Source organism: Ictalurus punctatus, chromosome 26, assembly GCF_001660625.3.
Source record: "Ictalurus punctatus breed USDA103 chromosome 26, Coco_2.0, whole genome shotgun sequence".
NCBI lineage: Eukaryota > Metazoa > Chordata > Actinopteri > Siluriformes > Ictaluridae > Ictalurus > Ictalurus punctatus.
In genome coordinates this window covers 1,614,740-1,903,097 of record NC_030441.2, presented here as the reverse complement: position 1 = coordinate 1,903,097, position 288,358 = coordinate 1,614,740, and the positions used below count along the sequence as shown (strand labels likewise).

The window sequence follows — 288,358 nt, the reverse complement described above, 5'->3', positions numbered from 1 at the left end:
ATCTCCTCGTGGTAGAGCTTCACAGGAAAGATGTGGTTAACTGGAATACCCAGCAGCTTACTACACTCTTGCATCTGAAAAAAATGACCAAATAGACAATTTATTATAGTGATAAGTAATATTAAAATTGTGTGAGGTCTGTCAAACGTATTGCAGTCAAATGTTCACACAGAAGATGGCCTTGATAAGTGAAACAAGCATATGAATAATTTTTTTGCTAATTAACCGGTTGTTAAATTAAAGTGTACTGCACCCTCGAATGATTCACGCTTGTGCTATAAAGATAAATAGCTTTATTTTTATTTTTCATTTTAATATTTAATTCAGAATGTACTGACTAGCATGTTTGCCTCACACCTCCAGGGTCAGGGGTTCCATTCCCACCGCTGCCCTGTGTGTGCACAGTATGCATGTCCTCCCCGTGCTGTGAGGGTTTCCTCCAGGTACTCCGGTTTCCTCCCCCCTTCCAAAGACATGCATAGCAGGCTGATTAGCATGTCCAAGGTGTCCATAGTGTATGAACGTGTGTGTGGGATTGTGCCCTGCAATGGATTGGCACCCTTTCCTTTCCCTTACACTTTGGGACTGTTGCTACTCTACCATGAATTGGACGCCTAGTCAAAATGACACCAAGAGCACATCGAAGATTGTTGATTCAGGATAAGAGGTAATCCTTTGCTATTGGCCGGGCATGCACTGCAATTTAAGCCGGTGAAGCCGAGGATCTAGAATCTCAATCCTGGCTGTATGTCAGGGATGCTTGTCTAAGTGAGTTATCACTGAGAGTGCATGTATTATTATTATCCACTTCCTCTTGAAAGGAATTTTTGTCTCACAGACCAAGAGCTTCTCTCAGGAGGCTTCTTTCTTCAACTCGATGTCTGGCAATGTAAACACGCTTGATGACTTACATGAAACGAGTCACTTATGTGCGCTGAGCTCTCCGGCTCGGGGGAAATCCCTGACATTATTGAATGTAAAGAGTCCACCACAAAAGTCTCTGTATTTTGCTACTCTGTAAGTTGTTACTCTAGAAATAGTGAAGAATTAGATTGAGTCTCATTAATATAAACCGGTGGTTTATCTTGTGTCTGGAACTACTGTCAGAGTTCCTGTTATAAAAGATTCATTAATACCTTCTGACCAATCGAGCATTCAGTACCACTGTGGGGTAAATAATATTAACATTAAATTGTAGATACTGGATTGTTGCCAGTGGAACATCTCATAGCAGATGTTTCAATTGTAAATACATTGTTTTATTAAATAAAAGTATATTTGTAGTATTTGTGCTGGTGACATGTAAAAAAAAAAAAGAAGATTTTTGTTTGTCCCCTCAGTGATGAGTAGCAACCAGCTCCACCTGTGACTATCCTGAAGGGCTTGAAGGGCCTCTTACATGTTAATCAAATGTTTAGTCTTGAGTTCTCCTTGTTTAGTGCTGTATTGAGGATAAGCCGGTAATTTTGTAAACACTCTCGAGTTTATCCCTCAGGTTTCCCGTCTCTCTGAAGCTTTCTCGCTGTGTCAGATCAAACATCTTGGACCTTGTCTCTTGGGGTTCCTCTGGTTTTCTCCAGTTCCTTGCTTTAAAAAAAAACAACTTGTTTACTTATTTCCTTTGTAAGTCGGTCCTCTCTGACCTTTTATTTTCAGTTTACTCCTTGTGAGCGTTTGGCTAGGCCCACTCCATGGTCTGTTTGTGCAGGGTTGGTAGTTCACTGCGCTGCATGTTGGTCTCTCCATCCTCCAGCCTCAGGTTCAAGTCCAGTGTGGCGTAACCCTTTGTTTCCGCCTTTTTAGAGGTGTTCTGCCTTAAGTTTATTTCCCGAGGCCTAGCCCTAATTACTGAGAGAGTAGTTAGTCAGTGTTCCTTGGTAGTTAATGAAAGAGGATTCGTTCTTTGGATGTTTTAGTCCTGCATATTTATGTATGAACTATGAAACAGTATTTTATACTTGTATATTGTATTACTTGTGTTTGTGTTATTTGTATCTGTCAAAACAGGTTTAGTGTAATGGTATAAATCTTAAAAAAGAAGTAGGACCAAACGTCATTATAATTATTAATTTAATGGAATATAAATAGTCCAGAGTGCAGTAGGAATGTGACAGCGACAGAAACACAAACCAGTTATGATTACAGTAGAAGAAATGAGCTTTACTTTAATAATGTACTTTAGACACAATTTCATGCTTTTTCACTGTCATAAATACTCTGCACTGGTGTAGGGGTGGAAAAGAACAACAACAACAACAACAACAAAAAAGCCTTCACTCAGAGTTCTCACTAGGGTTTTGGTCTTCCAGAGCATCGTTGGCGAGATTCACGATCTGATCGAGCGCCTTGAGGATCAGAAAATCCACGTCATCTTTCGTATCCACCTCCTCGTGGTAGTTCTTCACAGGGAAGATGTTGCTCAGTGGAATACCCAGCAGATTACTACACACCTGCATCTGAAAATATTTATTTAAAAAAAAAAACAACAACAATGAATCTAACAATTTATTTAACTGATAAATTATCAAATCTGCCACAATTATAACAAATCACTAGTTGCAGAACGTAACTTTATTTAACTCCTTAAACAGATGCACTGACAAACTTTTTGCTGTTTATAGTTGACAACAACATCTAATAATATTTAATAATTAGATCTACTTCAGTTTTTGGGGTTTGTTACTTTCCAGAAGTTCACTAGACTCGTTATCAGAACCTACTGTGAAGCGGAGAAACAGTGCTGCTGTGAGATCAATCTGGGATCCATTTCATTTTAATGCCTTTATGACTTCCAGGAAGATTTACTTTTCCTTTGTGCTGTGTGAAAGTAAATATTCTAATATGGTGATATTGAACACTATTTGATTATAAAAAGAGCCCAATAAATAGAACTGCCTTCTATTCATATTAGTATTTATATTCATTGAGAACATATCTGTTCAATCCCAATATTGTAATCAGTTACAATCCTAATATACACCATTTTATTACACAATTACCTTTTCTTTGATCTTCTTGCTGGTGTAGACCTTCATTAGGTCCTGTTTAACCAGAGGGCAGATTTCATCCACTTTTGTCAAGATGACAACTTGAGGCAAATCTGTACAATAGGATGAACAGTTTATTATCTACAATAAGACTAAAACAGGAATTCTAATATGATATGAAGATGATTTTCCTATAACAGCACGTCCTGCAGTGTTTAATTCTTATCACAGTCATTTATCACTGATTACAATTTTTATTAATTAAAGTTTTAACTTTAATTAATAAATTAACAGTTTCTCTTACGAGTCTCTCTTTATTTTCTCCCCTGATGTTAAGATAAAAATCACAGCTTGTCGTGTTACTGAGAAACCACTAATCATAATCTCCTCTGTCCTGAAGATCAGAAAACTCTGTTGCAGCTTTACCTCTGACTGTTACAAAGTGTTGAAACTGGAGACTCCTTCCATAGAACAAATAAAAGTCCCTGTGTGAGTTGTTACTATAGAAACTATTAGAATGAACGGATTAATCTAAACTTGTGATTTGCTTTGCAGTCAGAACTACAGTCAGGGCTGCTGTTATAGAAAAACAATCAACACCTTTGGACCAAATCACACACAATGGTATGTTATTGGGGAATAATTGTGCCAATATATATATAAAAAAAACAATTCGAGATGCTTCTAAACTATAATAACAGTACTTACTATACTCTGAAGCCACCTCACGAATCTCTTTCATCTTTTGAATAAGCTTTTGGTCCATGAGTGACACTTTGTTTGCAGATAGAACGTTGACCAGGCAGAAGGTTTGATCAGAAACTTTGGTATTTGTTTTGTAGTTGGAGTCATTCTCAGATGCGGGATTAACAGGATTAAACTGCAAATTGGTGAAAGAATAAATATTACAGATGTTTTACTGTGCAAAAATCAGTGTAGGTTACTACAGAGCTACAGCTGTACTATAAAGACTGACTACATGAACAGTATTCTAACGTCATATATATTAACATTATATACCGTAACAATGCTAAAAATAACTGTTTTGTGTCATATTGTGAGAGTAAAATGTTCCCCTCACTTTATATCCTTCCTCAAGAAACCCCTTTAAGGCTGAGATGATGTCCTTTACATGTGCGCCTTGTCCATCAGCAGGTTCAAGTCCCATGATGTCATTGAACACAAAAGGTAAACGGGAGCCGTCCTTCCCCTTGATATGATGGGTTTTGTACTGTAAAAAAAAGACACAGATTGTATATGATTCTGACTCAGGATCAAATTCCATATTAAACACAATATTGAACTGTACAGTGCTGTGCCTCGGTAAGAGCTGAGGTCCACACACTAAGGCTTTCAGGGTGTTTAAAAAAAAAACATTTTAAAGGCATGTCATTGGACCACTCCAATGTTCAGCTGAAGCGAGCCATAGACCGACTTTTTCAAGAGGACCAGGGATGTATCTCTGAACCAGTCCTGAGCTTGAAAACTTTTGTCTGGAAGTGTGAAAATGATCTTAGTTTAAATCAAACTGGTTTATCTGTCTGCATTAAGAAATCAAACCAGTGAATATGTTGAAGTTGTACTTACAATTTTTGTGAAACTGGTTCCAGATGTTGCATCAACAAGAGCCCTACTGGTGATCCGCTCTTGGAAAGCATTATTGACTGAATTTATAAAGCTGGACTTTCCTGCTCCAACTTCACCAACGATCAGAAGCCTGACAAACTTAACATCAGAACTGCAGAGCTTAAAGTTCCTCAGTTCCTCTCTTAAACTGTCTTTGTCCCTATCAAAAACACAAAACATCACAGAAGGATCGTACCATCCTGCCACTTAATTTCCTGGCAGTTAGTGACTGAAGAAGAACTTTAATTAAGAAGAAGTCAATAATCGTCAATAATAAAAGAAAATCAGAATATGTCACACTGATACAGTAAGTGAGCAGAAATGGACAGTTTTGTCAAAATCTAACAGGATTTGAGGCTGAAATATGAACATTTCTTTATGGAAGTTAATACAACTCACCCACGCATTATCCTCCATGGCTTATCAAATTCTTAAAAACAAACCAAAAAATAATGTTACCCTGGTTACAGTTTTGCATTTATATGTGAAATACAGTTAACATGTAAGTTTCCAAGTCAATGAACATGCGGTGTGTTCAATATATTTCCATGTTTAAAAAAAATGGACCTCATTGCTAGACACATACACTTTTGTCTTTATACAAGGATTTTTACAACAGAGACACTGCAACAAGTTTACTCCTGTTTTTACATTTGTTGTTGTTGTTGTTGTTGTTGTTGTTATAAATGGATAGTTTTTCATCCCAGAAATTAAAAATAATCAGTGTTAAACTTGTTCCAAATAATGTTCATTTTATGCTGTGCTCCATGATTTTAGTCGAGTCACATCACGTACTCGTGCGTTACACATTCTCACTCCTAGATTAACTCCCATAACTGGGAAAATAAATTCATTAATAACTAGGCTAAATCGGGAGTAAATAATAAACAGTATCAGTATGTAATATTAAGGTTGACATATTGATCATCATCCGATAAATATTATAAGACTAAGACTCACCTGGAGGCGGTGGAGGTGGTGAAGGTGTTGGAGGTCGTGGAGATATTTGAGGTGGTGAAGGTGTTCGAGGTCGTGGACGTGTTTGAGGTCGTTGAGGTTTAGATGCAGACTCTCCCATTTTATTCAGTTCACTGAATCCAGATGAACAATGCTGATAAGAAAAGTAGATTTTGTCATGTAAGAAAAGGTTTTTAATGTTCCAGCAAAAAAATTATAAATAGATAAATAAATTTTTAAAAAGTTTATATACGTGTGTGTGTGTGTAGTCATACAAATAACTCCAAATTCAATGCTACAGAGTTTAATTTTGCTTGTTAATTAAGATTTGTAAAGATGTACTCACAGCTTCTGACTGAGTCGACTGTTAGAGCAGCTTCCCCAGTCCCCACTTTTATACCTTCAGTTTTTGAACCCTATTCTACTTTCACTTTCTGTCCAGACACACACAGACACACACAGACACACACACACACACAGACACACACACACACAGACACACACACACAGACACACACACACACACACACTCACCCACCCACCCCTTTCTTGAAAGAGCATGATTTACTGTAAACTGAAACTGAAAGTTGTTCACATCATTTGTTTTTCACCGTTATTTTTACACCCTTAAACATGATCTTACTCTTTACAGGAAGTCAGGTGATTTCCGGGTGCACGCCCTGTGAGTTTACATCAGCTGCTGTTGTGCAGTTTTGTAGTAGTGGTCTTATATTAATGTCTTATATTAATGAAGCGTTTTAACACCTCAGGTACAGTTTATTTATATAATACAGAAATTAATAATCATGCAAATAATGACAACGGCCTCAAAAGTAAACAATCTGTTGTTTCATTCAGACAGCTCTAATACAATATTACATATTTGTAGATGTTATGTTTTGTGCTGCAAAAGGTTATTAAAATGCACTTAAATCTGTAATTAATGGCGACAGTACGAAAAGCAAGGCACCATTTAAAACCACAGACCAAAGAACTTGGCTAACATGATAATTCTGCTGATTTTCAAATCTGATTTATAAACAGCTGATCTGCTGGACTGAAGGACTGAGACTGACATGTGAGACATCCTGGTCAGAGTCTTACATTTACGGTGTATTAACTCTGAAAGGGAGTGAAATCTTTGTCTTATTCTAACTGTAACTAAAGTAACATAACATAATCAAATATATTCCATAAAGACAGAATATTACATTACTCTTATTTTAGCAATGCATACTTGGTACCCTTCTCCATTTAGGAAGAACTGTAATCCTAATGTGTTTTTAATGCTTTGTAAAGCACTCTGTGTTGCACTAATGCCACTGGGGCGTTTGGGATCTGAGACCTTACTCAGATTTTTCACCAGAGGTCAGAGATGTTTTTTTTCTCAGTGCATCGCAGGCGACGCTCACGATCTGATTCAGTGCTTTGAGAATCAGAGCATCCATGTCATCGTCTGTGTCCATCTCCTCATGGTAGTTTTTAACAGGGAAGATGTGGTTCACTGGGATACCCAGCAGATTCCTGCACGTCTCCATCTACAAAAATACAAACGTATAACGTCTGATGCTGAAGACCATAAATAGTATGAAAGAAATAAAACACAAGGGAAAAATGTAAAAGTCTCTGTATTTTGTTACTCTGTAAGTTGTTACTATAGAAATAGTGAATAATTAGAATGACTCTCATTAATATAAACCGGTGTTTTATCTTGTGTCTGGAACTACTGTCAGAGTTCCTGTTATAAAAGATTCATTAATACCCCTTTTTCTTAGTGAATTTGCAGACTTTGTCTCAAACCTGGTTTGTCTCAAACCTGGTTGTGTAGATAAAGCATTAATCGTTGGAGACTTTAATATTCATTTTGATAACCTGGAAGACCCTCTAAGAATAGCGGTTGTGTCCATCTTAGATTCAGTAGGGATTAATCAGAACATAATCGGGCCTACTCATAATGGTGGTCACACTCTTGACCTCATACTAACATACGGACTAAGTATAGAAAATATTATCATTTTTCCGCAGTCTGAAGTTGTCTCAGACCATTATCTTATCTCATTCATAATACGTATTGATCATAATATTTCCACCTCGTCTCGCTACCGCGTAAAACGTACCTACACTTCAGCTACTGCACCGAGCTTCATAAATAACCTCGCAGAAACATCAATTAGATTTGGATCACCGTCAGATCACACAGAACTCGATCAGGCGACTGAAAGCTTGGAGTCAACACTCCGCTACAAGCTAGATAGAGTGGCTCCACTCAAAAGGAAAATAATTAGAGAAAAAAAATTAGCACCCTGGTATAACGATCAAACGCGAACCTTAAAACAGACAACTCGACAATTAGAACGTAAATTGCGTCAAACCAAACTGGTGATATTTCAAACAGCATGGAAGGAGAGCCTACTGAAATATAGGAAATCTCTTGGCGATGCTAGAAAAATCTATTTCTCCACCTTAATAGGAGACAACAAAAATAATTCTAGATTCCTTTTCAACACAGTAGCAAAATTAACTAGGAATAAAACCACTACAGAGAGAAACACTCAATCATTACATAGCAGTGAAGATTTCATGAAATTTTTCAATGATAAGGTTGAAAATATTAGACGTGAAATACAGGCCATTAAATTAAAACTGGACAGTACTGTAACAAACCCATTACATGACAATGTAGCAATATCAGATCAATGTTTAGAGTGTTTTGATCCGCTTAGAGAGACCGAACTAGCTATATTAATCTCTTCAGCCAATTCATCAACTTGCATACTAGATCCCGTACCTACATGTTTGTTTAAACAGATTGGTCCAGGAGTAATTTAACCACTTCTAAATATAATCAATTCTTCCCTAAGCACTGGCTATGTACCTAAATCACTTAAATTAGCAGTTATTAAACCCTTGATTAAAAAACCTAATCTTGACCCGTCTCAATTGTCCAACTATAGACCAATATCAAATCTCCCCTTCATCTCTAAGATTTTAGAAAAGGTTGTAGCAAAGCAGTTATGCTCGTACTTAGATAGGAATAACATTCATGAAATGTATCAGTCAGGATTTAGACCTCATCATAGCACAGAGACAGCGTTAGTTAAAGTAGTAAATGACCTTCTACTGACTTACGATCAGGGTTGTGTCTCGCTGCTTGTGTTACTCGACCTTAGTGCAGCTTTTGATACTATAGATCACACTATTCTACTTGATAGATTAGAAAATGTAGTTGGTATTAAGGGAACAGTCCTCTCCTGGCTCAGGTCTTATCTGACCGATCGTTATCAGTTCGTAGATGTAAATGGAGAATTCTCCATGCGTACTGAGGTTACTTTTGGAGTTCCACAGGGTTCTGTTTTAGGCCCACTGCTCTTTACTTTATATATGCTACCCCTAGGTCAAATTATTCGTAAACATAGAATTAGCTTCCACTGTTATGCTGATGATACACAGCTCTATGTTTCAGCGAAGCCAGAGGACAGACAGAAGCTTAGTAAAGTTGAGGATTGTGTAAAGGACATTAGACATTGGATGTTAATTAACTTCCTTCTACTTAATTCTGATAAAACAGAAATACTTTTATTAGGATCACGTGTAGCTAGAAGTATTCTTTCTGATCACATGGTTACTCTGGATGGTCTTTCTGTTTCATCATGTGCAGCAGTTAAAGACCTTGGAGTGATTATTGACTCCAGCCTATCATTTGATGTTCATGTAGATAATATTACTAGGATAGCCTTCTTTCATCTCAGAAATATTTCTAAAATAAGAAACATATTGTCACTACATGATGCGGAAATACTAGTTCATGCATTCGTCACCTCTAGATTAGATTACTGTAATGCCATACTGTCTGGATGTTCCAGTAGGAATATAAATAAGCTCCAATTAGTCCAGAATGCAGCTGCTAGAGTCCTAACTAGAACTAGAAGATACGACCATATCACACCGATATTATCAATACTGCATTGGCTCCCAGAAAAATCTCGCATTAATTATAAAATACTTTTATTAACCTATAAAGCACTAAATGGTCTCGCGCCACAATATCTAAGCGACCTTTTGGTTTTATATGATCCGCCACGCCTACTTAGATCAAAAGATGCAGGCTATCTGACGGTACCTCGAATAGTGAAGGCTACAGCAGGGGGAAGAGCTTTCTCTTATAGAGCCCCACAGTTATGGAACAGTCTTCCTATTAGTGTTCGGGACTCAGACACAGTCTCAGTGTTTAAGTCTAAGCTTAAAACATATTTGTTTACTCAAGCCTACCCTGACTAGATTCTGTTCTACTACTTCCCAGTCATAATTATCTTTTTTCTCCCTCTCTCCTTTCGCCGAGCCCCACACGAATTTATGGAGATACTAGAGATCCAGATCCTTTCTGCCTCTGGATGGAGCTCAAATCTTCTTTAATTCCAGACTGCTGGGACTACGGCTGCTCCTAACGCCATACAGACTTCATATAAATCCATAATGAACTTTTTCACACTATCTGTTGTTACCCAGATGAGGACGGGTTCCTTCTGAGTCGGGTTCCTCTCAAGGTTTCTTCCTCTTAAAACATCTTAGGGAGTTTTTCCTTGCCACCGTCGCCACTCAGTGGCTTGCTCAGTTGGGATAAATTCGCACCTTTAATATCTGTATACCATGTTGATATTTCTGTAAAGCTGCTTTGAGACAATGTCTATTGTAAAAAGCGCTATACAAATAAAATTGAATTGAATTGAATTGAATTGAACCTTCTGACCAATCGAGCATTCAGTACCACTGTGGGGTAAATAATATTAACATTAAATTGGAGATACTGAATTGTTGCCCGTGGAACATAGCATATCTCATAGCAGAAGTTTAAATTGTAAATACATTTTTAAAAAATTAAAGAGTAGTGCTGGTGACGTTAAAAAAAAAAAAAAAAAATAAATTGTTTGTTCTCCTCAGTGATTAGTGGCAACATTAATCAAACGTTTAGTCTTGGAGTTCTCCTCCTTGTTGAGTGCTGTATTGAGGCTAAGCCGCTGTGTCAGACCAAACCTCTTGGACCTTGTCATTTGGGGTTCCTCTGACTTTCTCCAGTTCCGTGTGTCACGTTACCTTGCGAGGAGACAAGCACGGGCAGGGCAGCAGCAGGGAGATGCGGAAATCATCGTGTGAGAAGTCCGTGACGACTTACAATGTCCAGCTCGAACTCGAGCGCAGGCGTGGACGGGAAGTGTAGTTCTCGTCGGCGCTGCAGCCGCGAATTCACCGTGGCATAACACCTTGCTTAGAAAAAACAAAAACAAAAAAAGCCTTCAGTTTACTTATGTTGGCTCAAATTTAGCCTATTACCCAAAAACATTTAAAATTCAACTTAGAAGCCAATACTCACATCTACCTCTGAGCCCAGTTGGAGATAGAAAGAATACACCAGCCGTGAGTGAGAAGAAGCAAGGGTCCAGCTTTATTGTTCCATTCCACCACACGAGATCCACACCGATGAGAATTCTCAGAAGTGATCCAACACCTGGAGCTCAAGCTCCAGTATTTATACATTAGGTTCGGAAGTGGAGAGAGACAAAACAATTTAGAGAGACCTTGGTCTCACTCTTATCTCGCGGGGTCAGCTTGACTCAGCTACCCTTATAAATGGCTCCTCATGGTTTTCTCTTAAAATTAAGGCCTTCCTTGCGAGCCAAGAACCCTCACCATTTGAGTCATGAGTAGGTTTACATTTTCCTGTATTTCTAGTTTATAATTTATTTTCATATTTGCACTATATTTCTTATTTTATATATATTTATACTACTTGAAAAGCGGTTTACTGTACTTCCAACTTCGTAATATCATTACAGTTCTACTGTCCTGCATATCCTACTATTCTGTTTTTTTTTAAAGAGTTTCTCTATTACTATAAGATATAATTAAAGTTATTCATGTGTGTGTATGAGGAACAGAGAGTGTGTGCGTATGTTGTGTCTACTTGCCCGCCCTTGACTGTACGAGTGTGTGTGTGTGTGTTTTAGCACTCCTCAGCTCAGCTCGTATACCTCTTTTTGGCTTTTTTTGACTACTACTGCTCTTAAAGATCTTTAAAGTGTAATTCCAATCCGTCAATGTCCGCCTAATCCCGCTTCTATGTGTCTAGGTGCCCGTTTTTTCTTCTTCTCCCTTTTGCTGGATGCTAGGTCTCCCTTATGTTTATTTTATGACATTTTTTATCCACAACACTTATTTCCTTTCTAAGTCGGTCCTCTTATTTTTCAGTCCTTTTATTTCAGTTTAGTCCTCTTGAGCGTTTGGCTAGGCCCACTCCATGGTCTGTTTGTGCAGGGTTGGTAGTTCACTGTGCTGCATGTTGGTCTCTCAATCCTCCAGCCTCAGGTTCAAGTCCAGTGTGGTGTAACGCTTTGCTTCCCCCTCTTTGGAGGTGTTCTTCTTTAAGTTTATTTCCCAAGGCCTAGCCCTAATTACTGAGAGAGTAGTTAGTCAGTGTTCCTTGGTAGTTAATGAAAGAGGATTCGTTCTTTGGATGTTTTAGTCCTGCACATTTATGTATGAACTATGAAACAGTATTGTACATTACTCGTGTTTGTGTTATTTGTATCTGTCAAAACATGTTTTGTGTAATGGTATAAATCTTAAAAAATAAGTAGGACCAAACGTCATTATAATTATTAATTTAATGGAATATAAAAAGTCCAGAGTGCAGTAGGAACATGACAACGACAGAAACACAAACCAGTTATGATTACAGTAGAAGAAATTAGCTTTACTTTAATAATGTACTTTAGACACAACTTCATGTTTTTTCACTGTCCTAAATACTCTGCACTGGTGTAGGGGTGGAAAAGAACAACAACAACAACAAAAAAGCCTTCACTCAGAGTTCTCACTAGGGTTTTGGTCTTCCAGAGCATCGTTGGCGAGATTCACAATCTGATCGAGCGCCTTGAGGATCAGAACATCCACGTCATCGTTCGTATCCACCTCCTCGTGGTAGTTCTTCACAGGGAAGATGTTGCTCAGTGGAATACCCAGCAGATTACTACACACCTGCATCTGAAAATATTTATTAAAAAAAAAAAAAACAACAACAATGAATCAAACAATTTATTTAACTGATAAATGATCAAATCTACCACAATTATAACAAATCACAAGTTGCAGAACGTAACTTTATTTAACTCCTTAAACAGATGCATTGACAAGCTTTTTGCTGTTTATAGTTGACGGCAACATCTAATAGGATTTAATAATTAGATTTACTTCAGTTTTTGGGGTTTGTTACTTTCCAGAAGTTCACTAGACTCGTTATCAGAACCTACTGCGAAGCGGAGAAACAGTGCTGCTGTGAGATCAATCTGGTATCCATTTCATTTTAATGCCTTTATGACTTCCAGGAAGATTTACTTTTACTTTGTGCTGTGTGAAAGTAAATATTCTAATATGGTGATATTGAACACTATTTGATTAAAAAAAGAGCCAAATAAACAGAACTGCCTTCTATTCATATCAGTATTTAGATTCATTGAGAACATATCTGTTCAATCCCAATATTGTAATCAGTTACAATCCTAATATACACCATTTAATTAGACAATTACCTTTTCTTTGATCTTCTTGCTGGTGTAGACCTTTCTTAGGTCCAGTTTAACCAGTGGACAGGCTTCATCCACTTTTGTCATGATGATAACTTGAGGCAAATCTGTACAATAGGATGAACAGTTTATTATCTACAATAAGACTAAAACAGGAATTCTAATATGATATGAAGATGATTTTCCTATAACAGCACGTCCTGCAGTGTTTAATTCTTATCACAGTCATTTATCACTGATTACAATTTTTATTAATTAAAGTTTTAACTTTAATTAATTAATTAACAGTTTCTCTTACGAGTCTCTCTCTTTATTTTCTCCCCTCATGTTAATAAGATAAAAACCACAGCTTGTCGTGTTCCTGAGAAACCACTTATCATAATCTCCTCTGTCCTTAAGATCAGAAAACTCTGTTGCAGCTTTAACTCTGACTGTTACAAAGTGTTGAAACTGGAGACTCCTTCCATAGAACAAATAAAAGTCCCTGTGTGAGTTGTTACTATAGAAACTATTAGAATGAACGGATTAATCTAAACTTGTGATTTGCTTTGCAGTCAGAACTACAGTCAGGGCTGCTGTTATAGAAAAACAATCAACACCTTCGGACCAAATCACACACAGTGGTATGTTATTGGGGAATAATTGTGCCACTATAAAAAACAATTCGAGATGATTCTAAACTATAATAACAGGACTTACTATACTCTGAAGCCACCTCACGGATCTCTTTCATCTTTTGAATAAGCTTTTGGTTCATGAGTGACACTCTGTTTGCAGGTATAATGTTGAGCAGGCAGAAGGTTTGATCAGAAACTTTGGGATTTGTTCTGTAGTTGTAGTCCTTCTCAGACACGGGATTAGCAGGATTAAACTACAAATTGGTGAAAGAATAAATATTACAGATGTTTTACTGTGCAAAAATCAGTGTAGGTTACTACAGAACTACAGCTGTACTATAAAGACTGACTACATGAACAGTATTCTAACGTCATATATATTAACATTATATACCGTAACAATGCTAGAAATAACTGTTTTGTGTCATATTGTGAGAGTAAAATGTTCTACTCACTTTATATCCTTCCTCAAGAAACCCCTGAGAGAAAAGGCTGAGATGATGTCCTTTACATGTGCGCCTTGTTCATCGGCAGATTCAAGTCCCATGACGTCACTGAACACAAAAGGTAAACGGGAGCCGTCCTTCCCCTTGATATGATGGGTTTTGTACTGTAAGAAAAAGACACAGATTGTATATGATTCTGACTCAGGATCAAATTCCATATTAAACACAATATTGAACTGTACAGTGCTGTGCCTCGTTAAGAGCTGAGGTCCACACACTAAGGCTTTCAGGGTGTTTAAAAAAACATTTTAAAGGCATGTCATTGGACCACTCCAATGTTCGGCTGAAGCGAGCCATAGACCGACTTTTTCAAGAGGACCAGGGATTGTATCTCTGAACCAGTCCTGAGCTTGAAAACTTTTGTCTGGAAGTGTGAAAATGATCTTAGTTTAAATCAAACTGGTTTATCTGTCTGCATTAAGAAATCAGACCAGTGAATATGTTGAGAAGTTGTACTTACAATTTTTGTGAAACTGGTTCCAGATCTTCCATCAACAAGAGTCCCACTGGTGATTTGCTCTTGGAAAGCGTTATTTACTGCATTAATGAAGCTGGACTTTCCTGCTCCAACTTCACCAACAACCAGAATCCTGACAAACTTTACGTCAGAACTGCAGAGCTTAAAGTTCCTCAGTTTTTCCTCCAAGAAGCATTTGCACCTATCAAAAACACAAAAAACGTCACAGAAGGATCGTACCATCCTGCCACTTAACTTCCTGGCAGTTAGTGACTGAAGAAGAACTTTAATTAAGAAGAAGTCAATAATCGTCAATAATAAAAGAAAATCAGAATATGTCACACTGATACAGTAAGTGAGCAGAAATGGACAGTTTTGTCAAAATCTAACAGGTTTTGAGGCTGAAATATGAACATTTCTTTATGGAAGTTAATACAACTCACCCCCAAGGCATTATCCTCCATGTCTTATCAAATTCTTAAAAACAAACAAAAAAATAATGTCACCCTGGTTACAGTTTTGCATTTATATGTGAAATACAGTTAACATGTAAGTTTCTAAGTCAATAAACATGCAGAGTGTTCAATATATTTCCATGTTTTAAAAAAATGGACCTCATTGCTAGACACATACACTTTTGTCTTTATACAAGGATTTTTATAACAGAGACACTGCAACAAGTTTACTCCTGTTTTTACATTTGTTGTTGTTGTTGTTGTTGTTGTTGTTGTTGTTGTTGTTGTTGTTGTTATAAATGGATAGTTTTTCATCCCAGAAATTAAAAATAATCAGTGTTAAACCTGTTCCAAATAATGTTCATTTTATGCTGTGCTCCATGATTTTAGTCGAGTCACATCACGTACTCGTGCGTTACACATTCTCACTCCTAGATTAACTCCCATAATTGGGAAAATAAATTCATTAATAACTAGGCTAAATCAGGAGTAAATAAAAAACAGTATCAGTATGTAATATTAAGGTTAACATATTGATCATCATCCGATAAATATTATAAGACTAAGACTCACCTGGAGGCGGTGGAGGTGTTTGAGATCATTGAGGTGTAGATGCAGACCCTCCCATTTTATTCAGTTCACTGAATTCAGATGAACAATGCTGATGAGAAAAGTAGATTTTGTCATGTAAGAAAAGGTTTTTAATGTTCCAGCAAAAAAAATATAAATAAATAAATAAATTTTTAAAAAGTTATCAATTTTCTTTACACCCTTAAACATGATCTTACTCTTTACACAAAGTCAGGTGATTTCCGGGTGCACGCCCTGTGAGTTTACATCATCTGCTGTTGTGCAGTTTTGTAGTAGTGGTCTTATATTAATGTCTTATATTAATGTAGAGTTTTAACACCTCAGGTACAGTTTATTTATATAATACAGAAATTAATAATCATGCAAATAATGACAACGGCCTCAAAAGTAAACAATCTGTTGTTTCATTCAGACATCTCTAATACAATATTACATATTTTTAGATGTTCTGTTTTGTGCTGCAAAAGGTTATTAAAATGCACTTAAATCTGTAATTAATGGCGACAGTACGAAAAGCAAGGCACCATTTAAAACCACAGACCAAAGAACTTGGCTAACATGCTAATTCTGCTGATTTTCAAATCTGATTTCCCAACAGCTGATCTGCTGGACTGAAGGACTGAGGCTGACATGTGACACATCCTGGTCAGAGTCTTACATTTACGGTGTATTAACTCTGAAAGGGAGTGAAATCTTTGTCTTATTCTAACTGTAACTAAAGTAACATAACATAATCGAATATATTCCATAAAGACAGAATATTACATTACTCTTATTTTAGCGATGCATACTTGGTACCCTTCTCCATTTAGGAAGAACTGTAATCCTAATATGTGTTCTTCTGTTCAAGGTTCGTCTGTCCAAGATCCTAAAACAAAGCCTGTTTGAGCTGCCTCAAACTGCTTCTTATCGGTACACAGATTTATGTCATGCTCTGCGTTTCATATCTATAGTAGTGCTTTAGTACAAGCGCTTCAGAGCGCTCTCATTATTCTCTCCTGCTTTATTCTATCCTGTATTAACCATCTTTCTGTAATAAACCTTTTTACCTTCAGAGGACGAGTCTGCGAGTGTTGTCTAATGTTCACGACAATTTGGCGTCTCCTGGCTGGGCTGCGTGAGTCTTTAAGCTTTTCTGGACAACAAGCAAACCGGAGGACGTTCGTGGAAAAGTTTCACCCTGAAGTAAGTGTTAACACACAGGCAATTTGCCCTTTAGTGCAGAGTGAAAGACCAATGAAGCCTTACCACTGACCTGTAGGAATCTTCAAGAATTTAGAATTAGAATTTTATGAAGTCATCGTGTATTGCTCTCTATGGAAGGGAGTCAATGATATAAGAAATGTGTGTATTACATTGAGAGAAGTATTACATGGAGCAATTTCTTATAAGAACTTCCAGGAACTTCGCCTCTGCGACGGCAGCGATATTGATGTTTCTTAGATCACAGCTTCAAAACTAAGATATATAACAACAGAGATCTCACAAAAGTGAGTACACCCCTCACATTTTTGTAAATATTTGATGATATCTTTTAATGTGACAACACTGAAGAAATGACACGTTGCTACAATGTAAAGTAGTGAGTGTACAGCTTGTGTAACAGTCTAAATTTGCTGTCCCCTCAAAATAACTCAACACACAGCCATTAATGTCTAAACCGCTGGCAACAAAAGTGAATACACCCCTAAGTAAAAATGTCCAATTTGGGCCCAGTTAGCCATTTTCCCTCCCTGGTGTCATGTGACTTGTTAGTGTTACAAGGTCTCAGGTGTGAATGGGGAGCAGGTGTGTTAAATTTTGTCATCGCTCTCTCACTCCCTCATACTGGTCACTGGATTATCATCAAGTGGCATGCCCCATTGACTCATTCCATCATGTCAGCGGTACATGATACATTTGGCAAATTTTATAAAATCCCTAGTGTTGAATTGACACCCAAAGTGTTTGAGTCCAATGGACTCATATAAACACTGTAGGGTGTGAATTCAACACTGTGGGTGTTTAATCAACATTGGTGATTTTGCTGTGCATATAGCCTTCTAGCTCCATTGTAGTCAGTTTGCTCTTTGAGCAGAATTAGCAGCCTTTGGACTGTGGATAGTTCTATGAGAGAGATAAAAGTAGTAGATGCAGAGTGTTTCTTTTTTGTCTATATTGCTCATTTCGTTCAGTGCTTTAATGTCTATAAAACCTGCAAAGATGTTAGGTATGAGATTTGTATTGTGAACTACACCGGATTTTAGTTACTATTGTTATACTTCAAGTTAGTCATTTCTCCTGGTTTAAAAGGCTGTATTCTACTGCAGAAAATCTAACGAGCAACGTCATTTTAAAATGATTGTCAACTTAAAAACTTGTGTTCAGAATTATAGTAATTAAGTACACAACGCTTAAAATCCTGTTAAATAATGTGGAAAAATGTCATATTTTTGGTTGGATGTGTACAGAAATTCATTATTAACCCTCTTAATTCCCGCAGTATTATGTCCCACAACCCTATATTACCCATAGAAACAGCATGCCAACCCTGAGCTCCCGGGCCAAAATTGGCCCCAAAATCAACATTTTAATTTTAACATTTTTAGGCCTTGAAACAACTTATAATAATGTATTTATTTTTATTTTTTATTTTATTTATTATTATATTACATTGAAATTGAAGCAGTTCAGTGTTTTTACTCCACTTGGAGCACAATTCTTAACTAGAGAAATTACGAAAAATGCTCGCTAAAACACTTATACTCATTTAGAAGAACCATACGAGCATTTTTAGTTAACTTCTACTATTACACCATAAGTTTATCAACTACATTCACGCTTATTCAACGTAATCTTCAGCATAATGATGTCATCAACCTTCCGGGTCCACAAATAATAATTAAATAAGTAAGTAATCAAGGCAGAGTAATGCCGGTATACCGGCCTTACGGGGATAACGTTTACACTGTAAAGCCGCTATATCGGTCTTACGGGTATTTGGCATAGATGACCAAGCCGCTATATCGTCCTTACCGGAATAGGTCAAAGACTGGCAAGTTGGGTTTTCGGCCTTACGGGGTTAGTGGGTAAATCATTTGCTAATTTTTCATCAGCCTTATATATATATATATATATATATATATATATATATATATATATATATATATATATATATATATATATATATATAATGAGTGTCGTATTTTTGGGTGGATGGTTGATTTATTTGTTGTCGTATTCTCATAATTACAGAAATGTAATGAGAATAATATCATGTGCACACCACTGTAGCAGCTCTTATTGTTTTTGTGCAGCTCTTTCCAGCAGATGTCGCTGGCCCCGCCCACTGACTACAAATCGCGTTGACTGCAAATCGAAACTGAAACTAAAATAAAGAATGAACGCTGTGTCTGAAACCGCTCACTAGCTCCCCATCTTCCTCCCTAGCTCCCTATCTCCCTATCACTGCCCAGATCTCCATGCGACCTTGACCCGTTCCTTTATCATTTCCAGCCAAATCTCATCTACCCATTATGTCACTATGAAGGTTTTTATGAAGGGAAAAAAATAAAATAAAAGCATTTGTCAAAACGTATTTGTTTCCTTGTGTCCACCAGCACATAACAAGGTTACTCCTATGACAGCACAATCTCTACACATATAGTGTAGAATTAAACACTTTATACATGCCTCAACATCACCTTATTCTACCAGAACAAAGCACAATGTTACTGCAGATTGAATCTGAGTGTTATTTTTAACCGTTATCAGCATCCTTTCACTTTCTCTTTACTTGAAGTCAGGGGATTTCCAGGACCACAAGTCTGCTGTTTGCACAGTGGCTTAGTAATGCTCTTGTATGAATGCAGAGAACTGCAAAACCTCAGGTATAGTTTAGTTGTAAAATATATAAATATAGCATTTTTATATCATATTTCACACAAATATACAGAAAATTTCTTTATAATAGACACTATTTAGTTTGATTCAGTTCTATCTAATATTACAAATTTGATTTGTGCTGCAAAAGGTTCACTGAGAATGGTTCATCAAGGTCTCTGAGAATGGCTGTATACAAGTTCCAAGATGCAAATCTCAATTTTATACATTTTATGTTACCTAATTTATTTCTGGCAAGCCAGTTAGGTTCTACAATATGTTCACAACAGAGTTCATTTTAAATCAATCGATTAGAAGCTCTAATTCACTATTTCACAATTCCAGTGGGTCAAAACCCAAGCGACTCCGCTAAGAAAAAACGATCGTGAACCTCCATAAGTCTGGTTCGTCGTTAGGAGCAAAACTACAGGTACAACAAACATCTGTCCAAACAACTGTATGCATTCAGGAAAGAGGCACACATCCCAAGGGTGAACAAACTTTGGTCCAAAATTGAACCAATCCCTAAGACAACAAATGAACTGCTGAAGGACTTGGAGGCATCAGGTACCAAATATATGTGCATCCATCAAGTTAGGGGTAGTTCATGGAAGAGGTGGGTCTTTAGCCCTTTTTGAAGATAGTGATGGATCCTGCGGTCCGTATTGAGGTTGGAAGGTCATTCCATATAATTATGGAATTTATAACATTCTGACTATATTGTCTGTTTACAGTAATGGCACCTTTACTATCATTTTTAAACTACAATGACTTTTACAATAGATTTTAATGACTACATATTGGTGCTGGTGGTATAATACTGCAAACACACACACACACACATACACACACACAGCCACACAGACACACTCACACAGAGACACACACACACACACATATACACACACACACACAGAACAGCTGTTATAGTTGTATGTTTATTAATGCAATAATTCCCATTCACTGAAGAATAAAGACAAAATATATAAATTACATAATTAAATACTGCTAAACTGGACAAGGTGTCACATGTAACATGTAACAGGACATAACAGGAGGCATTACCTTGATCAGACACATTGCTTTTCTCTACTGTGGATGATTTACATGGATAAAATGATGAACAAGTGAGCTGAAGCATAGCAGATGAGTAGCATTAATTTACTAATTAAATGAGCTATAAATTCGTCTACATCACATGCACACATTACACTTTTATAACCTTGAGTTAGTCTCTTGTGACCGCATTACGTGGTGTGCATAAGTAACTGTCATAGCATGTGCTGGATCCAGTGCTATTTTATACGCTGCTGAATGATGAGTGTGCAGAATGAACAGAATAATGAATAAGTGCCATAAAACAAAAACCTGCAACACCACTAAGGGTCTGGAATTAACAGATTATTGTAACATTAGTTGGTCACTGATGCTCCTAGTCACACGAGTTACATAAAGTACTCAGTAAAGACCAAGAAGACCAAGTAAAGAAGACCAAGGACAAAAGGATTATATTTTATCATTTAAGCCTTGAGGTCTGTAGCGAAACTCTGCCCATAGGCACAACGTGAAAACTGCGTAATGATGATCTTACAACGTTGTGGATTAAACCGTTACCGCCCAAGGGGATTCGACATTTTAAAAACCCACTTACGTAATAAAGCAGGAAGTATTACATGACCAACCTTTTCCTTAATTTTCTTGCTGAAGTAGACTTTTCTCAAGTTTTCCTTAACCAGTGGACAGCACTCATCAATATGTGTCAAGATCAGCACTTGAGGGATATCTGCCATGCAGAGAGAATGATTTTCTTACAGCTACCAAGGATTAATGCTGAATATTATATTCTTGATTATACAAACCAATGAGGAGACATTGGGCGACTCCTGCATGTTTTTATTTTGCTTGGTCACATATGCTCATACAAACTTTAAAGTAAATTTCATTAGGTTTTCCCCTTCACTTTGATTTTTACCTTAAAAACAGATCTTATATTTACATTAGATTTATCTTTACGTCTTGTTTATGAAAAACTATTCTTTGCTTGCCTCATGTAAAAGACAATGGATAGCCATGATTAATAGTAAAGCTGAGAGTTTTACTCGTGTTACTCACCAAGGTCACTGACCTGTTCCCTGACATCCTTAATGCTTTTGATGACAGAATCATACATGACAGGGAGGGTTTGTGCTGACACAACGCTCACCAGACAGTGAACTTTATCATTCAGAGTGGGGGCGTTAATGTACCGTGGATCACCATCTCATAAAGGACACAGGATTAAACTGAAAAATACACAATTATTTTTTATTACACAATATTCTTTGACAGTCATGAATATTGTGTAATAAAAAAATTAATGTAATTCATTTATTAATATATTATCCATAACATTTTAAACTAAAGTAGTTATACATGAACATGATAAACTGATGACAAATTTAGTTCTGAAAACTAAACTGAATAGTCTATAACTGAAAACCGAATTTACTCGTTTCGTATAACTCGTGCTTGTACTCCATGCTGCTCCGGCTCTGTCCGTTACACGGTGCTGAAAGACACTGTTAGCTGAGTTGATGAAGCTGGACCAAAAGACCAACTAATGGTGCAGACAAGGACTATTTATACCCATGAGTGCTCATTAACCAAAACATGAATCAGGTGCAGGTGGTCATGTGACAACTAGTGCAGTGGCTGATGGGAAGTGGAGTCCAGAGTTTCCCGATACGTGACAGAACCCTCCCCCAAGGGCGCTACTCCCGGAGCGCCCAAAATTATATGTCCTCCATCTGGTGGTCCTGGCCCCCTGGAGAACATGTCCCCCGCAAAACCAGGAGGCCAGGAGGCTGAGATATTTCCTCGGCAGAGCATGAAGGCGGCGCGACGTCCCCAGCTGAACTGGAAGGCCGAGAGAAGTCCCCCGTGCGGCCAGGGAGAGGAGCGTGGGTCTCCTCGAAGCAGAAGGGGGGAACGCTAGTTGCCATGGAGCAAGCGGGCTGAGCGGCGTCCGCAGCTGAACGGGGCGGCTGAGCGGCGTCCGCAGCTGAACGGGGCGGCTGAGCGGCGTCCGCAGCTGAACGGGGCGGCTGAGCGGCGTCCGCAGCTGAACGGGGCGGCTGAGCGGCGTCCGCAGCTGAACGGGGCGGCTGAGCGGCGTCCGCAGCTGAACGGGGCGGCTGAGCGGCGTCCGCAGCTGAACGGGGCGGCTGAGCGGCGTCCGCAGCTGAACGGGGCGGCTGAGCGGCGTCCGCAGCTGAACGGGGCGGCTGAGCGGCGTCCGCAGCTGAACGGGGCGGCTGAGCGGCGTCCGCAGCTGAACGGGGCGGCTGAGCGGCGTCCGCAGCTGAACGGGGCGGCTGAGCGGCGTCCGCAGCTGAACGGGGCGGCTGAGCGGCGTCCGCAGCTGAACGGGGCGGCTGAGCGGCGTCCGCAGCTGAACGGGGCGGCGGGACAGCCTCCTCGGCTGTGCAGGGCAGCGGGACAGCCTCCTCGGCTGTGCAGGGCAGCGGGACAGCCTCCTCGGCCTGTCCCTCCGAGGTCGCCATGTTGACCTCAGGTGAGAGCTCCACAGCTGAGACCTCCCCGTAGGCCTCAGGCTGGAGCTCTGCTGTCCTCATTGCCCCCCCAAAAAAATTTCTGGGCCAGCCTTCACCTCTGGACTGTGCAACAAGGTGTGCCTCCCCTGCAGTGGAAAGCCCCAGATGCTCAGGTTACTTTGCTGGCTGTGTCGCAAGGCAGACTGTGGCGTGAGCGGAGCTTGGCGGTGCGTGTCTGCGGACTGTGGCGTGAGCGGAGCTTGGCGGTGCGTGTCGGCGGACTGTGGCGTGAGCGGAGCTTGGCGGTGCGTGTCGGCGGACTGTGGCGTGAGCGGAGCTTGGCGGTGCGTGTCGGCGGACTGTGGCGTGAGCGCAGCTTGGCGGTGCGTGTCGGCGGACTGTGGCGTGAGCGCAGCTTGGCGGTGCGTGTCGGCGGACTGTGGCGTGAGCGGAGCTTGGCGGTGCGTGTCGGCAGACTGTTGGCGCAACATGGCAAAGTACTCCACTAACATTGGTGGCATCCTTACGCCCCAGATATCCATCTTGGCGCTCTGCTGCTCCTGATTGTAGGTCTTTCGTTCTGTCACAGATCGGAGTTGAGCCAGAAGCAGAAGCAGATGCAGATAAAGACATTTATTTAAAGAAACATACACACTATGACAACCTTGAAACACACTGTGGCACCCAACAAACATCGAGACATGAACAACAGGAGTCTAAGACAACGAAAGACCAACTAATGGTGCGGACAAGGACTATTTATACCCATGAGTGCTCATTAACCAAAACATGAATCAGGTGCAGGTGGTCATGTGACAACTAGTGCAGTGCAGTGGCTGATGGGAAGTGGAGTCCAGAGTTTCCCGATACGTGACAGAAACGGGAAGTGAACGAACCAAAACAAAATCATGTGACCACTTAGAAGCTGCGCCGCAGTGCCCTGTAACATTTTTTGTAACAGATGTAAGCAACAAATGAAATGAGATCAGAACTTTTTCTCACCTTCGTTGTGAAACTGCAACATATGAAAATCAAGTGACATACAGAAATGTTTTAAGAGAAAAAAGTAAAACAAATATATAACCCCAATTCCAAAAAAAACTTGGGACACTGTGTAAAGTGTAAATAAAAACAGAAAACTATTACACCACGGCCAGCAGAGGGCGCTGTGCCACGACTCTGGACTGGTCACATGACTGTTTTGTTTTCGTTCGCTTTCTGCCTGAGTTCTAGTATCTGTTTTGAGGTTGTGCCTGATTTAACCCAGGTGTATTTGGTTTAGATTAATTATGTTGGGTATTTAAATCCCTCGGGCCTGTGCGCACGTTGCGCGATATTATTTGTAGGTAGAATACCTGTGTGAGAAGGATCAGTCTGAACGGTGTAGCAGCTCTGTTTAGCATGCTAAGCGGTCTTTGTTTTCTGCCTCGACTCTAGTCCCATGTTTTCTCGTTAACTCTGGATAGACGGCGTTCCCTTGTTTGTTTGTTTGAGTCATTGTTTTTTAATAAAGAGAGTGCTCCTGCACTTATTTCGTGTCTCTCCCTCTGTTTCGTAACAAAAACAATGATTTGCAAATCTCATAAACCCATATTTTATTCACAATAGAACATAGAAAATATATCAACTGTTTAAACTGAGCAAATGTACCATTTTAAGGGGAAATGAGGTCATTTTGAGTTTGGTGGCCGCAAAACATCTCAAAAACGTTGGGACGGGGCAACAAAAGGCTGGGAAAAAATGTTACTAACAAGAAACAGCTGGTGGTTAATTGGGATCAGGTCAGTGAGATGATTGGGTATAAAAAGAGCATCTTAGAGAGGCGGAGTCTTTCAGAAGCAAAGATGTGATGGAATCTGGACGGAAGCAGATGTTGCTCTAAAACTTGTATATACTTTTCAGAACTGTTGGTGCCTTTCCAGATGTGCAAGCTGCCCATTCCATAGGCACTACTGTACTGAATTAAATTAAAGTGGGAAATAAGAATAGTTGAGACATTTAGGAAATAACCAAAACAAAACACGTGTCAAAAGTAAACAAAATCACTGACAACCCGGAAGCGTGCGCTGACGGGCTTCTGGCTGCTGAGCACACTGCCTGCTCCGGCGCCAGATAATATAATGCCATATAATATGCCCTAGCTTCTCTGCTTTCTCCTTAACATTCCTGTGAACGAGCACTTGTGCATATATAGTCACAGTTTGCACTGCACTCCTTGTCTTATGTTTGTCGTTCTTTGCTGTTCTCTTTGTTGCTGTGTTTAGGTCTTTGGTTCATGTGTATTCTTTGACTTAGTGTTTAGCCACAAGGTCATAGTGTCTTTTCTGTGCTGTTTTGGTCTTTATTAAAACCTTATTATCTGCACTTGCATCCGCCTCTGCCTTGAAATCGTGACAGAAAGCAATACCTCAACATGGACGCAGCAGAATTATTCAGGGTCTAAGAGGATCTGTATGAAAAGGAAAAGCTGAGGTGGGAGAAGGAGGGAAAATTCTCCTTCATTAATAACAATAGGGAATAGCTCGACGTGATGTACTCTGTCATGGGGTATATCAAAGGGGAGCCTTCCAACCAGGCTGGAACCATCTCCCATCCTCCCCTCCCCCACTGTGGATCTAGTCCAGCCCACCGTGTCGATGGAGAACGTCATTCAGCCTCCCTGTTCGTCTGAGGATGCTGCTCAGTTGGTGTGTTGTTTTGGTCTTTATTAAAACCTTTTTATCTGCGCTTGAATCTGTCTTTGCCTCCATTGCGTGACATTCAGGCGCTTATAAAATGTGCCCATTCCAGTCATGGGTGTGTCTATAGCTTTATGGGAGAAAGAAACTTGAAATAAAGAATCTTGAAATTCCTGCTCATGAAAAGGCAGTAACTGAAATGTCACTGGATGACCCGTGACTGGGCAGATTCAGTGGCGGTATTGTTGTAAGAAAAGGCGTCTGGTATCGGCCACCCAGTACTTTTCTAAAAACTTTGTAAAAGCTCAGCTAAATTTCAGCACTATAGAAAATGAAACCTTAGCATTACTTTTTGCTTTGCAGCACTTTGAGGTGGAAGTCCTTTACCTGTAATAGTTTTTACTGACCATAACCCAACGGTTGATGTGATGGTCTCTGGTGGTCCAGGGATTCAACATACAGTATCTGACAAAAGTGAGTACACCCCTCACATTTTTGTAAATATTTGATTATATATTTTAATGTGACGACACTGAAGAAATGACACTTTGCTACAATGTAAAGTAGTGAGTGTACAGCTTGTGTAACAGTGTAAATTTGCTGTCCCCTCAAAATAACTCAACACACAGCCATTAATGTCTAAACCGCTGACAACAAAAGTGAGTACACCCCTAAGTGAAAATGTCCATATAAAGTGCGTAAGATGAACGCATAAATAAATAAATAAATAAATGCGCTTTGTGTCCATAATTCATAAAGTTTATTTATCGTACTTCCACATACTCTCAATATGCTTTACATGGAAGAGGATCTCCAAGGATCATTTCACTAGGGTCAAACACATTAGCCAGTTGAGCATGTACACAAAATAACTCGAATAATTACATAGACTTTTGTTAGTTTTTTTGTTTGTTTGTTTTTTACAGGATATAAGGTTTAACTCTCTAAATGTCCACCTTCAGCAGAATTAATCAAACATGATAAAGGATTGTCATAAAACTAAAAGTTACCAACATGGAGAGTTGATAGAAATATTGCTCTGCAATTATGTAACATATACACTAAATAATGTTCTTTTGGCCACTATTGTCTTGACTGCAAGCTCTCTCCAATGGGCCAATGCATATGCGAAACATAAAATCATAAAAACATCATCTCATTTTGCATCTTAAACACACACACCCAACCCCGAAAACACACACACCCCAAACACACAGAGGGCTGTATTCAGAGTGTTGAAATTGCTCATTCAGAGAGAATCGCAGGCTACTTGGAAGTTACGCAAGAGTTATGCACATGGAGAGGAGCCTAAAACACAGGTTTGCGATTGTTTCCCGCATGAGGACACATTTCATGAACTTTCATTGTGCACACAATGAATTGTCGGCACACAATATAAAAATAAAATGCTAAATAATAGCATGCACTGGATCAAGTGCTATTCTATAAGCTGCTGAAACAAGAGTGCAGAGTTTTTTTTTTAATTTATAGGTTTAAAGGTGGTGGTCTAGATGCAATTGAAAAACCCCGTCTCTGCTCAAGAAAAGCCTGGCAACCTCAAAGGCATTAACAACACACAGGGGATTCGATTAATCTGAATGGCACACAGAGAGCAAGTCATAACTCGACTCTGAATAGGAGTAACTTTCCCTGCATGAATTCTGGACTCTGAATACGGCCCGTAATTCTTGTTCACATTAAATGGGACTGGAGGGGCTCTTGTTGCATTCCAAATCCTACGCTGTAATCTATATGTCACATTTACACTACATCACGCAGCATTTATAAATGATAAATTATAGTTTACACCACTCTATTGGCTGAAAATCGGGATTCGTCGACGAAGTACACAAACACGCACGAACAACTACGGTGACAACATAAGGGTCACAATATTTCAGCTTTTTTTTCTTGCTTTAAATATGGATTCAAAGGGGAACCCATTAAATAGCTTGTCCTACTTTTGTTTTTGTTTTTCTTATAGCTAGCTAGCAATGTTCCTCGACTTTTAGCGTATTCCTTAACATATCAATCAGGGTTTTTTTTTTCCCTCCAAAATTTTGTCCCGTGTTCCCCTTTGAAAACCTCGTAGCTGGGTATCCAACTCAACATTAAAGCACAAAAATGGTGATTCCAATTATTATTGAAAAATGAATACACAAATGTCAATCGCCAGTGAAGGAAAGCCCAAACATAGTACACACATAGAAACACACACACACACACACACACACACACACACACACACACACACACACACACACACACACACACACACACACTCTGACACATTGCTAGCATTTCTTGACCTTAACAATGTTTAAATAGTTTGTTAGCATTTAATTGTGCTTATCTCTGGAAGCAGCATGAGAACAGTCCGTACATCCTGGCTGCAAAACCTTCACCAAACGTCGATGTTTCAGGGATTTAACGTTTTAAACCCAAGATCTCTGCCTTCCAGTAGGTCCTTTTTAAAAAAAAAATCCTTGATAAGATCAACAAATCAGTGTTTATTTGTTTATTCATTGAAGCGTGGCTTTAAACAGATCAGGCGCTCAGATGAAGACGATGCTGTGCTTTTCTGTTTACGATTTATTTTGTGCTTTTTTTTTCTTTTTTCTTTTTTAATCCAGCATGGCATCCAACTGGTCAGCGAGGTCATCGAACATGCTTCCAATATCATCAAGAATGTTGACTGTGCTTTTAAAACATAAGGTGGGATTTGAAAATATTTATTCATTTTAATTAGTATCAACTAATATTTATTAATTGTAATATTTAATGATGAATTAAAAAATACTTGTCTTCGGTCATGATCCTTTCCTCTACAACCTCCAGTGCTGCAGCTAAGGAGTCACTGGTCTCGTCCAGCCTTAGCTGGTTTATTTCTTCTTCTCCATGAATTCTGCCTTCATCCGTTCCGCTGACATTTGGCGCCCTCTGTCGAATTTCATCTGCAGTTACAACGCCATCTTCTGTTGGATGTCTCCTTCGATCTGCATCTGTCTGGCCACACCCACTTTCCTCCGCCTCATCAGCACCTGCTCTGATCCCTCTGTGAGCTTTGTGACCTCGCTGGAAGTTCCCATCTCTTGCCCCTTAATCACTGCTATCTCTTTCCTTTGTCTCTTTTGCTCGTCATCCTCGTTGTGTTTTTCCACCTCTTGTGGCTCTGCCTCAAAAGGGCTGGGAATGTCCACTGACAGCCCTGCCATGGAAGACCTCGGGGGTTTGACTGGGGCAGATCCGCACCCAGGGGTAGAAGGAGTTTGGGGGGTTTGGGGGCTCTGAGCAGGAGATGTCAAAGGTCGTGGGGACAAAGTGTGAGATTCTGCTGGTTTGGGGATCGGGGTTGATGGACTGAGTATAGGATGATCCACTTGCTCGGGGAGAATGGTAGAGGAGTGTGGGTGTGCGTTTAGGTCACTGGGTGGGGTAAGTGTGTGTGTTGGTAAGGGCTTCATTTTGATTGGTTTAGGAAGTGTAGGAGGAGGGCTTGGCTTTGGAGACACAGGCAGTGGAACTCTTTTGCCCTCCACTAAAGAGACAAAACCATCAGAGAAAAAATTATGAATATATACATAAGGTATATAATCTAATTCGAAAGAATCATAAACCCGACAAAATATTTTAAAAACTAGGAATGAAAAAAATTCACATAATGAGACGTAATTTCTGCTCTTTCAGCATGTCTTTAAGGCTGGTTTAGCAATTTCTCAGGCATTATTATCCATGTTAATTTAGCAATACCTGTGCTGTGTTGGTTCTCCGGTCCTGGAAGTGGGACTCTCCTGGTTGGGGTGGGAGGCTCAGGCTTCCTGAGGCCCAGAGATGGTTTGGGGGAAACTGGAGGCTTCAGCGCTCGCCGGAAATACATACATAAGGCTGGTGAAAAAAAAAGTAAATGATTAATAATGAATTTCCGTACACATCCAACCAATAATTTCCACATTATTTAACAGGAATTTAAGTGTCGTGTCCTTAATTACCATAATTCTGAACACAAGTTCTTAAGTTGGCAATCATTTTAGATTTTCTCCAGTAGAATACAGCCTATTAAACCAGGAGAAATGACTAACTTGAAGTTGTAGAACAATAACTAAAATCTGGTGTAATTTACAATACAAATCTCATACCTAAGATCTCTGCAGGATTTATAGACACAAAAGCACTGAATGAAATGAGCAATATAGACAAAAAAGAAACACTCTGCGTCTACTACTTTTATCTCTCTCATAGAACTATCCACAGTCCAAAGGCTGCTAATTCTGCTCAAAGAGCAAACTGACTACAATGGAGCTAGAAGGCTATATGCGTGAATGATAAATGATTTAAAAAAAAAGTATCAATACATGAAATTCGATTACACAATGTAGTTGACGTTTACACGAATAAGCAGAAATGTAATCATGCTTTTCTTTCCTATACAATATCATACCTTCTGTATCTGCATGTAAGTGTTTATTTTAAATTGAGACACAATACCTAGGGAATCGGTCATCAATTTCTTCTGAAGACATCTGTGGAAGAATAACCTTAACATAAGCTTCATTTCTTAACTGAAAGTGAACTTAATCATAGATTTAATCTAAATAGGTGATGTACTTTTATTTTGCTTACTCCTGCACTGCCTGACCTTTGAACTTTTAATATGTTTGATTTTCTTTTCAACTAGTGTGCCGGTGGAGTGCATGGTGAAAATCCATGTTCCTACATTCATATGTTATGTCAGATGCCAGACTCTCCTAGGTTGAAGGCACTTCATAAAAAAATAATAAAATGAATATAAAAAAACCTGAATATGAACATGAAACAAGACAGATCCAAATAAACAATAAAGTTCCAATGAACAGTAAAGCTACACGTTCTCTTCCTCTAACTTGTTCAGTACTTGTAATACAGATTAAATACGTGTGAGCAGAAGATGTAAACTATGGATCTGGTCCAATGTTATTTGGGAACAAAGAGCAAGCTGAATTTTCTCAACATAAATGTTGTGTGTATTTTGTTATCAGATTGTCTAGACGTACATCAAACGTCTGATGAACTCTCTGTTCCTCAGTAATTAGTGGCAACGAGCGCCACCTGTGACTGTCTTATTTAAGGGCTTCTTACAGGTTGCTCGAGCAGTTAGTCTTGAGTTCTTCTTGTTTAGTGCTGTATTGACGCTAAGCCGGTAATATTGTAAACACTCTGGAGTTTATCGCTGTAGTTTCCCTAGTTCTCTCAAATTTTCTCGCTGTGTCAGACCAAACCTCTTGGACCTTGTCTCTTGGGGTTCCACCGGTTTTCTCCAGTTCCTTGCTTTAAAAAACAAAGTTTACTTACTTCAGTTTACTTATTTCCTTTGTAAGTCGGTCCTCTCTGACCTTATTTTTTTCAGTTTACTCCTCTTGAGCGTTTGGCTAGGCCCACTCCAAGGTCTGTTTGTGCAGGGTTGGTAGTTCACTGTGCTGCATGTTGGTCTCTCCAGCCTCAGGTTCAAGCCCAGTGTGGTGTAACGCTTTGCTTCCCCCTCTTTGTGGTGAGGTGTTCTTCCTTAAGTTTATTTCCCGAGGCCTAGCCCTAATTACTGAGAGAGTAGTTAGTCAGTGTTCCTTGGTAGTTAATGAAAGAGGTTTCGTTCTTTGGATGTTTTAGTCCTGCATATTTATGTATGAACTATGAAACAGTATTGTACATTACTCGTGTTTGTGTTATTTGTATTTGTCAAAAACATGTTTAGTGTAAAGGTAAAAATCTTAAAAAATAAGTAGGTCCAAACGTCATAATTAGTAATTTAATGGAATATAAAAAGTCGAGAGTGCAGTAGGAACATGACAGCGACAGAAACACAAACCAGTTATGATTACAGTAGACGAAATTAGCTTTACTTTAATAATGAACTTTAGACACAATTTCATGCTTTTTCACCGTCATAAATACTCTGCACTGGTGTAGGGGTGGAAAAGAACAAAAAAAAGCCTTCACTCAGATTTCTCACTAGGTTTTTGGTCTTCCAGAGCATCATTGGTGAGATTCACGATCTGATCGAGCGCCTTGAGGATCAGAACATCCACGTCATCGTTCGTATCCACCTCCATTTGGTAGTTCTTCACAGGGAAGATGTCGCTCAGTGGAATACCCAGCTGATTACTACACTCCTGCATCTGAAAATATTTATTTTAAAAAAAACAACAACAATGAATCTAACAATTTATTTAACTGATAAATTATCAGATCTACCACAATTATAACAAATCACAAGTTGCAGAACGGAACTTTATTTAACTCCTTAACCAGATGCACTGACAAACTTTTTGCTGTTTATAGTTGACAGAAACATCTAATAATATTTAATAATTAGATTTACTTCAGTTTTTGGGGTTTGTTACTTTCCAGAAGTTCACTAGACTCGTTATCAGAACCTACTGTGAAGCAGAGAAACAGTGCTGCTGTGAGATCAATCTGGGATCCATTTCATTTTAATGCCTTTATGACTTCCAGGAAGATTTACTTATACTTTGTGCTGTGTGAAAGTAAATATTCTAATATGGTGATATTGAGCTCTATTTGATTAAAAAAAGAGCCAAATAAATAGAAGTGCCTTCTATTCATATCAGTATTTACATTCATTGAGAACATATCTGTTCAATCCCAATATTGTAATCAGTTACAATCCAAATATACACCATTTTATTACACAATTACCTTTTCTTTGATCTTCTTGCTGGTGTAGATCTTTCTTAGGTCACCTTTAACCAGAGGGCAGGCTTCATCCACTTTTGTCATGATGATAACTTGAGGCAAATCTGTACAATAGGATGAACAGTTTATTATCTACAATAAGACTAAAACAGGAATTCTAATATGATATGAAGATGATTTTCCTATAACAGCACGTCCTGCAGTGTTTAATTCTTATCACAGTCATTTATCACTGATTACAATTTTTATTTATTAAAGTTTTATTAATTAGATGCATTCAGTGTTGTGGAACATCCATGATAGAAGTTATCTTCTGTTATCGCTTCTGCTCTAGCAGCTATAAACAGTTTATCTTACGAGCCTCTCTCTTTATTTTCTCCCCTGATGTTAATAAGATAAAAACCACAGCTTGTCGTGTTACTGAGAAACCACTAATCATAATCTCCTCTGTCCTGAAGATCAGAAAACTCTGTTGCAGCTTTACCTCTGACTGTTACAAAGTGTTGAAACTGGAGACTCCTTCCATAGAACAAATAAAAGTCCCTGTGTGAGTTGTTACTATAGAAACTATTAGAATGAACGGATTAATCTAAACTTGTGATTTGCTTTGCAGTCAGAATTACAGTCAGGGCTGCTGTTATAGAAAAACAATCAACACCTTCGGACCAAATCAAACACTATGGTATGTTTTTGGGGAATAATTGTGCCAATATATAAAAAACATTTCGAGATGATTCTAAACTATAATAACAGGACTTACTATACTCTGAAGCCACCACACGGATCTCTTTCATCTTTTGAATAAGCTTTTGGTACATGAGTGACACTCTGTTTGCAGGTATAATGTTGACCAGGCAGAAGGGTTTATCAGAAGTTTTGGGGTTTTTGTTGTATTTGGAGTCATTCTCAGACGCGGGAGTAGCAGGATTAAACTGCAAATTGGTGAAAGAATAAATATTACAGATGTTTTACTGTGCAAAAATCAGTGTAGGTTACTACAGAGCTACAGCTGTACTATAAAGACTGACTACATGAACAGTATTCTAACGTCATATATTTTAACATTATATACCGTAACAATGCTAAAAATAACTGTTTTGTCTCATACTGTGAGAGTAAAATGTTCCCCTCACTTTATATCTTTCCTCAAGAAACCCCTTTAAGGCTGTGATGATGTCCTTTACATGTGCTCCTTGTCCATCGGCAGGTTCAAGTAGCATGACGTCACTGAACACAAAAGGTAAACGGGTGATGACCTTCCCCTTGATATAATGGGTTTTGTACTGTAAAAAGACACAAATTGTATATGATTCTGACTCAGGATCAAATTCCATATTAAACACAATATTGAACTGTACATTGAATTGGTATTTAAAGGCATGTCATTGGAATACTCCAATATTCGGCTGAAGGGAGCCATAGGCCGACTTTTTCAAGAGGACCAGGGATTGTATCTCTGAGACCAGTCCTGAGCTTGAAAACTTTTGTCTGGAAGTGTGAAAATGACCTTAGTTTAAATCAAACTGTTTTATCTGTCTGCATTAAGAAATCAAACCAGTGAATATGTTGAAGTTGTACTTACATTTTTTTGTGAAACTGGTTCCAGATGTTGTATCAACAAGAGCCCCACTGGTGATTCGCTTTTGGAAAGCATTATTGACTGAATTTATAAATCTGGACTTTCCTGCTCCAACTTGACCAATGATCAGAAGCCTGACAAACTTAACATCAGAACTGCAGAGCTTAAAGTTCTTCAGTTTCTCTTCTAAACTGTCTTTGTTCCTATCAAAAACGCTCTCTGAATGCGGCCTCTGCAGGTTCCATCTCATTGTCAGTCGGACTTTGGAACTGTCAATCTGCTGTCAACAAGGCAGATTTCATTTCTGCATTTGCAAACCACTCCAATCTCAGCGTGCTGGCTCTGACTGAGACCTGGATCCATGCTGAGAAAACTGCCACACCCGCTGCCCTGGGCTCCAACTTCCACTTCTCCCATACCTCACGCCCCAACAGACGAGGGGGTGGTACAGGTTTGCTTCTCTCCAAAACATGGAAATTTACCTGCCTTTCTCCCTCTTGCTCATACACGTCCTTTGAATTTCATGCTGTTACAGTCACTGACCCTGCCAAAATGCACTTTCTTGTTGTTTACCGTCCTCCAGGTCAACTGGGGAAGTTCATCGATGAATTTGACACGCTACTGTCCACCATCCCAGATGATGGAACTCCTCTTCTGGTCCTTGGTGATTTCAACATTCATCTAGACAAGCCACATGCAGCTGACTTTCTTGCTCTCCTTCCCACATTCGACCTCAAGCAGTTCACCCCACCAGCACCCCACAAAGCCGGTAAACAGCTTGACCTCATCCTCACACGTAATTGCACCACACATAATCTTCTCATTACTCCTCTCCACACCTCTGACCATTTCGTTATCCAGTTCTCTATTTCTCTCCCCTCACCACCATCAATGTCTCCTCCCTCTATCTCTTTTCGTCGCAATCTTTGCTCCCTTTCCCCTTCACATTTCTACTCCGTTGTCACAACCTTACTTCCCTCCGAAAGCCACCTTTCCTCACTTGACTTAAACACCACAACCGACATGCTATATTCCACTCTAACATCTTCTCTTGACAGCATATGCCCCCTAACCTCCAGACCTGCTCGCACATCACCCTCTAGTCCTTGGCTCTCAGAAGCTCTGCGTAACAACCGGGCCAAACTAAGAGCATCTGAAAGGAAATGGCGCAAATCAAACAACCCAATTGACTTAACCAATTACCAGACACTTCTCTCTTCTTTTTCCAATAGCATCTCCATTGCTAAAGCCACATTCTACCAAGAGAAGATTCTTAGTTCTCCCAACACCCACATTCTTTTCAAAACCTTTTCCTCTCTACTTTGTCCCCCTCCTCCCCCTTCCCTTACTTCTCTCACTGCAGATGACTTTGCCACTTTCTTTACCAACAAGGTTACATCAATCAGGAACCTGTTCTCAGCCCCAGACATGCATAGACTGACTCCTCCTCCGGGTAACTCCCAACTGACTTCCTTCTCTCCCCTCTCAGAGACTGATGTCTCTAAACTCCTCCTCTCTAGCCATCCCACAACCTGTCCTCTTGACCCTATCCCTTCTCACCTTCTTCAGTCCATCTCTCCCACACTATTACCTGCACTCACACACATCTTTAACACATCGCTCTCTACTGGCACATACCCTACCTCATTTAAGCAAGCCCGGGTTACCCCACTGCTTAAAAAAACATCACTCAACCCTGCTATAGTTGACAACTACAGACCGGTTTCCCTACTCCCTTTTCTTTCGAAAACACTTGAAAGAGCCGTTTTTAATCAACTCTCAAATTTTCTCACACAGAACAACCTCCTGGACACCAAGCAGTCTGGTTTCAAGAGCAACCACTCCACAGAGACTGCTCTACTTTCTGTCACTGAAGCCTTACGACTAGCAAGAGCAACCTCTAGATCATCTGTCCTCATCCTACTTGACCTCTCTGCTGCTTTTGACACTGTGAACCATCAGATCCTCCTGTCGACTCTCTCCAGCCTGGGCATCACTGGAACGGTTCTGCGCTGTCTGGAATCCTATCTCTGTGACAGATCCTTCAAGGTATCATGGAGGGGAGGTATTTCTGAAACTCAGCAACTCACAACTGGCGTGCCACAGGGGTCAGTTCTGGGTCCACTCCTCTTTTCTATCTACACTACATCTCTAGGGCAGGTGATTGAGTCTCATGGCTTCTCATATCATTGCTATGCTGATGACACCCAGCTCCATTTGTCCTTCCAGCCTGACGATCCATCTCTGCTTGCCTTTCGGACATCTCAGTCTGGATGAAGGAAAACCATCTTAAGCTTAACCTGGCAAAATCTGAGCTTCTTGTGATCCCAGCCTGTCCCTCAATCAACCACAACCTCACTGTACAGCTCGGCTCACTCACACTCATGCCAACCAGGACGGCCAGGAACCTTGGGGTGATTCTTGATGACGGCTTGGCCTTTATAGACCATATCTCAGCAACTGCAAGGTCCTGAAGGTTCATCCTTTACAACATCAAGAAAATCCGACCCTACATCACCGAACAAGCTGCACAGATACTAGTCCAGGCTCTTGTTATCTCTAAACTGGACTGCTGCAACTCAGTGCTTTCAGGCCTCCCAGCCAGCTCCATCAAACCCCTTGAGATGATTCAGAATGCTGCAGCACCTCGTCTTCAAAAAGTCCAAGAGAACCCATGTGACACCCCTCTTCATCTCCCTCCACTGGCTTCCTGTAGCTGCCCGCATCAAGTTCACGGCCTTGATGCTCACCTGCAAGACCTTGTCAGGAACAGCACCCTCCTACCTCAACTCTCTCCTGAAGGCCTACGTTCCCTCTAGCAACCTGCGATCGATTAGCGACCGACGTTTAGCAGTTCCAACTCAGCGTGGCGCAAGGTCCCTTTCCAGAACCTTCACACTAACTGTTCCTCAGTGGTGGAATGCACTTCCAATCTCAATCCGGACCGCAGAATCTCTCACCAATATATTTCCATGTTTTAAAAAAATGGACCTGATTGCTAGACACATACACTTTTGTCTTTATACAAGGATTTTTTACAACAGAGTAAGATAATATTGTGATTAAGGTGTTTACATGAGTCACTTTTAGAATACTCCTGTCATGTTCCTGTTTTACATGTTATAGAACATAGATCGATTAACGGCACACGTCATTACGTCCCCGCGCCACGCGGTCCGACGTTCCTTCCAGAATTTAACGTATCAACATACAGTTCGTCTTCGTTATGGGACCGTATACCATTTTGGGTGTTTTTAATTAAAATTTTTACTAATGCTTCAAGTGCAGTTAATTATTTGTCATGCTGTACGTGCAAATAGACGACTGCTTGAAAGAGTGGGCTGCGTCCCAAACCACGTACTTACCAACTATATAGTAGCCGAGATACATGTATTTCACGTACTATAGGCCTGTAGTAAGTAAGTATGCGGTTTGGGACGTAGCCGTGCTCTGTTGTTTGATGTAAAACAGTTGAGCGCTGCCGTGCGTATGTGTCCTGTCGCACAATGCGGTGAAAACTCTCACACGATGTTAATAGTGTGATTAAGGTGTGTACATGTCTGTAACACACGCCGATAATGCGACTACAACAGGAATACTCCACATGTCTTAATTCCATTTGTGTTACTTCGAGTATGACCTTAATCAGATTAAAGTAATTAAAAATTGCTGTTTACATGCTAGTTTCTTAATCAGAGTATCGTCTTAATCGGGTTAATATCGGATTATTGTTGTCCATGTAAACATACTGAATGAGGCGATGGAACTTTCATGAAATATTGTTTATAAAATGTGAACAAGTCAGTATTAGAACTCCTCCATATATTACCATCAAATTAACTCGCCCCTTAGTTGGTTTAATCAACATTTTATTGGCTACCAGCTGCTATAAGAAACCATGGTCACACTAACGTACTTCTGTTTTCCTCTGAAAGCAGCTAGCCAACTGGTTAGCACGTTATTCATTTTCAGTTTAAACCTACAGCACCTGTTTCGTATTATCACCTGAGGAGTCCACCATCTGGACTTTGTCAGCATAAAATTTACAGCAGCCTAAACTAAGTGTTTACGTATTTACAAATTCAATCATTTATCTCTCAAACGCAGATCAGACAATTTGAGAAATTGTCTGTGAAATATCGCAGTTAATTTCTTTTGGTGTGTGTAAATATGATCAAGAAGCGGTTTAAAATGAAAGACAGAGAAGCGCACATGTGGGCAAACAATCGCCATTAGTGACTGAACACAGTAGATTTTCTTTTCTCTTATTTAATGTTAAACCATTCTCTTTTAACCTCACTTTATCCATCCAGCCATCCATTTTCTATACGTCTTAAGCTACTGGGTCATGGGGAACCTGGAGCCTATCCCTGGATGGGGTGCCAATCCATTACAGGGCACGATCACATTCACACCTACGGACATGTCAATACAGCCTACAATGCATGTCTTTGGGCTGGGAGATTAAACCCCAGCCTGGAGGGTTTCCCATTCTCCAGTATCTGGAGGAAACCCTCACAGCACAGGGAGAACATGGAAACGCTGCACACACAGGGCCGTGGCGGATATCGAACCCCCGACCCTGTAGGCATGAAACGAAACATGCTCTGGATTTTGTCCTTTTCAGCTGCTTTGATGTTGTTATAGAAAGGCATGAGTCAAAATAACTTTTACTCCCTCTGAGATCTCTATTATTGCCATTTGCTCGTCATTTTAACTGTGAGCTTGGCCTTTTATGGAGTTTTGTAGGCGTTACCAAATGCAAATTGGCGAGTAGGAAGAAAACCAGTGTTTCTGAAAGTGAAACATTGACTCGTCATGGGGCTTAAGCTTACCGTATCGTACAAGCCTATATGCCACAATGTACTGGGATGCCGGAATTCCTGTCCTTCTGGATTGATCATTCATCTACATCACTACTCCATCTCTTTAAATGGTGCGCAGATGTAACCTTAAAGGTTACAACTGGCTGTGATTTTTCCTTCAACAAAAGAAACAATAACTTCTAAATCCTCACATGTCCCTTTATTTAACACAGGAATGTCATATATACCATTTTTTCATAGTAATATTATCTCATAGTATTATTCATAAAATTTTACTCGTCAGAATATAGACAGAATATTTGTATTTCTTTTTCAGACAATGGCCTTAAAACGCCAGTGAAGTTTGCAGAACAAACAAGACGACCAAGATTTCTTTGAAAAGCTCATGATTGGTCAGTCTGGGCCTGCCCCTATACCCTATATAAGAAATATGAGACCACGAGAAAGCGAAACTATTTAGCAAATGTGAGCATACTCTATGCAGATTTGATATCGTCGCAACCAGCTATAGTTAAACACAACGCTCAAGAGCAGCACAACCATCCAAGGTAATTGAGTCTTTTTATTTTTTCCACAATGTCAATACTGAACGAAAGGAACATATAATTATACATATAATTCACAAGTACACTTTCTGAGTAAAAGGTTGCTAAAATCTTGAACAATGTATTCTCAGTAGATGTGATTTACTTCAAACGGTCACATATTGATTGTTTTTCTTTTTCTTTCTTCTATGTAACCTTCCCATTACACAGAAATGGGAAATCAACAATCCACTCCATCTCCTTCCTCACAAGGTGAGTTTTATCTTTCAAATAAGATTGAGTTTTTAATTGTTTTTTTTTTGTGATGAAGAATTTGAGTTCAAAAATAAAACTAAACACTAACATGGGGGATATGAGAGCAGAATGAAGTAGATCAATGTTTCACAAAACTGGTCCCGGAGCATGTTTCTGAAATCATACGTAACTTTGTAAGCTTTTCTCAACTGATCAAATTATGCTAACCATTTTTTTATTTTCTGTACAATTTTGACATTTAGTGCACTGGTACACAGTTTGGGATGTAGCCAGTTACAGGAAATAAACTGACTGTTATTTCTGGTTTTCTGGTTCAAGATCTGTTTTTGCCAGTTCCTGAACCAACCGGTAAGACTCGCCAGGTGTGTTGTGCTGTGATGAGAAACAGATTGGCAGAAGGGTTCATATTTAGCAATATACTTTTTTTTTTTTTTTTTTTACAACATATCATTTATATACAATATATTGCAATATAGTTATCACAAGGGCTGGGAAATCATTGTAGAAATCATAGAGCGTCATGCCTTTGTAGGTTATGAGCAGAGAAACCACCAAAAATTGCAGAAAGGGCGGTTGTACTTTAGGACCAGGATTGAGAAACACTGAAGTGCTTTTCTCCCCTTTTTTGTGTGTAATAATTTAATAATAAATTAAATAATAAGAAAAAAATGAGTATATACTGTAAGCTATATAACTGGTCATAATGGTTTTTTTTTGTATGTTTTATGTGGGGTAATAATGAGTCATGAAGCTAATAATAATAAAACATATCTCCGTATTATTATTATTAGTAATATTTTTCCTCGCATATTTGTATTCCCAAACGTTGCACCCAGTGCCCCTGAATTAGGCTTGGGATACGATCCGGTGCAGAATGAATGTTTTTATTTATAACTCACCTTTCATTTAAATGTAAATCCAGTGCTTTAAAATATCATATTTAAAACAAAGGGTAAGCTCCATATTGTTTTAGCCAGGAGGATGAGGATACTGATCAAATCTATGATTCTGTGATCAAAAAAATATCTAACATTTATTACTGTTCTTGCTTTAAGTGCTCCCGGAGCCTTGGAGAAAAATGGACTGGTAAGAATCTGTGTTCAATTCATTTCATTACATAAGCAATTACTTGGCCAGCCTATTATGTAAATATATATTTGAATGACTTTAGTCTTCTTACAAAACTCTTTCTGCTGACAGTGAAAAAGATGATATACTGAGAAAAGTGAAAGAATTCAAGCCCAGCACCGAGGTCCTCAGAATTATGCTGTATGGACCGACTGGCGTTGGGAAATCATCCTTCATCAACTCAGTCCAGAGGGTCCTCTCAGGCCAGAACGCCATGATTGCTCTGGAAAACTCCACACTTACAGGAAAAAGCTTTACAAAAAAAGTAAGTAACAACCAATCACTAGGTACAGAGATGTACACATGATACTAATATTTATAATAACCGTTGAATTAAGAATAATAGTTTGTTTCATTGTGGACACTGAAAAATGGCCAAGTCACTAGAATAAATAAGTTCCATCATTTCCACAGCTGCAAAACAGGGTTAAATTATTAAAAGTACATCCTATAAATGTCCTTCCACTTCAGCAGAGCTGATTCTGCTGAACAGATGGTTCTCCTGAGTCTCCCTCAACAGATCTTTCCTAGTCTGCATCATGTTCAGCCTTGTCCTCCATTTTAGACACCTCCTCTCCCACTCCTTCATGTCCGGTTATGTCTGGGCACATTTTTTCTTCATCAGTGTCCTAATCAGTATGTAAACAAAATCCGCAAAGGATTGTATTCAGAGCTGGGGACTTGAGTCTAAAAGGTGAACTACACCAGAGGTTGCCAGATTCTGTTGAGTAGAGATCTATCTATCTATCTAGTACACCTCCTTTAAACACAAGCTCTTGCTTTCAAGCAAAACATAAAATAAAATCAGAGATAATGTGAAAACCTTGTGGTTTTCATTGTTTTTTCGGTTGCTATAACTCATTATTATGTTCTCATTATTCCTCATTATTATGTTCTCATTATTAAGTTCTCATTATTCTTGAGCATGCATTAACTTAATATGAATTTGTCATTGTATATAGGTATAATGCTGACACGTGTTTGCAGTAGGTTAGAATTTCACACACCTGCATCCTGCTCCTCACTCCTATAGTAATTGTTATGGCAATTAAAGGTTAAAGACGATTTGCCTAACCATGTTTAAACGTAATTTAGATGAACATACACAAGCTGAAGAAGGGCCGGGGTGAGCCTTATCCTCTGGAGATCGTTGACATCATGGGGATTGAATCGACAGATGGAGGAATAAAACATGAAGACATCATCAAGGCATTTTTGGGACACATTTCAGATGAGTACATCGTAAGTACCTATAGAGTACTGTGCAAAGAAATGCTGTAAAGATGACTTAAAAAATAAGTAAATGAAATCTTTCTACTGCTCGCCTTGTGCCCGATGCTCCCTGGGATTGAATCCAGGATCCCCGCGACCCTGAGAAAGGAGTAAGCGGTAGAAGATGGATGGATGGATGGATCTTTCTACTGAGCACAACGTGCAAAATCTCGCTTGTGGTTAAACTGGTTTTAATTTAATCTTTATAATTCAAAATTAACTTTTTTTTCATGTTGTAGTTTAATCCTGGGGCAGCCATAACCGATCACGACCCAAAATACAAAAAGAACCCAACTTTGCGTGATAAGGTTCACTGTCTGGTGTGCATTCTGTCTGCGGACTCTGTTTCAAGAATGGACGACAAGGTCTTTGATGAATTGAGGCTCGTTCGAGAGAGTGCTAGCCTGTTGGGTAAAATATATGATTCATTTTGCTTTGTTTTTTTTTCTGCTCTAGCTTTGTCCCGAACCCGTTACTGATTATTATTTTAACCCATATGTGTTACTAAAGCCAGCTGGAAATCTGTGTAGGATAGTGGTCAACAGATATGGGTTTTTCATGGGCAATGGTGCCAATAAGACATTGATAGCCCCCAGATAAAATAGAACATTATAACAATTAAAAACACCATATATATATATATATATATATATATATATATATATATATATATATATATATATATATATATATATATATATATATATAATTGTGTATATATATATATTTACATGATCAAATACAATATCCCATATCATAAAATGAAAGAACACATTAAACTTAAAAAAATAAAAACTGTTTAGAGAACATACATGAAACAAGTTAGTTCCTATTTTCACTTACATCATGGGAGTCTTTTTCAATTAAATCGAGAGGAAAAATGTGAGGTTTTTCATGCTACCAAAAAATCTTAAATGTCAAATTTCTACCTACAACTTTATCTCTGGCTGTTGCAAAGTACTGAAACTGGACACTCCTTCCATAAACGTCGACTAAACATCTGTAATGTTGCCACTCTAAGGAGCGAAGTTTGGTAGCAACATTCTCCTCGGAGGCAGAAGGGGAGCGACTTCCATCACAAGGCCAGAGGGGGGAGCGACGTTCTCCACAAAGCAAGAGAGGGTTGAGGCATCCTCTGAATAGCAAGAGATAATAGTAGTAATACATTTTAAATGAATAAATAATTAATCATGATAATTTAATAAGTAATAATAATAATTGCTTACATTTATATAGCACTTTTCTAGGCACTCCAAGCGTTTTACATAGTATGCAGGAATCTTCTCAGTAATCACCAGTGTGTAGCATCCACCTGGATGATGCAACGGCAGGCATAGTGTGCCAGAACGCCCACCACACACCAGCTATTAGTGGAGAGGAGAGTGATGTAGCCAATTCAGGGATGGAGATTAGTAGGGGGCCATGATAGATAAGGGCCAGTGGGGGAATGTGGGATTTTTAATGACCACAGAGAGTCAGGACCTCGGTTTAACGTCTCCTCCGTCATTATACTGGGGCATTAGGCCCCACAAAGACCATCTGGCTCTGGGACTAAAGTACACTGCTAAGCAGAGAGGAGGAGCGATGTCCGCAGTGAGCAGGGAAGCAGAGAGATGTCCTCAGTGGAGTAGGAAAGAGGAATGACATCCGAAGTGGAGTAAGGCATAGTGACGTCCGAGGCGGTGCAGGGAGATGGAGTGACATCCATAGCAAGACTGTGTTCTGTAGTGGTGTTTACTGCGGGACAGGGAGGCAGAGCGACGTCCTCAGCGGAGCAATGTCCTGTAACAGCCCTTAAATAAGGTGGAGGCAGTTGTCAGTAAATACAGAGAAGCAGCTCTCTGTCCCGCTCCGGTGGAGGGCTAGGGCTGGTGTGGCCTGACCCTTACATTCTCCTTACAGGAAACTTCACCATATCAACAATTCCACAAATGTATCAATCCATTTATAAGTGGCTGTGAATTAGCACTTATTATTGAGACAATAACATTTTACAGTAACAATATGTCACTGTCTTTACCTATTTATAGTTACGTTTAATACTGTGGACCCTCTACAAATGAAGTTAGGTTATAGAAAAAAAAAACACTTGTTTCCTCGCCAGAGTCTGTTTTCCCAACTACAATTATCTTGGTAAGTGTTCAGGGTTTAGCTAGAGCAGAAAATAAAGGAAACCAAGCATGAACATTGTTTGAGTATTCAAGAATTTAATTCCGATTTTGTAGGAATCCCTCAAGTCATCGTCATGACCAAGGTGGATAAAGCCTGTGAGACGGTTAGCCAGGATTTAAATAAAATATACTACAGCAAGAAGATCAAAGAGAAGGTAATTAGTGTGTGTGTGTGTCTGTGTGTGTGTGTGTGTGTGTGTGTGTGTGTGTGTGTGTGTGTGTGTGTGTGTGTGTGTGTCTTAACATGTTTTAGCACAAGCAATAGACCCCCATTTACAGCAACATTTCACACTTTGAACCCTTTGCCAGGTCCCCACAAGGTTCATGTTAGATTTAAGTGGTCATGACTTTATCTCATTCCCATATCTTAATGATCTCATTCCCATTGCTTACTAAATCATGTCTCCAGCAGTCTTCTGTATTTCTCCATATAATGCATGCTGATCTTTATTTCCTCAGGTGGATAAATGCAATGTTAACGTGGGCATCCCATTAAACGCCATTAAACGTGAGATGTCCACAAAACAAGTTATCATTTACATTATAGCAGTTGTAAACACTTGTTCCCATATTGGCCTCTCTTTTAATCTAAATAAATAACACATTTAAAATGGGTTTGTTGTATAAATATGTAACTACCAGTGATACTGTATCTTGATAATTTAATATATGTAAACCTTTTTTTCAGAATCACGAACACGCAGATATGTGGAAATGCTGACAAGATCAAGCACAATAAAGTTGAAATGTACAGCACATCTAGTCGAGGTATACGGAACATATATAGATAGGATATATAGATAGTATATATAGATATATAGATAAGATGATAGGATACTGAATACTGGTCATAATAAGGTATTTGGACACTTAAGATTAACCTGGTTGACACAGTTAATCCATAGTTAATTTAATGAACTACTGCACACATTGTGGTTACCCTGCCAGGGGACCTGAATGAAATTGAAGGTAACTGACTACATATAGCCACTATAAATAACATTGGGACCAGCAGGTTAAAAGGAATTGCAAAAATGACTAAGAAGAAGAAAGTAAGTTTTGCGAAAGTTTCTAGCATCATCTGTGTGCACAAAGAAAGCCTCTCTATTTGGCAGATAAGGAAAACTTGTAAAGACAAAACAAAACAAAACAAAAAAAACCTAGCACTAACCCAAGGACTTGTGTAAAAAAGTAAGAAAGCTAGCATTTCATTTGAAAAAGAACACACACAAGACAGCAGTCCCTGGAGAACTGATTCATCTGATTATTTTCAGATGAATCAAAATCCAATACAAGTGACTTCCTGACTTTCTGTTGAGGCACAACCACACACAACCACACACACACACACACACACACCCGCACCCCCCCCCCCCCCCCCCCCCACACACACACACAAAGGATAAAATGATCATAAACATGATCTTGATTTTCTTAGTCTGTGTTAAAACATTTAAATAGCTAATTTAGCTAGTATGCTAATAAAATTACATTGATAAATGACGTTAGCTACCACTTTGTAGCCTAATCAATTAGATTTACGGGCAACCACAACATGGTACTAGACAGCATATTGGACCCTTCACTTGCTAAGAAGGCTAGATAAAAAAAAAAAAAAGATTTGTTCACACTTGATGTTTATACTAGTTGTTTAATTTGCGCAAGCTAAATATGAGCAAATAGCTGTTTGTACACACACAGTTTGAGGAGCACTGAGGTCTTTGTGGTCAGTACTGCTAGTAATGTGGTTAAGGATGTAAGTTAGCTATGAATAGCCTAGCCACAGGTCCGGTTAATTAGGAAGCAGTGAGATTGCATACCTTAGCTAAAATACGGTGCGAGTCCCCTCTCATTGTGGATACAGATTAAAGACGTGTAATAATGATGATACTTAATCACTTATATGAGCAGTTCCTGAAATTATCTTAAACATGTACTGGTTTCCCTAGCATGTTACCACGTTACATTATGGGATATTTATTATAAGCAAAAAGAACAATTACAGCAGTTTGTCCCAGATCGGTTTGAGGTTTGGTTTTTCAGGGCATCAATAGCAAGGCTCACAATCTGTTCAAGTGCCTTGAGGATCAGGACATCTATGTCATCATTCGTGTCCATCTCCTTGTGGTAGAGCTTCACAGGAAAGATGTGGTTAACTGGAATACCTAGCAGCTTACTACACTCTTGCATCTGAAAAAAATGACCAAATAGACAATTTATTATAGTGATAAGTAATATTAAAATTGTGTGATGGCTGTCAAAGGTATTGTAGTCAAATGTTCACACAGAAGATGGCCTTGATAAGCGAAACAAGCATATGAATCATTTTTTTGCTAATTAACCGGTTGTTAAATTAAAGTGTACTGCACCCTCGAATGATTCACGCTTGTGCTATAAAGATAAATAGCTTTATTTTTATTTTTCATTTTAATATTTAATTCAGAATGTACTGACTAGCATGTTCGCCTCACACCTCCAGGGTCAGGGGTTCCATTCCCACTGCTGCCCTGTGTGTGCACAGTTTGCATGTTCTCCCCGTGCTGTGAGGGTTGCTCCAGGTACTCCGGTTTCCTCCCCCCTTCCAAAGACATGCATAGCAGGCTGATTAGCATGTCCAAGGTGTCCATAGTGTATGAACGTGTGTGTGGGATTGTGCCCTGCAATGGATTGGCACCTTTTCCTTTCCCTTACACTTTGGGACTGTTGCTACTCTACCATGAATTGGACGCCCAGTCAAAATGACACCAAGAGCACATCGAAGATTGTTGATTCAGGATAAGAGGTAATCCTTTGCTATTGGCCGGGCATGCACTGCAATTTAAGCCGGTGAATCGTGTGTCCACCTCTTCCATTGATCAAGGTCTTCCTCAAAAGAATTGACATCGACCTTGTCAGGCCATTATAATGCAGGAGGGCATCGCTTTCTGTTACTTCAAGCGGGTTAAGCAAATTGTGTCACCTACACTTTGTACAAATTATTAGAGATGCTCGGATTTGGGATAAGTGGTTGGCATTCAGAGAGGTCCCACAAGCCTCGATGGGGTACTTCCCATTTGAAAGACTATATATCCGCAAGCCTCACAATGTCATACGTCATTCAGACATGACCTTCACAGAGTAAAAATGACATTCAAGACACTCCTTATCTGACAGCTAAACTCCACACATTGGGTCAAATAACACAGGAGAATTTGCTACAGGATCTAGAACCTCAATCCTGGCTGTATATCAGGGATGCTTGACTACGTGAGTTATCACTGAGAGTGCATGTATTATTATTATCCACTTCCTCTTGAAAGGAATTTTTGTCTCACAGACCAAGAGCTTCTCTCAGGAGGCTTCTTTCTTCAACTCGATGTCTGGCAAAGTAAACACACTTGATGACTTACATGAAACGAGTCACTTATGTGCGCTGAGCTCTCCAGCTGGAGGGAAATCCCTGACATTACTGAATGTGAAGAGTCCACCACAAAAGTCTCTGTATTTTTGTTACTCTGTAAGTTGTTACTCTAGAAATAGTGAAGAATTAGAATGAGTCTCATTAATATAAACCTGTGGTTTATCTTGTGTCTGTAACTACTGTCAGAGTTCCTGTTATAAAAGATTCATTAATACCTTCTGACAAGCAACCAGCTCCACCTGAAGGGCTTGAAGGGCTTCTTACATGTTAATCAAATGTTTAGTCTTGAGTTCTCCTTGTTGAGTGCTGTATTGAGGATAAGCCGGTAATTTTGTAAACACTCTCGAGTTTATCTCTCAGGTTTCCCGTCTCTCTGAAGCTTTCTCGCTGTGTCATACCAAACCTCTTGGACCTTGTCTCTTGGGGTTCCTCTGGTTTTCTCCAGTTCCTTGCTTTAAAAAAAAATTTGATTACTTATTTCCTTTGTAAGTCGGTCCTCTCTGACCTTATTTTTTTCAGTTTACTCCTCGTGAGCGTTTGGCTAGGCCCACTCCATGGTCTGTTTGTGCAGGGTTGGTAGTTCACTGCGCTGCATGTTGGTCTCTCCATCCTCCAGCCTCAGGTTCAAGTCCAGTGTGGCGTAACCCTTTGTTTCCCCCTCTTTGGAGGTGTTCTGCCTTAAGTTTATTTCCCGAGGCCTAGCCGTAATTACTGAGAGAGTAGTTAGTCAGTGTTCCTTGGTAGTTAATGAAAGAGGATTAGTTCTTTGGATGTTTTAGTCCTGCATATTTATGTATGAACTATGAAACAGTATTGTACATTACTCGTGTTTGTGTTATTTGTATCTGTCAAAACATGTTTAGTGTAATGGTATAAATCTTAAAAAATAAGTAGGACCAAACATCATTATATTTATTAATTTAATGGAATATAAAAAGTCCAGAGTGCAGTAGGAACGTGACAGCGACAGAAACACAAACCAGTTATGATTACAGTAGAAGAAATTAGCTCCATGTTTTTTCACTGTCCTAAATACTCTGCACTGGTGTAGGGGTGGAAAAGAACAAAAAAACCCTTCACTCAGAGTTCTCACTAGGGTTTTGGTTTTCCAGAGCATCGTTGGCGAGATTCACGATCTGATCGAGCGCCTTGAGGATCAGAACATCCATGTCATCATTCGTATCCACCTCCTCGTGGTAGTTCTTCACAGGGAAGATGTGGCTCAGTGGAATACCCAGCAGATTACTACACTCCTGCATCTGAAAGTATATAGAAAAAACAATGAATCAAACAATTTATTTAACCAATAAATTGTAATAATCTACCACAATTATAACAAATCGCAAGTTGCAGAACGGAACTTTATTTAACTCCTTAAACAGATGCACTGACAAGCTTTTTGCTGTTTATAGTTGACAGCAACATCTAATAATATTTAATAATTAGATTTACTTCAGTTTTGGGGGTTTGTTACTTTCCAGAAGTTCACTAGACTCGTTATCAGAACCTACTGCGAAGCGGAGAAACAGTGCTGCTGTGAGATCAAACTGGGATCCATTTCATTTTAATGCCTTTATGACTTCCAGGAAGATTTACTTTTACTTTGTGTTGTGTGAAAGTAAATATTCTAATATGGTGATATTGAGCTCTATTTGATTAAAAAAAGAGCCAAATAAATAGAAGTGCCTTTTATTCATATCAGTATTTATATTCATTGAGAACATATCTGTTCAATCCCAATATTGTAATCCGTTACAATCCTAATATACACCATTTTATTACACAATTACCTTTTCTTTGATCTTCTTGCTGGTGTAGACCTTTCTTAGGTCATCTTTAACCAGAGGGCAGGTTTCATCCACTTTTGTCAAGATGATAACTTGAGGTAAATCTGTACAATAAGATGAACAGTTTATTATCTACAATAAGACTAAAACAGGAATTCTAATATGATATGAAGATGGTTTTCCTATAACAGCACGTCCTGCAGTGTTTAATTCTTATCACAGTCATTTATCACTGATTACAATTTTTATTAGTTAAAGTTTTAACTTTAATTAATGAATTAACAGTTTCTCTTACGAGTTTCTCTCTTTATTTTCTCCCCTGATGTTAAGTTAAAAACCACAGCTTGTCGTGTTACTGAGAAACCACTAATCATAATCTCCTCTGTCCTGAAGATCAGAAAACTCTGTTGCAGCTTTACCTCTGACTGTTACAAAGTGTTGAAACTGGAGACTCCTTCCATAGAACAAATAAAAGTCCCTGTGTGAGTTGTTACTATAGAAACTATTAGAATGAACGGATTAATCTAAACTTGTGATTTGCTTTGCAGTCAGAACTACAGTCAGGGCTGCTGTTATAGAAAAACAATCAACACCTTCGGAGCAAATCAAACACAGTGGTATGTTTTTGGGGAATAATTGTGCCAATATTAAAAAAAACATATTGAGATGATTCTAAACTATAATAACAGGACTTACTATACTCTGTAGCCACCTCACGGATCCGTTTCATCTTTTGAATAAGCTTTTGGTCCATGAGTGACACTTTGTTTGCAGCTAGAACGTTGACCAGGCAGAAGGTTTGATCAGAAACTTTGGGATTTGTTTTGTAGTTGGAGTCCTTCTCAGACACGGGAGTAGCAGGATTAAACTGCAAATTGGTGAAAGAATAAATATTACAGATGTTTTACTGTGCAAAAATCAGTGTAGGTTACTACAGAACTCCAGCTGTACTATAAAGACTGACTACATGAACAGTATTCTAACGTCATATATATTAACATTATATACCGTAACAATGCTAAAAATAACTGTTTTGTCTCATACTGTGAGAGTAAAATGTTCCCCTCACTTTATATCCTTCCTCAAGAAACCCCTTTAAGGCTGTGATGATGTCCTGTACATGTGCGCCTTGTCCATCGGCAGATTCAAGTCCCATGATGTCATTGAACACAAAAGGTAAATGGGAGCCATCCTTCCCCTTGATATGATGGGTTTTGTACTGTAAGAAAAAGACACAGATTGTATATGATTCTGACTCAGGATCAAATTCCACATTAAACACAATATTGAACTGTACAGTGCTGTGCCTCGTTAAGAGCTGAGGTCCACACACTAAGGCTTTTAGGGTGTTTTAAAGAAAATTTTTAAAGGCATGTCATTGGACCACTCCAATGTTCGGCTGAAGCGAGCCATAGACCGACTCTTTCAAGAGGACCAGGGATTGTATCTCTGAATCAGTCCTGAGCTTGAAAACTTTTGTCTGGAAGTGTGAAAATGATCTTAGTTTAAATCAAACTGCTTTGTCTGCATTAAGAAATCAAACCAGTGAATATGTTGAGAAGTCGTACTTACAATTTTTGTGAAACTGGTTCCAGATGTTGCATCAACAAGAGCCCCACTGGTGATTCGCTCTTGGAAAACATTATTGACTGAATTTATAAAGCTGGACTTTCCTGCTCCAACTTCACCAACGATCAGAAGCCTGACAAACTTAACATCAGAACTGCAGAGCTTAAAGTTCCTCAGTTTCTCTCTTAAACTGTCTTTGTTCCTATCAAAAACACAAAACGTCACAGAAGGATCGTACCATCCTGCCACTTAATTTCCTGGCAGTTAGTGACTGAAGAAGAACTTTAATTAAGAAGTCAATAATCGTCAATAATAAAAGAAAATCAGAATATGTCACACTGATACAGTAAGTGAGCAGAAATGGACAGTTTTGTGAAAATCTAACAGGATTTGAGGCTGAAATATGAACATTTCTTTATGGAAGTTAATACAACTCACCCCCAAGGCATTATCCTCCATGGCTTATCAAATTCTTAAAAACAAAGAAAAAAATAATGTCACCCTGGTTACAGTTTTGCATTTATATGTGGAATATAGATAACCTGTAAGTTTCTAAGTCAATGAACATGCAGAGTATTCAATATATTTCCATGTTTTTAAAAAAATGGACCTGATTGCTAGACACGTACTGTCACGATTCCCCCTTGAAGCAGCGTGCTCGAAGCGCGAATGCGCGAGCACCTGCTTTTCCGCTGTGACCGTAGGGACATCGGGACACGTGGGTTTTGTTTATGTCTGTCATGTCTCCTCCCTGTTCCGTCATTTGCTGGGAAGTCATGTGTGTCCGGATTACCCTCAGCTGTTAGCAGTTGCGAGGGTAATCATGTCCGCATATATACCGCGCGCTTCCCAGCACACAATGCGGAAGATTAAATAAGTAAGTAAGAAAGAAGTTAGAAATACGAAGTGAATGTTTAGCGGTAGTGTAATTCGTGTCATAGTCAGTTCGTGCTGGATATCCGCTTCCAGTTACTCGTCTTAGTTCGTGTCTTGTTTTGTGTAATGACCTAGATTCCTGCCTCGCCCAGTGTATGTCTGTTTGCCAATCGCCTGACCTCTTGCCTGTTTATGAATTACGTCTTGGATCACGTTTTGGATTTGTCTGCCTGTCAGTCTCTTTAAATAAACAACACTGTTATCCTGCACTTGTATCAGCTGTATCTCTGCTTCGTCACGATGTGTGACACGTACACTTTTGTCTTTATACAAGGATTTTTACAACAGAGACACTGCAACAAGTTTACTCCTGTTTTTACATTTGTTGTTGTTGTTGTTGTTGTTATAAATGGATAGTTTTTCATCCCAGAAATTCTAATCTATCTAGAAAGCATGAGAAACGCATCAGTGTTAAACCTGTTCCAAATAATGTTCATTTTATGCTGTGCTCCATGATTTTAGTCGAGTCACATCACGTACTCGTGCATTACACATTCTCACTCCTAGATTAACTCCCATAATTGGGAAAATAAATTCATTAATAACTAGGCTAAATTGGGAGTAAATAATAAACAGTATCAGTATGTAATATTAAGGTTAACATATTGATCATCATCCGATAAATATTATAAGACTAAGACTCACCTGGAGGCGGTGGAGGTGTTTGAGGTTGTTGAGGTGTAAACAACCGACTAAATTCATTCCATACATTAAACATATCCATGAATCCAGATGAACAATGCTGATGAGAAAAGTAGATTTTGTAATGTAAGAAAAGGTTTTTATTGTTCCAGCAAAAAATTAATAAATAAATAAAATAATAATAAAAAAGTTTTATATACATAGAAAATGTGTGTGTGTGTAGTCATACAAATAAAAATAACTCCAAATTCAATGCTACAGAGTTTAATTTTGCTTGTTAATTAAGATTTGTAAAGATGTACTCACAGCTTCTGACTGCGTCGACTATTAGAGCAGCTTCCCAGGTCCCCACTTTTATACCTTGTTTTTGAACCCTATTCTACTTTCACTTTCTGTCCAGACACACACACACACACACACACACACACACACACACACACACACACACACACACACACACCTTTCTTGAAAGAGCATGATTTACTGTAAACTGAAACTGAAAGTTGTTCACATCGTTTGTTTTTCACCGTTATTTTTACACCCTTAAACATGATCTTACTCTTTACAGGAAGTCAGGTCATTTCCGGGTGCACGCCTTGTGTGTTTACATCAGCTGCTGTTGTGCAGTTTTGTAGTAGTGGTCTTATATTAATGTCTTATATTAATGAAGCGTTTTAACACCTCAGGTACAGTTTATTTAAATAATACAGAAATTAATAATCATGCAAATAATGACAACGGCCTCAAAATAAACAATCTGTTGTTTCATTCAGACATCTCTAATACAATATTACATATTTGTAGATGTTCTGTTTTGTGCTGCAAAAGGTTATTAAAATGCACTTAAATCTGTAATTAATGGTGACAGCACGAAAAGCAAGGCACGATTTCAAACCACAGACCAAAGAACTTGGCTAACATGCTAATTCTGCTGATTTTCAAATCTGATTTCCCAACAGCTGATCTGCTGGACTGAAGGACTGAGGAGTGAGACATCCTGGTCAGAGTCTTACATTTACGGTGTATTAACTCTGAAAGGGAGTGAAATCTTTGTCTTATTCAAACTGTAACTAAAGTAACATAACATAATCGAATATATTCCATAAAGACAGAATATTACATTACTCTTATTTTAGCGATGCATACTTAGTACCCTTCTCCATTTAGGAATAACTGTAATCCTAATGTGTTTTTAATGCTTTGTAAAGCACTCTGTGTTGCTCTAATGCACTGAGGCGTTTGGGATCTGAGAACTTACTCAGATTTTTCACCAGAGGTCAGAGATGTCTTTTTTTTTTCTCTCAGTGCATCGCAGGCGACGCTCACGATCTGATTCAGTGCTTTGAGAATCAGAGCATCCATGTCATCGTCTGTGTCCATCTCCTCATTGTAGTTTTTAACAGGGAAGATGTGGTTCACTGGAATACCCAGCAGATTCCTGCACGTCTCCATCTAGAAAAATACAAACATATAACGTCTGATGCTGACGACCATAAATATTAGGAAAGAAATAAAACACAAGGGAAAAATGTAAAAGTCTCTGTATTTTTGTTACTCTGTAAGTGGTTACTCTAGAAATAGTGAAGAATTAGATTGAGACTCATTAATATAAACCTGTGTTTTATCTTGTGGCTGGAACTACTGTTAGAGTTCCTGTTATAAAAGATTCATTAATTCCTTCTGACCAATCGAGCATTCAGTACCACTGTGGGGTAAATAATATTAACATTAAATTGTAGATACTGGATTGTTGCCCGTGGAACCTAGCATATCTCATAGCAGAAGTTTAAATTGTAAATACATTTAAAAAAATTTAAAGACATTTGCAGTGCTGGTGACGTTAAAAAAAAAAAAAAGTTTGTTCTCCAGTGATTAGTGGCAACGTTAATCAAACGTTTAGTCTTGAAGTTCTCCTTGTTATGTGCTGAACTGAGGCTAAGCCGCTGTGTCAGACCAAACCTTTTGGACTTTTGTCATTTGGGGCTCCTCTGATTTTCTCCAGTTCCTTGTGACACGTTACCTTGTGAGGAGACAAGCGCGGGCAGGGCAGCAGCAGGGAGACGCGGAAATCATCGGCGTGAGAAGTCCGTGACGACTTACAATGTCCAGTCCACATAGCGTAAACAATCGGAAAGGGGTAATCCAGAGAATCGTGGTCAGGTACGAGAAAGGAATCCGTGAACCTGGGAAATCCAAAACGTAAACAAAGACTTGGTAGAATGGCAGCACTGAAGATACTGAGCGTTTACTTCGCACTGAGCTGTCGTTAACGAGGTCTTATATAACCTTGGGCGAAGCACAGGTGTTTGCAGTCAGTACTCTGGCAAACTCGAGCGCAGGCGTGGACAGGAAGTGTAGTTCTCTTCGGTGCTGTAGCCGCAAGTTCGCCATGGCGCAACAGAGCCTCCCCCAAAGGGATTCCTCCGAGGTCTTCCTCTCCTCCGGGGTCCCAGTCACTCTGGGTGAGCAAAATGAAAGTCCTCGCGCAATTGTGCATCCAGAATGTCCCGGGATGTGATCCAGCACTGCTCCTCTGGGCCGTAACCCTCCCAGTCTATCAGATACTCAAGTCCTCCTCTCCTACATCTGGAGTCCAAGATCTCGTGGACACGGTAGGCTGGGCGGCCCTCAATCTCTAGTGGTTCCGGTGGCGAGTCCTCTGGAACCACTGTGGCCAAGGGACCCGGCGTCACCGGCTTGAGGAGAGAGACATGGAATGACGGGGCGATGCGGCTGTGCTTTGGTAGGTCCAAGCGGTACGTGACCTTGTTAATCTGCTTCAGGATCTGAAAGGGGCCGATATACTTGGGTCTCAGTTTCCTACTCGAAAGTGGCAACTTCAGGTCTCTCGTGGAAAGCCTATCCCCGGATTGATAGTTGGGATGACTCCCGCAGCGCCTGTCTGCCTTTTGTTTGGCGATGTGGGAGGCCTGCATCAACTGTTGATGGGTGCGTTCCCAGACCTGCTCACTCTGGCGGAACCACTCATCTACTGCTGGTGAGTCAGTAGTGGAGGCGTTCCAGGGATACAAAGGCGGCTGATAACCCAAGACACACTGGAAAGGGGTGAGCTGGGTGGTGGAATGTCGTAGGGAGTTTTGTGCATATTCCGCCCACGGGAGGAAGTGACTCCAGTCCTCTGGTTTGGTGGCGCAAAATGTTCGAAGTAACCATATGACTTCCTGATTAGCCCATTCTGCCTGTCTGTTGGCCTGGGTGTGAGAACCGGACGTGAGGTTAACGGTCACTCCCATTTTCTCTATAAAACTGGCCCATATTCGAGATGTGAATTGCGGCCCCCTGTCACTCACAATCTCCTCCGGGATGCCAAAGTAGCGGAAAACATATTGGAACAGTAATTCGGCTGTGGCAAAGGCCGATGGAAGCTCAGGAAGCGGAATCAGGCGTAGCGATTGGGAAAACCAATCCACGACCACCAGTATCACCATGTTACCTTGAGACTCCGGCAGATCTGTGATGAAGTCTAGAGCCAGATGTGACCATGAGCATACGGGTATGGGAAGCGGTACCAGCTTTCTGGCCGATAGGGCCCGCGGCACCTTCGACTGAGCACAGGTGGAACATGTGGACACAATAAGTGCGATGAGCTCCCGGATGCCCTGTTGCAATTGTCGTATGGGCCAAGTTCCAAACGATAGCATGTGGGCACAAATTGTCTCCCAGGAGGACAGACTGTCAGGACTCGTTATTTGGGGAAGCGAGCTAAGGCCTGATCTAGAACCCACTCTATGCTGCCAACAACACTGGAGGGGGGCATGATATACTCTTCATGGTTTGCTCGACATTCAGGAGAGTGGATTTGGGACAGAGCATCAGCCTTCGAGTTCTTTGTTCCCGGCCTGTATGATAGAGTGAACTGGAACCGGGAAAAGAACAGAGACCAGCGTGCTTGGCGGGGCATGAGCCGCTTGGCGGTTCTCAGGTACTCTAGATTTTTATGGTCAGTGTAAATCATGAACGGATGGTCGGCCCCCTCCAGCCAGTGTCTCCACTCCTCTAGGGCCAACTTGACGGCCAGGAGCTCACGGTTCCCCACATCATAATTTCATTCAGCGGGCAACAGTTTACGTGAGAAGAATGCCACGGGGTGCAACTTGGGTCTGTCCCCAAACCTCTGAGTCAGTACGGCCCCCACCCCGTCGCGTCAACCTCCACGACGAACGGTCTCGAGGGATCTGGAGTCCCGGATGAATCGCTGATAAAAGTTTGCGAAGCCAAGGAAGCGTTGCAATTCCTTGATGGTTCGGGGAGTGGGCCACTCCACCACCGCCTGAACCTTGCGTTTGTCCATGGCGACCCCTTCCGGACTAATGACATACCCCAAGAAAGAAATGGTGCGCTGGTGGAACTCGCACTTCTCAGCCTTTACATATAGCTGATACTGCAGCAGGTGGTGCAACACCTGTCGGACATGCCTGGTGTGTTCTTCATAGGATGTCGAACACACTAAGATGTCATCGATGTAGGCGACGACGCACTGCCCAAGCATGTCCCTCAGGATGTCATTGATCAGGTTCTGGAAGACAGAGGGAGCGTTAGCGAGCCCATACGGCATGACCAGGAACTCATAGTACCCTGAGGTGGTGCTAAAGGCCGTCTTCCACTCATCTCCCTCCCTGATGCGGATCAGACTGTAAGCACTGCGTAAGTCTAACTTCGTAAAAAAGGTCACAGACCTTAGCTGTTCCAGGGCCGTGGGTACTAGAGGCAGAGGATAACAGTACTTCACTGTTACCTGGTTGAGACCCCGATAATCAATGCATGGTTGAAGACCCCTCCTTTCTTCTGAACAAAAAAGAATCCGGCGGACACGGGAGACGTGGACGGCTGAATATACAACTGTTGGAGAGCCTCCTGAATATATTCCTCCATGGCCTGGTGTTCATCTTGGAGAGTGGGTACATGCGGACCCACGGTGGGCTAGCTCCAGGGAAGAGGTCTATGGCGCAGTCGTAGGGCCTGTGTGGTGGTAAGCCGCTTGCCCTTTCATTGCTAAACACCTCACTGAGTTCACGATATTCTAGCGGGACTGTGACAGGGACATGAGACAGGGGACTCTCCACCGTCGTGGTGGCCATGGGGACTGTAGGGCCAGTCAAGCAGTGTTGTAGACAGTATGGGGACCACTTGGTGACCTGTTTGTCCGCCCACAATAGCTGAGGATTGTGACATTCGAGCAAGGGCAGGCTGAGAATAATGGGGTACCTAGTGGAAATGGTGACGTACAGGACGAGAGTCTCGTGGTGAAGGGCACTAATTTGTAGGTTGATCGGAGCGGTTCAGTGTGATATGACCCCGCCCCCTATTGGGGACCCGTCGATCGATCGAACCTCCCGAGGTTGGAGTAGGGGCCTTATTGGGAGGCCGAGAGTCTATACCGTTCTCTCATCTAAGTTCTCAGCTGCTCCGGAGTCAATGAGCGCTGCAAGGAAAACAGACTGGACAGAATGTCTGATCACCACAGGTAAGACAAAGACATGAGAGTTAAAAAAATGGACTGGACTCCCCCGAGGGGTTGACAAGGTTGGCTGGCTGTGCTCCTCTCGTTTTCCCGTGGCCTCCTATGTGGACACTGGCGAACGACGTGGGTGTTCTCACCGCAGTGGAAGCACCGCGACTATCTTCATCGTCTCTCTCTCTTTCTCGTGGATTCGGGTGCGACCAAGCTGCATGGGTTCCTCTGATGGGGCTGGCTCGGATGGAACAGTGCTCCACCGAGCGGGACGGTTCGTACGGCGTACACGATCCAGCCTCACTGCCAGGTCGATGATATCATCAAGGGTCAGCTGTTCACCCCGGCACGCCAACTCCCGAACCAGCTCAGGATTGAGCCCCTGACGGAACACGGTTTTCAACGCCAGCTCATTCCATCCGCTTCTTGTAGCGATGGTACGGAACTCCAATGCGTAGTCTACCATGTCATGTGAGCCCTGCATGATCGCCAGGAGTTCCTGGCCAGTCTCCCAGCCGTCAGGGGAATGGTCAAAGGCATGTCAGAAACGGGAGAAGAGGTCCACTAGCGATGGTCTTTGCCCGCCCCCTCATTCCCACTCTGCCGTAGCCCATTCCAGGGCGCGTCCTGTGAGTAGCTCCATGAAATGGGTGAGCTTGCGTGCTTCCGGCATCTCCGGGTGGCTCTCAAAGAACATTTGGCACTGCAGTATGAAGCCCTTGCATCACCCCGGCGCACCAGCGTAGTGCTCCGGTGTGGGTCATGGTGGACAGTGTAACACTGGACGTTAGCAGCCTAGGCGCTCCAATCTCTGGGTCAGTTCTACTATCTGATCCTGCTGTGCATTTATCGCGCAGTTTTGCTAGGTGCGTTGCCAGTCTGAGTTACCCACTGCCTCCATAGACGGCGAATAATCTGTCACATTACCTTGCGAGGAGACAAGCGTGGGCAGGGCAGCAGCAGAGAATTGCAGAAATCGTCGCCGTGTTCAGTCAACGTAGCGTAAACAATCTGAAAGCGGTAATCCAGAGAATCGTGGTCAGGTACGAGAAAGGAATCCGTGAACCAGGGAAATCCAAAATGTAAACAAAGGCTTGGTAGAACGGTAGCGTTGAAGATACTGAGCGTTTACTTCACACCGAGCTGTCGTTAACGAGGTCTTATATAACCTTGGGCGAAGCGCAGGTGTTCGCACTCAGTACTCTGGCGAACTCGAGCGCAGGCGTGGACGGGAAGTGTAGTTCTCGTCGGCGATGTAGCCGCGAATTCGCCGTGGCATAACACCTTGCTTAGAAAAAAGAAAACCAAAAAAAGGCTTCAGTTTACATATTTCCAGCCTCAGGTTCAAGCCCAGTGTGGCGTAACCCTTTGTTTCCCCCTCTTTGGAGGTGTTCTTCCTTAAGTTTATTTCCCGAGGCCTAGCCCTAATTACTGAGAGAGTAGTTAGTCAGAGTTCCTTGGTAGTTAATGAAAGAGGATTCGTTCTTTGGATGTTTTAGTCCTGCATATTTATGTATGAACTATGAAACAGTATTGTACATTAATCGTGTTTGTGTTATTTGTATCTGTCAAAACATGTTTAGTGTAATGGTATAAATCTTAAAAAATAAGTAGGGCCAAACATCATTATATTTATTAACTTAATGGAATATAAAAAGTCCAGAGTGCAGTAGGAACGTGACAGCGACAGAAACACAAACCATTTATGATTACAGTAGAATAAATTAGCTTTACATTAATAATTTACTTTAGACACAATTTCATGCTTTTTCACTGTCACAAATACTCTGCACTAGTGTAGGGGTGGAAAAGAACAAAAAAAAGCCTTCACTTGGATTTCTCACTAGGGTTTTGGTCTTCCAGGGCATCGTTGGCGAGATTCACGATCTGATCGAGCGCCTTGAGGATCAGAACATCCATGTCATCATTCGTATCCACCTCCTCGTGGTAGTTCTTCACAGGGAAGATGTTGCTCAATGGAATACCCAGCAGATTACTACACTCCTGCATCTGAAAATATTTATAAAAAAAAGCAACAATGAATCAAACAATTCATTTAACTGATAAATTATCAAATCTACCACAATTATAACAAATCACAAGTTGCAGAACAGAACTTTATTTAACTCAAACAGATGCACTGACAAGCTTTTTGCTGTTTATAGCTGACAGCAACATCTAATAATATTTAATTATTAGATTTACTTCAGTTTTTGGGGTTTGTTACTTTCCAGAAGTTCACTAGACTCGTTATCAGAACCTACTGCGAAGCGGAGAAACAGTGCTGCTGTGAGATCAATCTGGGATCCATTTCATTTTAATGTCTTTATGACTTCCAGGAAGATTTACTTTTACTTTGTGCTGTGTGAAAGTAAATATTCTAATATGCTGATATTGACCTCTATTTGATTAAAAAAAGAGCCAAATAAACAGAAGTGCCTTCTATTCATATCAGTATTTACATTCATTGAGAACATATCTGTTCAATGCTAATATTGTAATCAGTTACAATCCTAATATACACCATTTTATTACACAATTACCTTTTCTTTGATCTTTTTGCTGGTGTAGACCTTTCTTAGGTCATCTTTAACCAGAGGGCAGGTTTCATCCACTTTTGTCAAGATGATAACTTGAGGTAAATCTGTACAATAGAATGAACAGTTTATTATCTACAATAAGACTAAAACAGGAATTCTAATATGATATGAAGATGATTTTCCTATAACAGCACGTCCTGCAGTGTTTAATTCTTATCACAGTCATTTATCACTGATTACAATTTTTATTAATTAAAGTTTTAACTTTAATTAATTAATTAACAGTTTCTCTTACGAGCCTCTCTATTTATTTTCTCCCCTGATGTTAATAAGATAAAAACTACAGCTTGTCGTGTTCCTGAGAAACCACTAATCATAATCTCCTCTGTCCTGAAGATCAGAAAACTCTGTTGCAGCTTTACCTCTGACTGTTACAAAGTGTTGAAACTGGAGACTCCTTCCATAGAACAAATAAAAGTCCCTGTGTGAGTTGTTACTCTAGAAACTATTAGAATGAACGGATTAATCTAAACTTGTGATTTGTTTTGCAGTCAGAACTACAGTCAGGGCTGCTGTTATAGAAAAACAGTCAACACCTTCGGACCAAATCACACACAGTGGTATGTTTTTGGGGAATAATTGTGCCAATATAAAAAAACATTTCAAGATGATTCTAAACTATAATAACAGGACTTACTATACTCTGATGCCACCTCACGGATCCGTTTCATCTTTTGAATAAGCTTTTGGTCCATGAGTGACACTTTGGTTGCAGGTATAATGTTGACCAGGCAGAAGGTTTGATCAGAAACTTTGGGATTTGTTTTGTAGTTGGAGTCATTCTCAGACGCGGGAGTAACAGGATTAAACTGCAAATTGGTGAAAGAATAAATATTACAGATGTTTTACTGTGCAAAAATCAGTGTAGGTTACTACAGAACTACAGCTGTACTATAAAGACTGACTACATGAACAGTATTCTAACGTCATATATATTAACATTATATACTGTAACAATGCTAAAAATAACGGTTTTGTCTCATATTGTGAGAGTAAAATGTTCCCCTCACTTTATATCCTTCCTCAAGAAACCCCTTTAAGGCTGTGATGATGTCCTGTACATGTGCGCCGTAGATATCGCCAGGTTCAAGTCCCATGACGTCATTGAACACAAAAGGTAAACGGGAGCCGTCCTTCCCCTTGATATGATGGGTTTTGTACTGTAAGAAAAAGACACAGATTGTATATGATTCTGACTCAGGATCAAATTCCATATTAAACACAATATTGAACTGTACAGTGCTGTGCCTCGTTAAGAGCTGAGGTCCACACACTAAGGCTTTCAGGGTGTTTAAAATTTTTTTTTCAAAGACATGTCATTGGACCACTCCAATGTTCGGCTGAAGCGAGCCATAGACCGACTTTTTCAAGAGGACCAGGGATTGTATCTCTGAACCAGTCCTGAGCTTGAAAACTTTTGTCTGGAAGTGTGAAAATGACCTTAGTTTAAATCAAACTGCTTTGTCTGCATTAAGAAATCAGACCAGTGACCAGATCTTGAGAAGTCGTACTTACAATTTTTGTGAAAGTGGTTCCAGTTGGTGCATCAACAAGAGCCCCACTGGTGATTCGCTCTTGGAAAGCATTATTGACTGAATTTATAAAGCTGGACTTTCCTGCTCCAACTTCACCAACGATCAGAAGCTTGACAAACTTTACGTCAGAACTGCAGAGCTTAAAGTTCCTCAGTTTCTCTCTTAAATTGTCTTTGTTCCTATCAAAAACACAAAACGTCACACAAGGATCGTACCATCCTGCCACTTAATTTCCTGGCAGTTAGTGACTGAAGAAGAACTTTTAATTAAGAAGAAGTCAATAATCGTCAATAATAAAAGAAAATCAGAATATGTCACACTGATACAGTAAGTGAGCAGAAATGGACAGTTTTGTCAAAATCTAACAGGATTTGAGACTGAAATATGAACATTTCTTTATGGAAGTTAATACAACTCACCCCCAAGGCATTATCCTCCATGGCTTATCAAATTCTTAAAAACAAATAAAAAAATAATGTCACCCTAGTTACAGTTTTGCATTTATATGTGAAATACAGTTTACATGTAAGTTTCTAAGTCAATGAACATGCAGAGTATTCAATATATTTCCATGTTTAAAAAAAAAATGGACCTGATTGCTAGACACATACACTTTTGTCTTTATACAAGGATTTTTACAACAGAGACACTGCAACAAGTTTACTCCTGTTTTTACATTTGTTGTTGTTGTTGTTGTTATAAATGGATAGTTTTTCATCCCAGAAATTCTAATCTATCTAGAAAGCATGAGAAACGCATCAGTGTTAAACCTGTTCCAAATAATGTTCATTTTATGCTGTGTTCCATGATTTTAGTCGAGTCACATCACGTACTCGTGCATTACACATTCTCACTCCTAGATTAACTCCCATAACTGGGAAAATAAATTCATTAATAACTAGGCTAAATCGGGAGTAAATAATAAACAGTATCAGTATGTAATATTAAGGTTAACATATTGATCATCATCCGATAAATATTATAAGACTAAGACTCACCTGGAGGCGGTGGAGGTGTTTGAGGTTGTTGAGGTGTAGACTCAGACCCTCCCATTTTATTCAGTTCAATGAATCCAGATGAACAATGCTGATGAGAAAAGTAGATTTTGCAATGTAAGAAAAGGTTTTTAATGTTCCAGCAAAAAATAAATAAATAAATAAAATAATAATAAAAAAGTTTATATATATACAACTTTCAGTTTACAGTAAATCATGCTCTTTCAAGAAAGGTGTGTGTGTGCATCTGTGTGTGTGTGTGTGTGTGTGTGTGTGTGTGTGTGTGTGTGTGTGTGTAGTCATACAAATAAAAATAACTCCAAGTTTAATTTTGCTTGTTAATTAAGATTTGTAAAGATGTACTCACAGCTTCTGACTGGGTCGACTGTTAGAGCAGCTTCCTCAGTCCCCACTCTTATACCTTGTTTTTGAACCCTATTCCACTTTCACTTTCTGTCCAGACACACACACACACACACACATACACACACACACACACAGATGCACACACACACCTTTCTTGAAAGAGCATGATTTACTGTAAACTGAAACTGAAAGTTGTTCACATCGTTTGTTTTTCACCGTTATTTTTACACCCTTAAACATGATCTTACTCTTTACAGGAAGTCAGGTCATTTCCGGGTGCACTTTGTGTGTGTTTACATCAGCTGCTGTTGTGCAGTTTTGTAGTAGTGGGCTTATATTAATGTCTTATATTACTGAAGCGTTTTAATACCTCAGGTACAGTTTATTTAAATAATACAGAAATTAATAATCATGCAAATAATGACAACGGCCTCAAAAGTAAACAATCTGTTGTTTCATTCAGACATCTCTAATACAATATTACATATTTGTAGATGTTATGTTTTGTGCTGCAAAAGGTTATTAAAATGCACTTAAATCTGTAATTAATGGCGACAGCACGAAAAGCAAGGCACGATTTCAAACCACAGACCAAAGAACTTGGCTAACATGCTAATTCTGCTGATTTTCAAATCTGATTTATAAACAGCTGATCTACTGGACTGAAGGACTGAGGACTGAGACTGACATGTGAGACATCCTGGTCAGAGTCTTACATTTACGGTGTATTAACTCTGAAAGGGAGTGAAATCTTTGTCTTATTCTAACTGTAACTAAAGTAACATAACATAATCGAATATTGCATATGCATATGTAGGGGAGCCTACAAAGTCTATTCGGTAAAGACTTTTATTTTGATATTGCGATGACGTGTACACCGCCATTTTGTGCGAAGAGAGGCGGGGTGAGAGGGAATTAGAGCAGCGGCGGGAGTTGAGCAGATGAGTGAACTTCGGGAATATTACAGAAGTACAAAAAGTTCAGTTTAGACCCCTGACGTGTTCCAGAGACACAGTACGTTGTTTCTAAAAATCAGTTTGTCTTTAACGAGTCTGTTCTAGAAGGCGATGAAACGGGTTTTCCTTCGTGTTTGTGTGTGTGGAGCGGGGAAATAGGCCGGTTACCGCTTATAGAGTTATTAGCTGGTGGAGTCGAATACTCCCGTGTTTTCTTTGTTTCACATAAAGTTTTGTTTTGGTTGTTCAAACGAACTCAAAACATAACGGATGCCATTACTTATGGTGTGAGAAGAGTTGGCTGACTTATCGGATAGGGTCGTGTATTGTCCGTTTTCTCCACTGGATCTCCGTTAGCCGGGATTGCGGCCTCGCTGGATCAAGCTTCAGTCTTGAGCGTGAGCACGATCGCTAAGGGTCATTGGGTGGAGAGACATTACTCTGCCCTCTGCTGGACATTCAGCGCCTCATCCAAGTTATGAGTGCTGATGGACATTATGCTTCCCATCTTCAACTGAACACTGGTAAGCAAGTGTCGTGTTTTCTTCCTAAGGGATAAAGACCAAACTATACTGACCTTGTTATCTATACACACACTTCAGGTGGCTGCTGTGCTACAGAACAAATCCTGAAGCTCACCTCATCTTGAGCATCACTGTGTTGCAACACGATGGATACCAACATACAACCACAAGTTGTAGAGAGACTAAAAGCATTGGGTTAGGGGACTAGGATCCTGTTGCTCACTCAGTCTTCCTTAGTTAAGTTTTGAATAATTCCCCTACAAGGTGGTTGTACATAGCCTTCCACCACACATACTTGGTACCCTTCTCCATTTAGAAATAACTGTAATCCTAATGTGTTTTTAATGCTTTGTAAAGCACTCTGTGTTGCACTAATGCCACTGAGGCGTTTGGGATCTGAGTCCTTACTCAGATTTTTTGCCAGAGGTCAGAGATGTTTTTTTTCTCAGTGCATCGCAGGCGACGCTCACGATCTGATCCAGTGCTTTGAGAATCAGAGCATCCATGTCATCGTCTGTGTCCATCTCCTCATGGTAGTTTTTAACAGGGAAGATGTGGTTCACTGGAATACCCAGCAGATTCCTGCACGTCTCCATCTACAAAAATACAAACGTATAATGACTGATGCTGATGGCCAGTGAGGGCTTTCTATGATTATTTCACTTTTTTTCTGTGATCAGTTCTTGGCTAGTAGCCCTGGGAGGACTATCTGACTGGGAGGATGAAATGTCAGGACATCGGATTTAACAAAACCCTGTCTATTTCCACACTGTCTACAGCAACATGATAAAGAAAACTGGTCCCGAGGCCCCAAAATATATTAATTCATTGTAACACAAACGCCAACAAAAAAGTCTCTCTCTTCTTATTTTGCTACTCTGTAAGTTGTTACTATAGAAATAGTGAAGAATTAGAATGACTCTCATTAATATAAACCTGTGGTTTATCTTGTGGCTGGAACTACTGTCAGAGTTCCTGTTATAAAAGATTCATTAATACCGTCTGACCAATCGAGCATTGAGTACCACTGTGGTGTAAATAATATTAACATTAAATTGTAGATACTGGATTGTTGCCAGTGGAACATCTCATAGCAGATGTCCATCCATCCATCTTCTACCGCTTACTCCTTTTCAGGGTCGCAGGGGAACCTGGAGCATATCCCAGGGAGCATCAGGCACAAGGCGGGGTACACCCGGGACAGGGTGCCAGTCCATCTCAGGGCACAATCATATACACATTCACACACCCATTCATACACTACGGACACTGTAGACACGCCAATCGGCCTACCATGCATGTCTTTGGACTGGGGGAGGAAACCGGAGTACCCGGAGGAAACCCCCACAGCACGGGGAGAACATGCAAACTCCACACACACAGGGCCCCGGCTCATAGCAGATGTTTCAATTGTAAATACATTGTTTTATTAAATAAAAGTATATTTGTAGAATTTGTGCTGGTGACATGTAAAAAAAACTAACAACCAATTTTTCTTTGTCCCCTCAGTGATGAGTAGCAACCAGCTCCACCTGTGACTGTACTGAAAGGCTTGAAGGGCTTCTTACATGCTAAACGGTGTCAAGCAGGGTTGTGTCCTGGGGCCGACCCTGTTCAGCCTCATGTTCTCCGCAATGCTGGTTGACGCCTTTGGAGACGGTGATGCTGGGATAGGCATCAAGTACCGCACAGATGGTAATCTGTACAACCTCAGTGTGCTCCAAGTGAAAACCAAGGTTTCGACAGACATCATCAGGGACTTCCTCTTTGCTGATGACCGTGCCCTTAACAATAGCACAGAAACGGACATGCAACGCAGCGTTAACAGGTTTTCTAGTGTCTGCACAAACTTCCTTCTCACCATCAACACCAAGAAGACTGAGGTCATGCTTCAGCCAGCCCAGGGAAGCCTTATACAGAGTCCAACATCACTGTCAATGGTCAGAGACTGAAAACAGTGACCAAGTTCACCTCGGCAGCACGTTGTCACAAAATGCCACAATAGATGACGAAGTTAACGTCCGCATTGCGAGAGCCAGCTCAGCTTTCGGGAGATTGTATGCCAAGGTTTGGAACCGAAGAGGCATCAGCATCCAGACCGAGCTGAAAGTGTACAGGGCAGTTGTGCTCCCCACACTGCTGTATGCATGCGAAACGTAGACAGTGTACCAACGTCATGCCAGGAAACTGAACCATTTTCACACCACCAGTCTCAGGAAAATCCTTGGCATCAAGTGGCAGAACAAAGTCCCAGACACTGTGGTTCTCAATCAAGCAGGCCTCCTAAGCATCTTCACCATCTTGATGATGACCCAGCTACGCTGGGCAGGACGTGTGATACGCATGATAGACCAACGTCTACCAAAGAGACTCCTCTATGTCAAGGTCAGCGTTGCCAAGAAGGCTAAAAGAAACGCTTCAAAGATACCCTTAAAGCCTCACTGAAAGCATTTAACATCAATCCTGCCTCCTGGGAACAGACTGCATTGGATCGTGACACCTGGCGCTCCTCCATCCACAAGAGGTCTTTGCTGTGTGAGATAAATTGGAAAGCTGCAGCCGAACGAAAGAGGCAAGCCAGAAAAACCCGTGCCAGCAACCTTCCCAGAGACGTCCACCCCATCCCCTGTCCAACCTGCCTTAGGACTTTACGTGCAAAGATTGGCCTGACCAGCCATCTACGCATGCTTCATCTCTGATGACAAAATGGTCTTCGTCGCCACGACGGACAACTAAGAAGAACTAGGAAGTTCTCCTTGTTGAGTGCTGTATTGAGGATAAGCCAGTAATTTTGTAAACACTCTCGAGTTTATCTCTGAGGTTTCCCGTCTCTCTGCAGCTTTCTCGCTGTGTCAGATCAAACCTCTTGGACCTTGTCTCTTTGGGTTCCTCTGGTTTTCTCCAGTTCCTTGCTTTAAAAAAAAACTTGTTTACTTATTTCCTTTGTAAGTCGGTCCTCTCTGACCTTTTATTTTTCAGTTTACTCCTCGTGAGCGTTTGGCTAGGTCCACTCCATGGTCTGTTTGTGCAGGGTTGGTAGTTCACTGCGCTGCATGTTGGTCTCTCAATCCTCCAGCCTCAGGTTCAAGTCCAGTGTGGCGTAACCCTTTGTTTCCCCCTCTTTGGAGGTGTTCTTCCTTAAGTTTATTTCCCGAGGCCTAGCCCTAATTACTGAGAGAGTAGTTAGTCAGTGTTCCTTGGTAGTTAATGAAAGAGGATTCCTTCTTTGGATGTTTTAGTCCTGCATATTTATGTATGAACTATGAAACAGTATTGTACATTACTCGTGTTTGTGTTATTTGTATCTGTCAAAACATGTCTAGTGTAATGGTATAAATCTTAAAAAATAAGTAGGACCAAACATCATTATATTTATTAATTTAATGGAATATAAAAAGTCCAGAGTGCAGTAGGAACGTGACAGCGACAGAAACACAAACCAGTTATGATTACAGTAGAATAAATTAGCTTTACTTTAATAATGTACTTTAGACACAATTTCATGTCTTTTCACTGTCCTAAATACTCTGCACTGGTGTAGGGGTGGAAAAGAACAACAACAAAAAAAAAGTCTTCACTCAGAGTTCTCACTAGGGTTTTGGTTTTCCAGAGCATCGTTGGCGAGATTCACGATCTGATCGAGCGCCTTGAGGATCAGAACATCCATGTCATTGTTTGAACTTGAGTTCGTGCATGGCCAGGAAGTGTAGTTCTTGTCGGCCATGTTTGTATTTGGCACTGCATTCTGGGAATTGCAGTTGCGAGTTCACCACAATGTGACACTAATATACACCATTTAATTACACAATTACCTTTTCTCTGATCTTCTTGCTGGTGTAGACCTTTCTTAGGTCCTCTTTAACCAGTTTGCAGGCTTCGTCCTCTTTTGTCAAGATGATTACGTGAGGCAAATCTGTACAATAGGATGAATACCTGCAGTGATTAATTCTTATCACAGTCATTTATCACTGATTACAATTTTTATTAAATAAGTTTTATTAATTAGATGCATTCAGTGTTGTGGAACATCCACGATAGAAGTTATCTTCTGTTATTGCTTCTGCTCTCGCAGCTATAAACAGTTTCTCTTACGAGTCTCTCTTTATTTTCTCCCCTGATGTTAAGATAAAAATCACAGCTTGTCGTGTTACTGAGAAACCACTAATCATAATCTCCTCTGTCCTGAAGATCAGAAAACTCTGTTGTAGCTTTACCTCTGACTATAATAACAGGACTTACTATACTCTGAAGCCACCTCACGGATCCGTTTCATCTTTTGAATAAGCTTTTGGTCCATGAGTGACACTTTGTTTGCAGGTATAATGTTGACCAGGCAGAAGGTTTGATCAGAAGTTTTGGGGTTTTTGTTGTAGTTGAAGTCATTCTCAGACGTGGGAGTAGTAGGATTAAACTGCAAATTGGTGAAAGAATAAATATTACAGATGTTTTACTGTGCAAAAATCAGTGTAGGTTACTACAGAGCTACAGCTGTACTATAAAGACTGACTACATGAACAGTATTCTAACGTCATATATATTAACATTATATACCGTAACAATGCTAAAAATAACTGTTTTGTGTCATATTGGGAGAGTAAAATGTTCCCCTCACTTTATATCAGGGGTGTCCAAACTTTTTTTAGTGAGGGCCAAATACAGAAAAATAAACAAAGGGCCGGGCCACACACTAGAGGTGGAATATTGACACATGAATACGAACAAACAGTTTAGGGTTTAAAATTTAAAATGAATAAAGAACTGTTCATTATTAAAGTAAAAAGTGTGGCATGAATTAAATACAATGTCAGTTGTGTGTGTTTGCAAAGAGTCAGGTTAATAACTGGAACTGCACTGCACGTGCAGTGGAACGAACAGGCCTGTAGGTGGCACAGGGTTCGTAACAGTGTGTCTATTTCTAACTCACCTATAATGTGAAAAACATTGCACTCAGTGGGAGCAGTGACGCTGTCCTTTGGATTGAAGGATGGCTGAAATGTCAGGAGAAAGTTTGGTGGTTGAGACATGAAGGACTTCACAGAGATGGCTATCAGCCATTCTGGTTCTCAATCTGCTTTTGTTCTGATTTAACAGAGAAAATGCTTGTTCACAGATGTATGTTAAGCCGAACAGGCTCATCATTCTTTTTGTGTGGCGTCTCATCAGAGGAAACTTGGCACTATCCAAACTCTGATAGAAGTCAAGGGGGGAGAGAAGCTGATGTTGACTCTTCAGAGAATCATCGCATTGCATTTCAATCAGTTCTAACTGCAGACTCTCTTCCACTTCTTCTGCATCCACCAGGAAGGGGGTCGAGAACAGCTTGATTTGTTTTTCAATGACAGAAAAATCTTGGAAACGCATGTTGAATTCTGTCACGAGAGATGCACAGACACATTTCCCCTTTTTATCAGAAAGGTCGGCCTTTGGAAAAGCAGACTTGATTTCAGACAGCACAGGGAAGTGTGCAGCATTAAAGCTTCGTAGTTGCGTCTCAAACAGGCGGAGCTTTACACAGAGGGCTTTCATGTGCGCATACAGGTGTGGCACCAGCTGTTGTTTGCCTTGTAGGTTCTTGTTCAGTGTATTCAGATGATGAGTAAGATCAACTAAAGATGCCAGGTTGGCTAGCCACAGAGGGTCACTCGGTTCATGAAGAGGTCGGCCCTTTTCTTTCATAAACCGATCGATTTCTGATCTCATCGAATAAAACCGCTGCGGCACATAGCCGCGGCTCAGCCAGCGCACCTCAGAGTGGTAGAGTACATCCCCGTATTCAGCATCCACTTCAGAAAGGAACGCTTGAAATTCTCTGTGGTACAGACCTCTAGCTCGAATTATGTTGACAGTTTTTACAACAGTGTTCATCACATCGCCCAGCTGGACAGTCTTGGCACACAGTGCTTCTTGGTGGATTATACAGTGCATCCTAAAAGCCTCACCTCCGCTCTCTTTTACCTTGGCGCACACCATCGATGCCATTCCTTTACGATCGCACGTCATGGCCGGAGCTCCATCCGTTGTTACTCCACAGAGCTTGTCCCATTTAAGCTGCATCTTTTCAACTGCCTCTGACACAGCTTCAAAAATATCTCTACCCGTCATTGTGCCTTTTAGGCTTATATCAAGCAGCTCCTCAGTACAACAAAAATTATCATCAACAGCTGTGCAGTGTCTGTAGCATCTGTGCTCTCATCGCATGCTATCGAGTAAAAATCAAAAGCACAAGCTTTGTCTCTCAGCTGAAGTTTCCAGTTAGCTGACAAGTCCTCGATTCTTCGCACCACTGTATTTCTGGATAAGCTCACGTTGTTGAAATCCTGCACTTTCTCCGGGCACATTATTTCTGTGACTTTGATGAGGCACTGCTTTATGAAACCACCGTCTGAGAACGGTTTGCTGTGCTGGGCAATAAGTTTAGCGACTTCATAGCTTGCTGTTGTGGCGTTTTCCTGTATTTTTTTTGGCACGGAAAAAAAACTTGTTGAGCTTGCAGGCTAGCTGCCATTTGCTTGACTTTCTGTGTTCGTTCGGCACCGGTGTACGATGTGTAGCTCTGATGTTTGGTTTCATAGTGCCGACGGACATTATAGTCTTTCATCACAGCAACATCTTCATCGCGGTAAAAGTTTTTCTTTGCTTAATTTTGTTTCGTAGCGGTAACGGTTGAGAAGCACCGTTTCCGTGGCTGGCTCCATCTAGTGTTGAAACTGAGAAGTGCAACAGAGTCGAGCTCAAGCTTCTAGAGTGGGCCATATTCAATTATATTTTCAGAATTTGCCGCGGGCCAATAAAAACTGGACCGCGGGCCGTAGTTTGGACACCCCTGCTTTATATCCTTCCTCAAGAAACCCCTTTAAGGCTGTGATAATGTCCTTTACATGTGTGCCTTGACTATCATCAGTATTAATGTTTATTTTATGCTGTGCTCCATAATTTTTGTCGAGTCACATCACGTACTCATTCGTTACACATTCTCACTCCTAGATTAACTCCCATAATTGGGAAAATAAATTCATTAATAACTAGGCTAAATCGGGAGTAAATAATAAACAGTCTCAGTATGTAATATTAAGGTTAACATATCATCATTAAATATTATAAGACTAAGACTCCTGGAGGTGGTGATGGAGATGGTGGAGGAGAAATATATGGAGGAATTTTAGTCTCAGGCCCTCCCATTTTATTCAGTTCAATGAATCCAGTTGAACAATGCTGAAGGGAAAAGTAGATTTTGACTGTTAGTTACAGTAAAAAAAAAGAAGCTATAAATAAGAATAATATATTAGAGATGCACCGATACTAAATTTCTCAGCCGATACCGATAAGCGATTATTCAGAGTGATATCGGCCGATACCCATAGTTCTGCCATCTGTTCCTTCTTTTAAATTGATAATAATTAATTTAAAAGAATTCTGAAGGAATTGCAAATAAAAACCTTATTCTGTCCATTTCAGCAAGTTGTTTCACGGTAACTGGTCTCATGAACAGAAAACACATTACTCGCATTAACAGGAACTCAATTCTGAAGATTAAAGTAAGATTTCTTCACTTATTGAATGTTATTAATTCATTAACATTGATTATGAGATATACTACTTTACAAATATATTTTTATGTACAATATATATATACTTTTTTTGCCAACTCGTCTTCATTTAAATCTTTCAACGTGTACTGGCCTTTTAATTCAGGGGGGCGGCAATCGACTCGACACTGAAACTTCTCCGTCGTAAAATTTACTTCTGTTATTAGTGCAGAGATGACAGACATTGCAGAGTTTACAAACTGCAGTTTTGTCATCATTCCACACAAGAGACGACATCTTTACACACAGCACGAAATCCATGTGTTTTCCTGCCCTCTTTTGATTGACAGGATATAATCGGCCCTGATCATCAGATGTTTTTAAACTAATATATATATGTGTGTGTGTGTGTGTGTGTGTGTGTGTGTGTGTGTGTGTGTGTGTGTGTGTGTGTGTGTGTGTGTGTATGTTACAACCCACTATCTTTGGAATGGGAAGTTTTTTGTGTGCTGTGCCATATTTTGTGTGCAGGTCGAACTCCCTCCCAGAGTTTCCAGCCTGCCCTAGGCTGCCTTTCTCCTGCCTCCCAGGATGACAACCATATTTAAAGAGGAAAAGGAGTGAGAATGGTGTGGGATGTTGGAGGTGGTTACATGTGTTGGTGTTTAGAGATTGTGTTTGATTGTGATGCTTTATGCTATATTCTGACTGCTGTTCTGGTTTTTGACTTTGAGTTTGGTTGTCCCTGTACCCTTTTTGTTCATTCTATCCACCATTGTATACATGTTCACTTGGTTCACCGGCAATAGGGGTGTGGCTGCCATTTCTTTTGGGAGAGGGTCCTTTTGTCTGTTTTTTTTTTGCTAGGTAGTTAGGGAAGCATCCTTGTATTTTATTTATTTTCCTTTAAGGTAAGATTGCTACCTAACAATAGAATTCTTTTTTTCTATTATTTTGGCCTTGGCCCACCCTGAAGTTACGCCTGGTTTGGTTCCTTGTACAGTAATATGTATATAATTTTGTGTGTTACGATATACCACTACTTTTTAACACAAACCTGGGTGTGTTGTTATTCCTGGCTTCCCTTATTTAAAGGTCAAATTCCATTGAATCCCGAGCTGGTTACTCTGTGCAGTCTAACCTAGACTGAGCCGTAACAGTGTAGTCATACAAATAAAAATAATTCCAATTTCAGAATTTCATTTTGTTTGTTAATTCACAGATTTGTAAAGATGTACTCACAGCTTCTGACTGGGTCGACTGTTAGAGCAGCTTCCCCAGTTCTCACTTTTATACCTTCAGTTTTTGAACTCTAGCACACTTTCTGTTTCTGACACACACACACACGGACATGTAGCCTCTCATTTGACCCCAATTCCAATTCAAATGGAAAGTAAAAGCATTTTACAAACACAGAAGGCCGTAGATAATCATCTAGCTATCATTGGATAATATTAATGATCAACTTTGTTAAAAAATTATACAACAAGATTATTGAGCCCTGTAAGGTAATGTGCTGGGTGACTTCATGTGAATTGGGACAATCCTGATAAGTGAAGATCAAAACTGATGTGATAAGAGGAACTGTGTGATATAAATAATATCAGTTAATTTCATGTGACATCATATAAGGGACCCTGTCCAGGGTGTACCCCGCCTTGTGCCCGATGCTCCCTGGGATAGGCTCCAGGTTTCCCCGTGACCCTGAAAAGGATAAAGCGGTATAGAAGATGGATGGATCGATCATATAAGGGCATCAGTTGGTCAGTAGTGGCTCAACGGTTACTGATTAGAAGGTTGATGGTTCAAGCCCTTGCATGCTGCCATTGTTGGGTCCTTGAGTTGAGCAAGGCCCTCGACCCTCTTTGCTCCAGGGTTGCTGTATCATGGCTGACCCTGCACTCTGACCCCGACTTCATAACGAGCGAGGATATGCCAAGAAAATAATTTCACCGTATGTACAAATTGTCATTTCAGCGTATTTGTAATGTGACAAATAAAGACATCTTTTTTCTCTTTTTTTCTTTCTTTAATGGATTGTGGTCAGCATCAAACAGGAAGTGTGTCTCCAAAAATCTTGAGGTAAAAAAAAAAAAGTCACGTACAGCTTTACACGGTCATGATTAATATACAGTACTGATATATTTATGATGTGTATATACACAAAAATGCCTTTCAGTCAGTTTTGACACTATAACAAAACTCTGAACAGATTTTCTCTAACAAAAGAGGAAACGATGCCACGGTGTAATTTCATAGCTGTATTAGTTTTGTATCGGTGTGCAAATATTCATATCTGTATTTGTAATTTAGCTTTTATTTTTATTCATTATTTGATTCTGAGAGTTAACTGTGTCCAAAATTGAACAAAGTCACAATTTCAGTTTCGACTCTTCACTATATTCAACTCTGAATGCGACTCTAAACGTGTATGAAGTTCTAGGTAGATGTACAGATCCACAGTTTGATAATATTGGATCATTACCTGTTTGATCCCTTTCTCTCTGCATGACACACACACACACACACACACACACACACACACACACACACACACACACACATGTTTGTTACCTGATAAGACTCCTCCTTGAAAGAACATGATTTACTGTAAACTAAAAGTGAAAGTAATTTAGACCAGCATTAACATTTCAAACATTATCTTTCCAGCGTTAAACTCTTAAACATTAACTTTAACAAAAAACATTAACAAAAAAAACTTAGCTAACATGCTAATTTATCTGATTTTAAAATCAGCTAGACTGAAGGTCTGAGGACCGAGTAGGCGTGACCGAGACTGACGTGTGAGACATCCTGGTAATTTTGCAGATTGTTGCTCAACATATTCAGATTGACACTTTTGCTCAACATACTGTATTCTGTTTCCTGACTTTTCAGTCACACTATAAATAGAAGAACTTGCCAGAAAGTTCCGACAAGTTATATTCTGCAAATTGTTAGTTGATTTATGAATGGAAAGGAAGCCCAATTCTGATTTAAATACAAATATGAATGTAATATTTGGAGCACAAAACAATTACAGATAAAGACGGTGGCTTTGCATTCTAGAAACCATTTGGATCTTCAACCTCTTGCATCTACATGTCTTTCTCTATCAAAAACACACAAATATTTTCTCTTTAGCTCCCAGGAGCACCCATAATAGCTCCATAATTGTGCACTGTTACATCAGCCTCTGTTGGACAGTAGTTTTAATAGTAGAGCTTCACCTCAGGTCTATTTTATTTCTATAAATTTTTATATTATATTTCACATAAGTCCTGCTGGTTGGGGCCCTGTGTGTGCGGAGTTTACATGTTCTCCCCGTGCTGCGGGGGTTTCCTCCGGGTACTCTAGTTTCCTCCCCAGTCCAAAGAGATGTATGGTAGGCTGATTGGCGTGTCCAGAGTGTCCGTAGTGTATGAATGGCTGTGTGAGTGTGTATGTGATTGTGCCCTGCGATGCACTGGCACCCTGTCCAGGATGTACCCCGCCTTGTGCCCAATGCTTCCTGGGATATGCTCCAGGTTCCCTGTGATCCTGAAAACTAGTAAGCGGTAGAAGATGGATGGATGGATGGATATTTCACGTAATCATTAAATGTATTCACAAATACACAACATGTCATTTGATTCACATAAACACATCTAATATAAGACATTTTAATATGTTTTGCTGCAGCAGGTAATCAAGGTCAGTCAGCATGATAAGTTCTTGGTATCACTTAGCAGCTATTAACAGTCAATACCTTTTTTTATGTTAGTAAGACAAAAATAAAGCACATTATCATGTTACCCATGTCACTGTCTTCATATCAGTCTTCTGTCAAAATCACACTGACTGTTAAAAATTGCTGACCCTGGAGATTCCTTATTTAAAGGAAACTTTGTCATGTGAACATTTTAATATCTTTAACAACTGAGGTGTAAAGTACCAAAACTCTATACAAGACCAGAGTCAGGTAACTTGCCTCTGGTAGGATATCTTTGCACCTTGCCTGAGGGGTGTTTTCACCGGAAGCAGTACGCCATCCGGGTATTTCTTTCCTACTGTTTGTTACTATAGAAAAGGTGAATTATTAAAATGAGCATATTAATATGAAGCTGTGATTTATCTACTAATGCTACTGTAAGAGCTCCTGGTATAGAAAATGAATTAATACCTTCTGACCAATCAGAAACAAGCATTCAGTACCACTGTGGTGTAAATACTATTAACATTAAATTCTACAAACTGAATTGTTAATCATGGTACATCTCGTAGTATTTTTTAAAATTGCAAATAGTTGTTATATATATATATATATATATATATATATATATATATATATATATATATATATATATATATATATATAAAGTTTATTTGCTGTATTTTTGCAAGAGAAATGTGAAATAAATCAGTAATTAATACTTGGCTAATTGTAAACTACTCAAATAACGAAAGGGATAGGTTGCCATGGTCCTGGCCCACCAACAGAGGGAAACAGAGAGCTGCTCCTCAGTGATTAGTGAAAACCAGCTCCACCTGTGACGCCCCTATTTAAGGGCTTCTTATAGGTTGCGTGAACATTATATAAAATCTCTCGGGTTTCTCGTCTCTCAAACTTTCTTGCTGTATCAGTCCAAACCTTGTCTCTTGGGGTTCCTCTGGTTTTCTTCAGTTCCTTGCTTTAAAAAAAAACTTGTTTACTTATTTCCTTTGTAAGTCGGTCCTCTCTGACCTTTTATTTTCAGTTTACTCCTCTTGAGCGTTTGGCTAGGCCCACTCCATGGTCTGTTTGTGCAGGGTTGGTAGTTCACTGCGCTGCATGTAGGTCTCTCAATCCTCCAGCCTCAGGTTCAAGCCCAGTGTGGCGTAACCCTTTGTTTCCCCCTCTTTGGAGGTGTTCTTTCTTAAATTTATTTCCCGAGGCCTAGCCCTAATTACTGAGAGAGTAGTTAGTCAGAGTTCCTTGGTAGTTAATGAAAGAATATTCGTTCTTTGGATGTTTTAGTCCTGCATATTTATGTATGAACTATGAAACAGTATTGTACATTACTTGTGTTTGTGTTATTTGTATTTGTCAAAACATGTTTAGTGTAATGGTATAAATCTTAAAAAAGAAGTAGGACCAAACATCATTATATTTATTAATTTAATGGAATATAAAAAGTCCAGAGTGCGGTAGGAACGTGACAGCGACAGAAACACAAACCAGTTATGATTACAGTAGAATAAATTAGCTTTACTTTAATAATGTACTTTAGACACAATTTCATGTTTTTTCACGGTCATAAATACTCTGCACTGGTGTAGGGGTGGAAAAGAACAACAAGAACAACAAAATCAGCCTTCACTCAGATTTCTCACTAGGGTTTTGGTCTTCCAGGGCATCGTTGGTGAGATTCACGATCTGATCGAGTGCCTTGAGGATCAGAACATCCATGTCATTGTTCGTATCCACCTCCTCTTGATAGTTCTTCACAGGGAAGATGTTGCTCAGTGGAATACCCAGCAGATCACTACACTCCTGCATCTGAAAATATTTATAAAAACCAACAAAAATGAATAATTCATTTAATTGATAAATTATCAAATCTACAACAATTATAACAAATCGCAAGTTGCAGAACGGAACTTTATTTAACTCCTTAAACAGATGCACTGACAAGCTTTTTGCTGTTTATAGTTGACGGCAACATCTAATAATATTTAATAATTAGATTTACTTCAGTTTTGGGGGTTTGTTACTTTCCAGAAGTTCACTAGACTCGTTATCAGAACCTACTGCGAAGCGGAGAAACAGTGCTGCTGTGAGATCAATCTGGGATCCATTTAATTTTAATGCCTTTATGACTTCCAGGAAGATTTACTTTTACTTTGTGCTGTGTGAAAGTAAATATTCTTATATGGTGATATTGAACACTATTTGATTAAAAAAAGAGCCAAATAAATAGAAGTGCCTTCTATTCATATCAGTATTTACATTCATTGAGAACATATATGTTCAATCCCAATATTGTAATCAGTTACAATCCTAATATACACCATTTTATTACACTATTACCTTTTCTTTGATCTTCTTGCTGGTGTAGACCTTTCTTAGGTCATCTTTAACCAGAGGGCAGGTTTCATCCACTTTTGTCATAATGATTACTTGAGGCAAATCTGTACAATAGGATGAACAGTTTATTATCTACAATAAGACTAAAACAGGAATTCTAATATGATATGAAGATGATTTTCTTATAACAGCACGTTCTGCAGTGTTTAATTCTTATTACAGTCATTTATCACTGATTCCAATTTTTATTAAAGTTTAAACTTTAATTCAGACTTTTGAATATATCTCCCTTTTTTAAATGAATAATTACATCTTTACATTATATTACATTAGGAATTGTGTGTGTGTGTGTGTGTGTGTGTGGTTGTCTGAGAGTGAGAAAGAGAAAATTATGTATTTATCTATTTTTTACACCAAATTGTTGAGGCCCCCTGGGCGCCCCCTGGCGGCCCACACTTTAATAACCACTGCTCTATACCACTCACTTCACTATGCATTGATTTCATACACCCACAGGGTGGTGATGGCACCGTAGTGCTTGGGTCCATCATTGCTGCTTGCAGCTATATTATTTTCTTATTATTACACATACTTATTTGGTTTCATATGCAGTGTGCACTTAAAGGAATATTCCTGGTTCAATACAAGTTTAGCACAATCAACAGCAGAGAGAAGATAGTTTGTATATATTGTAACCGTAGTTTTGACAGGTATAGGTCAAAGGTCAAAAAGATACACATTCTAACTCTCTATATCTAGATCAAAGGTCATGATCATAAAAATATGAATAGTTATGTTAAATCTGGATCACATCCATTCGTGACCATATATGGTGCTGCCATGTGTGTTTTTCCGCCCCACACGTTGCGCACACCTGGTACATCTTTTCACATAGAATATGAAACTCTCTGTGGTAGGACATAAGAATATATATAGTTTTGTTAAATCTGGTTCACATCCAAATCGTGACCATACCTGGTACGACCATTTGTCCCCCCCCCCCCCCCCCCCCCCCCCCCCAACCCCACACACACACAGACAAAAGTTGCATACTCATGATTTTCCTCTTCACATAGAATATGAAGCTCTCTGTGGTAGGTCATAAGAATATATATAGTTTTGTTAAATCTGGTTCACATCCAAATCGTGACCATACCTGGTACGGCCATGTGTATCCCACATCCAAACAAAAATATGACGCACACAAACGCACTTTATTTTCACATTATTTAAAAGGAATTTAAGTGTTATGTACTAAATTACCATAATTATGAGCACAAGTTGTTAAGTTGACAATCATTTTTAAAATTACGTTTCTCCATTTAGATTGTCTGCAGTAGAATGCAGTCTTTTAATCCAGGAAAAATGACTGCCTTTAAGTTTTATAACAATAGTAAGTAAAATCCAGCGTGATTTACATTACAAATCTCATACGTAACATCTCTGCAGGATTTATAGACGGTAAAGCACTGAATGAAATGAACAATATAGACAAAAAATAAACACTCTGTGTCTACTACTTTTATCTCTCATCGAACTATCCACAGTCCAAAGGCTGTGGAGCTAGAAGGCTACGCGTGCGAATGACAAAAGATTTTTAAAAATAAAATAAAAAATGTATCAATACATGAAATTAGATTACACAATGTAGTTGAGGTTTACATGAATAAGCAGAAATGTAATCATGCTTATCTTTCCTATAGCACAATTGAAAAGCCCTCTCTAGATGAACAGATTTGTCAAATGAAACTTTTTCCTTCTTTTCCACTGCTACGGTAAACTAAAGAGTGGATATTCAAATTACACTGCTAAATATGACTAGCGTTAGCTACGTGTAGTACTGCAAAATAGTCCATCAAATGTATTAGCCGGTGTAGCCTATACACGAGTCCACTATCGGTCATATCGCAACTGAGAACATGCCCCAAATTCATTGCTTTAGTAGAATTTAATGGTAAGTGAAATGATAATCACATTGTAATGTCCTTAGTATTTGTTCAGTCTACAGGTCCTCTAACACTCTGTTAAATGAATAAATGTAAATGTACTACAACATAAATCTTGTTTTAAATCAATTAACGCAGAAATTACACACAATATTAAGTTGATGTAATTATCAACATTATTATGTCAACACCACTCATCAAAATAATGTGTACAACTTTAAATATTTAATTAATTCAATAAATTAGAATTTTTATCTTGCAACCACACATTAAATTTAGATTGTGGGGGTTTGTTTTGTATAGCTCCGCTGTTAGAAAATACACGATGGTTGAATGTAAACATAAATGAGCAGAATGTAAGCTTGTGAAATAAATTCAACTTTATTGATTGCACTTTTTGAGAAAATGACATGACTTTGAATAAAACTTTACTGAAATAAATACTCTAAAACATTGATATACCCAAAGAAGTGTAAAAAAGAAAAAATAATAAAAAAAAACTTTTTACATACCTTCTAAATAGGTCCCTTTAGGAGGTAAACGTTTTAAAGACGGTGTTTTATAAGAAACGCGCGTATTACAGGCCTTCTAAACCTAACCCTTTAGGATGTAAAATGCTGCTTAAAAGAATCGAGAGTTTTGTTTAAACTAGAAGACACAATTTCTGGGGAATGTCTTGTAGGCCTATACACAGTGTCCTACACATCTGAGGTGTGTGTGTGTATGTGGGTGTGGGGGGGGTGTGCGTGCGTGTGTGTGGGTGTGTTAGAGAGAGAGAGAGAGAGAGAGAGAGAGAGAGAGAGAGAGAGAGAGAGAGAGAGAGAGAGAGTCGAGTGTTTCCTGGGGGTTTGCTGACCAGACTGCTTACAGTGTGTTTATGTTAATGAATCAAGGGACGAGTCGTGTGTTTCATGGTTTAACGATCCCTACCAATGTGTACATTTGTGGTTTAAGTGAATCTTTGTTTCTGAAATTACTTCTGTGGTAAATATCAGTTTGTGTAACTAATCTATCAGAAAATACTAGACCTGGTAGAGAGAAGATAGTTTGTATATATTGTAACCCTAGTTTTGACAGGTATAGGTCAAAGGTCAAAAAGATACACATTCTAACTCTCTATATCTAGATCAAAGGTCATGATCATAAAAATATGAATAGTTATGTTAAATCTGGATCACATCCATTCGTGACCATATATGGTGCTGCCATGTGTGTTTTTCCGCCCCACACGTTGCGCACACCTGGTACATCTTTTCACATAGAATATGAAACTCTCTGTGGTAGGACATAAAAATATATATAGTTTTGTTAAATCTGGTTCACATCCAAATCGTGACCATACCTGGTACGACCATTTGTTCCCCCCACCCCACCCCACCCCAACCCCTCCCCAACCCCTCCCCACAGAGACAAAAGTTGCATACTCATGTTTTTCCTCTTCACATAGAATATGAAGCTCTCTGTGGTAGGTCATAAGAATATATATAGTTTTGTTAAATCTGGTTCACATCCAAATCGTGACCATACCTGGTACGACCATTTGTTCCCCCCACCCCACCCCACCCCAACCCCTCCCCAACCCCTCCCCACAGAGACAAAAGTTGCATACTCATGATTTTCCTCTTCACATAGAATATGAAGCTCTCTGTGGTAGGTCATAAGAATATATATAGTTTTGTTAAATCTGGTTCACATCCAAATCGTGACCATACCTGGTACGACCATGTGTATCACACATCCAAACAAAAATATGACGCACACAAACGCACTTTATTTTCACATTATTTAAAAGGAATTTAAGTGTTATGTACTAAATTACCATAATTATGAGCACAAGTCGTTAAGTTGACAATCATTTTTAAAATTACGTTTCTCCATTTAGATTGTCTGCAGTAGAATGCAGTCTTTTAATCCAGGAAAAATGACTGCCTTTAAGTTTTATAACAATAGTAAGTAAAATCCAGCGTGATTTACATTACAAATCTCATACGTAACATCTCTGCAGGATTTATAGACGGTAAAGCACTGAATGAAATGAACAATATAGACAAAAAATAAACACTCTGTGTCTACTACTTTTATCTCTCATAGAACTATCCACAGTCCAAAGGCTGTGGAGCTAGAAGGCTACGCGTGCGAATGACAAAAGATTTTTTAAAATAAAATAAAAAATGTATCAATACATGAAATTAGATTACACAATGTAGTTGAGGTTTACATGAATAAGCAGAAATGTAATCATGCTTATCTTTCCTATAGCACAATTGAAAAGCCCTCTCTAGATGAACAGATTTGTCAAATGAAACTTTTTCCTTCTTTTCCACTGCTACGGTAAACTAAAGAGTGGATATTCAAATGACACTGCTAAATATGACTAGCATTAGCTACGTGTACTAGTGCAAAATAGTCCATCAAATGTATTAGCCGGTGTAGCCTATACACGAGTCCACTATCGGTCATATCGCAACTGAGAACATGCCCCAAATTCATTGCTTTAGTAGAATTTAATGGTAAGTGAAATGATAATCACATTGTAATGACCTTAGTATTTGTTCAGTCTACAGGTCCTCTAACACTCTGTTAAATGAATAAATGTAAATGTACTACAACGTAAATTTTGTTTTAAATCAATTAACCCAGAAATTACACACAATATTAAGTTGATGTAATTATCAACATTATTATGTCAACACCACTCATCAAAATAATGTGTACAACTTTAAATATTTAATTAATTCAATAAATTAGAATTTTTATCTTGCAACCACACATTAAATTTAGATTGTGGGGGTTTGTTTTGTATCGCTCTGCTGTTAGAAAATACACGATGGTTGAATGTGAACATAAATGAGCAGAATGTAAGCTTGTGAAATAAATTCAACTTTATTGATTGCACTTTTTGAGAAAATGACATGACTTTGAATAAAACTTTACTGAAATAAATACTCTAAAACATTGATATACCCGAAGAAATGTAAAAAAGAAAAAATAATTTAAAAAAACTTTTTACATACCTTCTAAATAGGTCCCTTTAGGAGGTAAACGTTTTAAAGACGGTGTTTTATAAGAAACGCGCGTATTACAGGCCTTCTAAACCTAACCCTTTAGGATGTAAAATGCTGCTTAAAAGAATCGAGAGTTTTGTTTAAACTAGAAGACACAATTTCCGGGGAATGTCTTGTAGGCCTATACACAGTGTCCTACACATCTGAGGTGTGTGTGTGTATGTGGGTGTGGGAGGGGTGTGCGTGCGTGTGTGTGGGTGTGTTAGAGAGAGAGAGAGAGAGAGAGAGAGAGAGAGAGAGAGAGAGAGAAAGTCGAGTGTTTCCTGGGGGTTTGCTGACCAGACTGCTTACAGTGTGTTTATGTTAATGAATCAAGGGACGAGTCGTGTGTTTCAGGGTTTAACGATCCCTACCAATGTGTACATTTGTGGTTTAAGTGAATCTTTGTTTCTGAAATTACTTCTGTGGTAATTATCAGTTTGTGTAACTAATCTATCAGAAAATACTAGACCTGGTGACTGAATGTGGTAGATGTATTAGAATTTTGGACATGTTATGCATGTGTAGCTCCCTATGTGTATGTTCTATGTGTAATCCTTCTGTCAAGAAATGAGCAGACTGAGGTTTGTGAAATAATTGAACTGTTTATTGGCTACGTTGATGAGAAAAACACTGTGATGTGTAAAACATTTCTACAGTCCTTCAAGGCTGTATGATGTCGTTGTTCTCTTTTACTGAAAGAAAGGTCAAAACCATCGGTGTTATTCGTTGTGGAGACTGAAGTGACAATATGTCTGAAGAAAATGAAAATATGTATTACATATCCTACCTGCTAACCAGGTTATTTTAAGGGTGAAAAAACCTTTTTTTAAAGACGGTGTTTTAAAAGAGTCGTGCATTTTGTTTAAACTATAAACGAGATTTCAGAAAATGGTCCGCCAACGAGGATACTTACACAGAACTATCGCTAAATACATAAGCTTTCGTCTATGCTTTGACACCCCATGTCCCAGCAGTACATTTATGACCTCTGGTGACCATGTGGGTGTGCGGGGTGGGTGTGAGAGAGAGAGACACAGGTGTTCTTTCGGGGGTTTTGCTGACCAGAATTCTTACAAATGTGTTTGTTAACGAATTAAAGGGAGTCGTGTGTCTCAGTGTTAAAATAATGGTTAAGACGTCGTAGTTAAAACACAGAAGAAACTCTGCAACAATCTGTTACAATGTCTGCTCCGAGAAATCCTAATACCCTTAGAAGATTGCTGTGTATTCACCAACAAGAGGACCTGTTGAAATGAGAGAGGACCTGACTTTTGCTCCAAAAATTTTTTATTTTTTTAAAAACCAAGAGGTTAGTTTGACAATTTATTAATGAAGGTAACGTAAATACGTTGTTGTTTAACCCTGAGCAGGGCGTCAACAGCTCCAAAGATCCTGTCTTAAGTCGGAGGGTTTAGTTAGGAGGTAGAAAAACATTTAAAGACGACGTTTTAAAAGAAACAAGTGTTTCATCCTTAATGGTAAAAAAGAAAAATGGTTGTACTCCAATATGAAATAAAACGGCGGAGACACACTGAGTACATTTCTGTTCCACAGTCTATAAGGACCCCCAAACTTCATGTAGTGTGGAAAAATATATACACCCTCCGTGACTACGTTACTTAAGGTTTAAACATTTTATTTTGTGATGGCAGCAAGACAAAACGGTTGTGCATTTGGTATGTGGTGATTTTAGAATTAGGCCCCAAATGTCAAATATGTTTGTGTATGGTTTCGTCAGGCAAAGATCACAATGGTATGGAAAGAGTATACAAGAGTAATTGGGGTGATCTAATGCTTAGGACTTGAACAGTACTTCAGCTCTGGAACGTCCCACCATGGCGTTCAGAGAGGCGTTATCTAAGGTACACGTATATATAATATAGATCAGATCACCAGTCTGTCTTTACCCACTCCTGATCTGGGGGGGTGGGTGGGATGGGGATAACAGTTCAGGCATATTTCCAACAGAACAGAATATTAGACATTTAGTGTAAACTAGGGTAAAAAAAAAAATAAAATCTCCGAAAAATTTCAGTGAAAATAGTGATCCATATTTAATGTAACTGTTTAAACACTGCTGTAATGGCGATGTAAAGAGAGAGAGATACCCATTTACTAATTCATAGAACCCCTTTCCACCTTTTCAAGTTTGTTATACATTTTTCTTTTCAAGCATCGTGTTCAGACATTGCAAATCATCAGTCTGAAGGTTAAGGGTTACTTAGATTTTTGCTTCTTCAGCATCAAAAAAAAAGTTTAAACATTAATCTTATTATTAAACTCAGAAACAATATAACTGTCTGGTTGTGATCATAATAAAAGGCAACGTGAAAGGTGACTTAATTCCCAATGAGATTTCTCTATGTTCTCTATGACCTTTCTACAGTATATGCCATCATTTCCAGCCATCATTACAGCACGGGAGAGGAAATGTCGTTTATCAGATGTGCAATGTACGTCTAGACAGTCTGATAACAAACTACACACACAACATTTATGTTGAGAGAATTCAGATTGATCTTTGTTCCCAAATAACATTGGATCAGATCCATAGTTTACAGCATCTGTCCCACGCGTATTTAATCTGTATTACGAGTACTGAACAAGTTAGAGGAGGAGAAAATGTAGATTTACTGTTCATTGGAACTTTATTGTTTATTTAGATCTGTCTTGATTCATTTTCATATTAGAATCATGAAGTAAATCATGTGGGCACTTGACTTCCTCTATCTTCCTCTTTCTTGTCCCATGTGTGTATATTTCTTTTTTAAAAAATTAACTTGATGCATAGAGTGAAACCATTTATCAAATGTGGGCATGTCTTATGCAGACTTTAAAAAGCCCAAAGTCACTGACTGTAGCTATATACAAGTCTATAGACCAGTACTACCGTCCAAGGTAAGGGGGCCTTTTAACTTTTTCATAGTGCCAATACGGAATGAACAATTATACATATAATTCACAAGTACACTTTTGGAGGTTTGCTTAAATCTTCGAATTCTAAAGAAAGATTTCTCCTGATAGCACCAAAGGAATTCAATTTTTCTTTTCATTCCATGCAAAAGTCTCAATCGTTTATGTAGAGTGCTGAAAACAAACAAACAAATATGAAAATATAATAAATATATGCTATAAATGGATTTATTGATTGCGTTTTGTATATCTCACAATATGTACCATATAAATTCCACAGAAATGGGAAATAATCAACCTGCTCACCCTCCGCGTCGGTTCTCACCGGGTGAGTTTTATCTTTAATTTTATTCTGCATACTATATTTATATTATAGATATTATCACTTTTCTATCACTGATACAATACGGTTAAACAAAGTGGACAATTTACCTTAGAGTCAACAACAGCAACAAATAATATCTAAAACCTCAACAACAACAACACAGTTGTAAGTATAGAGATCAATTTATCATGCTGTTATCAGCAAATTAATAGATATTTATTTATGCATGCATTTAAGAACTCAAGAGGCCTTGGAGACCAGTAGCGTGGAGGTAAGAATCTATCTTTCTGTGCATTCTTTAAATATAAATTTATCACAACTTGAAACACCCCATTTGACAAATTCATTTGATTCAATGCACTTGATTACTTGGTCCACTATCATGTAAAATATATTGCATTGTTGCGTTTACATTCAGTATAATAGTCACTAGCTCACTTCAAGTCAGGTGTATGAAAATACTACTATTCTTTGTTCCTCTTAATTAAAAAAAAGTGCAATGCTTGGGTTAATATAACTCATTATTTGTCTTGTTAAATTCAAGAAAAAAAGAAGAGGGGCCACTTGAGGGAACAGCTTTTTATGGCTGATATAAAACAAGTGGAACTAACTTGTCTCACTGATGTTTTACGACATTAGATCGAAATATAAACTGCTAAAAAAAAAAATATGCCGTGTTGTTCTGTAATAACTGAAAATGAACTATTGTCAAATTTCTGTGGTTTAAGAGGAATTAAACACTTCAGGACATTCTGTCAGAGGAAAATAATTAACTCTGGCTGGTAAGAGTAACTCGACTTTGTGTCAGTCTGCATGAAACCAGCCCATTGGCTGTATTGAACAAATTGCAGCACAGCCTCAAGGGTTATTCCTTACATACATATTAATGAAATGCTTGTCAAGTTATTACAACTGCATAGTGTTATATTGTTTAATGCTATTTTATTATTTTAAAAAAAAGTATGACTGTATATTCACAGTGAAAACGATGAAATACTACACGATGTGAAAGAATTCAAACCCAGCTCGGAGGTCCTCAGAATTGTGTTGTATGGACCGACTGGCGCTGGGAAATCATCCTTCATCAACTCAGTCCAGAGAATTCTCTTAGGCCGTAATGCCATGAGTGCTCTGGAAAACTCCACGTTTACAGGAGCAAGCTTCACAAAAAAAGTAAGGAACAATCAATTGCGAGGTACAGAGATGTACACAAGATACCATGGACACTGAAAAACACAAATGCAAATACAGTAACTCTACGATTCCACTAGAGTATAGTTTAATACAAGGAAATGGTTTTCTCTTTGAGTCTGGCTTCGTTTTCAATTGAAGAGGAACCTTGGTATTCATAAGATAGGGTTGTAAACTTATATTGTATTTCATCCCTTCTTATCCTGTTTCACCCCGTGGATAACATTGTACCAGTGGGTCATGAAATGCCGACTCACCCTCAGACTGACTGAAGGTTGTTCAGATATACTCAGCACTCACTCCAATGGGAGTTCTCAGGTAGCAGCAGTACAGACCTCCAAGAACGTCTAGTTTATGAGAATGTAATATTTCATGTGGAATGGGCCGTCATGATCAGAGTTATTGTCTTCTACAGCATAGTGATGACCTGCCATGCTACACTCAGATTAGACAGATATTGTGCCTAATGAATAATTAGCTCTGTGCTGCAGTGCGGCTCGTAAAGTGTGTACTGGACATGATAGGGAATGTTCTACAGGTTGATCCTTGGAGCACATTGAAGTCAACCACCAGGTTCTTAGTTTTGAGACATCTAACTTTAAGTAGGATCTTTGAAGTTCTGTCATCTGGTCACCCTGCAACTATCCTGGCATTACTGCATGCTTTCTCGTTCCATTTGTTAAGGTGATCACCAGTCAAAAAACCTGTCTCCCAGCATTCTGCCTAGGTCCATATGGAGCAGTATTAAAGATTATAACACATGAGATCCCATATCTTATCCCTGGGCAGCGTGATGGAAGGAGGGCATCTACTCCTTTCAGAAAAGTGCTATAGTGTGCAAAGTGATCATTACTGCCACGTCTTTCCACACATCTGTGACAAAGAGTCCACCTGGGTAAAGAGTCCCATGATCTTTCAAACACTTTTGGGGGAATCAAGCAGACAAGAAACATTCTTTAATGCCCTGTCATCCTGACATCAACAATACCGATGGAATAGCTGAAGATGTTAGAAAAGATCTGAGTTTTTTACACCGTTAATAAATGTTGACATCACTACATGACTATATATTACTAATGTCATGGAAATATTATATTTAGACTGTTTTTTAGCTGTAAAAACCGCCACGCTTGAAGATTTCTAAAAACTCTCTGCCCAAGTGTGCGTTTCTCTCAGGGCAAATGACAGGATTTAATCAGGTTTTTGGATTGCTATGTGTTATGATCAGTTCAGTTTGCAACTAGATAAAGACAGTCTAAATGTCTAAAGAAATTTACTCAACAGAGTAGAAGTGACTGAATAAATCAGGATGTTGGCTCGAACTGAGATCAGTTGAGTGAAGAGATGAGCAATTCTAGGTTGCAGTTTCATTCACAATGTGGTTTTTAATGTTTTTATTTTGGTGTTCTTTTCTTTTCTTTTTTAGCAGCTGCAGTATTTCATTATGTTGTCTGAGCATTCCGTCTTTCTTACTATTGAGCACGCATTCAGCCTGGTATAACACTGATATGTTTTTGAGTAGCCCCATTAAACATCCTGATAGCACAAACTTGCAACGTTCTCCTCACTCCTACAACAACCAGATAATATTCATTTCTTTATGCCAAGCTGACCTGATGGGTTGCCTTTTTTATTATTAGAACACAGTCATCTTCAATATTCGTCGAACTATGTTTAAATTGAATTTAGATGAAAAAACACAAGCTGAAGAAAGGCAGAGGTGAGCATTATCCTTTGGAAATTGTTGACATCATGGGGCTTCAGCATTCAGGAGGGATAACAGCTGATGACATCATCAGTGTACTCAAGGGACACGTTCCAGATAAGTACACGGTAAGCACTTACACGTTCTGGTCATCTTTTAATGTAATCTGCATTCTTTTCATTTCGGGCCAGTCTAGTAACTAATACGCCTGCAATTCAAGTGAATCACGGCTTTCTAACCAGTTTTGCATGGTAGTGATGGGAAGTTCTGCTTTTTTCAGAGAGTTAGATCATTTTGCTTAGTTCAGAATTAGAGCCGACTCTTTTGGGCCCCCAAAGACCAAAGCTGTGGATGTTTGTCTATTATGTACATGTTTTTATTGAAATCTCTCTGTGATGACTAAAATTACTTTCCACTTTCCACTGCATTGTTGTTTTACAATCTATGTGTGAAAATAACACAATGCGATATATAATTGCATGGACTAACCTAACATGGCAATCATTCCTGCATTAATATTATTGCGCAGCTGCATCCTGTCCCCTGATTCTGATATTCATATAATAACTAGTTCAGGTCCACTGATTTGATTGGATATTTAATTGTCAGGTTCTGAAATGTTTTTTTTGACCTGGCACCATGCCACCAGAGCTTCCACTTCTCTCCTGTGGGCTGACTTCTCACGCTCAGCAATGATTGCTGACTCTTCAATAAATTTGATGATAGTGGTATTATGGGAGGCAACACATCCAGGCATGTTATCTGGACGTGACACTTTCCATGGGCTCACTGGCCTCTCTGATAATTCTACCTAAACTATACTTGGCATTTTTGTAGTCATTATTATTAAGACAAAGGCAGTTGTGCGGGTCCATAACCTCAGTCCATGTTTTAATAGTTTTACTTACTCGTTGAGCTTGTTTTAAGAGTTGCCTGTATGGTGGGTAGAGAAACAGAGAGATTTGTCTCACTGTCCAAAATGGGGTTCGAGCACAGCTTTGTAGGTACCCAGAATGTACGTGTAATCTAGAGTGTTTTTCTCTCTTGTAGGAAAATTCCCAAATGTTCGAATAGTGTCGTCTATAAACTACAATGGTTGTAACCTCCTTTCATAATGAATACAGTGTGCATTTTCTTATGCTTTTATAATAAATGCTGATTAAACTATTATTATGGCAGAATGTAAACAGAATTTTGTTTCAGTGTGACTACCCTGGTTAAATAATTGTTAAATAGAAATAATAATAATAAAAAATGCTAGTGCTAAATCATAACTAATAGAGTTGTTAACAAACATTTCACAGAAGAGAAAGATTTTATAAATAAGTAAGCCTTAGATTAAAGTAGAAAAAAGTATGCGTAATATGGTTTATCAAATGCCAAATGCCAAATATTGATTGTCGCTGATAACATTAACTATTTGTTCTGTTGTAGTTTAATCCTGTGTCGTCCATAACTGCTGAGAAACCAGAATACAAAAAGAACCCAACTTTGTATGATAAGGTCCACTGTCTGGTCAGCATTCTGTCTGCAGACTCTGTCTCAAGAATGGAAGACGGCGTCTTTGTAAAAATGGCCGAGGTTAGAGAGGCTGCTAGCGAGCAGGGTAAGCGAAATTATTTATTACGTTTGGGTTTTTCCTGCTAGAGTTTTCCATTGAACTTATTATTCATTATTATTCAAATGAGACATACTGTACCAGTAACGCTAACTTAGAACCATTGCAGAGTCAGCAAAAGTGGGAAACAAAGGTTTCTTATTCACAATGTACTGTACTGCATATGTTAAGTAAAGAATAAAACACTATGGGGTATGATGTTATAGGAAAATAATCAAAACACAAAGCAGAGGTACTGTTACCACCCCAAAGTGTTTTATTGCTCTTATACCACAGCAATTTGCCAATAATTACTTTTTTTAATTATTCAACGACTGCAACTGCAAAATTGTCTATTTTCACTTATGATATAGCAGCTATAAATAGCTGTTCTTTCACCAACCTCTCTTTTTTCTCTCAAGTTTTTTTTCTCTCTCTAGTTCTTTTTTTATCTCTAGTGATGTACAAATATTTTATATAATATGGAGCTAGAACAGGAAAAAAAAGAAAAGAAATGAAACATCTTTGATTACTAAAGAGTTTAAGTTTAATTTCTCAGGAATTCCTCAAGTCATTGTTATGACCAAGGTAGATAAAGCCTGTGAGCAGGTTAACCAGGATTTAAAGAAAGTCTACACCAGCAAGAAGATCAAAGAGAAGGTAAGTGTGTGTGTGTGTGTGTGTGTGTGTGTGTGTGTGTGTGTGTGTGTGTGTGTGTGTGTGTGTGCAAATCTTCAAACTTTAGAATGTCCTGTTTTTCAAGCGGTCCAAAGGTCAGATCTGATTTATTTCCTCAGATGGACCTGTGCAGCATTAACTCGGGCATCTCAAAAAACGCCATCTACCCTGTGAAGAACTATGCTGAAGAGATCACCAAAGATGACGGCATTGAAACGCTCATCCTCACAGCATTGAGAGATATTCTAAATTTTGCCAATGACTATGTGGAACGTGAGTTGGAAGAAGAAGCCTAGTGATGGATCCCCAAGTATAAAGTGAAATGAGGTTTGAGGTCAACCTTAGATTAGTTGTGTGCCATGTTTTATTCTTAAGAGTCATAGTCTTGGTGTAGCAGATGTATAAGAAGCTCAGTGTAATACACAAAGTTTCCATATATGAAGAAAAAGTTCAGGTTGCCAGATATTTTTTTAAAGAAGCGCCTGAGACAGGGTTTTTCGATTGAATTAGACCTATAACACCTAAATCAGGGACAGAATATGTGGACTGAAGAAACTCAGTACAAGACAGTTTAAAAAGAATAATATGATATATGAAAGAGAAGAGGACAAACATTGAATAGTATATTGGTAATATATTGCTGAATGAATAATCACATTAATCACTGCAAATTTGGTTTCATTTAACATAATGGCTTCCATGGACTCGACCTGCCATGGTTCAAGAATATTAAGTAGAAGGTCAGACTCAAGAGACATCCATGCAACTGAACAAGTAGCTTTGTAAATTTTTCTTATGATACGGTTCATCAAGCTGAAGTTTCCTTTAGAGGAAAAAAAAAATGCCACCAACATCCACAGTTTTCTCTTATAATGAACTTCCATTAAGTGATTAACTTTTGTGTCTAACTGCAGCATATGGTTAAGTAATTCTTAGTATTCTGTCTTAGTGGTGCAATTTGTGCTGAACTGTGGGCAGGTGGGACAACTGTCTGAAAACAAAAATCAAATCGAACAGTTGACTCGTTCACTTCATCTTTCAGAAGAAGAAGAGGAAAGAGATTTGTTTGCAAGAGCAAGAAAACAAAGCAGACACCACTCTTTCACTTCATCATTTTGCTTTGTAGCAAACCAGCATCAAAACTTTTGAATAAACTACTTCTTCTTCTTGACTGTTACTAAAATGTGACTTCTTTCTTCAAGTACCAGAACATTGTAGTTACCAGAGACGTTTTGATGGTTTGATAATGCCAGAGTCCACATGAGAGCCTGAATGACATTGTGTGTTTATGTAACACTGATTAATTCCACAAATTTGCTTTTACATACTGTTGACTGTGAGAAAGTTTAATAATGTACCTATAAGAGAGCTATTTTCACTTCAATCAGGTCTTTCCCAGCATTATCAGTACACAGTATGAGCAACACAATGTGGATAGAGGTGTGGTATATTTTGTTACACCTCTTTAAAATCCCATTTTCACATAGCATAATGTTAGCCACGACATATTGTGAACAGAGTCCACTGACAACCAAATAATTCCACCGAAAAGCAACATTTACCCAATCTTCAACTGTCTATTTTATGTTCCGACAAAGAGGGGAACCTTGTGCTGTTGTAGCTCATCTGCCTCAAGGTTTGGTGTGTGTGAGAATTCTTCCATAAATGTTCATATAAACCTCTGATTTTCCTCACAGCTACACTATTGTCAGAGCTTCTTTTATTAAAAACGATTCAACGTCTTCTAACCAATCAGAATCGAGCATTCCGGGGCACTCTTGTGTACATCATCCATCCATCCATCCATTTTCTGTACTGCTTATCCTACACAGGGTCACGGGGAGTCTGGAGCCTATCCCAGGGAACTTGGGGAACAAGCCGGGGGACCCCCTGGATGGGGTGCCATCAAATCACAAGGGCACAATTGCATACTCGCACACTATTTAGAGCTGCCAATCAATCTACAATGCATGTCTTTGGCATGAGGATGTCAGATGTAGATGTATATATTTAGATAAATGAGCTTTATTTTTTTTGAAGAATGCAATCAAACTGCTAAGAAGTAAGAGGCTTTGGAAATATAAATATTATAAGGAAATACAATCAAATACCACAGCACTTAAGAAGCATGGATGTAAAAATGTTCATATTTAATAAATCTGTAAATAACATGTACTTAAACTTAATGGTTGCACAGCTCCTCTAATAGCACATCTTTCAGGTTTCAGTCTCCTCCTCCTGCACCACTCTCTCATCCTCCACACAGCATAGGACTGCTGTACTGCCTACTGGCAACTTTCTATTGAATATTTAATATTTCATGTAAATGGAAATGAAAATGGACTAGAGTTCAAATGATGTCTGGAAAAAGATGATTAGTAAATATAGTTATTGATGGTTATTATGTAACGTAATAATTTCACATCCACCCTATATGTTTCCACACTCGTCCATATTATATTTTATTAAAATATTATAGAGCTTTGTTGTTTTTATAAAATGCACCCATCGGCAAAGAGAGCCAGCGTGAAGCCGATTTATTTCCCGTAGAAATGTAAAAAGCATAGTATACTTCATTAAAAATACACTTTTACAGTCCTGAAGAATGTAAACTAGGATCATCTTCATTAACAGAAGTGCACCTGGAGCACTTAGAGGTGCTTCCTGATACCAGTGTTGGTTTCATGTTTTTTATATGGACACACACTGGCCAACGCGTTGCTATAGGCCGGGCAGTCGCAGCAATTTAATGAATCGTGTGTCCACCCCTTCCATTGATCAAGGTCTTCCTCAAAAGAATTGGTACCGACCTTGTCAGGCCATTATAATGCAGGAAGGCATTGCTTTCTCTTACTTTCAGCGGGTTAAGCAAATTGTGTCACCTACACTTTGTACGAATTATTAGAGATGCTCGGATTTGGGATAAGTGGTTTGCATTCAGAGAGGTCCCACAAGCCTCGATGGGGTACTTCCCATTTGAAAGACTATATATCCGCAAGCCTCATAATGTCATACGTCATTCAGACAGGACCTTCACAGAGTAAAAATGACATTCAAGACACTCCTTATCTGACAGCTAAACTCCACACATTGGGTCAAATAACACAGGAGAATTTGCTACAGGATCTAGAACCTCAATCCTGGCTGTATATCAGGGATGCTTGACTACGTGAGTTATCACTGAGAGTGCATGTATTATTATCCACTTCCTCTTGAAAGGAATTTTTGTCTCACAGACCAAGAGCTTCTCTCAGGAGGCTTCTTCTTCAACTCGATGTCTGGCAATGTAAACACGCTTGATGACTTACATGAAACGAGTCACTTATGTGCGCTGAGCTCTCCAGCTCGGGGGAAATCCCTGACATTACTGAATGTGAAGAGTCCACCACAAAAGTCTCTGTATTTTGCTATTCTGTAAGTTGTTACTCTAGAAATAGTGAAGAATTAGAATGACTCTCATTAATATAAACCGGTGGTTTATCTTGTGTCTGGAACTACTGTCAGAGTTCCTGTTATAAAAGATTCATTAATACCTTCTGACCAATCGAGCATTCAGTACCACTGTGGGGTAAATAATATTAACATTAAATTGCAGGTACTGGATTGTTGCCAGTGGAAAATCTCATAGCAGATGTTTCAATTGTAAATACATTGTTTGATTAAATAAAAGTATATTTGTAGTATTTGTGCTGGTGACATGTAAAAAAAAACAACCAATTTTTCTTTGTCCCCTCAGTGATGACTAGCAACCAGCTCCACCTGTGACTATCCTGAAGGGCTTGAAGGGCCTCTTACATGTTAATCAAATGTTTAGTCTTGAGTTCTCCTTGTTTAGTGCTGTATTGAGGATAAGCCGGTAATTTTGTAAACACACTCGAGTTTATCTCTCAGGTTTCCCGTCTCTCTGAAGCTTTCTCGCTGTGTCAGTCCAAACCTCTTGGACCTTGTCTCTTGGGGTTCCTCTGGTTTTCTCCAGTTCCTTGCTTTAAAAAAAAAACTTGTTTACTTATTTCCTTTGTAAGTCGGTCCTCTCTGACGTTTTATTTTCCAGTTTACTCCTCGTGAGCGTTTGGCTAGGCCCACTCCATGGTCTGTTTGTGCAGGGTTGGTAGTTCACTGCGCTGCATGTAGGTCTCTCCATCCTCCAGCCTCAGGTTCAAGTCCAGTGTGGCGTAACCCTTTGTTTCCCCCTCTTTGGAGGTGTTCTTTCTTAAATTTATTTCCCGAGGCCTAGCCCTAATTACTGAGAGAGTAGTTAGTCAGTGTTCCTTGGTAGTTAATGAAAGAGGATTTGTTCTTTGGGTGTTCTAGTCCTGCATATTTATGTATGAACTATGAAACAGTATTGTACATTACTCGTGTTTGTGTTATTTGTATCTGTCAAAACATGTTTAGTGTAATGGTATAAATCTTAAAAAACAAGTAGGACCAAACATCATTATATTTATTAATTTAATGGAATATAAAAAGTCCAGAGTGCAGTAGGAACGTGACAGCGACAGAAACACAAACCAGTTATGATTACAGTAGAAGAAATTAGCTTTACTTTAATAATGTACTTTAGACACAATTTCATGTTTTTTCACTGTCCTAAATACTCTGCACTGGTGTACGGGTGGAAAAGAACAAAAAAAGCCTTCACTCAGATTTCTCACTAGGGTTTTGGTCTTCCAGAGCATCGTTGGCGAGATTCACGATCTGATCGAGCGCCTTGAGGATCAGAACATCCATGTCATCGTTCGTATCCACCTCCTCGTGGTAGTTCTTCACAGGGAAGATGTTGCTCGGTGGAATACCCAGCAGATTACTACACTCCTGCATCTGAAAGTATATAGAAAAAACAATGAATCAAACAATTTATTTAACCAATAAATTGTAAAAATCTACCACAATTATAACAAATCACAAGTTGCAGAACGGAACTTTATTTAACTCCTTAAACATATGCACTGACAAGCTTTTTGCTGTTTGAAGTTGACAGCAACATCTAATAGTATTTAATAATTAGATTTACTTCAGTTTTTGGGGTTTGTTACTTTCCAGAAGTTCACTAGACTCGTTATCAGAACCTACTGCGAAGCGGAGAAACAGTGCTGCTGTGAGATCAATCTGGGATCCATTTCATTTTAATGCCTTTATGACTTCCAGGAAGATTTACTTTTACTTTGTGCTGTGTGAAAGTAAATATTCTACTATGATGATATTGAGCTCTATTTGATTAAAAAAAGAGCCCAATAAATAGAACTGCCTTCTATTCATATCAGTATTTACATTCATTGAGAACATATCTGTTCAATCCCAATATTGTAATCAGTTACAATCCTAATATACACCATTTAATTACACAATTACCTTTTCTTTGATCTTCTTGCTGGTGTAGACCATTCTTAGGTCATCTTTAACCAGTGGACAGGCTTCATCCACTTTTGTCATGATGATAACTTGAGGCAAATCTGTACATTAGGATGAACAGTTTATTATCTACAATAAGACTAAAACAGGAATTCTAATATGATATGAAGATGATTTTCCTATAACAGCACGTCCTGCAGTGTTTAATTCTTATCACAGTCATTTATCACTGATTACAATTTTTATTAAATAAGTTTTAACTTTAATTAATTATTAACAGTTTCTCTTACGAGTCTCTCTCTTTATTTTCTCCCCTGATGTTAAGATAAAAACCACAGCTTGTCGTGTTCCTGAGAAACCACTAATCATAATCTCCTCTGTCCTGAAGATCAGAAAACTCTGTTGCAGCTTTACCTCTGACTGTTACAAAGTGTTGAAACTGGAGACTCCTTCCATAGAACAAATAAAAGTCCCTGTGTGAGTTGTTACTATAGAAACTATTAGAAGGAACGGATTAATCTAAACTTGTGATTTGTTTTGCAGTCAGAACTACAGTCAGGGCTGCTGTTATAGAAAAACAATCAACACCTTCGGACCAAATCACACACAGTGGTATGTTATTGGGGAATAATTGTGCCACTATAAAAAAACATTTTGAGATGATTCTAAACTATAATAACAGGACTTACTATACTCTGAAGCCACCTCACGGATCGCTTTCATCTTTTGAATAAGCTTTTGGTTCATGAGTGACACTCTGTTTGCAGGTATAATGTTGAGCAGGCAGAAGGTTTGATCAGAAACTTTGGGATTTGTTCTGTAGTTGTAGTCATTCTCAGACGCGGGAGTAACAGGATTAAACTGCAAATTGGTGAAAGAATAAATATTACAGATGTTTTACTGTGCAAAAATCAGTGTAGGTTACTACAGAACTACAGCTGTACTATAAAGACTGACTACATGAACAGTATTCTAACGTCATATATATTAACATTATATACCGTAACAATGCTAAAAATAACTGTTTTGTGTCATATTGTGAGAGTAAAATGTTCTACTCACTTTATATCCTTCCTCAAGAAACCCCTTTAAGGCTGAGATGATGTCCTTTACATGTGCGCCTTGTTCATCGGCAGAGTCAAGTCCCATGACGTCACTGAACACAAAAGGTAAACGGGAGCCGTCCTTCCCCTTGATATGATGGGTTTTGTACTGTAAGAAAAAGACACAGATTGTATATGATTCTGACTCAGGATCAAATTCCATATTAAACACAATATTGAACTGTACAGTGCTGTGCCTCGTTAAGAGCTGAGGTCCACACACTAAGGCTTTTAGGGTGTTTAAAAAAACATTTTAAAGGCATGTCATTGGACCACTCCAATGTTCGACTGAAGCGAGCCATAGACCGACTTTTTCAAGAGGACCAGGGATTGTATCTCTGAACCAGTCCTGAGCTTGAAAACTTTTGTCTGGAAGTGTGAAAATGACCTTAGTTTAAATCAAACTAGTTTATTTGTCTGCATTAAGAAATCAGACCAGTGAATATGTTGAAGTTGTACTTACAATTTTTGTGAAACTGGTTCCAGATCTTCCATCAACAAGAGCCCCACTGGTGATCTGCTCTTGGAAAGCGTTATTTACTGCATTAATGAAGCTGGACTTTCCTGCTCCAACTTCACCAACAACCAGAATCCTGACAAACTTTACATCAGAACTGCAGAGCTTAAAGTTCCTCAGTTTTTCCTCCAAGAACCATTTGCACCTATCAAAAACACAAAACGTCACAGAAGGATCGTACCATCCTGCCACTTAACTTCCTGGCAGTTAGTGACTGAAGAAGAACTTTAATTAAGAAGAAGTCAATAATCGTCAATAATAAAAGAAAATCAGAATATGTCACACTGATACAGTAAGTGAGCAGAAATGGACAGTTTTGTCAAAATCTAACAGGATTTGAGGCTGAAATATGAACATTTCTTTATGGAACTTAATACAACTCACCCCCAATGCATTATCCTCCATGGCTCATCAAATTCTTAAAAACAAACAAAAAAATAATGTTACCCTGGTTACAGTTTTGCATTTATATGTGAAATACAGTTAACATGTAAGTTTCCAAGTCAATGAACATGCGGTGTGTTCAATATATTTCCATGTTTTAAAAAAAAATGGACCTGATTGCTAGACACATACACTTTTGTCTTTATACAAGGATTTTTACAACAGAGACACTGCAACAAGTTTACTCCTGTTTTTACATTTGTTGTTGTTATAAATGGATAGTTTTTCATCCCAGAAATTCTAATCTATCTAGAAAGCAGGAGAAACGCATCAGTGTTAAACCTGTTCCAAATAATGTTCATTTTATGCTGTGCTCCATGATTTTAGTCGAGTCACAAATAATAAATAATAATAAATAATATCAGTATGTAATATTAAGGTTAACATATTGATCATCATCTGATAAATATTATAAGACTAAGACTCACCTGGAGCCGGTGGAGGTGTTTGAGGTCGTTGAGGTGTAGATGCAGACCCACCCATTTTATTCAGTTTAATGAATCCAGATGAACAATGCTGATGAGAAAAGTAGATTTTGCAAAGTAAGAAAAGGAATACATACATACATACATACATACAAGGGAGTTAGCTCGGGGGAAGGGCAGAGCACAGACCCACAAGATACAGGGTGCAGTTATTAAGGGTGTTTTTATTTCAGTTTAGTGCGAGTGTGTGTGAATGCTATCTAAATAGGTCTAGATCTAAATAAACAATAAAGTTCCAATGAACAGTAAATCTACATTTTCTCCTCCTCTAACTTGTTCAGTACTCGTAATACAGATTAAATACGCGTGGGACAGATGCTGCAAACTATGGATCTGATCCAATGTTATTTGGGAACAAAGATCAATCTGAATTTTCTCAACATAAATGTTGTGTGTGTAGTTTGTTATCAGATTGTCTAGACGTACATCGCACATCTGATGAACAAGATTTCCTCTCCCGTGCTGTAATGATGGCTGGACACTAGGACTTAATGGCATATACTGTAGAAAGGTCATATAGAACATAGAGAAATCTCATTGGGAATTAAGTCACCTTTCACGTTGCCTTTTATTATGATCACAACCAGACAGTTATATTGTTCTGAGTTTAATAATAAGATTAATGTTTACTTTTTTTTTTATGCTGAAGAAGCAAAAATCTAAGTAACCCTTAACCTTCAGACTGATGATTTGCAATGTCTGAACACGATGCTTGAAAAGAAAAATGTATAACGAACTTGAAAAATTGGAAAGGGGTTCTATGAATTAGTAAATGGGTATCTCTCTCTCTTTATATAGCCATTACAGCAGTGTTTAAACAGATACATAGCAGACAAATATACATATAGACAGTTTTATTTTGTACACGCATACCAACTTAATCTTCACCTACCATCGTTCCCTGTTAATGAAATGTCAGTACCTAATAAAACAGTTTAAGTCACTAACCAAAGTAAGTATACAAACTGAAGCCATGATAAAAGAACAAAAACAATTAACCTTTCTCAAAGAAATTCCTAAATCCTCTGACCAAGTATATGGCTGTACCATCTGTCTATTAAATAAATGCCGGTCCTTCATGATGAAAAAGAAGGATCCGAATATAATACCAGTAGTTTGGCACTGAAAAAGTTGTTTTATATCTGACATCTGAAAGCTAACTACTGTCCCAACTGCCGTACAATACTGATGATGCTCTTACAGTTAAGAGGGCTGAACGGCAGACCTTGTTAAATAATATTTTATGTTTCTTCCTCATAATGTGTTATATTTTATAAATATATTCTAATACATCTTATATTACATTTTGCCTTTTCTTATACGTTGAAATGGGATAAGAGGGGATCAATGCTGGTGCGAAGGTGAGCCTGCACAAGGACATGTCTTTGTAACTGTAAGGGGCGAGTCAACGTACTCCTTCACATGGTATTCATAAGGTGCCATAGGTTTCTGCTTCTCTAAGGGTCGTGCTGAAGTTTGAACAAAATGGTTTGACTTAATATCCGCAGCAGTAGTGCACAAGTCATTTCGTCCTAATTTTTTATTAACTTTTATTGTATGCCTAAATGCAATAAAAGTTATTTGCCAGATTCAGATGCTCCTAAACAAATTATTATAGTGTATGAGTTGGTAACTGATCAACAAAGACTGTACTATCATTTCTAATATAATGCATTAAATATGGACCACTATTTTCACTGAAATATTTCAGAGATTTTATTTTATTTTTTTCCACTAGTTTACACTAAATGTCTAATATTCTGTTCTGTTGGAAATATGCCTGAACTGTTATCCCCATCCCACCCACCCCCAGATCAGGAGTGGGTAAAGACAGACTGGTGATCTATCTGATCTATATTATATATACGTGTACCATAGATAACGCCTCTCTGAACGCCATGGTGGGACGTTCCCGAGCTGAAGTACTGTACAAGTCCTAAGCATTAGATCAGCCCAATTACTCTTGTATACTCTTTCCGTACCATCGTGATCTTTGTCTGACGAAACCATACACAAAACATATTTGACATTTGGGGCCTAATTCTAAAATCACCAGATACCAAATGCACAACCGTTTTATCTTGCTGCCATCACAAAATTAAAATGTTTAAACCTTAAGTAACGTAGTCACGGAGGGTGTATATATTTTTCCACACTACATGAAGTTTGGGGATCCTTATAGACTGTGGAATAGATATGTACTCAGTGTGTCTCCGCCGTTTTATTTCATATTGGAGTACAAACACTTTTCTTTTTTACCATTAAGGATGAAACACTTGTTTCTTTTAAAACACCATCTTTAAATGTTTTTCTACCTCCTAACTAAACCCTTGGACTTAAGACACGATCTTTGGAGCTGTTGACGCCCTGCTCAGGGTTAAACAACAACGTCTTTACATTACCTTCATTAATAAATTGTCAAACTAACCTCTTGGTTTTTTTTTTGTTGTTGGAGCAAAAGTCAGGTCCTCTCTCATTTCAACAGGTCCTCTTGTTTGTGAATACACAGCAATCTTCTAAGGGTATTAGGATTTCTCGGAGCAGACATTGTAGCAGATAGTTGCAGAGTTTCTTCTGTGTTTTAACTACAACGTCTTAACCATTATTTTAACACTGAGACACACGACTCCCTTTAATTCGTTAACAAACACATTTGTAAGAATTCTGGTCAGCAAAACCCCCGAAAGAACACCTGTGTCTCTCTCTCTCACACCCACCCCGCACACCCACATGGTCACCAGAGGTCATAAATGTACTGCTGGGACACGGGATGTCGAAGCATAGACGAAAGCTTATGTATTTAGCGATAGTTCTGTGTAAGTATCCTCGTTGGCGAACCATTTTCTGAAATCTTGTTTATAGTTTAAACAAAATGCACGACTCTTTTAAAACACCGTCTTTAAATGTTTTTCTGCCTCCTAACTAAACCCTCGGACTTAAGACACGATCTGTGGAGCTGTTGACGCCCTGTTCAGGGTTAAACAGCAACATCTTTACATTACCTTCATTAATAAATTATCAATCTAACATCTTGGTTTTTAAAAAAAAATTTTGGAGCAAAAGTCAGGTCCTCTCTCATTTCAACAGGTCCTCTTGTTGGTGAATACACAGCAATCTTCTAAGGGTATTAGGATTTCTCGGAGCAGACATTGTAACAGATAGTTGCAGAGTTTCTTCTGTGTTTTAACTACGACGTCTTAACCATTATTTTAACACTGAGACACACGACTCCCTTTAATTCGTTAACAAACACATTTGTAAGAATTCTGGTCAGCAAAACACACACACCACTTTCTTGAAAGAGCATGATTTACTGTAAACTGAAACTGAAAGTTGTTCACATCATTTGTTTTTCACCGTTATTTTTTACACCCTTAAACATGATCTTACTCTTTACAGGAAGTCAGGTCATTTCCGGGTGCACGCCCTGTGAGTTTACATCAGCTGCTGTTGTGCAGTTTTGTAGTAGTGGTCTTATATTAATGTCTTATATTAATGTAGCGTTTTAACACCTCAGGTACAGTTTATTTATATAATAAAGAAATTAATAATCATGCAAATAATGACAACGGCCTCAAAGTAAACAATCTGTTGTTTCATTCAGACATCTCTAATACAATATTACATATTTTTAGATGTTCTGTTTTGTGCTGCAAAAGGTTATTAAAATGCACTTAAATCTGTAATTAATGGCGACAGCACGAAAAGCAAGGCACCATACAATACAAGGATTTTTACAACAGAGACACTGCAACAAGTTTACTCCTGTTTTTACATTTGTTGTTGTTGTTGTTGTTGTTGTTGTTGTTATAAATGGATAGTTTTTCATCCCAGAAATTAAAAATAATCAGTGTTAAACTTGTTCCAAATAATGTTTATTTTATGCTGTGCTCCATGATTTTAGTCGAGTCACATCACGTACTCGTGCGTTACACATTCTCACTCCTAGATTAACTCCCATAATTGGGAAAATAAATTCATTAATAGCTAGGCTAAATCAGGAGTAAATACAAAACAGTATCAGTATGTAATATTAAGGTTGACATATTGATCATTATCCGATAAATATTATGACTAAGACTCGCCTGGAGCCGGTGGAGGTGTTTGAGGTCGTTGAGGTGTAGACTCAGACCCTCCCATTTTATTCAGTTCACTGAATCCAGATGAACAATGCTGATGAGAAAAGTAGATTTTGTCATGTAAGAAAAGGTTTTTAATGTTCCAGCAAAAAATTTATAAATAAATAAATAAATAAATAAATGATTTAAAAAGTTATCAATGTTTTCTTTACACCCTTAAACATAATCTTACTCTTTACAGGAAGTCAGGTGATTTCCGGGTGCACGCCCTGTGTGTTTACATCAGCTGCTGTTGTGCAGTTTTGTAGTAGTGGTCTTATATTAATGTCTTATATTAATGTAGAGTTTTAACACCTCAGGTACAGTTTATTTATATAATACAGAAATTAATAATCATGCAAATAATGACAACGGCCTCAAAAGTAAACAATCTGTTGTTTCATTCAGACAGCTCTAATACAATATTACATATTTGTAGATGTTATGTTTTGTGCTGCAAAAGGTTATTAAAATGCACTTAAATCTGTAATTAATGGCGACAGCACGAAAAGCAAGGCACGATTTCAAACCACACACCAAAGAACTTGGCTAACTTGCTAATTCTGCTGATTTTCAAATCTGATTTATAAACAGCTGATCTGCTGGACTGAAGGACTGAGGACTGACATGTGAGACATCCTGGTCAGACTCTTACATTTACGGTGTATTAACTCTGAAAGGGAGTGAAATCTTTGTCTTATTTTAACTGTAACTAAAGTAACATAACATAATCGAATATATTCCATAAAGACAGAATATTACATTACTCTTATTTTAGCAATGCATACTTGGTACCCTTCTCCATTTAGGAAGAACTGTAATCCTAATATGTGTTCTTCTGTTCAAGGTTCGTCTGTCCAAGATCCTAAAACAAAGCCTGTTTGAGCTGCCTCAAACTGCTTCTTATCGGTACACAGATTTATGTCATGCTCTGCGTTTCATATCTATAGTAGTGCTTTAGTACAAGCGCTTCAGAGCGCTCTCATTATTCTCTCCTGCTTTATTCTATCCTGTATTAACCATCTTTCTGTAATAAACCTTTTTACCTTCAGAGGACGAGTCTGCGAGTGTTGTCTAATGTTCACGACAATTTGGCGTCTCCTGGCTGGGCTGCATGAGTCTTTAAGCTTTTCTGGACAACAAGCAAACCGGAGGACGTTCGTGGAAAAGTTTCACCCTGAAGTAAGTGTTAACACACAGGCAATTTGCCCTTTAGTGCAGAGTGAAAGACCAATGAAGCCTTACCACTGACCGGTAGGAATCTTCAAGAATTTAGAATTAGAATTAGAATTTTATGAAGTCATCGTGTATTGCTCTCTATGGAAGGGAGTGAATGATTTAGAATTAGAATTATATAAAGTCATTGTACATTGCTGTCTGTATGGAAGGGAGTCAATGATATAAGAAATGTGTGTATTACATTGAGAGAAGTATTACATGGAGCAATTTCTTATAAGAAGTTCCAGGAACTTCGCCTCTGCGACGGCAGCGATATTGATGTTTCTTAGATCACAGCTTCAAAACTAAGATATATAACAACAGAGATCTCACAAAAGTGAGTACACCCCTCACATTTGTGTAAATATTTGATGATATCTTTTCATGTGACGACACTGAAGAAATGACACGTTGCTACAATGTAAAATAGTGAGTGTACAGCTTGTGTAACAGTGTAAATTTGCCGTCCCCTCAAAATAACTCAACACACAGACATTAATGTCTAAACCGCTGGCGCCAAAAGTGAATACACCCCTAAGTAAAAATGTCCAATTTGGGCCCAGTTAGCCATTTTCCCTCCCCGGTGTCATGTGACTTGTTAGTGTTACAAGGTCTCAGGTGTGAATGGGGAGCAGGTGTGTTAAATTTTGTCATCGCTCTCCCACTCCCTCATACTGGTCACTTATCATCAAGTGGCATGCCCCATTGACTCATTCCATCATATCAGTGATACATGATACGTTTGGCAAATTTAATAAAATCCCTAGTGTTGAATTGACACCCAGAGTGTTTGAGTCCAATGGACTCATATAAACACTGTAGGGTGTGAATTCAACACTGTGGGTGTTTAATCAACATTGGTGATTTTGTTGTGCATATAGCCTTCTAGCTCCATTGTAGACAGTTTGCTCTTTGAGCAGAATTAGCAGCCTTTGGACTGTGGATAGTTCTATGAGAGAGATAAAAGTAGTAGACACAGAGTGTTTCTTTATTGTCTATATTGCTCATTTTGTTCATTGCTTTAATGTCTATAAAACCTGCAAAGATGTTAGGTATGAGATTTGTATTGTAAACTACACTGGATTTTAGTTACTATTGTTATACTTCAAGTTAGTCATTTCTCCTGGTTTAAAAGGCTGTATTCTACTGCAGAAAATCTAACTGGAGCAACGTCATTTTAAAATGATTGTCAACTTAAAAACTTGTGTTCAGAATCATGGTAATTAAGTACACAACGCTTAAAATCCTGTTAAATAATGTGGAAAAATGTCATATTTTTGGTTCGATGTGTACAGAAATTCATTATTAACCCTCTTAGTTCCCGCTGTATTATGTCCCACAACCCTATATTCCCCATAGAAACAGCATGCCAACCCTGAGCTCCCGGGCCAAAATTGGCCCCAAAATCAACACTTTAATTTTAACATTTGTAGGCCTTGAAACAACTTATAATAATGTTTTTATTTTTATTTTTTATTTTATTTATTATTATATTACATTGAAATTGAATCAGTTCAGTGTTTTTACTCCACTTGGAGCACAATTCTTAACTAGAGAAATTACGAAAAATGCTCACTAAAATCCTTATACTCATTTAGAAGTACCATACGAGCATTTTTAGTTAACTTCTACTATTACACCATAAGTTTATCAACTACATTCACGCTTATCCAGCGTAATCTTCAGCATAATGACGTCATCAACCTTCCGGGTCCACAAATAATAATTAAATAAGTAAGGTATCACAGCAGAGTAATGCTGGTACACCGGCCTTACGGGGATAACGTTTACACTGTAAAGCCGCTATATTGGCCTTACGGGTATTTGGCATAGATGACCAAGCTGCTATATCGTCCTTACCGGAATAGGTCAAAGACTGGCAAGTCGGGTTTTCGGCCTTACGGGGTTAGTGGGTTAATCATTTGCTAATTTTTCATCAGCCTTATATATATATATAAAATGAGTGTCGTCTTTTTGGTTGGATGGTTGATTTATTTGTTGTCGTATTCTCATAATTACAGAAATGTAATGAGAATAATATCATGTGCACACCACTGTAGCAGCTCTTATTGTTTTTGTGCAGCTCTTTCCAGCAGATGTCGCTGGCCCCGCCCACTGACTACAAATAGCGTTGACTGCAAATCGAAACTGAAACTAAAATAAAGAATCCACGCTGTGTCTTAAACCGCTCACTAGCTCCCCATCTTCCTCCCTAGCTCCCTACGTCCCTATCACTGCCCAGATCTCCATGCGACCTTGACCCGTTCCTTTATCATTTCCAGCCAGATCTCATCTACCCATTATGTCACTATGAAGGTTTCTATGAAGGGAAAAAAAAATAAAATAAAAGCATTTGTCAAAACGTATTTGTTTCCTTGTGTCCACCAGCACATAACAAAGTTACTCCTATGACAGCACAATCTCTACACATATAGTGTAGAATTAAACACTTTATACATGCCTCAACATCACCTTATTCTACCAGAACAAAGCACAATGTTACTGTAGATTGAATCTGAGTGTTATTTTTAACCGTTATCAGCATCCTTTCACTTTCTCTTTACTTGAAGTCAGGGGATTTCCAGGACCACAAGTCTGCTGTTTGCACAGTGGCTTAGTAATGCTCTTGTATGAATGCAGAGAACTGCAAAACCTCAGGTATAGTTTAGTTGTAAAATATATAAATATAGCATTTTTATATCATATTTCACACAAATATACAGAAAATTTATTTAAAATAGACACTATTTAGTTTGATTCAGTTCTATCTAATATTACAAATTTGATTTGTGCTGCAAAAGGTTCATTGAGAATGGTTCATCAAGGTCACTGAGAATGGCTGTATACTAGTTCTAAGATGCAAATCTCAATTTTATACATTTTATGTTACCTAATTTATTTCAAGCCAGTTAGGTTCTACAATATGTTCACAACAGAGTTCATTTTAAATCAATCGATTAGAAGCTCTAATTCACTATTTCACAATTCCAGTGGGTCAAAATATAAGCAATTCCGCTAAGAAAAAACGATCGTGAACCTCCATAAGTCTGGTTCGTCGTTAGGAGCAAAACTACAGGTACAATGAACATCTGTCCAAACAACTGTATGCATTCAGGAAAGAGGCACACATCCCAGGGATGAGCAAACTTTGGTCCAAAATTGAACCAAACCCTAAGACAACAAATGAACTGCTGAAGGACTTGGAGGCATCAGGTACCAAATATATGTGCATCCATCAAGTTAGGGGTTAGTTCATGGAAGAGGTGGGTCTTTAGCCCTTTTTGAAGATAGTGATGGATCCTGCGGTCCGTATTGAGGTTGGAAGTTCATTCCATATAATTATGGAATTTAGAACATTCTGACTATATTGTCTGTTTACAGTAATGGCACCTGTACTATCATTTTTAAACTACAATGACTTTTACAATAGATTTTAATGACTACATATTGGTGGTGGTGGTATAATACTGCAAACATACTGCAAACACACACACACACACACACGCACACACACGCACGCACACGCACGCACACGCACGCACACGCACGCACACGCACGCACACGCACGCACACGCACGCACACGCACACACACACACGCACACACACGCACACACACGCACACACAGAGACACACAGACACACAGACACACACACACACACACAGACAGAGAGACACACAGACACACAGCTGTTATGGTTGTATGTTTATTAATGCAATAATTCCCATTCACTGAAGAATAAAGACAAAATATCAAAATTACATAATAAGATACTGCTAAACTGGACAAGGTGTCACATGTAACATGTAACAGGACATAATAGGAGGCATTACCTTGATCAGACACATTGCTTTTCTCTACTGTGGAATTTTTACATGGATAAAATGATGAACAAGTGAACTGCAGCATAGCAGATATCCTATATCAAATGGAAAAGGAAGAGGGAGTGCTTTAGCAGATAACTCAGATGTTACCATCTTCGAAATAATCTTTAACAAATCCTGCAATTGCCTTTAATGCCATATAGAATAAGCACGTCTTTTTTCTCATTTATTTCACTCTCCTCATAATAGTTGCTCACTGGGAAGATGCATTTTATTGGTGGACCAAGTCTTTGGCTGCATACCTCCATCTATACATGAAGAAAATGCAAATAGTCATGGAAAAATACTTAATAATAATAGTTTTTTTTTAATTCATTGTAATTTGCACAAGAAATCAGGAAACAGAAACAAATTTGCATTAATTATTAGAAAAATTAGGCACATAAGAGGACAACATCTGTGTAAGATGGATATCGACAGTTCAACAAACCTTTTCTTTGATTTTCCTGCTTTTGTAAACTTGGCTTAGATCCTTCTTAACCAGTGGACCAAGACAATCTATCTTCGTCATCAGAACCACATGAGGGATGCCTGGCATACAGATAAGCAAAAAAATAAATAAAGGGTGGTGGTGGCTCAGTGGTTAAAGGCTCTGGGTTACTGATCAGATGGTCAGGAGTTCAAGCCCCAGCACTGCCAAGCTACCACTGTTGGGCCCCTTAACCCTCAACTGCTCAGATGTATGAATGCAATAAATGTCAGTCGAGCTGGATAAGAGTGTCTGCCAAATGGCGTAAATGAAAATACAGTTCATGGAAATGAAGGAATTTTCTGTTATTTTGTGCATGTTAATAAACTTGTGGGTTTAAAATCATTTTTTTTTTAAACTGTAGGGAAACTATAAGAACTCAACGCCAATGGTGTGGACACAGACGTCTCCGATGCCATCTACTCTACTATTTCATGCTACTACACTACACTGTATGCCTCAAACAGCCATAAAATACACGTCAAACAGTAGGGAACTATTTTAGACATTTGACCTTGCTGTGATCTGGACCCTGTTTGGATGAATTCCAACATCTATTCAGTTTATCTGTTGGTCACGGTTGTAATCCTACAAACATCCAACCACACATTCACGAGATATGATGATGATGACAAGTCTCAACAAAACACATGGGCAGACAGTTTAAAAACATCACCTAGTGCTGGAGGCATAAAAAGTCATTGTCAGTGTGCTATTGAAGGAGAAAATTACATATTAATCTTAATAAACACTTCATGGAGAAAGTCTGTGTAAAACACATGTTTTCATAGAACCCTTTTAATACAAATGAATGAATATATACTAAAAGTTAAACGCAGGTCAATAAATAGAAAACAAGCAACATAATAATGTAATAATTGTAAGATTATTCTGTATTATATTACATAATTTACTAACTCACCCAAACTGACGGCTTTCTTCCTGACAGTTTTCATCTTCTGAATAACATCTTCTGCCATTTGGGAGATGCTAGCTGCAGGCACTACACTCACCAAACAGTGAACTTTGTCATCTGGCCTGGGTTCCGTTATGAAGTCTGGGTCCGAGTCAATCAGTGGAGAAGCAGGATTAAACTGAGGACAAAGAAAAGAAAAATGAAAGGATATACTGAATCATCAAACTAGCGACAACGCTTTAAAATACTGCATCATTTTCTTGACGTCTGTAGATTGTGGACGATATATATTGTATGTGTTGTGTGTTTTCTGGTCTGTAAAGCGCAGATTAAAGATTAACTGGAATTCAAACATATTTGTTCTTTTTTCTACCTTATAGCCTTCCTTTACATGGCCTTGCAGTGCTTTAATGATATCTTCAGGCTGAATTCCATCTTCTTCATGTTCCTCCAGACCCATAACATCATTGAGGACAAATGGCAAAGTCACAGAATTTGCATCAGTGATTTTGTAAGTTTTGTACTGTGAAGAGAAAAGAAAAGTGTAATGAAAGACTGACTTCTGTACTCTGAGATCCAACTAAGGGTCTAATCTTTCTTTTTAGAATTTTGTTAACAAAATGGATTAAAATGGATTTTTTTTTTTGATAAGAAACTGGTGTCTGAAAAGTCAGGAACCGATCAGAAGGTCATGTTGAGGTAAATATGAGCAAAATCTATAAAAATGTGACGCAGTGGTTAAGAAAATGCGTAGCTCATCTGTAAATAATTAAGTTCCTGATTTTTTGGACACTCTGTACTATGCACTCAGTACAGTAGTCTAGCTAAATAGTGTTGATGTATTATGGTGGTATGACATTTGGGACATGGCCCAAATATTTGAGACTGATTTATTTGTTATTGTATTTTCCTCATTCTTACAGAAATGTAATGAGAATAATAATATCACGTGCACACCAGTGTAACAGCTCTTACTGTTTTTGTGCAGCTCTTTCCAGCAGATGTCTCTTCCTCTGCCTTTACTACAATTCTTCCTTTGAATACGCTCTTCGTGGAGTTTATAAAGCAGGATTTCCCAGCCCCAACGGGTCCATGAAGCAGGATTCTGAATTGGCTGATTCCTGGATGGTTAAACTGAAATCCACTTAACTGAGATTTCAAGAGTTCCTTTGCGCTGTTTAGGACAAATAAGTTGACCGTTTAAACTGAAATACAGGCAAGACCGCAACTTTCTGAGGGCCACATTGAATTGTTTCAGCATATTTGGGTTAATTAAAAGACGAAATGATATCAACAACCAGTGAAATGTTTGTAGACCATCATGCTCATTATTTTTAGATTTTCTACCATTTCCTTTTAATTAATAATGAAGACATTAACACTATGAACTAATATATATAAGTGTTAAACAAATCACAGCAATTTTATACACAGATCGGACATAATGTTAAATCCATGGACAGGTGAAGTGAACATTGATTATCTTGTATGGCACCTGTTGAGGGGCGGGATATATTTTTCAGCAAGTCAGTTCTTGAAGTTGACGCGTTGGAAGCAGGAAAAATGGGCAAGCGTAAGGATCTGAGTGACTTTTACAAGGGACATATTGTGACGGCCAGACGACTGGGTCAGAGCGTCTCCAAAACGGCAGGTCTTGTGGGGTGTTCCCAGTATGCAGTGGTTAGTACCTACCCAAAAGTGGTCCAAGGAAGGACAACCGGTGAACCAGTTACAGGATCATAGGTGATGAGCAGAGGTGGATTTCTACCACACATAGCACTTTTCACCAGGACAAAATGTTTAGTTTTGGTCTCCTCAGGCCGGAGATAATTTTTCCACATTGCCTCCTACACTTCATATTGTTTTTTTCAATAATGGCTTTCTTATCACTACACATCCATAAAAACCCAGCTTTGTGTAGTGTCCAGTTCACCCAACTTAGCCTTGGGTCTTTCTTGAGTATTGTGCCTTCGTTTCTTCTTTGACTAATCCCCTCTTTATCTGGTCACTGATCTTGGGGGGACGTGTCATGATGGTGCCATATCCTTTACACTTTTAACAGTAGATTTAATGTTGCTCCATGGGATGAAGATTGCGATACTTTTCCAGAACTTTAGTATTGATATATATATATATATATATTTGTCTTCATTATGGTTTGTTCTATAATAAGCTCTGGGCCTTCCAGGAACATATTTATATTGAGATCACATGACATTTAAATTGCACACAGGTCAACTCCATTAAACCAATTATGTAACTTCTGACCTTAACTAATTTAGGGGTTTACACCAAGAAGGATGATGTACTGTATGCAATCACAATTTTTTTTCTGTAACTATACAGATTTTCCCTCCACTTTACCTCCATAATATCAGCCTCTTTTGTGTAGATTCATTAAATATAAAGCCCGATTTAAACTAAACAAAACACTCAAATAAATAAGTTACTTACTTCCAGTCCACGTTCTGAATGGTTTATCAAAGTCTGTAAATAAAAAGATCATTCAGAACTTCAAACGTTCTCCCTGTGTCTCAATGGGTTTCCTCCCATCTCCCAAAAACATCAAGTATGAAGTTCACGGAACAGAGAAAGATCATGTTCATCAACTCGTTATTAATGACCTGGTCAAGGTCGCAGTGGTTTATACTTCTAGCTAGACTTGTAGCCTATTTATATGTTTTTAGTTTGGGAAATCAAACCAACAAAATTCATTAGGAAATATTACAGGCAGAGCCAAACAAAACTTGTCAACTATAACATGTCAATAGCTCACTAATTTGGAAGCAACACGCTTACTCTGTCATATCAGCTAGAAAGATTAACAGAAAGATCCACAGGGTCTTGGTCTGGTTAAGACCATGTATGAACTCTAGTGAAGAACTGTACGGGTTAAGGAGTTATCATTTACTTTCATTGCTATCATTTGTAAATTAAAAATCCCTTCTTTCCCTGCAGTCCTGAAGATCTTCTCAAGTGATTGAGTTTTTTAGGTGATCTAGTGGTAGGATTCGTCCACATCTGGAATTTCTGCAGTGCTAAACTGATAGCGATACAGATTTACAGAGGTATCGCTATGCAACCCCTAGTGTTCCCTTTCAAAGGGAACGAGACGTTGCATTTAGCATAACAGTATGGGAACGCCTTGTGCATGTGACCGGTATCTGAAGATTGTGTAAAATCATACCTCGACTTATAGGCCTGCCATGATCAGGTGACATGGCAATTAAGCGCGTCCACAAGGCATTCCCATAATGTTATGCTAAATGCAACGTCTCGTTCCATTCTCAGCGAATAGGATTACATGCGTCACCCCGAAGTTATGTTTTGGCAAGACTACACACAAATATTCAGTAAACCAGGGTGTCTGAAACATCTCCATACATAGGGGAAATGAAAATTTTTTAGCAAAATATCTTAGATTGTTTTCTAGACTTTAAAATCACCTGACAAAAGAAGAATACACTTATCGTGCCTGGATCGGGAAGGTTGCGACTGGATATGGAAATGCGATTACATAAACAACTCCAGATGTGTTAGGACAAGCTCATCACGAGCGGGAGAGACGACTCTGTGTGTGTTTACAAGAAATATCGATCATGTAGAGGATGTTTTGCAGGTAAAGTTACACTTTGCTTAAAAGTGTTAATTATGGAGACTTTTAGAACATCCTGTATAACAGCTGTTGAATGGTTCCAGCAAAGTGATCTGACCTTCTGGAGGCGTCGGTGTTGAATTCTTTCCACCCATTTTGTTCGATTTTCTTCCTCTGAAGCTGATCTTCCTCACAGGCTAAAGTAAATCAACACAATTTTAATAAATCCAGCATGGAGTAATGGATCACAAGGCTGATACCCAGTCTAACCTAAAACATGTCTTCTTAATCAAAGATCAAAGAGATTATTCTACCTGCTAGAGCAAAAGTGGTCAAATGGTACTTACCAAGTCTGAGCTCAGTATAACCGTTACACAAAGTAGGGAATCATTCTGTGCTTTCACTTGGTAACCAGTCTCTCCCTCCTTCCCTCCCTCCCTCCCTCCCTCTCTCTCACACACACATATATACACACTTATTTTATTATTTTCCTGAGGTACTCTATTCCTCGCACATTGCTGATTAAAGAGTCCATCTCCTTCAAATTCAGCAATGCACAATCTTGAAAATTACCCGAAGAGTCATGGGCGTTGTTACAAAGCAACTTTACAGAGATCTGGCTTTGAACTTTACATTTAAATTCAAGTTTAAATCGATCCCTTAGCGAGCAATTCCAGAGGCGAGTGTGGCAAGGTAAAACCTCCTGAGACGACATCAGCAAGAAACAATCGAGAGGAACCAGATTGAAAAGGCTCTCACATAATGTCCTTAATTTGGATTCTGACTAGCAAAAAAAAAAAAATTGTATATTTACTAGATTAAATTAAACGATGAATTTTTACACTTATAATATTAAAAGATAAAATTGCTAGATACAGTATTTGTCGGTTGTGGTGAATAGTTCGATTAAGTTTGAGTCAGCTTAATCTGCAGCTTGTGGGGATATTTTGGAAATATCTCTACAAGATTGTAATATACATACATAAACATTTTTTAATGCTATTGTTGTTGATTAATGTTGTCAGGTGTATGTATATGCTTCAGAGATGTTTCCCACACTGACCAGCTGTTGTGCACATGTGCAAAAATATCTTTTCTTTGGACTTGCCTTTCCTTAACACGCCTGCTTTTGTAGATGGTCCTTATATCATTGCTAACTAATGAGCACGCTGAATCAACATCTGTCAGGACAACCTTTTGAGGGATACCTGCCAGATGAGGGGGAAAAAGCAGAATAAGAGGAAGGGAAAAGGATTACATGTTATCATTTAAATCAAGCCTTGAGGTCTCTGTACTTTGCATACAGGTACAACTTGAAAACTGGGTAATGATGCTCTTACAACGTTTTGGATGAAACAGTTACCGCCCAAGGGGATTCAACATTTTAAAAACCCACTTACATAATAAAGCAGGAAGTATTATATGACCAACCTTGTCCTTAATTTTCTTGCTGAAGTAGACTTTTCTCAAGTTTTTCTTAACCAGTGGACAGCACTCATCAATATGTGTCAAGATCAGCACTTGGGGTATACCTGTCATGCAGAGAGAATGATTTTCTTACAGCTACCAAGGATTATTGCTCAATATTATATTCTTGATTATACAAACCAACGAGGAGACATTGGGCGACTCCTGCATGTTTTTATTTTGCTTGGTCACATATGCTCATAATGAAGTAAATTTCATTAAGTTTTCCCCTTCACTTTGATTTTTACCTTAAAACCTGAGATCTTATATTTACATTAGATTTATCTTTACGTCTTTTTTATGAAAAACTATTCTTTGCAAGTCTCTTGTGGACAACCATACCCGGTCGCCTGGTTGGTAGTTAGGGTGTTCTTTGCAGCGGCGATCTGCCTTGTGTTTATACGTCTCTGTCGTCTCCTTCAGGCGTCGATGGGTGTCAGCCCAGACCCGCTCACTACGTTTGAACCAGTGGTCAACGGCCGGAGCTGCAGTGGGGGTTGCGTTCCATGGGAACAGAGGGGGTTGGTAACCGAGCATGCACTGGAAGGGGGTGAGATTGGTGGCCGAATGGCGTAGTGAGTTCTGGGCGTACTCAGCCCATGGCAAGAACTTGCTCCAGTCCTCTGGGTTGTTGGCACAAAAGGTGCGGAGGAATCGTCCCAGTTCCTGATTGACTCGTTCGGCTTGCCCATTGGCTTGTGGGTGATACCCGGAGGTGAGATTCACTGTTACTCCCATCTTGGTCATGAAACTGGACCACACTCTGGAGGTGAACTGCGGGCCCCTGTCACTGACAATCTCCTCCGGAATGCCGTAATACCTGAACACATTCTGGAATAGCACTTCAGCTGTCCTGAATGCAGTGGGGAGAGCGGGTAAGGGAATGAAGCGTACGGACTTGGAGAACCAGTCCACTGCGACTAGAATAGTGGTATCTCCTTGGGATCTAGGCAGGTCTGTTACGAAATCTACAGATATGTGTGACCATGGGCGTTTGGGGATAGGTAAAGGCTTGAGCCTCCCGGCGGGGAGAGTCCGAGGTACTTTACTCTGTGCGCACGATGAACAGGACTTCACCACCTTGTGTATGTCTCTTATCATATTGGGCCACCAGTATTTCTCTTCCAGGAGATGGTGTGTGCGTTGTGTCCCATGATGCCCCGTACAGAGTACCGTGTGTGCCCAGATGATGAGCTCTTGGCGGTACTCTTCAGGTACAAAGAGTTTGTCGGGAGGACACTTTACAGGAACTTGGGACTGGGGAATCTGCTCTAGTTCCACGTCCAGCTCCCACTCTAGCGCACTGATAACACATGAGGGATGAATGATGTATTCCTCCTGCTCGTTGACCTGTTCTGTCTGATCAAGACGAGACAGGGCATCCGCCTTTGTGTTCTTGGACCCGGGTCGGTAGGATAACGTGAATTGAAATCTAGTGAAAAATAGGGCCCATCGGGCCTGGCGGGGTGTGAGTCGCTTTGCCGTGCGAAGGTACTCCAGGTTCTTATGGTCCGTGAAGATGACAATTGGATGAGTAGCCCCCTCTAACCAGTGTCTCTTCCAGCGCTAACTTAACTGCAAAGAGTTCCCGATTCCCCACATCGTAGTTTCTCTCGGCTGGGGAAAGCTTTCGCGAGAAGAAGGCCACCGGGTGAAGTTTTGGTTTTTCTCCAAATCGTTGGGACAGAATGGCTCCTACCCCGGTTTCTGATGCGTCCACCTCCACTATAAACGGTCCGGATGGGTCTGGATGTTTGATTAAGGGGATGCAGTGGTGAAGGCCTTCTTGAGCTTGTCGAAGGCAGATTGGGCAGTTGGATTCCATGCCAGACGCTTGGGTCTCCCCTTTAGCAGGGATGTGAGGGGGTTGGTGACGGCACTGAAATTCCTGATAAATCTCCTGTAGAAGTTTGCAAATCCCAGAAACCTCTGTAGTTCCTTGATGGTCGTGGGTGTGGGCCAGCTTACTAGCGCCTGGACCTTTTCTTGGTCCATGGAGATTCCCTCGGAGCTGTTGACGTAGCCCAGAAACGTGATGGTGGTTTTATGGAATTCACACTTCTCGGCTTTCACATATAGCTGGTGACGGAGCAGTCGCTGTAGCACTTGGCGAATGCGGTGAACATGGTCTTCCCGGGAGTCAGAGTATATCAGTATGTCGTCGATGTAGGCGATCACATGGCGTCCCAGCATGTCACGTAACACATCGTTAATTAAACATTGGAAGACCGAGGGGGCATTCGAAAGCCCATACGGCATGACCTGGTACTCGTAGTGGCCTGAGGTTGTGCTGAATCCAGTCTTCCATTCATCTCCCTCGCGGATCCGGACCAGGTTGTATGCACTGCGCAAGTCCAGTTTCGTGAAAATGGTGGCCGTGCGTAATTGTTCCAGAGCGGCTGGTACAAGAGGGAGTGGGTAGCGGTACTTGATGCAACATTGGTTTAGTACTCGGTAGTCGATGCATGATCGTAAACCTCCTCCCTTCTTCTCCACGAAGAAAAATCCCGCGGATGCTGGAGAAGTGGATGGTCGTATATACTCTTGGTGCAACGCCTCCTGAATGTACTCTTCCATGGCCTTTTGCTCAGTGATCGTTAGCGGGTAGACCCTCCCTCGTGGTGGTGTAGTGCCTGGGAGCAAATCAATAGCGCAGTCGTAATCACGGTGGGGAGATAGTCCGCTCGCTTTCTTCCTACTGAATACCTCCATGAGGTCGTGGACACTGGGGATCGGAACGTTAGCTGCCTTATCTGGACTTTCAATGGAGGTGGATGCTACGGAGATCACCGGGACTTGAAGGCAGTGAGACATGCAGTGAGCTGACCAGCGTGTGATCTCCCTTTGGTCCCACGAAATTTGGGGATTGTGATGTTCGAGCCAAGGGAGACCGAATACCACGGGGTGTTGAGCCGTTACTATGACATGGAACGTGATCGTCTCCTGATGAAGGGCGCTGGTTCGGAGGTTAACAGGTTCGGTGCAGTGGGTGATTATGCCATCTCCTATGGGCGCCCCATCAATGGCTTGGACACGGCAGGGGGTGCAGAGAGGACGAACGGGGATATTATATTGGTGTACGGTCTCTTGGCTAATGAAATTCCCCGCCGCTCCCGAGTCGATCAGTGCTTCTAAAACACAAGAAACCCTTGAGTAACCCACGATAATGGGCAATACGAAGGCAGACTGAATACAGTGCTGGGTAATGGGTTCGGAACTCACCCCTGACTGAAGTGGTCTGGCAGTTCTGGCTTCCCCTCGGGTAGAGCCCTGTTTGAGAGGGCATTGCGGCACGAAGTGGCCCCTCTCACCACAGTAGAAACAACGGTGTTCATGGCGCCGTCGTTCTCGTTCCTGCGTGCTCACCCGAGTCTGTCCCAGCTGCATGGGTTCACTAGAGTGCTCAGGTGTCAGTGCTTCCGCCTCACCTCCTCCGGGGCGGCGGCTATGTAGTAGACGATCCAGGCGGATAGCTACGCTGATGAGTGAGTCGAGGGTCAAAAGGTCATCGCGGCACGCCAGCTCCGTTAGGATGTCGAAAATGACTCCGTTAGGATGTCGACCGTGCGAAAGGGCGTAATCCGCCACACTCCGTGATCCCTGCGCCATGGACAATAAGTCCTCCCCAGTCTCCCGGCCATCTGGAGAGTGATCGAATACCGTGCGGAAGCGTGACGTCAGCTGCTCATACGTGCTGATGCTGTTCCCCTCCTGTTCCCATTCCACGGTGGCCCAGAGGAGAGCTTTCCCGGTTAAAAGTTCCATGAAATGGATGATCTTCTGATTCTCTGTCATGTCTGGGTACGTGGAAAAAAACAGGGAGCACTGGAGTAAAAAGCCCCGGCAGCGTGTGGGATCTCCATCATACTTCTCCGGCGCTGGAGTGGGAGAGAAGCGTGGGGTCGGCACCGTAGCAGGCTGCGCAGCTAGATTTAAACGAGCTACCTGCTCAGTCAGGTAGGCGAGCCGTTGGTCATGTTCGCTAAGCATCCGGCCATGTCCCTCGATGGAGTGCGGCCAGCGATCTCCCGCTGCCTCCATTAATAGGCGAAGTATTCTGTCATGAACCTTGAGATGGTACGGAAGCAGGCGCGGGAGGCGAGTGAACAGAGTAGAGTCGGGAAGTTCCGGAAGCGTAGTCGTAGGGTCAGCAAGGGTCAAGTGATCGGGCGAACAATCCAAATGGGGATATCCAGATAGCGTAGTCGAGACTAGAAGCGAGGGTCGAAGATTATAAGAAACAATGAACTAGAAGAGCTTGGTAACGCAGCAAACAAAGTTACTGAGCGTATACTTCGCGCAGATCCCGGGTGGATGTCTTCCTAAGTACTAGTGTGTGTGTGTGATTGGTGCCAGGTGTGTCTGATCAGAACTCCGGGGATGGTGAGTGCATGCATGCCTGAGAAGTGAGCATTGCATCTTGGGAATTTGAGTTCTGATCGGACCGTGCTGTGACACTCCTCACTAACTTCTCTAAACTTTCTATAAACCTGTACCTTCAGGTGACAAAAAAAAAAAAGAAGAAGAAAAATAAACAGATTTCAGTATGTAGACATTTTCTCAACAAAAGCAGCAAACCTTCAACAACCAGGTGGGGTGAAAATACCCCCTATTATTCAGTAACATGTAGAAGCACGTTTAGCTTGAGGTAAACATTTTTTGTAGGAGTTTATCAGTCTCTTACATCATTTTGGAGAAATTCTGGCCCACTCTTTTTTACACTCAAACATAACCCAATACTCAACCGGGAAGTGAACGAACCAAAACAAAGTCATGTGACCACTTAGAAGCCACACCGTGGTGCTCTCTGCCGGCAAGGTGTAACAGAACCCCCCTCCAACGGGGGTCCTGGGCTCTTGTGCGAGGCAGCCTCTGCCGGGCAGCAGACGGGTGGAGCACCACCTCCACCGGGATCGAAAGTCAGGGCACCGCCTGGTATGCAGAAGTGGCACTGGGATGCTGGGTGCCACTTCCAGTGGCCTTGGAACGCTGGGTGGCACTGGAAGACTGGGTTGCATCTCCAGCGGGACTGGAGCTCAGGGTAGCTGCCTCGGCTGGACAGGGCAGCGGGACGGCCTCCTCAGCTGGGCTGGAAAGTGGGACAGCCTCCTCGGCCATGCAGGGTAGCGGGACGGCCTCCTCAGCTTGACTGGACAGCAGGACAGCTTCCGCGGCTGTGCAGGGTAACGGGATGGCCTCCTCATCTGGGCTGGACAGCAGGACAGCTTCCTCGGCCGTGCAGGGCAGCAGGACGGCCTCCTCATCTGGACTGGACAGCCTCCTCAGCCGTGCAGGGCAACAGGACAGCCTCCTCAACTGGGCTGGACAGTGAGACGGCCTCCTCGGCCAGGCAGGGCAGCGGGACAGCTTCTTCAGCGTGCAGGAGCTCCACAGCCGAGACCTCCCCCGTAGGCCTCAAGCTGTATCTCTGAGGTCGTCATGTTGACCTCAGGCGGGAGCTCCACAGCTGAGGTCTCTCTGTAGGCCTCAGACTGGAGCTCTGCTGTTGTCGTCGTCGTCGCCCCACCCAAAAAAAAGTTCTAGGCCAGCCTTCGGTTCTGGGCTGGGCTGCGTGGTGCAATTCCCCTCCAGCGGGAGGCCCCAGGAGTTCAGGTAGCTCTGCTGGCTGTATGGCGTTGGATAACTCCCCTGAAGTGGGAGGCCCCAGGAGTTCGGGTAGCTCTGCTGGCCGTGTTGCACGGTGTAGTTCTCCAGCAGCGGGGGCGTGAGAAATTGCGCGGATGGTGGCGTGGCGCGTAGCCCGGCTTGCTGCAGCGGCTTTAGAAGGCAGTGGAGCTGAGCAATTTCCTCTTTGAGCTGTTTGTTCTGTTCCTCGAACGAACGGCGCCACACCTCAAACTCGGCCACGCTCATGGCAACCTGCTGCTTCCGCATTATTGGCGCAGTATTCTGTTACGGATCAGGACTGGAGGCGGATGCAGGTGCAGGTCAAAGTCTTTATTAACAAACTCAAACATACACAAACACAGAGAGCGCGGTCTATACTGACTATACTTAAACACTGATTCCCTACCTACGACCACTAGCATGCTAAACATACATTCTACCACGTTCAAACATAAACGGAACTGGAAACGGAAACTCAGGAGACCTTAGATTAATACTACGCAAAGTGCGCAGCCACACAAGGGGTTTAAATAACAAACACAATCAAACTAAAGCATGGACACCTGGGGCAAATTAAAGACACTCAAACATAACCCAATACTCAACCAGGAAGTGAACGAACCAAAACAAAGTCACATGACACATGACCACTTACAAGCCGCACCGCAATGTCCTCTAACATTTTTTGTAACAGATGTAAACAACAAACGAAATGAGATCAGAACTTTTTCTCACCTTCGTTGTGAAACTGCAACATATGAAAATCAAGTGACATACAGAAATGTTTTAAGAGAAAAAAAGTAAAACAAATATACAACCCCAATTCCAAAAAAAAAACTTGGGACACTGTGTAAAGTGTAAATAAAAACAGAATACAATGATTTGCAAATCTCATAAACCAATATTTTATTCACAATAGAACATAGAAAATATATCAACTGTTTAAACTGAGCAAATGTACCATTTTAAGAAATAAAAAAGAAGGTAATTTTGAATTTGATGGCCACAACACGTCTCAAAGAAGTTTGGACGGGGCAACAAACGGCTGGAAAAGTAAGTGTTACTAAAAAAGAAACAGCTGGAGGTTAATTGGGATCAGGTCAGTGAGATGATTTGGTATAAAAAGAGGATCTTAGAGAGGCGGAGTCTTTCAGAAGTAAAGATGGGATGGAATCTGGACGGAAGCAGATGTTGCTCTAAAACCTGTATATACCTTTCAGCATTGATGGTGCCTTTCCAGATGTGCAAGCTGCCCATTCCATAGGCACTAATGTACTGAATGAAATCAAAGAGGGAAATGAGAATAGTTGAGACATTTAGGAAATAACCAAAACAGAAAATACAGAATACTGGCTACAGAAAATATCTTATCAGATGCACTCTCTCGAGCTCATGCTGAGTAGATGAGTAATGTAATCAAAATGAATTTGACTTTTATGGATGGGGTGTTACGTCAGAAGACGTACTGTGCATGTGTATTCTCTCACTCTCTCCCTTTTCCGCTCTCACAGATCGCTCTGCCTTAATCGGACGTGCTGACGATGTGCACAGGGGTTGGAAAGGAGATCTTTTAAAAGAGAGAAGGATGTTATGTCTGAGGAATGACTGCAGATGTTTGGTGCGACTGTGATAGTGTGGAGACAATTGATTAACAAATGTTATTTCTTATCGACCAGGGTGCATTCCAGACTTGCGCTCATTGTTCCTGGGATAGGCTCCGGATCCACCATGACTCTGACCTGATTTAACATGAATGCATAAATAAATAAATGAATGCGCTTTGTGTCTGTTATTCATAAAGTTTATTTATCATACTTCCACATACTCTCAATATGCTTTACATGGAAGAGGATCTCCAAGGATCATTTCACCAGTGTCAAACACATTAGCCAGTTGAGCATGTACACAAAATAACTCGAATAATTACATAGAATTTTGTTAGTTTTTTTGTTTGTTTGTTTGTTTACAGGATATAAGGTTTAACTCTCTAAATGTCCACCTTCAGCAAAATTAATCAAACATGATAAAGGATTGTCATAAAACTAAAAGTTACCAACATGGAGAGTTGATAGAAATATTGCTCTGCAATTATATAACATATACACTAAATAATGTTCTTTTGGCCACTATTGTCTTGACTGCAAGCTCTCTCCAATGGGCCAATGCATGTGCGAAACATAAAATCATAAAAACATCATCTTATTTTGCATCTTAAACACACACACCCAACCCCGAAAACACACACACCCCAAACACACAGAGGGCTGTATTCAGAGTGTTGAAATTGCTCGTTCAGAGAGAATCGCAGGCTACTTGGAAGTTACACAAGAGTTATGCACATGGAGAGGAGCCTAAAACACAGGTTTGCGATTGTTTCCCGCATGAGGACACATTTCATGAGCTCGATTTAGTATCTCGTTAAGTTGTGCACACAATGAACTGTCGGCGCACAATTTAAAAATAAAATGCTAAATAATAGCATGCACTGGATCAAGTGCTATTCTATAAGCTGCTGAAACAAGAGTGCAGAGGTTTTTTTATTTTATAGGTTTAAAGGTGGTGGTCTAGATGCAACTGAAAAACCCCGTCTCTGCTCATGAAAAACCTGGCAACCTCAAAGGCATTAACGACACACAGGGGATTCGAATAATCTGAATGGCACACAGAGAGCAAGTCATAACTCGACTCTGAATAGGAGTAACTTTCCCTGCATGAATTCTGGACTCTGAATACGGCCCGTAATTCTTGTTCACATTAAATGGGACTGGAGGGGCTCTTGTTGCATTCCAAATCCTACGCTGTAATCTATATGTCACATTTACACTACATCACGCAGCATTTATAAATGATAAATTATAGTTTACACCACTCTATTGGCTGAAAATCGGGATTCGTCGATGAAGTACACAAACACGCATGAACAACTACGGTGACAACATAAGGGTCACAATATTTCAGCTTTTTTTTTGCTTTAAATATGGATTCAAAGGGGAACCCATTAAATAGCTTGTCCTACTTTTGTTTTTGTTTTTCTTATAGCTAGCTAGCAATGTTCCTCGACTTTTAGCGTATTCCTTAACATATCAATCAGGGTTTTTTTTCCCTCCAAAATTTTGTCCTGTGTTCCCCTTTGAAAACGTCGTAGCTGGGTATCCAACTCAACATTAAAGCACAAAAATGGTGATTCCAATTATTATTGAAAAATGAATACACAAATGTCGATCGCCAGTGAAGGAAAGCCCAAACATAGTACACACATAGAAACACACACACACACACACACACACACTCTGACACATTGCTAGCATTTCTTGACCTTAACAATGTTTAAATAGTTTGTTAGCATTTAATTGTGCTTATCTCTGGAAGCAGCATGAGAACAGTCCGTACATCCTGGCTCCAAAACCTTCACCAAACGATGTTGATGTCGATATTTCATGGATTTAACAATTTAAACCCAAGATCTCTGCCTTCCAGTAGGTCCTTTTTAAAAAAAAAAAATCCTTGATAAGATCAACTAATCAGTGTTTATTCGTTTATTCATTGAAGCGTGGCTTTAAACAGATCAGGCGCTCAGATGAAGACGATGCTGTGCTTTTCTGTTTACGATTTATTTTGTGCTTTTTTTTTCTTTTTCTTTTTTAATCCAGCATGGCATCCAACTGGTCAGCGAGGTCATCGAACATGCTTCCAATATCATCAAGAATGTTGACTGTGCTTTTAAAACACAAGGTGGGATTTGAAAATATTTATTCATTTTAATTAGTATCAACTAATATTTATTAATTGTAATATTTAATGATGAATTAAAAAATACTTGTCTTCGGTCATGATCCTTTCCTCTACAACCTCCAGTGCTGCAGCTAAGGAGGCACTGGTCTCGTCCAGCCTTAGCTGGTTTATTTCTTCTTCTCCATGAATTCTGCCTTCATCCGTTCCGCTGACATTTGGCGCCCTCTGTCGAATTTCATCTGCAGTTACAACACCATGTTCTGTTGTGCTTTCGATGTCTCCTTCGATCTGCAACTGTCTGGCCACACCCACTTTCCTCCGCCTCATCAGCACCTGCTCTGATCCCTCTGTCAGCTTTGTGACCTCGCTGGAAGTTCCCATCTCTTGCCCCTTAATCACTGCTATCTCTTTCCTTTGTCTCTTTAGCTCGTCATCCTCGTTGTGTTTTTCCACCTCTCGTGGCTCTGCCTCAAAAGGGCTGGGAATGTCCACTGACAGCCCTGCCATGGAAGATCTCGGGGGTTTGACTGGGGCAGATCCGCACCCAGGGGTAGAAGGAGTTTGGGGGGTTTGGGGGCTCTGAGCGGGAGATGTCAAAGGTCATGGGGACAAAGTGTGAGATTCTGCTGGTTTGGGGGGTCGGGGTTGATGGACTGAGTATAGGATGATCCACTTGCTCGGGGAGAATGGTAGAGGAGTGTGGGTGTGTGTTTAGGTCACTGGGTGGGGTAAGTGTGTGTGTTGGTAAGGGCTTCATTTTGATTGGTTTAGGAAGTGTAGGAGGAGGGCTTGGCTTTGGAGACACAGGCGGTGGAACTCTTTTGCCCTCCACTAAAGAGTCAAAACCATCAGAGAAAAAATTATGAATATATACACAGGGTATATAATCTAATTCGAAAGAATCATAAACCCGACAAAATATTTTAAAGACTAGGAATGAAAAAAATTCACATAATGAGACGTCATTTCTGCTCTTTCAGCATGTCCTTAAGGCTGGTTTAGCAATTTCTCAGGCATTATTATCCATGTTAATTTAGCAATACCTGTGCTGTGTTGGTTCTCCGGTCCTGGAAGTGGGACTCTCCTGGTTGGGGTGGGAGGCTCAGGCTTCCTGAGGCCCAAAGATGGTTTGGGGGAAACTGGAGGCTTCAGCGCTCGCCGGAAATCCTCGCTCATATCACTTTCCCGATATACATGTTCCACCTCTGATACAGGTCTTACACGAATAGCAGCATCTGTCGCATCATCCCTCTGAGTGGGTGCTATTACTTTTGGCCGTCGTCTCACAGTGCTGGTCTCGTTGAGCTGGACCCTCTCGCTGCTCGAGTCGTGAGGTGTGCGGGGCCTCCTCAAGGTTGCCGTGGCATCCACACGTGACCACTCTTCTTGAGTGAGCATGGAGCAGGGGCGGGGCTCTGGGGTTGGTCTCTCAGGGAGTGTTTCCATTGGTTCATCAGTAATTCGCAGAGATTTGGTAACTTCGCCTTGTTCTGTGCCCTCTTGCTGTGCAATGGGGATCTCGTAGTCAGTTAAGGGGCCGCTGATGGTGTGATGGCGACTCTGGATCTCTTCGTCTGAACTCAGAGAGTCATGGTTTCATCTGAGGATGTCCGGGCTCGCCTGGAGAACAGAGCAAATACTTACTTATTATCCCTATAAACCATATGTTAACAAAAAGATGAGGGAATGCGTCAGGAACTTAAACATTAAAACAAACCTAAACCGACCAGTGTGCCTCCTATTCATATTTTTCTTCATTCTGAATAACGTTTTCATAGTCATTACATATAATGGATATGCTGTTGTTTGATTTCATAAAAACAGTGTTACCTGTAAGTAATTCCTGCTAGCTCCTTTGGCTCTGCCTCCTAATGTGGACATTTCTAGCATGGCAGCGATGTCTCGAACACTTCCTCCTAAAACCCCTGATTCAGAAGCAGGACCACAGTCGCTATGGCGGCATTCTCGGTACGTCACGCTTAGAAACAAATCACAAGGCTCATCTTGGTTGATCCCGCCCTATACATACGTAAGGCTGGTGAAAAAAAAAGTAAATGATTAATAATGAATTTCCGTACACATCCAACCAATAATTTCCACATTATTTAACAGGAATTTAAGTGTCGTGTACTTAATTACCATAATTCTGAACACAAGTTGTTAAGTTGGCAATCATTTTAAAATTACGTTGCTCCAGTTAGATTTTCTCCAGTAGAATACAGCCTTTTAAACCAGGAGAAATGACTAACTTGAAGTTGTAGAACAATAGTAACTAAAATCCGGTGTAGTTTACAATACAAATCTCATACCTACGATCTCTGCAGGATTTATAGACACAAAAGCACTGAATGAAATGAGCAATATAGACAAAAAAGAAACACTCTGCGTCTACTACTTTTATCTCTCTCATAGAACTATCCACAGTCCAAAGGCTGCTAATTCTGCTCAAAGAGCAAACTGACTACAATGGAGCTAGAAGGCTATAAGTGTGAATGACAAATGATTTAAAAAAAAAAAAAGTATCAATACATGAAATTCAATTACACAATGCAGTTGACGTTTACACGAATAAGCAGAAATGTAATCATGATTTTCTTTCCTATATAATATCACACCTTCTGAATCTGCATGTGAGTGTTTATTTTAAATTGAGACACAATACCTAGGGAATCGGTCATCAATTTCTTCTGAAGACATCTGTGGAAGAATAACCTTAACATAAGCTTCATTTCTTAACTGAAAGTGAACTTAATCATAGATATAATCTAAATAGGTGATTTGCTTTTATTTTGCTTACTCCGGCACTGCCTGACCTTTGATCTTTTAACATGTTTGATTTTCTTTTCAACTAGTGTGCCGGTGGAGCGCATGGTGAAAATCCATGTTCCTACATTCATATGTTATGTCAGATGCCAGACTCTCCTAGGAGAGTCTGAATATGAATATGAACATGAACATGAAACAAGATAGATCCAAATAAACAATAAAGTTCCAATGAACAGTAAAGCTACACGTTCTCTTCCTCTAACTTGTTCAGTACTTGTAATACAGATTAAATACGTGTGAGCAGATGATGTAAACTATGGATCTGGACCAATGTTATTTGGGAACAAAGAGAAAGCTTAATTTTCTCAACATAAATGTTGTGTGTAGTTTGTTATCAGATTGTCTAGATGTATATCACACGTCTGATGAACGAGATTTCCTCTCCCGTGCTGTAATGATGGCTGGAAACTAGGACTTAATGGCATACACTGTAGAAAGGTCATATAGAACATAGAGAAATCTCATTGGGAATTAAGTCACCTTTCACGTTGCCTTTTATTATGATCACAACCAGACAGTTATATTGTTTCTGAGTTTAGTCTTTGTTTAGACTTTGTTGATGCTGAAGAAGCAAAAGTCTAAGGAACCCTTAACCTTCAGACTAATGATTTGCAATGTCTGAACACAATGCTTCAAAAGAAACATGTATAACGAACTTAAAAAGGTAGACATGGGTTCTATGAATTAGTTAATGGACTCTCTCTCTCTCTCTCTCTCTCTTTATATCGCTATTACAGTAGTGCTTAAACAGATACATAACAGACAAATATACATAGACAGTTTTATTTTGTACACGAATACCAACTTAATCTTCACCTATCATCATTCCCTGTTAACTAAATCTGTCACCTCCTAATAAAACAGTTTAAGTCACTAACCAAAGTAAGTATACAAACTGACGCCATGATAAAAGAACAAAAAAACAATGAACGTTTCTTAAAGAAATTCCTAAAATCCTCTGACCAAGTATATGGCTGTGCCATCTGTCTATTAAATAAATGCCAGTCCTTCAGGCTGAAAAAGAAGCATTGAAATATTCTGCAGTACTTTGGCACTGTGACTCAAAAAGTAGTTTTTCATGAAAGCTAACTACTGTCCCAATTGCCCCTAACTAGTGTCCCAACTGCCCCTAACTACCATTCCAACTGCCGTACAATACTGATAATGCTCTTACACTTAAGAGGGCTGAATGCCAGACCTAGTTAAATAATATTATTTCGTTTTTTCATTATAATATCTTATATTATATCAAATATATTCTTATATATCTCATATTACTTTTTGCCTTTTCTTATACATTGACATGGGAGAAGACGTGTCAGTGGGCAATGCTGGTGTGAAGGTAAGTCTGCACAAGGACACGTCTTTATAACCGTATGTGACTAGTCAACTTAATCCTTCACATGGAGGGTGTGTACATTTGTCGCTCTACATTAATGGTGGGGATCCTTATAGACTGTGGAACAGAAATGTACTCAGTGTGTCTCCACCCATTTATTTCACATTGGACTACAAACATTTTTCTCTTTTAGCATTATGTACAAAACACCTGTTTCTTTTAAAACATCTTTAAATGTTTTTTCTACTCCCTAAATAAACCTTCGGACTTAAGACACGATCTGTGGAGTTGTTGCTGCTCAGGGTTAAACAACAACGTCTTTACAATATCTTCATGAATAAATTATCAAACTAACATATTGGGTTTTTTTTTTTCTTGGAGCAGAAGTCAGGTCCTCTCTCATTTCAACAGGTCCTCGTGTTGGTGAATACACAACATTCCTCTACAGGTATTAGGATTTCTCGGAGCAGACATCGTAACAGATAGTTGCAGAGTTTTTACTGTGTTTTAACTACAACGTTTTAACCATTATTTAAGCACTGAGATGCACGACTCTCTCCTTAATTCGTTAACATAAACACATTTGTAAGCATTCTAGTCAGCAAAACCCCCAGAAATCACACGTCTCTCTCACACACAGACAGACAACTGCCAGGAAAGATCACACATTCAGATCAAACAGTGTTACCAGAGGTCATAAATTTACACGACTTGACTGTCAGCCAGTGGGGACATGGGATGTCAAAGCATGGACAAAAGCTTATGTATTTAGCAACAGTTCTGTGTATGTATCCTCGCTGGCGAATCATTTTCCGAAAACATGTTTATAGTCGAAACAAAACGCACGATTCACGATTCAAAAAGCGCGCGGTCTCACTACGCCTCTTAGCTTACGGGCTCATTCCACTAGGGCGGTCGCCTCCGTGAAGGCTTTGTCCAAAGGGGTATCCTTACAGGATGTGTGTGCTGCTGCAGAGTGGTCTATGCCAAACACATTCATTTGTTATTACAGCCTGGATATTCATTCCACCCCGGGCTCGTGTCTTGCAGTGACCCTTGGGCTTGGGTCTTTTTGAATAGGCCATACCCTCAGTATGACGGACTGGGTATTCCCGTTCCCATGGTGTTATGCTAAACGCAACGTCGAAGTTCCCTTTGAAAGGGAAGGTCTGGGTAACCCGGTTCCCTGAGAATGGAACGAGACGTTGTGTAGCTTTGTCATACCAGGGCAGGCCTTTGAATTGCGTCTTCGCTTCAGATAATAGAGGCTGATGGCGCGGTTCAGAGGTGCCATATTTATATCACGCGACGCGCTTAATTACCACGTCACTTGATCATGGCAGGCCTATAAATAGGCATGATTTTACACAAGCTTCAGATGCCGGTCGCGCGTGAGAGGCGTTCCCATAGTGTTATGCTAAACGCAACATCGAAGTTCCCTTTGAAAGGGAACACCATTTTAGCTGTGAAAAATTTGTGGACTGAACTGAAACTGTGTCTAAGCAAGGAGGACCACAACCCTGACTGAGTTAGAAGAATGGGTAAAAAATATGGCAGTGTACAGTATTATGAGGGGCTTGTGGACAACTACCCCAAGTCGATAATCATCAACAATCAAAGAAAATCAGATTATGTCAAACTGATACAGTAAGTGAGCAGAAATTGACAGTTTTGTCAAAATCTAACAGGTTTTATACACGTTAACATATTGATCATCATCTAATAAATATTATAAGACTAAGACTCACATGGAGGCGATGGAGGTGGTGAAGGTGTTCGAGGTTGTGGAGGTGTTCGAGGTCGTTGAGGTGTAGACTCAGACCCTCCCATTTTATTCAGTTCAATGAATCCAGATGAACAATGCTGATGAGAAAAGTAGATTTTGTCATGTAAGAAAAGGTTTTTAATCTTGCAGCAAATTTTTTTTATAAATAAATAAAATAATAAAAAAATTATATATATATATATATATATGCACTTGAAATCTGTAATTAATGGCGACAGCACGAAAAGCAAGGCACCATTTCAAACCACAGACCAAAGAACTTGGCTAACATGCTAATTCTGCTGATTTATAAACAGCTGATCTGCTGGACTGAAGGACTGAGACTGACATGTGAGACATCCTGGTCAGAGTCTTACATTTACGGTGTATTAACTCTGAAAGGGAGTGAAATCTTTGTCTTATTCTTACTGTAACTAACGTAACATAACATAATCGAATATATTCCATAAAGACAGAATATTACATTACTCTTATTTTAGCGATGCATATGTAGGGGAGCCTACAAAGTCTATTCGGTAAAGACTTTTATTTTGATATTGCGATGACATGTACACCGCCATTTTGTGCGAGGAGAGGCGGCGGGAGTTGAGCTGAGGAGTGAACTTCTGGAATATTACAGCGGTAAAAAAAAAAAAAAAAGTTCAGTTTAGACCCCTGACGTGTTCCAGAGACACATTACGTTGTTTCTAAAAATCAGTTTGCCTTTAACGAGTCTGTTCTAGAAGGCGATGAAACGGGTTTTCCTTCGTGTGTGTGTGTGGAGCGGGGAAATAGGCCTGTTAGCGCTTACAGAGTTATTAGCCGGTGGAGTCGAATACTCCCGTGTTTTCTTTATGTTTCACGTAGAGTTTTGTTTTGTTTTGTTTTGTTTGTTCAAACGAACTCAAAACGTAACGGATGCCATTACTTATGGTGTGAGAAGAGTTGGCTGACTCATCGGATAGGGTCGTGTATTGTCCGTCTTTTCCACTGGATCTCCGTTAGCCGGGATTGCGGCCTCGCTGGATCAAACTAGTCTTGAGCGTGAGCACGATCGCTAAGGGTCATTGGGTGGAGAGACATTACTCTGCCCTCTGCTGGACATTCAGCGCCTCATCCAAGTTATAAGAGTGCTGATGGACATTATGCTTCCCATCTTCAACTGAACACTGGTAAGCAAGTGTTGTGTTTGTTGTGTGATAAAGACCAAACTATACTGACCTTGTTATCTATACACACACTTCAGGTGGCTGCTGTGCTACAGAACAAATCCTGAAGCTCACCTCATCTTGAGCATCACTGTGTTGCAACACGATGGATACCAACATACAACCACAAGTTGTAGAGAGACTAAAAGCATTGGGTGAGGGGACTAGGATCCTGTTGCTCACTCAGTCTTCCTTAGTTAAGTTTTGAATAATTCCCCTACAATGTGGTTGTACATAGCCTTCCACCACACATACTTGGTACCCTTCTCCATTTAGGAAGAACTGTAATCCTAATGTGTTTTTAATGCTTTGTAAAGCACTCTGTGTTGCACTAATGCCACTGAGGCGTTTGGGATCCGAGTCCTTACTCAGATTTTTCGCCAGAGGTCAGAAATGTTTTTTTTCTCAGTGCATCGCAAGCGACGCTCACGATCTGATCCAGTGCTTTGAGAATCAGAGCATCCATGTCATCGTCTGTGTCCATCTCCTCATGGTAGTTTTTAACAGGGAAGATGTGGTTCACTGGAATACCCAGCAGATTCCTGCACGTCTCCATCTACAAAAATACAAACGTATAATGACTGTTGCTGAAGGCCAGTGAGGGCTTTCTATGATTATTTCACTTTTTTTCTGTGATCAGTTCTTGGCTAGTAGCCCTGGGATGATGAATTGTCAGGACATCGGATTTAACAAAACCCTGTCTATTTCCACACTGTCTACAGCAACATGATAAAGAAAACTGGTCCCGAGGCCCCAAAATATATGAATTCATTGTAACACAAACGCCAACAAAAAAGTCTCTCTCTTCTTATTTTGCTACTCTGTAAGTTGTTACTATAGAAATAGTGAAGAATTAGAATGACTCTCATTAATATAAACCTGTGGTTTATCTTGTGTCTGGAACTACTGTCGGAGTTCCTGTTATAAAAGATTCATTAATACCTTCTGACCAATCGAGCATTGAGTACCACTGCGGGTAAATAATATTAACATTAAATTGTAGATACTGGATTGTTGCCAGTGGAACATCTCATAGCAGATGTCCATCCATCCATCCATCTTCTACCTCTTACTCCTTTTCACGGTCACAGGGGAACCTGGAGTCTATCCCAGGGAGCATCAGGCACAAGGCAGGGTACACCCGGGACAGGGTGCCAGTCCATCGCAGGGCACAATCACATACACATTCACACACCCATTCATACACTATGGACACTGTAGACACGCCAATCAGCCTACCATGCATGTCTTTGGACTGGGGGAGGAAACCGGAGTACCCGGAGGAAACCCCCGCAGCACGGGGAGAACATGCAAACTCCACACACACAGGGCCTCGGCTCATAGCAGATGTTTCAATTGTAAATACATTGTTTTATTAAATAAAAGTCTATTTGTAGAATTTGTGCTGGTGACATGTAAAAAAAACAACAACCAATTTTTCTTTGTCCCCTCAGTGATGAGTAGCAACCAGGTCCACCTGTGACTGTACTGAAAGGCTTGAAGGGCTTCTTACATGCTAAACTGCGTCAAGCAGGGTTGTGTCCTGGGGCCGACCCTGTTCAGCCTCATGTTCTCCGCAATGCTGACTGACGCCTTTGGAGACGGTGATGCTGGGATCGGCATCAAGTACCGCACAGATGGTAATCTGTACAACCTCAGGTTGCTCCAAGCGAAAACCGAGGTTTCGACAGACATCATCAGGGATTTCCTCTTTGCTGATGACCGTGCCCTTAACAATAGCACAGAAACGGACATGCAACGCAGCGTTAACAGGTTTTCTAGTGTCTGCACAAACTTCCTTCTCCATCAGCACCAAGAAGACTGAGGTCATGCTTCAGCCAGCCCAGGGAAGCCCTATACAGAGTCCAACATCACTGTCAATGGTCAGAGACTGAAAACAGTGACCAAGTTCACCTCGGCAGCACGTTGTCACAAAATGCCACAATAGATGACGAAGTTAACGTCCACATTGCGAGAGCCAGCTCAGCTTTCGGGAGATTGTATGCCAAGGTTTGGAACCGAAGAGGCATCACCATCCAGACCGAGCTGAAAGTGTACAGGGCAGTTGTGCTCCCCACACTGCTGTATGCATGCGAAACGTGGACAGTGTACCAACGTCATGCCAGGAAACTGAACCATTTTCACACCACAAGTCTCAGGAAAATCCCTGGCATCAAGTGGCAGAACAAAGTCCCAGACACTGTGGTTCTCAATCAAGCAGGCCTCCTAAGCATCTTCACCATCTTGATGACGACCCAGCTACGCTGGGCAGGACGAGTGACAGACCAACGTCTACCAAAGATACTCCTCTATGGCAAGCTCCAGCAAGGTCAGCGTTGCCAAGAAGGCTAAAAGAAACGCTTCAAAGATACCCTTAAAGCCTCACTGAAAGCGTTTAACATCAATCCTGCCTCCTGGGAACAGACTGCATTGGATCGTGACACCTGGTGCTCCTCCATCCACAAGGGCTCTTTGCTGTGTGAGATAAATTGGACAGCTGCAGCCGAACGAAAGGGGCAAGCCAGAAAAACCCGTGCCAGCAACCTTCCCGGAGACGTCCACCCCATCCCCTGTCCCACCTGCCTTAGGACTTTACGTGCAAAGATTGGCCTGACCAGCCATCTACGCATGCTTCATCTCTGATGACAAAATGGTCTTCGTCGCCACGACGGACAACTAAGAAGAACTAGGAAGTTCTCCTTGAGTGCTGTATTGAGGCTAAGCCGGTAATTTTGTAAACACACTCGAGTTTATCTCTCAGGTTTCCCGTCTCTCTGCAGCTTTCTCGCTGTGTCAGACCAAACCTCTTGGACCTTGTCTCTTGGGGTTTCTCTGGTTTTCTCCAGTTCCTTGCTTTAAAAAAAACTTGTTTACTTATTTCCTTTGTAAGTCGGTCCTCTCTGACCTTTTATTTTCAGTTTACTCCTCGTGAGCGTTTGGCTAGGCCCACTCCATGGTCTGTTTGTGCAGGGTTGGTAGTTTACTGCGCTGCATATTGGTCTCTCCATCCTCCAGCCTCAGGTTCAAGTCCAGTGTGGCGTAACCCTTTGTTTCCCCCTCTTTGTGGTGAGGTGTTCTTCCTTAAGTTCATTTCCCGAGGCCTAGCCCTAATTACTGAGAGAGTAGTTAGTCAGAGTTCCTTGGTAGTTAATGAAAGAGGATTCGTTCTTTGGATGTTTTAGTCCTGCATATTTATGTATGAACTATGAAGTATTGTACATTACTCGTGTTTGTGTTATTTGTATCTGTCAAAACATGTCTAGTGTAATGGTATAAATCTTAAAAAATAAGTAGGACCAAACATCATTATATTTATTAATTTAATGGAATATGAAAAGTCCAGAGTGCAGTAGGAACGTGACAGTGACAGAAACACAAGCCAGTTATGATTACAGTAGAAGAAATTAGCTTTACTTTAATAATGTACTTTAGACACAATTTCATGTCTTTTCACTGTCCTAAATACTCTGCACTGGTGTAGGGGTGGAAAAGAACAACAACAACAAAAAAAAAGCCTTCACTCAGATTTCTCACTAAGGTTTTGGTTTTCCAGAGCATCGTTGGCGAGATTCACGATCTGATTGAGTGCCTTGAGGATCAGAACATCCACGTCATTGTTTGAACTTGAGTTCGTGCATGGCCAGGAAGTGTAGTTCTTGTCGGCCATGTTTGTAGTTGGCACTGCATTCTGGGAATTGCAGTTGCGAGTTCACCACAATGTGACACTAATATACACCATTTAATTACACAATTACCTTTTCTTTGATCTTCTTGCTGGTGTAGACCTTTCTTAGGTCCTCTTTAACCAGTTTGCAGGCTTCGTCCTCTTTTGTCAAGATGATTACGTGAGGCAAATCTGTACAATAGGATGAATACCTGCAGTGATTAATTCTTATCACAGTCATTTATCACTGATTACAATTTTTATTAAATAAGTTTTATTAATTAGATGCATTCAGTGTTGTGTAACATCCACGATAGAAGTTATCTTCTGTTATCGCTTCTGCTCTCGCAGCTATAAACAGTTTCTCTTACGAGTCTCTCTTTATTTTCTCCCCTGATGTTAAGATAAAAGTCACAGCTTGTCGTGTTCCTGAGAAACCACTAATCATAATCTCCTCTGTCCTGAAGATCAGAAAACTCTGTTGCAGCTTTACCTCTGACTATAATAACAGGACTTACTATACTCTGAAGCCTTTTCACGGATCCGTTTCATCTTTTGAATAAGCTTTTGGTCCATGAGTGACACTTTGTTTGCAGGTATAATGTTGACCAGGCAGAAGGGTTTATCAGAAGTTTTGCAATTTGCAAACTGCAAATTGGTGAAAGAATAAATATTACAGATGTTTTACTGTGCAAAAATCAGTGTAGGTTACTACAGAACTCCAGCTGTACTATAAAGACTGACTACATGAACAGTATTCTAACGTCATATATATTAACATTATATACCGTAAAAATGCTAAAAATAACGGTTTTGTCTCATATTTTGAGAGTAAAATGTTCCCCTCACTTTATATCAGGGGTGTCCAAACTTTTTTTAGTGAGGGCCAAATACAGAAAAATAAACAAAGGGCCGGGCCACACACTAGAGGTGAAATATTGACACATGAATACGAACAAACAGTTTAGGGTTTAAAATTTAAAATGAATAAAGAACTGTTCATTATTAAAGTAAAAAGTGTGGCATGAATTAAATACAATGTCAGTTGTGTGTGTTTGCAAAGAGTCAGGTTAATAACTGGAACTGCACTGCCCGTGCAGTGGAACGAACAGGCCTGTAGGTGGCACAGGTGTCGTAACAGTGTGTCTATTTCTAACTCACCTATAATGTGAAGAACATTGCACTCAGTGGGAGCAGTGATGCTGTCCTTTGGATTGAAGGATGGCTGAAATGTCAGGAGAAAGTTTGGTGGTTGAGACATGAAGGACTTCACAGAGATGGCTATCAGCCATTCTGGTTCTCAATCTGCTTTTATTCTGATTTAACAGAGAAAATGCTTGTTCACAGATGTATGTTAAGCCGAACAGGCTCATCATTCTTTTTGTGTGGCGTCTCATCAGAGGTAACTTGGCACTATCCAAACTCTGATAGAAGTCAAGGGGGGAGAGAAGCTGATGTTGACTCTTCAGAGAATCATCGCATTGCATTTCAATCAGTTCTAACTGCAGACTCTCTTCCACTTCTTCTGCATCCACCAGGAAGGGGGTCGAGAACAGCTTGATTTGTTTTTCAATGACAGAAAAATCTTGGAAACGTTTGTTGAATTCTGTCACGAGAGATGCAATCACAGACACATTTCCCCTTTTTATCAGAAAGGACGGCCTTTGGAAAAGCAGACTTGATTTCAGACAGCACAGGGAAGTGTGCAGCATTAAAGCTTCGTAGTTGCATCTCAGACAGGTGGAGCTTTACACAGAAGGCTTTCATGTGCGCATACAGGTGTGGCACCAGCTGTTCTTTGCCTTGTAGGTTCTTGTTCAGTGTATTCAGATGATGAGTAAGATCAACTAAAAATGCCAGGTTGGCTAGCCACAGAGGGTCACTCGGTTCATGAGAGCTGCAGCACATAGCCGCGGCTCAGCCAGCGCACCTCAGAGTGGTAGAGTACATCCCCGTATTCAGCATCCACTTCAGAAAGGAAAGCTTGAAATTCTCTGTGGTACAGACCTCTAGCTCGAATTATGTTGACAGTTTTTACAACAGTGTTCATCACATCGCCCAGCTGGACAGTCTTGGCACACAGTGCTTCTTGGTGGATTATACAGTGCATCCTAAAAGCCTCACCTCCGCTCTCTTTTACCTTGGCGCACACCATCGATGCCATTCCTTTACGATTGCCCGTCATGGGCGGAGCTCCATCCGTTGTTACTCCACAGAGCTTGTCCCATTTAAGCCGCATCTTTTCAACTACCTCTGACACAGCTTCAAAAATATCTCTACCCGTCGTTGTGCCTTTTAGGCTTTTATCAAGCAGCTCCTCAGTACAACAAAAATTATCATCAACAGCTGTGCAGTGTCTGTAGCATCTGTGCTCTCATCGCATGCTATCGAGTAAAAATCAAAAGCACAAGCTTTGTCTCTCAGCTGAAGTTTCAAGTTAGCTGACAAGTCCTCGATTCTTCGCACCACTGTATTTCTGGATAAGCTCACGTTGTTGAAATCCTGCACTTTCTCCGGGCACATTATTTCTGCGACTTTGATGAGGCACTGCTTTATGAAACCACCGTCTGAGAACGGTTTACCGTGCTGGGCAATAAGTTTAGCGACTTCATAGCTTGCTGTTGTGGCGTTTTCCTGTATTTTTTTGGCACCGAAAAAAAAACTGTTGTTGAGCTTGCAGGCTAGCTGCCATTTGCTTGACTTTCTGTGTTCGTTCGGCACCGGTGTACGATGTGTAGCTCTGATGTTTGGTTTCATAGTGCCGACGGACATTATAGTCTTTCATCACAGCAACATCATCATTGCAAATCAGACACACTTTCCGTTGATTTCTTTGAAAAATATTCATTTTCCCACCGTGTTTGAAATCTTCTACACTCACTTGCTATTTTTCATTTTCTGGGTGCTGCCATTTATGGTGACTCGCGGTAAAAGTTTTTCTTTGCTTAATTTTGTTTAGTAGCGGTAACGGTTGAGAAGCACCGTTTCCGTGGCTGGCTCCATCTAGTGTTGAAACTGAGAAGTGCAACAGAGTCGAGCTCAAGCTTCTAGTGTGGGCCATATTCAATTATATTTTCAGAATTTGCCGCGGGCCAATAAAAACTGGACCGCGGGCCGTAGTTTGGACACCCCTGCTTTATATCCTTCCTCAAGAAACCACTTTAAGGCTGTGATGATGTCCTTTACATGTGTGCCTTGACTATCATCAGTATTAATGTTTATTTTATGCTGTGCTCCATGATTTTTGTCGAGTCACATCACGTACTCGTTCGTTACACATTCTCACTCCTAGATTAACTCCCATAACTGGAAAATAAATTCATTAATAACTAGGCTAAATCGGGAGTAAATAATAAACAGTCTCAGTATGTAATATTAAGGTTAACATATCATCATCTGATTAAATATTATAAGACTAAGACTCCTGGAGGTGGTGATGGAGATGGTGGAGGAGAAATATATGGAGGAATTTTAGTCTCAGGCCCTCCCATTTTATTCAGTTCAATGAATCCAGTTGAACAATGCTGAAGGGAAAAGTAGATTTTGACTGTTAGTTCCAGTAAAAAAAAAAAAGCTATAAATAATAATAATATATTAGAGATGCACCGATACTAAATTTCTCAGCCGATACCGATAAGCGATTATTCAGAGTGATATCGGCCGATACCCATAGTTCTGCCATCTGTTCCTTCTTTTAAATTGATAATAATTAATTTAAAAGAATTCTGAAGGAATTGCAAATAAAAACCTTATTCTGTCCATTTCAGCAAGTTGTTTCACGGTAACTGGTCTCATGAACAGAAAACACATTACTCGCATTAACAGGAACTCAATTCTGAAGATTAAAGTAAGATTTCTTCACTTATTGAATGTTGTTAATTCATATTAACATTGATTATGAGATATACTACTTTACAAATATATTCTTATGTACAATATATATACTTTTTTTGCCAACTCGTCTTCATTTAAATCTTTCAACGTGTACTGGCCTTTTAATTCAGGGGGGCGGGGATCGACTCGACACTGAAACTCCTCTGTCGTAAAATTTACTTCTGTTATTAGTGCAGAGATGACAGACATTGCAGAGTTTACAAACTGCAGTTTTGTCATCATTCCACACAAGAGACGACATCTTTACACACAGCACGAAATCCATGTGTTTTCCCGCCCTCTTTTGATTGACAGGATATAATCGGCCCTGATCATCAGATGTTTTTAAACTAGTGTGTGTGTGTGTGTGTGTGTGTGTGTGTGTGTGTGTGTGTTACAGCCCACTATCTTTGGAATGGGATGTTTTTTTGTGTGCAGGTCGAACTCCCTCCCAGAGTTTCCAGCCTGCCCTAGGCTGCCTTTCTCCTGCCTCCCAGGATGACAACCATATTTAAAGAGGAAAAGGAGTGAGAATGGTGTGGGATGTTGGAGGTGGTTACATGTGTTGGTGTTTAGAGATTGTGTTTGATTGTGCTGCTTTATGCTATATTCTGACTGCTGTTCTGGTTTTTGACTTTGAGTTTGGTTGTCTCTGTACCCTTTTTGTTCATTCTATCCACCATTGTATACATGTTCACTTGGTTCACCGGCAATAGGGGTGTGGCTGCCATTTCTTTTGGGAGAGGGTCCTTTTGTCTGTTTTTTTTTGCTTAGGTAGTTAGGGAAGCATCCTTGTATTTTATTTATTTTCCTTTAAGGTAAGATTGCTACCTAACAATAGAATTCTTTTTTTCTATTATTTTGGCCTTGGCCCACCCTGAAGTTACGCCTGGTTTGGTTCCTTGTACAGTAATATGTATATAATTTTGTGTGTTACAATATACCACTACTTTTTAACACAAACCTGGGTGTGTTGTTATTCCTGGCTTCCCTTATTTAAAGGTCAAATTCCATTGAATCCCGAGCTGGTTACTCTGCACGGTCTAACCTAGACTGAGCCGTAACAGTGTAGTCATACAAATAAAAATAATTCCAATTTCAGAATTTCATTTTGTTTGTTAATTCACAGATTTGTAAAGATGTACTCACAGCTTCTGACTGGGTCGACTGTTAGAGCAGCTTCCCCAGTTCCCACTTTTATACCTTCAGTTTTTGAACTCTAGCACACACGCACACACACACACACACACATGGACATGTAGCCTCTCATTTGGCCTCAATTCCAATTCAAATGGAAAGTAACAGCATTTTACAAACACAGAAGGCCGTAGATAATCATCTAGCTGTCAGTGGATAATATTAATGATCAACTTTGTTAAAAAATTATACAACAAGATTATTGAGCCCTGTAAGGTAATGTGCAGGGTGACTTCAGGTGAATTGGGACAATCCTGATAAGTGAAGATCAAAACTGATGTGATAAGAGGAACTGCGTGATATAAATAATATCAGTTAATTTCATGTGACATCATATAAGGGACCCTGTCCAGGGTGTACCCGCCTTGTGCCCGATGCTCCCTGGGATAGGCTCCAGGTTTCCCCGTGACCCTGAAAAGGATAAAGCGGTATAGAGGATGGATGGATGGATGGATTGATCATATAAGGGCATCAGTTGGTCAGTAGTGGCTCAACGGTTACTGATTAGAAGGTTGATGTTTCAAGCCCCAGCATGCTGCCATTGTTGGGTCCTTGAGTTGAGCAAGGCCCTCGACCTTCTTTGCTCCAGGGTTGCTGTATCATGGCTGACCCTGCACTCTGACCCCGACTTCATAACGAGCGAGGATATGCCAAGAAAATAATTTCACCGTATGTACAAATAGTCATTTCAGCGTATTTGTAATGTGACAAATAAAGACATCTTTTTTCTCTCTTTTTTCTTTCTTTAATGGATTGTGGTCAGCATCACACAGGAAGTGTGTCTCCAAAAATCTTGAGGTAAAAAAAAAAGTCACGTACGGCTTTACACGGTCATGATTAATATACAGTACTGATATATTTATGATGTGTATATACACAAAAATGCCTTTCAGTCAGTTTTGACACTATAACAAAACTCTGAACAGATTTTCTCTAACAAAAGAGGAAACGATGCCACGGTGTAATTTCATATTTGTATTAGTTTTGTATCGGTGTGCAAATGTTCATATCTGTATTTGTATTCAGCCGTAAATCAGAAGTGGGTGTGGTCTTTCTTCACTATGCCTCTTAAACACCTGGATCGGAGTGATCATGCTGCTGCCACATGATTGGCTGTTTGGACAATTTCATGAACAGAATGTAATCGTGACTTTAATCATTGCTTTAATTTAACAATGCAGCTTTCACTCTCATTATTTTACGGATTATACAATAGCACTTACTTTTCAGCCCTTACTGTAGTTTAGCTTTTATTTTTATTCATTATTTGATGCTGAGAGTTAACTGTGTCCAAAATTGAACAAAGTCACAATTTCAGTTTCAACTCTTCACTATATTCAACTCTGAATGCGACTCTAAACGTGTATGAAGTTCTAGGTAGATGTACAGATCCACAGTTTGATAATATTGGATCATTACCTGTTTGATCCCTTTCTCTCTTCATGACACACAGACACACACACACACACACACACACACACACACACACACACACACGTTTGTTACCTGATAAGACTCCTCCTTGAAAGAACATGATTTACTGTAAACTAAAAGTGAAAGTAATTTAGACCAGCATTAACATTTCAAACATTATCTTTCCAGCGTTAAACTCTTAAACATTAACGGTGGAAAGATATCATTTGAAATGTTATATTGTAGTCCTGGCCTTATATTAATGTCTTATATTAGAGTTTTAACTCCTGAAGAGTTTATTAGGCGATCTGTTGTTTAATTCAGACATCTCTAATATTTTAGATGTTTTGTGCTGCAAAAGGTAATTAAAATGCACTTGAAATCTGTTTTAATTGTGAAATTAATGGCAACAGAACAAAAAGCAAGGCACAATTTACAACCACAGATACACAACCAAAAAAACCTTAGCTAACATGCTAATTTATCTGATTTTAAAATCAGCTAGACTGAAGGTCTGAGGACCGAGTAGGCGTGACCGAGACTGACGTGTGAGACATCCTGGTAATTTTGCAGATTGTTGCTCATCATATTCAGATTGACACTTTTGCTCAACATACTGTATTCTGTTTCCTGACTTTTCAGTCACACTATAAATAGAAGAACTCGCCAGAAAGTTCCGCAGGTTATATTCTGCAAATTGTTAGTTGATTTATGAATGGAAAGGAAGCCCAATTCTGATTTAAATACAAATATGAATGTAATATTTGGAGCACAAAACAATTACAGATAAAGACGGTGGCTTTGCATTCTAGAAACCATTTGGATCTTCAACCTCTTGCATCTACATGTCTTTCTCTATCAAAAACACACAAATATTTTCTCTTTAGCTCCCAGGAGCACCCATAATAGCTCCATAATTGTGCACTGTTACATCAGCCTCTGTTGGACAGTAGTTTTAATAGTAGAGCTTCACCTCAGGTCTATTTTATTTCTATAAATTTTTATATTATATTTCACATAAGTCCTGCTGGTTGGGGCCCTGTGTGTGCGGAGTTTACATGTTCTCCCCGTGCTGCGGGGGTTTCCTCCGGGTACTCCAGTTTCCTCCCCCAGTCCAAAGAGATGTATGGTAGGCTGATTGGCGTGTCCAGAGTGTCCGTAGTGTATGAATGGGTGTGTGAGTGTGTATGTGATTGTGCCCTGCGATGGACTGGCACCCTGTCCAGGATGTACCCCGCCTTGTGCCCAATGCTTCCTGGGATATGCTCCAGGTTCCCTGTGATCCTGAAAACTAGTAAGTGGTAGAAGATGGATGGATGGATGGATATTTCATGTAATCATTAAATGTATTCACAAATACACAACATGTTATTTGATTCACATAAACACATCTAATATAAAACATTTTAATATGTTTTGCTGCAGCAGGTAAACAAGGTCAGTGAGCATGATAAGTTCTTGGTATCACTTAGCAGCTATTAACAGTCAATACCTTTTTTTATGTTAGTAAGACAAAAATAAAGCACATTATCATGTTACCCATGTCACTGTCTTCATATCAGTCTTCAGTCAAAATCACACTGACTGTTAAAAAGTGCTGACCCTGGAGATTCCTTGCTTAAAGGAAACTTTGTCATGTGAACATTTTAATATCTTTAACAACTGAGGTGTAAAGTACCAAAACTCTATACAAGACCAGAGTCAGGTAACTTGCCTCTGGTAGGATATCTTTGCACCTTGCCTGAGGGGTGTTTTCACCGGAAGCAGTACGCCATCCGGGTATTTCTTTCCTACTGTTTGTTACTATAGAAAAGGTGAATTATTAAAATGAGCATATTAATATGAAGCTGTGATTTATCTACTAATGCTACTGTAAGAGCTCCTGGTATAGAAAATGAATTAATACCTTCTGACCAATCAGAAACAAGCATTCAGTACCACTGTGGTGTAAATACTATTAAGATTAAATTCTACAAACTGAATTGTTAATCATGGTACATCTCGTAGTATTTTTTAAAATTGCAAATAGTTGTTATATATATATATATATATATATATATATATATATATATATATATATATATATATATATATATATATATATATAAAGTTTATTTGCTGTATTTTTGCAAGAGAAATGTGAAATAAATCAGTAATTAATACTTGGCTAATTGTAAACTACTCAAATAACGAAAGGGATAGGTTGCCATGGTCCTGGCCCACCAGCAGAGGGAAACAGAGAGCTGCTCCTCAGTGATTAGTGAAAACCAGCTCCACCTGTGACGCCCCTATTTAAGGGCTTCTTATAGGTTGCTTGAACATTATATAAAATCTCTCGGGTTTCTCGTCTCTCAAACTTTCTTGCTGTATCAGTCCAAACCTTGTCTCTTGGGGTTCCTCTGGTTTTCTTCAGTTCCTTGCTTTAAAAAAAAACTTGTTTACTTATTTCCTTTGTAAGTCGGTCCTCTCTGACCTTTTATTTTCAGTTTACTCCTCTTGAGCGTTTGGCTAGGCCCACTCCATGGTCTGTTTGTGCAGGGTTGGTAGTTCACTGCGCTGCATGTAGGTCTCTCAATCCTCCAGCCTCAGGTTCAAGCCCAGTGTGGTGTAACGCTTTGTTTCCCCCTCTTTGGAGGTGTTCTTTAAGTTTATTTCCCGAGGCCTAGCCCTAATTACTGAGAGAGTAGTTAGTCAGAGTTCCTTGGTAGTTAATGGAAGAATATTCGTTCTTTGGATGTTTTAGTCCTGCATATTTATGTATGAACTATGAAACAGTATTGTACATTACTTGTGTTTGTGTTATTTGTATTCGTCAAAACATGTTTAGTGTAATGGTATAAATCTTAAAAAAGAAGTAGGACCAAACATCATTATATTTATTAATTTAATGGAATATAAAAAGTCCAGAGTGCAGTAGGAACGTGACAGCGACAGAAACACAAACCAGTTATGATTACAGTAGAATAAATTATCTTTACTTTAATAATGTACTTTAGACACAATTTCATGTTTTTTCACGGTCATAAATACTCTGCACTGGTGTAGGGGTGGAAAAGAACAACAAGAACAACAAAATCAGCCTTCACTCAGATTTCTCACTAGGGTTTTGGTCTTCCAGGGCATCGTTGGTGAGATTCACGATCTGATCGAGCGCCTTGAGGATCAGAACATCCATGTCATCGTTCGTATCCACCTCCTCTTGATAGTTCTTCACAGGGAAGATGTTGCTCAGTGGAATACCCAGCAGATCACTACACTCCTGCATCTGAAAATATTTATAAAAAACAACAAAAATGAATAATTCATTTAATTGATAAATTATCAAATCTACAACAATTATAACAAATCGCAAGTTGCAGAACGGAACTTTATTTAACTCCTTAAACAGATGCACTGACAAGCTTTTTGCTGTTTATAGTTGACGGCAACATCTAATAATATTTAATAATTAGATTTGCTTCAGTTTTTGGGGTTTGTTACTTTCCCGAAGTTCACTAGACTCGTTATCAGAACCTACTGCGAAGCGGAGAAACAGTGCTGCTGTGAGATCAATCTGGGATCCATTTCATTTTAATGCCTTTATGACTTCCAGGAAGATTTACTTTTACTTTGTTCTGTGTGAAAGTAAATATTCTTATATGGTGATATTGAACACTATTTGATTAAAAAAAGAGCCAAATAAATAGAAGTGCCTTCTATTCATATCAGTATTTACATTCATTGAGAACATATCTGTTCAATCCCAATATTGTAATCAGTTACAATCCTAATATACACCATTTTATTACACTATTACCTTTTCTTTGATCTTCTTGCTGGTGTAGACCTTTCTTAGGTCATCTTTAACCAGAGGGCAGATTTCATCCACTTTTGTCATAATGATTACTTGAGGCAAATCTGTACAATAGGATGAACAGTTTATTATCTACAATAAGACTAAAACAGGAATTCTAATATGATATGAAGATGATTTTCTTATAACAGCATGTTCTGCAGTGTTTAATTCTTATTACAGTCATTTATCACTGATTCCAATTTTTATTAAAGTTTAAACTTTAATTCAGACTTTTGAATATATCTCCCTTTTTTAAATGAATAATTACATCTTTACATTATATTACATTAGGAATTGTGTGTGTGTGTGTGTGTGTGTGTGTGTGTGTGTGTGTGTGTGTGTGTGTGTGGTTGTCTGAGAGTGAGAAAGAGAAAATTATGTATTTATCTATTTTTTACACCAAATTGTTGAGGCCCCCTGGCGGCCCACACTTTAATAACCATTGCTCTATACCACTCACTTCACTATGCATTGATTTCATACACCCACAGGGTGGTGATGGCACCGTAGTGCTTGGGTCCATCATTGCTGCTTGCAGCTATATTATTTTCTTATTATTACACATACTTATTTGGTTTCCTATGCAGTGTGCACTTAAAGGAATATTCCTGGTTCAATACAAGTTTAGCACAATCAACAGCATTTGTTGTATAATGTTGAGTATCACAAAAAAAAAAAAAAAAAAAATTCTAACACTTTAAAAATGCAGAAAAGTGAAGCACCTACAATGGAAGTGCATCTGTAAATGTTAAAATACTCATGTTTCTATAGTCACAGGACATAAACAAATGTACATTAACATGATTTTCGTGCCATAAAATCAGCTACTGACCTTTTCTGGGTAGTTATGATCAATTTTACAGCTTTGTTGCCATGAAGACGCAATGTCAACAAACCCTAAAACAACCTTAAAATCAATTTAAACAAATTTACAGCTTAAATAGTACATGTTTTAATTAACCGATTCATGTAAATACTTTCATACAATTGTAAGCTTATCATTTTTATATAAATTATAAGAGATGAGTTAAACTAATGTTTTGTCCTAATCAACATTATGTAACAAATGCTGTTGATTAAGAATGACTTGCATTGAAAAACAGCTTTCCTACACTGATTATAAACAACTCACTTTTTAATGTGGAAAACATGTTCGTTTGAAAGAAAATATATTGAAAGTGAAGCTTTTTGTCTCTGCACTCAGGGATATATTTCAAGATGAGAAGATAAATTCCACAAGAATTTAAAAGATGCCGCTTGCGCATCATCCACTCAAAATGCAGCATGCCCACCTCCGAATCAGTCAGGGGTACATAATGTAAGATAAACGTTATATGGATAGTTTGGTGAGTAATACTTAGTTGTCTTAGCATTGCCAGGTTTGAAATATAAATAGCATTCATGCACGTTATTTTCACGAGGTAGAAACATGTCTAATCAGCGCTTGTAGTTGGCTGTGCAAGTCTGAAAATTCCTGTCCGTGATATGAAGCCACCATTTCGGTGTTTAACAGAGCGGTGCAGTGCAGTGTGTGCTTGTTACATCATTTAAAATGTTTATTGGAGTCTGATCTATGTACACTTTGAATAAACTGAATGTACTTCTGAAACATGATTTATTGTTAATGGATGATGCCACTGGTAGAATATGTGATGCTGTGAAGGAATCTGACCTATACACCATTTGTCTGGGAACCATTTATTCAAAAACTCAGGCTTTTTTTTTTTTTTAAACTTCAAATACACAGAACCTGTAAAGGTTTACTTAGGTAGAGATGACACGAGGTCAGTGAGGTTTGCCTACTATGTTCCTTTAAAGGAGACTTTGAGATGTTTATTGGAGTCTGATCTATGGCAGAAGTGTGTTGCACAGCGTACGCATGTGCAGATGTGTTTTATGATGTCAGTGATGGTCAGCTATACAAAAACCAGTTTTTCCTTCAAAACCCAGCATGTCTTAAACTAATTCTATATGAAGATCCTTTTGAGGTGGTGAACCCAAAACGCAAGCACAAAATACTAGTGTATCTTTCTCTGGCTAATTTACCACCTCGTATAAGATCAAATACAGATCACATGTCACTTGTAATGTTGTGTTGAGGAAAAAGATTTTTTAAAACCCAAGCATCATTACTTGCGACACTACCCTGCACTGATTTTAAAGTTTGTCCCTCTGATCAGATTGTGGACAATGCACTTTGAATGTAAGCACAGTTACTTTAAAGGATGTGTTAGGAACTTAAAGAATTTCAAAAACCTCTGCCTCACTCTCTCTGAAAGTCATCAAATGTTCCAGCCTTATCTATCAGAAGAATCAACGTGCCATCTAACTTTCCACATGAAAGACAGCACAGCATTTTGCCCAGAGCTGTATGATGATTCTGTTAAAGATGCAGTGAGGCAGTTTGGTTTCACAGAGAACAACACCAAAGTCTCAACAGAAGTAATGTACAGGGGTTCATTATACAAAAAATGCCAGTTCCTTATGACACAGAATGTGGACTCAATGGAGTTTGGAGAACTTGCACTTATTCTGATAAAAGATGACGTTGTTCATTTTCTACTGAGAAAATTTGTAGCAGAACTCATTCCTGAGTACAGTCTGCATGAATTGGAAAAAACAGAACAAAGTAATGCAATGTGTGAGCATCAATGTCCCGCCGGATTTCTATCCTTTAACATCATATATGATGAATGAGAAACTACTAATTCCATTGAAGCTCTATTTTTTTTCCCACACATGTTTTATTCATGTTAATTATTCTTATTTGGTTGTTTTTCATAAATGGGTGAATCAGAGCTGAGCATTCCCAACATTAACGGTGCCATTGCTACCGTATTACCTGACCTCACAGTCACAACTAAAAAATCTCTTGAGGACACTTTAAAATTGCTTTGAGTGGAGAAGAACCCCAGAAGATTTAAAATTTCTTGTGGAATCAGATCTGGTTGCTGTACTGAGGCCCATTCAAGCCAGAAAATTTATTATGGCTGTGAAGGAGACCAGTAAGTCCATGTATTTATTTCTATTACAAAGACCTTAATGGTTGGACAAATCAAATATCAAATATGTTGTCACATCTTTATTCTAAAATGTTATTGATCATTTTATGTTTTTGTTTACTACACACCTGCATCTGAAAATATTTATTAAAAAAAAAAAAAACAACAACAATGAATCTAACAATTTATTTAACTGATAAATGATCAAATCTACTACAATTATAACAAATCACAAGTTGCAGAACGGAACTTTATTTAACTCCTTAAACAGATGCACTGACACACTTTTTGCTGTGTATAGTTGACAGCAACATCTAATAATATTTAATAATTAGATTTACTTCAGTTTTGGGGGTTTGTTACTTTCCAGAAGTTCACTAGACTCGTTATCAGAACCTACTGTGAAGTGGAGAAACAGTGCTGCTGTGAGATCAATCTGGGATCCATTTCATTTTAATGCCTTTATGACTTCCAGGAAGATTTACTTTTACTTTGTGCTGTGTGAAAGTAAATATTCTTATATAGTGATATTGAACACTATTTGATTAAAAAAGAGCCAAATAAATAGAAGTGCCTTCTGTTCATGTCAGTATTTACATTCATTGAGAACATATCTGTTCAATCCCAATATTGTAATCAGTTACAATCCTAATATACACCATTTTATTAAACAATTACCTTTTCTTTGATCTTCTTGCTGGTGTAGACCTTTCTTAGGTCCTGTTTAACCAGAGGGCAGACTTCATCCACTTTTGTCATGATGATAACTTGAGGCAAATCTGTACAATAGGATGAACAGTTTATTATCTACAATAAGACTAAAACAGGAATTCTAATATGATATGAAGATGATTTTCCTATAACAGCACGTCCTGCAGTGTTTAATTCTTATCACAGTCATTTATCACTGATTACAATTTTTATTAATTAAAGTTTTAACTTTAATTAATTAATTAAGTTTCTCTTACGAGCCTCTCTCTTTATTTTCTCCCCTGATGTTAAGATAAAAATCACAGCTTGTCGTGTTCCTGAGAAACCACTAATCGTAAACTCCTCTGGCCTGAAGATCAGAAAACTCTGTTGCAGCTTTACCTCTGACTGTTACAAAGTGTTGAAACTGGAGACTCCTTCCATAGAACAAATAAAAGTCCCTGTGTGAGTTGTTACTATAGAAACTATTAGAATGAACGGATTAATCTAAACTTGTGATTTGTTTTGCAGTCAGAACTACAGTCAGGGCTGCTGTTATAGAAAAACAATCAACATCTTCGGACCAAATCACACACAGTGGTATGTTACTGGGGAATAATTGTGCCAATATATAAAAAAACATTTTGAGATGATTCTAAACTATAATAACAGGACTTACTATACTCTATAGCCACCCCACGGATCAGGTTCATCTTTTCAATAAGATTTTGTTCCATGAGTGACACTGTGCTTGCAGCTATAACATTGACCAGGCAGAAGGGTTTATCAGAAGTTTTGGGGTTTTTGTTGTAGTCCTTCTGAGACGCGGGAGTAACAGGATTAAACTGCAAATTGGTGAAAGAATAAATATTACAGATGTTTTACTGTGCAAAAATCAGTGTAGGTTACTATAGAGCTACAGCTGTACTATAATGACTGACTACATGAACAGTATTCTAATGTCATATATATTAACATTATATACCGTAACAATGCTAAAAATAACTGTTTTGTCTCATATTGTGAGAGTAAAATGTTCCCCTCACTTTATATCCTTCCTCAAGAAACCCCTTTAAGGCTGTGATGATGTCCTGTACATGTACGCCTTGTCCATCGGCAGATTCAAGTCCCATGACGTCACTGAACACAAAAGGTAAACGGGAGCCGTCCTTCCCCTTGATATGATGGGTTTTGTACTGTAAGAAAAAGACACAGATTGTATATGATTCTGACTCAGGATCAAATTCCATATTAAACACAATATTGAACTGTACAGTGCTGTGCCTCGTTAAGAGCTGAGGTCCACACACTAAGGCTTTCAGGGTGTTTAAAAAAAAAACATTTTAAAGGCATGTCATTGGACCACTCCAATGTTCAGCTGAAGCGAGCCATAGACCGACTTTTTCAAGAGGACCAGGGATTGTATCTCTGAACCAGTCCTGAGCTTGAAAACTTTTGTCTGGAAGTGTGAAAATGACCTTAGTTTAAATCAAACTGTTTTATTTGTCTGCATTAAGAAATCAGACCAGTGAATATGTTGAAGTTATACTTACAATTGTTGTGCAACTGGTTCCAGATCTTCCATCAACAAGAGCACCACTGGTGATCCGCTCTTGGAAAGCGTTATTTACTGCATTAATGAAGCTGGACATTCCTGCTCCAACTTCACCAACAACCAGAATCCTGACAAACTTTACGTCAGAACTGCAGAGCTTAAAGTTCCTCAGTTTTTCCTCCAAGAAGCATTTGCACCTATCAAAAACACAAAACGTCACAGAAGGATCGTACCATCCTGCCACTTAACTTCCTGGCAGTTAGTGACTGAAGAAGAACTTTAATTAATTAGAAGTCAATAATCGTCAATAATAAAAGAAAATCAGAATATGTCACACTGATACAGTAAGTGAGCAGAAATGGACAGTTTTGTCAAAATCTAACAGATTTTGAGGCTGAAATACGAACATTTCTTTATGGAAGTTAATACAACTCACCCCCAAGGCATTATCCTCCATGTCTTATCAAATTCTTAAAAACAAACAAAAAAATAATGTTACCCTGGTTACAGTTTTGCATTTATATGTGAAATACAGTTAACATGTAAGTTTCTAAGTCAATGGACATGCAGAGTGTTCAATATATTTCCATGTTTTAAAAAAATGGACCTGATTGCTAGACACATACACTTTTGTCTTTATACAAGGATTTTTACAACAGAGACACTGCAACAAGTTTACTCCTGTTTTTACATTTGTTGTTGTTGTTGTTGTTGTTATAAATGGGTAGTTTTTCATCCCAGAAATTAAAAATAATCAGTGTTAAACCTGTTCCAAATAATGTTCATTTTATGCTGTGCTCCATGATTTTAGTCGAGTCACATCATGTACTCGTGCGTTACACATTCTCACTCCTAGATTAACTCCCATAACTGGGAAAAAAAATTCATTAATAACTAGGCTAAATCGGGAGTAAATAATAAACCGTATCAGTATGTAATATTAAGGTTAACATATTGATCATCATCCGATAAATATTATAAGACTGAGACTCGCCTGGAGCCGGTGGAGGTGTTTGAGATCGCTGAGGTGTAGATGCAGACCCTCCCATTTTATTCAGTTTACTGAATTCAGATGAACAATGCTGATGAGAAAAGTTTTTGCAATGTAAGAAAAGGTTAATAAAAAAATTAATAAATAATATATAATACAGAAATTAATAATCATGCAAATAATGACAACGGCCTCAAAAGTAAACAATCTGTTGTTTCATTCAGACAGCTCTAATACAATATTACATATTTGTAGATGTTATGTTTTGTGCTGCAAAAGGTTATTAAAATGCACTTAAATCTGTAATTAATGGCGACAGCACGAAAAGCAAGGCACAATTTCAAAAAACAGACCAAAGAACTTGGCTAACATGCTAATTCTGCTGATTTTCAAATCTGATTTCCCAACAGCTGATCCGCTGGACTGAAGGACTGAGGCTGACATGTGACACATCCTGGTCAGAGTCTTACATTTACGGTGTATTAACTCTGAATGGGAGTGAAATCTTTGTCTTATTCTAACTGTAACTAAAGTAACATAACATAATCGAATATATTCCATAAAGACAGAATATTACATTACTCTTATTTTAGCGATGCATACTTGGTACCCTTCTCCATTTAGGAAGAACTGTAATCCTAATATGTGTTCTTCTGTTCAAGGTTCGTCTGTCCAAGATCCTAAAACAAAGCCTGTTTGAGCTGCCTCAAACTGCTTCTTATCGGTACACAGATTTATGTCATGCTCTGCGTTTCATATCTATAGTAGTGCTTTAGTACAAGCGCTTCAGAGCGCTCTCATTATTCTCTCCTGCTTTATTCTATCCTGTATTAACCATCTTTCTGTAATAAACCTTTTTACCTTCAGAGGACGAGTCTGCGAGTGTTGTCTAATGTTCACGACAATTTGGCGTCTCCTGGCTGGGCTGCGTGAGTCTTTAAGCTTTTCTGGACAACAAGCAAACCGGAGGACGTTCGTGGAAAAGTTTCACCCTGAAGTAAGTGTTAACACACAGGCAATTTGCCCTTTAGTGCAGAGTGAAAGACCAATGAAGCCTTACCACTGACCGGTAGGAATCTTCAAGAATTTAGAATTAGAATTAGAATTTTATGAAGTCATCGAGTATTGCTCTCTATGGAAGGGAGTGAATGATTTAGAATTAGAATTATATAAAGTCATTGTACATTGCTGTCTGTATGGAAGGGAGTCAATGATATAAGAAATGTGTGTATTACATTGAGAGAAGTATTACATGGAGCAATTTCTTATAAGAAGTTCCAGGAACTTCGCCTCTGCGACGGCAGCGATATTGATGTTTCTTAGATCACAGCTTCAAAACTAAGATATATAACAACAGAGATCTCACAAAAGTGAGTACACCCCTCACATTTGTGTAAATATTTGATGATATCTTTTCATGTGACGACACTGAAGAAATGACACGTTGCTACAATGTAAAGTAGTGAGTGTACAGCTTGTGTAACAGTGTAAATTTGCTGTCCCCTCAAAATAACTCAACACACAGCCATTAATGTCTAAACCGCTGGCGCCAAAAGTGAATACACCCCTAAGTAAAAATGTCCAATTTGGGCCCAGTTAGCCATTTTCCCTCCCCGGTGTCATGTGACTTGTTAGTGTTACAAGGTCTCAGGTGTGAATGGGGAGGAGGTGTGTTAAATTTTGTCATCGCTCTCACACTCCCTCATACTGGTCACTGGATTATCATCAAGTGGCATGCCCCATTGACTCATTCCATCATATCAGCGGTACATGATACATTTGGCAAACTTAATAAAATCCCTAGTGTTGAATTGACACCCAGAGTGTTTGAGTCCAATGGACTCATATAAACACTGTAGGGTGTGAATTCAACAATGTGGGTGTTTAATCAACATTGGTGATTTTGCTGTGCATATAGCCTTCTAGCTCCATTGTAGTCAGTTTGCTCTTTGAGCAGAGTTAGCAGCCTTTGGACTGTGGATAGTTCTATGAGAGAGATAAAAGTAGTAGACGCAGTGTTTCTTTTTTGTCTATATTGCTCATTTCGTTCAGTGCTTTAATGTCTATAAAACCTGCAAAGATGTTAGGTATGAGATTTGTATTGTAAACTACACCGGATTTTAGTTACTATTGTTATACTTCAAGTTAGTCATTTCTCCTGGTTTAAAAGGCTGTATTCTACTGCCGAAAATCTAACTGGAGCAACGTCATTTTAAAATTATTGTCAACTTAAAAACTTGTGTTCAGAATTATGGTAATTAAGTACACAACGCTTAAAATCCTGTTAAATAATGTGGAAAAATGTCATATTTTTGGTTGGATGTGTACAGAAATTCATTATTAACCCTCTTAGTTCCCACAGTATTATGTCCCACAACCCTATATTCCCCATAGAAACAGCATGCCAACCCTGAGCTCCCGGGCCAAAATTGGCCCCAAAATCAACATTTTAATTTTAACATTTTTAGGCCTTGAAACAACTTATAATAATGTTTTTATTTTTATTTTTTATTTTATTTATTATTATATTACATTGAAATTGAAGCAGTTCAGTGTTTTTACTCCACTTGGAGCACAATTCTTAACTAGAGAAATTACAAAAATGCTCGCTAAAATCCTTATACTCATTTAGAAGTACCATACGAGTATTTTTAGTTAACTTCTACTATTACACCATAAGTTTATCAACAACATTCACGCTTATTCAGCGTAATCTTCAGCATAATGACGTCATCAACCTTCCGGGTCCACAAATAATAATTAAATAAGTAAGTAATCAAGGCAGAGTAATGCCGGTACACCGGCCTTACGGAGATAAGGTTTACACTGTAAAGCCGCTATATCGGCCTTACGGGTATTTGGCATAGATGACCAAGCTGCTATATCGTCCTTACGGGAATAGGTCAAAGACTGGCAAGTCGGGTTTTCGGCCTTACGGGGTTAGTGGGTTAATCATTTGCTAATTTTTCATCAGCCTTATATATATAAAAAATGTGAGTGTGTGTCATATTTTTGGTTCAATGGTTGATTTATTTGTTGTCGTATTCTCATTATTACAGAAATGTAATGAGAATAATATCATGTGCACACCACTGTAGCAGCTCTTACTGTTTTTGTGCAGCTCTCTCCTGCAGATGTCACTTCCTCTGTTTGACTACAATTCTTCCTTTGAATACGCTCTCCGTGGAGTTTATAAAGCAGGATCTCCCAGCCCCAACGGGTCCATGAAGCAGTTTTCTGAAATGGCTGATTCCTGGATGGTTAAGCTGAAATCCACTTAACTCAGATTTCAAGAGTTCCTTTGCATTGTTTGGGACAAATAAGTTGACAGTTTAAACTGAAACACAGGCAAAAACCCAACTTTCTGAGGGCCACATTGAATTGTTTCAGCATATTTGGGTTAATTAAAAGACGAAATGACATCAACAACCAGTGAAATGTTTGTAGACCATCATGCTAATTATTTTTAGATTTTCTACCATTTCCTTTTAATTAATAATGAAGACATTAACACTATGAACTAATCAGAGCTATTTTATACACAGATCAGACATAAACCGTGGGCAGGTGAAGTGAATAACATTGATTATCTTGTATTATCTTGAGTGAGCAGTCACTTGTTGTAGTTGATATGTTGGAAGCAGGATAAATGGGCAAGCGTAAGCATCTGAGTGAGTTTTACAAGGGCCAAATTGTGATGGCTATGCAGTGGTTAGTACCTACCAAAAGTGGTCCAAGGAAGAACAACCGGTGAACCGGTGACAGGGTCATGGGTGATGAGCAGAGTTGGATTTCAACCAAACATAGCACTTTGCACCAGGAAAAAGGAGACTCGAACCTTGCTTTCCATCATTTGTTATGGGGAATGTAAGATCACTGGCCAACAAGTCAGATGAGATTGAAGCACTGACAAGTAGCCAGCACGAGTACAAGGAGGCCAGTTTGTTGTGCTTCACGGAGACGTGGCTAACAGGGAACATTCCTGATTGTTTGGTCGAGCTAGCTGGCTTCACACTAGTGCGAGCAGACAGAGGAAAACATAGCGGTAAAAAGAAGGGAGGAGGTATATCCATCTTTGTCACCTCAAAATGGTGCAATGCTGGGCACATAACAGTGAAGGAGAGCATGTGTACTCCAGATCTAAAGCTACTGGCTGTAAGACTGAGACCATAGAACTTGCCCAGGGAGTTCTCTCATGCCATTATTGTGACTGTGTACATTCCACCATTGGCAGTAGCAGCACGCACCTGTGACATCATCCACTCCACCACTGCAAAACGTCAGACACACCCAAGCTCACTCATGATAATAACGGGGCCTTAATTTGCTTGTATATTCTCATTTGTAAATTGCTTTGGATAAAAGTGTCTGCTAAATTAATAAATGCAAATGTGCTTCAACCATGTCGCCCTCTCTAAAACCCTTACAAACTTCACACAGTATGTAAAATGCAAAACAAGGGAAAATATAATCTTGGACCAGCTGTATGCCAATGTGAAGGGAACATACAGCTCCACCGCCCTTCCCCCTCTGGGCAGATCAGACCACAACTTGATCACTTCCGGTTCTGGTGACAGGGTATGCTGGCGCATGTTGCTGCCGCTTGTATTACTGTTTTTTTTTGTTTGTTTGTTTGTTATTTTAAGTCATAGTGTTTTAAATAACTGCAAGTTTTTTAAGTTACATTGTTTTTAGTGCCATTATGATTGCGATGTGGTGGTGCCTTTTTATATACTCTGGACTATTGTTTTTATTTCTGTGTTCCACCTGGAATAACCTGCAGCGTGCAATGGGGAATCATCGCCTCGGTTTGGCTGCGTGTATGTATTATACGACTTTGTGCTCACAGTGCACTTCAGAGTTTCAACGCCTTGGCCTTGAGAGTGTGCACTCAATGACCATGGCCTTAAGGTACACTACACTCCAGATTCTGAAGTTAAAACAGAGCTTTTATTGCCTAGCCAAAGACTCCTACAGAATCTTTCGAGACTCTGGATTGCAACATCCTAAACCATATATCCATCGTTGTTTGAGGCACGGTTTTACTGTCTCGTCCTCTCCTAACATCTTTGTCCCTACCTGTCGACGTAAGACCAACAAACTGTTTCATACTGGTGTTGATCACAGTAATATAATATCGGTTCCCCGTGTGGAGATTAAACCAATGTCTTCTTCACTCCAGAGCCTAAGGTCACATTCTCCCGCTCTGCTCCCTGGTAGAATTACAACCTGCACTCTAGAAAGGCTGCTTGTCGGAAAATGGAGCGTAAATGGCGCCTTACTGGACTGAATGTCTACTATTAAGCGTAGACGGATCTTCTTGGTGATTACCGAGCATTAATCGAGACAGAAAGATCATCTTACTTCTCTCAGGCTATTGTAAATAATCAAAATAATCCCAGACACTTGTTCCAAACCATAAACAGATTGCTTCAAGTTAATGCTGTTACCACCATGCCTGTTTCTCAGCAGATCTGTGATTCTTTTCTTCTCTTTTTTAATTCTAAGATTGATAATGTTTGCAAAGAAATTCCTGTCACACCTGACTCTGGGTTCACGGGTGCTTCTTTCACTCATTTCTTACTGCTTGATTCCGAGGCTCTCACAAGGAAGGTATCCAGCATGAAATCTACCACTTGCTTGCTGGATCCAATTCCCACAAACCTATTTAAATCGTGCGTCAATGTTTGGTGCCCTGCCATCCTTAGCATTATAAATGAATCACTGGAGACTGAGGTCGTTCCAGCAGTACTAAAGACTGTTGCTGTTACACCTGTGCCAAAGAGAGAAAATGCGGCCGTGGATGATTTTAACAATTTTCAAATCTTTAACATCTCATATCTTCCGTTTTTGGCAAAAATACTTGAGCGTGTTGTTGCCTCTCAACTATGTAATCATCTTGCAATTAATAACCTCTTTGAACCCCTTCAGTCAGGTGTTCGTAAATTTCACAGCACTGAAACGTCGCTGGTCAAAGTTGATCAAAGTCAATGACTTGTTGATGGCCTCTGATTCTGGAGCTACTTCCATTCTTATGCTTTTTGATCTTGGAGCTGCTTTCGATACTGTGGATCATGGTCTTTTACTTACCCGCCTTGAAAGTGTTTTTGGTGTGTCTGGGACAGTTTTAAACTGGTTTAGATCCTATTTTACTGACTGTAAGGTTTATTTCTATGGGTGGCTACAGGTCTGACACTAACTCTGTGCTCACTGGTGTTCCTCAGGATTCAGTTTTAGGCCCTTTACTTTTCAATATCTATCTATCTCCACTTGGGCATCTGCTGCGAACGCTCGGACTCCGTTATCATTTTTATGCTAACGATACCCAAATCTCCATTCACTCAAAATCTGGTGAAAACCTTGATGTTTGTTTTTCTTTCTGAATGTATTTCTGAGATAAAATCATGGATGAATAATACCTTTCTGTGCCTGAACAGCGGGAAAACTAAAGTTATGCTTAAAGGCTTCCGTCGTCAAATTCTCAAAGCTTGTCCACTGTCTAAAGTAAGATGAGGAACCTTGGAGTAACTTTCGATACCAGTCTTACATTTGATTCTTTTGTTCAGAGCACCGTTAAAACATCCTTTTTCACCTCAGAAACTTAGCTAGATTGCGAACAATGCTAAACTTCTCTGTAGCTGAAAAGCTGATACTCATTTGTTGTCACTCGGCTGGATTACTGTAATGTCGTTTTAGCCGGTGCTTCTAAATCCACAAACTGCAATATGGATAAAACTCTGCTGCCCGGATCCTGACGGGAACCAGGAAATTTGAACATATTACTCTTGTTCTGGAGTCCTTGCACTGGCTCCTGGCCAGGTTCTGTGTCCATATTAAGATCATGAGGTTGACATACAAGGCATTACATGGCTTGGCTCCTCAGTACTTATCTAGTTTATTAATCCCTTTGTTACAGCCCAGTCTAGGTTAGGCTGCACAGAATAACCAGCTTGGGATTCAATTGGGTCGATCTTTAAATAAGGGAAGACAGGAATAACAACACAAACAAGGTTGTGTGGAAAAAGGTTGTGGTATATTGTAACAGACAATATATACATATAATTGTACAACTTAACCAAACCAGGAATATCTTCAGGCTGGGCCAAGGCCAAAATAATAAACAAAAGGATTCTATTATTAGGTAGTTAGCTTACCTAAAAGGAAAGGAAAGAAAAATACAAGAATACTTCCCTAACTACCTAAGCAAAGAAACAGAGACAAAAGGAACCCTCTCCCAAAAGAAATGGCAGCCACACCCTTACTGCCAGTGAACCAAGTGAACATATATACAAAAGTGAAAAGAATGCATAATAACCAATTTAGGGACAACCAAAGTCGAAATCAAACACCAAAACAGCAGTCAGAAAATAGCATACAACCAAACACAATCTCCCAACACATGATACCACCTCCAACATCCTACACATTCTCACTCCGTCTTCCTCTTTAAAAATGGCCGCCAATCAGTGAGGTCATCCTGGCAGGCGGGAGCAAGGCAGGCTAGGGAAGGCTGGAAAGTCTGGGAGGGAGTTTGAACCTGCACACAAAATGTCACAGCACACAAAAGCTTTCTGTCCCAAGATAGCAGGTTGTAACACCTTACACCCCAAATCCCAGACTACCCTCCTCAGAGTGTAATTTGTTAACTATTCCACAAATCTATGGGTGACAGGGCTTTTTCTGTCTATGCTCCTTAACTTTGGAACTTCCCTGAACCCAGGGAAGCTCAGACCTTTGTCATTTTTAAAGCTCAACTTAAGACACACTTTTTTAAACTTGCATTTGACTTCTGATGCGGCCTTCTGTTGTTGTTGTTATTATTATTTTATTAGCGCACGGTGGCTTAGTGGTTAGCACGTCCGCTTCACACCGCCAGGGTTTGGGGTTCGAGTCCTGCCGGGGCCCTGTGTGTGCGGAGTTTGCATGTTCTCCTCGTTGAGCGCGGGTTTCCTCCAGGTGCACCGGTTTCCTCCCCCAGTCCAAAGACATGCATGGTAGTGTTATAGGAGATTTAGATCTGATATATGCAGCCTCGGTCCTACCATTATATCCATCTTATTGTAAAATACAAGCTGATGTATTATGTTATGTGAAAACAATTAAAACTGTATTATATTATAATTCAACTATGTCAAGAACCCCAACCTTGACAGGCTGGAGCAACAGAACCACGCAAGGAGAAGGAGGGGGGCAAGACAGCAACATGGAGAAAGACGGACTGGAAAGTCTTCTGGTTCGGGGGCCACTGAGAAAGCTGTTCTGGACATTAGGCTCATCCAGCAAGACCTGAGATCTACAGCTCGAAACGCTGGATATAAAAAGAACTGAAAAGCTGATATGGAAAAATGATTGAGTAGTGAGAGAGTGCGATAGAATACGGAGTACCTTAAGTCAGTGGTTGCTGTCTTGTGGTCAGATCCTGGGGTGGACCAGTCACTGATGGAGGCAATTTTCATCACTTGCCTGTCAAGTCCTGCCTCAAACTCTTGTGTCCTTGTAAAGCAAATGAAAAGAGAGTTTAGAGTGTTAGAGATAATGAATTAGATGATTACTGCTGACTTTTTACACTGTCACTCTTTCTGAATTTAATGGAGCCATTATTTATTTTATTTTAATCCTTACACACACACATACATACACACACCCAATTACTCAGATGGATTAAATAGGCTGCATCAATAAGCAACGCTAAAAAATTATTGTATAATAAAACACAGTAATGGTAACATAACATGCCCATTATTCTTTCATCACACAACTTAAACAGTATGTTCTATGACCAAATTGACCTGCTTTACTGAATTACATTTCTCAAGAATTGCTCAACATAAGGTTAATCCAGGAAATTAACAAAGAGGGGTGTTGGGACAAGAACCAATTACGACAAAGCAAAAGGCGTGTGTATTGATATGGTGTATTGAGGGTTACTGAATGCAACATCTTCATTTGACAAGTTCGCTGTATAACACAGATTCTGGTTTGCATTAAAAGAAAATGATGGTTTATTACAACTTGGGTCTTATTTGTGCAGTTTTGTTATTTAATAATGACTAAGATCTGAAAGCCATGCAACATCAATAAACCAAGGTCTACCAAGAAGCCATTTTGAAACAGAAAAGTGAGGCACAAAGTACAATTTGTTTGAAATTACGAATACTTATTAGCTTTCACATGCCATACTTTCAGTTTAGTTAATATTGCTAACTCCAGTTGCAATAAACTACAAATGTCCCTTTAATAATAAACTAACAAACTAATTTTCAGTTTATGTTTCTTTTTTGTTTAATTAAAGCCCGAGCACCAATGGTGTGAGGCCCTACTGGAACTGCTCCGTCTCTACTTTTCTCAAATGAATCACATTTTAGAAGGCCTACATATAACCAAAAACTCCCTAAACTTTGCAGACGCTTCAGAACCAGTGAAAATTTACATCTTATTGGGGTTCCAGAATCGAGTGTGGCAAAATAGCTCAAAAGCACCACCTACAAAATTTCAACAATGTGCACCTCAGACTATGTTTTACCAACATTTACAAAATTCAGTAAACATGAGTAATGTGCCATTACATTAAAAAAAAAAAAATAATAATAATAAAAAAAACTTTTTGATATTTCTCTTAACTATTTTAGGCTACATTTTGCCTTTTCCAGGCCTCGTACTTTAACAAACTCCTCCTAGAGATTTTTTCGGATCAACATCATATTCGGTCTGTCTAATCTAAAGGCCTTGACAATGCTAAATTGCGAAGCTGTTTTTTGTTTGTTTCTGCTGCATGGCATGGACATGGTTTGATATTTTGTTATAAAGTTTTTAGAACTCAAACATACAATGTCCAATCTGCTCCAAACTACAAACTTTTGATAAACATCCCAGCCTGAAGACATCTACATGCAAATGTTCAGTTATAGTCATAGCACCACCTGCTGGCAACAGGAAGTGACATGTTTTACACTGATGTATTCCTAACAACATATAGAAATATGGCGTCAAATTCTAAACATACCATCAATATGCATGAAACGTGGTAAAACATGCTAGCAACACTTATGATTTTGATTCACATAAACACAACCAATATAAAACATTTTTACATGTTTTGCTGCAGCAGGTAATCAACGTCGGTGAACATGATATCTTCCTTGGTATCACTTAGCAGCTATTAACAGTCAATACCTTTTTTTATGTTAGTAAGACAAAAATAAAGCACATTTTCATGTTACCCATGTCACTGTCTTCATATCAGTCTTCTGTCAAAATCACACTGACTGTTAAAAATTGCTGACCCTGGAGATTCCTTGCTTAAAGAAAACTTTGTCATGTGAACATTTTAACATTTTTAACAACTGAGGTGTAAAATACCAAAACTCTATACAAGACCAGAGTCAGGTAACTTGCCTCTGGTAGGATATCTTTTCACCTTGCCTGAGGGGTGTTTTCACCGGAAGCAGTACGCCATCCGGGTATTTCTTTCCTACTGTTTGTTACTATAGAAAAGGTGACGTATTAGAATGAGCATATTAATATAAACCTGTGATTTATCTACTAATGCTACTGTAAGAGCTCCTAGTATAGAAAATGAATTAATACCTTCTGACCAATCAGAAACAAGCATTCAGTACCACTGTGGTGTAAATACTATTAACATTAAATTCTACAAACTGAATTGTTGATCATGGTACATCTCGTAGTATTTTTTTTAAAATTGCAAATACTTTTTTTTTTTTTTAAATAAAAGCTTATTTGCTGTATTTCTGCAAGAGAAATGTGAAATAAATCAGTAATTAGTACTTGGCTAAATGTAAACTACTCCAATAACGGAAGGGATAGGTCACCATGGCCCCGGCCCACCACCAGAGGGAAACAGAGAGCTGCTCCTCAGTGATTAGTGAAAACCAGCACCAACTGTGACTCCCCTATTTAAGGGCTTCTTATAGGTTGCTTTTAAACCAGTTCCTTGGTTTAAAAAAAACTTGTTTACTTATTTCCTTTGTAAGTCGGTCCTCTGTGACCTTTTATTTTCAGTTTACTCCTCGTGAGCGTTTGGCTAGGCCCACTCCATGGTCTGTTTGTGCAGGGTTGGTAGTTCACTGCGCTGCATGTTGGTCTCTCAATCCTCCAGCCTCAGGTTCAAGCCCAGTGTGGCGTAACCCTTTGTTTCCCCTCTTTGTGGTGAGGTGTTCTTCCTTAAGTTCATTTCCCGAGGCCTAGCCCTAATTACTGAGAGAGTAGTTAGTCAGAGTTCCTTGGTAGTTAATGAAAGAGGATTCGTTCTTTGGATGTTTTAGTCCTGCATATTTATGTATGAACTATGAAACAGTATTGTACATTACTCGTGTTTGTGTTATTTGTATCTGTCAAAACATGTTTAGTGTAAAGGTAAAAATCTTAAAAATAAGTAGGTCCAAGCATCATTATAATACACTTTTATTTAATGCAACATTTAATAAAACTTTTCAGTTGATTTATATTTATTAATTTAATAGCATAGAAGTTACTTAAGTCCAAAGTGCCGTAGGCAATACTTTGGTGACAATTCCAGTAATCAAACACAAATCAGGAGGAAGAGAATAATAATAATAATAATAATAATAATAATAATAATAATAATAATAATAATAATAATATACATTACACATGTTACAGACTAGCTATGACACAATGTTTCATGCTGTTTTATTCCTTCCACAAGCCGGACACTGCACTAGTGTACTGTAGGAGTGGGAAAAAAAGACTTCACTCAGAATTGTCACAAGGTTTTTGGTCTTCCAGAGCATCGTTGGCGAGATGCACAATCTGATTGAGAGCCTTGAGGATCAGAACATCCACGTCACCAGCCGGGTCCACCTCCATGTGGTAGTTCTTCACAGGGAAGATGTGGCACAGTGGAATACCCAGCAGATTACTACACTCCTGCATCTAAATAAATAGATGTATCAAACCATTTATTTAACTGATGAATTAATAAGTTTACCACTATGCACCAGAAGCACTATTTAAAAAAAAAAAGAAAGAAAGAAAACACCAGGGCTGTTAGGAAAAAAGAAATCATTTTCATTCACAAACCATAAAAATAGCAGGTTGCAGACCAGAACTTTAACACCTCAACCAGATGCCCTGTGGAACTTTCTGTTGTGTTTTGCTGCTTATAGTTGATGGCATATAATACAGTAATAGTTTATTATTAGATTAACTTTTTTTTTTTGGCTTTTTTTTTTTTTGGGGGAGGGGGGGGGGGTGTTAATTTCAAGAAATATCAGGAAATTCAACTGGACCTTCTATCAGAACCTACTACAAAGCGGAGAAACAGTCCTGCTGCGAGACAAACTGGGGTCCATTTCATTTTAATACCTTTATGACTTCCAGGAAGGTTTCCTTTTAAAATGATTGGGCATGTTTATTTAGGAATGACCAAAAAAACCCATTTGCAATATACAAGGTAATATTCTTAAAATTGATTACATATGATAAAAAATCTATTTGATAAAAAGAGCCAACCACAGTAAATGAAGGTGCCTTCTATTCATATCAGTATTTACATTCATTGAGAACATATCTGTTCAATCCCAATATTGTAATCAGTTACAATCCTAATATACACCATTTAATTACACAATTACCTTTTCTTCAATCTTCTTGCTGGTGTAGACCTTTCTTAGGTCCTGTTTAACCAGAGGGCAGATTTCATCCACTTTTGTCATGATGATAACTTGAGGCAAATCTGTACAATAGGATGAACAGTTTATCTACAATAAGACTAAAACAGGAATTCTAATATGATATGAAGATGATTTTCCTATAACAGCATGTCCTGCAGTGTTTAATTCTTATCACAGTCATTTATCACTGATTACAATTTTTATTAATTAAAGTTTTAAATTTAATTAATTAATTAACAATTTCTCTTACGAGTCTCTCTCTTTATTTTCTCCCCTGATGTTAAGATAAAAACCACAGCTTGTCGTGTTACTGAGAAACCACTAATTATAATCTCCTCTGTCCTGAAGATCAGAAAACTCTGTTGCAGCTTTACCTCTGACTGTTACAAAGTGTTGAAACTGGAGACTCCTTCCATAGAACAAATAAAAGTCCCTGTGTGAGTTGTTACTATAGAAACTATTAGAATGAACGTATTAATCTAAACTTGTGATTTGTTTTGCAGTCGGAACTACAGTCAGGGCTGCTGTTATAGAAAAACAATCAACACCTTCGGACCAAATCACACACAGTGGTATGTTATTGGGGAATAATTGGGCCAATATATATATATATATATATATATATATATATATATATATATATATATATATATATATATATATATATATATATATATATATATATATATATATATATATAAAACATATATATAAAACATAATAACATATATATAAAACACACACACACACACACACACATTGTGTGCAAACATATATGTTTTATATATATGTTATTATGTTTTATATATATGTTTTATATATATATATATATATATATATATATATATATATATATATATATATATATATATATAAAACATATATATAAAACATAATAACATATATATAAAACACACACACACACACACACACACACACACACACACACACAGATGCGCGCACACACACACACACACACACACACACACACACACACACACACCCCTTTCTTGAAAGAGCATGATTTACTGTAAACTGAAACTGAAAGTTTTTACTGTTATTTTTTACACCCTTAAACATGATCTTACTCTTTACAGCAAGTCCGGTGATTTCCGGGTGCACGCCCTGTGTGTTTACATCAGCTGCTGTTGTGCAGTTTTATAGTAGTGGTCTTATATTAATGTCTTATATTAATGTAGAGTTTTAACACCTCAGGTACAGTTTATTTATATAATACAGAAATTAATAATCATGCAAATAATGACAACGGCCTCAAAAGTAAACAATCTGTTGTTTCCTTCAGACATCTGTTGTGGATAAAAAAGGTCATAAAATAAACATAAGGGAGAAGAAGGAAAAACGGGCACCTTCACACGTAGAAGCGGGATTAGGCGGACATTGACAGATTGGAATTACGAGCAATTTAAGAGCAGTAATAGTCAAAAAAAAAAAAGTAGATCAAGTAGTTAGTTACTGTAGTGTACTCATACGTATGGCAGTAGTAGTAGTAATAAATGATTAGGGGAACTCAGTTAATCTTATAATCGATGTAGGCAAACAAACGTATAATCAAGGTAGTTAAATTTGAAATGAGATATATATATACATAGTTAAAAGGAGAAGTAAGTTAAGGGTTAAGAGTTATGGCTAGGTACATCTACACATGTCCGGCGCAAAGTGGATGTAGGGGGGTCCTAAGGCCCATTCTCCAGCTGCCAATCTACTATGAGACCCCAGGGCGCACAACACTAGCACGTCTCCCACCAGGTCTACAAAACCTCCTCAGCTCCTGTTCGGATCAGTGTTGCGTAGAAGTGGTTAATGTAAGGGACCCATTGGATTACGGGGACGACGGGCGCAGGGATTATGGCCTTGTTAGAGTAATCCTCCGACAGCTAGCGGGGGACGGCCATGGGGTGCGGCAGAACCAGTTCCTCCACAGATACCCGCTTAATTAAGGTAGTGTATGAGGCTTCACAGCCTCAGAGGGGGAAATGTTGTGGATAAAAAAGGTCATAAAATAAACATAAGGGAGAAGAAGGAAAAACGGGCACCTTGACACGTAGAAGCGGGATTAGGCGGACATTGACAGATTGGAATTACGAGCAATTTAAGAGCAGTAATAGTCAAAAAAAAAAAAGTCAAAAAGAAGTGTACGAGCTGAGGAGTGCTAAAACACACACACACACACACTCGTGCAGTCAAGGGCGGGCAAGTAGACACAACATACATAAACACACATGAATAACTTTAATAATATCTTATAGTGATAGAGAAACTCTATAAAAAACAGAATAGTAGCATATGCAGGACAGTAGAACTGTAATGATATTAAGAAGTTGGAAGTACAGTAAACCGCTTTTCAAGTAGTATAAATATATATAAACTAAGAAATATAGTGCAAATATGAAAATAAATTATAAACGAGAAATACAGGAAAAAAACAGGAAAATATAACTTACTCGTGATTCAGATGGTGAGGATTCTCGTCTCGCAAGGAAAGCCTTAATTTTTAGAGAACCATGAAGAAAGCCAGTTATAAGGGTGGCTGCCCCCCCCCCCCCCCCTCGAGATAACGATAAGACCAAGGTCCCTCCCGGTTGTTTAGTCGTCTTGCTTACGTCATTTTTTTTACCTAGGGAAATGGGAAGCTTGGTTTTTGAAAACCTAGGTAAAAGAGAACCCTGGTTTTTGAAAACCTAGGTAAATAGAAACACTGGGTTTTTGTTTCCTGGGTTGTTGGAAATGCCTGGGTTCTGATTTTATGTGTAAAGTAAAACCCCTGGTTTCAATTCTATGGGTAAGTGAAATAGGCCTTTTCTGGAAACCTATGGGTTATCTAGTGTGTAAATACAGTATAAATACTGGAGCTTAAGCTCAGGGTATGGGGGATCACTTCTGAGAATTCTCATCGGTGTGGATCTCGTGTGGTGGAATGGAACAATAAAGCTGGACCCTTGCTTCTTCTCACTCACGGCTGGTGTATTTTTTCTATCTCCAACTGGTCTCAGAGGTAGATGTGAGTATTGGCTTCTAAGTTGAATTTTAAATGTTTTTGGGTAATAGGCTAAATTCGAGCCAACACATCTCTAATACAATATTACATATTTTTAGATGTTATGTTTTGTGATGCAAAAGGTTATTAAAATGCACTTAAATCTGTAATTAATGGCGACAGCACGAAAAGCAAGACATGATTTAAAACCACAGACCAAAGAACTTGGCTAACATGATAATTCTGCTGTTTTTCAAATCTGATTTATAAACAGCTGATCTGCTGGACTGAAGGACTGAGGACTGAGACTGACATATGAGACATCCTGGTCAGAGTCTTACATTTACGGTGTATTAACTCTGAAAGGGAGTGAAATCTTTGTCTTATTCTAACTGTAACTAAAGTAACATAACATAATCGAATATATTCCATAAAGACACAATATGACATTACTCTTATTTTAGCGATGCATACTTGGTACCCTTCTCCATTTAGGAAGAACTGTAATCCTAATGTGTTTTTAATGCTTTGTAAAGCACTCTGTGTTGCACTAATGCCACTGAGGCGTTTGGGATCCGAGTCCTTACTCAGATTTTTCACCAGAGGTCAGAGGTTTTTTTTTTCTCAGTGCGTCACAGGCGACGCTCACGATCTGATCCAGTGCTTTGAGAATCAGAGCATCCATGTCATCGTCTGTGTCCATCTCCTCATGGTAGTTTTTAACAGGGAAGATGTGGTTCACTGGAATACCCAGCAGATTCCTGCACGTCTCCATCTACAAAAATACAAACGTATAACGTCTGATGCTGAAGACCATAAATATTATGAAAGAAATAAAACACAAGGGAAAAATGTAAAAGTCTCTGTATTTTGTTACTCTGTAAGTTGTTACTCTAGAAATAGTGAAGAATTAGATTGAGACTCATTAATATAAACCTGTGGTTTATCTTTTGTCTGGAACTACTGTCAGAGTTCCTGTTATAAAAGATTCATTAATACCTTCTGACCAACCGAGCATTCAGTACCACTGTGGGGTAAATAATATTAACATTAAATTGTAGATACTGAATTGTTGACCGTGGAACATAGCATATCTCATAGCAGAAGTTTAAATTGTAAATACATTTTTTAAAAAAGTAAAGTTATTTGTAGTGCTGGTGACGTTAAAAAAAAAAAAAAAAGTAACCGTATGACTTCCTGATTAGCCCATTCTGCCTGTCCGTTGGCCTGGGTGTGAGAACCGGACGTGAGGTTAACGGTGACTCCCATTTTCTCCATAAAACTGGCCCATATTCGAGATGTGAATTGCGGCCCCCTGTCACTCACAATCTCATGATATAGATATAGATATAGATATAGATATAGATAAGATATAGAGATACCCATGACAGAGGTGAACACATTTTTATAATTACACCCAGACGTAGCATATATAGGCAAAAAAGAAGCAGCCCTAGAAATCTTGTATAGAAGTGGACCATTAATATTTACAAACTTATAACAGTCAGCTAAGAACCCTCCTTAATTACAAAATGTTCCATTCTTTCTAGAAAAATATCATGATATACTATTAAAAGCCATACAGAGATGAATCAACATAAGACTAGTAGTGGGTCATTTACATCTTTAACCAGTGCTTTTTCAGTCCTGTGCTGAGATCCAAACCCTGACTGAAAGATTTCAACAAAGCTGGATACAGTAGCCAACATGATTGTGCATTTCATGCAATGATGAGGTGCATACTGTCTATTATGACTGAATGAAATGAGGTACTGATCAGAGATCATTTTAGACCTTGCTAGTGTGAGCATGTTTTCTATATTTATACCAAAGATCATTATTAAATCAATGGCATGCCCACCAAAAAGAGTGAGTCCCGTTATGATATGATTGACTGAAACTAATACAGACACAAACACTGTTCTTGTAGATTATCAAAATTAATATTGCAGTCTCCAACAATTACAACTTTTTCTACTGAAACAGTTAGACTTGTGAGGAAGTCTGCAGTTTCTCAAGGACTGGCCTGTAAATACTAATGAATGAAAACGATTGAGCGGATTCCTTTTTTTGTGGTGAGGCCCATGTTATTAATAAAATGTATATCAAATGAATAAAATTATATTTGGATATATGTCTAGAGTATCATTTTTCTTTTTCGTTTACTTTTTTTTTTCTTTTTTTCTTTTTTTTTCACAAAAATTGTGATGCATCCTGAAACTCCTCAGCTATGTAGCTAGATGAGGATGATGCATATACATAGCTGTATTCAGGAGGATAGCTTAATTTAAAGCTACATACTTGTTTGGTCACATCCAAGTTTATGGTAAATACAGTAAACCAGGTATAGTTTCATTTACATTAAGTGCTTTAGTTGTAAGGCATCCTGACTTCAGACTTCAGAGTTAAGGTTGCATTATTATTATATAATATTTTTCTTACAACACAACCCCAGTTAAGAAATATTACATGAGCAAGCATGCTGTTGTACTGACTATCAATGTGGCCTTAGGAGTAAGTGATCACCACTTTGCTGGTATTCAGATAGTCAGATAATGCAAGTATGATACTGCTTTCATAAAACAGTTCTATAAACAACAAATGAATATTGAGTAACTGACAATTCAGACATAATATTCAGATTAAATATTTTTTACATTTTTGTGCCGTCAACAAAAATAGTTCCTAAAGAAGCCAGAGCTGGATAGGCTGATGATTAACTTAGATAACCTTGAACATTGTTCTCTTGCTCTGAACGTTCTTTGCTCAGACTTGGGATTTGCTATGCTTGTGACTGAACATTCTTTCACTTTCAATTTACATGTAAGGAGATTAAAAACAAAAACAATTCCATGGGATGGGCCCGCCTTTTTCACAAGTCAGAGAATGAAAGAAATGCCACAATAGGTGGAGACTCCAAGAACCAATGATATAAAACTGAAAACTCTGAATACTGAAAGATGTACTAAAAGTGGACCTGACCATAAGGCGGTGAGTACATATGATATACAGATTTGCTACCAAGAACAATTATATATTCATTTTATCTGATGTTTACAGGAAGACATCTATATTTATTTCTGATTACACTTACTTTATCAGTTTTCTTGCTTGTTTGAAAATTATATATGTATGAGTATATATGTATAAATGTATATGTAGCTTTAATGCTAAGACTTTGAATCCAACTATTACATTATTTTTCTGTTGAATTAAAATTAAATTAAAATATAATAAAAAAAGACACTAGATATGTAACGCAATGTAGTTATATTGTATATCACAGCATTATCTCTCAGTCTTATGTTGAATTGTGAGCATATTACCTTTTACCTTCACTGTTCACTTATCAAATTGTGATGTTAATAAGTGCACTACTCTTCTTTTTCTTCTTTTTGTCTTTTATAATTCATAATTTCCATTTCATTTGAATTATTTTCAACAGGATTCATTTAATTGTATAAAATGGGATCGTCCGAATCAAAAGTACCTCACACCATGCCCCCAAGAACAGTACATGCACAGACGCCCAATCCTCCAAAACAAGAAAATGAATCTTCAAAACGCCAACCAGGTAAGAGAACAAAGTTCGTGCAAAAATAACTTTTAGTAAGTCATATAGTTTTTGTGTAATTGTTCATCAATGTTTAGTATCTTGGAACAAGTAACTAGTAATATGTACAGGGACTGGGTGGTCTCAGCCCATTTTTCTTGCATGAGATTGGTTTAGTCCAACGCCACTGACTAACAGGTTGTGGTTGATGTAATCACAATGTGTCATGTTGAAATTTTTGTTTTGGGAGTGGCATTTTGCAAGTTACCAAATTGGCTGACATTATAGTATTATATTATTATAGATGAATTCATGTGTTCACATTGATAGTTTAGCAGTAGAAACCCACAGTTACAGTAAAAACTAACTAAATAAATATATTTTAAAAAGGCAAGGATGTCAGATGTAATAAGTAAATCTAAAGGCATACATGAGAAAATAAAAACAGACAGAGAGAATAAAAGCTGGGTATCATTACTGACTGCACAGCCACTTTTATTTGTACTTCATATAATCACTGTGTGTGTGGTTGAATTTACTCAGAAACATACAGGTGAACTACACTCACCATCCACTTTATTAGGAACACCTGTACAGCTGCTCATTTATGCAGCTATCCAGTCAATTAATAATGTGGCAGCAGCACAATGTATAAAATCATGCAGATACAGGTCAAGAGCTTCATGGTCATTCCACCTTAAGTGGTCCAATGCATTTTTATCAACAGTTTTTAATTTTCCTATTCTTTTTATTACCTCTATATATTGTCATGGTGAGAGCTATGGTGTTGTTCTTCTTCTGAGGCGAACTGGAGAGAGCATCAGGCTTAGTGTTCTTTGAACCAGGATGGTAGGTGATGGTGAAATTAAACTGCCAGAAGAACAGGGCCCAGTGTTCCTGGGGAGAGTTGAGGCGCTTTGTCGGTCTAGATGTAGGCCACTTTTTTATGGTCAGTCCAGATGATAAAGGGCTATTCAGCCCTCTCAAATCAGTGCCTCCATTCTTCCAGGGCTAATTTCACAGCTAGCAACTCATGATTCCACACATCGCAGTTGTGTTCCGCAGGGCAGAGGAGACAAGAAAAGAAAGAGCATGGGTGAAGGTTCTGGTAGGGAGCAGAACTCTGGGAGAGCACTGCACCCACACCCAAATCAGAGGTGTCCACATCCACCTCTATGGTGAATTGCCATGAAGGATCAGGTTGGATAAGCTTAGAGAAAGCAGCTTCTGCCTCAGGGGTACACACGAAAGGGTTGAACATGGTCTTACATTTGTCCCCACTCTCTGATCCTGATGAGATGGTATGCATTCCGCAAGTCCAATTTGGTGAACACGGTGGCACTGTTCAGGAGCTGGAAGGCTGAACTGAGGAGAGGTAGGGGGTATTTATTCCAAATGGTGATGTTATTCGGACCCCGGTAATCAATACAAAAATGGAGCTTTTTGTCTTTCTTGGCCACGAAGAAGAAGCCGGTACACAAGGGGGAGGAGGAAGGTCAGATGATGCCAGCAGTGAGGGAGTCATTAATATATTTTTCTATGGTCTCTCTCTCAGGTTGGTTATACAGGTTATACAGCTGGCCAGACAGTATAGTTGCCCCAGGGAGAAGGTTGATGGTGCAATCATTAAGGTGGTAGCCCTGTCCTTTTTGAAGGACCCTGTCCCAGGTCGTGGTACTCAGGTGGCAATGGCTAAGAGGTCTGGAGGGCTTTGGGGTTGGGAAGGTCAACACTACCTAGACACTATCTGACAATATCTGGGAGTTTCTTTAACCATGAGTGGCCCAACACAAGCGGAGCACACGGCAAGGAAAGAAAATTGGGCTGGACCTGATTGTGGTGGTTTCCTGAGAGAACCAGGAGCAATTGGCTAGTGTGATGAGTGACCTGGGCCAATAATCTCCCATCCAAGGCATATACAGTCACGGTGGGGTTCAGAAGTTCAAAGGGGAGGCCAGAATGAGAAGCTAGCTCCAGATCCAGCAAGTTGTCCTCAGTGCCTGCGGCGATCAGCATGAGCAGGGGAATGTAGAGCTGGTTGTAGCTGGTTGTAGCTGGTTGGAAGCAGGACATGGCGACAGAAGAAGCAGATGTTTGGCTCGCCAGTATTCCCGTTTCTACCCTGCCCCCCCCCACTTTTCCACTCAATAATTGAGTGCTGAATCGGCAAGCCACGGGGAAGGCACGGCTGGTGTAGCAAGAAGAGAACCGGAAGTGAACACGAGAAGAGCCACAGTGAGCAACAACATAACACAATGTGAAAAACACTGACAACAACATGGAAAGAAAACACGAGTAAAGCCAGAAGTGTACTGCACTGGAAGCTGGAACAATCTTGTGGCAAATGGCTGAAGAACCAGGGTTTATAAACGCTGCTGATGAGGTGAGTTGATGAGGAACAGGTGTGTATAATAAATCCATCAGGGAGCAAAGTGGAAACCTACACACACACACACACACACACAGACACACACACACACGAGAGGGAGAGGAAACATTGGAAATACAAGGAAGGGGAAAAACAGGGAAGCACTGTGAAATAAATGGGAGCTGCGGCCTGGACCATGACAGCTGTATAACCAAAATTTGTTGTGTGCCATGACACAAAGATGACATAGTTAACCCATGTTAAAAAAAAAAAAACTGGTGATTTTGCAATGCCAATACATAGACATCATAACTTTTTAAAAATTTGAAAAATTAAAAACGGTTGAACAACCAACATTAATTGTTTGACCACTTGAGATGGAATGAACCTTCAGTTAATGTTCACATCAAAGATCAGAATGAAGAAAAATGTCTGTGGGTGGAAATGCCTTGTTGATAAGGAGGTCTTGTGTTGTGTGTGAAAATCCCAGAAGATCAGAAGTTTCTGAAATACTCAAACCAGCCCATCTGGCACCAGCAACGATCCAATGGTTAAAGTCACAGAGATCACACTTTTCCTCCATTCTGATATTTGATGTGACTGTGGCGGCATGAGGGTACAAGCAATAAGGACCAAAAAAAGCAGAAATTTCAGTAACAAAAGTTTGACTATATTAATAAAATAAAAAAAGGAACACCACACCTCAATGCATCGACAACTCCACCCCGGGGGCCTGCTACCAGGGAATCACCGTTAATCTAAGAGCCAAAGAGCTCACAGGTTCGTTACAGCTGGGGTAAGGTGTGAGACACGAGAAGAATACAAAACAATATATTTAATGAACCAGCTAAAACCATCAGCATGACCAGTTCTCTCTACACAACACAAAAAAAACAATGAAAACAAACAAACAAAAAAAACTACAATCAACTTACACACATACCACACAAGAACTGGGTTAGCACTCACGATTACCCATGACAAGGATTACAGTAATCTCCTAATCAAAAGGACACAGCAGCCACAAGTGAACATAGAACCAACACACAGCACCCCAGGATCAAACAACGCAGTCACTGAGGAATACCACCACCAAAGGAAAGGAGAAGCACAGGGCTCCTTGACTTGACCTGTAGCTGCATGACTTTATGCACTGTGCTGCTGCCACATGATTGGTTGATTGGATAACTGCATAAATGAGCAGGTATATAGGTGTTAATGTTAAAGTGGATGTGGAGTGTATATTGCCTTCATAAATTAATGCATGTTTTGGATGAACTGTCTTTCAGAATTTGAACGTCCATGGAGGATGATGCCTTGGGGGTAGGTTCATTAACTTTTATGTAAGAAAAGCTTATTATCTTGAGTGCTGAACAAACATACCATCAGCAATGTTAGCTTCCTCAACTCCTGTGTAACATATTAGACTCCGAGAGAGATGTAGGCACCTTATCAAAACCTACACAAAACAAATCAGACTCCAGATGAAAATCAGCAACCAGGCTTTAGTCAGAGCATGGGAAATCACAGTGTAAACGGGACAGAAGGTAATCCCAAGAACAAACTAAGAAAACACAGAAAAGTTCAAACAGACAAAAATGATGAGAATGACAAGGCTTGGAACTTTCACAACTTACATTATTATGAAAACTCATCTGCACTTTCAAAATGTCATGCTTTATTTCATTTACATATTTCTTTTTTTTTTTTGCTAGACGAAAGGATGAAATTGAGCAGAAACTGAGGAACTTTAATGTCAAGAGACTAAAAGTGCCGTATGTCAGAATTCTGGTTGTTGGTGAAGTCGGAGCTGGAAAGTCCAGTTTCATAAACTCAGTTAATAATGCTTTCCAAGGAAGAATCACCTGTGAGGCTCTGGTTGCTACAGGATCTGAAAGAAGCTTCACAAAAACCGTAAAAATTTAATAATTTTTAGTATATCATTTACAACTACATGGTATACCAGGGATCATCAACAGCAAAAACAGACACAATAGGGAATACTGGAACAGATTTTGCTACATAACACATTTAAATCTGTCTTACAGTACACAACCCATTACATTGAAGGAGAGGATGGTACTCCTTTGCCTTTTGTCTTCAATGATATCATGGGCCTTGAAGATGAAGATGGTGTCCAAACACAGGACCTTGTCACAGCTGTACAGGGGTTTATTAAGGAAGGGTACAAAGTGAGAATAAGATTCTATAATCACAATTAACCCAATAAACAATCACTTCTCACATTGTTAGCCTAGACTCTATGATTATGCAGTACATTTTAAAAGCTGTCAGAAAATGTCAAAAATTAACATGCAAGTTAATAGACCTAATTATTCTTTCTTCCAAATATGTGTTTAGTTTAATCCTTTGTCAGCAGTGTGTAAAAATGACCATGGCTACAGAAGCAACCCAACACTTGAAGAACAAACCTTCTGCCTGGTCAACATTATAGCAGCAGACAAAATATCACTGATGAAGGATGAAGTCATTGATAAGCTGAAATTCATCCGCCAGGAGGCTTCAAAACTGAGTAAGGCTGGTCATTATAGACTATAGTCTTCCCTGTTAAAAGAAAATCTTATAGTGGAAAAACAAATATTCTACATAGAACAAGTAAATCCTAATGCTATTTAAAATGACGCTTGCATAGAATGTTGTTCATATTGAACAGGTTGTTAATAAATTATTTATCATATTATCCAGTGATGCCACAAGTAATTGTCATGACACGACCAGATTTAGCATGCCCACACATTAACAAAGACCTAAGGAAGATCTACACCAGCAAGAAAATAAAAGACAAGGTAATTATTTGTTTATAAACATCAAACTGTTAGACAGTCACACTAGAGTACACACTTGGAAGCCGTGCAGATGGCATTGGAGTGCAATTGACGTGGGCAGTTTTGTTGCTGTGTCTTGGGACTGTAGTTGAGGTGATGGGTTTGGAACTGCAATTGCCACAAGCAGATTATAGAAGGGAATTATTTATGATCGTACTATCCGGTGTCACCCACCCAGATGAGGAGTTTTTCCTTGCCACTGTCACTCTTGCTCATTAGGGATAAATTTATCAATTTAAAATTTAGATCTGAAATTTATATATTTCTCTAAAGCTCCTTTGGGACAATGTCCATTGTCAAAATGGAATTGAATTGAATTGAATTGAACTGAACTGAACTAGACTGTCTGGCACAGGGGCAGTGGTGGCTCAGTGGTTAAAGGCTCTGGGTTACTGATCAGAAGGTCAGGAGTTCAAGCTACCACTGTTGGGCCCTTGAGTGAGGCCCTTAACGCTCAGTTGTATAAATGAGATAAATGTAAGTCGCTCTGGATAAGCACATCTGCCAAATGCCATAAATGTAATGTGATAATTAGCAAGTATGTGGAATTATTTTGTTTTAGCACAAATTTAACCAGTTAATATCTGGAATTTTAGTGACTATAAAATAAATCGTCATTTACAGAAAACAATATATATTGTGAAAAAGTAAAAAACTGATTGAAACAATCAGGGAAGGCTCCAGCTGGCTTTTTCATTTTTCATCAGTTGCTGTATGTTTGTATTTTCCAGATGCAAGAGTGTAGTAATCGGCTGGGTATTCCCATGAATTACATCTTCCCTGTGAAGAACTACCATGAGGAGATTGACACAGAAGATGACATGGATGTTCTGATTCTCAAGGCACTTGATCAGATTGTGCACATCGCCGCTGATGCAATGAAGAAAAAATGCTTTAATTCTGGTGGCAATCATGAGTAAAAACTTCTAGATCCCTGATCAGTGTCATTATTGCAACACATTTTTAAATGGGTGTAATATATTCAATCTTCATGGAGTACTTTACATTGCGTTACATTAGTTCCAGTATAATTAATTAGCCAAAGATGTAAACTTTTTTTCAACACTTTAAATTTAATTATGAGGAAATCACATTGCGATCACATAAGACAATTACAAGGATGTCTTTGGCATTAGTTAGTCTCAGTCATGTGTGGTCACTGCTGCACAAACAGAAAATAATAATGGCAATAAAAAGGGAGCTATAAAATGGCTATAAAAAGGGAATTCTGAATTAGTTAGAATTCAGAATTCAAAAATGATCAAAATAACAGTTCCTATAGTTGCTAATGTAAAATGATATGTATGTGTTTCCTGTAACCTGGACACATTTGATTTGTATGTATCTAAAGTTTCTGTGAATTTGTGAGATGGATCACTTATCCTAATAGTTTCTAAGATTTATCCTATCTTATTTTTATTTTGTGTTTGACCTATAGATTGTTTTTTAGCCATTAGCCTAGCCCTTTCAAAATGTTAGCCAAGTTTTTTGGGTTTGAATTCTTTTGGGTTTGCAGTTTGCTTTTTGCCTTGCTTTTTGACTGTCACCATTAATTACACTAATAAACAGATTTTCACAAGTATCCTGTCTTCTTTTGTGAAATGTTACAAAAAAAATGTAGTTAAAGAGTTGACTTCCAAACCTTATTCCAAACCATGCCAACTAAATATAATAAATGACCTCCTAAATCATGACAGTCACTCTTTTCCCTTTAATTTGTCACTCATATGAAAATGAGTGTTATTTATAAAGGTGTTATTCCACCTTGCCCCAGCAGATGAAACATGGACTAGTAACTAAATGTGCTGGGTATTTTTATTATATCTGTGTTGAGTGTAAAGAATAATACAGGACTCAATGTGCTGCTCCAGTTTGTGCTGTAGCAACTCGCATGCATTGGTAACAATAACCTCTTCACTCAGACAGCTAAATGGGAGCTATAGCTCATTATTATGCCTATACAGAGTGATGCTTTCGACTTGCAAGAGTACTGTAGGAACTCATACACTAGCATGAGCCACAGGACACATCCAAACTATGAAATTTCCTGGAAAACACCTGATTTGTTCACTATTACCAGCCAAGACACAAGAATAATCAATATCAGAGATGAGGAAAAACAAACAAGAATTGAAACCAGGGAATCTATGCAGGAGCACTAAACAAGGAACTAGGAATGTCAGGGAAAATGAGGCTCAGACTTAGCAGAACATATCACAATAAAAGTTTGTGCTGAAACTAGAATATATGGCCATGCCACAGCCAGGTTCCCACAGATCTGCACGCAAGTACTACCCCACTCCTACAATCTTGGAACAGCCACTAAGGGCCCAAGCTCCACCTCCTCAGCAAGAGCCATATATATTCCACATTGTGCTACAAAGGCTGGAATATCCCATGGCATCTACCTGTGTGGACAGGGAGAGAGAGTGACAACTGTAAGGAGGGGAAGGAGAGATTGTGGATGGAGCAGGCTGGTTTAGAGACTGGGCCCATGGAATAGGTTTAGATGGGAGAACTCCACATTTCTAATGAACAGGAATGGGAGGATAATGGTGGGGAGAGAGAGAAAAAAAGTGGGAGAAAGGGAGAAAGATAAGAGGGGCTGCCCGCCTCCAAATATGCTGGGGTCACAGGGTCCCCTGGTCATTGGTCAGTGGCCACTCAGCTGTTCCTACCAACAATCTTGCAAAAGATCTCCACCTGGTTCACAGTGTTGTATCCCTTGATTAGTACCTACCTGCCGCAGGCATCTCAGAGCTGCTGGGTGAAGCTGTCTTTGCTGAGGGTCAACCTAAAATAGGTCTGAATACCACCCTTCACTGCTATTAAGTGCAGTGGGGCAGTGGTGGCTTGGCGATTAAGGCTCTGGGTTACTGATTGGAAGGTTGGGGGTTCAAGCCCCAGCACTTCCAAGCTGTCACTGTTGGGCCCTTGAGCAAGGCCCTTAACCCTCTCTGCTCCAGGGGCGCCATATCATGGCTGATCCTGCGCTCTGACCCTAACATGATAAGATAAGATAAGATAAGCTATAACTTTATTAATCCCCCGTAGGGGAAATTTAGTTCAACATAGCAGCACAAAGGAATATAAAAGAACAGAACAGATGCTGTATTGTAGAAGTATTCACACACTATTTACGCTATACAATCAATAATAATTATTTACAACTAGATAATGTCTCAGATATAATCAGGCTTAAATCTGTCAGTTTGGTGCTTTGGTGTTGTGGAGCCTGATGGCTGATGGCACAAATGAGCCTCCAAAGCGCATTGAGGCTCGGGACTGGATGAGTCTGTGGCTGAAGGATCTCCTGAGCTGCCTCAGCTCAGCATAGAGAGGATGTGAGGGATTGTCCATGATGGTTTTCAGCTTCCTTCTCATCCTCCTCTCAGTCACCACCTCCACACCGTCCAGTTCCATCCCCACCACCGAGCTGGCCTTCTTCACCAGCTTGCCCAGTTAGTTTGGCGCCACAAGTCCCGATGCCACCTCCGCAGCACACACTGACAAAGAAGATGACACTGGACACCACAGATGGGTAGAACATCCGTAGCAGCCTGGTGCACACATTGAAGGACCTGAGCCTCCTCAGGAAGAACAGCCTGCTCTGTCCTTTCCTGTAGAGGGCCCCTGTGTTGTCTGTCCAGTCCAGTTTATTGTTGAGTTGCACCCCCAGGAACTTATAGGTGTCCACCATCTCTACCCCTTCACCCCTTATTACAACAGGGGTGTGGGGCCTCTTACTGTGTCTGAAGTCCACCACCAGCTCCTTGGTTTTGACTGTGTTGAGCTGGAGGTGGTTGCTGCCACACCATCCGATGAAGCTCTCAATCAAGTCTCTGTACTCCTCCTCTCTGTCGTCTGTGATACAGAAGTCATCTGAGAACTTCTGGAGGTGGCTTGTTCCAGAGTCAAAGCAAAAAGCAAAAATCAGTAGTGTAAAGTGTGAAGAGAAATGGTGACAGTACAGTTCCCTGGGGTGTGCCAGTGTTGCTCACCACGACGTCTGACTGGCATCCATGTAGCCTGACATACTGCGGCCTGTCAGTGAGGTAGTCAGTGATCCAGGCCACCAGGTCCTGATCCACCTGCATCACGGAGAGCTTCTCAGCCAGCCTGAGAGGCTGAACAGTGTCAAAAGCACTGGAGAAATCGAAGAACATGATCCTCACAGTGCTGTGTGGCTTCTCCAGGTGGGTGTAGGCTTTGTGAAGCAGGTAGATGATGGCGTCATCCACGCTGATGTCAGGGGCCTAAGGTCTCTCGAAAGTCTTCATTACATGAGACATTAGTGCCTCAGGCCTGAAGTTGGAGAAGTCGCTGGAACGTCCCTTTTTGGGGACTGGGACAATGCAGGAAGTCTTCCAGATCTTCGGCACCTTCTTCAACCTCAGCGAGAGGTCAAAAAGACGCCAGAACACTCCTGCCAGCTGCTCTGAACACACCTTGAGGACCCTCGGGTGGATGTCGTCGGGTCCTCTGGCCTTGTTGATCCAGGTTTTGGGGAGCTGCCATCTCACCTGGCTGGTTGTGAAGACCAGGGTGGAGGATAGGGGGGACTGGAGTGGCAAGAGAATGGAGAGTGGAGTGAAGGGGAGGAGGGATTGGAGGAGCAGTGGAATGGAGGGGAGAGAAGGGAGGGGGGTGGGTGACGGGAGGGGTGTGGAGGGAGGAGCCTGAGTTGGAGGTGAGTGGGTGGGGGGGATAACCTTGGTAGAGCTACTTGAGGAAGTGGAGAGGAAGAGGGGTCCAGTCAGCGTTGTTGAGTCAAACCTATTAAAAAACTGGTTTAACTCGTTGACTCGGTCCTTTGTCCCCTCTACTGCTCTTGATGGTCTATTCATGCCTGTAATGGTTCTCACCCCACCCCCCCCACACCTCTCTGCTGTTGTTCAGCTGCAGCTTCCCTTCGATCCAGTTCTTATACGAGTCCTTAGCCCTCCTCAGCTCTCTCTTCAGCTCCTTCTGGATCGTTTCTTGGCCTCTTCGTTGTCCCCTGTCATGAAAGCAATCTTTTTCTTGTTCAACAGAGATTTGATGTCTCTGCTGATCCAGGGTTTATTGTTGAGGAAGCAGCATATCCTTTTGGTGGGGATGATACTGTCCTCACAGAACCTGATGTAGTCAGTGACACATTGGGCCAGACCCTCAATGTCGTCACTGTAATCCTGTTGGAACATTTCCCAGTCCGTTGTCCTGTAGCACTCCATCAGGGCCTCCTTGCCCCCACGGCCACTGCTGCACAGCCCTGATGGTGACAGACTGTCTCCTAACAGCAGTCTTGTACGTTGGAGTCAGCAGTACCAGACAGTGGTCAGATTTGCCAAAAGGGGGCAGAGCGGTGGCGCTGTATGCCTCCTTAACATTGGCATACAGCAGGTCCAGGGTCTTATCTCCTCTGGTGTTACAGGTAACGTACTGTTTGAAGTTGGTCAGTATCCTTGAGATTTTGACGTGGTTAAATTCTCCGTTAATGATGAGGAAAGCGTTCAAATACCGTGTCTGCAGGTCTGCTACAGTGAAGTGGATGACGTCACAAGCGTGCGCCGCCACTGCCGATGGCAGAATGTAAACAGTGATGGCAATGGCAACTGAGAACTCTCGAGGCAGGTAATATGGTCTCAGTCCAACGGCCAGCACCTCAACATCTTGCGTGCAGATTTCTGCCTTCGTGGTTATATGTCCTGGGTTACACCATTTGGAGTTAACAAAGACAGCAACTTCTTACCGCTCTGTTTCTTCCTGTCTGCTCAAACTAGCGAGAAGCCAGCTAGTTCCACTGAGCAGTCTGGTGTTTTCCCATTCAACCAAGTTTCAGTCAGACATAGCATGCTGCAATCCCGATACTCGCGCTGCCCGCTGACCAGGGCTGAGAGTTCATCCATCTTGTTCGTCAATGAGCAGACGTTCCCCATGATGACCGAGGGAAGACAGGGCTTGTATCTCCACCAACTCCCCATCTTCTTGTTCCTCACCATCACACGAGCACAACATCCTCACCTTCTAATCCTTAACTTCACTGGGATCTCTTTCGGACATGCAACAGGTCAATCCCAGAACTGCAAGAGCTCCTCACGTGAGTAGACTCTGGTGTTTTGTTGTCTGGTGGTCGCAGTGTTTATTGTGTAATGTTATCCTGGTTCAGGTAAAGTTAACCTTCGTCAGTAAATTAGCCTTCACAAGAATAATATTTACAAAAGAAAAAGCTAAAATGTGCCAATAAATAAAGTATAAGTTAGTGCGTGAGTAAAAAAGACAAATAAAAGTATATAAAATATAAAAAATTTTAATAACTAGGAAAGGGGAGAGGTAGCTGATGTGTTGTGCTGCCACTCTCTGCGGCGCCGGAAGTGAATGCTGGGGAATGTGAAGAAAAGAATTTCACTGTGCTGTGACCAATAAAGACTTATTATATTATTATTACTGATCCTCCATAATAATACTGGCTTGATCAGTTATCTGGCACACCGTTACATACAACGCCACTAATAACAGATTTTCCATTTTGCAATTGTTCCTTTCACCATAAGTCTTTAAATGGTTGGCTGTCTAAGTAGAGTTCTGATACTTTGATATGATTCATTAGAGTTGTAGTGTACTCTTGAACTTCTCCAAGAAGACTGGATACTCTGAACTAGAGCTCTGCACGGGACTGATTTCTTAATCCCGCTCCCGCTGAATTTCTGACCATTACCGCCCATTCCCGCAACGTGTGTGTTCCACTACCGCCTGCACCGGCAATGTTTGTATCCACTCCCGCACACACCCGCAAACATTCTGTCACAGCTTGTAGATATTGTGAAAATTTTACACAAACGTTAGGGCTATGCTAAACGTTCAGAATAACAGACATAAAACATTGCATTTAATTAAACTGACCATAACTAAAAAGCACAAGTAAAGCACCACACAGGACAAACTCATTGGGCCAATTTTTTATTAGTCTTATAAAACTCTATCAACATTTAAAACGTCACAACTAACGGAGCCCAAAAATTTATTTAAACGTATGCATAACAACACCCACACCTAACAATAGCCTAATAGTTAAACTCTGTTAACCCAACAAGGCACAATATTTAATTCAATTACTTATAAAATAGCCTAAATAAATATGAAACAAATTAAATATAAAACAAATTAAATAAAAAGTTAAATAAATAGGAAATAAAAATCTCAAAAATATCAGGTGTTTATGTAGCTAATTAACATATAACAAAAATAAAATAAATAATACTATAATACATTAAATATAGGCTACTTAATGAATGAATTAAATTATGATTCCCTTGGCCTAACCTACTCCAGATTGCTATTGAGGAAGAGAACGTTACTGTTCGACTGCGGTCCCAGGCTTGTGCGTCTCTCTTCCAACATCCACACACTAAATTCCCTCTCTGGCGGCACACTAGATGCAGGGATACTCAAAATAAAACGCGCAGAAGAGAGCTCTCTGTTGAACTTCCACCATTCAAGCGCACTGTTGGGATCTGGGTTGTCCGTGAGTCAGGTGCTGAGATATTCAGCTATTTCAGCATTGACAGGCTTTGGCGCTGAAACGAAGGATGCACCCTGGAGAACGGAGCAGGTGGGACACCTCAACCCAGAGGTGACAGATTTGTGTCTGTTGTAAACAAATACTTTTGCACATTTATCGCAACTTACAAAGTTAAATTCTTTTTCATTTCTTTCAGTAACAACTGAAATTTTTTCTAAATGTCAGACTTGAATTGCTTTGTTTTTGTGAAGTAAATAGCCGCTTTAATCTATTTCTCAACTTCATTTGTTGACTCCTCTCTTGTTATGTGCCAAATCCCAGGACCCGCGCTATAATTTTTTGACCGCCCACTTCCACTCGCAGCAAAGGTAGAACTGCCCGCTCCCGCAAGATTTGTGTTAGGTCTCGCAGGACCCGCGGGATCCCAATCCCAATGCATTTCCCTAAGATTAAGAGCTATTAATTATGGGGAAAACAAGTTTAAAGGTATACACTGTATTTGGGGGAACACAGAAGTTAGAGAAGTTTCAAAAGCTCATCCTTGTCCAACTATGGAGCATGACCACGTCATGGCAAAGGGAATTGTGAGTGGCACTATTCATGTAATTGCCTGCCTACTTATGTACATCTGGAGGATTAAAGGCGACATTCACTAGATGACATGTCAATCAAAACATCCTTGTCTGTCTGGGTTCACAGCAACTTTAAGCAAACTGAGGAGCTCTGTTTTTATTTAAACCTTTCTGCCATTACATTGTCATGAGCTGCATCCCAAATCTAAAACTCTGACCTAAAAGTATTTAGACATTCAATAGTGGCTTCATTAAAGATCACAGTTAAAGGCTTCGTATTTAGTTTATCATCTTTTATTTCACAGAACATCTTGATAACATCTGGGTATAAAATCAGCCAGTTCTTTTAACAGTTGCCACAGTTCCTGGATCACCCAGGAAGAAACTAAATCAGTGCCTAGGAGTAGAGGAGTTGGGACTGACCTTCTTATACTGTAGCTACTGTGCCTCCACCTGGAAAATCAGGATAAAAATGTATGAATCAATGAATAAATGTGCAGTGTGAACCAAAGCAAACCAAACAGTACAAGAATCAAAAGTATACATTTTGCTGTGGTTTGGACTTGGTTTGCTGATGGACAGCGTGAAAGAACACTTAAAATCAATATTTGAAAATCCATGCATTTGAACAGTGACTCCCACATTTTCTCCCCAAACAAGGCAGGGTCATACAGACATGTGAAAAAACAAGTACACCCCATGGAAATTGTGTACTGAACAAATGGCACAGATATCAAAGACTGCAGATTTGTCCAGGACTGGCTGGCCCAGCAAATTCAGCCCAAGAGCCGACTGTTTGATGCAAAAAGAAGTCTTCAAGAACCCCAAACATTCATCACAGTATCTGCTAGTAAGTCTTGCAACTGTTGGTGTCAAACTGCATGCTTCTACAATCAGAAAGAGATTGCACAGACTTGACCTGCGTGGGAGGCGTGCTACAAAAAGACTATATAGTCAAAGTGAGCATATAGTCAAAGACTAGGCCTTTTGGAATAATGTGCTCTGGACAGACGAATCTTGCATGGACTGGACAGCTTGCATTCATTGATTCAACTATGGATTCTGCATCATATCAAGAATGCTTGAAGATAATATGAGGCCATCTGTCCGAAAGTTGAAGTCGAACCAAAAGTGGACCTTTCAACAGTATAATGATCCTAAGCACAGCCACCAAGAGATGGTGCAAAAATAAGAAATTGAGGGTTATGGCCTAGTCAAATGCCAGTTTTGAATCCCATTGAAATGTTGTGGGGGGATTTGAAATGGACAGTACATGCAGGAAAACCCTCAAACATCTTGCAACTGAAAGAATATTGCATGGAAGACTGGTCAAAAATTCCAGCAAGCCTGGTGGACAATTGTGCAAAATGCAGGAAAAAGCTAATTGTCATTGTGCTTTTGTTAAAGTAAATCAACTCATTAATAGGCACCGTTTCAAAGATGATCAAATGTATCCTTGTCCAAATATGTAAAAAAATAAATAAATAAATAAAAAATTTCCATGGGGCATACTTATTTTTTTTCACATGACTGTATATTAAACTCAACTAAGTGTAGACCAGACATGAGCATGACCACCAAGGAAGAGTTCAAAATTCAACGGAGGGTGCCCTTTGGTGGCATGGTGGAGAACTGCCCATGATAGACATGACAACAGAACAATCTTACAAAGTGCTGACACTGGAGACTCCTTCCATACATTTTTAACAAATGTCTCCCCACAGAAAACGTCACCTGTTTTCAGACTTGCCGAATTTCAGGATAAACTGATAGCTCAATGATTAATGTTCTACTACCTAAAAGGTCCCTAAAGCCACCAAATATCCCCTATTGGTCTTCCTTGAGCAAAACCCTTAACTTCTAAGATATGTCTCAAACAGTGCCTGAAAGAACAAGCTTTCTTCAGAAACTCATCAGTCTATTATTTGTTGAGAAACTTGAGAGGCTATTCCATCTGAGACATCACAGAGAATTTGAAGAGATCTTACAAAGGTGTATGCTACTCCTGTCACACAATAGTCCAAACTGGGTCTAACCAGGATAGAAAGAGATACTCCTTATTCCTTATAGATATATATATATATATATCTATAATATATACATATGTGACAGTATGAATGAATATATCTATACATATTCATTCATACTGTCACGCAATGAGAGGTGAAACAGATGCAAATGCAGGTAAGGCAGCTTTAATAAAAGCTCATGTTTCATATCACAGCAAACCAGTGACTACATTTCCTATACTGCATGGTGGCCTGCAAACATGGGTGCCATGGACTGCAATTCCCAGAACACTTACACACACACACACACACACACACACACACACACACACACACACACACACACACACACACACACACACACACACACACACACTCATTCTAGTCACACACACCTGCATCCAATCTCACACACATTCACAACCACAGTATATAAGAGACTGTTCTATGACTAACACTATGACTTTGCGAAGTATTATATGAGTTTTCCATATACCAAGCATCTGTTATCGGTTCATATGCAATTGTCTTGATCTCTTTCTTGCCCTCGTTCTTGATTCTGGTTTTTCCTCATTTATGCCTGTTTGCCAATTACTTGTTTTTTGACCACACTATTGTCTGATGTTTTGGATTTGTCTTCCTGGCTCTCTTTAAGTAAAGCTCTTATCTGCACTTGCTTCCCTCCTAGTGTCCTTTATGTTTATTTCGTGACATCATGCAACAAATCCAAAATGCTAGACAGTGGCAAAAACTTGAAACAGGCACAGGTCAACTATGCAACAAGGCAAGATCATAAACCAGAATAGCAAGGCACAAAATACAAGGCAAGTCAGGTTTGAACACACTGGGCATTATTGAATCTCCATTGTTTGTTTAGGTACGGGTGTGATGGAAACAGGTGTGCATGATTCAAACTCCATGTTTGTAGGCTGCAAGGTGTTCTGGGAAATGAAGTTTTCGGCTGATTCTGGCACGGACACGACACAATGAAGGGGATTCCAGATGGGATTACAGCTATCAAGGGATTTTTCAATTTTTCAATTTTTTTCTCCCCGCCCCCCCCCCCCCCCCCCCCCCCCACTTCAGATTTCTTAATACAGCAACAAATTTGGAATCCCCATGACCTGCATACACCATGAAGAGTCTGGCTCTAATACTGACACCCTTGTTCTGTTGGCTTGGAAACAAATTTGCTGAGAGAGAGAGAGAGAGAGAGAGAGAGAGAGAGAGAGAGAGAGAGAGAGAGAGAGAGATTACAGTATGACTCACAGATTTTATAACACATAACAGTGTAATCAATGTTATTTTCACTTTCAGTTTGCCTTTTGGGAGCTGACTCTCTGCTGAGGCGTTGCTTGACATGGTTACTATAGTTACAAAGAGTAAAAATAAGTGATAACTTGGTGTGTCATAGCTCAGTGGAGTACTCTTTACTACACTGGCTGGAGGAAGGCAAAACAGCTCAGTGGTGTCTTGCCAGGATACAAGCAGTGACGTTCAGGTAGTCAGGGAAAGAAAATAAATCACATTTGGACAGAGAAAACTTTCAACTTCACCCAGTAAGTAAAATTCTATTCTTCCATGTCACATTTCTAAAGCCTTGTATCATTCTAATCCTTCTGTTTTGATTTCCTGGAGGATATTTTAAACAACTGAAAAATGGGTATGGAACTGCATGTTACTATTCACTGATTACCTAATTCTTTTAATTTTCTACCACATGAAATACATCACAAATTCATCACAAGGAGAATTTGAAAAGAAGAAGGAGACATGCTATCATGGTTTACCTCTTAGTTTGGCTCATCAAAGGGTGAGGCAGCCCAGTTTTTGTAAACTTTTATTTATTTATTTATTTATTTATTTATTTATTTATTTATTTATTTTTAAAAAGGTAATTCCTAATCTTTTATTACACAAGCCATGTTATCTTGTTAACTTGTTTTTGTTTTTTGGACCATCAGAAACAAATTCCAGCCCTCCACGTTCCAATGTTGAGACAGTCAATTCATCACTCAGTAAGTTTCTTTTTCCCCATGTAACCTATTGTAGCATATATTAAATATGTACTATATAGATGATTTGTAGACCAGATATCAGAAGACTAAAGGGTATATAGGAGGTAGTGGATTGAAACAATAACAGTGACAGCACAACTGATAAGGTAAATATAGAATGATTTATATACATTTGAGTGAGTGAAATTAAACATGTACAGTACATATATAATACCCTAGGGTGCACCCTCTAAGTTAAGCCTAAGATAAAATATATATACTGTATCTCACAAAAGTGAGTACACCCCTTGCATTTTTGTAAATATTTGTTATCTTTTCATGTGACAACACTGAAGAAATGACACTTTGCTACAATGTAAAGTAGTGAGTGTACAGCTTGGGTAACAGTGTAAATTTGCCGTCCCCTCAAAATAACTCAACACACAGCCATTAATGTCTAAACCGCTGGCAACAAAAGTGAGTACACCCCTAAGTGAAAATGTCCAAATTGGGCCCAAAGTGTCGATATTTTGTGTGGCCACCATTATTTTCCAGCACTGCCTTAACCCTCTTGGGCACGGAGTTCACCAGAGCTTCACAGGTTGTCACTGGAGACCTCTTCCACTCCTCCATGACCACATCACGGAGCTGATGGATGTTAGAGACCTTGTGCTCCTCCACCTTCCGTTTGAGGATGCCCCACAGATGCTCAATAGGGTTTCGGTCTGGAGACATGTTTGGCTAGCCCATCACCTTCACCCTCAGCTTCTTTAGCAAGGCAGTGGTCGTCTTGCAGGTGTGCTTGGGGTCGAAAAGTCGAAATTCTAAACTTGTCTTGTTCTTTTGTGCAATCTTAAGTGCATTGCGTGAAGCTATGTCATAGCTTTCCTCCAGGTGAGATTTTAAGTTATGTGCATACTGGGCATGTGGCTTGGCTGGATTTTCCCTCCCAGGTAAGCCGAATGCTAAGTCAACAGGAAACCTAGGCAACAGGGTGAATCCTGTGACCTCATTCCTTGTACAATTGTAAGCATGCACAAGGGGCTTAACAAAGTCTTTCCAGTGTGTTTTGTCTTGTTCCTCCAAAGTACTGAGCATATTAAGCAAGGTTCTATTGAAATGTTGTACAGGGTTTCCACTTGGGTGGTACGGTGTAGTTTGTATCTTCTGAATGCCTGAGACTTCAGAGTTCTTTTATTGTGCGAGATTCAAAATCTGGCTCTTGGTCACTATGAAGCCTTTCAGGAATACCATAATGTACAAAGAAATTTTCCCACAAACACTTTGCGATAGTTCTTGCTTTCTGGTTTGGTGTGGGGACAGCAACAGCATATTTTTAAATGATCAGTTATCACTAAAATATCCTTGGTGTTGCTTCTATCAGGCTCTATCGAGAGGAAGTCCATGGAGACCAGCTGCAAGGGTCTGGTGACTTGGATATTTACCAATGGTGTGGCTTTTTCAGGTAAAGCTTTTCGAGGAACACAACGGTTGCATGTCTTTACTTTTTGTTCAACTTCAGCTGCCATCTTTGGCCAGTAAATTCTGGACCTTACTAGATCAAAGGTTCTTTCTATACCCATGTGACCTTGATTGTCATGTAAACTTTTTAAAACAACAGCTTGAAGCTCACCTGGCAGGACTAATTGATAAGTGAAGTTTTCTTTGTCCTGTCACCTCCTGTAGAGGACTCTATTCCTCAACTCTAGGCATGTCCACTCCCGCAAGAGGAAAGGAAGATCAGGAATCTCACATCTCACTGTGGGAGGAGGCTTTTCTCCCAACTTCATGTGGTAGATTACTTCTCTCAGCACTGGATCGGCTCTTTGCTTTTCAGCTAGGTCTGTATCTGTTAGTCGAGGTATGACTGGTAATCCGCCAAACTCCTCTTCTTGCTCGAAGCAGTCAGGTACAGCATCTGGATACAGTGCAAGAGATTCAACTAATGTTAAGCTTGGACACTCTTGTGTGTTGGTGGACAAGATGTTTTTCACAGATAGCTTTGACCACTTCATCACTGTATTGAGGACACTCATCTACTAAATGACGTTGCACAAATCGGTCAATGCGCTCATGCTCTTTCTTGGATCATCATTGGTTTATCAGCTCTGTTTGAGGATGTCTAGAGAGACCATCCGCATCTAGATTTTGTCTTCCTGCTCTGTACTGTACTAAATGAGAAAGTAGAAAAGCAGCCAACCACCTATAGCTAGTGGCATCAAGTTTAGCTGTTGTGAGGAGATGGGTCTCTCCTCTGTTACAACAATGAACTGACTGCCATACAGGTAATCGTTAAACTTTTCTGTCACACTCCATTTCAGTTCTAAAAATTCAAGCTTATGGGCCGGATATCAGGACTCACTGTCTGAAAATCCCCTGCTAGCAAATTCAATGACACGCATCTGTCCCCCCTGCTCTTGGTATAATGCAGCACCTAACCCTGTGGTAGTAGCATCTGGATGCAGAATATATGGTAGTTTAGGATTAGCAAAGCCCAGGACAGGAGCAGTGGTTAGCTTGTCAATGATTGAGTTAAATGCTTGTTGGCAGGTTGGTGTCCATTGGTTGTTAAAGGGCTCTTTTGAGAGGAAGTAGCACTTGCTTTTCTCTTTCACTTTGGCACCTTTGAGAAGTGGTGGGTATCCTGCAGTCAGATCGTTGAGTGGTTTAACAATCTGGGAATAGTCTTTAACGAATCTCCGATAATAGCCGGAAAATCCGAGGAATGATCTTAACTCTGGAATTATTTGGACTTGGCCAGGTTTTTAAAGCTGGGAACTTTTCGGGATCTGTTGCTACACCATCCTCTGACAATACATGTCCCAAATAGCGGATAGATTTCTGGAAGAACTTGCACTTTTCAGGTGAAACTTTCGATCCATACTGCTTGAGACGATCGAGAACATGTAGCAAGCGGCTCTCGTGTTCTTCTAATGTGTCAGAAAATATTATCAAGTCATCCAGGAAGACGAGTGCTTCCTTGAGATTAATGTGCCCCATACACTTCTCCATTAATCTCTGGAATGTGCTTGGGGCATTTGTCACTCCTTGTGGCATACGGTTAAATTGTCAAAACCACAAGGGACATGTAAATGCAGTTTTAGGCTTGCCTGCTTCTTCGAATTCAATCTGATAATAACCAGATTTAAGATCTAGCACAGAAAACCATTTCGAAACACTTAAAGCTGAAAATGTCACTAAGATTTGGTAAGGCATATGCATTTTTCACCATGTGGAGATTCGACTTCTGGTAGTCGATGCATAGCCAGACATCGCCATTTTTTTTTCTTACAACCACTATGGGTGAAGAAAAAGAAGATTCTGACTCTGATTACTCCACTCTCCAGGAGCTCTTGGAGATGTTTTCGAACAGCATCTAGGTCTTTGGGATGTATTGGTCGAGTTCTGTGTTTAAACTGAGTGTCATCGCTCAGGTTGATGCAATGTTTCACTTTTTGAGTGTATCCGAAATCTAATTCATGTTGAGCAAAGACCTCTGGCATGCTCTCAAGCTTTTCTGTGATTCTCCTTCCACACTTGGGGTAGTGGAGAATCACTAAAGTTGAAAACAGGTTTTGACTCTCGATCAGGTAAGTGTTCACTTATTGTTGAACCAGAACTTGATACACGGTTCTTTTGAATGTACACTTTGTACAGCATATAATTCAGCAATTACACATTTGGGTGGTATTGTCACACTATGCTCAGTCTCATTTGTAAGCACAACTGGTAGATGGCAGGGCTGATGTGTTGGTATTGTAAATAGACAGCTTTTAACTACTATCCCCCCAGGTAAGTATGATGTAGCTGGATGATGCACTACAACCCATTTATCTGAATGAAGCCCATGTGAGGTAACTGACCCTTCTAACACTACTGATTACCCTGCAGGAATAACCGCATGTTCTCTGCTTTGAGATCTCACCAACCCAAGATGACCATCAGTGGTTTGTTTTTGTTGTAGTTCTAAGGTTTTTAAAACTGCCCTGTAACCAAAAGGAGAAGGCTGATGGTTAGAGGATTTAGACTTGTGTACTGCTCATAGAGCACATCAAGAGTATTTGTTCCTATTAAAACTAGGGATTCTGTGTGTACCTTAACATCTGACACAACCAGTGCAAGAGTTGGCACTTCAATATCATTCTCAATAAACTCTTCTGGGAAGGTAACATTGATTTAAATGTAGCCCTCGTAAGGCACATATTGACCCTTTGCACCGTTGTCTTCTAGTTAATCGTCAAGGGAATGAATAGGCTGTTCTGATAAGTGTTGCTCATAAAAAGACCGGGAAACTGTAGTGACCTGTGAACCAGTGTCTAATAAACAGCTACATGGTTTACCTTCTATATTGACTTGTGCAGTACATTTTGTACCTATTAACCCTTTAGGTAGTCTTGTTCGTTTTTCAGCCTTTTGACACTTTAATGAGACATATTTCAGTTTGGGACATTTCAAATTCGCTTCAGTCCCCGTCTGTCCCACGACAGGAACTGGTTCTAGTTTAAAGCTGCAGATGAGTGACTATTTTGGGTTTCCCACAGGCGTTGTTTATCTTTTAACTGCTTGCACTTGGTGGCAACGAGTACAGAGTTTGGTTCATTATCACAAGTGGATGGAATGTGACCATCCTTACCACAACTAAAACAATACCAGGGTTTAGGTTTTCCTGTTTGTGTTTTGCTGGTGGTTGTTCGAGGTTGAGAAACAACATTTCTTGGCTTTTGTTGCTCTTGTACTGGTGTGGTTTCATTTGTTTCCTTCTGGAATTCTCTCTTTCACTTCTGGCACTTAGCAGTCAGAGCTGTCAGTTGACTCTGAAGCTCGGAGATCTGCTTCTTCAGTTTTTGTGTTTCAGTGGTAAGAGACACTACATCTGATTCCTTTTCACTGGCCATCCACACACTTTGTGTGTGTGAGAGCACATGTTGTTTGGAAGCACCTAAAAGTTGCTTCATGTGGGTAGCTTTTGCATTGTACTTGTCTTCTTCAGTACGAAGGAGTAGCAGTAGCTCAGCAAAGGATGGAGGATTGATTTTTTTTTCTGTTCTAACTATAGGTCTGCAATCAGGTTATTATCCCAACAACCTCTGAAAAAATTGCTTGAGAAGGTGTTGGTTTGCTTTCTCAGTATTAATACCACCTCATTTTATTGTCATGCTGAAAGCTACTTGTAGTCTGTACAAGTAGGCCGATGGTTTCTCACCTGAGTCTTGTGAGGTACTCATGAACTTGGCGAAAAGTTTGTCTCTGTACTCAACGGTGCCAAAAGCTGAATCTAACAGCTGAATGTAAGTTGAAGGTGGAGTTTCAGGACTTATATGCTTGATTACATCAGCTGCTGGTGGCAGGAGGCTAACAAGTATCCTTCTAGATCTGTGTAGGTCAGACACTGCTGGGTCTTTTAGAATCAGTCCAACGTTAGACCGCCATGTGTCATAGTCTGCTTCACTATTGAGTCAAGGACATTTTCCTGAAAATGCTATGAGCCTCATAGGTGCACTTAACTGAGGAGTTTCTCCACTTCAGGCGGGGTAAGTACATGTGTGGTGAGTACAGTAGTTTCGTTCACATTCGAAGATGTTTGTGGTAGTTGGGTCTCAACATAAGATGTTCTATGAGCTGATGCAGGTGTCATGGATGTAACCTCTGATGATGGCTCCGACAACACCTCAGGTAAACCAGCATCATCTTCGGACTCAGTAGGAGTGACAGCCTCACTCATCTGAGTGAGCATCTCTTTGAACATGTTGGCTCAAATTTAGCCTATTACCCAAAAACATTTAAAATTCAACTTAGAAGCCAATACTCACATCTACCTCTGAGACCAGTTGGAGATAGAAAAAATACACCAGCCTTGAGTGAGAAGAAGCAAGGGTCCAGCTTTATTGTTCCATTCCACCACACGAGATCCACACCGATGAGAATTCTCAGAGGTGATCCCAATACCCTGAGCTTAAGCTCCAGTATTTATACTGTATTTACACACTAAATAACCCATATGTTTCAAGAAGACTATGATCTCACTACCAATAAGGTTAAAAAGAGCTCATTTACCTTACTCTTATGTTCCAGAAAAGGGCTATTTCACTTACACATAGAATTGAAACCAGGGGTTTTAATTTACACATAAAATCAGAACCCAGGCATTTCTAATAACCCAGAAAATAAAAACCCAGAGTTTCTAGTTACTCAGAGGATCAGAAACCAGAATTTTCAGTTACCTTAGGGTGTCAGAAACCAGAATTCTCAGTTACCTTAGGGCCTCAGAAACCATAATTCTCAGTTACATATATTTCTTATTTTATATATATTTATACTACTTGAAAAGCGGTTTACTGTACTTCCAACTTCTTAATATCACTACAGTTCTCTCTGTCCTGCATATCCTACTATTCTGTTTTTATAGAGTTTCTCTATTACTATAGGATATTATTAGAGTTATTCATGTGTGTGTATGAGAAAGAGAGAGTGTGTGTGTATGTTGTGTCTACTTGCCTGCCCTTGACTGTACGAGGGTGTGTGTGTGTTTGTGTTTTAGCACTCCTCAGCTCGTACACTTCTTTCGACTTTTTTGACTAACAACCCATAAAGATCTTTAAAGTGTTTTACCAATTTATCCACCTCTGACTAAAAACGCTTCTGTATGTCTAGGTGCCGGTGCCCGTCGTCAGTCCCTTCTCTCTCCGTTACTGGACCTGGATCTGGATCTGGACCTGGATCTGGACACTCATTACCAGCTTGTGCATCTCACTGCTGATATCATGATGCTACTTAACTATCTTCGCAGCACCCCCCCCCAGGAATAGAGATCCGGGGTTCCCCCCTCTTCTTCGATACAGAATCTGCCCCATGAACGTGCGTGTTGACGCCTCTACACAGTCAGAACCAGAACCCCCCTCCAGCTTCCAGTTCGAGGATGATGTTGTTTTCTCTGATCCGGGCCCCGACCATTCATCCCTCTTCTCACCTACCAGTCCGCCCGACTCTCAGTGGTCCGTTCACTTCACCCTCGCTGATTTCCCCATGTCCCCAGGACGCACCCCATTTTCTTCCCCCTCTCGCTCTCCTCCAGACTACGCACCCACCCGTCCTGTGAATTACCAATGAAATTACATTTTTACTCATACTAAGTCTCCCCCATGTTTATTTCATGTCATTTTTATCCACAACAGAGCATAGACAGAAAAAGCCCTGTCACCCATAGATTTTAAGCGTGTTTGTGTAATAGTTAACAAATTACACTCTGGGGAGCGTAGTCTGGGATTTGGCGTGTAAGGTGTTACAACCCGCTATCTTGGGACGGGAAGGTTTTTGTGACATTTTGTGTGCAGGTTCAAACTCCCTCCCAGACTTTCCAGCTTGCCCTAGCCTGCCTTGCTCCCGCCTCCCAGGATGACCCAGGATGACCCAGGATGACTGATTGGTGGCCATTTTTAAAGAGGAAGACGGCGTGAGAATGTGTAGGATGATGGAGGTGGTTTCATGTGTTGGGAGATTGTGTTTGGTTGTATGCTATTTTCTGACTGCTGTTTTGGTCTTTGACTTTGACTTTGACTTTGACTTTGACTTTGGTTGTCCCTAAATCGGTTATTGTGCATTCTCTTCACTTTTGTATATATGTTCACTTGGTTCACTGGCAGTAGCGGTGTGGCTGCCATTTCTTTTGGGAGAGGGTTCCTTTTGTCTCTGTTTCTTTGCTTAGGTAGTTAGGAAAGTATTCTTGTATTTTTCTTTCCTTTCCTTTTAGGTAAGCTAACTACCTAATAATAGAATCCTTTTGTTTATTATTTTGGCCTTGGCCCAGCCCGAAGATATGCCTGGTTTGGTTAATTTGTACAATTATAGGTATATATTGTCTGTTACAATATCACACAACCTTTTTCCACACAACCTTGTTTGTGTTGTTATTCCTGTCTTCCCTTATTTAAAGATCGACCCAATTGAATCCCAAGCTGGTTATTCTGTGCAGCCTAACCTAGACTGGGCCGTAACAAAGGGATTAATAAACTAGATAAGTACTAAGGAGCCAAGCCATGTAATGCCTTGTATGTCAACCTCATGATCTTAAAATGGACACAGAACCTGACCAGGAACCAGTGCAAGGACTCCAGAACAAGAGTAATATGTTCAAATTTCCTGGTTCCCATCAGGATCCTGGCAGCAGAGTTTTATACATATTGCAGTTTGTGTATTTAGAAACACCGGCTAAAACGGCATTACAGTAATCCAGCCGAGTGACAACAAATGAGTATCAGGTTTTCAGCAACAGAGAAGTTTAGCATTGTTCGCAATCTAGCTAAATTTCTCAGGTGAAAAAAGGATGTTTTAACGGTGCTCTGAACAAAAGAATCAAATGTGAGGCTGGTAATGAAAATTACTCCAAGGTTCCTCATCTTACTTTGGGTCTCTAGAACAGAGCCAGCAACAAACAGACAGTGGACCAGCTTCGAGAATTTGACGATGGGAGCCTATAAGCATAACTTCTGTTTTCCCACTGTTCAGGCACAGAAAGGTATTATTCATCCATGATTTTATCTCAGAAATACATTCAGAAAGAAAGCAAACATCAAGGTTTTCACCAGATTTTGAGTGAATGGAGATTTGGGTATCGTCAGCATAAAAGTGATAACGGAGGCCGAGCGTTCGCAGCAGATGCCCAAATGGAGATAGATAGATATTGAAAAGTAAAGGGCCTAAAACTGAACCCTGAGAAACACCAGTGAGCACAGAGTTAGTGTCAGACTTGTAGCCACCCATAGAAAAAAACTTTACAGTCAGTAAAATAGGATTTAAACCAGTTTAAAACTTTCCCGGACACACCAAAAACACTTTCAAGGCGGGTAAGTAAAAGACCATGATCCACAGTATCGAAAGCAGCTCCAAGATCAAGAAGAATAAGAATGGAAGTAGCTCCAGAATCAGAGGCCATCAACAAGTCATGGGAAACTTTGACCAACGCCGTTTCAGTGCTGTGAAATTTACGAACACCTGACTGAAGGGGTTCAAAGAGGTTATTAATTGCAAGATGATTACATAGTCGAGAGGCAACAACATGCTCAAGTATTTTTGCCAAAAACTGAAGATATGAGATGTTAAAGATTTGAAAATTGTTAAAATCATCCACGGCCGCATTTTCTCTCTTTGGCACAGGTGTAACAGCAGCAGTCTTTAGTACTGCTGGAACAACCCCAGTCTCCAGTGATTCATTTATAATGCTAAGGATGGCAGGGCACCAAACATTGACGCACGATTTAAATAGGTTTGTGGGAATTGGATCCAGCAAGCAAGTGGTAGATTTCATGCTGGATACCTTCCTTGTGAGAGCCTCGGAATCAAGCAGTGAGAAATGAGTGAAAGAAGCACCCGTGAACCCAGAGTCAGGTGTGACAGGAATTTCTTTGCAAACATTATCAATCTTAGAATTAAAAAACAGAAGAAAAGAATCACATAGCTGCTGAGAAACAGTCAAGGTGCTAACTGCATTAACTTGAAGCAATCTGTTTATGGTTTGGAACAAGTGTCCGGGATTATTTTGATTATTTACAATAGCCTGAGAAAAGTAAGATGATCTTTCCGTCTCGATTAATGCTCGGTAATCACCAAGAAGATCCGTCTACGCTTGATAGTAGACATTCAGTCCAGTAAGGCGCCATTTACGCTCCATTTTCCGACAAGCAGCCTTTCTAGAGTGCAGGTTGTAATTATACCAGGGAGCAAAGGAGGAGAATGTGACCTTAGGCTCTGAAGTGAAGAAGACAGTGGTTTAATCTCCACACAGGGAACCGATATTAAATTACTGTGATCAACACCAGTATGAAACAGTTTGTTGGTCTTACGTCGACAGGTAGGGACAAAGATGTTAGGAGAGGACGAGACAGTAAAACCGTGCCTCAAACAACGATGGATATATGGTTTAGGATGTTGCAATCCAGAGTCTCGACAGATTCTGTAAGAGTCTTTGGCTAGGCAATAAAAGCTCTGTTTTAACTTCAGAATCTGGAGTGTAGTGTACCTTAAGGCCATGGTCATTGAGTGCACACTCACAAGGCCAAGGCGTTGAAACTCTGAAGTGCACTGTGAGCACAAAGTCGTATAATACATACACGCAGCCAAACCGAGGCGATGATTCCCCATTGCACGCTGCAGGTTATTCCAGGTGGAACACAGAAATAAAAACAATAGTCCAGAGTATATAAAAAGGCACCACCACATCGCAATCATAATGGCACTAAAACAATGTAACTTAAAAAACTTGCAGTTATTTAAAACACTGTGACTTAAAATAACAAACAAACAAACAAAAAAAAAACAGTAATAGAAGCGGCAGCAACATGCGCCAGCATACCCTGTCACCAGAACCGGAAGTGATCAAGTTGTGGTCTGATCTGCCCAGAGGGGGAAGGGCGGTGGAGCTGTATGTTCCCTTCACATTGGCATACAGCTGGTCCAAGATTATATTTTCCCTTGTTTTGCATTTTACATACGGTGTGAAGTTTGTAAGGATTTTAGAGAGGGCGACATGGTTGAAGCACATTTACATTTATTAATTTAGCAGACACTTTTATCCAAGCAATTTACAAATGAGAAAATACAAGCAAATTAAGTCTCCGTGAATTATCATGAGTGAGTTTGGGTGTGTCTGACGTTTTGCAGTGGTGGAGTGGATGATGTCACAGGTGCGTGCTGCTACTGCCAATGTTGGAATGTACACAGTCACAATAATGGCATGAGAGAACTCCCTGGGCAAGTACTATGGTCTCAGTCTTATAGCCAGTAGGTTTAGATCTGGAGTACACATGCTCTCATTCACTGTTATGTGCCCAGCATTGCACCATTTTGAGGTGACAAAGATGGATATCTGTCTGCTCACACCAGTGTGAAGCCAGCTAGCTTGACCAAAGAATCAGGAATGTTCCCTGTTAGCCATGTCTCCGTGAAGCACAAAAAACTGGCCTCCTTGTACTCGCGCTGGCTACTCATCAGTGCTTCAATCTCGTCTGACTTGTTGGCCAGTGATCTTACATTCCCCATAACAAATGATGGAAAACAAGGTTTGAGTCTCCTTTTTGCTGGTGCAAAGTGCTATGTTTGGTAGAAATCCAACTCTGCTCATCACCCATGACCCTGTCACCGGTTCACCGGTTGTTCTTCCTTGGACCACTTTTGTTAGGTACTAACCACTGCATAGCCATCACAATTTGGCCCTTGTAAAACTCACTCAGATCCTTACGCTTGCCCATTTATCCTGCTTCCAACATATCAACTTCAACAAGTGACTGCTCACTCACGGCCTAATATATCCCGCCCCTCAACAGGTGCCATACAAGATAATCGATGTTATTCACTTCACCTGCCCACGGTTTAAACATTATGTCTGATCTGTGTATAAAATAGCTCCGATTAGTTCATAGTGTTAATGTCTTCATTATTAATTAAAAGGAAATGGTAGAAAATCTAAAAATAATGAGCATGATGGTCTACAAACATTTCACTGCTTGTTGATGTCATTTCGTCTTTTAATTAACCCATATATACTGAAACAATTCAATGTGGCCCTCAGAAAGTTGCGTTTTTGCCTGTATTTCAGTTTAAACGGTCAACTTATTTGTCCCAAATGATGCAAAGGAACTCTTGAAATCTGAGTTAAGTGGATTTCAGCTTAACCATCCAGGAATCAGCCATTTCAGAATCCTGCTTCATGGACCCGTTGGGGCTGGGAGATCCTGCTTTATAAACTCCACGGAGAGCGTATTCAAAGGAAGAATTGTAGTCAAACAGAGGAAGTGACATCTGCTGGAAAGAGCTGCACAAAAACAATAAGAGCTGCTACAGTGGTGTGCACATGATATTATTCTCATTACATTTCTGTAATAATGAGAATACGACAACAGATAAATCAACCATCCAACCAAAAATATGACACACACTCACATTTTTTATATATATATATATAAGGCTGATGAAAAATTAGCAAATGATTAACCCACTAACCCCGTAAGGCCGAAAACCCGACTTGCCAGTCTTTGACCTATTCCGGTAAGGACGATATAGCGGCTTGGTCATCTATTCCAAATACCCGTAAGGCCGATATAGCGGCTTTACAGTGTAAACGTTATCCCCGTAAGGCCGGTGTACCGGCATTACTCTGCCTTGATTCCTTACTTATTTAATTATTATTTGTGGATCCGGAAGGTTGATGACGTCATTATGCTGAAGATTACGCTGACTAAGTGTGAATGTAGTTGATAAACTTATGGTGTAATAGTAGAAGTTAACTAAAAATGCTCGTATGGTACTTCTAAATGAGTATAAGGATTTTAGCGAGCATTTTTTGTAATTTCTCTAGTTAAGAATTGTGCTCCAAGTGGAGTAAAAACACTGAACTGCTTCAATTTCAATGTAATATAATAATAAACAAAATAAAAAATTAAAATAAATACATTATTATAAGTTGTTTCAAGGCCTAAAAATGTTAAAATTAAAGTGTTGATTTTGGGCCAATTTTGGCCCGGGAGCTCAGGGTTGGCATGCTGTTTCTATGGGGAATATAGGGTTGTGGGACATAATACTGCGGGAACTAAGAGGGTTAATAATGAATTTCTGTACACATCCAACCAAAAATATGACATTTTTCCACATTATTTAACAGGATTTTAAGCGTTGTGTACTTATTTACCATAATTCTGAACACAAGTTTTTAAGTTGACAATCATTTTAAAATGACGTTGCTCCAGTTAGATTTTCTCCAGTAGAATACAGCCTTTTAAACCAGGAGAAATGACTAACTTGAAGTATAACAATAGTAACTAAAATCCGGTGTAGTTTACAATACAAATCTCATACCTAACATCTTTGCAGGTTTTATAGACATTAAAGCACTGAACGAAATGAGCAATATAGACAAAAAAAGAAACTCTCTGCGTCTACTACTTTTATCTCTCTCATAGAACTATCCACAGTCCAAAGGCTGCTAACTCTGCTCAAAGAGCAAACTGACTACAATGGAGCTAGAAGGCTATATGCACAGCAAAATCACCAATGTTGATTAAACACCCACAGTGTTGAATTCACACCCTACAGTGTTTATATGAGTCCATTGGACTCAAACACTTTGGGTGTCAATTCAACACTAGGGATTTTATTAAATTTGCCAAATGTATCATGTACCGCTGATATGATGGAATGAGTCAATGGGGCATGCCACTTGATGATAATCCAGTGACCAGTATGAGGGAGTGAGAGCGATGACAAAATTTAACACACCTGCTCCCCATTCACAAATGCGACCTTGTAACACTAACAAGTCACATGACACCGGGGAGGGAAGATGGCTAACTGGGCCCAAATTGGACATTTTCACTTAGGGGTGTATTCACTTTTGGCGCCAGCGGTTTAGACATTAATGTCTGTGAGTTGAGTTATTTTGAGGGGACAGCAAATTTACACTGTTACACAAGCTGTACACTCACTACTTCACATTGTAGCACAGTGTCATTTCTTCAGTGTTGTCACATGAAAAGATATCATCAAATATTTACACAAATGTGAGGGGTGTACTCACTTTTGTGAGATCTCCGTCGTTATATATCTTAGTTTTGAAGCTGTGATCTAAGAAACATCAATATCGCTGCCGTCGCAGGGGCGAAGTTCCTGGAACTTCTTATAAGAAATTGCTCCATGTAATACTTCTCTCAATGTGATACACACATTTCTTATATCATTGACTCCCTTCCATACCGACAGCAATACACAATGACTTTATATAATTCTAATTCTAAATCATTCACTCCCTTCCATAGAGAGCAATACACGATGACTTCATAAAATTCTAATTCTAATTCTAAATTCTTGAAGATTCCTACCGGTCAGTGGTAAGGCTTCATTGGTCTTTCACTCTGCACTAAAGGGCAAATTGCCTGTGTGTTAACACTTACTTCAGGGTGAAACTTTTCCACGAACGTCCTCCGGTTTGCTTGTTGTCCAGAAAAGCTTAAAGACTCACGCAGCCCAGCCAGGAGACGCCAAATTGTCGTGAACATTAGACAACACTCGCAGACTCGTCCTCTGAAGGTAAAAAGGTTTATTACAGAAAGATGGTTAATACAGGATCGAATAAAGCAGGAGAGAATAATGAGAGCGCTCTGAAGCGCTTGTACTAAAGCACTACTGTAGATATGAAACGCAGAGCATGACATAAATCTGTGTACCGATAAGAAGCAGTTTGAGGCAGCTCAAACAGGCTTTGTTTTAGGATCTTGGACAGACAAACCTTGAACAGAAGAACACATATTAGGATTACAGTTCTTCCTAAATGGAGAAGGGTACCAAGTATGCATCGCTAAAATAAGAGTAATGTAATATTCTGTCTTTATGGAATATATTCGATTATGTTATGTTACTTTAGTTACAGTTAGAATAAGACAAAGATTTCACTCCCATTCAGAGTTAATACACCGTAAATGTAAGACTCTGACCAGGATGTCTCACATGTCAGCCTCAGTCCTTCAGTCCAGCGGATCAGCTGTTTATAAATCAGATTTGAAAATCAGCAAAATTAGCAAGTTAGCCAAGTTCTATTGTCTGTGGTTTTAAATGGTGCCTTGCTTTTCGTGCTGTCGCCATTAATTACAGATTTAAGTGCATTTTAATAACCTGTTGCAGCACAAAACATAACATCTAAAAATATGTAATATTGTATTAGAGATGTCTGAATGAAACAACAGTTTGTTTACCTTTAAGGCCGTTGTCATTATTTGCATGATTATTAATTTCTGTATTATATGAATAAACTGTACCTGAGGTGTTAAAACGCTTCATTAATATAAGACATTAATATAAGACCACTACTACAAAACTGCACAACAGCAGCTGATGTAAACACACACGGCGTGCACCCGGAAATCACCGGACTTGCTGTAAAGAGTAAGATCATGTTTAAGGGTGTAAATAAAACATTGATAACTTTTTTAAAATTATTATATTTATTTATAATTTTTTTGCTGCAAGATTAAAAACCTTTTCTTACATGACAAAATCTACTTTTCTCATCAGCATTGTTCATCTGGATTCAGTGAACTGAATAAAGTGGGAGGGTCTGCATCTACACCTCAGCGATCTCAAACACCTCCACTGGCTCTAGGAGAGTCTTAGTCTTATAATATTTATCGGATGATGATCAATATGTTAACCTTAATATTACATACTGATACTGTTTATTATTTACTCCTGATTAGGCCTAGTTATTAATGAATTTATTTTCCCAATTATGGGAGTTAATCTAGGAGTGAGAATGTGTAACGCACGAGTACGTGATGTGACTCGACTAAAATCATGGAGCACAGCATAAAATGAACATTATTTGGAACAGGTTTAACACTGATTATTTTTAATTTCTGTGATGAAAAACTATCCATTTATAACAACAACAACAAAAACAACAACAACAACAAATGTAAAAACAGGAGTAAACTTGTTGCAGTGTCTCTGTTGTAAAAATCCTTGTATAAAGACAAAAGTGTATGTGTCTAGCAATCAGGTCCATTTTTTTTTTTAAACATGTAAATATATTGAACACACCGCATGTCCATTGACTTAGAAACTTACATGTTAACTGTATTTCACATATAAATGCAAAACTGTAACCAGGGTGACATTATTTTTTTGTTTGTTTTTAAGAATTTGATAAGCCATGGAGGATAATGCCTTGGGGGTGAGTTGTATTAACTTCCATAAAGAAATGTTCATATTTCAGCCTCAAATCCTGTTAGATTTTGACAAAACTGTCCATTTCTGCTCACTTACTGTATCAGTGTGACATATTCTGATTTTCTTTTATTATTGACGATTATTGACTTCTAATTAATTAAAGTTCTTCTTCAGTCACTAACTGCCAGGAAGTTAAGTGGCAGGATGGTACGATCCTTCTGTGACGTTTTGTGTTTTTGATAGGTGCAAACGCTTCTTGGAGGAAAAACTGAGGAACTTTGAGCTCTGCAGTACTGATGTTAAGTTTGTCAGGATTCTGGTTGTTGGTGAAGTTGGAGCAGGAAAGTCCAGCTTCATTAATGCAGTAAATAATGCTTTCCAAGAGCGAATCACCAGTGGGGCTCTTGTTGATGGAAGATCTGGAACCAGTTGCACAAAAATTGTAAGTACAACTTCTCAACATATTCACTGGTTTGATTTCTTAATGCAGACAAATAAACCAGTTTTATTTAAACTAAGGTCATTTTCACACTTCCAGACAAAAGTTTTCAAGCTCAGGACTGGTTCAGAGATACAATCCCTGGTCCTCTTGAAAAAGTCGGTCTTTGGCTCGCTTCAGTTGAATATTGGAGTGGTCCAATGACATGCCTTTAAAATGTTTTTTTTTAAAACACCCTAAAAGCCTTAGTGTGTGGACCTCAGCTCTTAACGAGGCACAGCACTGTACAGTTCAATATTGTGTTTAATATGGAATTTGATCCTGAGTCAGAATCATATACAATCTGTGTCTTTTTCTTACAGTACAAAACCCATCATATCAAGGGGAAGGACGGCTCCCGTTTACCTTTTGTGTTCAATGACGTCATGGGACTTGAATCTGCCAATGGACAAGGCGTACATGTAAAGGACATCATCTCAGCCTTAAAGGGGTTTCTTGAGGAAGGATATAAAGTGAGGGGAACATTTTACTCTCACAATATGACACAAAACAGTTATTTTTAGCATTGTTACGGTATATAATGTTAATATATATGACGTTAGAATACTGTTCATGTAGTCAGTCTTTATAGTACAGCTGTAGTTCTGTAGTAACCTACACTGATTTTTGCACAGTAAAACATCTGTAATATTTATTCTTTCACCAATTTGCAGTTTAATCCTGTTACTCCCACGTCTCAGAATGACTCCAACTACAACAAAAACCCCAAAACTTCTGATAAACCCTTCTGCCTGGTCAACATTATACCTGCAAACAGAGTGTCACTCATGTACCAAAAGCTTATTAAAAAGATGAAAGAGATCCGTGAGGTGGCTTCAGAGTATAGTAAGTCCTGTTATTATAGTTTAGAATCATCTCGAAATGTTTTTTTATAGTGGCACAATTATTCCCCAAAAACATACCATAGTGTTTGATTTGGTCTGAAGGTGTTGATTGTTTTTCTATATCAGCAGCCCTGACTGTAGTTCTGACTGCAAAGCAAATCACAAGTTTAGATTAATCCGTTCGTTCTAATAGTTTCTATAGTAACAACTCACACAGGGACTTTTATTTGTTCTATGGAAGGAGTCTCCAGTTTCAACACTTTGTAACAGTCAGAGGTAAAGCTGCAACAGAGTTTTATGATCTTCAGGACAGAGGAGATTATGATTAGTGGTTTCTCAGGAACACGACAAGCTGTGATTTTTATCTTATTAACATCAGGGGAGAAAATAAAGGGAGAGGCTCGTAAGAGAAACTGTTTATAGCTGCTAGAGCAGAAGCGATAACAGAAGATAACTTCTATCATGGATGTTCCACAACACTGAATGCATCTAATTAATAGATGCACATACTTGCAAAATGCACTGGCATCCTTCCATGTTCAAAGTTCTGTGACAAACAAACATTAAGTAAAGAAACTTGAATTTCCTGCTTATGACAAGGCAGTAACTCATGCATTAAAATGTTACTGGATGAACCACATTCTTTTAAATAATGGTTTCAGGCAACTCAGTTCTAAGAATTTTTTTTAATGATTTAAGCTACAAACATGAGAGACCTTTTATTACCACACCATTGTATTACAGCACCAGTTGTAATAGGCTGTGTTATTCACTGGAGCAAAGTGTTAATGTTGTAGATAATGAATGGATTACACCTTTACAGAGAACCTGTAGGCCTACTTTATATCTTAGACCTGGAGGTAGTCCTGTTCTGCATGTGCTATCTCTTTCCTCTTGAGTTTTTGAAATTCTAGGTTAAGGGTGACATATATTAAATGCTAAATGTTATTAGGACACCACTGGGGTGAAATTATTGCATCAGACAGACATTTTTTTACAAACCAATTAATTGGTTATCATGAAAGCAACACTCTAAAAACACTTTGTCATTGTGGTGGGAACCTCAAGGGTATCTTCAAATGGGAAAAGGGGAATGTACCTTTAAAGCTAACTTAAGATATAGTATTTGGAAAAAAGAAAATACGCCCTCTTTTATAAATTGTAATATTTTTCTAGACAGACTCGACATTTTGGGGCAAATTTAGGGAGTAGTACTTTCTTGGCTCAGGTCTTGACAGATCATTATCAGTGTGTTAATGTAAATAGTAAGTTTCTATTCATACAATTAAGAGTTTTACATTAGCCAGTTAACAGACACCAGCTTCATAATTTTGAGGAATGTGTCAAATATATTTGACACTGGATGTTGAGTCAATTCCTCCTACTTAATTTTGACAAGAAATGAGTACTTATATAAGGGCCACAGCAACTAGATGTAAAATTTCTGATTAGTAACTAGTAGTAACTCTGGATGGCCTTTCATTTGCAACATGTACATCAGTGAAGTACCTTGGTATAATTATTGATTCAAGGCTCTCATTTGAACCTCGGAGCGTTTTTCATCTCAGCTCATCTAAGCTAAGAAATATTTTTAATATATTGTTTGAATATGTGGTTACATATATTATATGCATGCATAACAAAGCATAGCAGTTAGTCCAGAATATAGCAGCCAGTGTAAAAAAAATAATAAAAATGTGCCCATTCCAGTCATGTGTGTCTCTACAGATTTGGATCAGAAGGACACTTGGAATAAAGAACCTTGCAATTCATGAAAAGGCAGAAACTGAAACGAAATCCACATACTGAAATGTCACTAGATGTCAGGACTGGCGCAGTTGCAGTTTATTACAGCCTGGAAATGTATATTTAAATTCTTTCAAGATAGCATTTCAGACAACTCAGTTTTAAGAATTTTACTTGACTTTGGCTACAAACATGAAAGACCTTTCCGTGGCTAAACACCAGCGTTACATCTGTAATTAACTTGTAACATGCAGGATTATTCGCTGTAAGAATCATGTGAATGGATTCCCTCCTTAGAGAATTCTCTGGCTTACTCTATAGCTCAGGCATAAGATATGAGTGGTGGTAGCTCAGTGGTAACCCTCAACTGCTTAGTTGTATACATGAGATAAATGTAAGTTGCTCTAGATAAGGGTGTCTGCCAAATGTCATAAATGCAAAATGTAATGTAGACATGGAGCAATTCCTGTTCTGCATCTCATACCTCTTGACTTTTTAAAAATTCTTGACTAGGGGAGAAATATGTTAAATGATGAAGATCATCAGGATGCATTTGGGGGGAAATGATTGCATTACACAATAAACATTTCTAAGGGATCAAATAACAGCTTTCTTGATATTAAGTGTAGCATTGCATGTCACTGGAGTAGGATTCTTAAGGTTATGTTTAATATGTTTAGTAATCTTTCACCTGGGTAGGGCCACTGGGTAGATGGTGACAACACTGCATCAAGCAATTCCTGGTAGTTTTTTCAGGTGCACTTTCATGCTGTGAAGCGCCCATTCTTCCACATCCCAAAAATCTACTGGATACAGATCTGGTGGTTGGGAAGGCCACTGAGGAACACTGAAGTCATTGTCATGTTCATGAAACTAGTTTGAGATGACCTTTGTTTTGTGACATTTTCAAGCTGGAAGTAGCCATTAGAAGATAGGTAAATTGAGGCCATGAAGGGATGCACATGGTTAGCAACAAATTTACTAGTTTAAATTAAACTATGAATTTCTACACTTATAATATTACAAGATAAAATGGCTAGATACAGTATTTGTCGTATGTGGTGAATAGTTAGTTTAAATTGGAGCCAGCTTAATCTGAAGCTTGTGGGAATATATCTCCAAAAATGTGATATACATACGTAAACATGTATTTTTGAATGACTAATACGTGGCTGATGAACCATACTGTGTTTACAAAATATTTCAGAATATTCAAGTTGATTTCCTTCTTTAAAATGAATCTTTCATCTGTATTTCCAAGAAACATTGTGACGATGTCAGTTCAGGGTTTAAAACAAAACGCACACTTGCAGAAAAATGATAATTAAAAAATAATAAGAGAAAGACTTAAAGCCAAAGCTCATCTAAAAAATCATAAACAAGCTGAGGGAGGGACAGGCGCACACACACAAAATCAAAAGAACAAATCACAAATGAATGTGCTAATGTTTCCTCTGGTGTTGCCCTGTATACCAGCAAGGTGAGCGTACCTGCAGATGGTGGGAGATGGTATTGCAGGAGCCTGGAAGTAATGCAGCAGCACTTGAACACAACACAAAACACTGATCATAGACACACACACTTATCGAGGACAAACATGCATATTTTATTTTAATTTGTAACAGGTTTAACAGGAAATCATGTTTATTTATATGTGAGGACGACCACATTTTTCAAATTCAACTAAGCATTACTAAGGTTACATGATTTACTAAACATATAGTATTGTTCAACTTTTATTTGGACCAGTCTACAAGCTGAAAGAGGGGCGAGAGTTACAGCTCTCACATAATCATTAGCAGAGTTTAGGATTTTCCTCAGGGCCAACAGAACCAGGACGTCAGTGTCATTATTGGTGTCTGACTCTTCATGGTAGTTTTTCACAGGAAAGATGCAGTTCATCGGGATTCCCACTCTGTCGCGGCATTCGTACATCTGAATGGGGGGGGGGGGGGGGGGGGGGGGTGAAGAAGAGCAAGGAAAAAAGGATTACATTTCATCATTTAAGCCTTGAGGTCTGTAGCTAAACTCTGCCCATAGGTACAACTTGAAAACTGAGTAATGATGATCTTACAACGTTTTGGATTAAACCGTTACTGCCCAAGGGGATTCGACAGTTAAAAAACCCACTTACGTAATAAAGCAGGAAGTATTATATGACCAACCTTGTCCTTAATTTTCTTGCTGAAGTAGACTTTTCTCAAGTTTTCCTTAACCAGTGGACAGCACTCATCAATATGTGTCAAGATAAGCACTTGAGGGATACCCGTCATGCAGAGAGAATGATTTTCTTACAGCTACCAAGGATTAATGCTGAATATTATATTCTTGTTTATACAAACCAATGAGGAGACATTGGGCGACTCCTGCATGTTTTTATTTTGCTTGGTAACATATGCTCATACAAACTTTAAAGTAAATTTCCTTAGGTTTTCCCCTTCACTTTGATTTTTACCTTAAAAACTGAGATCTTATATTTACATTAGATTTATCTTTACGTCTTGTTTATGAAAAACTATTCTTTGCTTGCCTCATGTAAAAGACAATGGATAGCCATGATTAATAGTAAAGCTGAGAGTTTTACTTGTGTTACTCACCAAGGTCACTGGCCTGTTCCCTGACATCCTTAATGCTTTTGATGACAGAATCATATATGACAGGGAGGGTTTGTGCTGACACAACGCTCACCAGACAGTGAACTTTATCATTCAGAGTGGGGGCGTTAATGTACCCTGGATCACCATCTCGTAAAGGACACTCAGGATTAAACTGAAAAATACACTATTTTTTCCTTACACAATATTCTTTGACAGTCATGAATATACTTGGACAAGCAGGAATACATAATATAGGTAGGAATTTATATTGGGCAGGCAGAAATATATTTGGACAGGCAGGAAGTGTGTATGTATGAAATGTGTATTTGTATTAAATAACATTAACCATACCGTATAGTTCTCTCTCACATGGCCCAGCATAGCATTAATGATATCAGTGTGGATTCCAGATGTCCCCGTATCTTGTAGCCCCATGATATCATTGAAGATAAATGGTAATGTGCTGTCATTTTCATCCCAGATTCTGTAGCTTTTGTACTGCAAAGACAAAACCAATACAATATTGTAACAATTTTCTCTCAGTCTCGATTATAACCTTATCTACCTTTAATTTATTATATGTTATATAAATGTAATGCATTTATTAATATATTATCCATAACACAGGTACACGTGAAGAAAATTCACTATGATAAACTGATGACAAATTTAGTTCTGAAAACTAAACTGAATCGTCTAACTGAAAACCGAATTTACTTGTTTCGTATAACTCTTGCTTGCACTCGCTGCTTCTCCGGCTCTGTCCGTTACACGGTGCTGAAAGACACTGATAGCAGAGTTGATGAGGCTGGATTTTCCAGCACCAACTGCTCCGTGAACAAGGATTCTGAGATGGGTGATCTCTGCATGACGGATCGTAAATTCTCTCAGATCTGCCTCAAGTTGATCTCTCCCACTAGCAAAAGAAAGAAACAATACATTTATGAAGATAGGAACTTAGCATGACGTTGCAAGGCCATATATAATAGCTATATTTCTGATTAAGTTCTTGCTGTACCACAATGGAATTAAAATATTTCCTACGTGATAAGATTTTTGTCTTTGTATTGCAGTCTCTGCAATGACTAACTGAGGAACTCGAGGCCAATCAGGGATTCGTACAAGAATATTGAAATAATTGAACATGATAATTGCTATTCCCTAAGGTCACCATAAGGGCACAAGAAAAGATTGAATGATTTTGTTGTACAAATCCTTGCTTGTTAAGTATCATGTATGCGGTTTAATTATGCTGTATAATCTAAAATGCATTAATCATACATAGTGGTATGGAACAAGAAAGCAGAAAAAGAGAGAGAGAAAAAGAAGAAAAAGCTCACAGAAAAAGCGGCACCATCGGAGAACCTGCCCAAAAGCATCCTACACTCTACCGGGAGTCCAAGAGCTGAGCTACACGAACATTCCCGATATGGGCCTCGGCTCTCTTGGAAATCTCCCCAACAATTGGACAGTGAGATTGAATCCAGTAAATGGATGCACGAACAGATGCAAATATTAAAACGTGTTAGATGTGTTATATAATGTAAGAAGAGAAAGAAACATACACTATTTAAATATACCATTTAGGCTCTGAATAACATGACTGCTGAATGAGTGACTTAGCTCTCATACCCACTTTAGGAGATCACTTCCTGTATAACGGCTGTATGCTTGCTTCCTGTACAAACTGAGCTCGGGTTGCACAGATGAGAGAGCACACAATATCTCACAAAAGTGAGTACACCCCTCACATAATGTCCTTAATTTGGATTCTGACTAGCAAAAAAAATGGTATATTTACTAGTTTAAATTAAATGATTTTTTTCACTTATAATATTACAAGATAAAATGGCAAGCTACAGTATTTGTTGGTTGTGGTGAATAGTTAGATTAAGTTGGAGTCAGCTTAATCTGCAGTTTGTGGGAATATTTCTCCAAAAATGTGACATATATACGTAAACATATATTTTTGAATGACTAATACGTGGCTGATGAACCATACTGTGTTTACAAAATATTTCAGCATCTTTAAGTTGATTTCCTTCTTTAAAATGAATCTTTTATCTGTATGTCTGTATATCCAAGAAATAGCATGTCCATGTCAGTTCACGGTTTAAAAACAAAACTTCAGGGTTACGCATGTAACCCTGTTCCCTGAGAAGGGAACGAGACGTTGCATTTAGCATAACAGTATGGGAACGCCTTGTGCGCTTGACTGGTATCTGAAGCTTGTCTAAAATCATGCCTCTACTAATTGGCCTGCCATGATCAGGTGACGTGGCAATTAAACGCGTCACATGATATATATATATATATGGCACCTGTGAACCACGCCGCCAGCCTCTATTATCTGAGGCGAAGACGCAATTCACAGGCCCGGTATGACAGTGCTATGCAATGTTTTGTTCCCTTCTCAGGGAACAGGGTTACATGCGTAACCCCGCCGTTCCCTTTCAAAGGGAACTTCGACGTTGCATTTAGCATAACAGTATGGGAACGGGAATACCCACTCAGTCATACCGAGGGTACGGCCTGTTCAAAAATACCCAAGCCCGAGGGTCACGGCAAAACACTCGAGCCCGGGGTGGAATGAATATCCGGGCTGTAATAACGAATGACTGTGTGAGGCGTAGACCACCCTGCAGCCGCAAACACATCCTGTAAGGATACCCCTTTGGACAAAGCCTTCGAGGAGGCAACCGCCCTAGTGGAATGAGCTCTTATGCCCAGAGGCATGACGAGACCACGTGTCGTAAGCGATAGAGATTGATTCCACTATCCAAGTAGAGATTCTCTGCTTTGACACAGCATCACTTTTCCTGTCGCTGCCAAAGCAGACTAGTAGCTTCTCCAACTTACACCACTGGCCAGAACGGTGGACGTAAGTAAAGAGAGCCCTTACTGGACACGGCAGGTGCATCCTCTCTTGTTCCAGTGTGAGGAACAGATGAGGGCAGAAAGCCTGCAACACCACAGGGTGGGTAGCCGATGTAGGCACTTTAGGAATATAATCCGGCCTAGAATACAGGAAGGACTTGGTTTATCCAGGGGTAAAGTCAAGGCAGGGAGGGGCAACAGAGAGAGCTTGTAGACCTTCCACTCGCTTGAGAGATGTCAGGGCCAGTAAAAGAGCTAACTTTAGAGTCAGAAGCTTCTCAGAGGCTGACTCTAATGGCTCAAATGGGGCTTCTGACAGACCTTCCAAGACCACAGCAAGGTCCCAGGAAGGTATGCATGGCCTGCAGATGAGCCTCAGCCGTCTGACACCACGCATGAACCTCGAAGTTAGAGAATGTTGCCCCACACAGGCTCCATCAACAGGGGCATGGCTGGCCAAAACAGTGGCCACGTAACCCCGATTGTAGAAAGAGCCAACCTGCTGAAAAACGTTCTTGTAAGAACTCCAGGACTGTAGCTATTGCGCAGTTCACTGGGTCTAGCTGACATTCCTCACACCACCAGACAAAAAGGCACCACTTGAGCGCATACAATTTCCTTGTGGATGGTACTCTAGCGTTTAAAATGATTTCTACAATCTCAGTTGTGAGACCAGAATCTATGAGCTGGTACCCCTCAGGGGCCAGACAGTGACCCCTCCGGCTTGAGACAGTAGTTCCACTCTAGTGGCTCGAATGGGGCACCCGACAGACCTTCCAGGACCACAGAAGGTCCCTGGAAGGTATGTGCGGCCTGCAGATGGGTCTCAGCCGTCTGACACCACGCATGGACCTCGAAGTTAGAGGATGTTGCCCCACAGAGGCTCCCTCAACAGGGGCGTGGCTGGCCGAAATGGCGGCCACATAACACTGATTGTAGAAGGAGCCGACCCTGCTGAGAAATGTTCTTGTAGGAGCTCCAGGACTGTAGCTATTGCGCAGTTCACTGGGTCTACAGTGAATCCCTGCAGATGGGAATCTCCCAAGGATTGCCATCTCGTAGGGATATTATCCCTCAGAGCCATGTTCAAGTTGCCAAAAGGGTGTTACTAGCAGACTGTCTTGGCGAACTCTCGCTAGAGCTTGTGGGAGCAGAGCAATGGGGGGAGCAGCATACAGCTGTGACCTCAGCCACATGTGTGGACTCCACCCCAAGAGTCTCCCAAGATCCAGCTTTATCTTGCTCAGTGTTGTTAGGATTGACACTACGCCTGTTGGGGATAGAAATGCCCTCGTCGTACTAGAATCCTATAACCCCTAGAATAGTTGTCCACTGCACCAGGGAAAGCATACTTTTCTGAGATTCAACCTGAGCCCCAAGCTCTTCATGTGGGCGAGAACAACATCTCGATGTTGAACCACCAGCTCCCTGGATCGTGCTAGAATTAACCAGTCGTCCAGGTAGTTTGGTACACAGATGAACTGGAGTCCCAAAGGAGCCAGAGTGACATCCATGCACTTTGTGAAGGTGTGAGGGGATAAAGCTAGCGATATTCCTATGTGGAAATATGCACCTTTTAGATCTATCTCCACAAACCAGTTCTCAAACTGGATCTGTGGCACGATAAGTTTGAGCGTCAGCCTCTGAACCTGTATGTCCGAAGAGTACAGTTCAGATGACGCAGATCTAAAATTGGCCGCATACTCTCACTTTTTTGCGGAACAGGAAATAAAGGCTGTAAACCTCCCTCCCTGAGTGAACGGGGTACATGTTCTATTGCCCCATTGTCCAAAGGGGAGCTTACTTCCTGCGCTAATGTCTGGGGGGAAAAACTAAACTGTTCTGAAAACTAAACTGAATCGTCTATAACTGAAAACCGAATTTACTCGTTTCGTATAACTCGTGCTTGAACTCCATGCTGCTCCGGCTCTGTCCGTTACACGGTGCTGAAAGACACTGTTAGCCGAGTTGATGAAGCTGGATTTTCCAGCATTACCCACTCCGTGAACAAGGATTCTGAGATGGCTGATCTCTGCATGACGGATCGTTAAATCTCTCAGATCTGACTCAAGTCGATCTCTCCCACTAGCGCAAGAAAGAAACAATTTAACAAAATAGGAACTTAGCATGACATTGCAAAGCCATGCATTAATAGCTATAGTTGATTCATTTCCTGCTCTACCAGCAAATTATTTGCTACTTAACAAGGGTAGAATGGGTAACCAGTCATTATCCTCTCCTGATATCATCATCATGTATGTACCCTCAACAAAAAGACAAAGTTTTTGATTAACTTTTGAGCTGTGGTGTTTTCATTTTGCACATAACGATATTATTTGCTAGCATCTTTATTTTCCAGAGATGAAAACTCAAGCCTGCAACTTGGACGCGAGACACACTTAAATTGCAAAAAAAATAAATAAATAAATAAAATGACTTGAGACTTGACTTGGACTTGATGACAGAGACTCGTGAAAAACACAAGCTGTTTTGGTTTGGTATTCCAGATTACATTCTCTCTTTACTACCCCACATGACAGCATCAAACACCACATTTTTCTATTCATTCCTCATTCATTCATTCCCTATCAGTATGTGCTGCAGCAGCACAACAATTCATCTGTAAACACACTAAGCCAGCATTATTATGTACACACCTGACACATCTGAAGGCACTTGTTCATCACCCAAACAACAAACTAACAATTGTTTAAAATTCAAAAAGGTATGGGGGAGGGGGAATGACACCCTCCTTCAATTCTATGTTTTTATTTATCAGGGCCTAAATAACAATTGTGTGGTCCTCACCAACTTCTATAAACTTTATATAAACCTGTACCTTCAGGTGACAAAAAAAAAAAGAAAAAGAAAAATATTCAACAGATTTCAATATGTAGACATTCTCAACAAAAGCAGCCAACCTTCAACAATCCTCAGCTAGGCAGGGCAGCGGGACAGCTTCTTCGGCGTGCAGGAGCTCCACAGCTGAGGTCTCTCCGTAGGCCTCACGCTGCAGCTCTGAAGTTGCCATGTTGACCTCAGGCAGGAGCTCCACAGCTGAGAACTCCCTGTAGGCCTCAGGCTGGAGCTCTGCTGTCGTCGTCGTAGCCCCCCCCCCAAAATAAAAGTTCTAGGCCAGCCTTCGGTTCCAGGCTGGGTAGCGTGGTACAATTCCCCTGCAGTGGGAAGCTCCAGTAGTTCAAGTAGCTTTGCTGGCTGTATGGCGTTGGAGGCCCCAGGAGTTCGGGTAGCTCTGCTGGCCGCGTTGCACGGCGTAGTTCTCCAGCAGCGTGGGCGTGAGAAATTGCGCGGATGGTGGCGTGGCGCATAGCCCGGCTTGCTGCAGCGGCTTTAGAAGGCAGTGGAGCTGAGCAATTTCCTCGGTGAGCTGTTTGCACTGTTCCTCGAACGAATGGCGCCACGCCTCAAACTCGGCCGCTTTGGCTGCTTCCGCATTATTGGTGCAGTATTCTGTTACGGATCAGGACTGGAGGCGGTCAGTGCAGGTCAAAGTCTTTATTAACAAACTCAAACATACACAAACACAGGGAGCGCGGTCTATACTGACTATACTTAAACACTGGTTCCCTACCTACGACCACTAGCATGCTAAACATACATTCTACCATGTTCAAACATAAACGGAAACTCAGGAGACCTTAGATTAATACTGCGCAAAGTGCGCAGCCACACGAGGGGTTTAAATAACAAACACAATCAAACTAAAGCATGGACCCCTGGGGCAAATTAAAGACACTCAAACATGACCCAATACTCAACCAGGAAGTGAATGAACCAAAACAAAGTCATGTGACCACTTAGAAGCCGCGCCGCAGTGCCCTCTAACATTTTTTGTAACAGATGTAAACAACAAATGAAATGAGATCAGAACTTTTTCTCACCTTCGTTGTGAAACTACAACATATGAAAATCAAGTGACATACAGAAATGTTTTAAGAGAAAAAAGTAAAACAAATATATAACCCCAATTCCAAAAAAAACTTGGGACACAAGTGTAAATAAAAACAGAATACAGTGATTTGCAAATCTCATAAATCCATATTTTATTCACAATAGAACATAGAAAATAAAAAACTGTTTAAACTGAGCAAATGTACCATTTTAAGAAATTTAAAAAAAGGTAATTTTGAGTTTGATGGCCGCAAAACATCTCAAAAACGTTGGGACGGGGCAACAAAAGGCTGGGAAATAAAGTGTTACTAAAAAGAACAGATGGAGGTTAATTGGGATCAGGTCAGTGAGATGATTGGGTATACAAAGAGCATCTTAGAGAGGCGGAGTCTTTCAGAAGCAAAGATGTGATAGAATCTGGACGGAAGCAGATGTTACTCTAAAACCTGTATATACCTTTCAGCATTGATGGTGCCTTTCCAGATGTGCAAGCTGCCCATTCCATATTCACTAATGTACTGAATGAAATCAAAGCAGTAAATAAGAATAGTTGAGACATTTAGGAAATAAACAAAACAAAACACGTGTCAAAAGTAAACAAAATCACTGACAACCCGGAAGCGTGCGCTGACGGGCTTCTGGCTGCTGAGCACACTGCCTGCTCCGGCGCCAGATAATATACTGCCATATAATATGCCCTAGCTTCTCTGCTTTCTCCTTAACATTCCTGTGAACGAGCACTTGTGCGTATATAGTCACAGTTTGCACTGCACTCCTTGTCTTATGTTTGTCGTTCTTTGCTGTTCTCTTTGTTGCTGTGTTTAGGTCTTTGGTTCATGTGTATTCTTTGACTTAGTGTTTAGCCACAAGGTCATAGTGTCTTTTCTGTGCTGTTTTGGTCTTTATTAAAACCTTATTATCTGCATTTGCATCCGCCTCTGCCTTGAAATCGTGACAGAAAGCAATACCTCAACATGGACGCAGCAGAATTATTCAGGGTCCAAGAGGCCCTGTATGAAAAGGAAAAGCTGAGGTGGGAGAAGGAGGGAAAATTCTCCTTCATTAATAACAATAGGGAATAGCTCGACGTGATGTACTCTGTCATGGGGTATATCAAAGGGGAGCCTTCCAACCAGGCTGGAACCATCTCCCACCCTCCCCTCCCCCACTGTGGATCTAGTCCAGCCCACCGTGTCGATGGAGAACGTCGTTCAGCCTCCCTGTTCGTCTGAGGACGCTGCTCAGTTTGTGTGTTGTTTTGGTCTTTATTAAAACCTTATTATCTGCGCTTGACACTGTCTTTGCCTCCATTACGTGACATTCAGGCACTTATAAAATGTGCCCATTCCAGTCATGGGTGTGTCTATAGCTTTATGGGAGAAAGAAACTTGAAATAAAGAATCTTGAAATTCCTGCTCATGAAAAGGCAGTAACTGAAATGTCACTGGATGACCCGTGACTGGGCAGTTTCAGTGGCGGTATTGTTGTAAGAAAAGGCGTCTGGTATCGGCCACCCAGTACTTTTCTAAAAACTTTGTAAAAGCTCAGCTAAATTTCAGTACTATAGAAAATGAAACCTTAGCATTAATTTTTGCTTTGCAGCACTTTGAGGTGGAAGTCCTTTACCTGTAATAGTTTTTACTGACCATAACCCAACGGTTGATGTGATGGTCTCTGGTGGAGGGATTCAACATACAGAATCTCACAAAAGTGAGTACACCCCTCACATTTGTGTAAATATTTGATGATATCTTTTCATGTGACAACACTGAAGAAATGACACTGTGCTACAATGTAAAGTAGTGAGTGTACAGCTTGTGTAACAGTGTAAATTTGCTGTCCCCTCAAAATAACTCAACATACAGCCATTAATGTCTAAACCGCTGACAACAAAAGTGAGTACACCCCTAAGTGAAAATGTCCATATAAAGTGCGTAAGATGAATGCATAAATAAATAAATGAATGAATGCGCTATGTGTCCATAATTCATAAAGTTTATTTATCGTACTTCCACATACTCTCAATATGCTTTACATGGAAGAGGATCTCAAAGGATCATTTCACCAGGGTCAAACACATTAGCCAGTTGAGCATGTACACAAAATAACTTGAATAATTGCATAGACTTTTGTTAGTTTTTTTGTTTGTTTGTTTTTTTACAGGATATAAGGTTTAACTCTCTAAATGTCCACCTTCAGCAGAATTAATCAAACATGATAAAGGATTGTCATAAAACTAAAAGTTACCAACATGGAGAGTTGATAGAAATATTGCTCTGCAATTATATAACATATACACTAAATTATGTTCTTTTGGTCACTATTGTCTTGACTGCAAGCTCTCTCCAATGGGCCAATGCATATGCGAAACAAAATCATAAAAACATCATCTCATTTTGCATCTTAAACACACACACCCAACCCCGAAAACACACACACACCAAACACACAGAGGGCTGTATTCAGAGTATTGAAATTGCTTGTTCAGACAGAACTGCAGGCTACTTGGAAGTTACACAAGAGTTATGCACATGGAGCGGAGCCTAAAACACAGGTTTGCGATTGTTTCCCGCATGAGGACACATTTCATGAGCTCGATTTAGTATCTCGTTAAGTTGTGCACACAATGAACTGTCGGCGCACAATATAAAAATAAAAAGCTAAATAATAGCATGCACTGGATCAAGTGCTATTCTATAAGCTGCTGAAAAAAGAGTGCAGAGTTTTTTTTATTTTATAGGTTTAAAGGTGGTGGTCTAAATGCAACCGAAAAACACCATCTCTGCTCAGAAAAACCTGGCAACCTCAAAGGCATTAACGACACACAGGGGATTCGAATAATCGTAATGGCGCACACAGAGCAAGTCATAACTCGACTCTGAATAGGAGTAACTTTCCCTGCATGAATTCTGGACTCTGAATACGGCCCATAATTCTTGTTCACATTAAATGGGACTGGAGGGGCTCTTGTTGCATTCCGAATCCTACGCTGTCTTCCAGTAGGTCCTTTTTTAAAAAAAAAATCCTTGATCATTGTGTCATCTTACTGTGCTATGGGGTCAGTTAAAGGGCCGCTGATGGTGTGATGGCGACTCTGGATCTCTTCGTCTGAACTCAGAGAGTCATGGTTTCATCTGAGGATGTCCGGGCTCTCCTGGAGAACAGGGCAAATACTTACTTATTATCCCTATAAACCATATGTTAACAAAAAGATGAGGGAATGCGTCAGGAACTTAAATATATGTATAAAAAAAAACCTAAACAGACCTGTGTGCCTCCTATTCATATCTCTTCATTCCGAATAACGTATTCATATTCGGTTACATATAATGGATATGCTGTTGTTTGATTTCATAAAAACAGTGTTACCTGTAAGTAATTCCTGCTAGCTCCTTTGGCTCTGCCTCCTAATGTGGACATTTCTAGCATGGCAGCGATGTCTCGAACACTTCCTCCTAAAACACCTGATTCAGAAGCAGGGCCACAGTCGCTATGGCGGCGTTCTCGGTACGTCACGCTTAGAAACAAATCACAAGGCTTGTCTTGGTTGATCCCGCCCTATACATACATAAGGCTGGTGAAAAAAAAAGTAAATGATTAATAATAAATTTCCGTACACATCCAACCAATAATATGATACACACACACACACACACACACACACACACACACACACATATATATTTTTCCACATTATTTAACAGGATTTTAAGTGTTGTGTACTTAATTACCATAATTATGAACACAAGTTGTTAAGTTGGCAATCATTTTAAAATTACGTTGCTCCAGTTAGATTTTCTCCAGTAGAATACAGTCTTTTAAACCAGGAGAAATGACTAACTTGAAGTTGTAGAACAATAGTATACCTAACATCTCTGCAGGTTTTATAGACATAAAAGCACTGAATGAAATGAGCAATATAGACAAAAAAGAAACACTCTGCGTCTACTACTTTTATCTCTCTCATAGAACTATCCACAGTCCAAAGGCTGCTAATTCTGCTCAAAGAGCAAACTGACTACAATGGAGCTAGAAGGCTATATGTGTGAATGACAAATGATTTAAAAAAAAAAAAAAAGTATCAATACATGAAATTCGATTACACAATGCAGTTGATGTTTACACGAATAAGCAGAAATGTAATCATGATTTTCTTTCCTATATAATATCACACCTTCTGTATCTGCATGTGAGTGTTTATTTTAAATTGAGACACAATACCTAGGGAATCGGTCATCAATTTCTTCTGAAGACATCTGTGGAAGAATAACCTTAACATAAGCTTCATTTCTTAACTGAAAGTGAACTTAATCATAGATATAATCTAAATAGGTGATGTGCTTTTATTTTGCTTACTCCTGCACTGCCTGACCTTTGATCTTTTAACATGTTTGATTTTCTTTTCAACTAGTGTGCCGGTGGAGCGCATGGTGAAAATCCATGTTCCTACATTCATATGTTATGTCAGATGCCAGACTCTCCTAGGTTGAAGGTACTTCATAAAAAATAATAAAATGAATATTAAAAAACCTGAATATGAACATGAAACAAGACAGATCCAAATAAACAATAAAGTTCCAATGAACAGTAAAGCTACACGTTCTCTTCCTCTAACTTGTTCAGTACTTGTAATACAGATTAAATACGTGTGAGCAGATGATGTAAACTGTGGATCTGGTCCAATGTTATTTGGGAACAAAGAGCAAGCTGAATTTTCTCAACATAAATGTTGTGTGTAGTTTGTTATCAGATTGTCTAGATGTACATCACACGTCTGATGAACGAGATTTCCTCTCCCATGCTGTAATGATGGCTGGAAACTAGGACTTAATGGCATATACTGTAGAAAGGTCATATAGAACATAGAGAAATCTCATTGGGAATTAAGTCACCTTTCATGTTGCCTTTTATTCCGATCACAACCAGACAGTTATATTGTTTCTGAGTTTAGTCTTTGTTTAGACTGTTGATGCTGAAGAAGCAAAAGTCTAAGGAACCCTTAACCTTCAGACTAATGATTTGCAATGTCTAAACACGATGCTTCAAAAGAAACATGTATAACGAACTTAAAAAGGTAGAAAGGGGTTCTATGAATTAGTTAATGGACTCTCTCTCTCTCTCTCTCTCTCTCTCTCTCTCTCTCTCTCTCTCTTTATATCGCTATTACAGTAGTGCTTAAACAGATACATAACAGACAAATATACATAGACAGTTTTATTTTGTACACGAATACCAACTTAATCTTCACCTATCATCATTCCCTGTTAACTAAATCTGTCACCTCCTAATAAAACAGTTTAAGTCACTAACCAAAGTAAGTATGCAAACTGACGCCATGATAAAAGAACAAAAAAACAATGAACGTTTCTTAAAGAAATTCCTAAAATCCTCTGACCAAGTATATGGCTGTGCCATCTGTCTATTAAATAAATGCCAGTCCTTCAGGCTGAAAAAGAAGCATTGAAATATTCTGCAGTACTTTGGCACTGTGACTCAAAAAGTAGTTTTTCATGAAAGCTAACTACTGTCCCAATTGCCCCTAACTAGTGTCCCAACTGCCCCTAACTACCATTCCAACTGCCGTACAATACTGATAATGCTCTTACACTTAAGAGGGCTGAATGGCAGACCTAGTTAAATAATATTATTTCGTTTTTTCATTATAATATCTTATATTATATCAAATATATTCTTATATATCTCATATTACTTTTTGCCTTTTCTTATACATTGACATGGGAGAAGACGTGTCAGTGGGCAATGCTGGTGTGAAGGTAAGTCTGCACAAGGACACGTCTTTATAACTGTATGTGACTAGTCAACTTAATCCTTCACATGGAGGGTGTGTACATTTGTCGCTCTACATTAATGGTGGGGATCCTTATAGACTGTGGAACAGAAATGTACTCAGTGTGTCTCCACCCATTTATTTCACATTGGACTACAAACATTTTTCTTTTTTAGCATTATGTACAAAACACCTGTTTCTTTTAAAACATCTTTAAATGTTTTTTCTACTCCCTAAATAAACCTTCGGACTTAAGACACGATCTGTGGAGTTGTTGCTGCTCAGGGTTAAACAACAACGTCTTTACAATATCTTCATGAATAAATTATCAAACTAACATATTGGGTTTTTTTTTTCTTGGAGCAGAAGTCAGGTCCTCTCTCATTTCAACAGGTCCTCGTGTTGGTGAATACACAACATTCCTCTACAGGTATTAGGATTTCTCGGAGCAGACATCGTAACAGATAGTTGCAGAGTTTTTACTGTGTTTTAACTACAACGTTTTAACCATTATTTAAGCACTGAGATGCACGACTCTCTCCTTAATTCGTTAACATAAACACATTTGTAAGCATTCTAGTCAGCAAAACCCCCAGAAATCACACGTCTCTCTCACACACAGACAGACAACTGCCAGGAAAGATCACACATTCAGATCAAACAGTGTTACCAGAGGTCATAAATTTACACGACTTGACTGTCAGCCAGTGGGGACATGGGATGTCAAAGCATGGACAAAAGCTTATGTATTTAGCAACAGTTCTGTGTACGTATCCTCGCTGGCGAATCATTTTCCGAAAACATGTTTATAGTCGAAACAAAACGCACGATTCACGATTCAAAAAGCGCGCGGTCTCACTACGCCTCTTGGCTTACGGGCTCATTCCACTAGGGCGGTCGCCTCCGTGAAGGCTTTGTCCAAAGGGGTATCCTTACAGGATGTGTGTGCTGCTGCAGAGTGGTCTATGCCAAACACATTCATTTGTTATTACAGCCTGGATATTCATTCCACCCCGGGCTCGTGTCTTGCAGTGACCCTTGGGCTTGGGTCTTTTTGAATAGGCCGTACCCTCAGTATGACGGACTGGGTATTCCCGTTCCCATGGTGTTATGCTAAACGCAACGTCGAAGTTCCCTTTGAAAGGGAAGGTCTGGGTAACCCGGTTCCCTGAGAATGGAACGAGACGTTGTGTAGCTTTGTCATACCAGGGCAGGCCTTTGAATTGCGTCTTCGCTTCAGATAATAGAGGCTGATGGCGCGGTTCAGAGGTGCCATATTTATATCACGCGACGCGCTTAATTACCACGTCACTTGATCATGGCAGGCCTATAAATAGGCATGATTTTACACAAGCTTCAGATGCCGGTCGCGCGTGAGAGGCGTTCCCATAGTGTTATGCTAAACGCAACATCGAAGTTCCCTTTGAAAGGGAACACCATTTTAGCTGTGAAAAATGTGTGGACTGAACTGAAACTGTGTCTAAGCAAGGAGGACCACAACCCTGACTGAGTTAGAAGAATGGGTAAAAAATATGGCAGTGTACAGTATTATGAGGGGCTTGTGGACAACTACCCCAATTCGATAATCATCAACAATCAAAGAAAATCAGATTATGTCAAACTGATACAGTAAGTGAGCAGAAATTGACAGTTTTGTCAAAATCTAACAGGTTTTATACACGTTAACATATTGATCATCATCTAATAAATATTATAAGACTAAGACTCACATGGAGGCGATGGAGGTGGTGAAGGTGTTCGAGGTTGTGGAGGTGTTCGAGGTCGTTGAGGTGTAGACTCAGACCCTCCCATTTTATTCAGTTCAATGAATCCAGATGAACAATGCTGATGAGAAAAGTAGATTTTGTCATGTAAGAAAAGGTTTTTAATCTTGCAGCAAATTTTTTTTATAAATAAATAAAATAATAAAAAAATTATATATATATATATATATATATATATATATATATATATATATATATATATATATATATATATATATATATATGCACTTGAAATCTGTAATTAATGGCGACAGCACGAAAAGCAAGGCACCATTTCAAACCACAGACCAAAGAACTTGGCTAACATGCTAATTCTGCTGATTTATAAACAGCTGATCTGCTGGACTGAAGGACTGAGGACTGAGACTGACATGTGAGACATCCTGGTCAGAGTCTTACATTTACGGTGTATTAACTCTGAAAGGGAGTGAAATCTTTGTCTTATTCTTACTGTAACTAACGTAACATAACATAATCGAATATATTCCATAAAGACAGAATATTACATTACTCTTATTTTAGCGATGCATATGTAGGGGAGCCTACAAAGTCTATTCGGTAAAGACTTTTATTTTGATATTGCGATGACATGTACACCGCCATTTTGTGCGAGGAGAGGCGGGGTGAGAGGGAATTAGAGCAGCGGCGGGAGTTGAGCTGAGGAGTGAACTTCGGGAATATTACAGCGGTAAAAAAAAAAAAAAAAAAGTTCAGTTTAGACCCCTGACGTGTTCCAGAGACACATTACGTTGTTTCTAAAAATCAGTTTGTCTTTAACGAGTCTGTTCTAGAAGGCGATGAAACGGGTTTTCCTTCGTGTGTGTGTGTGTGTGTGTGGGTGGAGCGGGGAAATAGGCCTGTTAGCGCTTACAGAGTTATTAGCCGGTGGAATCGAATACTCCCGTTTTTTCTTTATGTTTCACGTAGAGTTTTGTTTTGTTTTGTTTTGTTTTGTTTGTTCAAACGAACTCAAAACGTAACGGATGCCATTACTTATGGTGTGAGAAGAGTTGGCTGACTTATCGGATAGGGTCGTGTATTGTCCGTTTTCTCCACTGGATCTCCGTTAGCCGGGATTGCGGCCTCGCTGGATCAAGCTACAGTCTTCAGCGTGGGCACAATCGCTAAGGGTCATTGGGTGGAGAGACATTACTCTGCCCTCTGCTGGACATTCAGCGCCTCATCCAAGTTATAAGAGTGCTGATGGACATTATGCTTCCCATCTTCAACTGAACACTGGTAAGCAAGTGTCGTGTTTGTTGTGTGATAAAGACCAAACTATACTGACCTTGTTATCTATACACACACTTCAGGTGGCTGCTGTGCTACAGAACAAATCCTGAAGCTCACCTCATCTTGAGCATCACTGTGTTGCAACACGATGGATACCAACATACAACCACAAGCTGTACAGAGACTAAAAGCATTGGGTGAGGGGACTAGGATCCTGTTGCTCACTCAGTCTTCCTTAGTTAAGTTTTGAATAATTCCCCTACAATGTGGTTGTACATAGCCTTCCACCACACATACTTGGTACCCTTCTCCATTTAGGAAGAACTGTAATCCTAATGTGTTTTTAATGCTTTGTAAAGCACTCTGTGTTGCACTAATGCCACTGAGGCGTTTGGGATCCGAGTCCTTACTCAGATTTTTCGCCAGAGGTCAGAAATGTTTTTTTTTCTCAGTGCATCGCAAGCGACGCTCACGATCTGATCCAGTGCTTTGAGAATCAGAGCATCCATGTCATCGTCTGTGTCCATCTCCTCATGGTAGTTTTTAACAGGGAAGATGTGGTTCACTGGAATACCCAGCAGATTCCTGCACGTCTCCATCTACAAAAATACAAACGTATAATGACTGTTGCTGAAGGCCAGTGAGGGCTTTCTATGATTATTTCACTTTTTTTCTGTGATCAGTTCTTGGCTAGTAGCCCTGGGATGATGAATTGTCAGGACATCGGATTTAACAAAACCCTGTCTATTTCCACACTGTCTACAGCAACATGATAAAGAAAACTGGTCCCGAGGCCCCAAAATATATGAATTCATTGTAACACAAACGCCAACAAAAAAGTCTCTCTCTTCTTATTTTGCTACTCTGTAAGTTGTTACTATAGAAATAGTGAAGAATTAGAATGACTCTCATTAATATAAACCTGTGGTTTATCTTGTGTCTGGAACTACTGTCGGAGTTCCTGTTATAAAGATTCATTAATACCTTCTGACCAATCGAGCATTGAGTACCACTGCGGGTAAATAATATTAACATTAAATTGTAGATACTGGATTGTTGCCAGTGGAACATCTCATAGCAGATGTCCATCCATCCATCCATCTTCTACCTCTTACTCCTTTTCACGGTCACAGGGGAACCTGGAGTCTATCCCAGGGAGCATCAGGCACAAGGCAGGGTACACCCGGGACAGGGTGCCAGTCCATCGCAGGGCACAATCACATACACATTCACACACCCATTCATACACTATGGACACTGTAGACACGCCAATCAGCCTACCATGCATGTCTTTGGACTGGGGGAGGAAACCGGAGTACCCGGAGGAAACCCCCGCAGCACGGGGAGAACATGCAAACTCCACACACACAGGGCCCCGGCTCATAGCAGATGTTTCAATTGTAAATACATTGTTTTATTAAATAAAAGTCTATTTGTAGAATTTGTGCTGGTGACATGTAAAAAAAACAACAACCAATTTTTCTTTGTCCCCTCAGTGATGAGTAGCAACCAGGTCCACCTGTGACTGTACTGAAAGGCTTGAAGGGCTTCTTACATGCTAAACTGCGTCAAGCAGGGTTGTGTCCTGGGGCCGACCCTGTTCAGCCTCATGTTCTCCGCAATGCTGACTGACGCCTTTGGAGACGGTGATGCTGGGATCGGCAACAAGTACCGCACAGATGGTAATCTGTACAACCTCAGGTTGCTCCAAGCGAAAACCGAGGTTTCGACAGACATCATCAGGGATTTCCTCTTTGCTGATGACCGTGCCCTTAACAATAGCACAGAAACAGACATGCAACGCAGCGTTAACAGGTTTTCTAGTGTCTGCACAAACTTCCTTCTCCATCAGCACCAAGAAGACTGAGGTCATGCTTCAGCCAGCCCAGGGAAGCCCTATACAGAGTCCAACATCACTGTCAATGGTCAGAGACTGAAAACAGTGACCAAGTTCACCTCGGCAGCACGTTGTCACAAAATGCCACAATAGATGACGAAGTTAACGTCCACATTGCGAGAGCCAGCTCAGCTTTCGGGAGATTGTATGCCAAGGTTTGGAACCGAAGAGGCATCACCATCCAGACCGAGCTGAAAGTGTACAGGGCAGTTGTGCTCCCCACACTGCTGTATGCATGCGAAACGTGGACAGTGTACCAACGTCATGCCAGGAAACTGAACCATTTTCACACCACAAGTCTCAGGAAAATCCCTGGCATCAAGTGGCAGAACAAAGTCCCAGACACTGTGGTTCTCAATCAAGCAGGCCTCCTAAGCATCTTCACCATCTTGATGACGACCCAGCTACGCTGGGCAGGACGAGTGACAGACCAACGTCTACCAAAGATACTCCTCTATGGCAAGCTCCAGCAAGGTCAGCGCTGCCAAGAAGGCTAAAAGAAACGCTTCAAAGATACCCTTAAAGCCTCACTGAAAGCGTTTAACATCAATCCTGCCTCCTGGGAACAGACTGCATTGGATCGTGACACCTGGTGCTCCTCCATCCACAAGGGCTCTTTGCTGTGTGAGATAAATTGGACAGCTGCAGCCGAACGAAAGGGGCAAGCCAGAAAAACCCGTGCCAGCAACCTTCCCGGAGACGTCCACCCCATCCCCTGTCCCACCTGCCTTAGGACTTTACGTGCAAAGATTGGCCTGACCAGCCATCTACGCATGCTTCATCTCTGATGACAAAATGGTCTTCGTCGCCACGACGGACAACTAAGAAGAACTAGGAAGTTCTCCTTGTTGAGTGCTGTATTGAGGCTAAGCCGGTAATTTTGTAAACACACTCGAGTTTATCTCTCAGGTTTCCCGTCTCTCTGCAGCTTTCTCGCTGTGTCAGACCAAACCTCTTGGACCTTGTCTCTTGGGGTTTCTCTGGTTTTCTCCAGTTCCTTGCTTTAAAAAAAACTTGTTTACTTATTTCCTTTGTAAGTCGGTCCTCTCTGACCTTTTATTTTCAGTTTACTCCTCGTGAGCGTTTGGCTAGGCCCACTCCATGGTCTGTTTGTGCAGGGTTGGTAGTTCACTGCGCTGCATGTTGGTCTCTCCATCCTCCAGCCTCAGGTTCAAGTCCAGTGTGGCGTAACCCTTTGTTTCCCCCTCTTTGTGGTGAGGTGTTCTTCCTTAAGTTCATTTCCCGAGGCCTAGCCCTAATTACTGAGAGAGTAGTTAGTCAGAGTTCCTTGGTAGTTAATGAAAGAGGATTCGTTCTTTGGATGTTTTAGTCCTGCATATTTATGTATGAACTATGAAGTATTGTACATTACTCGTGTTTGTGTTATTTGTATCTGTCAAAACATGTCTAGTGTAATGGTATAAATCTTAAAAAATAAGTAGGACCAAACATCATTATATTTATTAATTTATTGGAATATAAAAAGTGCAGAGTGCAGTAGGAACGTGACAGCGACAGAAACACAAACCAGTTATGATTACAGTAGAAGAAATTAGCTTTACTTTAATAATGTACTTTAGACACAATTTCATGTCTTTTCACTGTCCTAAATACTCTGCACTGGTGTAGGGGTGGAAAAGAACAACAACAACAAAAAAAAAGCCTTCACTCAGATTTCTCACTAAGGTTTTGGTCTTCCAGAGCATCACTGGCGAGATTCACGATCTGCTCGAGCGCCTTGAGGATCAGAACATCCACGTCATTGTTTGAACTTGAGTTCGTGCATGGCCAGGAAGTGTAGTTCTTGTCGGCCATGTTTGTAGTTGGCACTGCATTCTGGGTATTGCAGTTGCAAGTTCACCACAATGTGACACTAATATACACCATTTAATTACACAATTACCTTTTCTTTGATCTTCTTGCTGGTGTAGACCTTTCTTAGGTCCTCTTTAACCAGTTTGCAGGCTTCGTCCTCTTTTGTCAAGATGATTACGTGAGGCAAATCTGTACAATAGGATGAATACCTGCAGTGATTAATTCTTATCACAGTCATTTATCACTGATTACAATTTTTATTAAATAAGTTTTATTAATTAGATGCATTCAGTGTTGTGGAACATCCACGATAGAAGTTATCTTCTGTTATCGCTTCTGCTCTCGCAGCTATAAACAGTTTCTCTTACGAGTCTCTCTCTTTATTTTCTCCCCTGATGTTAAGATAAAAATCACAGCTTGTCGTGTTCCTGAGAAACCACTAATCATAATCTCCTCTGTCCTGAAGATCAGAAAACTCTGTTGCAGCTTTACCTCTGACTATAATAACAGGACTTACTATACTCTGAAGCCTTTTCACGGATCCGTTTCATCTTTTGAATAAGCTTTTGGTCCATGAGTGACACTTTGTTTGCAGGTATAATGTTGACCAGGCAGAAGGGTTTATCAGAAGTTTTGCAATTTGCAAACTGCAAATTGGTGAAAGAATAAAAATTACAGATGTTTTACTGTGCAAAAATCAGTGTAGGTTACTACAGAACTCCAGCTGTACTATAAAGACTGACTACATGAACAGTATTCTAACGTCATATATATTAACATTATATACCGTAACAATGCTAAAAATAACGGTTTTGTCTCATATTTTGAGAGTAAAATGTTCCCCTCACTTTATATCAGGGGTGTCCAAACTTTTTTTAGTGAGGGCCAAATACAGAAAAATAAACAAAGGGCCGGGCCACACACTAGAGGTGAAATATTGACACATGAATACGAACAAACAGTTTAGGGTTTAAAATTTAAAATGAATAAAGAACTGTTTATTATTAAAGTAAAAAGTGTGGCATGAATTAAATACAATGTCAGTTGTGTGTGTTTGCAAAGCGTCAGGTTAATAACTGGAACTGCACTGCCCGTGCAGTGGAACGAACAGGCCTGTAGGTGGCACAGGTGTCGTAACTGTGTGTCTATTTCTAACTCACCTATAATGTGAAGAACGTTGCACTCAGTGGGAGCAGTGATGCTGTCCTTTGGATTGAAGGATGGCTGAAATGTCAGGAGAAAGTTTGGTGGTTGAGACATGAAGGACTTCACAGAGATGGCTATCAGCCATTCTGGTTCTCAATCTGCTTTTGTTCTGATTTAACAGAGAAAATGCTTGTTCACAGATGTATGTTGAGCCGAACAGGCTCATCATTCTTTTTGCGTGGCGTCTCATCAGAGGAAACTTGGCACTATCCAAACTCTGATAGAAGTCAAGGGGGGAGAGAAGCTGATGTTGACTCTTCAGAGAATCATCGCATTGCATTTCAATCAGTTCTAACTGCAGACTCTCTTCCACTTCTTCTGCATCCACCAGGAAGGGGGTCGAGAACAGCTTGATTTGTTTTTCAATGACAGAAAAATCTTGGAAACGCATGTTGAATTCTGTCACGAGAGATGTAATCACAAACACATTTCCCCTTTTTATCAGAAAGGACGGCCTTTGGAAAAGCAGACTTGATTTCAGACAGCACAGGGAAGTGTGCAGCATTACAGCTTCGTAGTTGCATCTCAGACAGGTGGAGCTTTACACAGAAGGCTTTCATGTGCGCATACAGGTGTGGCACCAGCTGTTCTTTGCCTTGTAGGTTCTTGTTCAGTGTATTCAGATGATGAGTAAGATCAACTAAAGATGCCAGGTTGGCTAGCCACAGAGGGTCACTCGGTTCATGAAGAGGTCGGCCCTTTTCTTTCATAAACCGATCGATTTCTGATCTCATCGAATAAAACCGCTGCAGCACATAGCCGCGGCTCAGCCAGCGCACCTCAGAGTGGTAGAGTACATCCCCGTATCCAGCATCCACTTCAGTAAGGAAAGCTTGAAATTCTCTGTGGTACAGACCTCTAGCTCGAATTATGTTGACAGTTTTTACAACAGTGTTCATCACATCGCCCAGCTGGACAGTCTTGGCACACAGTGCTTCTTGGTGGATTATACAGTGCATCCTAAAAGCCTCACCTCCGCTCTCTTTTACCTTGGCGCACACCATCGATGCCATTCCTTTACGATCGCCCGTCATGGGCGGAGCTCCATCCGTTGTTACTCCACAGAGCTTGTCCCATTTAAGCCGCATCTTTTCAACTACCTCTGACACAGCTTCAAAAATATCTCTACCCGTCGTTGTGCCTTTTAGGCTTTTATCAAGCAGCTCCTCAGTACAACAAAAATTATCATCAACAGCTGTGCAGTGTCTGTAGCATCTGTGCTCTCATCGCATGCTATCGAGTAAAAATCAAAAGCACAAGCTTTGTCTCTCAGCTGAAGTTTCCAGTTAGCTGACAAGTCCTCGATTCTTCGCACCACTGTATTTCTGGATAAGCTCACGTTGTTGAAATCCTGCACTTTCTCCGGGCACATTATTTCTGCGACTTTGATGAGGCACTGCTTTATGAAACCACCGTCTGAGAACGGTTTACCGTGCTGGGCAATAAGTTTAGCGACTTCATAGCTTGCTGTTGTGGCGTTTTCCTGTATTTTTTTGGCACCGAAAAAAAAAACTGTTGTTGAGCTTGCAGGCTAGCTGCCATTTGCTTGACTTTCTGTGTTCGTTCGGCACCGGTGTACGATGTGTAGCTCTGATGTTTGGTTTCATAGTGCCGACGGACATTATAGTCTTTCATCACAGCAACATCTTCATTGCAAATCAAACAGACACACTTTCCGTTGATTTCTTTGAAAAATATTCATTTTCCCACCGTGTTTGAAATCTTCTACACTCACTTGCTATTTTTCATTTTCTGGGTGCTGCCATTTATGGTGACTTGCGGTAAAAGTTTTTCTTTGCTTAATTTTGTTTAGTAGCGGTAACGGTTGAGAAGCACCGTTTCCGTGGCTGGCTCCATCTAGTGTTGAAACTGAGAAGTGCAACAGAGTCGAGCTCAAGCTTCTAGTGTGGGCCATATTCAATTATATTTTCAGAATTTGCCGCGGGCCAATAAAAACTGGACCGCGGGCCGTAGTTTGGACACCCCTGCTTTATATCCTTCCTCAAGAAACCCCTTTAAGGCTGTGATGTCCTTTACATGTGTGCCTTGACTATCATCAATATTAATGTTTATTTTATGCTGTGCTCCATGATTTTTGTCGAGTCACATCACGTACTCGTTCGTTACACATTCTCACTCCTAGATTAACTCCCATAATTGGGAAAATAAATTCATTAATAACTAGGCTAAATCGGGAGTAAATAATAAACAGTATCAGTATGTAATATTAAGGTTAACATATCATCATCTGATTAAATATTATAAGACTAAGACTCCTGGAGGTGGTGATGGAGATGGTGGAGGAGAAATATATGGAGGAATTTTAGTCTCAGGCCCTCCCATTTTATTCAGTTCAATGAATCCAGTTGAACAATGCTGAAGGGAAAAAGTAGATTTTGACTGTTAGTTCCAGTAAAAAAAAAAAAGCTATAAATAATAATAATATATTAGAGATGCACCGATACTAAATTTCTCAGCCGATACCGATAAGCGATTATTCAGAGTGATATCGGCCGATACCCATAGTTCTGCCATCTGTTCCTTCTTTTAAATTGATAATAATTAATTTAAAAGAATTCTGAAGGAATTGCAAATAAAAACCTTATTCTGTCCATTTCAGCAAGTTATTTCACGGTAACTGGTCTCATGAACAGAAAACACATTACTCGCATTAACAGGAGCTCAATTCTGAAGATTAAAGTAAGATTTCTTCACTTATTGAATGTTATTAATTCATTAACATTGATTGAGATATACTACTTTACAAATATATTTTTATGTACAATATATATACTTTTTTTGCCAACTCGTCTTCATTTAAATCTTTCAACGTGTACTGGCCTTTTAATTCAGGGGGGCGGGGATCGACTCAACACTGAAACTCCTCCGTCGTAAAATTTACTTCCGTTATTAGTGCAGAGATGACAGACATTGCAGAGTTTACAAACTGCAGATTTGTCATCATTCCACACAAGAGACGACATCTTTACACACAGCACGAAATCCATGTGTTTTCCCGCCCTCTTTTGATTGACAGGATATAATCGGCCCTGATCATCAGATGTTTTTAAACTAATATATATGTGTGTGTGTGTGTGTGTGTGTGTGTGTGTGTGTGTGTGTTACAACCCACTATCTTTGGAATGGGAAGTTTTTTGTGTGCTGTGCCATATTTTGTGTGCAGGTCGAACTCCCTCCCAGAGTTTCCAGCCTGCCCTAGCCTGCCTTTCTCCTGCCTCCCAGGATGACAACCATATTTAAAGAGGAAAAGGAGGGAGAATGGTGTGGGATGATGGAGGTGGTTACATGTGTTGGTGTTTAGAGATTGTGTTTGATTGTGCTGCTTTATGCTATATTCTGACTGCTGTTCTGGTTTTTGACTTTGAGTTTGGTTGTCTCTGTACCCTTTTTGTTTATTCTATCCACCATTGTATACATGTTCACTTGGTTCACCGGCAATAGGGGTGTGGCTGCCATTTCTTTTGGGAGAGGGTCCTTTTGTCTTTTTTTTTTGCTTAGGTAGTTAGGGAAGCATCCTTGTATTTTATTTATTTTCCTTTAAGGTAAGATTGCTACCTAACAATAGAATTCTTTTTTTTCTATTATTTTGGCCTTGGCCCACCCTGAAGTTACGCCTGGTTTGGTTCCTTGTACAGTAATATGTATATAATTTTGTGTGTTACAATATACCACTACTTTTTAACACAAACCTGGGTGTGTTGTTATTCCTGGCTTCCCTTATTTAAAGGTCAAATTCCATTGAATCCCGAGCTGGTTACTCTGCACGGTCTAACCTAGACTGAGCCGTAACAGTGTAGTCATACAAATAAAAATAATTCCAATTTCAGAATTTCATTTTGTTTGTTAATTCACAGATTTGTAAAGATGTACTCACAGCTTCTGACTGGGTCGACTGTTAGAGCAGCTTCCCCAGTCCCCACTTTTATACCTTCAGTTTTTGAACTCTAGCACACACGCACACACACACACACACATGGACATGTAGCCTCTCATTTGGCCTCAATTCCAATTCAAATGGAAAGTAACAGCATTTTACAAACACAGAAGGCCGTAGATAATCATCTAGCTGTCAGTGGATAATATTAATGATCAACTTTGTTAAAAAATTATACAACAAGATTATTGAGCCCTGTAAGGTAATGTGCAGGGTGACTTCAGGTGAATTGGGACAATCCTGATAAGTGAAGATCAAAACTGATGTGATAAGAGGAACTGCGTGATATAAATAATATCAGTTAATTTCATGTGACATCATATAAGGGACCCTGTCCAGGGTGTACCCCGCCTTGTGCCCGATGCTCCCTGGGATAGGCTCCAGGTTTCCCCGTGACCCTGAAAAGGATAAAGCGGTATAGAGGATGGATGGATGGATGGATCGAACATATAAGGGCATCAGTTGGTCAGTAGTGGCTCAACGGTTACTGATTAGAAGATTGATGGTTCAAGCCCCAGCATGCTGCCATTGTTGGGTCCTTGAGTTGAGCAAGGCCCTCGACCTTCTTTGCTCCAGGGTTGCTGTATCATGGCTGACCCTGCACTCTGACCCCGACTTCATAACGAGCGAGGATATGCCAAGAAAATAATTTCACCGTATGTACAAATAGTCATTTCAGCGTATTTGTAATGTGACAAATAAAGACATCTTTTTTCTCTTTTTTTTCTTTCTTTAATGGATTGTGGTCAGCATCACACAGGAAGTGTGTCTCCAAAAATCTTGAGGTAAAAAAAAAGTCACGTATGGCTTTACACGGTCATGATTAATATACAGTACTGATATATGTATGATGTGTATATACACAAAAATGCCTTTCAGTCACTTTTGACACTATAACAAAACTCTGAACAGATTTTCTCTAACAAAAGAGGAAACGATGCCACGGTGTAATTTATAGCTGTATTAGTTTTGTATCGGTGTGCAAATATTCATATCTGTATTTGTATTCAGCCGTAAATCAGAAGTGGGTGTGGTCTTTCTTCACTATGCCTCTTAAACACCTGGATCGGAGTGATCATGCTGCTGCCACATGATTGGCTGTTTGGACAATTTCATGAACAGAATGTAATCGTGACTTTAATCATTGCTTTAATTTAACAATGCAGCTTTCACTCTCATTATTTTACGGATTATACAATAGCACTTACCTTTCAGCCCTTACTGTAGTTTAGCTTTTATTTTTATTCATTATTTGATGCTGAGAGTTAACTGTGTCCAAAATTGAACAAAGTCACAATTTCAGTTTCAACTCTTCACTATATTCAACTCTGAATGCGACTCTAAACGTGTATGAAGTTCTAGGTAGATGTACAGATCCACAGTTTGATAATATTGGATCATTACCTGTTTGATCCCTTTCTCTCTGCATGACACACAGACACACACACACACACACACACACACACACGTTTGTTACCTGATAAGACTCCTCCTTGAAAGAACATGATTTACTCTAAACTAAAAGTGAAAGTAATTTAGACCAGCATTAACATTTCAAACATTATCTTTCCAGCGTTAAACTCTTAAACATTAACGGTGGAAAGATATCATTTGAAATGTTATATTGTAGTCCTGGCCTTATATTAATGTCTTATATTAGAGTTTTAACTCCTGAAGAGTTTATTAGGCGATCTGTTGTTTAATTCAGACATCTCTAATATTTTAGATGTTTTGTGCTGCAAAAGGTAATTAAAATGCACTTGAAATCTGTTTTAATTGTGAAATTAATGGCAACAGAACAAAAAGCAAGGCACAATTTACAACCACAGATACACAACCAAAAAAAACTTAGCTAACATGCTAATTTATCTGATTTTAAAATCAGCTAGACTGAAGGTCTGAGGACCGAGTAGGCGTGACCGAGACTGACGTGTGAGACATCCTGGTAATTTTGCAGATTGTTGCTCATCATATTCAGATTGACACTTTTGCTCAACATACTGTATTCTGTTTCCTGACTTTTCAGTCACACTATAAATAGAAGAACTCGCCAGAAAGTTCCGCAGGTTATATTCTGCAAATTGTTAGTTGATTTATGAATGGAAAGGAAGCCCAATTCTGATTTAAATACAAATATGAATGTAATATTTGGAGCACAAAACAATTACAGATAAAGACGGTGGCTTTGCATTCTAGAAACCATTTGGATCTTCAACCTCTTGCATCTACATGTCTTTCTCGATCAAAAACACACAAATATTTTCTCTTTAGCTCCCAGGAGCACCCATAATAGCTCCATAATTGTGCACTGTTACATCAGCCTCTGTTGGACAGTAGTTTTAATAGTAGAGCTTCACCTCAGGTCTATTTTATTTCTATAAATTTTTATATTATATTTCACATAAGTCCTGCTGGTTGGGGCCCTGTGTGTGCGGAGTTTACATGTTCTCCCCGTGCTGCGGGGGTTTCCTCCGGGTACTCCAGTTTCCTCCCCCAGTCCAAAGAGATGTATGGTAGGCTGATTGGCGTGTCCAGAGTGTCCGTAGTGTATGAATGGCTGTGTGAGTGTGTATGTGATTGTGCCCTGCGATGGACTGGCACCCTGTCCAGGATGTACCCCGCCTTGTGCCCAATGCTTCCTGGGATATGCTCCAGGTTCCCTGTGATCCTGAAAACTAGTAAGTGGTAGAAGATGGATGGATGGATGGATATTTCACGTAATCATTAAATGTATTCACAAATACACAACATGTTATTTGATTCACATAAACACATCTAATATAAAACATTTTAATATGTTTTGCTGCAGCAGGTAATCAAGGTCAGTGAGCATGATAAGTTCTTGGTATCACTTAGCAGCTATTAACAGTCAATACCTTTTTTTATGTTAGTAAGACAAAAATAAAGCACATTGTCATGTTACCCAAGTCACTGTCTTCATATCAGTCTTCAGTCAAAATCACACTGACTGTTAAAAAGTGCTGACCCTGGAGATTCCTTGCTTAAAGGAAACTTTGTCATGTGAACATTTTAATATCTTTAACAACTGAGGTGTAAAGTACCAAAACTCTATACAAGACCAGAGTCAGGTAACTTACCTCTGGTAGGATATCTTTGCACCTTGCCTGAGGGGTGTTTTCACCGGAAGCAGTACGCCATCCGGGTATTTCTTTCCTACTGTTTGTTACTATAGAAAAGGTGAATTATTAAAATGAGCATATTAATATGAAGCTGTGATTTATCTACTAATGCTACTGTAAGAGCTCCTGGTATAGAAAATGAATTAATACCTTCTGACCAATCAGAAACAAGCATTCAGTACCACTGTGGTGTAAATACTATTAAGATTAAATTCTACAAACTGAATTGTTAATCATGGTACATCTCGTAGTATTTTTTAAAATCGCAAATAGTTGTTATATATATATATATATATATATATATATATATATATATATATATATATATATATATATATATATATATATATAAAGTTTATTTGCTGTATTTTTGCAAGAGAAATGTGAAATAAATCAGTAATTAATACTTGGCTAATTGTAAACTACTCAAATAACGAAAGGGATAGGTTGCCATGGTCCTGGCCCACCAACAGAGGGAAACAGAGAGCTGCTCCTCAGTGATTAGTGAAAACCAGCTCCACCTGTGACTCCCCTATTTAAGGGCTTCTTATAGGTTGATTGAACATTATATAAAATCTCTCGGGTTTCTCGTCTCTCAAACTTTCTTGCTGTATCAGTCCAAACCTCTTGGACCTTGTCTCTTGGGGTTCCTCTGGTTTTCTTCAGTTCCTTGCTTTAAAAAAAAACTTGTTTACTTATTTCCTTTGTAAGTCGGTCCTCTCTGACCTTTTATTTTCAGTTTACTCCTCTTGAGCGTTTGGCTAGGCCCACTCCATGGTCTGTTTGTAAAGGGTTGGTAGTTCACTGCGCTGCATGTTGGTCTCTCAATCCTCCAGCCTCAGGTTCAAGCCCAGTGTGGTGTAACGCTTTGTTTCCCCCTCTTTGGAGGTGTTCTTTAAGTTTATTTCCCGAGGCCTAGCCCTAATTACTGAGAGAGTAGTTAGTCAGAGTTCCTTGGTAGTTAATGAAAGAGGATTCGTTCTTTGGATGTTTTAGTCCTGCATATTTATGTATGAACTATGAAACAGTATTGTACATTACTTGTGTTTGTGTTATTTGTATTTGTCAAAACATGTTTAGTGTAATGGTATAAATCTTAAAAAAGAAGTAGGACCAAACATCATTATATTTATTAATTTAATGGAATATGAAAAGTCCAGAGTGCAGTAGGAACGTGACAGCGACAGAAACACAAACCAGTTATGATTACAGTAGAATAAATTAGCTTTACTTTAATAATGTACTTTAGACACAATTTCATGTTTTTTCACGGTCATAAATACTCTGCACTGGTGTAGGGCTGGAAAAGAACAACAAGAACAACAAAATCAGCCTTCACTCAGATTTCTCACTAGGTTTTTGGTCTTCCAGGGCATCGTTGGTGAGATTCACGATCTGATCGAGCGCCTTGAGGATCAGAACATCCACGTCATCGCTCGTGTCCACCTCCTCGTGGTAGTTCTTCACAGGGAAGATGTTGCTCAGTGGAATACCCAGCAGATTACTACACTCCTGCATCTGAAAATATTTATAAAAAACAACAAAAATGAATAATTCATTTAATTGATAAATTATCAAATCTACAACAATTATAACAAATCGCAAGTTGCAGAACGGAACTTTATTTAACTCCTTAAACAGATGCACTGACAAGCTTTTTGCTGTTTATAGTTGACGGCAACATCTAATAATATTTAATAATTAGATTTGCTTCAGTTTTTGGGGTTTGTTACTTTCCAGAAGTTCACTAGACTCGTTATCAGAACCTACTGCGAAGCGGAGAAACAGTGCTGCTGTGAGATCAATCTGGGATCCATTTCATTTTAATGCCTTTATGACTTCCAGGAAGATTTACTTTTACTTTGTGCTGTGTGAAAGTAAATATTCCAATATGGTGATATTGAACACTATTTGATTAAAAAAAGAGCCAAATAAATAGAAGTGCCTTCTGTTCATATCAGTATTTACATTCATTGAGAACATATCTGTTCAATCCCAATATTGTAATCAGTTACAATCCTAATATACACCATTTTATTACACTATTACCTTTCCTGTGATCTTCTTGCTGGTGTAGACCTTTCTTAGGTCATCTTTAACCAGAGGGCAGATTTCATCCACTTTTGTCATAATGATTACTTGAGGCAAATCTGTACAATAGGATGAACAGTTTATTATCTACAATAAGACTAAAACAGGAATTCTAATATGATATGAAGATGATTTTCTTATAACAGCATGTTCTGCAGTGTTTAATTCTTATTACAGTCATTTATCACTGATTCCAATTTTTATTAAAGTTTAAACTTTAATTCAGACTTTTGAATATATCTCCCTTTTTTAAATGAATAATTACATCTTTACATTATATTACATTAGGAATTGTGTGTGTGTGTGTGTGTGTGTGTGTGTGTGTGTGTGTGTGTGTGTGTGTGGTTGTCTGAGAGTGAGAAAGAGAAAATTATGTATTTATCTATTTTTTACACCAAATTGTTGAGGCCCCCTGGGCGCCCCCTGGCGGCCCACACTTTAATAACCACTGCTCTATACCACTCACTTCACTATGCATTGATTTCATACACCCACAGGGTGGTGATGGCACCGTAGTGCTTGGGTCCATCATTGCTGCTTGCAGCTATATTATTTTCTTATTATTACACATACTTATTTGGTTTCCTATGCAGTGTGCACTTAAAGGAATATTCCTGGTTCAATACAAGTTTAGCACAATCAACAGCATTTGTTGTATAATGTTGAGTATCACAAAAAAAAAACAAAAAAAAATTCTAACACTTTAAAAATGCAGAAAAGTGAAGCACCTACAATGGAAGTGCATCTGTAAATGTTAAAATACTCATGTTTCTATAGTCACAGGACATAAACAAATGTACATTAACATGATTTTCGTGCCATAAAATCAGCTACTGACCTTTTCTGGGTAGTTATGATCAATTTTACAGCTTTGTTGCCATGAAGACGCAATGTCAACAAACCCTAAAACAACCTTAAAATCAATTTAAACAAATTTACAGCTTAAATAGTACATGTTTTAATTAACCGATTAATGTAAATACTTTCATACAATTATAAGCTTATAATTTTTTATATAAATTATAAGAGATGAGTTAAACTAATGTTTTGTCCTAATCAACATTATGCAACAAATGCTGTTGATTAAGAATGACTTGCATTGAAAAACAGCTTTCCTACACTGATTATAAACAACTCACTTTTTAATGTGGAAAACATGTTCGTTTGAAAGAAAATATATTGAAAGTGAAGCTTTTTGTCTCTGCACTCAGGGATATATTTCAAGATGAGAAGACAAATTCCACAAGAATTTAAAAGATGCCGCTTGCGCATCATCCACTCAAAATGCAGCATGCCCACCTCCGAATCAGTCAGGGGTACATAATGTAAGATAAACGTTATATGGATAGTTTGGTGAATAATACTTAGTTGTCTTAGCATTGCCAGGTTTGAAATATAAATAGAATCCATGCACGTTATTTTCACGAGGTAGAAACATGTCTAATCAGCGCTTGTAGTTGGCTTTGCAAGTCTGAAAATTCCTGTCCGTGATATGAAGCCACCATTTCGGTGTTTAACAGAGCGGTGCAGTGCAGTGTGTGCTTGTTCACATCATTTAAAATGTTTATTGGAGTCTGATCTATGTACACTTTGAATAAACTGAATGTACTTCTGAAACATGATTTATTGTTAATGGATGATGCCACTGGTAGAATATGTGATGCTGTGAAGGAATCTGACCTATACACCATTTGTCTGGGAACCATTTATTCAAAAACTCAGGCTTTTTTTTTTTTTTTTAAACTTCAAATACACAGAACCTGTAAAGGTTTACTTGGGTAGAGATGACACGAGGTCAGTGAGGTTTGCCTACTATGTTCCTTTAAAGGAGACTTTGAGATGTTTATTGGAGTCTGATCTATGGCAGAAGTGTGTTGCACAGCGTACGCATGTGCAGATGTGTTTTATGATGTCAGTGATGGTCAGCTATACAAAAACAAGTTTTTCCTTCAAAACCCAGCATGTCTTAAACTAATTCTATATGAAGATCCTTTTGAGGTGGTGAACCCAAACGCAAGCACAAAATACTAGTTGTGTATCTTTCTCTGGCTAATTTACCACCTCGTATAAGATCAAATACAGATCACATGTCACTTGTAATGTTGTGTTGAGGAAAAAGATTTTTTAAAACCCAAGCATCATTACTTGCGACACTACCCTGCACTGATTTTAAAGTTTGTCCCTCTGATCAGATTGTGGACAATGCACTTTGAATGTAAGCACAGGTACTTTAAAGGATGTGCTAGGAACTTAAAGAATTTCAAAAACCTCTGCCTCACTCTCTCTGAAAGTCATCAAATGTTCCAGGCTTATCTATCAGAAGAATCAATGTGCCATCTAACTTTCCACATGAAAGACAGCACAGCATTTTGCCCAGAGCAGTATGATGATTCTGTTAAAGATGCAGTGAGAAAGTTTGGTTTCACAGAGAACAACACCAAAGTCTCAACAGAAGTAATGTACAGGGGTTCATTATACAAAAAATGCCAGTTCCTTATGACACAGAATGTGGACTCAATGGAGTTTGGAGAACTTGCACTTATTCTGATAAAAGATGACGTTGTTCATTTTCTACTGAGAAAATTTGTAGCAGAACTCATTCCTGAGTACAGTCTGCATGAATTGGAAAAAACAGAACAAAGTAATGCAATGTGTGAGCATCAATGTCCCGCCAGATTTCTATCCTTTAACATCATATATGATGAATGAGAAACTACTAATTCCATTGAAGCTCTATTTTTTTTCCCACACATGTTTTATTCATGTTAATTATTCTTATTTGGTTGTTTTTCATAAATGGGTGAATCAGAGCTGAGCATTCCCAACATTAACGGTGCCATTGCTACCGTATTACCTGACCTCACAGTCACAACTAAAAAATCTCTTGACGACACCTTAAAATTGCTTTGAGTGGAGACCCCAGAAGATTTAAAATTTCTTGTGGAATCAGATCTGGTTGCTGTACTGAGGCCCATTCAAGCCAGAAAATTTATTATGGCTGTGAAGGAGACCAGTAAGTCCATGTATTTATTTCTATTACAAAGACCTTAATGGTTGGACAAATCAAATATCAAATATGTTGTCACATCTTTATTCTAAAATGTTATTGATCATTTTATGTTTTTGTTTAACAGTGGGGTAAAATTGGTAACAACAATTAAAGAAATTGTTGAGTACCAGAAAATGAAAGTTACTTACTCATCCTCTTGTCATTCCAAACAAATACCTGATTTGGAATGACCTGAGGGTGAGTAAATGATGACCGAATATGAATTTCGGTTTAACTATACCTGTTCTAACGAAGTACATATCACTGACGCTTTTTCTTTTCTTTATTATTTTTTTACAGCACAAAGTTCAGAACCCTTGAAGCAACCAGTCTATTCATCTCAAGCATCTTCCCTGTCCCAGAGTTCTTTCTGCTCATCCTCCAGCACCGGCTCCCCTCCTACTGTGAACTCTGTTGACAGTTTCAGAATTCCATGGAAAATGTTTCCTGAGGAATTAATGCAGGTCCTTGAGAGACAGAAAAGGCCAAGTCAAGCCAAGAAAAGGCCCAAGGACTGTTGTCAAGGTAATGATAAAAGTTAGTGCTTGTCCAAGTGCTTGACCACATTGATGTCTTGGTCTTTTATGGATTAGTTTTTGATTTAGGTTTGCAAGTTTAATATATTTGTTAATTAGTGTAAAAACACTCTTAATAATCTTAACCTTAAATGCCTCTCATTGTTTAAAGCATTATTAAAATTACAATTTAAAAGTTAAAGAAACCAAAACAAACGTCACATGACCACTTCGCGCAGTTCAGTCTCTCAGAAGCATCAGCGCAGTGCCCTCTGCTGGCGGTGGTGTAACACCTGTGCCCTTTGGGAAACAATTTTATAATGATAGTTTTTGTCCCTGATTAGTACACCATAAATCTTTAAATTAGACACTTATGAACTGTTAGAAAATACAGTAGACAAAGTGCAATCCAACATAAAATGTTGAAACCGTATTTTTTTATGGTAAAGTTCTGGCAACCACACCTGCTGGTTTTTTACCATAAATTTCAAGTTTTTTTTTTTTTTTTTTTTTTTTTTTTTTTACAGTGCAGTTGTGGGTTAAAAAAAAAATGCCATTGCTGCGCTGTAGTAGTTGTGGCTACGATTTGTGTGCCTTGTGAGCAGCTATTTTTCCATATCAGCTAAAAAAAAGAAAAAACTCCTTATTTGACAAAACAAGATAACTACATCTTGTACATCACACATCTTATGCCTCTGGAACTCCCAGTCTTGCACTGGGAGTTAATCTTTCTCCCCATTACAAAACCACAGGTATTAGTATGGAACATAATGTCCTTGGGTTGGTCATGGAGCCGCTTTGTGAACAGGGGCGCTGTCATGCTGGAACCCCCCGTATGGGTGTTATGGTCAGGTGTCCACATACGTTTTACTTCATTCGTATTCATTTAAGAAGTATTACTTATTTAATTTGAATATGTGTGCAGCTACATCCCTAGCACAGAAACACACACACACACACACACACACACACACACACACACACACACACACACACACACACACACACAGGTTGAGAATATTAAGGTTGTGATTTCCATAAGGCAGAATTTCCATGACAGCAGCAAAATCTCAGAATCATGAAGTAAATCATGTGGGCACTTGACTTCCTCTATCTTCCTCTTTCTTGTCCCATGTGTGTATATTTCTTTTTTAAAAAATTAACTTGATGCATAGAGTGAAACCATTTATCAAATGTGGGCATGTCTTATGCAGACTTTAAAAAGCCCAAAGTCACTGACTATAGCTATATACAAGTCTATAGACCAGTACTACCGTCCAAGGTAAGGGGGCCTTTTAACTTTTTCATAGTGCCAATACGGAATGAACAATTATACATATAATTCACAAGTACACTTTTGGAGGTTTGCTTAAATCTTCGAATTCTAAAGAAAGATTTCTCCTGATAGCACCAAAGGAATTCAATTTTTCTTTTCATTCCATGCAAAAGTCTCAATCGTTTATGTAGAGTGCTGAAAACAAACAAACAAATATACAAATATAATAAATATATGCTATAAATGGATTTATTGATTGCGTTTTGTATATCTCACAATATGTACCATATAAATTCCACAGAAATGGGAAATAATCAACCTGCTCATCCTCCGCGTCGGTTCTCACCGGGTGAGTTTTATCTTTAATTTTATTCTGCATACTATATTTATATTATAGATATTATCACTTTTCTATCACTGATACAATACGGTTAAACAAAGCGGACAATTTACCTTAGAGTCAACAACAGCAACAAATAATATCCAAAACCTCAACAACAACAACACAGTTGTAAGGATAGAGATCAATTTTATCATGCTGTTATCAGCAAATTAATAGATATTTATTTATGCATGCATTTAAGAACTCAAGAGGCCTTGGAGACCAGTAGCATGGAGGTAAGAATCTATCTTTCTGTGCATTCTTTAAATATAAATTTATCACAACTTGAACACCCCATTTGACAAATTCATTTGATTCAATGCACTTGATTACTTGGTCCACTATCATGTAAAATATATTGCATTGTTGCGTTTACTTTCAGTATAATTGTCACTAGCTCACTTCAAGTCAGGTGTATGAAAATACTACTATTCTTTGTTGCTCTTAATTAAAAAAAGTGCAATGCTTGGGTTAATATAACTCATTATTTGTCTTTTTAAATTCAAGAAAAAAAAGAAGAGGGGCCACTGAGGGAACAGCTTTTTATGGCTGATATAAAACAAGTGGAACTAACTTGTCTCACTGATGTTTTACGACATTAGATCGAAATATAAACTGCTAAAAAAAAAAAAATATGCCGTGTTGTTCTGTAATAACTGAAAATGAACTGTTGTCAAATTTCTGTGGTTTAAGAGGAATTAAACACTTCAGGACATTCTGTCAGAGGAAAATAATTAACTCTGGCTGGTAAGAGTAACTCGACTTTGTGTCAGTCTGCATGAAACCAGCCCATTGGCTGTATTGAACAAATTGCAGCACAGCCTCAAGGGTTATTCCTTACATACATATTAATGAAATGCTTGTCAAGTTATTACAACTGCATAGTGTTATATTGTTTAATGCTATTTTATTATTTTAAAAAAAAGTATGACTGTATATTCACAGTGAAAACGATGAAATACTACACGATGTGAAAGAATTCAAACCCAGCTCGGAGGTCCTCAGAATTGTGTTGTATGGACCGACTGGCGCTGGGAAATCATCCTTCATCAACTCAGTCCAGAGAATTCTCTTAGGCCGTAATGCCATGAGTGCTCTGGAAAACTCCACGTTTACAGGAGCAAGCTTCACAAAAAAAGTAAGGAACAATCAATTGCGAGGTACAGAGATGTACACAAGATACCATGGACACTGAAAAACACAAATGCAAATACAGTAACTCTACGATTCCACTACAGTATAGTTTAATGCAAGGAAATGGTTTTCTCTTTGAGTCTGGCTTCGTTTTCAATTGAAGAGGAACCTTGGTATTCATAAGATAGGGTTGTAAACTTATATTGTATTTCATCCCTTCTTATCCTGTTTCACCCCGTGGATAACATTGTACCAGTGGGTCATGAAATGCCGACTCACCCTCAGAATGACAGAAGGTTGTTCAGATATACTCAGCACTCACTCCAATGGGAGTTCTCAGGTAGCAGCAGTACAGACCTCCAAGAACGTCTAGTTTATGAGAATGTAATATTTCATGTGGAATGGGCCGTCATGATCAGAGTTATTGTCTTCTACAGCATAGTGATGACCTGCCATGCTACACTCAGATTAGACAGATATTGTGCCTAATGAATAATTAGCTCTGTGCTGCAGTGCGGCTCGTAAAGTGTGTACTGGACATGATAGGGAATGTTCTACAGGTTGATCCTTGGAGCACATTGAAGTCAACCACCAGGTTCTTAGTTTTGAGACATCTAACTTTAAGTAGGATCTTTGAAGTTCTGTCATCTGGTCACCCTGCAACTATCCTGGCATTACTGCATGCTTTCTCGTTCCATTTGTTAATGTGATCACCAGTCAAAAAAACTGTCTCCCAGCATTCTGCCTAGGTCCATATGGAGCAGTATTAAAGATTATAACACATGAGATCCCATATCTTATCCCTGGGCAGCGTGATGGAAGGAGGGCATCTACTCCTTTCAGAAAAGTGCTATAGTGTGCAAAGTGATCATTACTGCCATGTCTTTCCACACATCTGTGACAAAGAGTCCACCTGGGTAAAGAGTCCCATGATCTTTCAAACACTTTTGGGGGAATCAAGCAGACAAGAAACATTCTTTAATGCCCTGTCATCCTGACATCAACAATACCGATGGAATAGCTGAAGATGTTAGAAAAGATCTGAGTTTTTTACACCGTTAATAAATGTTGACATCACTACATGACTATATATTACTAATGTCATGGAAATATTATATTTAGACTGTTTTTTAGCTGTAAAAACCGCCACGCTTGAAGATTTCTAAAAACTCTCTGCCCAAGTGTGCTTTTCTCTCAGGGCAAATGACAGGATTTAATCAGCTTTTTGGATTGCTATGTGTTATATTCAGTTCAGTTTGCAACTAGATAAAGACAGTCTAAATGTCTAAAGAAATTTACTCAACAGAGTAGAAGTGACTGAATAAATCAGCGATGTTGGCTCGAACTGAGATCAGTTGAGTGAAGAGATGAGCAATTCTAGGTTGCAGTTTCATTCACAATGTGGTTTTTAATGTTTTTGTTTTGGTGTTCTTTTCTTTTCTTTTTTAGCAGCTGCAGTATTTCATTATGTTGTCTGAGCATTCCGTCTTTCTTACTATTGAGCACGCATTCAGCCTGGTATAACACTGATATGTTTTTGAGTAGCCCCATTAAACATCCTGATAGCACAAACTTGCAACGTTCTCCTCACTCCTACAACAACCAGATAATATTCATTTCTTTATGCCAAGCTGACCTGATGGGTTGCCTTTTTTATTATTAGAACACAGTCATCTTCAATATTCGTCGAACTATGTTTAAATTGAATTTAGATGAAAATACACAAGCTGAAGAAAGGCAGAGGTGAGCATTATCCTTTGGAAATTGTTGACATCATGGGGCTTCAGCATTCAGGAGGGATAACAGCTGATGACATCATCAGTGTACTCAAGGGACACGTTCCAGATAAGTACACGGTAAGCACTTACACGTTCTGGTCATCTTTTAATGTAATCTGCATTCTTTTCATTTCGGGCCAGTCTAGTAACTAATACGCCTGCAATTCAAGTGAATCACGGCTTTCTAACCAGTTTTGCATGGTAGTGATGGGAAGTTCTGCTTTTTTCAGAGAGTTAGATCATTTTGCTTAGTTCAGAATTAGAGCCGACTCTTTTGGGCCCCCAAAGACCAAAGCTGTGGATGTTTGTCTATTATGTACATGTTTTTATTGAAATCTCTCTGTGATGACTAAAATTACTTTACACTTTCCACTGCATTGATGTTTTACAATCTATGTGTGAAAATAACACAATGTGATATATAATTGCATGGACTAACCTAACATGGCAATCATTCCTGCATTAATATTATTGCGCAGCTGCATCCTGTCCCCTGATTCTGATATTCATATAATAACTAGTTCAGGTCCACTGATTTGATTGGATATTTAATTGTCAGGTTCTGAAATGTTTTTTTGACCTGGCACCATGCCACCAGAGCTTCCACTTCTCTCCTGTGGGCTGACTTCTCACGCTCAGCAATGATTGCTGACTCTTCAATAAATTTGATGATAGTGGTATTATGGGAGGCAACACATCCAGGCATGATATCTGGACGTGACACTTTCCATGGGCTCACTGGCCTCTCTGATAATTCTACCTAAACTATACTTGGCGTTTTTGTAGTCATTATTATTAAGACAAAGGCAGTTGTGCGGGTCCATAACCTCAGTCCATGTTTTAATAGTTTTACTTACTCGTTGAGCTTGTTTTAAGAGTTGCCTGTATAAAGTGTATACTGTATATGGTGGTAGAGAAACTGAGAGATTTGTCTCACTGTCCAAAATGGGATTCGAGCACAGCTTTGTAGGTACCCAGAATGTACGTGTAATCTAGAGTGTTTTTCTCTCTTGTAGGAAAATTCCCAAATGTTCGAATAGCGTCGTCTATAAACTACAATGGTTGTAACCTCCTTTAATAATGAATACAGTGTGCATTTTCTTATGCTTTTATAATAAATGCTGATTAAACTATTATTATGGCAGAATGTAAACAGAATTTTGTTTCAGTGTGACTACCCTGGTTAAATAATTGTTCAATAGAAATAATAATAATAAAAAATGCTAGTGCTAAATCATAACTAATAGAGTTGTTAACAAACATTTCACAGAAGAGAAAGATTTTATAAATAAGTAAGCCTTAGATTAAAGTAGAAAAAAGTATGCGTAATATGGTTTATCAAATGCCAAATGCCAAATATTGATTGTCGCTGATAACATTATCTATTTGTTCTGTTGTAGTTTAATCCTGTGTCATCCATAACTGCTGAGAAACCAGAATACAAAAAGAACCCAACTTTGTATGATAAGGTCCACTGTCTGGTCAGCATTCTGTCTGCAGACTCTGTCTCAAGAATGGAAGATGGCGTCTTTGTAAAAATGGCCGAGGTTGGAGCGGCTGCTAGCGAGCAGGGTAAGCAAAATTATTTATTACGTTTGGGTTTTTCCTGCTAGAGTTTTCCATTGAACTTATTATTTATTATTATTCAAATGAGACATACTGTACCAGTAACGCTAACTTAGAACCATTGCAGAGTCAGCAAAAGTGGGAAACAAAGGTTTCTTATTCACAATGTACTGTACTGCATATGTTAAGTAAAGAATAAAACACTATGGGGTATGATGTTATAGGAAAATAATCAAAACACAAAGCAGAGGTACTGTTACCACCCCAAAGTGTTTTATTGCTCTTATACCACAGCAATTTGCCAATAATTACTTTTTTTAATTATTCAACGACTGCAACTGCAAAATTGTCTATTTTCATTAATGATATAGCAGCTATAAATGGCTGTTCTTTCACCAACCTCTCTTTTTTCTCTCAAGTTTTTTTCTTTCTCTAGTTCTCTTTTTTTATCTCTAGTGATGTACAGATATTTTATATAATATGGAGCTATAACAGGAAAAAAAAGAAAAGCAATGAAACATCTTTGATTACTAAAGAGTTTAAGTTTAATTTCTCAGGAATTCCTCAAGTCATTGTTATGACCAAGGTAGATAAAGCCTGTGAGCAGGTTAACCAGGATTTAAAGAAAGTCTACACCAGCAAGAAGATCAAAGAGAAGGTAGTGTGTGTGTGTGTGTGTGTGTGTGTGTGTGTGTGTGTGTGTGTGTGTGTGTGTGTGTGTGTGTGTGTGCGCGCAAATCTTCAAACTTTAGAATGTCCTGTTTTTCAAGCAGTCCAAAGGTCAGATCTGATTTATTTCCTCAGATGGACCTGTGCAGCATTAACTCGGGCATCTCAAAAAACGCCATCTACCCTGTGAAGAACTATGCTGAAGAGATCACCAAAGATGACGGCATTGAAACGCTCATCCTCACAGCATTGAGAGATATTCTAAATTTTGCCAATGACTATGTGGAACGTGAGTTGGAAGAAGAAGCCTAGTGATGAATCCCCAAGTATAAAGTGAAATGAGGTTTGAGGTCAACCTTAGATTAGTTGTGTGCCATGTTTTATTCTTAAGAGTCATAGTCTTGGTGTAGCAGATGTATTAGAAGCTCAGTGTATTACACAAAGTTTCCATATATGAAGAAAAAGTTCAGGTTGCCAGATATTTTTTTAAAGAAGCGCCTGAGACAGGGTTTTTCGATAGAATGAGACCTAAAACACCTAAATCAGGGATAGAATATGTGGACTGAAGAAACTCAGTACATGACAGTTTAAAAAGAATAATATGATATATGAATGAGAAGAGGACAAACATTGAATAGTATATTGGTAATATATTGCTGAATTAATAATCACATTAATCACTGCAAATTTGGTTTCATTTAACATAATGGCTTCCATGGACTCGACCTGCCATGGTTCAAGAATATTAAGTAGAAGGTCAGACTCAAGAGACATCCGTGCAACTGAACAAGTAGCTTTGTAAATTTTTCTTATGATACGTCATCAAACTGAAGTTTCCTTTAGAGGAAAAAAAAAATGCCACCAACGTCCACAGTTTTCTCTTATAATGAACTTCCATTAAGTGATTAACTTTTGTGTCTAACTGCAGCATATGGTTAAGTAATTCTTAGTATTCTGTCTTAGTTGTGCAATTTGTGCTGAACTGTGGGCAGGTGGGACAACTGTCTGAAAACAAAAATCAAATCGAACAGTTGACTCTTTCACTTCATCTTTCAGAAGAAGAAGAGGAAAGAGATTTTTTTACAAGAGCAAGAAAACAAAGCAGACACCACTCTTTCACTTCATCATTTTGCTTTGTAGCAAACCAGCATCAAAACTTTTGAATAAACTACTTCTTCTTCTTGACTGTTACTAAAATGTATTACACCCTCAACATCCACAGTTATGTTGGGTTTTAAAGAAAACATTTGTCCAGTGACTTCTTTCTTCAAGTTCCAGAACATTGTAGTTACCAGAGACGTTTTGATGGTTTGATAATGCCAGAGTCCACATGAGAGCCTGAATGACATTGTGTGTTTATGTAACACTGATTAATTCCACAAATTTGCTTTTACATACTGTTGACTGTGAGAAAGTTTAATAATGTACCTATAAGAGAGCTATTTTCACTTCAATCAGGTCTTTCCCAGCATTATCAGTACACAGTATGAGCAACACAATGTGGATAGAGGTGTGCTATATTTTGTTACACCTCTTTAAAATCCCATTTTCACATAGCATAATGTTAGCCACGACATATTGTGAACAGAGTCCACTGACAACCAAATAATTCCACCGAAAAGCAACATTTACCCAATCTTCAACTGTCTATTTTATGTTCCGACAAAGAGGGGAACCTTGTGCTATTGTAGCTCATTTGCCTCAAGGTTTGGTGTGTGTGAGACTTCTTCCATAAATGTTCATATAAACTTCTGATTTTCCTCACAACTACACTAATGTTAGAGCTTCTTTTATTGAAAACGATTCAACGTCTTCTAACCAATCAGAATCGAGCATTCCGGGGCACTCTTGTGTACATCATCTATCCATCCATCCATTTTCTGTACTGCTTATCCTACACAGGGTCACGGGGAGTCTGGAGCCTATCCCAGGGAACTTGGGGAACAAGCCGGGGGACCCCCTGGATGGGGTGCCATCAAATCACAAGGGCACAATCGCATACTCACACACTATTTAGAGCTGCCAATCAATCTAGAATGCATGTCTTTGGCATGAGGATGTCAGATGTAGATGTATATATTTAGATAAATGAGCTTTATTTTTTTGAAGAATGCAATCAAACTGCTAAGACGTAAGAGGCTTTGGAAATATAAATATTATAAGGAAATACAATCAAATACCACAGCACTTAAGAAGCATGGATGTAAAAAATGTTCATATTTAATAAATCTGTAAATAACATGTACTTAAACTTAATGGTTGCACAGCTCCTCTGATAGCACATCTTTCAGGTTTCAGTCTCCTCCTCCTGCACCACTCTCTCATCCTCCACACAGCATAGCACTGCTGTACTGCCTACTGGCAACTTTCTATTGAATATTTAACATTTCATGGAAATGGAAATGAAAATGGACTAGAGTTCAAATGATGTCTGGAAGAAGATGATTAGTAATTATAGTTATTGATGGTTATTATGTAACGTAATAATTTCACATCTACCCTATATGTTTCCACACTCGTCCATATGATATTTTATTAAAATATTATAGAGCTTTGTTGTTTTTATAAAATGCACCCATCGGCAAAGAGAGCCAGCGTGAAGCCGATTTATTTCCCGTAGAAATGTAAAAAGCATAGTATACTTCATTAAAAATACACTTTTACAGTCCTGAAGAATGTAAACTAGGATCATCTTCATTAACAGAAGTGCACCTGGAGCTCTTAGAGGTGCTTCCTGATACCAGTGTTGGTTTCATGTTTTTTATATGGACACACACTGGCCAACGCGTTGCTATTGGCCGGGCAGTCGCAGCAATTTAATGAATCGTGTGTCCACCCCTTCCATTGATCAAGGTCTTCCTCAAAAGAATTGACATCGACCTTATCAGGCCATAATAATGCAGGAGGGCATCGCTTTCTGTTACTTCCAGCGAGTTAAGCAAACTGTGTCACCTACACTTTGTATGAATTATTAGAGATGCTCGGATTTGGGATAAGTGGTTTGCATTCAGAGAGGTCCCACAAGCCTCAATGGGGTACTTCCCATTTGAAAGACTATATATCCGCAAGCCTCATAATGTCATACGTCATTCAGACACGACCTTCACAGAGTAAAAATGACATTCAAGACACTCCTTATCTGACAGCTAAACTCCACACATTGGGTCAAATAACACAGGAGAATTTGCTACAGGATCTAGAACCTCAATCCTGGCTGTATATCAGGGATGCTTGACAACGTGAGTTATCACTGGGAGTGCATGTATTATTATTATCCACTTCCTCTTGAAAGGAATTTTTGTCTCACAGACCAAGAGCTTCTTTCAGGAGGCTTCTTTCTTCAACTCGATGTCTGGCAATGTAAACACGCTTGATGACTTACATGAAACGAGTCACTTATGTGCGCTGAGCTCTCCAGCTCGGGGGAAATCCCTGACATTACTGAATGTGAAGAGTCCACCACAAAAGTCTCTGTATTTTTGTTACTCGGTAAGTTGTTACTCTAGAAATAGTGAAGAATTAGAATGAGTCTCTTTAATATAAACCTGTGGTTTATCTTGTGTCTGTAACTACTGTCAGAGTTCCTGTTATAAAAGATTCATTAATACCTTCTGACCAGCAACCAGCTCCACCTGAAGGGCTTGAAGGGCTTCTTACATGTTAATCAAATGTTTAGTCTTGAGTTCTCCTTGTTGAGTGCTGTATTGAGGATAAGCCGGTAATTTAGTAAACACTCTCGAGTTTATCTCTCAGGTTTCCTGTCTCTCTGAAGCTTTCTCGCTGTGTCATACCAAACCTCTTGGACCTTGTCTCTTGGGGTTCCTCTGGTTTTCTCCAGTTCCTTGCTTTAAAAAAAAAACTTGTTTACTTATTTCCTTTGTAAGTCGGTCCTCTCTGACCTTATTTTTTTCAGTTTACTCCTCGTGAGCGTTTGGCTAGGCCCACTCCATGGTCTGTTTGTGCAGGGTTGGTAGTTCACTGCGCTGCACGTTGGTCTCTCCATCCTCCAGCCTCAGGTTCAAGTCCAGTGTGGCGTAACCCTTTGTTTCCCCCTCTTTAGAGGTGTTCTGCCTTAAGTTTATTTCCCGAGGCCTAGCCCTAATTACTGAGAGAGTACTTAGTCAGTGTTCCTTGGTAGTTAATGAAAGAGGTTTTATTCTTTGGATGTTTTAGTCCTGCATATTTATGTATGAACTATGAAACAGTATTGTACATTACTCGTGTTTGTGTTATTTGTATTTGTCAAAACATGTTTAGTGTAATGGTATAAATCTTAAAAAATAAGTAGGACCAAACATCATTATATTTATTAATTTAATGGAATATAAATAGTCCAGAGTGCAGTAGGAACATGACGACAGAAACACAAACCAGTTATGATTACAGTAGAAGAAATTAGCTTTACTTTAATAATGTACTTTAGACACAATTTCATGCTTTTTCACTGTCCTAAATACTCTGCACTGGTGTAGGGGTGGAAAAGAACAACAAGAACAACATCAAAGCCTTCACTCAGATTTCTCACTAGGGTTTTGGTCTTCCAGAGCATCGTTGGCGAGATTCACGATCTGATCGAGCGCCTTGAGGATCAGAACATCCACGTCATCGTTCGTATCCACCTCCTCGTGGTAGTTCTTCACAGGGAAGATGTTGCTCAGTGGAATACCCAGCAGATTACTACACTCCTGCATCTGAAAATATTTATTTAAAAAAAAAAAAAAACAATAACAACAATGAATCTAACAATTTATTTAACTGATAAATGATCAAATCTACCACAATTATAACAAATCACAAGTTGCAGAACGGAACTTTATTTAACTCCTTAAACAGATGCACTGACAAACTTTTTGCTGTTTATAGTTGACAACAACATCTAATAATATTTAATAATTAGATTTACTTCAGTTTTGGGGGTTTGTTACTTTCCAGAAGTTCACTAGACTCGTTATCAGAACCTACTGCGAAGCGGAGAAACAGTGCTGCTGTGAGATCAATCTGGGATCCATTTCATTTTAATGCCTTTATGACTTCCAGGAAGATTTACTTTTACTTTGTGCTGTGTGAAAGTAAATATTCTAATATGGTGATATTGAGCTCTATTTGATTAAAAAAAGAGCCAAATAAATAGATGTGCCTTCTATTCATATCAGTATTTATATTCATTGAGAACATATCTGTTCAATCCCAATATTGTAATCAGTTACAATCCTAATATACACCATTTAATTACACAATTACCTTTTCTTTGATCTTCTTGCTGGTGTAGACCTTTCTTAGGTCATCTTTAACCAGAGGGCAGACTTCATCCACTTTTGTCAAGATGATAACTTGAGGCAAATCTGTACAATAGGATGAACAGTTTATTATCTACAATAAGACTAAAACTGGAATTCTAATATGATATGAAGATGATTTTCCTATAACAGCACGTCCTGCAGTGTTTAATTCTTATCACAGTCATTTATCACTGATTACAATTTTTATTAATTAAAGTTTTAACTTTAATTAATTAATTAAGTTTCTCTTAAGAGCCTCTCTCTTTATTTTCTCCCCTGATGTTAAGATAAAAATCACAGCTTGTCGTGTTACTGAGAAACCACTAATCATAATCTCCTCTGTAGATCCTCTGAAGATCAGAAAACTCTCTTGCAGCTTTACATCTGACTGTTACAAAGTGTTGAAACTGGAGACTCCTTCCATAGAACAAATAAAAGTCCCTGTGTGAGTTGTTACTATAGAAACTATTAGAATGAACGGATTAATCTAAATTGTGATTTGTTTTGCAGTCAGAACTACAGTCAGGGCTGCTGTTATAGAAAAACAATCAACACCTTCGGACCAAATCACACACAGTGGTATGTTTTTGGGGAATAACTGTGACAATATAAAAAAACATTTCGAGATGATTCTAAACTATAATAACAGGACTTACTATACTCTGAAGCCACCTCACGGATCTCTTTCATCTTTTTAATAAGCTTTTGGTACATGAGTGACACTCTGTTTGCAGGTATAATGTTGACCAGGCAGAAGGGTTTATCAGAAGTTTTGGGGTTTTTGTTGTAGTTGGAGTCATTCTCAGACGCGGGAGTAACAGGATTAAACTGCAAATTGGTGAAAGAATAAATATTACAGATGTTTTACTGTGCAAAAATCAGTGTAGGTTACTACAGAGCTACAGCTGTACTATAAAGACTGACTACATGAACAGTATTCTAACGTCATATATATTAACATTATATACCGTAACAATGCTAAAAATAACTGTTTTGTCTCATATTGTGAGAGTAAAATGTTCCTCTCACTTTATATCCTTCCTCAAGAAACCCCTTTAAGGCTGTGATGATGTCCTGTACATGTGCGCCTTGTCCATTGGCAGATTCAAGTCCCATGACGTCATTGAACACAAAAGGTAAACGGGAGCCGTCCTTCCCCTTGATATGATGGGTTTTGTACTGTAAGAAAAAGACACAGATTGTATATGATTCTGACTCAGGATCAAATTCCATATTAAACACAATATTGAACTGTACAGTGCTGTGCCTCGGTAAGAGCTGAGGTCCACACACTAAGGCTTTTAGGGTGTTTAAAAAAAAACATTTTAAAGGCATGTCATTGGACCACTCCAATGTTCAGCTGAAGCGAGCCATAGACCGACTTTTTCAAGAGGACCAGGGATTGTATCTCTGAACCAGTCCTGAGCTTCAAAACTTTTGTCTGGAAGTGTGAAAATGACCTTAGTTTAAATCAAACTGGTTTATTTGTCTGCATTAAGACATCAAACCAGTGAATATGTTGAAGTTTTACTTACAATTGTTGTGCAACTGGTTACAGATCTTCCATCAACAAGAGCCCCACTGGTGATTCGCTCTTGGAAAGCGTTATTTACTGCATTAATGAAGCTGGACTTTCCTGCTCCAACTTCACCAACAACCAGAATCCTGACAAACTTTACGTCAGAACTGCAGAGCTTAAAGTTCCTCAGTTTCTCTCGTAAACTGTCTTTGTTCCTATCAAAAACACAAAACGTCACAGAAGGATCGTACCATCCTGCCACTTAACTTCCTGGCAGTTAGTGACTGAAGAAGAACTTTAATTAATTAGAAGTCAATAATCGTCAATAATAAAAGAAAATCAGAATATGTCACACTGATACGGTAAGTGAGCAGAAATGGACAGTTTTGTCAAAATCTAACAGGATTTGAGGCTGAAATATGAACATTTCTTTATGGAAGTTAATACAACTCACCCCCAACGCATTATCCTCCATGGCTCACCAAATTCTTAAAAACAAACAAAAACATAGTGTTACCCTGGTTACAGTTTTGCATTTATATGTGAAATACAGTTAACATGTAAGTTTATAAGTCAATGGACATGCAGAGTGTTCAATATATTTCCATGTTTTAAAAAAAATGGACCTGATTGCTAGACACATACACTTTTGTCTTTATACAAGGATTTTTACAACAGAGACACTGCAAGAAGTTTACTCCTGTTTTTACATTTGTTGTTGTTGTTGTTGTTGTTATAAATGGATAGTTTTTCATCCCAGAAATTAAAAATAATCAGTGTTAAACCTGTTCCAAATAATGTTCATTTTATGCTGTGCTCCATGATTTTAGTCGAGTCACATCACGTACTCAAGCATTACACATTCTCACTCCTAGATTAACTCCCATAACTGGGAAAATAAATTAATTAATAACTAGGCTAAATCGGGAGTAAATAATAAACCGTATCAGTATGTAATATTAAGGTTAACATATTGATCATCATCCGATAAATATTAAAAGACTAAGACTCACCTGGAGCCGGTGGAGGTGTTTGAGATCGCTGAGGTGTAGATGCAGACCCTCCCATTTTATTCAGTTTACTGAATTCAGATGAACAATGCTGATGAGAAAAGTTTTTGCAATGTAAAAAAAGGTTAATAAAAAAATTAATAAATAATATATAATACAGAAATTAATAATCATGCAAATAATGACAACGGCCTCAAAAGTAAACAATCTGTTGTTTCATTCAGACAGCTCTAATACAATATTACATATTTGTAGATGTTATGTTTTGTGCTGCAAAAGGTTATTAAAATGCACTTAAATCTGTAATTAATGGCGACAGCACGAAAAGCAAGGCACGATTTCAAAAAACAGACCAAAGAACTTGGCTAACATGCTAATTCTGCTGATTTTCAAATCTGATTTCCCAACAGCTGATCCGCTGGACTGAAGGACTGAGGCTGACATGTGACACATCCTGGTCAGAGTCTTACATTTACGGTGTATTAACTCTGAAAGGGAGTGAAATCTTTGTCTTATTCTAACTGTAACTAAAGTAACATAACATAATCGAATATATTCCATAAAGACAGAATATTACATTACTCTTATTTTAGCGATGCATACTTGGTACCCTTCTCCATTTAGGAAGAACTGTAATCCTAATATGTGTTCTTCTGTTCAAGGTTCGTCTGTCCAAGATCCTAAAACAAAGCCTGTTTTGAGCTGCCTCAAACTGCTTCTTATCGGTACACAGATTTATGCCATGCTCTTTCATATCTATAGTAGCGCTTTAGTACAAGCGCTTCAGAGCGCTCTCATTATTCTCTCCTGCTTTATTCTATCCTGTATTAACCATCTTTCTGTAATAAACCTTTTTACCTTCAGAGGACGAGTCTGCGAGTGTTGTCTAATGTTCACGACAATTTGGCGTCTCCTGGCTGGGCTGCGTGAGTCTTTAAGCTTTTCTGGACAACAAGCAAACCGGAGGACGTTCGTGGAAAAGTTTCACCCTGAAGTAAGTGTTAACACACAGGCAATTTGCCCTTTAGTGCAGAGTGAAAGACCAATGAAGCCTTACCACTGACCGGTAGGAATCTTCAAGAATTTAGAATTAGAATTAGAATTTTATGAAGTCATCGTGTATTGCTCTCTATGGAAGGGAGTGAATGATTTAGAATTAGAATTATATAAAGTCATTGTACATTGCTGTCTGTATGGAAGGGAGTCAATGATATAAGAAATGTGTGTATTACATTGAGAGAAGTATTACATGGAGCAATTTCTTATAAGAAGTTCCAGGAACTTCGCCTCTGCGACGGCAGCGATATTGATGTTTCTTAGATCACAGCTTCAAAACTAAGATATATAACAACAGAGATCTCACAAAAGTGAGTACACCCCTCACATTTGTGTAAATATTTGATGATATCTTTTCATGTGACGACACTGAAGAAATGACACGTTGCTACAATGTAAAGTAGTGAGTGTACAGCTTGTGTAACAGTGTAAATTTGCCGTCCCCTCAAAATAACTCAACTCACAGACATTAATGTCTAAACCGCTGGCGCCAAAAGTGAATACACCCCTAAGTAAAAATGTCCAATTTGGGCCCAGTTAGCCATCTTGACATCCCCGGTGTCATGTGACTTGTTAGTGTTACAAGGTCTCAGGTGTGAATGGGGAGCAGGTGTGTTAAATTTTGTCATCGCTCTCACACTCCCTCATACTGGTCACTGGATTATCATCAAGTGGCATGCCCCATTGACTCATTCCATCATATCAGCGGTACATGATACATTTGGCAAACTTAATAAAATCCCTTGTGTTGAATTGACACCCAGAGTGTTTGAGTCCAATGGACTCATATAAACACTGTAGGGTGTGAATTAAACAATGTGGGTGTTTAATCAACATTGGTGATTTTGCTGTGCATATAGCCTTCTAGCTCCATTGTAGTCAGTTTGCTCTTTGAGCAGAGTTAGCAGCCTTTGGACTGTGGATAGTTCTATGAGAGAGATAAAAGTAGTAGACGCAGAGTGTTTCTTTTTTGTCTACATTGCTCATTTCGTTCAGTGCTTTAATGTCTATAAAACCTGCAAAGATGTTAGGTATGAGATTTGTATTGTAAACTACACCGGATTTTAGTTACTATTGTTATACTTCAAGTTAGTCATTTCTCCTGGTTTAAAAGGCTGTATTCTACTGCAGAAAATCTAACTGGAGCAACGTCATTTTAAAATTACTGTCAACTTAAAAACTTGTGTTCAGAATTATGGTAATTAAGTACACAACGCTTAAAATCCTGTTAAATAATGTGGAAAAATGTCATATTTTTGGTTGGATGTGTACAGAAATTCATTATTAACCCTCTTAGTTCCCACAGTATTATGTCCCACAACCCTATATTCCCCATAGAAACAGCATGCCAACCCTGAGCTCCCAGGCCAAAATTGGCCCCAAAATCAACATTTTAATTTTAACATTTTTAGGCCTTGAAACAACTTATAATAATGTTTTTATTTTTATTTTTTATTTTATTTATTATTATATTACATTGAAATTGAAGCAGTTCAGTGTTTTTACTCCACTTGGAGCACAATTCTTAACTAGAGAAATTACAAAAATGCTCGCTAAAACACTTATACTCATTTAGAAGTACCATACGAGTATTTTTAGTTAACTTCTACTATTACACCATAAGTTTATCAACAACATTCACGCTTATTCAGCGTAATCTTCAGCATAATGACGTCATCAACCTTCCGGGTCCACAAATAATAATTAAATAAGTAAGTAATCAAGGCAGAGTAATGCCGGTATACTGGCCTTACGGGGATAACGTTTACACTGTAAAGCCGCTATATCGGACTTACGGGTATTTGGCATAGATGACCAAGCCGCTATATCGTCCTTACCGGAATAGGTCAAAGACTGGCAAGTCGGGTTTTCGGCCTTACGGGGTTAGTGGGTTAATCATTTGCTAATTTTTCATCAGCCTTATATATATATATATAATGAGTGTCATATTTTTGGTTCAATGGTTGATTTATTTGTTGTCGTATTCTCATTATTACAGAAATGTAATGAGAATAATATCATGTGCACACCACTGTAGCAGCTCTTACTGTTTTTGTACAGCTCTCTCCTGCAGATGTCACTTCCTCTGTTTGACTACAATTCTTCCTTTGAATACGCTCTTCGTGGAGTTTATAAAGCAGGATCTCCCAGCCCCAACGGGTCCATGAAGCAGTTTTCTGAAATGGCTGATTCCTGGATGGTTAAGCTGAAATCCACTTAACTCAGATTTCAAGAGTTCCTTTGCATTGTTTGGGACAAATAAGTTGACAGTTTAAACTGAAACACAGGCAAAAACCCAACTTTCTGAGGGCCACATTGAATTGTTTCAGCATATTTGGGTTAATTAAAAGACGAAATGACATCAACAACCAGTGAAATGTTTGTAGACCATCATGCTAATTATTTTTTAGATTTTCTACCATTTCCTTTTAATTATTAATGAAGACATCAACACTATGAACTAATCGGAGCTATTTTATACACAGATCAGACATAATGTTTAATCCATGGGCAGGTGAAGTGAATAACATTGATTATCTTGTATGGCACCTGTTGAGGGGCGGGATATATTAGGCCGTGAGTGAGCAGTCACTTGTTGAAGTTGATATGTTGGAAGCAGGATAAATGGGCAAGCGTAAGGATCTGAGTGAGTTTTACATGGGCCAAATTGTGATGGCTATGCAGTGGTTAGTACCTACCAAAAGTGGTCCAAGGAAGAACAACCGGTGAACCGGTGACAGGGTCATGGGTGATGAGCAGAGTTGGATTTCTACCAAACATAGCACTTTGCACCAGGAAAAAGGAGACTCGAACCTTGTTTTCCATCATTTGTTATGGGGAATGTAAGATCACTGGCCAACAAGTCAGATGAGATTGAAGCACTGACAAGTAGCCAGCACGAGTACAAGGAGGCCAGTTTGTTGTGCTTCACGGAGACGTGGCTAACAGGGAACATTCCTGATTGTTTGGTCGAGCTAGCTGGCTTCACACTGGTGTGAGCAGACAGAGGAAAACATAGCGGTAAAAAGAAGGGAGGAGGTATATCCATCTTTGTCACCTCAAAATGGTGCAATGCTGGGCACATAACAGTGAATGAGAGCATGTGTACTCCAGATCTAAAGCTACTGGCTGTAGGACTGAGACCATAGAACTTGCCCAGGGAGTTCTTTCATGCCATTATTGTGACTGTGTACATTCCACCATTGGCAGTAGCAGCACGCACCTGTGACATCATCCACTCCACCACTGCAAAACGTCAGACACACCCAAGCTCACTGATAATTAACGAGGCCTTAATTTGCTTGTATTTTCTCATTTGTAAATTGCTTGGATAAAAGTGTCTGCTAAATTAATAAATGCAAATGTGCTTCAACCATGTCGCCCTCTCTAAAACCCTTACAAACTTCACACAGTATGTAAAATGCAAAACAAGGGAAAATATAATCTTGGACCAGCTGTATGCCAATGTGAAGGGAACATACAGCTCCACCGCCCTTCCCCCTCTGGGCAGATCAGACCACAACTTGATCACTTCCGGTTCTGGTGACAGGGTATGCTGGCGCATGTTGCTGCCGCTTCTATTACTGTTTTTTTTTGTTTGTTTGTTTGTTATTTGAAGTCATAGTGTTTTAAATAACTGCAAGTTTTTTAAGTTACATTGTTTTTAGTGCCATTATGATTGTGATGTGGTGGTGCCTTTTTATATACTCTGGACTATTGTTTTTATTTCTGTGTTCCACCTGGAATAACCTGCAGCGTGCAATGGGGAATCATCGCCTCGGTTTGGCTGCGTGTATGTATTATACGACTTTGTGCTCACAGTGCACTTCAGAGTTTCAACGCCTTGGCCTTGTGAGTGTGCACTCAATGACCATGGCCTTAAGGTACACTACACTCCAGATTCTGAAGTTAAAACAGAGCTTTTATTGCCTAGCCAAAGACTCCTACAGAATCTTTCGAGACTCTGGATTGCAACATCCTAAACCATATATCCCTCGTTGTTTGAGGCACGGTTTTACTGTCTCGTCCTCTCCTAACATCTTTGTCCCTACCTGTCGACGTAAGACCAACAAACTGTTTCATACTGGTGTTGATCACAGTAATATAATATCGGTTCCCCGTGTGGAGATTAAACCACTGTCTTCTTCACTTCAGAGCCTAAGGTCACATTCTCCCGCTCTGCTCCCTGGTATGATTACAGCCTGCACTCTAGAAAGGCTGCTTGTCGGAAAATGGAGCGTAAATGGCGCCTTACTGGACTGAATGTCTACTATCAAGCGTGGACGGATCTTCTTGGTGATTACCGAGCATTAATCGAGACGGAAAGATCATCTTACTTCTCTCAGGCTATTGTAAATAATCAAAATAATCCCGGACACTTGTTCCAAACCATAAACAGATTGCTTCAAGTTAATGCTGTTACCACCTTGCCTGTTTCTCAGCAGCTCTGTGATTCTTTTCTTATGTTTTTTAATTCTAAGATTGATAATGTTTGCAAAGAAATTCCTGTCACACCTGACTCTGGGTTCACGGGTGCTTCTTTCACTCATTTCTCACTGCTTGATTCCGAGGCTCTCACAAGGAAGGTATCCAGCATGAAATCTACCACTTGCTTGATGGATCCAATTCCCACAAACCTATTTAAATCGTGCGTCGATGTTTGGTGCCCTGCCATCCTCAGCATTATAAATGAATCACTGGAGACTGGGGTCGTTCCAGCAGTACTAAAGACTGCTGTTGTTATACCTGTGCCAATGGTGTGAGGCCCTACTGGAACTGCTCCGTCTCTTCTTTTCTCAAATGAATCGCATTTTAGAAGGCCTACATATAACCAAAAACTCCCTAAACTTTGCAGACGCTTCAGAACCAGTGAAAATTTACATCTCATAGGGGTTCCAGAATCGAGTGTGGCAAAATAGCTCAAAAGCACCACCTACAAAATTTCAACAATGTGCACCTCAGACTATGTTTTACCAACATTTACAAAATTCAGTAAACATGAGTAATGTGCCATTACATAAAAAAAATAATAATACTAAAAAAAAACTTTTTGATGTTTCTCTTAACTATTTTAGGGTAGATTTTGCCTTTTCCAGGCCTCGTACTTTAATAAACTCCTCCTAGAGATTTTATCGGATCAACATCGTATTCGGTCTGTCTAATCTAAAGGCCTTGACAATGCTAAATTGCAAAGCTGTTTTTTGTTTGTTTTTGCTGCATGGCGTGGACATGGTTTGATATTTTGTTATAAAGTTTTTATAACTCAAACATACAATGTCCAATCTGCTCCAAACTACAAACTTTTGATAAACGTCCCAGCCTGAAGACATCTACATGCAAATGTTCAGTTATAGTCATAGCGCCACCTGCTGGCAACAGGGAGTGGCATGTTTTACACTGATGTATTCCTAACAACATATAAAAAATATGGCATCAAATTCTAAACATGCCATCAATATGCATGAAACGTGGTAAAACACGCTAGCAACACTTATGATTTTGATTCACATAAACACAACCAATATAAAACATTTTTACATGTTTTGCTGCAGCAGGTAATCAAGGTCGGTGAACATGATAAGTTCCTTGGTATCACTTAGCAGCTATTAACAGTCAATACCTTTTTTTTATGTTAGTAAGACAAAAATAAAGCACATTGTCATGTAACCCATGTCACTGTCTTCATATCAGTCTTCAGTCAAAATCACACTGACGGTTAAAAAGTGCTGACCCTGGAGATTCCTTGCTTAAAGAAAACTTTGTCATGTGAACATTTTAACATTTTTAACAACTGAGGTGTAAAATACCAAAACTCTATACAAGACCAGAGTCAGGTAACTTACCTCTGGTAGGATATCTTTGCACCTTGCCTGAGGGGTGTTTTCACCGGAAGCAGTACGCCATCCGGGTATTTCTTTCCTACTTTTTGTTACTATAGAAAAGGTGACATATTAGAATGAGCATATTAATATAAAGCTGTGATTTATCTACTAATGCTACTGTAAGAGCTCCTAGTATAGAAAATGAACTAATACCTTCTGACCAATCAGAAACAAGCATTCAGTACCACTGTGGTGTAAATACTATTAACATTAAATTCTACAAACTGAATTGTTGATCATGGTACATCTCGTAGCATTTTTTTTAAAAATTGCAAATACTTAAAATTTTTTTTTTTTTATAAAAGCTTATTCGCTGTATTTCTGCAAGAGAAATGTGAAATAAATCAATAATTAATACTTGGCTAATTGTAAACTACTCCAATAACAGAAGGGATAGTTCACCATGGCCCCAGCCCACCACTAGAGGGAAACAGAGAGCTGCTCCTCAGTGATTAGTGAAAACCAGCGCCACCTGTGACTCCCCTATTTAAGGGCTTCTTATAGGTTGCTTGAGCACTTAGTCTTGAGTTCTTGTTGAGTGCTGTAGTCAGGATAAGCCGGTAATTTTTGTAGACACGCTCGAGTTTCCCCAATTTCTCTCAAACGTTCTCTCTGTATCAGACCAAACTTGTTGTACCTTGTCTCTTGGGGTTTCTCTGGCTTTCTCCAGTTCCTTGCTTTAAAAAAAAACTTGTTCACTTATTTCCTTTGTAAGTCGGTCCTCTCTGACCTTTTATTTTCAGTTTAGTCCTCTTGAGCGTTTGGCTAGGCCCACTCCATGGTCTGTTTGTGCAGGGTTGGTAGTTCACTGTGCTGCACGTTGGTCTCTTGATCCTCCAGCCTCAGGTTCAAGCCCAGTGTGGCGTAACCCTTTGTTTCCGCCTTTTTAGAGGTGTTCTGCCTTAAGTTTATTTCCCAAGGCCTAGCCCTAATTACTGAGAGAGTAGTTAGTCAGTGTTCCTTGGTAGTTAATGAAAGAGGATTCGTTCTTTGGATGTTTTAGTCCTGCATATTTATGTATGAACTATGAAACAGTATTGTACATTACTCGTGTTTGTGTTATTTGTATTTGTCAAAACATGTTTAGTGTAATGGTATAAATCTTAAAAAATAAGTAGGACCAAACATTATATTTATTAATTTAATGGAATATAAAAAGTCCAGAGTGCAGTAGGAACGTGACAGCGACAGAAACACAAACCAGTTATGATTACAGTAGAAGAAATTAGCTTTACTTTAATAATGTACTTTAGACACAATTTCATGCTTTTTCACTGTCCTAAATACTCTGCACTGGTGTAGGGGTGGAAAAGAACAAAAAAAAAGCCTTCACTCAGATTTCTCACTAGGGTTTTGGTCTTCCAGAGCATCGTTGGCGAGATTCACGATCTGATCGAGCGCCTTGAGGATCAGAACATCCATGTCATCGTTCGTATCCACCTCCTCGTGGTAGTTCTTCACAGGGAAGATGTGGCTCAGTGGAATACCCAGCAGATTACTACACTCCTGCATCTGAAAGTATATAGAAAAAACAATGAATCAAACAATTTATTTAACCAATAAATTGTAAAAATCTACCACAATTATAACAAATCACAAGTTGCAGAACGGAACTTTATTTAACTCCTTAAACAGATGCACTCACAAGCTTTTTGCTGTTTATAGTTGACAACAACATCTAATAATATTTCATAATTAGATTTACTTCAGTTTTTGGGGTTTGTTACTTTCCAGAAGTTCACTAGACTCGTTATCAGAACCTACTGCGAAGCGGAGAAACAGTGCTGCTGTGAGATCAATCTGGGATCCATTTCATTTTAATGTCTTTATGACTTCCAGGAAGATTTACTTTTACTTTGTGCTGTGTGAAAGTAAATATTCTAATATGATGATATTGAGCTCTATTTGATTATAAAAAGAGCCCAATAAATAGAACTGCCTTCTATTCATATCAGTATTTACATTCATTGAGAACATATCTGTTCAATCCCAATATTGTCATCAGTTACAATCCTAATATACACCATTTTATTACACAATTACCTTTTCTTTGATCTTCTTGCTGGTGTAGACCTTTCTTAGGTCATCTTTAACCAGAGGGCAGACTTCATCCACTTTTGTCATGATGATAACTTGAGGCAAATCTGTACAATAGGATGAACAGTTTATTATCTACAATAAGACTAAAACAGGAATTCTAATATGATATGAAGATGATTTTCCTATAACAGCACGTCCTGCAGTGTTTAATTCTTATCACAGTCATTTATCACTAATTACAATTTTTATTAATTAAAGTTTTAACTTTAATTAATTAATTAACAGTTTCTCTTACGAGCCTCTCTCTTTATTTTCTCCCCTGATGTTAATAAGATAAAAATCACAGCTTGTCGTGTTCCTGAGAAACCACTAATCATAATCTCCTCTGTCCTGAAGATCAGAAAACTCTGTTGCAGCTTTACCTCTGACTGTTACAAAGTGTTGAAACTGGAGACTCCTTCCATACAACAAATAAAAGTCCCTGTGCGAGTTGTTACTATAAAAACTATTAGAATGAACGGATTAATCTAAACTTGTGATTTGTTTTGCAGTCAGAACTACAGTCAGGGCTGCTGTTATAGAAAAACAATCAACACCTTCAGACCAAATCAGACACAGTGGTATGTTTTTGGGGAATAATTGTGCCAATATAAAAAAAAAAAACATTTCAAGATGATTCTAAACTAAAATAACAGGACTTACTATACTCTGAAGCCACCTCACGGATCTCTTTCATCTTTTTAATAAGCTTTTGGTACATGAGTGACACTCTGTTTGCAGGTATAATGTTGACCAGGCAGAAGGGTTTATCAGAAGTTTTGGGGTTTTTGTTGTAGTTGTAGTCATTCTCAGACGCGGGAGTAACAGGATTAAACTGCAAATTGGTGAAAGAATAAATATTACAGATGTTTTACTGTGCAAAAATCAGTGTAGGTTACTACAGAACTCCAGCTGTACTATAAAGACTGACTACATGAACAGTATTCTAACGTCATATATATTAACATTATATACTGTAACAATGCTAGAAAATAACTGTTTTGTGTCATATTGTGAGAGTAAAATGTTCCCCTCACTTTATATCCTTCCTCAAGAAACCCCTTTAAGGCTGTGATGATGTCCTGTACATGTACGCCTTGTCCATCGGCAGATTCAAGTCCCATGACGTCATTGAACACAAAAGGTAAACAGGAGCCGTCCTTCCCCTTGATATGATGGGTTTTGTACTGTAAGAAAAAGACACAGATTGTATATGATTCTGACTCAGGATCAAATTCCATATTAAACACAATATTGAACTGTACAGTGCTGTGCCTCGTTAAGAGCTGAGATCCACACACTAAGGCTTTCAGGGTGTTTAAAAAATAAACATTTTAAAGGCATGTCATTGGACCACTCCAATATTCGGCTGAAGCGAGCCATAGACCGACTTTTTCAAGAGGACCAGGGATTGTATCTCTGAACCAGTCCTGAGCTTGAAAACTTTTGTCTGGAAGTGTGAAAATGACATTAGTTTAAATCAAACTGGTTTATTTGTCTGCATTAAGAAATCAGACCAGTGAATATGTTGAAGTTATACTTACAATTTTTGTGAAACTGGTTCCAGATCTTCCATCAACAAGAGCTCCACAGGTGATCTGCTCTTGGAAAGCGTTATTTACTGCATTAATGAAGCTGGACTTTCCTGCTCCAACTTCACCAACAACCAGAATCCTGACAAACTTAACATCAGAACTGCAGAGCTCAAAGTTCCTCAGTTTTTCCTCCAATAAGCATTTGCACCTATCAAAAACAAAACCTCACAGAAGGATCGTACCATCCTGCCACTTAACTTCCTGGCAGTTAGTGACTGAAGAAGAACTTTAATTAATTAGAAGTCAATAATCGTCAATAATAAAAGAAAATCAGAATATGTCACACTGATACAGTAAGTGAGCAGAAATGGACAGTTTTGTCAAAATCTAACAGGTTTTGAGGCTGAAATACGAACATTTCTTTATGGAAGTTAATACAACTCACCCCCAAGGCATTATCCTCCATGTCTTATCAAATTCTTAAAAACAAACAAAAAAATAGTGATACCCTGGTTACAGTTTTGCATTTATATGTGAAATACAGTTAACATGTAAGTTTCTAAGTCAATGGACATGCAGAGTGTTCAATATATTTCCATGTTTTAAAAAAAATGGACCTGATTGCTAGACACATACACTTTTGTCTTTATAGAAGGATTTTTACAACAGAGACACTGCAACAAGTTTACTCCTGTTTTTACATTTGTTGTTGTTGTTGTTGTTGTTGTTGTTATAAATGGATAGTTTTTAATCCCAGAAATTAAAAATAATCAGTGTTAAACCTGTTCCAAATAATGTTCATTTTATGCTGTGCTCCATGATTTTAGTCCAGTCACATCACGTACTCGTGCGTTACACATTCTCACTCCTAGATTAACTCCCATAACTGGGAAAATAAATTCATTAATAACTAGGCCTAATCAGGAGTAAATAAAAAACAGTATCAGTATGTAATATTAAGGTTGACATATTGATCATCATCCGATAAATATTATAAGACTAAGACTCACCTGGAGCCGGTGGAGGTGTTTGAGGTCGTTGAGGTGTAGATGCAGACCCTCCCATTTTATTCAGTTCACTGAATCCAGATGAACAATGCTGATGAGAAAAGTACATTTTGTCATGTAAGAAAAGGTTTTTAATGTTCCAGCGAAAAATTCATGAATAAATAAATAAATAAATGATTTAAAAAGTTATCAATGTTTTCTTTACACCCTTAAACATGATCTTACTCTTTACAGGAAGTCAGGTGATTTCCGGGTGCACGCCCTGTGAGTTTACATCAGCTGCTGTTGTGCAGTTTTGTAGTAGTGGTCTTATATTAATGTCTTATATTAATGTAGAGTTTTAACACCTCAGGTACAGTTTATTTATATAATTCAGAAATTAATAATCATGCAAATAATGACAACGGCCTCAAAAGTAAACAATCTGTTGTTTCATTCAGACATCTCTAATACAATATTACATATTTGTAGATGTTATGTTTTGTGCTGCAAAAGGTTATTAAAATGCACTTAAATCTGTAATTAATGGCGACAGTACGAAAAGCAAGGCACCATTTCAAACCACAGACCAAAGAACTTGGCTAACATGATAATTCTGCTGATTTTCAAATCTGATTTCCCAACAGCTGATCTGCTGGACTGAAGGACTGAGGCTGACATGTGAGACATCCTGGTCAGACTCTTACATTTACAGTGTATTAACTCTGAAAGGGAGTGAAATCTTTGTCTTATTCTAACTGTAACTAAAGTAACATAACATAATCGAATATATTCCATAAAGACAGAATATTACATTACTCTTATTTTAGCGATGCATACTTGGTACCCTTCTCCATTTAGGAAGAACTGTAATCCTAATATGTGTTCTTCTTTTCAAGGATCGTCTGTCCAAGATCCTAAAACAAAGCCTGTTTGAGCTGCCTCAAACTGCTTCTTATCGGTACACAGATTTATGTCATGCTCTGCGTTTCATATCTATAGTAGTGCTTTAGTACAAGCGCTTCAGAGCGCTCTCATTATTCTCTCCTGCTTTATCCTATCCTGTATTAACCATCTTTCTGTAATAAACCTTTTTACCTTCAGAGGACGAGTCTGCGAGTGTTAGCTAATGTTCACGACAATTTGGCGTCTCCTGGCTGGGCTGCGTGAGTCTTTAAGCTTTTCTGGACAACAAGCAAACCGGAGGACGTTCGTGGAAAAGTTTCACCCCGAAGTAAGTGTTAACACACAGGCAATTTGCCCTTTAGTGCAGAGTGAAAGACCAATGAAGCCTTACCACTGACCGGTAGGAATCTTCAAGAATTTAGAATTAGAATTAGAATTTTATGAAGTCATCGTGTATTGCTCTCTATGGAAGGGAGTGAATGATTTAGAATTAGAATTATATAAAGTCATTGTGCATTGCTGTCTGTATGGAAGGGAGTCAATGATATAAGAAATGTGTGTATTACATTGAGAGAAGTATTACATGGAGCAATTTCTTATAAGAAGTTCCAGGAACTTCGCCTCTGCGACGGCAGCGATATTGATGTTTCTTAGATCACAGCTTCAAAACTAAGATATATAACAACAGAGATCTCACAAAAGAGAGTACACGCCTCACATTTGTGTAAATATTTGATGATATCTTTTCATGTGACGACACTGAAGAAATGACACTGTGCTACAATGTAAAGTAGTGAGTGTACAGCTTGTTTAACAGTGTAAATTTGCTGTCCCCTCAAAATAACTCAACATACAGCCATTAATGTCTAAACCGCTGGCGCCAAAAGTGAATACACCCCTAAGTAAAAATGTCCAATTTGGGCCCAGTTAGCCATTTTCCCTCCCCGGTGTCATGTGACTTGTTAGTGTTACAAGGTCTCAGGTGTGAATGGGAAGCAGGTGTGTTAAATTTTGTCATCGCTCTCCCACTCCCTCATACTGGTCACTGGATTATCATCAAGTGGCATGCCCCAGTGACTCATTCCATCATATCAGTGGTACATGATACATTTGGCAAATTTAATAAATTTGCCAAAATAAATAATCCCTAGTGTTGAGTTGACACCCAGAGTGTTTGAGTCCAATGGACTCATATAAACACTGTAGGGTGTGAATTCAACACTGTGGGTGTTTAATCAACATTGGTGATTTTGCTGTGCATATAGCCTTCTAGCTCCATTGTAGTCAGTTTGCTCTTTGAGCAGAATTAGCAGCCTTTGGACTGTGGATAGTTCTATGAGAGAGATAAAAGTAGTAGACGCAGAGTGTTTCTTTTTTGTCTACATTGCTCATTTCGTTCAGTGCTTTAATGTCTATAAAACCTGCAAAGATGTTAGGTATGAGATTTGTATTGTGAACTACACCGGATTTTAGTTACTATTGTTATACTTCAAGTTAGTCATTTCTCCTGGTTTAAAAGGCTGTATTCTACTGCAGAAAATCTAACTGGAGCAACGTCATTTTAAAATGATTGCCAACTTAAAAACTTGTGTTCAGAATTATGGTAATTAAGTACACAACGCTTAAAATCCTGTTAAATAATGTGGAAAAATGTCATATTTTTGGTTGGATGTGTACAGAAATTCATTATTAACCCTCTTAGTTCCCGCAGTATTATGTCCCACAACCCTATATTACCCATAGAAACAGCATGCCAACCCTGAGCTCCCGGGCCAAAATTGGCCCCAGAATTAACACTTTAATTTTAACATTTTTAGGCCTTGAAACAACTTATAATAATGTATTTATTTTTATTTTTTTATTTTATTTATTATTATATTACATTGAAATTGAAGCAGTTCAGTGTTTTTACTCCACTTGGAGCACAATTCTTAACTAGAGAAATTACGAAAAATGCTCGCTAAAACACTTATACTCATTTAGAAGTACCATACGAGCATTTTTAGTTAACTTCTACTATTACACCATAAGTTTATCAACTACATTCACGCTTATTCAACGTAATCTTCAGCATAATGATGTCATCAACCTTCCGGGTCCACAAATAATAATTAAATAAGTAAGGAATCAAGGCAGAGTAATGCCGGTACACCGGCCTTACAGGGATAATGTTTACACTGTAAAGCCGCTATATCGGTCTTACGGGTATTTGGCATAGATGACCAAGCTGCTATATCGTCCTTACCGGAATAGGTCAAAGACTGGCAAGTTGGGTTTTCGGCCTTACGGGGTTAGTGGGTAAATCATTTGCTAATTTTTCATCAGCCTTATATATATATATATATATATATATATATAATGAGTGTCGTCTTTTTGGTTGGATGGTTGATTTATTTGTTGTCGTATTCTCATAATTACAGAAATGTAATGAGAATAATATCATGTGCACACCACTGTAGCAGCTCTTATTGTTTTTGTGCAGCTCTTTCCAGCAGATGTCGCTGGCCCCGCCCACTGACTACAAATCGCGTTGACTGCAAATCGAAACTGAAACTAAAATAAAGAATGAACGCTGTGTCTGAAACCGCTCACTAGCTCCCCATCTTCCTCCCTATCTCCCTATCTCCCTATCACTGCCCAGATCTCCATGCGACCTTGACCCGTTCCTTTATCATTTCCAGCCAAATCTCATCTACCCATTATGTCACTATGAAGGTTTTTATGAAGGGAAAAAAATAAAATAAAAGCATTTGTCAAAACGTATTTGTTTCCTTGTGTCCACCAGCACATAACAAGGTTACTCCTATGACAGCACAATCTCTACACATATAGTGTAGAATTAAACACTTTATACATGCCTCAACATCACCTTATTCTACCAGAACAAAGCACAATGTTACTGTAGATTGAATCTGAGTGTTATTTTTAACCGTTATCAGCATCCTTTCACTTTCTCTTTACTTGAAGTCAGGGGATTTCCAGGACCACAAGTCTCCTGTTTGCACAGTGGCTTAGTAATGCTCTTGTATGAATGCAGAGAACTGCAAAACCTCAGGTATAGTTTAGTTGTAAAATATATAAATATAGCATTTTTATATCATATTTCACGCAAATATACAGAAAATTTCTTTATAATAGACACTATTTAGTTTGATTCAGTTCTATCTAATATTACAAATTTGATTTGTGCTGCAAAAGGTTCACTGAGAATGGTTCATCAAGGTCTCTGAGAATGGCTGTATACAAGTTCCAAGATGCAAATCTCAATTTTATACATTTTATGTTACCTAATTTATTTCTGGCAAGCCAGTTAGGTTCTACAATATGTTCACAACAGAGTTCATTTTAAATCAATCGATTAGAAGCTCTAATTCACTATTTCACAATTCCAGTGGGTCAAAACCCAAGCGACTCCGCTAAGAAAAAACGATCGTGAACCTCCATAAGTCTGGTTCGTCGTTAGGAGCAAAACTACAGGTACAACGAACATCTGTCCAAACAACTGTATGCATTCAGGAAAGAGGCACACATCCCAAGGGTGAACAAACTTTGGTCCAAAATTGAACCAATCCCTAAGACAACAAATGAACTTCTGAAGGACTTGGAGGCATCAGGTACCAAATATATGTGCATCCATCAAGTTAGGGGTTAGTTCATGGAAGAGGTGGGTCTTTAGCCCTTTTTGAAGATAGTGATGGATCCTGCGGTCCGTATTGAGGTTGGAAGTTCATTCCATATAATTATGGAATTTAGAACATTCTGACTATATTGTCTGTTTACAGTAATGGCACCTGTACTATCATTTTTAAACTACAATGACTTTTACAATAGATTTTAATGACTACATATTGGTGGTGGTGGTATAATACTGCAAACACACACACACACACACACACACACACACACACACACACACACACACACACACACACACACACACACAGAGACACACAGACACACTCACACACACACACACACACACACACACACACACACACACACACACACACACACACACACAGAGACACACACACACATACACACACACAGAACAGCTGTTATAGTTGTATGTTTATTAATGCAATAATTCCCATTCACTGAAGAATAAAGATAAAATATCAAAATTACATAATTAAATACTGCTAAACTGGACAAGGTGTCACATGTAACATGTAACAGGACATAACAGGAGGCATTACCTTGATCAGACACATTGCTTTTCTCTACTGTGGATGATTTACATGGATAAAATGATGAACAAGTGAGCTGAAGCATAGCAGATGAGTAGCATTAATTTACTAATTAAATGAGCTATAAATTCGTCTACATCACATGCACACATTACACTTTTATAACCTTGAGTTAGTCTCTTGTGACCGCATTACGTGGTGTGCATAAGTAACTGTCATAGCATGTGCTGGATCAAGTGTTATTTTATACGCTGCTGAATGATGAGTGTGCAGAATGAACAGAATAATGAATAAGTGCCATAAAACAAAAACCTGCAACACCACTAAGGGTCTGGAATTAACAGATTATTGTAACATTAGTTGGTCACTGATGCTCATAGTTACACGAGTTACATAAAGTACTCAATCCCAATTCCTATATCAAATGGAAAAGGAAGAGGGAGTGCTTTAGCAGAGAACTCAGATGTTACCATCTTCGAAATAATCTTTAACAAATCCAAACAAAATTTCCTTTAATGCCATCAGAATAAGCACGTCTTTTTTCTCATTTATTTCACTCTCCTCATAATAGTTGCTCACTGGGAAGATGCATTTCATTGGTGGACCAAGTCTTTGGCTGCATACCTCCATCTATACATGAAGAAAATGCAAATAGTCATGGAAAAATACTTAATAATAATAGTTTTTTTTTTTTAATTCATTGTAATTTGCACAAGAAATCAGGAAACAGAAACAAATTTGCATTAATTATTAGAAAAATTAGGCACATAAGAGGACAACATCTGTGTAAGATGGATATCGACAGTTCAACAAACCTTTTCTTTGATTTTCCTGCTTTTGTAAACTTGGCTTAGATCCTTCTTAACCAGTGGACCAAGACAATCTATCTTCGTCATCAGAACCACATGAGGGATGCCTGGCATACAGATAAGCAAAAAAATAAATAAAGGGTGGTGGTGGTTCAGTGGTTAAAGGCTCTGGGTTATTGATCAGATGGTCAGGAGTTCAAGCCCCAGCACTGCCAAGCTACCACTGTTGGGCCCTTGGGCAAGGCCCTTAACCCTCAACTGCTCAGATGTATGAATGCAATAAATGTCAGTCGAGCTGGATAAGAGTGTCTGCCAAATGGCGTAAATGAAAATACAGTTCATGGAAATGAAGGAATTTTCTGTTATTTTGTGCATGTTAATAAACTTGTGGGTTTAAAATCATTTTTTTTAAACTATAGGGAAACTATAAGAACTCAACGCCAATGGTGTGGACACAGACGTCTCCGATGCCATCTACTCTACTATTTCATGCTACTACACTACACTGTATGCCTCAAACAGCCATAAAATACACGTCAAACAGTAGGGAACTATTTTAGACATTTGACCTTGCTGTGATCTGGACCCTGTTTGGATGAATTCCAACATCTATTCAGTTTATCTGTTGGTCACAGTTGTAATCCTACAAACATCCAACCACACATTCACGAGATATGATGATGATGACAAGTCTCAACAAAACACATGGGCAGACAGTTTAAAAACATCACCTAGTGCTGGAGGCATAAAAAGTAATCGTCAGTGTGCTATTGAAGGAGAAAATTACATATTAATCTTAATAAACACTTCATGGAGAAAGTCTGTGTAAAACACATGTTTTCATAGAACCCTTTTAATACAAATGAATGAATATATACTAAAAGTTAAACGCAGGTCAATAAATAGAAAACAAGCAACATAATAATGTAATAATTGTAAGACTATTCTGTATTATATTACATAATTTACTAACTCACCCAAACTGACGGCTTTCTTCCTGACAGTTTTCATCTTCTGAATAACATCTTCTGCCATTTGGGAGATGCTAGCTGCAGGCACTACACTCACCAAACAGTGAACTTTGTCATCTGGCCTGGGTTCCGTTATGAAGTCTGGGTCCGAGTCAATCAGTGGAGAAGCAGGATTAAACTGAGGACAAAGAAAAGAAAAATGAAAGGATATACTGAATCATCAAACTAGCGACAACGCTTTAAAATACTGCATCATTTTCTTGACGTCTGTAGATTGTGGACGATATATATTGTATGTGTTGTGTGTTTTCTGGTCTGTAAAGCGCAGATTAAAGATTAACTGGAATTCAAACATATTTGTTCTTTAATGATATCTTCAGGCTGAATTCCATCTTCTTCATGTTCCTCCAGACCCATAACATCATTGAGGACAAATGGCAAAGTCACAGAATTTGCATCAGTGATTTTGTAAGTTTTGTACTGTGAAGAGAAAAGAAAAGTGTAATGAAAGACTGACTTCTGTACTCTGAGATCCAACTAAGGGTCTAATCTTTCTTTTTAGAATTTTGTTAACAAAATGGATTAAAATGGATTTTTTTTTTGATAAGAAACTGGTGTCTGAAAAGTCAGGAACCGATCAGAAGGTCATGTTGAGGTAAATATGAGCAAAATCTATAAAAATGTGACGCAGTGGTTAAGAAAATGCGTAGCTCATCTGTAAATAATTAAGTTCCTGATTTTTTGGACACTCTGTACTATGCACTCAGTACAGTAGTCTAGCTAAATAGTGTTGATGTATTATGGTGGTATGACATTTGGGACATGGCCCAAATATTTGAGACTGATTTATTTGTTATTGTATTTTCCTCATTCTTACAGAAATGTAATGAGAATAATAATATCACGTGCACACCAGTGTAACAGCTCTTACTGTTTTTGTGCAGCTCTTTCCAGCAGATGTCTCTTCCTCTGCCTTTACTACAATTCTTCCTTTGAATACGCTCTCCGTGGAGTTTATAATGCAGGATTTCCCAGCCCCAACGGGTCCATGAAGCAGGATTCTGAATTGGCTGATTCCTGGATGGTTAAACTGAAATCCACTTAACTGAGATTTCAAGAGTTCCTTTGCGCTGTTTAGGACAAATAAGTTGACCGTTTAAACTGAAATACAGGCAAGACCGCAACTTTCTGAGGGCCACATTGAATTGTTTCAGCATATTTGGGTTAATTAAAAGACGAAATGATATCAACAACCAGTGAAATGTTTGTAGACCATCATGCTCATTATTTTTAGATTTTCTACCATTTCCTTTTAATTAATAATGAAGACATTAACACTATGAACTAATATATATAAGTGTTAAACAAGTCACAGCTATTTTATACACAGATTGGACATAATGTTAAATCCATGGACAGGTGAAGTGAACATTGATTATCTTGTATGGCACCTGTTGAGGGGCGGGATATATTATTCAGCAAGTCAGTTCTTGAAGTTGACTCGTTGGAAGCAGGAAAAATGGGCAAGCGTAAGGATCTGAGTGACTTTTACAAGGGACATATTGTGACGGCCAGACGACTGGGTCAGAGCGTCTCCAAAACGGCAGGTCTTGTGGGGTGTTCCCGGTATGCAGTGGTTAGTACCTACCCAAAAGTGGTCCAAGGAAGGACAACCGGTGAACCAGTTACAGGATCATAGGTGATGAGCAGAGGTGGATTTCTACCACACATAGCACTTTTCACCAGGACAAAATGTTTAGTTTTGGTCTCCTCAGGCCGGAGATAATTTTTCCACATTGCCTCCTACACTTCATATTGTTTTTTTCAATAATGGCTTTCTTATCACTACACATCCATAAAAACCCAGCTTTGTGTAGTGTCCAGTTCACCCAACTTAGCCTTGGGTCTTTCTTGAGTATTGTGCCTTCGTTTCTTCTTTGACTAATCCCCTCTTTATCTGGTCACTGATCTTGGGGGGACGTGTCATGATGGTGCCATATCCTTTACACTTTTAACAGTAGATTTAATGTTGCTCCATGGGATGAAGATTGCGATACATTTCCAGAACTGTATCATTGATTTTTTTTTTTTTTTTTTGTCTTCATTATGGTTTGTTCTATAATAAGCTCTGGGCCTTCCAGGAACATATTTATATTGAGATCACATGACATTTAAATTGCACACAGGTCAACTCCATTAAACCAATTATGTAACTTCTGACCTTAACTAATTTAGGGTTTTACACCAAGAAGGATGATGTACTGTATGCAATCACAATTTTTTTTCTGTAACTATACAGATTTTCCCTCCACTTTACCTCCATAATATCAGCCTCTTTTGTGTAGATTCATTAAATATAAAGCCCGATTTAAACTAAACAAAACACTCAAATAAATAAGTTACTTACTTCCAGTCCACGTTTCTGAATGGTTTATCAAAGTCTGTAAATAAAAAGATCATTCAGAACTTCAAACGTTCTCCCTGTGTCTCAATGGGTTTCCTCCCATCTCCCAAAAACATCAAGTATGAAGTTCACGGAACAGAGAAAGATCATGTTCATCAACTCGTTATTAATGACCTGGTCAAGGTCGCAGTGGTTTATACTTCTAGCTAGACTTGTAGCCTATTTATATGTTTTTAGTTTGGGAAATCAAACCAACAAAATTCATTAGGAAATATTACAGGCAGAGCCAAACAAAACTTGTCAACTATAACATGTCAATAGCTCACTAATTTGGAAGCAACACGCTTACTCTGTCATATCAGCTAGAAAGATTAACAGAAAGATCCACAGGGTCTTGGTCTGGTTAAGACCATGTATGAACTCTAGTGAAGAACTGTACGGGTTAAGGAGTTATCATTTACTTTCATTGCTATCATTTGTAAATTAAAAATCCCTTCTTTCCCTGCAGTCCTGAAGATCTTCTCAAGTGATTGAGTTTTTTAGGTGATCTAGTGGTAGGATTCGTCCACATCTGGAATTTCTGCAGTGCTAAACTGATAGCGATACAGATTTACAGAGGTATCGCTATGCAACCCCTAGTGTTCCCTTTCAAAGGGAACGAGACGTTGCATTTAGCATAACAGTATGGGAACGCCTTGTGCATGTGACCGGTATCTGAAGATTGTGTAAAATCATGCCTCGACTTATAGGCCTGCCATGATCAGGTGACATGGCAATTAAGCGCGTCCACAAGGCATTCCCATAATGTTATGCTAAATGCAACGTCTCGTTCCATTCTCAGCGAATAGGATTACATGCGTCACCCCGAAGTTATGTTTTGGCAAGACTACACACAAATATTCAGTAAACCAGGGTGTCTGAAACATCTCCATACATAGGGGAAATGAAAATTTTTTAGCAAAATATCTTAGATTGTTTTCTAGACTTTAAAATCACCTGACAAAAGAAGAATGCACTTATCGTGCCTGGATCGGGAAGGTTGCGACTGGATATGGAAATGCGATTACATAAACAACTCCAGATGTGTTAGGACAAGCTCATCACGAGCGGGAGAGACGACTCTGTGTGTGTTTACAAGAAATATCGATCATGTAGAGGATGTTTTGCAGGTAAAGTTACACTTTGCTTAAAAGTGTTAATTATGGAGACTTTTAGAACATCCTGTATAACAGCTGTTGAATGGTTCCAGCAAAGTGATCTGACCTTCTGGAGGCGTCGGTGTTGATTTCTTTCCACCCATTTTGTTCGATTTTCTTCCTCTGAAGCTGATCTTCCTCACAGGCTAAAGTAAATCAACACAATTTTAATAAATCCAGCATGGAGTAATGGATCACAAGGCTGATACCCAGTCTAACCTAAAACATGTCTTCTTAATCAAAGATCAAAGAGATTATTCTACCTGCTAGAGCAAAAGTGGTCAAATGGTACTTACCAAGTCTGAGCTCAGTATAACCATTACACAAAGTAGGGAATCATTCTGTGCTTTCACTTGGTAACCAGTCTCTCCCTCCTTCCCTCCCTCCCTCCCTCCCTCTCTCTCACACACACATATATACACACTTATTTTATTATTTTCCTGAGGTACTCTATTCCTCGCACATTGCTGATTAAAGAGTCCATCTCCTTCAAATTCAGCAATGCACAATCTTGAAAATTACCCGAAGAGTCATGGGCGTTGTTACAAAGCAACTTTACAGAGATCTGGCTTTGAACTTTACATTTAAATTCAAGTTTAAATCGATCCCTTAGCGAGCAATTCCAGAGGCGAGTGTGGCAAGGTAAAACCTCCTGAGACGACATCAGCAAGAAACAATCGAGAGGAACCAGATTGAAAAGGCTCTCATATAATGTCCTTAATTTGGATTCTGACTAGCAAAAAAAAAAAATTGTATATTTACTAGATTAAATTAAACGATGAATTTTTACACTTATAATATTAAAAGATAAAATTGCTAGATACAGTATTTGTCGGTTGTGGTGAATAGTTCGATTAAGTTTGAGTCAGCTTAATCTGCAGCTTGTGGGGATATTTTGGAAATATCTCTACAAGATTGTAATATACATACATAAACATTTTTTAATGCTATTGTTGTTGATTAATGTTGTCAGGTGTATGTATATGCTTCAGAGATGTTTCCCACACTGACCAGCTGTTGTGCACATGTGCAAAAATAACTTTTCTTTGGACTTGCCTTTCCTTAACACGCCTGCTTTTGTAGATGGTCCTTATATCATTGCTAACTAATGAGCACGCTGAATCAACATCTGTCAGGACAAATTTTTGAGGGATACCTGCCAGATGAGGGGGAAAAAGCAGAATAAGAGGAAGGGAAAAGGATTACATGTTATCATTTAAATCAAGCCTTGAGGTCTCTGTACTTTGCATACAGGTACAACTTGAAAACTGGGTAATGATGCTCTTACAACGTTTTGGATGAAACAGTTACCGCCCAAGGGGATTCAACATTTTAAAAACCCACTTACATAATAAAGCAGGAAGTATTATATGACCAACCTTTTTCTTAATTTTCTTGCTGAAGTAGACTTTTCTCAAGTTTTTCTTAACCAGTGGACAGCACTCATCAATATGTGTCAAGATCAGCACTTGGGGGATACCTGTCATGCAGAGAGAATGATTTTCTTACAGCTACCAAGGATTATTGCTCAATATTATATTCTTGATTATACAAACCAACGAGGAGACATTGGGCGACTCCTGCATGTTTTTATTTTGCTTGGTCACATATGCTCATACAAACTTTAAAGTAAATTTCATTAAGTTTTCCCCTTCACTTTGATTTTTACCTTAAAACCTGAGATCTTATATTTACATTAGATTTATCTTTACGTCTTTTTTATGAAAAACTATTCTTTGCAAGTCTCTTGTGGACAACCATACCCGGTCGCCTGGTTGGTAGTTAGGGTGTTCTTTGCAGCGGCGATCTGCCTTGTGTTTATACGTCTCTGTCGTCTCCTTCAGGCGTCGATGGGTGTCAGCCCAGACCCGCTCACTACGTTTGAACCAGTGGTCAACGGCCGGAGCTGCAGTGGGGGTTGCGTTCCATGGGAACAGAGGGGGTTGGTAACCGAGCATGCACTGGAAGGGGGTGAGACTGGTGGCCGAATGGCGTAGTGAGTTCTGGGCGTACTCAGCCCATGGCAAGAACTTGCTCCAGTCCTCTGGGTTGTTGGCACAAAAGGTGCGGAGGAATCGTCCCAGTTCCTGATTGACTCGTTCGGCTTGCCCATTGGCTTGTGGGTGATACCCGGAGGTGAGATTCACTGTTACTCCCATCTTGGTCATGAAACTGGACCACACTCTGGAGGTGAACTGCGGGCCCCTGTCACTGACAATCTCCTCCGGAATGCCGTAATACCTGAACACATTCTGGAATAGCACTTCAGCTGTCCTGAATGCAGTGGGGAGAGCGGGTAAGGGAATGAAGCGTACGGACTTGGAGAACCAGTCCACTGTGACTAGAATAGTGGTATCTCCTTGGGATCTAGGCAGGTCTGTTACGAAATCTACAGATATGTGTGACCATGGGCGTTTGGGGATAGGTAAAGGCTTGAGCCTCCCGGCGGGGAGAGTCCGAGGTACTTTACTCTGTGCGCACGATGAACAGGACTTCACCACCTTGTGTATGTCTCTTATCATATTGGGCCACCAGTATTTCTCTTCCAGGAGATGGTGTGTGCGTTGTGTCCCATGATGCCCCGTACCGAGTACCGTGTGTGCCCAGATGATGAGTTCTTGGCGGTACTCTTCAGGTACAAAGAGTTTGTCGGGAGGACACTTTACAGGAACTTGGGACTGGGGAATCTGCTCTAGTTCCACGTCCAGCTCCCACTCTAGCGTACTGATAACACATGAGGGATGAATAATGTATTCCTCCTGCTCGTTGACCTGTTCTGTCTGATCAAGACGAGACAGGGCATCCGTATTTGTGTTCTTGGACCCGGGTCGGTAGGATAACGTGAATTGAAATCTAGTGAAAAATAGGGCCCATCGGGCCGGGCGGGGTGTGAGTCGCTTTGCCGTGCGAAGGTACTCCAGGTTCTTATGGTCCGTGAAGATGACAATTGGATGAGTAGCCCCCTCTAACCAGTGTCTCCACTCTTCCAGCACTAACTTAACTGCAAAGAGTTCCCGATTCCCCACATCGTAGTTTCTCTCGGCTGGGGAAAGCTTTCGCGAGAAGAAGGCCACCGGGTGAAGTTTTGGTTTTTCTCCAAATCGTTGGGACAGAATGGCTCCTACCCCGGTTTCTGATGCGTCCACCTCCACTATAAACGGTCCGGATGGGTCTGGATGTTTGATTAAGGGGATGCAGTGGTGAAGGCCTTCTTGAGCTTGTCGAAGGCAGATTGGGCAGTTGGATTCCATGCCAGACGCTTGGGTCTCCCCTTTAGCAGGGATGAGAGGGGGTTGGTGACGGCACTGAAATTCCTGATAAATCTCCTGTAGAAGTTTGCAAATCCCAGAAACCTCTGTAGTTCCTTGATGGTCGTGGGTGTGGGCCAGCTTACTAGCGCCTGGACCTTTTCTTGGTCCATGGAGATTCCCTCGGAGCTGTTGACGTAGCCCAGAAACGTGATGGTGGTTTTATGGAATTCACACTTCTCGGCTTTCACATATAGCTGGTGACGGAGCAGTCGCTGTAGCACTTGGCGAATGTGGTGAACATGGTCTTCCCGGGAGTCAGAGTATATCAGTATGTCGTCGATGTAGGCGATCACATGGCGTCCTAGCATGTCACGTAACACATCGTTAATTAAACATTGGAAGACCGAGGGGGCATTCGAAAGCCCATACGGCATGACCTGGTACTCGTAGTGGCCTGAGGTTGTGCTGAATCCAGTCTTCCATTCATCTCCCTCGCGGATCCGGACCAGGTTGTATGCACTGCGCAAGTCCAGTTTCGTGAAAATGGTGGCCGTGCGTAATTGTTCCAGAGCGGCTGGTACAAGAGGGAGTGGGTAGCGGTACTTGATGCAACATTGGTTTAGTACTCGGTAGTCGATGCATGATCGTAAACCTCCTCCCTTCTTCTCCACGAAGAAAAATCCCGTGGATGCTGGAGAAGTGGATGGTCGTATATACTCTTGGTGCAACGCCTCCTGAATGTACTCTTCCATGGCCTTTTGCTCAGTGATCGTTAGCGGGTAGACCCTCCCTCGTGGTGGTGTAGTGCCTGGGAGCAAATCAATAGCGCAGTCGTAATCAAGGTGGGGAGATAGTCCGCTCGCTTTCTTCCTACTGAATACCTCCTTGAGGTCGTGGACACTGGGGATCGGAACGTTAGCTGCCTTATCTGGACTTTCAATGGAGGTGGATGCTACGGAGATCACCGGGACTTGAAGGCAGTGACACATGCAGTGAGCTGACCAGCGTGTGATCTCCCTTTGGTCCCACGAAATTTGGGGATTGTGATGTTCGAGCCAAGGGAGACCGAATACCACGGGGTGTTGAGCCGTTACTATGACATGGAACGTGATCGTCTCCTGATGAAGGGCGCTGGTTCGGAGGTTAACAGGTTCGGTGCAGTGGGTGATTATGCCATCTCCTATGGGCGCCCCATCAATGGCTTGGACACGGCAAGGGGTGCAGAGAGGACGAACGGGGATATTATATTGGTGTACGGTCTCTTGGCTAATGAAATTCCCCGCCGCTCCCGAGTCGATCAGTGCTTCTAAAACACAAGAAACCCTTGAGTAACCCACGATAATGGGCAATACGAAGGCAGACTGAATACAGTGCTGGGTAATGGGTTCGGAACTCACCCCTGACTGAAGTGGTCTGGCAGTTTTGGCTTCCCCTCGGGTAGAGCCCTGTTTGAGAGGGCATTGCGGCACGAAGTGGCCCCTCTCACCACAGTAGAAACAACGGTGTTCATGGCGCCGTCGTTCTCGTTCCTGCGTGCTCACCCGAGTCTGTCCCAGCTGCATGGGTTCACTAGAGTGCTCAGGTGTCAGTGCTTTCGCCTCACCTCCTCCGGGGCGGCGGCTATGTAGTAGACGATCCAGGCGGATAGCTACGCTGATGAGTGAGTCGAGGGTCAAAAGGTCATCGCGGCACGCCAGCTCCGTTAGGATGTCGAAAATGACTCCGTTAGGATGTCGACCGTGCGAAAGGGCGTAATCCGCCACACTCCGTGATCCCTGCGCCATGGACAGTAAGTCCTCCCCAGTCTCCCGGCCATCTGGAGAGTGATCGAATACCGTGCGGAAGCGTGACGTCAGCTGCTCATCCGTGCTGATGCTGTTCCCCTCCTGTTCCCATTCCGCGGTGGCCCAGAGGAGAGCTTTCCCGGTTAAAAGTTCCATGAAATGGATGATCTTCTGATTCTCTGTCATGTCTGGGTACGTGGAAAAAAACAGGGAGCACTGGAGTAAAAAGCCCCGGCAGCGTGTGGGATCTCCATCATACTTCTCCGGTGCTGGAGTGGGAGAGAAGCGTGGGGTCGGCACCGTAGCAGGCTGCGCAGCTAGATTTAAACGAGCTACCTGCTCAGTCAGGTAGGCGAGCCGTTGGTCATGTTCGCTAAGCATCCGGCCATGTCCCTCGATGGAGTGCGGCCAGCGATCTCCCGCTGCCTCCATTAATAGGCGAAGTATTCTGTCACGAACCTTGAGATGGTACGGAAGCAGGCGCGGGAGGCGAGTGAACAGAGTAGAGTCGGGAAGTTCCGGAAGCGTAGTCGTAGAGTCAGCAAGGGTCAAGCGATCGGGCGAACAATCCAAATGGGGATATCCAGATAGCGTAGTCGAGACTAGAAGCGAGGGTCGAAGATTATAAGAAACAATGAACTAGAAGAGCTTGGTAACGCAGCAAACAAAGTTACTGAGCGTATACTTCGCGCAGATCCCGGGTGGATGTCTTCCTAAGTACTAGTGTGTGTGTGTGAACTCCGGGGATGGTGAGTGCATGCATGCCTGAGAAGTGAGCATTGCATCTTGGGAATTTGAGTTCTGATCGGACCGTGCTGTGACACTCCTCACTAACTTCTCTAAACTTTCTATAAACCTGTACCTTCAGGTGACAAAAAAAAAAGAATAAGAAAAATAAACAGATTTCAATATGTAGACATTTTCTCAACAAAAGCAGCAAACCTTCAACAACCAGGTGGGGTGAAAATACCCCCTATTATTCAGTAACATGTAGAAGCATGTTTAGCTTGAGGTAAACATTTTTTGTAGGAGTTTATCAGTCTCTTACATCATTTTGGAGAAATTCTGGCCCACTCTTTTTTACACTCAAACATAACCCAATACTCAACCGGGAAGTGAACGAACCAAAACAAAGTCATGTGACCACTTAGAAGCCACACCGTGGTGCTCTCTGCCGGCAAGGTGTAACAGAACCCCCCTCCAACGGGGGTCCTGGGCTCTTGTGCGAGGCAGCCTCCGCCGGGCAGCAGACGGGTGGAGCACCACCTCCACCGGGATCGAAAGTCAGGGCACCGCCTGGTATGCAGAAGTGGCACTGGGATGCTGGGTGCCACTTCCAGTGGCCTTGGAACGCTGGGTGGCACTGGAAGACTGGGTTGCATCTCCAGCGGGACTGGAGCTCAGGGTAGCTGCCTCGGCTGGACAGGGCAGCGGGACGGCCTCCTCAGCTGGGCTGGAAAGTGGGACAGCCTCCTCGGCCATGCAGGGTAGCGGGACGGCCTCCTCAGCTTGACTGGACAGCAGGACAGCTTCCGCGGCTGTGCAGGGTAACGGGATGGCCTCCTCATCTGGGCTGGACAGCAGGACAGCTTCCTCAGCCGTGCAGGGCAGCAGGACGGCCTCCTCATCTGGACTGGACAGCCTCCTCAGCCGTGCAGGGCAACAGGACAGCCTCCTCAACTGGGCTGGACAGTGAGACGGCCTCCTTGGCCAGGCAGGGCAGCGGGACAGCTTCTTCAGCGTGCAGGAGCTCCACAGCCGAGACCTCCCCCGTAGGCCTCAAGCTGTATCTCTGAGGTCGTCATGTTGACCTCAGGCGGGAGCTCCACAGCTGAGGTCTCTCCGTAGGCCTCAGACTGGAGCTCTGCTGTTGTCGTCGTCGTCGCCCCACCCAAAAAAAAGTTCTAGGCCAGCCTTCGGTTCTGGGCTGGGCTGCGTGGTGCAATTCCCCTCCAGCGGGAGGCCCCAGGAGTTCAGGTAGCTCTGCTGGCTGTATGGCGTTGGATAACTCCCCTGAAGTGGGAGGCCCCAGGAGTTCGGGTAGCTCTGCTGGCCGTGTTGCACGGTGTAGTTCTCCAGCAGCGGGGGCGTGAGAAATTGCGCGGATGGTGGCGTGGCGCGTAGCCCGGCTTGCTGCAGCGGCTTTAGAAGGCAGTGGAGCTGAGCAATTTCCTCTTTGAGCTGTTTGTTCTGTTCCTCGAACGAACGGCGCCACACCTCAAACTCGGCCACGCTCATGGCAACCTGCTGCTTCCGCATTATTGGCGCAGTATTCTGTTACGGATCAGGACTGGAGGCGGATGCAGGTGCAGGTCAAAGTCTTTATTAACAAACTCAAACATACACAAACACAGAGAGCGCGGTCTATACTGACTATACTTAAACACTGATTCCCTACCTACGACCACTAGCATGCTAAACATACATTCTACCACGTTCAAACATAAACGGAACTGGAAACGGAAACTCAGGAGACCTTAGATTAATACTACGCAAAGTGCGCAGCCACACAAGGGGTTTAAATAACAAACACAATCAAACTAAAGCATGGACACCTGGGGCAAATTAAAGACACTCAAACATAACCCAATACTCAACCAGGAAGTGAACGAACCAAAACAAAGTCACATGACACATGACCACTTACAAGCCGCACCGCAATGTCCTCTAACATTTTTTGTAACAGATGTAAACAACAAACGAAATGAGATCAGAACTTTTTCTCACCTTCGTTGTGAAACTGCAACATATGAAAATCAAGTGACATACAGAAATGTTTTAAGAGAAAAAAAGTAAAACAAATATACAACCCCAATTCCAAAAAAAAACTTGGGACACTGTGTAAAGTGTAAATAAAAACAGAATACAATGATTTGCAAATCTCATAAACCAATATTTTATTCACAATAGAACATAGAAAATATATCAACTGTTTAAACTGAGCAAATGTACCATTTTAAGAAATAAAAAAGAAGGTAATTTTGAATTTGATGGCCACAACACGTCTCAAAGAAGTTTGGACGGGGCAACAAACGGCTGGAAAAGTAAGTGTTACTAACAAAGAAACAGCTGGAGGTTAATTGGGATCAGGTCAGTGAGATGATTTGGTATAAAAAGAGGATCTTAGAGAGGCGGAGTCTTTCAGAAGTAAAGATGGGATGGAATCTGGACGGAAGCAGATGTTGCTCTAAAACCTGTATATACCTTTCAGCAT

General features: G+C 39.6%; 17 protein-coding genes and 3 long non-coding RNA genes across 30 annotated transcripts in view; 6 read left to right on the top strand and 14 right to left on the bottom strand.

Moving 5' to 3' along the window:
- LOC108262343 (interferon-induced protein 44-like) overlaps nt 1-52,944 on the bottom strand; it is a 53,429-nt gene extending 485 nt beyond the window's left edge. The window contains exons 1-9 of one of the 4 annotated variants that reach the window (XM_053676178.1): nt 5,917-6,076; nt 5,574-5,724; nt 5,013-5,043; nt 4,575-4,773; nt 4,069-4,218; nt 3,696-3,867; nt 3,000-3,100; nt 2,291-2,456; nt 1-74 (exon numbers count right to left, since the gene is read on the bottom strand). The exon at nt 1-74 is cut by the window's left edge and continues 485 nt beyond it. In XM_053676178.1, the coding sequence (XP_053532153.1) occupies nt 61-74; nt 2,291-2,456; nt 3,000-3,100; nt 3,696-3,867; nt 4,069-4,218; nt 4,575-4,773; nt 5,013-5,043; nt 5,574-5,691 (951 nt within the window). In that variant the 5' untranslated portion in view covers nt 5,692-5,724; nt 5,917-6,076 and the 3' untranslated portion in view covers nt 1-60. Of the gene's footprint in view, nt 75-2,035; nt 2,457-2,720; nt 2,818-2,999; nt 3,101-3,695; nt 3,868-4,068; nt 4,219-4,574; nt 4,774-5,012; nt 5,044-5,573; nt 5,725-5,916; nt 6,080-52,871 lie in introns of those variants that run through there. The other 3 variants (XM_053676179.1, XM_053676177.1, XM_053676176.1) reach the window with 3 other exon arrangements.
- LOC108261227 (interferon-induced protein 44-like) lies at nt 14,216-17,022 on the bottom strand. The gene is made up of 4 exons (XM_053676416.1): nt 16,823-17,022; nt 15,171-15,204; nt 14,731-14,929; nt 14,216-14,374 (listed from the first exon to the last, which is right to left on the bottom strand). Exons 2-4 carry the CDS (start codon nt 15,179-15,181, stop codon nt 14,216-14,218), a joined length of 369 nt encoding a protein of 122 aa, XP_053532391.1. The 5' UTR covers nt 15,182-15,204; nt 16,823-17,022.
- LOC124626355 (uncharacterized) lies at nt 26,046-34,652 on the top strand. Of its 2 annotated transcripts, XR_008393554.1 has the most exons (4): nt 26,046-26,319; nt 28,479-28,560; nt 33,684-33,772; nt 34,350-34,652. It is a non-coding gene; the product is annotated as an uncharacterized LOC124626355 (long non-coding RNA). The 2 variants fall into 2 exon arrangements; XR_008393553.1 differs by lacking the exon at nt 34,350-34,652 and having other exon boundaries at nt 33,684-34,108.
- On the top strand, nt 34,678-44,908 carry LOC124626354 (interferon-induced protein 44-like). Its single transcript, XM_053676212.1, has 10 exons — nt 34,678-34,880; nt 35,909-36,160; nt 39,254-39,485; nt 39,693-39,734; nt 40,793-40,823; nt 40,938-41,130; nt 41,961-42,107; nt 42,377-42,548; nt 44,363-44,463; nt 44,768-44,908. The coding sequence occupies exons 4-10, from the start codon at nt 39,695-39,697 to the stop codon at nt 44,906-44,908; spliced, it is 825 nt and encodes a 274-aa protein (XP_053532187.1). The 5' UTR covers nt 34,678-34,880; nt 35,909-36,160; nt 39,254-39,485; nt 39,693-39,694.
- On the bottom strand, nt 48,615-51,832 carry LOC108258369 (interferon-induced protein 44-like). The gene is made up of 7 exons (XM_017456983.3): nt 51,694-51,832; nt 51,503-51,536; nt 51,068-51,266; nt 50,565-50,714; nt 50,192-50,363; nt 49,499-49,599; nt 48,615-48,967 (listed from the first exon to the last, which is right to left on the bottom strand). Exons 2-7 carry the CDS (start codon nt 51,511-51,513, stop codon nt 48,785-48,787), a joined length of 816 nt encoding a protein of 271 aa, XP_017312472.1. The 5' UTR covers nt 51,514-51,536; nt 51,694-51,832; the 3' UTR covers nt 48,615-48,784.
- LOC124627505 (uncharacterized) lies at nt 51,502-71,193 on the bottom strand. The gene is made up of 13 exons (XM_053676415.1): nt 70,200-71,193; nt 68,904-69,004; nt 65,562-65,687; nt 63,249-63,336; nt 62,670-62,703; nt 62,231-62,429; nt 61,726-61,875; nt 61,353-61,524; nt 60,659-60,759; nt 59,960-60,125; nt 52,949-54,094; nt 52,646-52,742; nt 51,502-51,909 (listed from the first exon to the last, which is right to left on the bottom strand). The coding sequence occupies exons 1-11, from the start codon at nt 71,191-71,193 to the stop codon at nt 54,039-54,041; spliced, it is 2,187 nt and encodes a 728-aa protein (XP_053532390.1). The 3' UTR covers nt 51,502-51,909; nt 52,646-52,742; nt 52,949-54,038.
- Nucleotides 71,194-77,603: 6,410 nt separating this feature from the next.
- LOC108261682 (interferon-induced protein 44-like) lies at nt 77,604-79,014 on the bottom strand. Its single transcript, XM_017462496.3, has 2 exons — nt 78,667-79,014; nt 77,604-78,135 (listed from the first exon to the last, which is right to left on the bottom strand). Exons 1-2 carry the CDS (start codon nt 78,745-78,747, stop codon nt 77,953-77,955), a joined length of 264 nt encoding a protein of 87 aa, XP_017317985.1. The 5' UTR covers nt 78,748-79,014; the 3' UTR covers nt 77,604-77,952.
- Nucleotides 79,015-86,456: 7,442 nt separating this feature from the next.
- On the top strand, nt 86,457-93,236 carry LOC108261361 (interferon-induced protein 44). Its single transcript, XM_053676414.1, has 8 exons — nt 86,457-86,554; nt 86,850-86,897; nt 87,132-87,165; nt 87,875-88,115; nt 89,775-89,918; nt 91,225-91,396; nt 91,947-92,047; nt 92,185-93,236. Exons 2-8 carry the CDS (start codon nt 86,852-86,854, stop codon nt 92,359-92,361), a joined length of 915 nt encoding a protein of 304 aa, XP_053532389.1. The 5' UTR covers nt 86,457-86,554; nt 86,850-86,851; the 3' UTR covers nt 92,362-93,236.
- A 4,056-nt stretch (nt 93,237-97,292) lies between these two features.
- On the bottom strand, nt 97,293-99,432 carry LOC108261362 (interferon-induced protein 44-like). Its single transcript, XM_047153782.2, has 5 exons — nt 99,422-99,432; nt 98,984-99,182; nt 98,480-98,629; nt 98,107-98,278; nt 97,293-97,518 (listed from the first exon to the last, which is right to left on the bottom strand). Exons 1-5 carry the CDS (start codon nt 99,430-99,432, stop codon nt 97,406-97,408), a joined length of 645 nt encoding a protein of 214 aa, XP_047009738.2. The 3' UTR covers nt 97,293-97,405.
- A 9,540-nt stretch (nt 99,433-108,972) lies between these two features.
- LOC108262153 (interferon-induced protein 44) lies at nt 108,973-155,605 on the bottom strand. Its single transcript, XM_053676233.1, has 5 exons — nt 155,461-155,605; nt 110,946-111,095; nt 110,579-110,750; nt 109,618-109,718; nt 108,973-109,435 (listed from the first exon to the last, which is right to left on the bottom strand). The coding sequence occupies exons 2-5, from the start codon at nt 111,030-111,032 to the stop codon at nt 109,295-109,297; spliced, it is 501 nt and encodes a 166-aa protein (XP_053532208.1). The 5' UTR covers nt 111,033-111,095; nt 155,461-155,605; the 3' UTR covers nt 108,973-109,294.
- On the bottom strand, nt 123,055-144,803 carry LOC128629201 (uncharacterized). 4 transcript variants are annotated; one of them, XR_008393538.1, is made up of 6 exons: nt 132,563-132,668; nt 130,908-131,022; nt 126,825-127,029; nt 126,038-126,614; nt 125,080-125,825; nt 123,055-124,979 (listed from the first exon to the last, which is right to left on the bottom strand). XR_008393538.1 is itself a non-coding variant. In XM_053676215.1 (6 exons), exons 5-6 carry the CDS (start codon nt 126,438-126,440, stop codon nt 125,464-125,466), a joined length of 765 nt encoding a protein of 254 aa, XP_053532190.1. In that variant the 5' UTR covers nt 126,441-126,614; nt 126,825-127,029; nt 127,657-127,691; nt 130,908-131,022; nt 132,563-132,668; the 3' UTR covers nt 123,055-125,463. The 4 variants fall into 4 exon arrangements, 3 of the variants coding, with proteins under 3 accessions (XP_053532190.1, XP_053532189.1, XP_053532191.1); XM_053676215.1 differs by adding an exon at nt 127,657-127,691 and having other exon boundaries at nt 123,055-125,825; XM_053676214.1 differs by having other exon boundaries at nt 123,055-125,825.
- Nucleotides 149,425-258,052, bottom strand: LOC108258363 (interferon-induced protein 44). Of its 3 annotated transcripts, XM_053676222.1 has the most exons (7): nt 153,214-153,451; nt 152,356-152,443; nt 151,798-151,831; nt 151,360-151,558; nt 150,853-151,002; nt 150,486-150,651; nt 149,425-149,895 (listed from the first exon to the last, which is right to left on the bottom strand). In XM_053676222.1, the coding sequence occupies exons 2-7, from the start codon at nt 152,408-152,410 to the stop codon at nt 149,783-149,785; spliced, it is 717 nt and encodes a 238-aa protein (XP_053532197.1). In that variant the 5' UTR covers nt 152,411-152,443; nt 153,214-153,451; the 3' UTR covers nt 149,425-149,782. The 3 variants fall into 3 exon arrangements, with proteins under 3 accessions (XP_053532197.1, XP_053532198.1, XP_053532199.1); XM_053676223.1 differs by lacking the exon at nt 152,356-152,443; XM_053676224.1 differs by lacking the exons at nt 151,798-151,831; nt 152,356-152,443; nt 153,214-153,451 and adding an exon at nt 257,540-258,052.
- On the top strand, nt 153,539-252,054 carry LOC128629199 (interferon-induced protein 44-like). Of its 2 annotated transcripts, XM_053676180.1 has the most exons (9): nt 153,539-153,722; nt 243,268-243,492; nt 245,060-245,107; nt 245,343-245,376; nt 246,086-246,278; nt 247,987-248,130; nt 249,453-249,624; nt 250,176-250,276; nt 250,423-252,054. In XM_053676180.1, exons 2-9 carry the CDS (start codon nt 243,408-243,410, stop codon nt 250,597-250,599), a joined length of 954 nt encoding a protein of 317 aa, XP_053532155.1. In that variant the 5' UTR covers nt 153,539-153,722; nt 243,268-243,407; the 3' UTR covers nt 250,600-252,054. The 2 variants fall into 2 exon arrangements, with proteins under 2 accessions (XP_053532155.1, XP_053532156.1); XM_053676181.1 differs by lacking the exons at nt 153,539-153,722; nt 243,268-243,492 and adding an exon at nt 244,057-244,764.
- LOC128629215 (uncharacterized) lies at nt 163,760-229,680 on the bottom strand. The gene is made up of 2 exons (XR_008393558.1): nt 229,615-229,680; nt 163,760-164,268 (listed from the first exon to the last, which is right to left on the bottom strand). It is a non-coding gene; the product is annotated as an uncharacterized LOC128629215 (long non-coding RNA).
- LOC108258366 (interferon-induced protein 44) lies at nt 170,849-178,352 on the top strand. Its single transcript, XM_017456980.3, has 8 exons — nt 170,849-170,994; nt 171,449-171,577; nt 175,214-175,247; nt 175,640-175,838; nt 175,973-176,116; nt 176,286-176,457; nt 176,631-176,731; nt 177,502-178,352. The coding sequence occupies exons 2-8, from the start codon at nt 171,469-171,471 to the stop codon at nt 177,688-177,690; spliced, it is 948 nt and encodes a 315-aa protein (XP_017312469.1). The 5' UTR covers nt 170,849-170,994; nt 171,449-171,468; the 3' UTR covers nt 177,691-178,352.
- Nucleotides 202,688-206,143, top strand: LOC108258374 (interferon-induced protein 44-like). The gene is made up of 5 exons (XM_053676228.1): nt 202,688-202,919; nt 204,525-204,558; nt 204,798-204,996; nt 205,356-205,505; nt 205,707-206,143. Exons 2-5 carry the CDS (start codon nt 204,548-204,550, stop codon nt 205,926-205,928), a joined length of 582 nt encoding a protein of 193 aa, XP_053532203.1. The 5' UTR covers nt 202,688-202,919; nt 204,525-204,547; the 3' UTR covers nt 205,929-206,143.
- LOC128629207 (uncharacterized) lies at nt 209,202-214,916 on the bottom strand. The gene is made up of 4 exons (XR_008393548.1): nt 210,938-214,916; nt 210,572-210,718; nt 210,221-210,392; nt 209,202-209,558 (listed from the first exon to the last, which is right to left on the bottom strand). It is a non-coding gene; the product is annotated as an uncharacterized LOC128629207 (long non-coding RNA).
- Nucleotides 254,649-257,168, bottom strand: LOC108261920 (interferon-induced protein 44-like). Its single transcript, XM_053676221.1, has 5 exons — nt 257,102-257,168; nt 256,596-257,007; nt 256,223-256,394; nt 255,529-255,629; nt 254,649-254,978 (listed from the first exon to the last, which is right to left on the bottom strand). Exons 2-5 carry the CDS (start codon nt 256,899-256,901, stop codon nt 254,796-254,798), a joined length of 762 nt encoding a protein of 253 aa, XP_053532196.1. The 5' UTR covers nt 256,902-257,007; nt 257,102-257,168; the 3' UTR covers nt 254,649-254,795.
- An 8,108-nt stretch (nt 258,053-266,160) lies between the features above and the next one.
- Nucleotides 266,161-270,931, bottom strand: LOC108258404 (interferon-induced protein 44-like). Its single transcript, XM_053676183.1, has 8 exons — nt 270,732-270,931; nt 269,658-269,745; nt 269,093-269,126; nt 268,657-268,855; nt 268,150-268,299; nt 267,776-267,947; nt 267,077-267,177; nt 266,161-266,545 (listed from the first exon to the last, which is right to left on the bottom strand). Exons 2-8 carry the CDS (start codon nt 269,710-269,712, stop codon nt 266,363-266,365), a joined length of 894 nt encoding a protein of 297 aa, XP_053532158.1. The 5' UTR covers nt 269,713-269,745; nt 270,732-270,931; the 3' UTR covers nt 266,161-266,362.
- A 3,661-nt stretch (nt 270,932-274,592) lies between these two features.
- LOC108262544 (interferon-induced protein 44) lies at nt 274,593-280,440 on the bottom strand. The gene is made up of 7 exons (XM_053676213.1): nt 280,406-280,440; nt 280,177-280,255; nt 278,917-278,950; nt 277,441-277,639; nt 276,516-276,687; nt 275,545-275,645; nt 274,593-275,359 (listed from the first exon to the last, which is right to left on the bottom strand). The coding sequence occupies exons 1-7, from the start codon at nt 280,427-280,429 to the stop codon at nt 275,189-275,191; spliced, it is 780 nt and encodes a 259-aa protein (XP_053532188.1). The 5' UTR covers nt 280,430-280,440; the 3' UTR covers nt 274,593-275,188.
- Nucleotides 280,441-288,358: the final 7,918 nt, after the last annotated feature.

Excerpts from the sequence above, each read along its gene's own strand:
- LOC108258369 (XM_017456983.3), bottom strand. Across the intron at positions 50,364-50,564 it reads TTCTTGAGGAAGGATATAAA|TTTAATCCTGCTACTCCCGT; the intron begins GTGAGGGGAACA and ends ACCAATTTGCAG. Across the intron at positions 48,968-49,498 it reads GCAAGAAGATCAAAGAAAAG|ATGCAGGAGTGTAGTAATCT; the intron begins GTAATTGTGTAA and ends ATATACTTTCAG.
- LOC108258363 (XM_053676222.1), bottom strand. The coding sequence starts at position 152,410 with ATGGGAGGGTCTGCATCTACACCTCAGCGATCTCAAACACCTCCACCG. Across the intron at positions 151,832-152,355 it reads AACACCTCCACCGGCTCCAG|AATTTGATAAGACATGGAGG; the intron begins GCGAGTCTCAGT and ends TTTGTTTTTAAG. Across the intron at positions 151,559-151,797 it reads TGGAGGATAATGCCTTGGGG|GTGCAAATGCTTCTTGGAGG; the intron begins GTGAGTTGTATT and ends TGTTTTTGATAG.
- LOC108261227 (XM_053676416.1), bottom strand. Across the intron at positions 14,375-14,730 it reads GAACCAGTTTCACAAAAATT|TACAAAACCCATCATATCAA; the intron begins GTAAGTACAACT and ends TTTTTCTTACAG.
- LOC128629199 (XM_053676180.1), top strand. The coding sequence starts at position 243,408 with ATGTTTCCTGAGGAATTAATGCAGGTCCTTGAGAGACAGAAAAGGCCA. Across the intron at positions 243,493-245,059 it reads GCCCAAGGACTGTTGTCAAG|AAATGGGAAATAATCAACCT; the intron begins GTAATGATAAAA and ends TAAATTCCACAG. Across the intron at positions 248,131-249,452 it reads ACGTTCCAGATAAGTACACG|TTTAATCCTGTGTCATCCAT; the intron begins GTAAGCACTTAC and ends GTTCTGTTGTAG.
- LOC108261682 (XM_017462496.3), bottom strand. The coding sequence starts at position 78,747 with ATGACAAAAGTGGATGAAACCTGCCCTCTGGTTAAAGATGACCTAAGA. Across the intron at positions 78,136-78,666 it reads GCAAGAAGATCAAAGAAAAG|ATGCAGGAGTGTAGTGATCT; the intron begins GTAATAGTGTAA and ends AAATATTTTCAG.
- LOC108258404 (XM_053676183.1), bottom strand. The coding sequence starts at position 269,712 with ATGGGAGGGTCTGCATCTACACCTCAACGACCTCAAACACCTCCACCG. Across the intron at positions 268,856-269,092 it reads TGGAGGATAATGCCTTGGGG|GTGCAAATGCTTATTGGAGG; the intron begins GTGAGTTGTATT and ends TGTTTTTGATAG. Across the intron at positions 267,178-267,775 it reads TGAGGTGGCTTCAGAGTATA|ATTTGCCTCAAGTTATCATC; the intron begins GTAAGTCCTGTT and ends CCTATTGTACAG.
- LOC108262153 (XM_053676233.1), bottom strand. The coding sequence starts at position 111,032 with ATGGGTCTGGAGGAACATGAAGAAGATGGAATTCAGCCTGAAGATATC. Across the intron at positions 109,719-110,578 it reads GAAGAAAGCCGTCAGTTTGG|GCATCCCTCATGTGGTTCTG; the intron begins GTGAGTTAGTAA and ends TCTGTATGCCAG. Across the intron at positions 109,436-109,617 it reads GCAGGAAAATCAAAGAAAAG|ATGGAGGTATGCAGCCAAAG; the intron begins GTTTGTTGAACT and ends CTTCATGTATAG.
- LOC108261361 (XM_053676414.1), top strand. The coding sequence starts at position 86,852 with ATGGGAAATAATCAACCTGCTCACCCTCCGCGTCGGTTCTCACCGG. Across the intron at positions 91,397-91,946 it reads AGAGGCTGCTAGCGAGCAGG|GAATTCCTCAAGTCATTGTT; the intron begins GTAAGCGAAATT and ends TTAATTTCTCAG. Across the intron at positions 92,048-92,184 it reads GCAAGAAGATCAAAGAGAAG|ATGGACCTGTGCAGCATTAA; the intron begins GTAAGTGTGTGT and ends TTATTTCCTCAG.
- LOC124627505 (XM_053676415.1), bottom strand. The coding sequence starts at position 71,193 with ATGACGGGTAGAGATATTTTTGAAGCTGTGTCAGAGGCAGTTGAAAAG. Across the intron at positions 62,430-62,669 it reads TGGAGGATAATGCCTTGGGG|GAACAAAGACAATTTAAGAG; the intron begins GTGAGTTGTATT and ends TGTTTTTGATAG. Across the intron at positions 60,760-61,352 it reads TGAGGTGGCATCAGAGTATA|ATTTACCTCAAGTTATCATC; the intron begins GTAAGTCCTGTT and ends TCTATTGTACAG.
- LOC124626354 (XM_053676212.1), top strand. The coding sequence starts at position 39,695 with ATGGGAAATCAACAATCCACTCCATCTCCTTCCTCACAAG. Across the intron at positions 42,549-44,362 it reads AGAGAGTGCTAGCCTGTTGG|GAATCCCTCAAGTCATCGTC; the intron begins GTAAAATATATG and ends CCGATTTTGTAG. Across the intron at positions 44,464-44,767 it reads GCAAGAAGATCAAAGAGAAG|GTGGATAAATGCAATGTTAA; the intron begins GTAATTAGTGTG and ends TTATTTCCTCAG.
- LOC108258366 (XM_017456980.3), top strand. The coding sequence starts at position 171,469 with ATGGGATCGTCCGAATCAAAAGTACCTCACACCATGCCCCCAAGAACA. Across the intron at positions 175,839-175,972 it reads AAAGAAGCTTCACAAAAACC|TACACAACCCATTACATTGA; the intron begins GTAAAAATTTAA and ends TCTGTCTTACAG. Across the intron at positions 176,458-176,630 it reads CCAGGAGGCTTCAAAACTGA|TGATGCCACAAGTAATTGTC; the intron begins GTAAGGCTGGTC and ends CATATTATCCAG.
- LOC108262544 (XM_053676213.1), bottom strand. The coding sequence starts at position 280,429 with ATGGTTATACTGAGCTCAGACTTG. Across the intron at positions 280,256-280,405 it reads TTATACTGAGCTCAGACTTG|CCTGTGAGGAAGATCAGCTT; the intron begins GTAAGTACCATT and ends GATTTACTTTAG. Across the intron at positions 277,640-278,916 it reads TTCAGAAACGTGGACTGGAA|CGCAAAGGAACTCTTGAAAT; the intron begins GTAAGTAACTTA and ends TGTCCTAAACAG.
- LOC108261920 (XM_053676221.1), bottom strand. The coding sequence starts at position 256,901 with ATGCCTTTAAAATGTTTTTTTTTAAACACCCTAAAAGCCTTAGTGTGT. Across the intron at positions 255,630-256,222 it reads TGAGGTGGCTTCAGAGTATA|ATTTGCCTCAAGTTATCATC; the intron begins GTAAGTCCTGTT and ends CCTATTGTACAG. Across the intron at positions 254,979-255,528 it reads GCAAGAAGATCAAAGAAAAG|ATGCAGGAGTGTAGTAATCT; the intron begins GTAATTGTGTAA and ends AAATATTTTCAG.
- LOC108261362 (XM_047153782.2), bottom strand. Across the intron at positions 98,279-98,479 it reads TTCTTGAGGAAGGATATAAA|TTTAATCCTGTTACTCCCGC; the intron begins GTGAGTAGAACA and ends ACCAATTTGCAG. Across the intron at positions 97,519-98,106 it reads TGAGGTGGCTTCAGAGTATA|ATTTGCCTCAAGTTATCATC; the intron begins GTAAGTCCTGTT and ends CCTAATGTACAG.
- LOC108258374 (XM_053676228.1), top strand. Across the intron at positions 204,997-205,355 it reads GAACCAGTTGCACAAAAATT|TACAAAACCCATCATATCAA; the intron begins GTAAGTACAACT and ends TTTTTCTTACAG. Across the intron at positions 205,506-205,706 it reads TTCTTGAGGAAGGATATAAA|TTTAATCCTGTTACTCCCAC; the intron begins GTGAGGGGAACA and ends ACCAATTTGCAG.
- LOC128629201 (XM_053676216.1), bottom strand. The coding sequence starts at position 126,440 with ATGGAAACACTCCCTGAGAGACCAACCCCAGAGCCCCGCCCCTGCTCC. Across the intron at positions 125,826-126,037 it reads GGAGAACCAACACAGCACAG|TGGAGGGCAAAAGAGTTCCA; the intron begins GTATTGCTAAAT and ends TTGACTCTTTAG.